The 288,358-nt window shown below is 32.5% G+C and overlaps 3 protein-coding genes, 1 long non-coding RNA gene and 1 other non-coding gene across 5 annotated transcripts; 2 read left to right on the plus strand and 3 right to left on the minus strand.

Moving 5' to 3' along the window:
- The first annotated feature begins 40,902 nt into the window (after positions 1–40,902).
- Positions 40,903–99,031, plus strand: LOC123670426 (tyrosine-protein phosphatase Lar-like). Its single transcript, XM_045603921.1, has 8 exons — positions 40,903–40,939; positions 41,004–41,102; positions 73,689–73,918; positions 79,128–79,256; positions 81,580–81,673; positions 92,210–92,337; positions 97,094–97,262; positions 98,904–99,031. Exons 1-8 carry the CDS (start codon positions 40,903–40,905, stop codon positions 99,029–99,031), a joined length of 1,014 nt encoding a protein of 337 aa, XP_045459877.1.
- A 9,267-nt stretch (positions 99,032–108,298) lies between these two features.
- On the minus strand, positions 108,299–112,271 carry LOC123670302. The gene is made up of 3 exons (XR_006745895.1): positions 112,261–112,271; positions 109,244–109,247; positions 108,299–108,377 (listed from the first exon to the last, which is right to left on the minus strand). It is a non-coding gene; the product is annotated as an uncharacterized LOC123670302 (long non-coding RNA).
- A 10,259-nt stretch (positions 112,272–122,530) lies between these two features.
- LOC123670427 lies at positions 122,531–159,441 on the plus strand. The gene is made up of 2 exons (XM_045603922.1): positions 122,531–122,930; positions 159,176–159,441. Exons 1-2 carry the CDS (start codon positions 122,573–122,575, stop codon positions 159,439–159,441), a joined length of 624 nt encoding a protein of 207 aa, XP_045459878.1. The 5' UTR covers positions 122,531–122,572.
- A 69,479-nt stretch (positions 159,442–228,920) lies between these two features.
- LOC123669955 lies at positions 228,921–230,051 on the minus strand. Its single transcript, XM_045603465.1, has 2 exons — positions 229,934–230,051; positions 228,921–229,833 (listed from the first exon to the last, which is right to left on the minus strand). Exon 2 carries the CDS (start codon positions 229,667–229,669, stop codon positions 228,974–228,976), a length of 696 nt encoding a protein of 231 aa, XP_045459421.1. The 5' UTR covers positions 229,670–229,833; positions 229,934–230,051; the 3' UTR covers positions 228,921–228,973.
- Positions 230,052–272,381: 42,330 nt separating this feature from the next.
- Trnak-cuu lies at positions 272,382–272,454 on the minus strand. Its single transcript has one exon. It is a non-coding gene; the product is annotated as a tRNA-Lys (tRNA).
- Between the last annotated feature and the right edge of the window lie 15,904 nt (positions 272,455–288,358).

Here is a 288,358-nt window from a genome sequence, read left to right on the forward strand (position 1 = left end):
GCGGGCACAGATGGACCGTAATAAGTTTTTATTTGTGTCTGTTTATGGATCTAAGATTGTTTATTTGTTACTTTTTTCTATTACTTTACTATAACATAAAGCCAATTTTGATTATAAGCCATTTTTTATTATATAGTTCTAAATTTAAAAAACAACTCATTTTATTTATAATCTAAAAAGGTTTATAATGCTATCACCATATCCTTAAAGGCAGACTAAACCAATTAGGCACAAAAACGTAATTGTATTTCTTTGAATAATAATTTTTTAAATAATTTATTAAGACATAAATAAAAACGCTAATCACAATGTGTAACGTTATAATTCATAATTATGTCACTTTTATTTATGGTAAATGGTTTTGAAATATCGCACGATTTTCACTGTAATTTTGATAGTTTGATAACACAAGCTACAATTTTTCAAAACCAACTTTTATTGTATTATGAGAATTATCTTTCTCAAAATCGGAAGGAATTCGTGAGTCCATTAACTTAACATAAGATCACAGTAGTATATTACGAATTTCAAGTCGTATTGTATCCCTGTAGCGAGTAATAATCCGAAGCTTTTGATGCTTCACTGACCATCAGGCATACCATAGATGTCTTGCATGGATTGCCACCATAGTGATATATCGTGCCAGATTACAAAACATGATTTTAATAAAACTAATGCCTTTTTAGTTGTTGTTAATAAAATAGTACTCAGAGATTACTCTTATCGTTGAATAAATTTTCATTTTGTGTAGTACTGTCAGATTTACTTTACGAAAAAAGATGAATTTTTTTTTTTACATATTTTTTAGGATAAATAATGCTTGCATTTTTGTAAAAAAAAAACTAAACCCTGTTACATTACATCTGTAGAATATTATCATCATAATTTTCTTAAATCTTTTGACATTTTAATAATTTTAATTTGTAAAATTATGGGATAGTTGCAGTCAATTCCTTTTTTTTGTTTAACATTAAGGTAGGTTAGAGTCTTTTGCCAAATTATTTTTATTTGTCTTTCCTACTTGGTAAATGAATTTACACGTTTTAACCATTTATATGTAAAGACTTCCTTGACATCAAACTTATAAGCGAGAAAAGTACCTGATAAAATACAGTTGATATGAAATGATTTTTTTTATGATAAGCTGTTTTGAACAGAGATGGCACCGCATGTCAAAATCTTGTCCCACGAGATCCACAAGATGGCGTTTAAGAGCAAGCAGCAACCAAACAATGTCACTAATGAATAACTTCCCAAAACTCACCGCATTGGAGTGACACGCGGTTTGGATGTGATTTTAATTAATAGTTTTTGGGACAGACAGAAAACAATTTGTTTGAAATTGCGCGTGTAAAACCAATAACTTAAAACCAGCATTTACATAATATTTTAGAGTATATCTATATAGAGAGAGGGATAAACCTGACTTAAAATAATCAGGGTCCTGGAGAAGGAAAACTTCATTTGAGACCCAGAATGGGGTCTCCGTCAAGCATTCGTAGCATAGTTTTAAAATGCGAAAGATTCCTGCAACCGAACTGGCTCCACACGCGTCGACTCGTCGTTCCTGTGGGTCTAACCAGTGAGGTCGAGAGGGTGGCGCAGAGCTTAGGCAACTTTGCGTTTTCCTGAACAGTGGTCTAGGCGACATAGTGTCTGTCTGATACTGTCTAAATCGTCTACAATAGATTGACTGAGACCAATGATGATCTATATAATTAATTGACTATGTTTGAAGAATCATTGCATTTTCAGAATTAAAGTTTGCAATACAAAAAATAAAAAATAAAGTAAAAAATTCTTTTTTTTTATTATCTTTTGCATCCTAAAATTGTTTATTTTATATTGTGATCTAAAATTTTTATCTACTCTTATCAATTGCGCTTATTTTTTTCATATTTTTTTAGTCATTGTTACTAAGCTAAAAGCGTGTGTAGAAAATATTGACAGAAAAATTAATGAATTAAATCATAATTATAATATCTTATTTGTTTGAATTATATTTCGAGAAGGCAAAAGCATTACAATTAAAATACCGCTGCTCTGTTCATACAATATATTTTATATTATACTACATAGTCAAATATTATGTTGTTTGGTGCTGTCTTGTAACAAGTTAAGTGTATACTTAGATTTCAATGTCAACTCCTAAGTGTTAAGAGACCATTGTTACATAGTTTGTAAATAATTTTTCTATGACCAATTCATACTTAAATAACGTTTTGTTTTTCAGACATTCGAAAAAAAAGGTTCTCTATGGCTGTTTTTTTTTGTTGTGTTTGCCATTTTCTCTATAATCTAAACAAATATTGTTATATATTGACAAAATATGTATGTAACGAGAAAATCTTAAGAAAGATTGAAGAAAAGTCTCCAAAAATAATAAGTATACGTCATTTTTGTGCTTTTGTGCCATTGGTTATTTGAGAACTATAATGGTACGTATAGATACACAAAAAAAAAAAAAAAAAAATTTGTGCTTTGTACTTTTGTAGGTTTTTTCTTATTTTTCGTGTTGCTTCTGCGAAATATCTGTTAAAACAATAGAATACAAAGCCCTGTAAACAATTTTTTCTTGAACTTTACTAAACGTATTCAGGATCGAAATCGGTATATATCGGTATTATATGATATAGTATTATGTATCTACTACAGCCAGTACTCTACTACCTTACATAAAATTCTGGACATTTATAATTCGTATTGAATTATTCTATGCTTTTATTAAATTAATTAATTAAATTATGAAGTACCTATCATAGCATTTTATAAAAAAAAATCTCTGCGCGAGTGAGTATTTACCTTTCGATTTGCATTATCTGTCGTTATACGATAAAACATTTATTATTATTTATGTCATCATACTCGGGGAAGGATTTGTAGCCTAATTTTCGCCTCCAAGGTTTTATTTTATTATTTAACCGACTTCCAAAAAAGGAGGAGGTTCTCAATTGAATTGTTTTTTTCTTTATATGTATGTTACATCAAAACTTTTGTCTGGGTGAACCGATTTCGATGAATTTTATTTTAATCAAAAGGTGTTATTTTTAGTCAAAGGTGTGTGTTATTTGGTCCTATTTAAATTTATTTGAAAGCTAACAACTTCTTTTCGAGTTATATCTAATAATGCGTTTTTACTTGACTATTTTTTCACCGACCTACGTTGTATTATACCGCATAACTTTTTACTGGGTGTACCGGTTTTGATGATTTTTAATTTAATCGAAAGCTGATATTTATCATGTGGTCACATTTGAATTTCATCGAGATCTGGTAACAACTGTATTACTTGTATTACTTGTCGATATAATTGAAGTCGGTTTATTTTTCCGTTTGCAAGCAAACATAATTATTGTAACAGTTATTTATATAACACCACCTTTTTAACATTATTAAACTTAACGTTCTACCGGACCATGCAAAGATAGGTTTGACACAAAAACTAACAATAAAACTGTCAACAATTCGAGAATATAATTGTGGTATTTATTCCACATAAAGCTACATTATTCACAACAATTTCTGATACAAAATGTGTCACAAAGTTCTAATACTCGTAAGAGTCTTTTGTAAACTAAACGACAGAAAGGGGTCACTACGTCCGGCAGTACATGCTCCTAGCGTATCAATAGCATACAGCGCTTTGTAAAGAAATGTTTACTCCATACATAATATATATCTATAAATAAAATTAAGATTTAAAAGAGCTTCAATCGCTTTATTTTTATTTTACATTTACGAAGCAAATAAAAGAGCACGAAATTTGGAAAATGATATTTGTGTGAGAGTTTCTAATCTTTAAAGCACTTTGAAATTTTTTCCAGTTTTATTAATTTGTTGTTTCATGCTTAGTGATTAGTGTAAAAGTTTAACTCATGAAATAAATAATTAAAGTACCTACTTTGCATATTTAATATCACCAAGAACGTTATTGAGGACTTCTAACCAAGATATTTTAAAATATGGAGGGTACATGTGATTCTACTCCCGAATTGGGATCGAATCCACCACTGTTGACACAACAGCTAATTGCCGTGATGGATGCGTCAATCAAACTTCTAATCCACGGGTTTTTCTAACACAAGATGGAGTCTCTCGACTTAAACTTTAAAATATGAGTACAGGTAAGACGTTTCTACCAGATTTATGTATAATACTGTAGAATTGTTACTACTTGTACTTTCAAAATAGTATGTTGATCCTTAACTTTTTTAATTAAGTGTCTTACTTTATTAGAATACTAGCGACCCGCCCCAACTTCACACGGTTGCAAAAACTACCAGCATTTCTCTACTATATTATGCATGTATTATACATACAAACCTTCCTTTTTAATCACTCTATCTATTAAAAAAAACCGCATCAAAATCCATTGCGTAGTTTTAAAGATTTAACCATACATAGGAACAGAGAAAGCGACTTTGTTTTATACTTTGTAGTGATGTGGTAGCTCACCACAAGTCGAGAATGAATCATGAATCAAACATGAATCAAGAAAACAATCTTAGATATGTATAAATCCTTAGCCGTGTTGGATCATCGTAGAAGAACAGACACTACTACAAATACAGGCCAGTGAAATCTTTACATTAACTTAAAAAACAAGAAAAGTAAAATTATAATTATAAGTACACATTTTATTATTTATTTATTTGTTCTTTTTATGTTAAAGACTAGCTGTGCCCACGTCTTTGTCCGCGTGGAATTTAAAAAAATAGTTATCGTTCAGTTCGCAGAGTTATAAAATAAAAAATATATATACTTAAAATAAAAGTATCCTAAGTTATTCCTTATTACATCAGATTTCTGCCAGTGAAATAACTGTCAAATTCAGTCAAGCTGTTTAGAGATTAGCCGGAACAAACAGACAGAAAGACAGACACAAAAATTATAAAAAATGTTATTTTACGGTACGGTGTATATATCCATAGGCATTTAGTAAAAAGTGGTTAATATTACAAACATACACTCCAATTTTATTTATTTGTATAGATATTAATTGTAATAAAAAAAAAATAGTCATAGTTTTCGGAATTAAACTTACAGTAGATCATATAATTTGATTTATGAAACTTATCTTGGTCATCGAAATACATTTGTTAATAACAATTGATTGTATTTACGAACAGCGGTCAACATTCTCATCAACAACAGCTCTTATCTACGGAGCGAATATTTGCGAATACAATGTAGAATGCTTTCTAAATAAGCAATACACCCTTTGGGAATATAAGCAAAGTACTATTCTAACTCAAAACAATGAGTACCCCAGTCGAGCAATAGGTCAGGCGGGAACTCTGAAGGACTTACATTAACGACTATCGTAATAGTTCGATCGTCTAAAAACAGAACTCTTGTACAGAACATACATATCGCCAATAATATCGGTGATGAATAATCAATAATATTAATGTATGAAATATTTTTTTTTATAAGTAACTGGATGTGTTGAATCTAAATATCAAAAATTATTATACTGTTTGTTCTGGGAGTTGATCATGAACAGTTAAAACACGGTAACTACTACACGTAATATTTATAAACTAGCTGTGCCCGCGGCTTCGCCCGCGTTGAAATTAGTGTGTCACAAAGTTTTCCCGGGAAACTTCCAGTGAAACTCTCATCAAAATCGGCTTAGCCGTTCCGTAAACCTACCTCTTGCCAATGGTGGAGCCCTCTCTTCAATGTTGAAACCGCATAAAAATCCGTTCAGTAGATTTTCGAATCGATCACATAAACTTTTGGAGACTTTCTTTTATAATACTGTAAATACTACACACTAACTGTTGCCCGCGACTACGTCCGCGTGGTTATGAAGATATACATTACTATTAAGATGTTTAATGCAAATTATTTTTTTATTTCAGTCACTTGAAATGCTATCAAACTGAGTAACTTTTTAAAAGGCACAATTTAGTATAATTTAATAGTTATTTTTATAAAACCTCTCTATACATCACATTTTTAGTTTTATTTTCAGGCTGTATATGTTTCATACAAACTATCAACCCCAATTAAACCCCGTTAGCGGTGGAATATCGTAAAATCCGTCTGCTCTGTCTGACGTCTGCTAACTATAATCTACCTCCCTGCCAAATTTTATCTTTGTCCAACCTGGATGGATAGATCATCCAGCGGTTTTTGAGTTCTCGTGATGAGTGAGTTAGTGTCCTTTCTCTTTTAATTATATAGAGTACGATGAATTATTTGGACACCTCCTCACCATCTATAGAGCATATATTTTAAATTTCAAGTCTCTTACTTGAAAAGCATAAGACTTTCATACAAACTTTCGACCCCTGTTTTATCCCCTTAGGGATCGATTTTCGTAAAATCAGTTCTTAGAGGATGTTTACGTCCTATAAGGAACCTACCTGCCAAATTTCAAGTTTGTAGCTGTTATAGTTTCGGAGGTTTCGTGATGAGTGAGTCAACCTACCATCCCTGGTTTTAACCTCAATAGGGAGTTGATTTCTAAAGATACATTATTTGGACACCTTCTAAAGAGCGTACATTTTAAATTTCAAGTCTCCTACTTCAAAAACATAGGACTTTCATACAAACTTGCAACCCCCGTTTTACCCCCTTAGGGGTCGAGTTTTGTAAAATCCGTTCTTAGCGGATGTCTTATGTCCTATAAGGAGCCTACCTGCCAAATTTCAAGTTTGTAGATGTTATAGTTTCGAAGATTTCGTGATGAGTGAGTGACCTTTCGCTTTTATATATATTATAGATTAAAATAGCCAAAATGTACGTACGCGCGTAACTTCCAAGCGACTGCACTAAATTGAATAATTCATTTTTTTGTGTCTTTGCTTTCCTGATGGTAATCGCTTACCATCAGGACACCAGAAGCATCGCAAGTGCGTTGCCCAAATTCTCCCCAGGAGCTCTGGTTACTTTACTCACCAATAGGATCACACCACTACTTGAAAATAGTGTTATTTAGCTGTGATCTTCTGTAAGGTACTTCCCCAAAATCAAAATCAAATACAGTTTTCTTCAAATAGGCCCCAAGAACACTTTCGAATCGTCATTTTACAAATTAAAACTTTAAAAATAAATTATCATATTTGTAGAAGTAAAGCTATCACCGATTCGGAATGTAGGTTCTGCAGAATCGGCAAGAAACTCCGCAATTAAAGTCCCAGTCCCAGTTGGGCTGCTCAATATTTTTCCTAGTCCTACCCCAGTTAAAACCATTATTAGGATAAAGTAAAGAATATATATTTAAAAAAAAAAAAAAAAAAAAAAAAAAAACGTTACATTAACGAAAATGGAGCGGTACAATGTTTGCCAGGTCAAATAGTTTATAATAATATCGACGCTTGAAAGGCAATCCTTATTTACCGACATAAATCCGTAAAATGAGTTATATATACCATTCGAATCGCCAGATTTTTCTGCATCTTTTGGTCTTTATCTCATAGCTCTACGATGAGTTTTGTTGTCCCTTAGATATTGCGTGATTTCGGTCAGATCTACATTTTGTGCTTACTAAACAACCAAAAAAAGCTATTTTAAGAATATCCAGCAGTTACAACATTCTTAACCTAAGGAATATGAACTTAGTGTGTTGTTGTCCCTTAGATATTGCGTGATTTCGGTCAGATCTACATTTTGTGCTTACTAAACAACCAAAAAAAGCTATTTTAAGAATATCCAGCAGTTACAACATTCTTAACCTAAGGAATATGAACTTAGTGTGGTTTTCATGTATTTAATTTTTCATTTATTTTTATTTACGTATTTTCACTTGTTATGAAATTTTCCTTCGAAACCACTTAGTATATTTTACCTACTACCTCAATTGTAATTTATGTGGTTTGTATATTTTAACTTGTTAATATATTTTGTGACAGTGTCATTTGTACAAGTTAACTTGAAATAAAGTGGTAGTATATTAGAGCTAAGATATTTTTACTTGTACAACATAATATTTCTTTTTTATCCTCAGTTCCTTGTTATTATAGTAATTAAGGACAGCAATTTTAATAACTATGTCAAAACAATTTACACTCTCTCTCCAACTAATTTTGCTGTTATTTTACAAGATTTTTTTTTTTTTTTTTAATTTATTTGTTTAAAGTCGCTTTAAACATCTAGGGTCATTAGCGACTACAAGGTATTAACAGTATTTTACAGGTATTAAATTAACGTATAATACATAGTTAATCTTAAAAATTTTACAGTATTTTTATAATCGGTTAGACACTCTTTTAATGTCTTAGGGAGATTAACATTACTTCTTTCTGAGTTAAACATTGGACAATCAATCAATAAATGTTTTATATTCAGCTCACTATCACATCTGGAGCATTTATTCTTCGGGGTTTTAGTGATAAGATGTATATGTGTGACGTTACAGTGACCTATTCTTAATCTATTTAAAACTATTTCATCTCTTCTATTGTCAACTTGTAAATTACATTTTTCAAAAATTGATTTTCTTATATCATACAACGCACTCTTATTATTTTTAACCCAATAGCTGTTCCATAGTATTTTAACATTGTATTTGAGGTATTTTTTTAAATCAGAAATATTAGAAATTATCAAATTACAAACATTTAAATTCGTAGCTTCTTTAGCTAGCACGTCTGCTTTTTCATTGCCCGGTATGCCTTGGTGACTAGGAATCCAAATTATTTCAATAACAAAGCTCTTATTGATCAGATTTAATAAGTTTTCTTTTATTAGGTTTATTAAAGGGTCTACATTTTTTCTATTCGATAAGGCAGTTAAGATGATAGTGAATCAGAAAAAATTAGATACTTTTTTGCTGTCGTAGGATTGTTCTTAATTACTTCCAAGCATTTTAAAATAGCAACAGCTTCGCATGTGAATATAGATGTATAGTCGGGTAATCTGTACTTGTAACTGCTATTTTGTGATACAATTGCACAGCCTGTTCTACCATTATAAATAGACCCATCAGTAAAATACATCATATGATCCGAATATTTTTCTTTAAGTTCATAAAACAAGTTCCTATAAATATAGTTAGGGGTAGTTTCTCGGGGATATTTGTTAGCAATGTCTAAATTTATTTTATATGTCATTTTTTTCCAAGGTGGAAGTGAGGAGGGATAATGGCGTGAAAAAAGTGGTGGAAGATCAAAATTAATTTCTTTTAAATACTTTTTAACTCTTAATCTTAATGGAACAGAAAGGGATGGACGTAAATTATATTCTATATCTGACAATAGGGGAGGGATTGAAAAGAGAGAAACTTTATTATTAACTATATGTTTTGCTGCATATTTAAGGCACAGTTCCTTCCTTCTTAACGTTAGAGGCATTTCATCTGACTCAACAAGAACGCTGTTAACAGGGCTTGTTCTGAAAGCTCCTAAACTTAATCTTAGACACGTATTATGAATGCTTTCTAAAATTTTTAATATATTTGTCGAAGCTGAGTCATATATAACTGAGCCGTAGTCAATTTTTTGCCTTATTAAAGTTTTGTAGGTATTTTTAATACATTTGCTATCGGATCCCCAAGTATTTGATGACAAAATTTTAATAATATTCATCCTATTATAACATTCAGATTTAAGTATTTTTATGTGTGGAACCCAACTCAATCGAGGATCAAAGTTCAATCCTAATATTTTTAATTTATTAACTTCATTTATTTTGCAGTTATTTATAAATACATTCAATTTATCTTTATTTTTCTTTTTTGATAGGATCATGAGTTCCGTTTTAGTTTCAGAAAATTTAAAGCCAGTTTCTTTACTCCATTGGCTTAATTTATCTAAAGTGTCCTGTAAAATTTTTTCTGTTAATTTCAGATTCTTGCCACTACATAAAATTGTTAAATCGTCTGCAAACAAGTAACCTTTCACTGGTCGTTTTATAACTTCCAAAACACTATTAATTGATATTAAAAATAAAATGACACTCAAAACAGAACCTTGGGGGAGTCCATTCTCAGTATGAGACGGATTTGAAAGAATACCATCAATTTTAACCCTTATCGATCTATTTGATAGAAAATTAATAACAAAGGCCAGTAGATTACCTCTTAGATTAAACTGTTGCAGAAGTAATACAACTCTGTGTTTCCACACCATTTCATATGCTTTTTCAACATCAAGGGCGACTAATACTACTTTATTCTTATTTGTAAATGACTTGAGAATATCGTTTTCTAAAAGGCTTAAATGATCTAATGTAGATTTAAACTGTCTAAATCCAAACTGAGAAGTTGATAAATATTGATTATGTTCCAAATACCATCTGATTCTATTACTTACAATTTTTTCTAAAATTTTACATAGATTACATGTAAGTGATATCGGTCTGTAGCTTGAGGTCATAGTGGGCAATTTACCTGGTTTTAGGACAGGTATGACAGTTGCCTCCCTCCACAGGTCAGGGAAAACTTGGTTTATCCACATGTAATTATAAATATCGATGAGTCGCTCAAGAGCCAAAATTGGAAGATTTTTGATAATAGTGTTTGAAATTTTATCGGGACCAGGGCTGGAATTTCCTAATTTTTGTATTATGAGGTTCAGTTCCTCCATCGATATATTTTGGTTAATAGGATCACTATTATCTTGTAAATCAAAACCTGAATGGGTTTCTTCTTTTTCTCTTTTATATTGTTTAAATTCTTGTCTGTAGTTATTGGAACTAGAGTTTCCTGCAAATCCACTAGCGAATAAGTCAGCGTTAATTTTAGGATCAGAACAAAGTTCTCCTTCATTGTTTTTTAAAATTATAGTTTCTTTTTTTCTTTTTTTTCCGTTTATAGAATTTATTTTTTGCCATACAATTCCTAAGGGCGTTTGACTGTTAATCGACGAAATGTATCTTTCCCAATTTACTCTTTTACTTTCCTTGAAAATTCTTCTAGTCCTAGATCTCAACTTACGATATTCAATCTTTAACAATTCTTCCTTACGTTCGTCATCTTGTACTAATTCTTGTCTAAATTGTTTATTTAGGTTTTCTTTTTTTAATTTTCACGTATTTTCTATATGCTCTTTTCGTTTCTTTTAATGACTTTGAACACTCTTCGCTCCACCATGGTACTTGTCTATTTTTCAATTTTCCACTAGTTTTAGGAATACAAGATTTTTATTTCTTTAGTTTACTATTTTTAATAGTTAGTTTATTAAAAATTCAGAATTCATTTACTAATAATGTGAGTTATATTTTTTTTGAAAGTGAGCGATTAAGATGATAGTCTAATATTTATCATTGCGACTGTGATAATGATTTTCCAATAAAAAAAAAATGATCTCAGACTGAATACTATTGCGTGATTAGTTTTTTTTTTTATTTTGTATGGTCGGCACTACGGTGCATATTTGTTTAATTTTCAATAAAGAATTATTTAATAATAATTTATTTAATTTATTTTCGTGCATGATAAAATTGCCTAGAGCTCTTGGTTGGGTTAGTCAGTTACGAAGTTACGTTTGGTGTAATTTTAATAACTTAGATAGAATTTCCATAATCACAAAATTCATTGATAAATGCTCAGGTAAATTGACTTGATTTATTTTAAACTATGAGATCTTTTTAGATCAATCTTTCTGTATCAAAATTCTACACTAAGTAAGTTTACCTATTTTTGCACATATTACAGTAATTATTTAGATAAATTTACCTGTTTATCAAATCAGGTAAATTTTATCTAACCGACACAAACCGGTGTTTATAAAAGTGTCAGGTATCTTATTTTAACAATGTGGATGGCTATAAAAATGACTTCTACGAGTGTTAACATCATTTTAATCAAACAGGTAAATTTTTATGATTTTTTTTATTTATATTTGTAGTTTAAATCGCTCTCCTGTAAAGTTTACTGAATGTCGTTTAGTAAGGGTTGCTTTTCAAGCGTCGATATATGTAATGTATACATTTTTACATAAAACTATTATATATAAAATAATAATGTAATCTTGGATATAATATTTAGATATTATTATAAGTATATATATAAAGTTTCTGTATCAAAATTTAAAGAATATAGCAGTACTTAGGTATTTGTTTTCAACCGACAACATTCAAGAAACCTTGTACGCCCTAATTGGAATACATAGGGTTTCCCGATTAAGAGTTGTTCCATTGTTATCGCCGAAAATAATATTTGAAATTCATTTTACGTAGATTTAAGGTTTATATACAATTATGAATGGGTAAACTTATTAAATATGTACGTTAAGCGGGAAAGTTTGCGAGAACGGTTAGTTGGGTAGGTGTTTGTCTCATTTACAAGATTATATAAATGATAATTATGTTTGTTCGAAAACGAAAAAAAAAAGATTTCAATTAAAGTAATACAACGTAAGTAGACGAAAAAATTTAACAAACGCACTAGTCGTCACGATTTTTTAGAGTTCGGAGGTATATATTGTCGGTTGGTCTAATTGAGTAACCTCCTCCTTTTTTGAAGTCGGTTAAAAAGGGCTTGGTAACGCTGGCTTACATACTGGACATAGGACTAGACTTAAAATTATGAACTTATGTCTCGATAATAATTAAGAGGTCTTCAAATACGGTCGTGACCGTTGCGCCAACGCGGCGTCAATGATTGGATTGTACCTGTTGCGCTGGCGGTTATGGGTTTGACCCCGCACATGACAAACATTTGTATTGGCCATACAGGTGTTTGCCGTGGTTTGGGTGCTTAAGCAGTCCTCGTGGGTCTCCCTACCGTGCCTCGGAGAGCACGTTGAGCCGTCGGTCCCGGTTGTTATGATGTACACCTGATAGCGATCGTTACTCATAGTAGGGAATAAATCCGTCAACCCTCATTAGAGCAGCGTGGTGGATTAAGCTCTGATTCTTCTTCTACATGGGGAAAGAGGCCTATGCCCAGTGGTGGCATATTACAGGCTGAAGCGTAAAATACGGCAATTTTTGATATAATTTTATTTTAAACTAATTTTAATAGATCTTTTGCGACATAACTTGGTACGTAGTGTTAAAGATCTGGATTAATAAGTTTTAACTTTATTCCAAAAACATCATGAAATCAGGACCTGTATCGGTAAAATTATGAGACAAAGTTTTTTTTTTATTTTTATATTTTTTTTATATAGAATATTGAATAAAAATAGTATTTTTTACAAGACACAAATACTTTATCTGTATCTTTTTATTCTACTGGATATACTTTTTCTTGTCATTGTACCTTGTGTACGTACATTTGCTGCACCATCACAAATAACATTGACGAAATATGTAAAGCTTGTAACTTATTAAAATTAATTGAATTAATTTTTTGTTTCTTGTAATCTAAGTACATTTTAGTGCAATTTGTTACTGTCCTGTCGGTTAGAAACAAGACTCGGTTAACAAACTTGAAAACGTGCTTAAGCCAACTTGTTATCATACACAAAATTTTTTAATTAACTAGACAATATTTTCAATACTAATTAAAAGTAAAAGAAATAGGACCAAAAAGAAAAATAGTACTACGGTAAGTTATAAAGAAAAGAACAGAACACTAATTTGACATCTCTTCTTCGTAGTCTTCTTTCAGTGAGCAACCATTTGTAATAGACACGACGACGACATACGATACGACGATACAACGATAGACGAGTGCATTTCATTTGTATGCATTACACGATAAATGTCGAAACCATCTCAGTACACAGCAGAACTGAATTTCATTTGCAGCTATACAATTTCGCGAACGATACTCGTATAATGTTGATATCTAGCGTTCTATTTATAGAGGCGTTAGATAGTTATCGGCATAAATGATTTGATACATACTAAAATCAACACTATACGTTACAATGGATTTGTGTTTATTTGTACAAAGCATATGTAGCATATATATAATAAACATTTATTTCGTAATTTTACAATACTATACGTATCTACGATTAACCTAAGAACTAAATATTTACAGATAGTTGTGGTATAAATAATATCCGCGTGGAATGATGTCAAGAATGCTGGCAGTATTTCTCCGTTGAATCGCTATGCCGATTCTCTGGGCAAAAAATGCACCAGTGGAGTTAATATGACGAGATTAAAAGCATAAATTGTAATGAATTACCTACAACATGTGTTAGTGAAATAGCTACAATTGAATTTATTAATTTAACTTGTTCTAGGCGTTCCCAGAAGATGATACACAGAGAAATGAAAACGAGATCAAAACTAAACCAATTTAAATTTGAAACGATAAGGAAATAAGTTAATTTTCATGTTGCATAACAAGGCCCTTTGTGACGTCGCGATTCGTAAGACCTTTCTTCCCGTAGGGAACACGCTATTACGGCTTATAAATAGGGTTGCCATACGAACCGCAACCTTCGAACGAGTTAAATAATAGTAAGTACAAATATAAATATAGATAGTAAATAACTATGGAGATATGACTATTATATGTAACAGATGCCATATAAAATAATCGTTGTATAATTAAATGGATACATCTATTTGATTCTTCAAAAAACAATGTTATGTTTACCTGCAGTATGTTGTATTATAAATGAAAAGTGTGTAAAGTGATTTTAACATTCCTTGTATCAAGTTTTTTTTTTCGATAAAAGGATTTTTATAGATAAATCAAAATGAATTATTATAAGTTTTCTAAAATTATATTATCCCAGCCCTGTACACAACTGTTGACCTTCAAATGAACATCCCGAACCATTCAAAGAGCAAAGAATTACATTTCCGTATTTGTATTCCTCGAGATGCTTACATATTCAAAAATATATAAGATTCAAGGAATGAATGAAATCCATATTCTATCAGCTTGTGAGACGAATACTTACATATATTGATGGCACACAGTCCTTACTACTAGGTCAACATAATCTTTTATTAAATACTATTCGATGGGTGATATTTCCTTTATTTTACATATTGTCTTAAAAACTCTAATACGCGTTCTAAAGCGTTACGCGTTCGCTTACCAACAGTCCCCTGTGCAGGGCTTGCATGGGAACAGAAGAAACGGCTACGCATGTACTTCTTTACTGTCCGGTGTAGCGGCTTACCGGGTACAACATCTTGGCACCCTGGAGACTCTTCCGGAGATCTTCAAGAAGCCAAAAAAGCTTCTAAAGTTTCTGGAGGAGCTTGGGTGGCAAGAGTGAATCGAATTACTCCCACACACGCAAAATAGGCGCAAAGTCGTCGAGTTGCGGAAACCAGCCCGTGTTAACCATACCATACCATACCATACGCGTTCTCCACTGATGTTTCTATTGTTTTATTTCTTCAGATCATTTACATGTACTTTTAGTTGCACAAATTTTTACACTGATTTTTAAAAAATTATCTCTCAATGGCGAACTTCTTTTTAGAAAAGATGTCTTCCACTAGTGGTATGAGATATGTCACAAAGGAAGCTAAAAAACTTCATAGCAACGGTTATCGTTGAAAGTTTGGGTATGTGTGTATCATAAACAACGTGTGTTGGATTAGCAAAGTCAGCACTGTCCGCTCGGGCAGCATGCCCATTGTGGACTTGACTTAACTCGATTGAGCTGGAGCTCCATAGATCGTAAATATCATTTATTTTCGGGTACCCAATTTGTGAAGGACTGAACCAAAACCAATTACACAAGTTGAATTTACTTTATGTAACAAAAGATAAATAAAGTTTTACATAAACATTATTGCATAAAAACACGAAATTCAATATAAACATCCTTTGTTCGGTTGTTAAAAAGGAATTTTAATTATAAATGTTAATTAATACTTTAACAGACGTAACACCAAGTAGAATATTATATTAATTAAGTTAGAAACTCACGCAGTTTTATTCACGTTAATGCCTACGATTTCGGCTTAGATTAATAAAGTCGCAACCTGATATTATACGAGCTGTAATATAAATTAATTAAGCGGTGTTCTTAATATATCAGTATTTTGATACTTAAATATCCATACAAATTAACAGTCAATCAAAATTGGAAAAAACAACGTTTTTGCCATGTAAAAAAAATACAAACGGTAAAAATGATAGTATATTCTAGACTGACTTCTATTTTATGGGTGATAGAATTAAATCGATATTAAAAATGAACAGATGAATAAACATAATTGTATTTGCTCGCAAACGAAAAAAAAAACGACTTAAATTACATCGACAAGTAATACAATGTAGGTAGACGAAAAAATAGTCAAGTAAACACGCTTTATCAAATTAATCAAAAAGTAGTTATCAGATCTCGATAAAATTTAAATGTGATCACGTGATAAACATCAGCTTACGATTAAATTAAAAATCATCAAAATCGGTACACCCAATAAAAAGACGAAAAAATTGTCTAGTAAAAACGTATTATTAGATATAACTCAAAAAGTGGTCGTTAGATGTCAAATTCGTGTGCGCGCGCGTGCTTACGTGCGTACATGCACGCGCCCACACACACATAATTGTAATTTTTTTTTTTATGTCACTAGGTCGGCAAACAAGCGTACGGCTCACCTGGTGGTAAGCGATCACCGTAGCTTATAGACGCCTGCAATACCAGAAGCATCGCAAGCGCGTTGCCGACCCAATCCCCAATCCCCCCAGGGACCTCTGGTCACCTTACTCACCAACAGGAACACAATACTGCTTGAAAACAGTATTATTTTGCTGTGATCTTCTGTAAGGTCGAGGTACTACCCCAGTCGGGCTGCTCCATATGTTGCAATGGACCAGGCTGAGCGTCAGAAAATGCTAAAAGTGTAAACTTTCAATTACTGTTGCCAATAAACGTATGATATTTATTATCTATAACATTACAGTGTACGACTAAAAAAAAGAAAACAATAATGTTATATTTCATATATCAAAGAATAACAAGCTAACTCAGCGGTTTTGTTTGCAATAATAATATTCTTTGCAGTATTAATAATAAGCGTTGGAGCAAAAGCTAAACTTTATAAAAGCCCATGTATTTTTTACTGAGTTTTAACCAATTTAATGAATGATATGCTTTTGAACTGTAACATTATCCATTTATATTATTATTTGACTTATTCCTTTACGATGTAATTTTTTTTTCTTCAATTAGTATAATATGTAGTTTAGTGATTTATTCTTATAAATACTCGTATTTTTGTTTTGTTTTAGTTGTGACCTTATTTTTAAATATATCAAAATACAATGGAAGAACCTTTCTACAAATTCTACGATATAAATTTGTACTCCGTTAAAAATGTAATAAGAACAAAAAAGTTATTCCAAAACATAAAAAGGGCCATATGTGTTACATTAAACAAAAACACATATTTATAGTATGTACGAAAAATTCTCTGAATAACCATATGTCAACAAGTCTATAATCACACGTTTCCATAAACCTGATATTTTTACCAAAGTTTGTTTATACGATGTTCACTATACAAAAACATGGTAATAAATTATGGGTAAATTTGAACGTCCATTTCAGTGGGAGAAAATACATCAATTGAGTTTCCCGAAGATCCTTTAAATCTAGGTAATTTATATAAATTGTCCCAAATTTATATTACTTTCATTACAAGTCACTGACTTGGGACCGATATAGGCTTTTACAGTGAGTTCATTAATCAATACGATTTGTTTTTAGGATATTAATAATATTTGTATTATTATTTGTAGACCTAAGTTTTAGTTATAACGAGTCACGATTGCCGTGCGACGAGAAAAGTGTTTTATGTGTTTTTAGACAAAAGTAAATCAAGAAAAGATAGATAAAGATTAACTAAGTGTGCAAAATTATGGTAAAAAAAGGATTCAAAAGGAGAATGAAAAGAAAGGATAACAGTCTATGTAAGAGGATGAAGAAAATGACGTTTTCATTAAGAACATGTAAATTGGAGTACGGGTTACATTTCAGGACAATTTAAATTTTTTTCTTCTGAATTCACTACTTTCAAACTTTGAATATTATACATAAAATATTTACAAGTAATATAGAATGAAGAAATATTGAATGAACACTTTCCTTAAATTATTTTTCCTATCCCTTAAACAAAGTATAATCAACTTAAGCGAAGATATGAACAGAAATCTTTAAGCTGACGAAATAATAACTACAAAGGTTATGTTTGTTCAGCTTTCATGCTTCAATACTCTGACAGATTATATTAAAAGGCATTGGAGGCTAGGATGCGAAAAAAGAATTTTCTTTCAATCAAACAAGTAGTTGGCTAGTGCTAAAAGAAAAACGAATGATATAGAAATATGAGCTAATAATATCGTTGTCATAGAATGTCCTACAAGTACCTAATTTCCCATTAGTAGGCAGTGTTTGCAAAATGGTGATTTTTGCAGCATCGCTGGGATGATTATAATTGAATAAAAAGGTCAAAATTCTATTTATTTTTAATTGTTTAATGCCATTTTTTTTCTCTACAATTACTCTTTGATGGAAAAGTATAAATATTATTATTTTTATTATCTATGTCTATATTTAAACTTATTTGCTAATTATCATATATGTACAGTTATTTCCAAGTTTCCACATATGCACATTTATGTTCTACTTACAATATATTTTATCGTATTATATCGTATATATGATCCAAAACACAGACCTATCGCTAAAAAGAGTTCTCTTTCGGGCAACTTTTGGGCGGAGAAAATGTTCTTATGTTGATCGATACAGATATGACAAGTAGCATATAAATATTTCTAAGTAATATATTATATAAGTGCTGTGTGGCTACGGCACTAAAGAATTTAGCCACCCCCTCTCTTCCCGTGGGTGTCGTAAGAGGCGACTAAGGGATAACAAGGTTCCACAACCACCTTGGAACTTAAGAAGCCGACCGATGGCGGGATAACCATCCAACTGCTGGCTTTGAAATACGCTGGCCGAAGACGGGCAGCAGCGTCTTCGGTCCGACAAAGTCAGTACTGCGGTCACCAACCCGCCTGCCCAGCGTGGTGACTATGGGCAAAACACATGAGTTCACGTTATTTTTGGCGTAAACTTGTGGAGGCCTATGTCCAGCAGTGGACTGTATAGGCTGTAATGATATTATATAATTTACGAACAGTATATATATTTATATCATTTGACGAACAATATTGTGGAACATCTAAATAATGGAGATAAGGTACTCACGATATTTTTAGACCTTGCAAAGGCTTTTGATACTGTTCCTATCGATCTCCTTTTGGGAAAGCTTGAGAGGATGGGTGTCAGAGGAAATCAATTGAAATTTTTCTGTAGTTACCTTTCGGGGCGATCTCAACAGACTAAAATTGAAAATTATTATAGTGAAGAATTACCAATCACATACGGCGTACCCTAGGGTAGCATATTAGGTCCTACGCTATTTCTGGTTTTTATAAATGATCTTTGTAACCTCTACCTACCTCAATGTAGAATTGTTTCCTTCGCTGATGACACTGCTCTTACCTTCTTTGGTAATAATTGGTCTCAACTTCAATCTACAGCTCAAGCTGGCATAAATCTAGTTTCTGAATGGTTATTCTCTCACTATCTGACCCTAAATATCTCTAAAACTTATTTTCTAACTTTCTCAATTCGATCCGCAACTCAGCCTACTACTCCATTGATTATTAAAGTCCATTCTTGCGCAAACAGTTCAAATCTAAGTTGTGACTGCCCAACCATTAATTCCACTAGCAAAATTAAATATCTAGGTGTTTTTTTGGACCAACACTTAAACTTCAAGGAACACGTTGAGTTATTGTGTGGTAGGATTCGTAAAATTTTATTTATCTTTAAACATTTACGATATATAGCCGGTTCTGCTGTTATTCGTCAGGTATATTATGCCTTATGTCAGTCAATCATTTCCTATTGCATTACTTCTTGGGGTGGTGCTGCAAAGACATCTATCAAGGCTCTTGAAGTTGCCCAACGTGCCATTCTGAAGGTGGCTACATGTCGACCTATCACATTTCCCACGGAGACATTATATAGGGATTGCAACGTCCTCAGTGTCAGAAAATTGTTTATTTTGAATGTTATTCTATACCAGCATAAAAGGATTTCCTATGTTCCTATTTCAAGTAGGCGTAAAAATAGAATATGTAATGTAATAAAACCTAAACATAATTTCATCAAAAGATTCTGTTGCTACCTAGGACCTTTTCTTTATAACAAGATCAATTCCGCGATTTCTATTCATGGGTTGACGAGAGTTAAGTGCAAGCAGGCTGTGATTACTTATTTACAAGATAAAAATTACGATGAGACAGAAGAATTATTAAAAATACAATCATAGTTACTTATTGTATTTACGTATTATAAAATATATTTATTTACAAATTATACGAGTTACATATACTTATATTATTTTATTTTAGTACCTACATTATTTAAATTGACAAAGCTGTAGACTTTTGTCTACTTAAACTGATACATGTACTAGCTTAGGCACTTTCGCACACTCACTCATACACACATTTACATACATACACTTACACTCACACATACACTTACACTCACACATACACTTACACTCACACATACACTAACTAACTCAAATATACTTGATTTCTTATTCAGCATCTTATGCTTTATTACTTTTTAAGATTGTATCAGTTGTAAATATGTCTACCCCTTCTTATAGAACTTGTGCCAAAATTATATTGTAGCATAGGGGAGGTTGGCTGATCATCCTTAACACAGATTATATCTATAATCCATATAGGATGATCAGTCTGAACTCAAAAATTTTGTGTATTTAACCTTATGCATAAGTGAACTTTTGTAATTGTTCCCATTTGTGTAAATGTTTATTTTTAAATAAAGCTATTATTATTATTATTATATAATAATCCTATTCCTATATGAAGAAAGAAGCCTATGCCAAACAGTGAGATGTTAGTAGGCTGAACAAATAAAAATCAATAAATATATATAAATACAAACACGCATACATACGTATAAGAATAAAGGTTAAATTTATAATTTAGTTCTGTAATCGGTGTGGATAGGCCACAGAATTAAAAAAAAACATAGAATAGAGGTGAAATAGAAGTTAAAAATATGTGATAATTCATATCTTAATCGTATATAGTCAGTTATTTTGACAAGCGCAATAATCATACTATGACCTGGAAGCGGATTGTAACGGATTTAGTGGACAGCGTTTCAAGAGGAATCGCCACAGCTGCCCACGAACAAGGCACTCAAATGCTTTGGACGAAAAAAGAAGAATGGAATTGGAACAATGTTCAGAAAAGAGAAAAAAAAAAAAAAACTTTTGGTAGTGATAATTTCAGCGTCTTTCTCTGTTAATGGTTAAGGCTACAGATAAAAGTAATAAGGAAAAAAAAATACGCAGGTGTGATATTTAAATTATAACGTTGTATATCAAGAGTAATAAAAATACCTATTTTTACTAAATTCTTGGGAAATAAAAGTATTTTTTGCCAAAAAAGTTTATCCATTAGTCATATTATGTTTGTTTTATGAGTTTTTTTTTTGTAAATATTTCGTTTCTATTCAAAACAAATTGAGTGAATTGAAAAAAATTGAAAATAAATAATTCATAACGTTATTTTAAAAAAAATCAGTTACGTTGATTCAATGGCGAATCCGGTTAAGGGTTAAATCGAGCGCACTTGACAAAGTGAACGTAGCACCTCTTAATTTTATTCACTGTGAAAGATTTTTTGATGCGATCATTCACCTATTTTCCAATTTACAGTGTTGAAAAAACTTTTTTGTATGTAAAAAAATTACGAAACGCGTTGTTGTAATTTAATGGACTATAATAAGCCGTAAATGCCTCTCAGCTGCAAAAGCTTACTTCACTACTCTCAGCAACGATTTTTATCTCTTTTAACCTGACTTTCAAAAATGGAGGAGGTTCTCAATTTGATTGAATTGTTTTTCGTATTTTACTTCAGAACTTTTGACTGGGTGGACCGATTTTAATGATTTTTTTTAATCGAAAGATGTGTGTGTCATTTGTATATAAATTCAATTGAGATCTAACAAGTGCTTTTCGAGTTATATCTAATAATGCGTACTTCATCAACTGCATATATTTTTAATTATATTAATCTAATAAATTATCATTTCACATCACATTCAAAGTTATTATTCAATAATAAAAGGCCAGTTGGAAATAGAAAATGCGATGGAACAGCTTTTGTTGAATAGCAGTTCTCGTAGTAGCTCTTGATGCACTTGACCTGCATGGGGTATTGAACCCGCTTTGTAAGTTTAGGCTTGCGTTTTAAGGATTTTTCAGCTGATAATTTTACATTTATAAGTTTACATTTTGGAATCCATGTTAAATGCCTTTGTTAAATATATTTTGTCTTTGCAAAAAATGGTTGTGAAATGTGTAGCTTCTGGGATTCATCTGCTTGGATTTATTAATTCTAGCCTTTGTTTCTCATGTCCTGCTTCACGACGTTCATTCATCATTTACACAAAATATTTCACTAACCAAGTACTAGGTAACAAACTTAATACATATATTACTGAATATATATTTTCTAAACTAATTAAATCATTTACAATCCGATGACTTCAACACGTTTTACCTACAGTAATGGAGAAAATGTTCAAGTACTACATACTACACCTATCAAATCCCTTTAAAGGGGACTTACTTTGACTACAAACATCTTATACTCGTACTTATACACATGAACCTATTAGGTTTCTAGCTTCTAAGAAGGTTTTACTTTCATGAGTGTAAGCGATATAGGACTTAAACGTACAGAAATATCTGGTTTAAAAAAAAACATTTTGTATTATATTCACTTATTATATTTTATTATATCCTTGGTAATGTTAAAATAATTTAATAATATAATAATTACGTCGGAAAGGTTTCAATTCGTTTAACTGGTTATAAAATAAAAACTAAATTAACAATATACAGTTTGCATAAAGATATTGTTATATATAAAATTCTCGTGTCACAATGTTAGTTACCTTTTTGAAAGTTAATTTTTATAAAATTTTGTGTGCAAGTTTGTGAGTAATTCTGAGAATTGGCCAACACCTATTTTTCATACCCCTAAATTATAGGGGGGGGGGGATTAAGGGGGTTAATAATTAATATATATGGCAAAACCACATTTGCTGGGTCAGCTGGTGTTTTTATAAATATTTTCAGTTACTTGTTATTTTTGTTTGTTAAAGTTTTTCAACTGGAAGCAAAAATTTTCGATATTAAATTAAGCAAAATCTCATGTCAGTACGTGACGTTCTCACGATATGAACAAATAAGGAAAATGTAAAAATATCCCCAGCTTGGTAGATTTTTCACGATTACAATCCTTCGTATTACGTTCAAGAGGTTTTCTTTGTGAGAGCTAAAGTAGCATTTACGTAAACTGCGTAAGGGTCTGCGTGTTACAGTAACGAGGATTCGGGTTTACGTACACTAAATTGTGATGTTCATACCGGTACAGTTTGTACACATTTAGTATCGAGTGTCGATAACTTCTCGTATTCAACACCACCGAACAATATGTATAATAGAATGCGTAGTTACTCCAAAACAGTTAGAAATTTGTCTGTCTAATTAATACTAGTAATACCCGTACGAATAATTCGCACTAAATAAGTAAAAAAAAAAAAAAAAAAACCAACCGAAAATCATGCTGTCGTTGTTTCAAAATTAAAGCCATCATATAATATCATTTTAATAATTAATTAATTTATAAAAACAAAAGCAATAGTAATTTTAGTTATGTATGCCGTTAGAGCAAACAATTATCTATAAAATGATATATAATTTATGTTGAATAATTGTGTGATTTTTTTTTTTAGAAAGGAAAGCAAACATTAACCTTATCGTATTAATATATATGATTGTGTTCCCAACAAACAAATATAAAATTTTCTAAATTTAGAAGTTACGATGATTAAATGTAGTACTCGCATATTGGCTCATCGTCTTAACAGGGGAAATATTTTACGTGTATTAAATCACGGCCACTGGAAAATATGGCAGCGCAATTTGGACGGTTTCCAAAGGTCGGGTTATAGGAGGAGAGGGGGGACATTGCTCAAGCTCGATCTTTGAATAAAAACAAAGGCTAAGCAGCTACACTATTCATGAATAGGTTTTACTGAAAATATTTTATACGAAAATGCGGTGGAAATATTGCAATATATATTTTTGTTAAATTAATTACAGACTTAGCGTCGCCTTTTGTTATTAAGTTTTAAAAAAATGCAAGAGCTTAGTATACCTAATTATATTTTTTAATAACTTGGTTGTAGAATAAATACTATTATTAAAATTATTTTGTGCTTAAAATCTTGAAAGCAAATTTTCAACAAAAGAGAGTGTTTTTTGTTTTTAGTGAGAGGGTATTCCTTCATGTAATAAAGTTTCATAATGTCATACAATTTGCAATAAGTAAAATAAAGTATATATATATATAAAGTTAATAAGCCTCCTTTATTCTATTACGAATATTACATATAGTAAGTTTGTACGCCTCTTCGCTGAAAACTCTGACCCGGCAGTAGGACTTTTATTGATTCTAATTTTTTTCCATTTTTTTTATGTGTTTTATCGTACAAAAACTATACAATAAGAAAATGGCGTACGATAAAATCCCTTGGATTAATACTAGAAAATTTTAGTCATGCTTATTATAAATTTTACTAAAAAAAATCCTAAAACGAATCAAGACTAAATCATCATCATCATCCTTATTTTTAGCCTATCCACTGCTAGAAATTGGTTTCCTCAAGTCGCGCCAAACATCCCGGTTCTCCTTAGTCCCCATCCAGCCCCTACCGACGATAACCCGAAAAGTGAGACTACCGGGGACTGAGAGCCAAAGAGCCGAAATAATTGAGGGTAATACCAATAACCATAGTCAAAGTTGGGCAAGGCAAGCGGGTTGGTGACCGTAGAGTTGGCTTTGTCGCACCGAAGACGCTGCTGTCGATCTTCGGTCTATGTATATATAAGCCAGATGGTGGATGGTTTTCCTGCCATCCAAACTTTGTTATTCCTTAGTCGCCTCTTATAGCACCCACGAGAACAAAAAACCTATATCATATTCTACCGTAGCCGCATGGCAAGACGCAAAGATTACATGACGTTAAGTTACAAAAAATAACAATAAAAATTGCCCTGACATTTTTTTGACATCGAAACTTTTTGACGAGATATTACCGTAACATTTAGTCACAATATTGGTATTTGTGTTGAAAGAGATAAATCTTTTATATCAGTGTAATATTTCGTACTATACGTACAAGAGTACCCACTATCGAATTTTCCAAAGCCTAGAGTTTATTTGACATTCTACGCCTGTTCCCATCGAGACGTAGATTGAAATTGGCTTTACGTTGCGAAAAGTATAGTACTACGTGACATATTTACCTGTGCGTATATTCCTTATTGGGGTCTTGTCACCAAATACATCTTTTCACTAACATAGTAACATTTTAAAACAGAGATAACAATAGGTTACGCTTCTTTAGTGATTCTGTATTAAATTTCGATGTCATGTAAAAGCAATGTTTTTGAAGTCTGAAGGAATACTAATGTATTAAATAAAGACGTGTATTTTGCAATCACTTTCTTCTTCTATCTTAATGGAACCTTGCAAACTCAGATGTCTCACAATAATCAGAATTTTCCTACAAAAGCCATTGAAATATACAAACGTAAACTTTAATTTTTAATTGATTTAAATATATTTAGCAAATTATAAATGCACGTAAATACTTTTTTTATTATTTCTGGACGTCCCAGAAGCTCGTTATAATACATATTCAGTTGTCAATTTAGTACATTATATAAGTGTCATCGCTCGCTTATTGTGCTGTCTTGTGCCATGTCTCGAGTTCAGTCAAGCTTGTCATTTTCTCCACGATTGAGATAAATTATTTCGCGTCGAGTAATAGATTTTTATTTCAAAAATAATCGTTTATTGACTTTCCGTCTTTTTGTTGCTTTTTTTATTATTAATATTGATTTTTAACCAACTTCCTTTGGTCCCATTTAAATTCATTTGAGATCTAACAACTACTTTTTGAGTTATATCTAATAATGCGTTTTTACTTGACGCTTTTTTCGTCGACCTACGTTGTATTATACCACATAATTTTTTACAAGATGTACCAATTTTGATAATTCTTTTTTTTGGACAGAAGATATCCCTAGTTTGGTACCATGATAAGGAAACCAGAGGAAACCAGGATTTGATGATGGGATCCCAGAGAAATCGAGGGAAACTCTCGAAAATCCGCATAACATTTTACTGGGTGTACCGATTTTGATAATTTTTGATTTGATCGAAAGCCGATATTTATCATATGGTCACATTTAAATTTTATCGAGATCTAATAATTCCTTTTTGAGTAATCTTTGATAACGCGTAGTTACTTGACTATTTTTTCGTCGATCTACGTTGTATTACTTGTCGATGTAATTGAAATCAGTTTTTTTTCGTTTGCGAGCAAATACAATTATGAGAATAACTAATTTAAACTCAATAAATGTAACAAAAAAAAATTACGGACTTATATGGTATTTATTACAATCTTTTATGTTATGCCAACATTTCGCTAAAAATTTTGTCGATATTTTGCGTCACTTTCAATCTTTACCTCTAATATTTGCTTCTCTCTCTCTCTCTCTCTCTCTCTTTCTCTCTCTCTCTCTCTCTCTTTCTCTCTCTCTTTCCAGTCTATTATAGTCTACTCCTGGACATATACTTCCCTAAGTTATTATTTATTTATTATTATTTATTTATGCATAAAAAGTTCGCGCTAAACATCCTGATTTCTACAATCTTGCTCTTATTCTAGAAGAAAACGAACTTTACCCAAAAGTGTTCATTACTGCTATTAAAAAAAAAAACGAGAAAAGGGGTTGCATGTACAAAAAATAATTAATCCTGTGCTTTTGTTTTTATTGCTAGGTAATTAATTGGAAAAAAGTATCATTTAATTACGCGCACAACATGCATAATAATAGAAAATATATCATCTAAAAATAAAAAACTCGTGATGATTCTGTAAGCAAAATTATACCAAAATAACCTATAATTGTGTTTACTCGTAAACGAAAAGAAAACCGACTTGAATTACATCGATAAGTAATACAACGTAGGTAGACGAAAATATACTCAATTAAATACGTGTTATCAAACATTACTCGAAAAGTACTCATCAAATTTCGATTAAATTTAAAAGATACTATAAGACAATCTTCAGCTTGTGATTAAAAGAAGAATCATAAAAATCGGTATTACCAGTTAAAAGCTATGAGGTATGGTTGACAATAGATATAAATCAAAAAGTACTTGTCTTACCTCAATCAAATTTAAATGAGACCACTTGACAAGCACCACATTTCGATTAAAAACGAATCACTGAAATCCGTCCAGCCAATAAAATTTCTGAGATGACATACATTAAAAAAAGTCAAGTTGAGAACCTCCCCTTTTTGGAAGTTAGTTAAAAACTAAAATTATGCAAATGTTGAATGAAATAGCCCCATTTTTCACAATATTCCGCTCGCTAAATAAAAATACGGTCCAACTTTATCGATAAGAGAGCTTTGCCGTAAGACGTTTCACTGAACACATCCACACTTCTTTGTTTTGCGCCCGCACTGCATTTAGCTAAAAGATATTGCTTGCCATAAATTCACTTAGTCGCTCCAGGTCGTAAAGTTTTTACATCAGCTGAAGTTACGGTGGTACAATGCAAATTAGTTTAGTAAATCTCAACTGTCTATTTAAATCTTCACTTTGGTTCGTACAATGTTAATCCATTTGGAACATTACTTAGACTCAATAAGATTTTGTTATACATTTTTTTTATTTTTGTTTAAACAAGGGAAGTTGAAGAATGTACTTAGTTTAGTGTTTCCGTTCGGAGACTGCTGTAAAATCTTTTGATGCTAAAAAACTTGTTTAAAAATTTTATTTAACGTTATTTCAGTCTTAAGAATTTTCTTGTATTTGGTTTTATTCTCATAAGATGAAGAGATCGAATGGTATAATTATACCACATTTATCATGTGCAGTTTTAAATTTAAGATCTTTTAGGTATTTAGCCTTAAATAATTGTATACATATATTGAAATGAATAACTATCATAAAGACTTATGAATCTATCTCACCAGATCCATTTTTAACTTACTTCCAAGGAAGGAGGAGGTTCTCAATTCGATTGTATTTTTTTTATGAATGTTATCTCAGAACTTTTGACTGGGTGGACCGATTTCGATATTTTTTTTTCCGAAAGGGTGTTCATTTCATTTGGTCTCATTTCAATTTAATTGAGATCTGATATGTACATTTCGAGTTATATCTAATAATGCGTATTTATTTGACTATTTTTTTCGTTGACCTACGTTTTATTATACCACATAACTTTTTATTGGTTAATTCGATTTTGACGGTTCTTATTTTAATCGAAAACGGATGCATGTCATAATTATGGCCCTATTGAATTTTCTTCGAGATTTAGTCACTACTTTTTGAGTAATATTTGATAACGCGTATGTATTTACTTGATTATTTTTTCGTGTACCTACGTTTTATTACTTGTCGCTGCAATTGACGTCGTTTTTTTATTTGCGAGCAAACACAATTATAAGTATATAGGTGTGCCTCAGTTTCGTCATACATCAGTAACGCGTTACTTACTTCGAAACAACACTGCCATAAAATATTTTATGTGCAGTACAAACTTATTTTTATGGCCTGTTTATATGACTCCGAACGAAGAATACAGCGGTAATATTAACGCGCGCTTGTAATCTTATATTTGTTTTCTTTTTGGTTTTTATTTTTCATTTTATTGTTAATGTTGTATATTGTTTTAAAGATACATTTAAGCTGACAAAAAATGGAAACATTTTTAATAGGGAATAATTTTTTTAATTGGTTTAACAATAATAACTTTTTTAATTACTGGGAAGGTAAAAAATATTTCAATTGCAGTAAACAAAAATGTAGCAGAAAATCTAATAAATTTTTTAAACTATTAAAAAAGTCAAAAAATATCTTTAAAGTGGATATATGGTATCACCGAGTAAAGAGAGTTTGACAAAAAAAAAACTTTACTAACTCTATACACTAGATGCCATATTTTCTTAAAATAGCAACTAAAAGTTGCTAGCAATTTTGGCTGATACTCGACACTTAGTGTAAGTTTATGAAGTAATATGAGAATTAGCATCAAAGCAAAAAAAAAAAAACACTATTAACGATATTTACTGAACGTATTTGTACGTATTTGTATGTCTACTATATTTGAAAGGAATGAACGTTGTGAGATTTTTCATTCCAGGAGCTAAACCCACTGCAACACAACAAGTCATAGTATTCAGCTTGGAAATGCCGTAATCAATACTATAACTTAATTATAAATAAAGTATCCATGTCTTTGTAATAGCGCGGCATGGGTATGAGGCTAAACTTTATTTTTTATCGCAAAAGAAGCTTTATCTCAAGCGTGGGACATCTCAAACTACGATATACTTTATACCCTATGGTTTGAATAATCACGAATACTCGTTTTTCACATTTTGATTTGATAAATAAAAGTATAAATATTAAATCAAACGTGCAGATATATAAGCGCAGAAACATGTAACTACTTAATCTGCCATCAAACAACATCACACATTACATCGTTTTATCCTATAACAAGTATAATGTAATTACAACGTAAGCTGTGGTTAGTACAACATTTGGGAGCAATATGTAATGATTGACGAACGTGATTATCTTTGTCATCCAATGTATGTATTCTTTGTTTGATGTCGAATTATCGAAATATGGAGCAGCCCGACTGGAGTAGAGTACCTCGAGCTTACAGAAGACCATAGCTAAATAATATTGTTTTCAAGCAGTATTGTGTTCCTGTTGTTGAGTAAGGTGACCAGAGCTCCTGGGGGGGATAGGGTCGGCAACGCGCTTGCGATGCTTCTAGTGTTGCAGGACGTCTTTAAGCTACGGTTATCGCTTACCATCAAGTGAGCCATAAGCTTATTTACCCACCTAGTGATATAAAAAAAGAATGTTATCATAACTTTAAACAAATTTAAAATTGTTTTTTTACCACTATTATTCGACGTGTACTTAATACGTAGTAGTGGTACGATGTATATTTTTAAAAGAATATAGAAGGTTTTTTCTCGCCGTTTTCTTTAACCAATAACCACGACACGAATAAGAAAAAAATATTTTGGAGATTACGAACGGTTTTATTAAGGACGCGTTGACACAATGGTGACAGCACTGGTTTGTTGCTGTAGCGCTTGTGGTTCAGACACAAGTGTTCGATCTCCGCACATTTGTATTCTCCATACAGATGTTTGCTCTGGTCCGGGTGTTTGAGCAGTCCTTGTGAGTTTCCCGACCGTGCCTCGGAGAGCGCGTTAAGCCATCGGTGCCGGTTGTTATTATGACCGTTAGCGATCGTTACTCATAATAGGGAATATATCCGCAAAACTGCATTGGAGCAGCGTGGTGAAATAACCTCTGATCGTCTCTTACATGGAGAAACGGTTTTAAGTCCACGATGTGTTTTACACCTGTGCATGTGCCTGTGCACCTGTGGCCTTAATCTTCCTTTTACATATCTATATACTATTATCTTAATTAATCAGACACGCTAACATCCCTTCAACTAAAATTATTTGAACTTTTTTGACAAATTTTACTATATTTGTATAGTAAAATTTGTCAAAAAAGTTTGTTTTTGTTTGTATAGTGAAATTTGAAAGGAAATAAAAATACTCCAAATCAAAAAGAAAAACTACTAAAAGTATGGGATACTGTTAGATCGAAATTTAAAAACAAACTGATAACCATCGGTCCTACGACACAGATGACCAGCCTACTACCACATCAACTTGCTAATTCTGTGGGCTATGTCGGCTACTTTCGTCCTTTCGCCGATTGTTTTTAATCTCTTCTCTAGCCTGTTGGATCGACGATCTACGTAATATTGCCGGTGTGGGCTGGATGAGGATTGCGGAAAACGGGGACGTCTGGTGCGAACTTGGGGAGGTCTATGTCCAGCAGTGGACTGCAATAGGCTGAACTGACTAAACTGACTGATACTTTAAGATACAATATAACTAATATTAACAAAAGTATTCTTAATATTAAAAGAAAAACAAATACACAATCTCTTTCGTGTTTTAAAATCGAACTATATTAATGTTTACTGAATCAAAACCTCACTACAAAAAGAAACTTGACCAAAAACCATATTTTAATACAAAATGTTTACCTTGTCAATTATATTACAATATGTTAGAAATACCTTATAAGATTTGACGTACATATTGGATTAAAATGCAGGTTAAGTATCGTATTAAGTTCTGAAAGATGTTAGCCTTTTAATATATTCCCACTTAACCTTTTTGCTATTCTATTGAATATACTGCACTGGTAATTAGTGTGTAATTTATAAATAAAAATGTAAAATTCCAAAGCTGCGAGAATAATATAAGTATAATTTTGAATTTGCACCGAAGAAAAACGCAAATAAAAAAAGCGATTACGTGTATTTCATGTATAAATCATTAAATATTATGGGATGTAAAGTTTAATTACAAAAGAAAAAAGACAATCTAGAACAAAACTTTGAACGAAATTCTGTCGTGAGTAAATTATTGTGGTTTATTTGCCTTTATTCTGATAAGTTTCCTATTTTAAACATACAATCTTTCAAGGAATATAAACGATAAAAAAGTCATATGCAAACATTGCAGTACAAAGTTTTTAAGTAAGTATACGTTATTATAGAGCAAAAAAAAAAAAAACAATACATGTACCATAAATACAATTATGAGTTTTATTTATAAATTTTTATAAAATGACATGGGCTCATACTGTAGGAATAATATGACATGGGCATATACTGTAGGAAGCAGGTTGTAACTTTTGTAATATATACTAATCCATATTTCTCTTACCTTTTCCTTTATTGCACCTTAATGTGAAATAGAGGGTTTCAATCTTTGATTAATAATCAACCTATAAAATATATAAAATTAGAATTATAAATAATAAAAAAAGGGTTACACTTTTTATTATGTGTGGTCTATATGGTGTGTGTCTATATGTGGTCAGTAGGATAACTATGAAAAGGTATCCCATATTAGTCTAGAATGGACAATCGTCTCATGGTTCATTCAAAGTGAGAGTAGGCCGTTGAAAGCCGATGACACCATTTCTGCTGACGGGGTCGATGCGGATAGTATATTGCAGTATCACCTGCGAGGGGACTACACTATCTGCAGTAGTCTCGAAAAGGACGGCTAAGTTCGTCTTTCATATTTCTATGTTGCACTTATTTGGGACGTGAGAGGATTCTCTTGAAGTAGCGATTGGTTAGAATCTTTATATGCATACAGATCGAATTTATTTAAATTTATGAAGTAGGTCTGTGTTATAAACGTACCACGGAATAAACGTGACTGTACGTTTAAATCGATTTTAGAATATCAGAATTCTCTATAAAAGTTTTATTTTTTTCGTTTCTTTTCACAGATACATATTTCTATAGATTGGTTAGCTTATAATTACAAAGTACATATATAATGTTAATTTATTATCCCTACTAATATTATAAATGTGAATGTAAGTTTGTTTGTTACGCTTTCACGCGAAAACTACTTAACCGATCATCTTGAAACTTTGTACACATATTCTTGGAGGTATTCGAAGGATAGGATACTTTTATTAAAAAAATCAAATGCGAGCGAAGCCACATAAAAGCTAGTACTATATATATTTATATACTATAATATTGATGAAATTCTACCTATATATAAGAATCCTCCTACAACATTATCAATAATGTTAAGACATTATATTACTCAATTATTCTCTTGTATTCAATTATGAACAAGTATTCTTGTCGAAACTATCCTAAATCTGTGTATGTAAATGATTAATTATTGACACATTTCAGTAGTGACATAGCAGTGGTAAATAATCTATGTGACTTAACATCTGTTCCGTAAACATATGTTGTGTTCTTATTTAATATTGATTAAGAATAAATATAGAAATTTGTCATCAAGACACACATAAAGTAACCGACACAGCCCACAGAGTTAGCATGTTCAATTAGCAGTGGCAGGTTGGATCAGACGTGTACTAGAGTGGAGAGCACGTCTTGGCAAACGCCATGTAGAACGTCCTCAGGTCCGCTGGACTGACGATCTACGTATATTGCCGCTGTAGGCTGGATGAGGATTGTGGAGAACCGGGAGATCTGGCGCGAACTTAAGGAGGTCTATGTACAGCAGTGGACTGCGATAGGCTGAAGTGATAACATATATATTTTGAGCTCTTTGATGTTACATATTCGTATTTTGTTTTTTTTTTTATACTTCGAAAGTTGTCGTAATAACTACATAATCATAGTACAAGAAAATTGCTTCTAATTTATAAAAAGTAAAAAACAAGTTATAGCGACCTACAATTACGTAAGGTTATAATATTAAAAATAATATTAGAGAGCTTATTCTAAGAAATTTCTTCTTGTCGAAACGAAATAAGCGTACTAATAAAATTATTTATCAAACGTTAAATGAAAAGAAAATAAAAAATAGTTATTTTATTACGTCAAGTTACCATGATTCGGAATGGAACTTAAATCAAATATGTGAAATTAATAAAATCTTCGAATTCTATCGAGTTTAGTGTTTTCATTTATAATAGGTACGAATAGTACGGTATAAAGTTAGCGAAGCAAGTGACAAATCTTATTTCCTCTACATTAACATTTAAGACGAATTGGAAAAACTTGAAAGGCAGAAAAACGAAAGACAGATTTCTGTCCCTTTGAGTAATCACAATCTTCCGTTTTATTCCCTTTTGCGAGTGTTATTTTGATTACATCATTAGGATTAGATAAAATGCCAACTCGCTTAAATAATTCCATTGATATAAAACCTTAATTTGTTTGCGTTATCGTGAATATATTAATTCTTCACGAATTTATTGTTATTTAAGTTGTTTATATTATTTTATGAATTCATAAAAAAAAATACAAAAGTTAATCAATGAAAATACAAAACAAAGATAGGCAGCTAATTTTAAGCCACCCTTGATAGACGTAAATAAAGTTGAGAATGTATATTGATTTTATTAGTATTTTTTATCTATGTCGATAGTAGGCTATTTATTATTATTTATAGCTTTGGGCTACAAATAAAATTGGAATCATTGATTAAAGAAATACTTCCTCATTGTAAACACTCCTGCCCATATCTCACTGTACGACAAAATCAGAGTATTGAATTAAACTTAATACCACGTGAAGAACATTTTACCTCACTCCGCTACAAAGTATTCGTAATTTATTCAAATGACCTAACTTTGTCGCAATAAAAACATTTTATTCACTTGATTGACTGATAGCGGAGCGAAATGCATTAGTGCATATGGGATTTATAATAATATGGGGCTATACCTAGAAATATTAAGAAAATGAAAATCTTCACGTTTGGTCAGGAATAAAATAGCAATTATTCTCTTTTTCAACACATCTACAAATTCAAATGTTATTTAGTTCACCTGCGTAATGAAGGAATGAACTCCTCAACAAATATAACCACTGCTTGTGACAGATTTAAAAAATTTACGTATAAACTAATGTGATGTAATATGATGTACAATTATAAAATTTTGACATATATGACGACCGTTTTGGTGAAGTAGTGTGAGTAAATACTTGTACACATATTTACTAATAGACCTGTATGATTTTGTACATCTCCTTGCTGTACGTAGAAAAGCATACCTAATATAATACTGTTGTTATTATAGATACCTAATAGAGATGATTGTAGCGGATTGTAGCAGCATGACAGATTAAGCTCTACGGTTTATCTATATTGATAGAAAGCATTTTAAAATAGTGGGACTTTTATAGTCCAATTCTTTTCACTTCACTTCGCCTATAGTATTATTATGCTTTCAGTAACAAAAAAAAAATACATATTTTTATTCTACTGTACGAAGCAATTTTTAATACAAAGATCTTGAACATAGAAGAGAATGAAACAGTATAACAGAGAATATGTACAGCACAAGAAACAATATTAAGTGGATGACACGACAAAGAATTCTCGTAGGTACTTGTAAATGGAAGTGACACTCCTACTCGCTGCGAGCGTAAACAGGGCGCACACAATATAATTTCTGTCTTGGGCGCCTTTGTATAATGCATGTCCTTTTCAGGTCACTTCCTGTCATTTTTACACTTATTAATTAGTAATTTTATATTTGAAAATGGAACTATTCAAAAATTGTTTACTCTTACATATATTTGAATAGATATATAATAAAATTTTGTACTAATGTCTAAAAATTACCATTGGATTTAGGATAAATGTCCAATAACTAGCTGTGAAGTAGCGTGGTTGCTTGAGCTTTAACAGTTCATAGAAAAAGGGTCTCAATTAACAATTAAAAGAGTTAAAGATCAGTAGTAAAATTGTGTGTGTTAGCTTCAAAGCACGATACTTTCTTCATCCGATCGACTGCCCAAATTAACACAAAAAAGGCTTACTAGTCTAAGAAAAAAATTAATACCATATCAAATAATCAACAACGGCATCTATCGGAAGCCTATTGCGTTCCAATAGATGGCGTTACGAAAAACGTAACGAGGTCATTCGTTCAGTGGATTTTAATCCTCTTATTTTTTCAATACCGAGGGTCTTATATGAAAATCGATTCTTAAGGAGTTAACTTCAAAACATTCTGTTCGTGATCCACAATCATGCGTGTATAAATGACCTTATAAAATATTTCTATACGTCTATATAGAATACTAAAGATATCACAGTGTGTCACTATATAACTGAAACCTTACCCTCTATATTACTTGTTAGTGTTTTTTTTTTAGAACAAGGTCAGTTATCTTTTTTATTTCGCCTTTAAATGAGCTCGTTACTTAAGATATTTCATTTTGATGCCTATTTAAATAGCTCACTGGAATGTTGACCGCTTAAGTTTCAGGTCAATTGTGAGCCTTTAAGCTAATCGTGCCCATTTCTAGCTTGTACTTATATAGCTTAGTTATATGGAATCGATTCTTCAATATATGTATACATATATAAAGTTCTATTCTAAAACTCAGATTGAAGTGTCGCTCTCAATATTAACACAAATTTTAATATTTACAGTTCATTACTTGCAGATAAAAGAAGAAATTGCAAAAGAAAAGTTATCATAGCTACAGCTCAAACACCTGAAATTTTCTTCTTCTCACGAACAAAAAACATCTTTCTAGGCCCCTTCATATCACATCACTTTGTGACTCACGAGTACAATCTGAGGGGTAATTATTAATGTTAAGGCAAGTAAAACCACGCAGGTCAGAAAGTAGTATAAGAAAACACTATTATTAAATATACAACGTATCTATTCGATCTATATTACCCAGGTATGGAGTAAGTAAACGAGCACAAAGCCGATAGACCCTAACAAGATCTGGATATAACGCGCCTCACAAAGCCTCACATTCTCTTAGAAGAGTGTTTACATAATAAAATGAAGCTCCAACGTTGTTATTTCAACTTATTTCGGTTTATGAACACTTTGGAAATATTAAATTACCTCCGAACCGTCTATGGATATGCACCATAATTTGTAAGAGAAAATTTACTTACGCAGACATTTTTCATGAATTTTCTCGAGTTAATCTCTGTCTTGTGCATTTTTAATATATTTCGTTCCGCAGCAAATCTAATACATAACGTTATGGAAATTTTCTCCGTGATTCTTGTATTGTTACAAATTGATATCTCGTTGCTTTTATTTAGTAATAACATTAATATTACTTTGATGTTCACGGTCAATTTCCTCCTGTCTTCTAATATACATTTCTTTAGTAATTGATTCCAGGATCTTTATGATTTATTTTTCTTAACAAAGCTTATATCTTTCTTTGTAAAATATTTACAGTACAGACGCAGAAATACTACTTTGAAAAAAGTAAATTGCTGTCTTCTATCGTACTCTAATTTAAAAAAAACTTACATTTTTTATTATTAAAAAAAAAGAAACAATTACTTTGTTTTAGATAATGTTAAAAAAATGTGCTTAGCAAATAATTTTCTAATACTTTGTGTAAAATGAGTTTTCAAAGTTATAATTTTATAACAGCCGTTCCTGTACTCAATTAATTTAAATGCCGCAGTGGAGCAACTTGAAGTCCTTAAAATTTTCGTTAATTTTTCTTTTATGACAAAAACCTTTTATCTTTCAGTCAGGTTATTTGTATGTGGTTGACGTGGTTAGCACATACTGGAATTAAACAATAGATGCTAATTATGCTATATAACAAAGATGCTATTTGAAAAACAGATGTGATACTCGATACGGTATTTATAATTTAATATTATTGTAAAGTTCGTTTTATTATATTTGTTCGCAATATACATTGTGATATAGTAGAAGTTTAGAGACCAAAAGCGAAAGGAAACCTGAATTAATTTAACGATATGCTATTCAACGCAAGCGGCACACCAAATCAAAGTTACATAATAAAATAAGTATGATGTTTTGTACCAAACTTCTAAATATATCATCGATGGACAAAGGCTCGGTCTACATCTATATTGTAGGGTGCACATTGTATCTATATTACAATGTGCACCCTAAAATATTAACATGCGAAAGTTAAAAAAGGATTTCAATGAAACTCGGTACGTAGATAGCTGGAAATCTAGAATAAGACATAGACTGCTTTTTATTCTGACATTCCCACAGTATAGGAAATTACGCGGATGAAACCACGTGGTGCATCTAGTCTACTATAATAAAGCTAAGACAGATCTCAGCTACTGAATGGTTGGTGTACACGTTTCTGAATTTCAATTCACCAACGTTTTATTCAACCGACGAGCCCAAGATTTATAACTTCGACCTTTCTGTTCAGGATACATATGCTCCATCTAGTGAACCATATCGGTTCGATAAAATGTATAAATATTCAATAAACCCAGGAACTATCGTATATTTCCAGAACCCAATATATAAGGGAAATAAATATACATCACATCCACAGGCTTTATACGCGCCCAATTTGATAACAAATATGTTACTGTAACGATTGAGCAATTTCAGGATCAAGGCGATATAACTGGGAAAAGATCATTTAATGTAAATTGATATACATATATACGATACGGAATTGATATAATTGTGTTTACTAGCATACGATAAATACCGACATCAATTACACTGACAAATATAAAACAACGTAAGTAGACGAAAAAATTAACAAACGCACAAGTCGCCAATACGATTTGCGAAGGTACCTCTCAATTTCTCTGGGATCCCGTAATTAGATCCTGTGTTCCTTATCACGGTCCTACCCTTGGGATATCTCCTTCCTAATAACAAAAAAATCAGCAAAATCGGTTAATAAACGACTAAATTATCCGCGCACACAAGCACACACGCACACACACCCACACACACACACACACACACACACACACCCACACATATACGGTCGAATTGAGAAACCTTCTCCTTTTTTGAAGTCAGTTCAAAATAGTCCATATTGTGCTATTATACTTTTAACGGGTAGACTTTGTTCTACATTTTAAACTAAAATTGTTGCCTGTTATGAGTATCTACTAACTACTACTAAATAAAGCTGAATTACATAAGATTTGTCATATTTTCTAAAAGCGATCCAAAAAGTCCCAAGTGTAAAATTAATTATTACTAAGATTTATTTCGTTACTTTAACAGAATTAATAATATTATTTAAAAGGTAAACTAGTTGAGTCTTGCTGTTCAAATTATTATGATTTCGTAGAAAATTTCTAAAGAAAATATTATTCCGGTTTTCCATATGACAAACGGGTCAGTTTAGTATTCAGAAATCGACCCGTCCCTGGATTCAGGTTTAATACTTTAATACACCTTCACAAGCTTACAAATCATTAGAATGATACAAGACTTGTCATTATTAAGAGTTCCATGTAGAAGAAGGATCGGAGCTTATCAACCACGCTGCGCCACTGCGGGTCGGCGGATATGTTTCTTGCGACACGTCAGATGATGTTTGACGTTAGAGCGAGTTTATAAACTTATGTTAAAAAAAACAAGATATATGGCATACCTATAACTAACAACGTATACAGTAGTGACAATATACTAAACACTTACAGAAATAAAAGAATTATAAATGGTCAGTATACGATATAACAAGGCGAAATAATATCTATACATATAATAAAATGGTAGGAAAGTCAAAACTGTACATTGAATATTTTTTTAAAAGAATACTTGGGGTGTGATCTACAATCGATACCGAAGCCAAAAATATAGTTTTTAGAATTTTTGTCTGTTTGTCTGTTTGTCTGTATGTATGTCCGGGATAAACTCAAAAAGTACCGCATGGATTTACTTCAAATTTGGCTCGAATATTATTAAGAAGTCAGGTCAACATATAGGCTACATATTATCATGCTATCAACTACCGGGAACGAGCAGTGAACCTTTATTTCCTCAACGCATTCTGTAACAACGTGTAATCTAACGACGCATATTTGAATGTTGTTGTTATTATGTTAATAACCATGCTATATAAGCTAGCTTCACACTATAAAAATCACGCAATATAAGTAAGTAAGCCGATAAACATAATTAAATGAATATAATTAGAAAAGACAATTTTAAAGCAGCGCCATCTATGAGATTTTTCTGTAGATATGAAATGTAAAGAAGAAACGGGTAAATGAATGTTATTTTAAAAGGTATAATCGTAGGTATTTTTGGTGCTGTATAGCGTTCACGCAGACGACGTCGTGGGCAGCAGCTAGTTATATATAAAATACAAAAATCATTATTAAATTAAGGAAAATATTTTATTACGAACGGTGTTTTTGTTTAATTACTAATTTTAGCGAGACCTGAAGAGCTACTAGCATACTTATAATGTAAACATTTTTTTTTTTATATATATATAAACGGCTACCTAGAAACAACTTTATGAGTGTTATTATAAAAAAATATGTAGTTTTTATAATATTAATAACACGTTTTTAAAGGAACTAATATATTTATCTGTAATTAAAATAATTAAAGTTACGTTTAGTTAGGCCTTATCGTGATTGTAACGTAAGGTGGTAACTTAGTATTTTTTAAAGCTATTTTATACGTAAATATGCAATGAAATCAATTTTGAAGAAAACAAATTTAATTTTTCCTCTATTTTGCTGCGAACACCATTAATATAATAAGAATAACAATATAACATACCTTATTAAAATAACATGTCTTACAAGAAATTTACAACGAAAAATAAATAAGACGATCCCCATGAAAAGCGCAACATCTGAACGACGTGGAAGAAGGTGACCTCAGAAACTAATTAAATGACCAAATTCCTCGTCGCTGACCTCTATACGGACTGGTACTTCTGGTACACTAGTCTCTAGCGGTTGCTCTCAGAAAGTTTCAGGATTAATACGACATTGTATTCGCCTCGTTAGAATAAACATTATTCTACGCAAAGTTCTTCTTTTATTGCCTTTCTCCTTGTCCGTTCGTCGTGTCATCGCGTCGTCACACCTATATCGTGTCTACACATCCCCATCCTGCCGTCGTGCTCGTATCTTTGTGTCGTCGTTCCGTAACTGCATTGTGATGCAGCCCTCACCCCCCAAATACATCTTGTTAAAATAATTGATTCAATAATTTAATTTCTTAATACGAATATTTCATTTGTCGAAACAACCATCTCGTAAAGTTCTTGAATACCATATAGAAAATGACAGTTCATCCAATATAAACATGTCTTGACAATATTGTAGAATTTGACTTTTTTTATTCCTACATAAGTACAATAAAATCGTTCAAAATTTTAATTTAACAACTATTGTGAGCTTATGAAACAGAATAATTTATTTATTTATTTTTTCTATAAAAAATTAACCAATTTTTTTTTTGTTTCAGATGTAACGAAAGCCAGAAATAAGTCGTATTGATTTTATTTTAAAATGACGTCAAAGAGCTCGTTGAGAAAAACGAAGTTGGGTATGCATCAAAGGCTTAAGTGATTCGAGTAGAATAGAAAAATAAAAATGTCGATAAAAGCCAGTGTCGGTTAAGCTAAAAGAGAAAATGGCCAACAAAGGATTCGGGGAGGTGATCGGCCTTTTCCTGGCTGTGGCGTTCTGTATTACGTGCCCGGAATATGGTGAGTTGACTTGTTTTTCATTTGATTGTAAGTGTTGACCAATTAGTGTGGATTGCGTGATATGTAGTTTATTTTGTACAATATCACGAAATTGCTATCGATTTTTGCATCGTGCAATTTTTGCAAAGGAAATTGTTCTTTACAAAGTTACAGGTGAGTATACAATCAATACAAATTATTGACTTCTTTATGTGAAGGTTTTATTATCGGAAAAAAATCAGAAGGCTGAAATTTACGTAAAAAAGCATTACACAATTACAATCTGTACTGAAGGTTGCAATTATGTTATTCAAATTGAAATCTGACCTACGTTCAAGTACTTATAAAACATATTATTATTGTACTAATAGTCTGTACTCTGTGTGTACAACACTAAAAAATCAGATTTTATATATCATTTTATTTAACGCATACAAAGCACCATAGCATAAATTATTTATTTTATAACACTTACCAGAGTCTGCATAAAAGCTATTACAGTTAAACAGCATTTTGTTAAACATAAAAGAAATATCCTCTAAGACGCCACCGAGCGCCACGGCGTACTACAAAGTAATGTCAAGATTTCAATTCAAATCCGGAGATCAAAGAATTACCGTATTGTTCCGTCCAACCTATTCCTTATTTGATATTGTCGAATCAAAGAACTTTACTTGCTTACAATAAAGTAATTTTTTATCTACAGATGATACAGCATCTTTGAACAGTTTCGAAAAGTCAATCTAATTCTTTAGCGATTGGCCTATTTAATTTATTGTAAGCGAATATTTGTAAAATTAAGTACCTATATCAAATGACTTCAAATAGTATTGAAGTGCTCAATATTTTATAACGTAACACTTACTGAATTTAGCTATATTTTTCAATATCAGGTTGTTTTTATTTAACATTTTTTTAAGTTAACATTTTTTTTATAATCTATTTTATAACATTAATTTTGAAGCCCAAATTACCTATTATTATTTCCACATTTCCTATTCAATATATAACAGTGAGAACAAAGCCGCAACATATGTAAGTTATGAAATTTAAAAAAAAAATATTTTAACAGTACATTGAAAATTGAACAACTAAAAATAAAATAGTATCGATTTCACGCGGCATTCATTACTATACCCCGGATACGTCTAAAGCACAACCAAATAACTGCAATACAAATAAAACACTTTTCACAATTTCGAACTGAAAACGTGATTTGTTAACTCAAAACCAGGATATAGCGTGCATTTTAAAACGTCGCTTTCGTTAAATCGACTATAGGTACACGCAATCAACATTTTCAATTTTCCAAAAGATACATTCGTTAATCTTATTCCAATATCCATATGAGAATTTCGGCGAAAAATAAATTAATTAACTCAATAATACTTTAAAGAGCAACCTTTGACCTTTTTGCTGTGAAACGTTCATACGAACCGTTTGAGCCTTTAACAGAAATTAATTACGTGAAACGGTAACGAGTTATCGACGTTTTTCATAAATATTATATATCCACGAGACTATAATTTCACTCAATTTAAAAAAGTAATTTCACGACTGTTTTTTATCTGATGTCGAAAGTAAATTACGCAAGCGTCGAAAGAGTGTGAATCAACATTTACGTTACTCGTTTTACTAGCGCGTTTACGATGTCGATATACAAAATGATATTAAATTTTATTAGCACATGTAAAGGAAGGGAGGTTTCAAACAAGTTCTAATGGATTAAAAGAAAATCCAGTGAATTTATGAAGTTTTAATATTTGGTAAAGACCGTTACATTTTGAAACATCAGAAAAAAACAATTGCTCATAAAATTATTATTACTTTGTTAGTTTTTTTTTTTAATATTAGCTTACAACTAATCTGGTGTAGTGGTGCAAGTAGTCGCCATAAACACCGATGGTTTGCCGGATATTTATATTTGTACTAATATTTCTTTCTGGCCTTTCTGGCCTGGTCTGTCCTTGTGAGTCCCCCCACCGTGTCTCGGAGAGGTACCGGTTGTTATCATAAATACCTGATAACAATCGCTACTCATAGTAGGGAACATATCCGCCCACTCTCAGTTCAGCATCATTGTGGATTAAGCTCCAATCCTTCTCCTACGTGGAGAAAGAGGGCTATGCCCAACAGTGGGATGTTACAGACTGATGCATTGAATGCAAATATTAATTATGTATTTTTTAATTATGATATGTTGTCAGGAAGACAACATTTCAAAAGAGCAGCTAATATGGTTTGTTAAGATGAATTACTATTAAAGAAAAATGAGTTTCATTCTATTCAGTCATTTAGCAAAAAACCAAAGGCTTAATTTTTTATTTGTATTATATAATATAGTATATATTCTGTTTCGGTTTTTTTGTATCACTGTCTCATTTTTAACATAGCCCAAAAAGATAGTAAGGTTGAGTAGGTGAAAGGAAATTGATGACAGTGATGGCGTAGAAAGGACGAAGACAAGAGTCCGAAATTTCTAGTAGAACCACTCTTTCCACTATTCGATATGATACAATTATAAAAATATTGCCAGATTATTTATAAAAAATATGAATTATTCGGAAAATCTCTTTATAACCAGAGAGAACTTGATGACGAGTATCTACATAAAACGTTCCAAACTTTAGGCCTCATTAACGAACCTTCCGAACGAACCGAATTAACGTTATTTTTGGCGTAAACTTGTGGAGACCTATGTCCAGCAGTAGACTGTATAGGCTGTAATGATGAACGAACCTTCTTGCTCCCGCCCAGTGCTAGTTTGAGACATTGTTGGTTTGAAATTTGTACCAAAAAGAAATCGAATCAAAATAATTACCAAAACATAATTCAGTCTATGTAAAAAAAATAACTAACATTCTAAGAGTTGATTTGAGTTACTTCGCTATGCTACGTTTTTTTTAAGCACAGTGTTACATTATAAAAATATATAAACAGGATATAGCATATGTTTGGAGAAGATTAATTTTCTTAAGAAAAAAAAAACACAGTTTACTTATAATTATTATATATATTAAAAATCATATTTTTAAGTTCCAACAGCGTATCTTTTTCAATTTAACTGCCTAGATAACTTAAAAAGGATTATCACAGAACTTAAAAAAAAAAAACAATTTTACCTATGCCTATTTTAATATGACAGTTAAAAAAACACTTTTCCATAGGTCTATAATCAAACCTTATAAATAAACATTAGCGTGAAAATTCTCTGAACGCATTGTCATTCCGAGCAATGCGTCTCTGTTAATGGTTTACCCAAAGCTATTTCTATCCCGCTCAAAATTAGCATAGTTTTACACTTTCCGCCGCGTTTTAGCCAAATTTATGCTATGAGTACTTGAATAAACAATCTCAATAGTTAGCCTTAGTTTACTTTGATTAGTTGGTGGATATTTATCAGAATTATATGTAGCTCTACAGATCAACACATTGTAATGGGAATGGAATGACCCAAAATTGAAATAAATAAAAATTCTCGATAATTTTTATTTGTTGTGTGGCTACGACAGCAAAGAATATAGCCACCCCCTATCTTCCCGTGAGTATCGTAAGAGGCCACTAAGGGATAATACAGTTCCACTACCACCTTCGAACTTAAAAAGCGGACCGATGGCGGTATAACCATCCAACTACTGGTTTTAAAATACACAGGCCGAAGACGGGCACCAACGTCTTTGGTGCGATAAAACCAGCCCTGCGGTCACCAACCCGCCTGCCCAGCGTGGTGACTATGGGCAACACACATGAGTTCGCGCCATTTTTTGGCGCGAACTTGTGGAGGCCTATGTCCAACAATGGACTGCGATAGGCTGAAATGATGATGATGATGATAATTTTTTAATGATGATTAAATTTAATTGTACAAACTATTAAGAAACCTTAACGCGGTATGAAAATAGATAAGGAAGTGAAATATTGTGAAACGACACTAAGCAGTGACGCTGACGCGTAACAACGTAGCAGTGACAGTAAAATGCAAACATAAGTTAACAAATACAAAAACAGCCATACTTGGCTACCTGATAGACCTTTAGCCCTTTAGCCTTTAAGTTTTCGTGGATGAGTCGCTGCAACGACATGAATATGTCGACGAGACGTTGGCGCAACGGTCACAGCACTGGTTTGTGGCTGTTGTGCTGGCGGTTGCCGGTTCGATTCCCGCACATGACAAACATTTGTATTGGCCATACAGATGTTTACCATGGTCTGTTTTGTTCCCCACCATGCCTCGGAGAGGACGTTAAACCGTCGGTCCCGGTTGTTATGATGTACACCTGATTGCGATCTTTAATCATAGTAGGGAATATATCCGCCAACCCTTATTGGAGCAGCGTGGCGGATTGTGTTTTGATCATTCTCCTACATGGAAAAAGAGGCCTATGCCCAGCAGTGTGATATTACAGGCTGAAGCGTACGACGAAAACGTCACGACAAAATATCTGTATAATTTAATATTTTAACGTACTTGATTTTTCTAACAATCGATTTTGACTGAAGGTTGGAGTATTTCACAACGTGCAAGGCTATCCCTATACGAAATAAACATTATTTATCGTTATAAAGAAAAGTAAACTAATTATAACAGAAAAAGTTATTGACATAATACTGTTTAGTAGATCGATAGAAAAACTGTTAAACAATAGTGCCTTTCAAATGACCTTCAATCACGCACTCGAGACGTCATCAAATATGCGTAATTTGATAACCAACCAATGATTTTGACGTATAAATAGGCTTTAAATTTTAATTTTATTAATATTTCGCATAAAGTGCACAAGTCATAGACCAAAACAGCTTTTGAACAGAACAACAAAAAAAAAAAAAAAAAAAAATTCAATAATTAAAATTATTGTTTGATTATTAACTAAGTTTATGACATTTTTCTAAGTGATATTACGTATTGGTGGTTTTAATTTTTAATTTTTATGACATTGTTGAATGAATTTTATATCTTTTTTTTTCAAATGATGTTAATGATGTGATTTATGCATTTTTTTAATTTTTTTATTACTTGTTTTAATTTATGGTTTTTAATTTTAATGGCATTTTTAAATTGAATAAACCATGTGAAAACTTCTTATATCATTTGAGTAATCATGAATTATTATTCTGTTCCCAAAACTTTTCCGACTACTGGATCTATTCGATATTGTTCTGTTCTAACATCGTCCTCCTTATGTAATTAGAATATTTTTTAATTGTAACGTACGCGGTCTAAATTTTACTATTATTCATTTTCATGTTGTCGTCACCTGTAATTGTGCTGGCACTTAGTTATATTACTGTTGATTATTATATTTTATGTAGTAACAGTGTATAGTATGTTGGTGATCTTATAAATAAACAAATAAATAAATAAATAGTCAAAAAAGTGTAAGCCTCAAATACATTTAGCTTCATTTAAAAACAATAGGTATAATATTATCAAATAACTAACCATTATTACAAACATAATTAGCAATTGGTCCAAGTCATTTACTTTCATATCAAACTGGCAACATTTAATGCAAAAGTCAGTTGTGGCTCTAACCTTCAATCATTCATAAGAAATACACACGTTTGTTAAACTATTTTAAATGTCTGCAATGACTGAAATTATGCCATAGGGCTTATTATATATAGGGATTACATATTTCTGCAGCAAAATAGAGCTTTACGACAAGCAAACAAGCTTTAATTATACTACAAAAATATAGTTTAACGATCGAGATAACGAAACCGAATGTGTAGTAAGCATTTTTATTTCTCCGCGTGCAGCGCTTTCAGCTGAAAATGCGAATAGCAAAATTAATTATACATTTAGCATTTATTTTCATCGTTAATATTATTTGAACGTAAACACGAGGCTCATATATTCTGATACTATTATGCGTTTGATACAAAAGGTACGATTTCCCTTTTGTTTTAAATCCTTATTAAAACTTTAAATATTAACTGTTTAAAAACGAATGAACGCTGTGTAAAGTTTTACATTCACAAAGGCGGTTTAGGCTTCGGGATTGTTTGAAAACCTTATTATCGTCGGTCGAACCTGAATTTTAAAAGTTATTATTGCATTCCATTTAAACTTTAAATCCAATTCAATACAATATTATTGTTATGTTTTATTGAACGAAAATTTGCTTAGTATTACTCCTTTGTATTTAAAAAGATTCTTTATCAGAATTGGTCACAAACATCTACTATCTAGTTATACATGTTTAATATTTTATTTGTTATTAAGTCGTTTTTGATAACAGCAATTTTTATTTTTCTGTTTAAGTGCTTGTGAAGAGTTTATAATAAAGATATTATAATTATAATAATTGTGTTTGCAGGCAAATGAGAAAAAACCGACTTCAATTATATCGACAAGTAATACAACGTAGGTAGACGAAACAGTAGTCAAGTAAATACGCATTATCAAAGATTACTCCAAAAGTTGTAATCTGATCTCAATGAAATTTAAAAGTAACCACATGATAAATATCGGCTTTCAATTAAATTAAAAATTATTAAAATCGGTACACCCAGTAAAAAGTTATGCGGATTTTCGAGAGTTTCCCTCGATTTCTCTGGGACCCCATCATCAAATCCTGGTTTCCTTATCATGTTACCACACTAGGAATATCTGCTTTCTAACAATAAAAGAATTATGAAAATCGGTTCATAAAAACTGAGGTAGGGCACAGCAGGAATTTCCTGCTCAAAATATGGAGCAGCCCGACTGGGGTAGTACCTCGACCTTACAGAAGATCACAGCAAAATAATACTGTTTTCAAGCAGTATTGTGTTCCTGTTGGTGAGTAAGGTGACCAGAGCTCCTGGGGGGGTTGGGGATTGGGTCGGCAACGCGCTTGCGATAATCGCTTACCATCAGGTGAGCCGTACGCTTGTTTGCCGACCTAGTGACATAAAAAAAAAAAACGACGAAGTTATCCCCGAACATACATAAAAATAATATACGGTCGAATTGAGTAACCTCCTCCTTTTTTTGAATTTGGTTAAAAATAGCCTACTCAATTTATAGTCCTGGGAGATAAAATATTCCAATGATAATGGCAATATGTTATGTTAATTGTTATATTATACGAATATGAGAAAATGTTACATAAAAATATCATCTTTACATTACACTTTCATAATAAAAAAAAAATATAAAAATATCGTAGTAGCGAAAAAGTTTTAATAATAATCAACATCCCAACACAGCAGGTTTTATAAAGCGCTGCCTACAAAGTTCTTTCGATAAAATTCCCTCCATTACCCCGAACTATCCGGGATTACCGATCCCGTGGGATGGCACGCTCTGGAGGCGGGGCACGTGCGCTCCCGTAAGCGCCTGAATCAGTTTCTTAGCTCTACTTGAAGAATTAAAAGAGATCTGAACGCTCAAGCGAAATATTCCAAAGGGGTTTTATTTCATTCCATTTATATTGAATTCGATTCACTTCGGGTTATAAAAACGTTTCATAATACAATAACGTCGTTTGGATCTTAAAGTTCCAACTCAATGTCATTATGATTTCGGTCGTCATCCTCGATATTATTCTTAATATTCAATGAAAACGAAACAAGTCTTAAAACTTGTTTTAATCGACCGTGAAATTTTCCAAGAAACTTTTCAAATTACGAAACGATAATTCAGAATAATCGCTTTTGGTTCTGTGAAAATTATAATTCTATAAAATTAATCACCTTATAGTGGTTTCTGTAAACAAAAATGGCCTGAAAATTCATAATGTTCTGCCCGTGGATATTTAGAAACTGTTTTAGTTTGGGACTTCGTGTGACCGTTACACGTCTAGGTTTATTACTGAACGTAACAGTTGTGTCCAATAAATTTGTTTGAGGTCATAGAAAAACCATAGTCACGCAATCGAGCGATTATCCAACTAAGTCGAACGTGTAATACTTAGGTGAACACAATACGATTGACCATTGAAAAGGAATAATGTTTTATTGTTTCCAATATATGTTACCATTTGTCTTTTTTATTTGTCATTCTTTTCGTAATTGTGTGATTGACTTGAATAAATAATAACTTAGATTAAATTATTTATAGTACTGTGGCAATGTAGTAGTTGTGGTATAGAATTTTAGTAAAAAGGATAGTAAGGCCGAAAAAATAAAAGTAAAAAGGATAAAAAAAAAATACAATTAAAACTGTTTATAAAATTAACCTTTGTATATAAAAATAATTGTGTTTGCTCGCAAACGACAATTATTACAACGTACGACAAGGAATACAACGTAGGTAGACGAAAAAATAGTCAAGAAATACGCATTATCAAAGATTACTCCAAAAGTTGTAATCCGATCTCGATGAAATTTAAATGTGAGCACATGATAAACATTGGCTTTCGATTAAATTAAAAATCATCAAAATCGGTACACCTAGTAAAAAGTTATGCAGATTTTCGTGGGTTTTCCTCGATTTCTCTGGGATTCCATCATCAGATCCTGGTTTCCTTATAATGGTACTACACTTCAAAATCGGTTCATAAACGACGAAGTTATCTCCGAACATACATATAAAATATATACGGTTGAATTGAGTAACCTCCTTTTTTGAAGTCGGTTAAAAATGATTTCGATGAATTAAAATTACACCAAGTGCGTACAAACAATAAATCATTGATACATTCCGTTGATGTGTAAAATTCAATAACACTAACAAAAAGTAATAATAATAACAAAAAATACTTAATATTTTGTACTATTAATTTTTTGAACATAATTTCAATATAAAATCTTAAGTAATAACTAAGCGAACTTTTTTTACGTTGTATAATGTACCAGGTACCTAATAATAACCCGCAATTTAATTTTATGTCAACTGCTCTACTATATTCGTTGCAAATTTACGTAATACAAAATGAGATTGGAAATTTATAAAACTAAAAATACAAAGAACGTTAATTTCAGTCATATTATTTTGTGTCGTAGTCACAAACTACGTCAAATAACGTTGGAATCAGTTTATAGAACATTATATAAACTTGCGCTTTATCGTAGAATTTGCGGAACCACATACAACTTAATATAAATATATAACTCGTACATAATTTATATTTTATAAGAATACAATTTTTTTTTTAAATAAAAATCAGCTTTAACACGTCAAGTATTGCTTTTTTCACACACAGTTGATCTATGCGTTAACACCGTAAGTTGACGATATAGCAAATAAAAAAGGTACTATTAATATATTAACAGATCGCTGAGACATCTTACGTCATAATTTTATATCAGTAGAAAATCGCAAGAGCATGTGAAGTACAGCAACATAATCGGCGAATTCGGAATGGCGCATTGCCGCACTGCTCCGAACAATTTTGTTAATCGGAACCTATCAAATAAAGGTAAGCACGCACAGGACGACATTTTCTGCGTTTTTACGTACGCTTGATTTGATTATATACATGATCATGGCTTTAAATTGAACTGACTTGGTCAGCGTTATTACATCCAAAATTTAATACGTTTTATAAATATTCAATTAATAAATAAGGGAGCTGAAAGGTAATTGCTTCCCTCTCGATGTCTCATTTCGCTATATTATTCCTTTACCACGTACCTATTTGTGGTTGCATTAGCATTGCAAGTAATCATGTGTAGTGATTATTACATATACATACCTGCTCCTTTGCTCTGGCAATAAAAAATAGTAAAAGAAAAAAAGTTCCACGTCAATTGCAAAACAGAGCGCGTACTGAATCTATGAGAATTTTTACGTAACAAATTAATAACCGTACCGCAAATATGCCGCATCGCAGTGCGCGCGAACTCTAAGGGGGTGAACTGAGGACAAAAGGCCATTGCGTGACTTAGCAGTGTTGATTATAATCTGGTATCGAATATTGAAAACTTGTGATGTGGAACAAGCCGTGGTGTATTAAACTTGAATGTTACTAATATGTGTGCTGTAATCGATTTTACAAAGGGAACTGTTTAGATTGGAATTTTAAATAAAGAACAAAGCATTTAGTTACATTATTTCGTAATTAAGTTTTTTGGACACATACACACACACACACACACACACATTTAATATAGGTAATACTTATCAATGTAGGTAATTTTAAGAAGTTTGATCCGTAAACAATGTATCTCCAATTGTGCTTACTAGAGATAGACTTTTCTCATTAATTCCATACGAATCGTATCGCATTTGTTTTGTCAACATGCAATATTAAAAAACAAACGGATTATGGGAATCAGCAGATGTGGTGAAATGCCACTGAGATAAATTTAAGGTAACACAGGATGTCAAACATTTTCATAGCGGTCAGCTATCTCTAGCTGCATTATAAACATTTATAGCCCAGCGTTATAACAGTAATATAGATTAATTAAATATCTAGGAAATGCTATTGTCAACTAAAAACGTAATAAATCAAGCCGAGTTTTAATTTATAGCCTAATTATTTAGTAATTAATACATCACGCTGCATCATTATGCAAATAGCACCGGAATGTAATGTAGATAAAGAAAATGCCGCAAAATGTTCAAGCTGGATTGTGTAACTAATTATATTGTCGTCCGTACTTCGCGACCTATATTCTGATCGTGCTGCTAATAAGGAATTACGTTCACGCTATTGTACGAATAACTTTACATGACTTATTTCATTCAATTATATTTTCACTGAATAATTATGATTATATTTCAGTTCTCTCTTATTGGTACAATTAAAAGAAAGCTGAAGATTTCGTTCCCTTGTTATAGCGCAGTTGAAAATTCGTAATTCATCTTATGTTTTCAAATGTAATAATTCAATTTCTAAATTCTTTTCTACTACAATTTCATTACTAAATATGGGTTGACCGAAGTCAAAATTTATACTTCCGTGGTGATTTTTGACAGTTTGCTGTTTTTTATATATGTATTAGATTCGCCTTGCATTCAATTACGTTTATTTTTACAGCAACCGACTTGTTCACTTCGGAGTTCTTGCTTTTAAACTGCTCTGAATAAAATCTAATTAAAGAATGAATACCCTCGGTTGCAGGCGGGTCCTTATATAAGTTGAAACATGTTATCAAGATATTATCAAGAAAAAAAATATCAAGATCAATTTTAATAAAAAGAAAAAGCTATCATACATAATTTGCAAAGCGAATCACTGAATGTCAGTATGGTTAGATAAATTAGCTGCTCTAATTATATTAAGTATCTGTAATTAAACTATTCAATATAATAAGGTGGTCAAACGCTTTGTGTCAATTATAATCGAGTTATTAATGAGATGAGTTTATAATTTCTAAACAAATTGACTAATTTCATTTTCACACTACTTCTGTTTTACACCCAAAAAAATGTTTGTATAAATAAATTGTGCTAATATTTTAGTTCATCTTTTGCTTAACACATGTTATCTACTTATTACTGATTGCTTTAGTATCGCTTTTATGTTGTTACTCCAAAGCAGTTCTTTAAAGCGTTCATATTCATGCCACAACACGATAGTAAAAAAGGGTGTAATATGGCTTCTACGTAATAAATACTTTGACATCCAATCTCACACTGATTACTCCTTAAATTACTTATTACTATTTTTTCCATCACTAGGGTGAAAGAGAAGTCACACTAGTCCACTAAGTATATGGATATCAGCATAGCAGGAGTAAGACAAGTAAATGCCAGACTATATCACGCTGTTAACAAAGCCCATATTAAAAATCACTTCCTTACTAATTATAAGCTTGTATTTACTGTTTTAGCTAGTCTTGTGCAAGCTCAAAGTTCTTCCCCAGTTGGACAACACCAGATTATGAACATAATATTCTCTGCTACTCTGCCTTCATAAAACATACACGTTGTAGTTCCAAATAGTGGTCACATCATACATAACAACAAATTAATAGAATACTTCTAGTGTTAACATTATTTTGCAGAAAACAGAGCCTTCTTCTTCTTCTTCTTCAAATGGCTTAATACATAACAATAATAAAATATTGAATGTAAATATCAAATTAACTTGTGCCCTGAAATGCCATGCAACTTCTGGTCTGCGTTTGATCTATGTATATTCCACGCGTTCGATCGATGTGTAAACTGAGTGTTGGATTTCTACCCACTTTAGTTTTATTTTTTCTTTTCTCAGTACATATATATATATATGTAAATGGCGAAATTCGTACAGAAGAAATTAACGAAATCATTAAAAGCTTGAAAGTTATAGATATCTGCTTAAACAAGGGAAGCCTTTTCAAAAGGATCGATTACGTGTAACGCTTCCAATTAGTGGAATGTTTATTCTTTCAGCGACTTATGAACTTAAACCTGCGTTATAGACCCTCATAAAATCAGCCTTAAATTTATCATGTTAAACATTTTCTCATTATGAGTGACAAAGCTACGTTTGTCTGTTTGTGAAATAAGATCAATAAAATTTCGGAAATTAATTTTGGAGCTTATTTGCTGAGAATTTTTTTATAAGTAGGTATCTTGCGCTTTTTATACATTTTACGCTTCAGCCTGTAATATCACACTACTGGGCATAGGCCTCTTTCCCCATGCAGGAGAAGGATCAGAGCTAAATCCACCACGCTGCTCCAATGTGGGTCGGCGGACATATTCCCGCTCGAGGCACGATGGGGAGACCCACAAGGACTGCACAATAACCCAGACCACGGCAAGCACCTGTATGGCCAATACAAACGTTTGTTATGTGCGGGGATCGAACCCGCAACCGCCAGCGCAACAGTTGCAATCTATGGCTGTGACCATTTCGCCAACGCGGCGTTATATAAAATGTTATATAGTATTTTAATAACTAGACCAGGATTGTAAAGAATTGTAATCAATCAGTTCTCGTTTCTTAAAACTTCGTTAGATCTCTAAGCACATTATTCGTTCTATTTTAGTGGTACGTTAAAATAAGTTGACTATCTTAGGTGACATTATAGAAAAAATATTACAAATTCAATAGTTTGTGTTAGTTATTTTGAATATCATCGAGTCTTCACTTTGAAGTATCCGCAATGCTTGAAGACAAAAGTCTTCAAAGAATGCGTCCTGCCTGTGTTAACATACGGAGCCGAGACCTGGACACCGACGAAGGGACTGGTCCACAAATTTAAAGTCGCTCAACGTACAATGGACCAGGCTATGCTTGGGGTTTCTCTCAAAGACAGAATTAGAAATTAGACTATCCGCGAGAGAACGAAAGTAACCGACATAGCCCACAAAATTAGCAAGTTGGAGTGGCAGTGGGCTGGTCATCTTTGTCGCAGGACCGATGACCGTTGGAGTTGACGGGTCCTGAAGTGGAGACCGCGTCTTGGCAAACGCAGTGTGGGACGTTCTCCGGCCCGTTGGACCGACAATCTACGTAAGATTGCCGGTGTAGGCTGGATGAGGATTGCGGTAAACCGGGATGTCTGGCGCGAACTTGGGGAGGCCTATGTCCAGCAGTGGACTGCCAAGGGCTGAAGTGATTTTGAATAAATTTATCTCTTACAAAATAATACACGTAATTTGAACCTAATAACCGCTCTAGTGTATTAGTGCGTGTAGTCGCCTAACACGCCGACAGTTTGCGAGTTCGAATCTCGCTCAAGAGGGATATTTGTATCTTCACAAATATTTCTTTCCGGTTTGGAAGTCTGTCCTTGTGGGTCTCCCTACCGTACCTCGGAGAGCATGATAAACCGTCTGTTCCGGTTGTTATTATAAATAGCTGATAGCAATCGTTACTCATACTACTGTGAGTAAATGAGAACATATCCACCAACCGTCAATGGAGCAACGTGGTGGATTAAACTCCAATCCTTTTCCTGCATAGGGAAAGAGGTCTATGATTAATAGTAAAACGTTACAGGCTGAATGCAAATTTGAATATTTATTTCTATTCATTTTCCAAACAATAACATAACTAGTTGTTACGAAATGATTTTATTAGAGAAGCCCTTATATTTCAAACTTATATTGTATACGTTACCTTACGTATACGTTACGTAACGTACCTAACTATATTTTAAACAAAACAATTAAGAGCAAATCAAATTAATCAAACTCATTAAGGCTAGAAAGACGGACATGGGTAAAATGAGCCATTTTGACATTTTGTTACCGATTATTCTGGTGCTTTTTGAAATCGTAACTTGATATTTTGTAACTTTTAAAATAGCATTAGTTTACATATTACAACGTTTAAACAGAATAACAGTTGTGGGTATGTAAAAATAAACAAAAATCTACCTACAAAGCTGTCGGGGTCATATGACCCACAAGCAACGTAAGTGTTTATAATAACGTTTCTACACGTTGTAGATTGATGTATCTCATTTATATTGTAAGTAAATATTATTCTATTGGCCTATACCTACTTTGGTTAACGTCCTAGTAGTGAACATTACTATTTCTAACCGATATCCAAAAAAAGGAGGAGGTTCTCAATTCGACTGTATTTTTTTTTTTTTTGTTACCTCAGGACTTCTTACTACGTAGACCGATTTCGACGATCCTTTTTTTTAATCGAGAGGCGGTGCGTGTACATGTGTCCCATTTAAATTTAATTGAGATCTAACACTTTTCTCTTTTCGAATTATATCTAATAATGCGTATTTGCTTGACTATTTTTTCGTCGACCTACGTTGTATTATACCACATAACCTTTTACTGGGCATACTGATTTTGATGAATCTTAATTTAATCGAAAGCTGATGCTTATCTTGTAGTTTCGTTTAAATTTGATTGAGATATAATGAGTACTGTTCAGTAGGTGCATACGCGTCACCATCTATCGGATTTCAGTAAAACTACTTCGGTTCGGACAATTGATCACATGAGAGGACACTAGCAGCTTATTATTTATAAATAATTTTGATGATTCTTGTTTTAGTTGTATTATTGATGTAGTTGAAGTTGGTTTTTTTTTCATTTGCGAGCACACACAATCATTTTTATATATCGAAAAAAAAATTTATATTCATCAAAAAAACATTGAAAAAATGGCCCGTTATCTTAGATAACAAGAATCTTTACCAGACTAATCTGGTAGTGATGATGATAATTATTTCTTGCATCTGGATCATTAACACAAAATTTACTCTCAAAACGCACGACTTCAGTTGTAAATATAATTATACTCAAATGCGATATTCTCCCATACGCGAAAACTCTACATTCGGAGTTACCGAAAATAATCAGTATTAATTGAAAGTAGGTACATAATAGGTATGCATAATAGGTACAGTACACATCGATGCCGATAATCCAAAGAAAAAACCTCAAAGACCGATCGTCTTACTTTCACTATATATAACAATAGGCTTTAGTGAATATAAATTAGTGAAAGAATATTATCTATCAGTCATAACCCCATGCTTTGTAAGCTTGAACAAACAATTTGAGCTAGACCCAGTTTAGCAAGTGCTAACACATTAACCCTTCAACTTTATTATATTAATATACAATACTAAACACAAACCTTATTTAAGTAACTCAATTAAAAACTTGTTAATACGTTTCGAACTCGTGAAAAGTTATTCAAATGTTTAATTAGGTACAAAATATTATTTAAACAGTACACTTGTAAAAGCCATTAAAAATTTCGGACGTGTACCCAAAACGACCTCTGGGTATAGCTGTTTACACGTTTCCCGACACATTACGGTACATTTAAAAGCATTTCTGTTTTTGAGTCACGTTTTTTATTACAACGTGTTATGATTGAACAATTGCTTCGTAAAAATTTAATTCGTTATCTTAATGATACTTGTGATCACATAGACTCCGTGCTAAATAGACTGTAGACTTAAAGAAAAATGAGAAGTTTTATCGAATCAGGGCTAGAAGTTAATTTGTGAAACTTGAATTCAAAATTGACATCTTACAAATGTATAAAGAACATCGAAAATAGTTAATTTGTAATACTATCACATACATATACGCCGCGTTGGCGCAGCGATTACAGCCATGGATTGTACCTGTTGCGCTGGCGGTTGCGGGTTCGATCTCCGCACATGACAAACATTTGTATTGGCCATACAGGTGTTTGCCGTGGTCTGGGTGTTTGTGCAGTCCTTGTGGGTCTCCCCACCGTGCCTCGGAGAGCACGTTAAGCCGTCGGTCCCGTTTGTTATCATGTACACCTGATAGCGATCGTTACTCATAGTAGGGAATATATCCGCCAACCCGCATTGGAACAGCGTGGTGGATTAAGCTCTGATTCTTCTCCTACATGGGGAAAGAGGCCTATGCCCAGTAGTGGGATATTACAGGCTGAAACTATCACATAGTAAAATAAATACCGAATCGTCAATATGTAAAATTAAAGAGAAACTTCAAATTAAGTGTCTTATAAAAGAATATGTTATTTAGTTTGTACGCTACGTTATAAGACTAATATGAATAATATATCAGCGGACAAACACAATTTCCCTTAAACGAAACTTTGTTGCGTAGGAGGAAAACATTTACAGGGTCATGGCATAAATATTTTTATTTTCATCACTCAACTTAAGTTGTCGTGTTAGAATGACAAATTGTACACTTCAATGTATGCAAATATTTTAATAAAACTAAACCTCTTTCAATAAAATATTTGCAAAATATTTTTTCAGATTTACTCGTATGAATTTCTCACACAATATCATTGATGTTTTATCGAGGTGTGTAAAAAATAATCGCGTAAATAGAAAAATAAAGAAATGTTTGTTTGATCCGAAAATCTGCTTTTCTTCTTACAATAATTCTTTTTGCGTTAAAGGATTACATAAATGTAATAAGCAAATTCTAAAGAGTTTATAAAAATCAATAAATAAAAATAAAAAATCCTTTTATTTCTTGCGAATTTAAGACACAAATATAAAAAATATATTTAAAATAATTCACCTATATGCATTGAGCAGAACTACTTTTTTTTACAGAACTTAAGTAATTTGTTATTTCATTCGGTTTCACAAAACTTAGATCGTTTCTTTTTTTATGCATGTACAATAAAATAATTTAAATTATAATTATATTTTAAATTATAATTTAAAAATAAAAACAACTAGCAAGAATAGAATTTATACTTGCTGTGAAATTGTACAGATCCAGTACTACATTTGTTACTGATTTTTGTCTGTCCATCTTAATTCTCTAAACGAATGGAAACACTTGGTATAACTTGAGACCGGACTTTTTTATTAATGAACAATTTTTTATTAATGATCCAGTTGTCAATCACAGTGATATCCCCAGAGATTAATGTAATTCAATTTGTAGGTAGTAAAAGTAATCAAAAGAGCTAGCTTAGTGTCTTGACCTTTTTGTGGTATTTAATACCGTTCGTGAATATCATATATTGAAACGGTGCAAGCATGAAACTCCAAAAGATTATGGCCCATATTGGTCTGGCTAAAAATTTTCCTTCGATTCGTTACCAAAAATTGCGGTTTGACAATTAGTTTTATATAGCTAGGATACCAGTTACCTTTCATCCTAAAATTTAGCACATTTGCCTTTGAGGCTTAGTTTATACCTTATGAAAGTCAAAACGTGTAATCAAGAATGTAATCGTAGATAAAAGCTTTATTTCCATACAAGATTACTTCCCACTAATGTTAACCCATCTGACACGCGATACACCTGTATTCGATAAAATGGAGGAGTCTTTAACTTACTAGAGGCCCTGGGCACTTAGATACACACTATGACCAATATGCCATTCGGTTACGCAAGGTATATCACCTGCCAGTGCACTAACATTTAAGCTCATAACTAGGATGTCATTAAATTAAACATATCAATGTTATCTGTGTTGATTTATTATGTTTTTTTTTTCATATAAAAATTACTAATTTTGTATCACTGATACGCCGCATTTTTCAAAAGCCGTTTATCCTGGAAATTATCACGTTTAAGCTAGTTTGAACTGGTGTGTACTGGTATTAGTTAGCGGGATAGACGAATAATAAAATACGAAAACATACACGCTCTAAATTAATACCAGATAAGTCGATTAATGTTCCCACAGCATTTCGTTATTAATTAATTCAGTATTCAAACAATCATCGTTCGCTTCAGCGGTTAAAGTAAACCGTAAATCTTATTTGAATGCCATCTCCCTTTCAAATCAACTCTATAAAAGATTACGTAACATTGAATTAAATCAAGATAATGAAGGAAACAGGGCAACCGATTGATCGATCAAATAATCGGAATAAATGATTCTTTTTTAACCGACTTCCAAAAAAGTAGGAGGTTCTCGATTCGATTGTATTTTTTTTATGATTACCTCAGAACTTTTGACTACAAGACCGATTTTGATATATTTTTTTTTAAATCGAAATATGGTCCCATTTAAATTTTATTGAGATCTGATAAATATTTTTCAAGTTTTATCTAATACTGCGTATTTACTTAAATATTTTTTCGTCGACTTACGTTGTATTGTAACTGCCGCGTAACTTTTCATTGGGAGTACCGATTTTGATGATTTTTATTTTAATTGAAAGCTGATACGTGTCTTGTGGTCCTATTTAAATTTGATGGAGATTTCATGACTAATAATCTTCGTTAAAATGGGTGAGCAACATTGCAGACTCATGCCGCATTATACCTTTCGTGAGTGTGGGTAAGTACGGCTATAATTTTCAATAAAAAACATTCAACGAGATAAAAGAATTCGTTTCCATATGCAGTTCTTCAGTTGTATGCGGTAGTTACAATTAATCACTTTATCGATTTTTCAGGACTAGGGAAAAATAGCATTAAATGGTTATGCAGAAGTACGTTGTCAAAGTCGCTCATATATTGAGTCAAAGTTACATTTAAAAAAGGGTTAGATTTTTTTTTTTCATGTGAAGCTTGATCTATAACTCTTATAGAATTCAGCGTTTGAAGGAACGCAGTTAAGAGTCGAACAACCTATAAAAAAATGTATTCAATTATTAAATTTGATTAAAACACAAAAGTGATTTCAAATAAGTAATTCGTTTCTAGCCATAAATACATTTCACGTTGAAATTGCTAACTGTGACAATTTATCATACGTCTAGACAAGATAAGACACATACGTGGTGTATGGTTAAAGAAATTTAGATGCGTTACTCCGCGTAAAATATCATTTTTCCCTAAAAGAAATCACCAGATTAAACTAAAAAGGACCCGATCGTCCTAACATTAACTCAAAGGTATATATAAAGGTAAAACCCGAGTCAGGTCAAAAGTCTGCAATAAATACTATAAAAATATCAGAGTGAAAAGAATGAGGTCATCCCATATTAAATTATTGTTTCGTGGACCAAGTTTCTGCTGCCCGATTCATCATTACGTAAACGAAACCTGCAGTCGTATTGAATTAAGGATGGAATAAAAACTGTTTTTATATCGAAGTGAAGAAAAGTAGAAAAGTTTTTCAAATCACCGAGAAAAACAGATGTAAGCTGGTTGTTTACGCTGTCTGCGTTATTAATAACTAGGGTTCGAACATTGTTTAATTGTAAACAAACTTTGAAACAATAATAATAATTCTATTCTGACATTATTTTCATCGGTTATTTTACGGATTCATTTGTTTTTTTTTTAATGTTTGCTTGAGAACACGAAATTAAAAATGTTAATCTTACTTAAAATAATTATAAATAAATGTACTTAATAATGATAATATGATATTTTTATTTATTTTTAAGAACCTCAGCTGAACTATTAAACTATAAATGTCTTAAATGGAATTAAATGTTTAAAGTTAATATTTTATATTTTTTTATTGAAAATTTAATAATGTCGTGAAACAGATTTTCTCTAAATTAACTTATAAAATAAAATAAAACCTAGAAGAAAATTTAAAAAGTTGTACACTATTTTACTAGAACGTCATCAGCTGACGTCATCAGTATAAGTGCCAGCATGCTAGGATACAGTAATAAATAAGAGTCTCCCTCACGCGCCAGTGCTGACATGCTAATAGCTAATGACTTTATAAATAATTTTTCGTTAGTTACTTTATTAGAGTAGTAGAAGAACATTAGATTAGTAGATTTACAGAAGTAAATAACAATATTATACAAAAATTAACCGACTGAATTGTTATGTAAGTGTTGTGTACGATACGAAAACTGAAAAATGAATTTTTTTTTTACGAAAACTATGGAAAAGGAATATTTTACGTTAGGTTAGGTAGTGAAGCCTTCTTTATAAACTGCAAGGAATTAATAAGAGATTCCTTAGCGACGTATTCCTTACGGCTTAAAGTGCTCGCATGCAGCGCTCTTTGATATCAAGTATAATAGGACGCAGTCAAATATTTGTGGAAGCCAAAACTTTACTTATTTTCAGATTAGAAAACTTTGCTCGCCGGCTAATGTGTGGAGACAGAACTAAATCTTTGATGGCGCTGTGTGACCTGGTTTAAATTTAATACGGAATATTTATATGCTTAAAATATATTCAAGTATATTTCAGTATTACTCTTAATATTTTAGCGTTTGTGTAATGTAATGATTTGAACTCAGTTAAGGTCCACGGCCTGCGTGTTACTAATATTTTTATTATTTTATTTTAACTGTGTTTTTGATTATCTAATATGTTTTACGTGTTAGATTTCCTTTTATATTTTTTATTCATTTGAATAATATTATTTATTATTATATTATATAATATGTCTGTCTGTAATCACATGGAGCTTTATAAACTATATTATAAGTATTAGGGATTTAATTTTGTATAACAGTATTAATCAATTTGTATTGTATAAATAACATTAATATAGTGTTCAATACTAATAACACAACACTAGTCGAGTACTATGAAAAATATTTGTGACGTTGACCCCACTACAGTTGCTATAAAAATAGTAAAATCCATTCACAAAATTATTGTTTTATGAATCGTCCACGGGAGCAACATAGTGTACGTAAGCAGTGCTCATATTCACTCTCCTAAACTCTTGTTTCGCTCCGATTCCGTAGCATATTTTTATAAAAGGAATTTCACATAATGATCGCGACGCTATTGACATTTTTAAAAGAAACTAATGCTGTATGTTGCTGCAACTGCGCGTTCTTGAAAAACTACTTCATATAAAATCATATTATAACATTGTTCCGTGAAGTAAAACGTGCGAAAATACCGTGTAGTCGTTAAAAAAAGCTAGCACGAAAGTTGATCCTCGTATATATCTATTTTATAAATAAATAATAAAGAAAAAAACACACACACACACACACAATCACCTCTTCCTAATCATCCATTCCTGTTGGATGATCATTTATTTAATGATTACACAGAGAATTATTTTAAAATATCATAACACTGTAATAAGAGTTCACCATCCTGATTAACTAATTCTATTGTATGTTATTTCTTACAAACATTAAATCTGAAGATAGATCGAGAATTTCTACAAATTCTTATACAGCGAAATCTCAAACAGTCGAAAAACATTAAGCCATCAAGATGGCGATGGAACCACAGATCATAAAGAATCAGGTAGCAGCAGGTCAACATCAAATCTGTTTGCGCTAATTCTGTACAGTTACTCACAAGTTCATGATATCAGAAAAAGGTGAAGTAATGTAAGTGTTTTCTTAAAAGAAAGGGTGACAATATTTTGTCGAATAAAATATAAGTATCTTACTAAAGAGTCCTACCGATCAGCCTATCGCAGTCTACTGCTGGACACAGGTCTTCCCAAGATCGCTCCAAGACTGACTTGTCTTAGACGAGACTTATCCACAGTGACAGGCAATTTTCGAAAGTAATTACTAGTAATTTCGAATCAACTCGCTAATAGATTCGATGACTTTCAATCTACAGAGAAACTGACTCTCTAAATGGTTTTAGTAGATAATAGGAGTTCACACTTAGTAGATTATTAAAAGAATTAAATATTATAAGCTTATACTTGAAATAGTGCTTTAAATACTATATAATGGAGGCAACATATTTGAAAATTTAATAATATCCTAACTCCCATTTTACTTTACATACAATTAGTTATAACAAAATACATATGTATGTTTTATAAATATAATTATGTACATTTATTTATTTCGAAAGTTCACAATATCATCTTATCATAACTTAAGAAGTAAATATTTATAGAAAATATTTAGTTTATGTTTTGTTAATTTTTAATTTATTTCGTGATTAAAATCGTATAACTATTCATAAAAATGATGGTAAAGGATGAACGAGAATATTTGGCGTCTATTTTCATAAATAGCTAAAAAAACGATACAATAAATTAATTTTACAAGAAAGATACTTTACTTTAGATACTAAAGTAAAGCGTCTTCGGTGCGACAAAGCCAGCCCTGCGGTCACCAATCCGCCTGCCCAGCGTGATGAATATGGACAAAACACAGGAATTCGCGCCATTTTTGCCGTGAACTTGAGGAGGCCTATGATGTCCCGCAGTGGACTGCGATAGGCTGAAGTGATGACAATAATTTATTAATAATATTATGTCCCGAGCAACAGTAATTATAAGCAAACAAATCAACATTTAGCTTACTCTAGCTGATATAATATTTACGATAAGTTTTAAAGCTTCTGCTTATGAACATATAAATTATAACAACCTTTTGGCGGATCGTATCTTGTAGATATAACGTCCCTTTCGCCGCAATTTCGCCAACTGTCGCTGCCGGGACATTTTCTCTGAGATTTATGACTACGACTCTTTTACTAATATTGTTTACTTCAGTAATGGTCATTTTTATTATTGCGTATTTTTGTCGTTTATTTCACTGTGGCCGTGAATCATAATAAAGGTTACGGAGATATATTAAGCAATTAAAGAAGTTTTATTACAAGTAATTAGACAGTGGTAGTTATATCATGAAGTATAGTAATTTGTGGTTTTATAGCTGGGCAGTATATTATTATTATAAGAAATGGCGTTAGCAAAGAATTTAGGTTACAGTTTTCTACCTCAAATAAAATACTCCTTCTAAATCTTTTTTTATTTCATCTTTGTACATACTGTATGTTAGTATGTTACAGTTTTTTGAAGTGAAACTTTTTTAAGCGCATGAGGGTAACAATTTTACGGATGAAACGGCAACGTTTTTGTCGATGGGGCCAGAACGGAAATCTAAAGCTTGAAATTTGTATAAATATAAACGAGGTTTAAAAATTAGTTTGCCAAAGAACTTTTTTTATCTTTTGGTTTTTTTGTTCTCTCGCACTACTGTACCCCGCGATAACACCATCATTCACTGCCTCGGGTAAACTAGTAGAGATCTCTTTTAGAGATAAGTTCGCCCTTGCCAACTGCCATTGTATTAATATTTTGTATGTGCTTTCGAAATATTTTGTCTTTTTCTGTTCGACCCACTAACACGGCTTTGTTTGCGTCCTATTGCCTAAGGCAATAGCCATATAGTCGCCATGAATAGGATTTTAATATTAAAATTGATCAATGAGAGAAAAGGATTTTTTTTATACTAATTGGCACTGGCGTGGACAATTTTATACTGTATTATGAATGCAACTAACATTTTGTGCACATTACATTACATAGGATTAAAAGCACATATTGTTATATAAGTAAACAGCAATATAAAATTTTATTTCGTACTTGTTAGGTTGACATACTCGTATCAAATATAAAAAGACCTATTTTAATATTCCTCGTTTATTCGTGAAATAAATGCGTAGTATTTTTTATACTATGATAATAAATAATTGTTCACATTTTATTATTCTTCATAAACTCGCAAACAAAGGCCGTGTGCTATTTATTTGTAAAAAAGAAACCTTGTTAATTATCGTATATAACGCAAAATTACTATTAAATTAATTTGAAAGATACTGCTAGAATAATCAAATATTTGTACTGTAATAAATATATAAATATGGAGATAAAATTGTTTACTGCACGAAGAATTCAAATTCAAAAAGGAAAGGTCGTTAAATTTTTATTTTATTTATTTAAAATATTCAAAAATGTATCGTCAGCGTATACCGTAATCAAAGAAACAAAGATATCAAAGGGACTACATAACGAGCGCCATGTTCAAGGTACTGCAGAAATGAAAATGTTTCGATGATAATTCTGCAAAAAAAATTTTTTTTTCTAAAGTTGAATGCGAATTTATTATGATTAATATATAATTTTTCAACAGAAAAGAATTGTTTCATGAAATTTAATGTAGGTATATATATAAAATTTATATATTCTTAAAATAAGAATATGTCTAATTTGTAACAAAATTATAAAAACTATTTTTAGTGTATGATGTACCTTAAAATTATGCATTTCACATTTTGTTCTTTATCTGTGCTATAACACGTTGCTTCGCACCAAATTTCAAGATTCTCAGTTCACCAGAAGTACCCTGTAGGTTTTGATAGCCCCGCGAGTGTCGAAAATTTGCAGCATAAACAGCTGGATCTTAAGATTGCCTTGGCTTAGAAGTTTGATTTTTTCACAGCTCTAAGGGTCTGTAGACCTGAGTTTTATATGAATTTCAGCTTAGGTACCTCCACGCGTTTCTGAGAAAAAGGGTCTTGATAGACACATAGACAACAAAGCGATCCTATAAGGGTTCCGTTTTTTCCTTTTGAGGTACGGAATCACAATTAACACGTAATATATGATCAGCTTAGTTAATTAATCTGAAAATAGTAAATAGGCATTCATAATAAATTTAGAGTTCACGCTGTACACTAAGGCAGTTACTTTTCATCTCTAAGTTAAGCATGGTTGCCTTTGAAGAAAGGACCAAAGTCAAACATGTTCTCAGTTGCAAAACATTAAAGTTAGTCAGATTTCATTTATTCCTTTTTGTTAGAAAAAATATATTCCTAAGACTGTTTTATATTATATGTTCACGCCTTTAGCACATCACTTAAGACATTTTGAATACTATACCGCTCAGTTTTAGTCAAAATAAATTGAAACCTGGACTATATAGTAACATTTGAAAATACGACTCATTTTAAATTAGCGTTATACTGTAGCTTAAAGTTTTAAGAAAGGGAAGGTTAATGGCGAACGTACTCATAGGCAAAGTTTGTAGTTAAGGGATTTATGACTGACTGCTTTTTTCGGTATAATTTTAAACAATATTATTTGAACATCTTAAGAGTCTCTTTCTTAAGTAGAGCAAAGATAAATAAAATAAATTGTATTGTTTATATTATATTTTTTACTTTACTGTTTAAAGAGAATTTCATAAAAGGTTTGCTTACGTTTTATTATTTAACATCACTTTGTCTCCATCCTAATTTCACCGTCTAAGTGCGTGGGCTAAAAGCACTCGCTAGAAAAGGCATTGGTAAAACAAATATTATGTTTGGGCGTGACTAAACCATATCGAGGCCTTCAGTTTTATACGTCGTCACACAAGCTTGTGTGGAAAGAGTTGAGATGTATCAATATAGTATTATTACGTAATAAAATATACAAACACTTTAAAAATAATAACGTTTTGTATTGTTGTCGTTTTCTTTCGGTTATGTTTGAGTTTTCAGTCTTCATTTTATAAATGAAACGTAAAAAGCTATAATGAGACTGTTTCATGCATGAAATATTGTTCGAAATTGATGATTTTCGTCGATAATACATTAATGGTAAACACAGTTAAACGAATATGGATACAGCTTAACGAGTTTCCATAAAAATAATATATAAGATAGTAATATAATTATACTGGAAATATGTGTAATGATGTACGTCATTATAAAACTTTCCGAGAGATGTGAGTTGGGAGAAAGCCAAAAAATTGTGTTTGTTTACTTACTTACCCGTTATATAGGTATTTATTTACATATGGTATCATATAAATCAGTTTATTTGAAGGATTTTACTTGATAAAACTAGTTTGTATCGGGCCATTTTGTTATAAATAGAATGGATTAGCTAAAGATAAAGTTTTCGGTTGTTTTTTTACCGACTTCAAAAAAGGAGAAGGTTACTCAATTCGACCGTTATTTATGTATGTTCGGAGATAACTTTGTCGTTTATGAACCAATTTTGATAATTATTTTCTTTTGTTGAAAGGAGATATCTCAAGTATGGTACCATGATAAGGAAACTAGGATTTGAGAGAGTGCGTTTGTTAATTTTTTTGTATGTATTGTACATTGTATTACTTGTCGATGTAATTGAAGTCGGTTTTTATTATTTACGAGCCAAACACAATTATTTTTTGCATAATAATTTAAATGTGAACAGTATCCTATGGATCTGTACGTTAATATGTTAACGATTCTTTTTAGATACTGTAGTAGTCTTCGCGTTTGCGTACCGCATTTGTGTATCATCGTTAGCATTTGGTAGCCTGCAGTATTTCATGCAAAGCAGAAATTATATTTATTATAGTGTATGAAGCATTTCGAGCCTGCCGTCGATTCGTCACTTAACAGTTCGTTGATATTTCGCGTTCTAAGAACACAGTGTAGTTTGCGCGAAGAGGGAAGTTGCGTATTTAGAAAATTATGTCAAAGAATGAGATTCTTTACTGTAAAAACCTCAACTATATCTAAACTCTTTCTGATGATGACTAAATGAAAATTGGAATACAGTTTTTGTCTTGTTTTTACATAACTTTGAAACAATTTGTATTTAAATTGGAAAATATGTGATTATAAGTATTTGATACTTTCACAATATATGAAGTCCAATATATATGACTAATATATGAATAATATGAAATCCTTTTGTAATGACGGTACAGTTTATAACTTTTCAGAATTATATCGATCATCTGATAGGACTTAGATATTAAATTGTTTTTTCATTTACATTGTAGACCATATGTGGGTCATTCAATTTTATATTTATAGTAAACTAGCCGACCTGTGCCCACTTCGTTGGGCGTTAATTATTATTATACTAACCAAATAACATACTTTAAGTAACAAATTTTATAGCATTTAAATAAATAATATGTTGCTCCAACGCCATCTATCAAAAATCGATAAAACGTCATCAAAAGACTAAAATAAGACTAAATTAACAACGTCGAAAGACTAATAAATTGTTTTCTAATAGCGATAGATGGCGCTAGTTTATTTACCATTTTGATATTATATTTTAATATTTTTCTTATTTACTGAATTTTTTGTTCAATTACAATAAAATATAGCCTATGTCACTCCTGAATAGTGTAGCTTTCTGTTAGTGAAATAATTTTCATGATCGGATCAGTATTTGTGAAGATTACCCCCTACATACAAACAAAGTTATAAACTTTACCTCTTTATAATATTAGTATAGATTTCAAGTAAATCGGTAAGGTTGATTTCGATTCAATGAACTGTGACTGCGACTGATAGCAGATGGAAAGACGACGAGGGATCCCATAAGAGTTCGATTTACTATGGAACATTTACAGGTAGATACTTATGGTTTCTGATTAGACAAGATTCCACATCTCAAATTCTCACAACATACATACCTAAGTTGCCGTGTAATAATATTGTTATGCTAATTGTGTATAATTATAAAATTAAATAGGACTCATTAAAACTCACTCAAAACTATAATAAACATGTATGAAGGCTGTTCTCAGGTCGTGTTGTATGCATGTGTTAAACTGGTAACACAAGCTCCTAGGAATGCTCCGAGTCTATAGCTTAAGTAAGGTCGACAACCCAAATCCACTGTATTGCCTTAATTATTAAGGTAGTCGATGCTTATACATTATTCCAAGTGGATGCATACTTAGCGTAGCGTTTGACGTCAAAACGTCATACATTTCTAACGTAGAGATCATTTGAGAGCATCAGTATGCTTCATTATATTACTATGACATACCAGCATATATAACCAAAGAGTTAAGAATTCTGTTCCCTACGTTGTTTTGATACCACGACCGTTATGTGAACGTTACTTTTAGCGACCATAAGTCATTATTTGAGGTTATATGAAACTACCTAAACGTACATTGGCCGTATCATGCAGTAATCAAAATTTGTTGCTAATCACGGCAAGCTATGCTGATGAAATTTTACGGTTAGGTTGATTGGTAGGAGTGTATAGCTATAAGTTAAGTTTAATACGTGAATCTAAGGTTTAAAAGAGGACATAAAGATGTAATCATGTGTATATACCACACATTTCGACACCAGCAATTTATACTAAGCTAACTCTTAAAAGTGAACTTTACAATAGAGGCTTATAAAAGGGAAAAACGTGATACATTTTATGTTAATAAGGAAACTTATTTGAAATTTGGTATCTTTAACTGAGGTAGGGCACAGCAGGAATTTCCTGCTCAAAATATGGAGCAGCCCGACTGGGGTAGTACCTCGACCTTACAGAAGATCACAGCAAAATAATACAGTTTTCAAGCAGTATTGTGTTCCTGTTGGTGAGTAAGGTGACCAGAGCTCCTGGGGGGGATTGGGTATTGGGTCGGCAACGCGCTTGCGATGCTTCTGGTGTTGCAGGTGTCTATAAGCTACGGTAATCGCTTACCATCAGGTGAGCCGTACGCTTGTTTGCCAACCTAGTGACATAAAAAAAAAAAAAAAATCTTTAATAGTTAAGTTATTCATTGCCATTTCACAATTTTTTTATTACATATAAAAACACATTTTATCTAACATAGTAATATAAGATATTATGTCAGAAAAACTTACTACAAGGAAAGGAAGAAGTGGTTCTCCCTTGGCTGGTATTGCTTTTGTTTGGCGCGTTTGAGAATTTAATTAACTATATAGTGGATAGAGTAGTGATTCATTTTGCCCTGCTTGACACGTTCATCATTGTGATGTTGTGTAGTGTTTTGTACAGGTTTTCTAACGATTGTTTTTATTTCTTTATAATATTAAGCAACCTTCCTTAATTAATAGAATGTTTAATGAAAAATAAATACGATCGAAAAAAGGAGGAGGTTATCAACTCCTCCTTTTTTGGGAGTCGATAAAAAATATTTTCTATTACTGTTCACTTAAGTGTGAGGCGTTTATATATTTATACACATCGGGTGTATGCTTTGAAATAAAACACATCCAGGCATATTGATCAAAAAAATTAAGTACTTTATACATTAACAACACCTCTGGTGACTACAGTGGGTGTAGCGAGTTGGCGCCTAAACTTAGGCAATTTGCGGGGTGGATTCTCGCTCGAGATGGAAATTTGTATTAGTACAATATTTCTTTGCGGTTTGGATGTCTGTCTCTGTGTTGGGTCACCCCACCATGCCTCGGAGAGCACGTTAAGCTGTCGGTGTCGATTGTTAACGTAAATAACTGATAGCGATCGCTACCATAATAGGGAATATATCCGCCAACCCGCGGTGGAGCAGCATGGTAAATTAAGCTTCTCATATATGAAAAAGAGGTCTGTGCCCAGCAGTGGGATATTATGGAATGCTATCACATTCTAATTTAATATATACTAAATATATATAATGTATTTTAATCGCCTATCGAAAACTTATTATTAGCAGAAGTTTCTGCTTTCATTAAGAAGAAGGTTCAGAGTTTAATCCTACACAGCTGTACTAATGTTTGACAAATATAATTTTTTGTGACCTTAAAAAGAATGATATTTTCGACCCTACTATACATCGCTATTACCCAAGTTTCAAGAATAATAGTCATATATAATTACAAGAAAAAATAAAACACAATTATTTGTTCAATAGCTCCTTGTGCATTTTTGAAAATTCTATTAAAGCCTTTTTTAAGTTTCTTGTCATCTCCTCTCAGTTAATTTATAAGTCCAAGAAATGAGATTTCACTGAATGCGAAGAAAAAATTACTTTATTAGCCTACTTTAATAAAATAATTATTAAAACATATATATTTCTAGCTATAGATTAAACACTAATATCATGAAACCACGTTTTCTGCTTTAGACATTATGATACATTGCTGAATTTTAGATCATAGCAGTAAATATATCCGCCCAAATGTCCTGTCCTGAGTCATGCTACGTCATGTCCACGAGAGTGACTTGTGTGACTACGGACATAAGTGGCGTCCACTTAGTCATGATTGGTTTTACGTTCTACCCATAAATACGGGTAATAAATGCTTCGTTTTGATTTAATTTAAAGACAATTTTATTGTAATTACGTTTTTAATTTGAAAATTTCGATTCAATTTTGGTTTATTATTTTCTATAATCGGTTTTTTAATTATATCTTCTATTAGTTGAATTCTATGTTTGTTACTGTTTTTAGGGTTCCGTACCTCAAGTGGAAAAAAACGGAATCCTTATAGGATCATCTTGTTGTCCGTCTGTCTGTCCGAAGACCCTTTTTCTCAGATATCAAGGAGGTATCAAGCTGAAATTTATATTACATACTCGAGTCTACTGTCCTTAATAACTTTGAAAAATCAAACTTCCAAGCCAACGAAATCAAAAGATACAGCTGTTTATTCTGCAAATTTACTACACTCGCAAGGGAATCAAAACTTACAGGGTACTTCCCGTGACTTCAGAATCTTGAAACTTGGAACAAAGCAACGTCTTATAGCACAGATAAAGGAAAAATTGTAAAATACATAGTTTTTAGTTACATCATTTAAAAAAATATTCTTAATAATTATTTTGTATTTTGTGGGGAATCCTTTGTGCGCGAGTCTGACTCACACTTGGCCGTTTTTTTAACTATTAAACTGTATATTTCTATTTATTATATTAATCTTAGAGATTTGATGTAAATACAATATGTACAATTATCTTAAAAGTTATAAACCTAAATAGTTTCGACCGAACAAGTTTGTATTTACTGAATTAAATGATATAGGTATTCAAAATATTAATAATAATGTAAATTGATACATACCATACGACTTATAAGAACATCACTTCAACCTATCGCAGTCCACTGCTGGACATAGGCGTCCCCAAGTCGCGACATTATGGCGCGAACTCATGTGTTTTGCCCATAGTCACCACGCTGGACAGGCGGGCTTGGTGACCGCAGGGCTGGCTTTGTCGCACCGAAGACGCTGCTGCCCGTCTTCGCCCTGTGTATTCCAAAGCCAGCACATTCATGGTTATCCCGCCATCGGTCGGCTTTATAAGTTCCAAGGTGGTAGTGGAACTGCGTTATTCCTTAGTTGCTTCTTACGATACCCACAAGACGAGAGGGCGTGCCTATATTCTTTACTGCCGTAACCACATAGCTATATATATAGCTATATTAAAAACAAAAGCAATTTAATTTTAATTGGGTACTTACTATTATTATCATTTTTGATTATTTTTCAATGGATTATTTTATGAATAGCTTAAAGGACAGTGCAGTGAAAGATCTTATACAGGAATATTCAAAAGAAATACAGACGAAGGAAAAATAAATTATTATTTCCTAGCAGTAGCTTATTCCACTATTTGAAATGTCTGTTGACATTTTCATGGAACCGAGTGGAATTTGTATTGTATTATTGTTAAGCTCATTATTTTTTACAGTACAACCCTCGCAATTATTCGAGTTCAGATATTCGTAAACATACTATTATTTTCTCAAACCATCTCCCTATTTAATGAACAGGGATCAATTATTATTTTACAATATTTGTTTTTTTTTGTTTGTATGATATCTATAATAAATTACTATGTTTTATAATGTTTGCACATAGTAATTACACGATACTAAAATACAAGCAAACGATTTTAAAACACTTGTTTATGTGTCTTTCTGTTTATCCGGGCTAATATTCGGAACGGCTGATCCGATTTTACGATGATATGACACAGGATGACAGTGGGGGTTGTGAAGCGATATAATGGCTACTTTTTATTTCGGAATTCCTGCAAAATCGGTATTTACGCGGGATAAATCGCGTTTACCCTGTATCTGTATCTACCGTCTAGATAGATATGAAACAAATAAACATTTTTCTATTAAATACGACAATCGTTAAAACAACGAAAATCCCAAATGTTTTAAATTCTAAAGAAGTATAATACAAATTATATAAATTGTAAAAAATTAATAAAATGACTACACACTGTATTCCAACACTGCATACCCAAAAAAAAATACTGTGTTTTCTCGAGTACTTATAGCTATTTTTTATTGAAAATAATAAGTATCCAGATAGACTTTTTCACGCGAACAAAGATTCGGGTACAGCTCGTTTTATATATAAAATAAAACATACGTGAATAAAAATAGAAACATAACTTATGAGTTCAAAAATAAGGATATTCTCAGTATAATAAATGTTCATACATCATTACAGCCTATACAGTCCACTGCTGGACCTGCGCCTCCACAAGTTTACGCCAAAAATAACGTGAACTCATGTGTTTTGCCCCTAGTCACCACGCTGGGCAGGCGTGGTGACCGATTGGACCGAGTTGGTGAATGTTCATACAACTATAATATAATTTACAAAAGATAAGGTTATTTGTACTGCTAAAATTACTCAAAAACGGGATATAATTCGACATTAGCTACGAATATCTTGTTCACGTGACTGAAGTTTGCGGGTAGATCTTGACGGCCGTCGAGATCTACCCCCAACAATAAAAAAAAAATGGTAAATATCATTTTGTATAATTTTAGCAATGTGCGAAAAAGTTTTTTTTTACAACCTACCACAATTTCCTACGTTTTTTCAAATCATGTTGATCTCATACTAAAATAATACAATATCTTAAATACAATCATCACATGAAATGAGCTGCACTCGTTTTGTTATCTGAATTTAGAAAGAAATTCTAAACGCTTTAATTTATTTAAAGTACATTTCCTTGTTATCAGTATCATCAGCTCAAAGAGAACTCGGCAAGGGGTCGCCGACGAATACGTCAGCGACTTCACCACCAGCGTCAGACAACGTGATCAGACCAGGGGTGGGTGTGGCAGACACGCCACGACCAACTCCACGCACAGGACCATACTTCGACTTGGCGGCTTCCAAGAATGTCACTGCACTTCTCGGAAAGACCGCATACTTGAACTGCCGAGTGAAAAACTTGGGTAATAAAACAGTAAGTATTAAACGTTTTATTTTAATGTCGCTAATAGGATTGAAGTCTTTGCGTTCTAAGAAAGTTCACGATTCAAAGAATGGACTCGCGTAAACTTAGATCTCATTTTAGATCTTCTGGGCAAGTCAGCTTTGTACGTCAAGGGTGTACTTGTAGTTGCTTTGAGATAGAATGTTTATTTCACTTTTTTATCTGTATATAAAAGTTGTGTTTGCTTTTGTAGTAATTTCGTTGGATACAATCTTTTCTTATAAAACACATTATTAAATTGAAAACGACATTTTATATTGTTATTTCAAATATTCTATGGTATGAAAAAGAAACTAATTTTGTTACCAAAAAATATCAAAAAGCTTATGTTTACCGTGATAAAGAGGTAATTAGAATTCTATTTCTCTTTTTGATATTAAATCAGATTAATTAGATTTAATCATTTTGCTATTAAAAATCAATTAATCAATCAAATTGTATACTCAACTAGTCTACATAAGAAAATAAAAACATTCAGTAGTGCACTTGTACGTAGTTGTACATTATGTTACAATAAAAACATTAGCATCTGTACGCTAGTCACGCGATGGTCTCGGAAACGAGTGCTACAAAATGAGAAAATTACAAAAATCAAGTCAAAAGTAGGTATCGCAAACCTATATTAAAAATGTAATACCAAGCACACGTTCACACTAACGAGTCCCTCTTATTTCGAAACCAACGTCCAATTTACATAGTGGCGTACCACAAAATCCTCGTTTAAAATGAAACGTAACAATAGCACAATGCAAGTTTAAAGTCTCTATTGTAGGAGCAATTTTATAAATAAAAGTCTCATTAGGCCGTGATGCCGCATCTTCCATATAAATAACAAGTCTAGCTAACGAGATCGCTGGCGTCCACACGAGCTTTTTCCAACAATTCACAATGATAACCCACCCTTATTATGATATCATAATGACGATATTATACCGTCTTGCGGTTTTATTCAAGGAAGAATACTTGTTTACAGTTTCATAATGAAGCGACACAATACTCTTAAGTAGCAATATAAGAAGACATTTTAGACTTAAAAAGCTTAATTCAAGAATACAGATTAACTGCCGACTACGAAATTATTTAAATGTATGTATATTTAGTTACTCGAATTGTTCATGCGATATCATTTACTGCTATAGTTGATTTCACTATTATTTAAGTTTTACAACACACTTAATATAAAAACGTTTCAAAATCATTTTAGTTTCTAGTTTTGTTTGAAATATTAACAATACCTATATAGAAATTTTATTAATTCGTTTTATTTATGTAGTAATATGAAGTACTAGCTTTTACCCGCGCCTTCGCTCGCATTGAATCTTTTTTAATAAAAAGTATCCCATGTTACTTCTAATACCTCCAAGAATATGTGTACAAAGTTTCATGATGATCGGTTGAGTAGTTTTCGCGTGAAAGCGTGACAAACAAACTTACATTCACATTTATAATATTAGTAGGGATTGTACCTTAAAAAATATTTTTATTAAAATTCATAAGATTACATTATGAAAATAATTAAGTAACGAATTTAATTTTTACTGTAAAAAGCAAATTGTTCTTTTGAATTCTGAGTTAATTAAAAGTACAATCATTCAAAATGTATGAAATGGAAACACATTTTTATCATTTCATTAATCATTGTTAGTTTTGTATTGTAAGAACCGCAGTAGGTAATGAGAGCTCTGGGCTATACAATTAGATGCATGTTTGCGCAAAGGCCAGAAGGCAATGAGGCGTCTAACTGTACCCATGCAATTGCACTTCCACAATTTGAAGCGCCATTTAATGTTCCGACAGGTTTCACTAACGGTGGCGTAATTTCAGGTTTTTAGTCAATACCAAGCCAACACGTACGGAGGGGTCGTAACCTACTTCCAGAGTTAATTTAATTAAGTACCTGCTTCTAGGCCACCTGCCAACTATTTGTGATGTCATTCGATGCATACCGAATAACTTCGATAATATCTTGGAGTTAAGGATGTTTTAAGATTGCCTTTATTAAATATAATTAGATAAAATAATTAATAGAAATATAATGTATGTCGATTTCGTTTGTTCTTTCGTTTCTTCAGTTTCTTGTCTGACAAACTGACTTGAAAAGTGTATCTGTGTATGTTTTAGCAATGAATTCATTTGCGACTTTAATTATGAAACGTAAATCTACTAAAGTATATTACCTTTCTGCTAACATCCTTTAAATGTGTCCTTATTAATAATTGTTTTATTCGGTACACAAGATTGTTTTAGTAGTTTTATTGAGGTTATGATAAATTATGTAATTAATACAAGATGGGTTATTCATATAATAAATCGTACTTTAAGTTAAAAAACAAAAGTATAGTTGCACTCACTCTTATGCTAGATATACATTTTTTTTTTTGTAATTTTAGTCTTTTACGGTTGATTACCAAATTTGCTCAATTTATTCAATAATATTCGTTAAGTTTACAGTGATTAGTACAGTAAAGTAAATTGGAGAAGATGCCAAATCCCAGTTCTGAGATATCACAAGCGAAATCAATTAATGTATACTTATGTGCATTTTTTAAGGTCTGTTTATAACCGTGTGTAATTATCTCTTATTATAGACTAAGAAAGATATAAATATATCAGACACGAAGATATCATAATTAGTTTGAAAAATGTAACATTATTTTTAAATGAAATTGAAGTCATTCATTATTATAAGAATTGAATAATCTCTCGCTCTATTCTGAGTTTTAATTGATTCTACAAATCTTCAATCAAGTATCTTAATTAAAATGAATGCGTTCATTGTTATAAATACTCCATTGTTAATCTCTGACTCTTAAAATCTTGTTTCTGACTTAAAGCGAATCAAAGTCTATATAAATCTTTAAATTTTACATTCTAAAGACGATCCTCGGGGGTGTTGACCGAAAAGCTGTGGCTCTTAACTTTGTAAAGCTCAAAATTAAATTCTGATTGATCACCGTTCACAAGTAACTTCTTGTGCGAATAATTTTGTCAGTGCGAAATAGAACTTGATTTATTTTTTTCAATATGTATTTTTGAAGTGTAAACTTCTTTAGGCACATGAGGGTAATTTTTAAAGGAAGAAACGCAAAAATAATAATATTAGCATCACGAAGATGTGCAACGTTTTTGTCGAACAGTGCCACCTAGCGTGTGCTATAGAAAGTACAAAGGTTGTTACATTAATATCGATAGTATTATATTGCAAACTAACTAGATGGCGCTGGGACGGAAATCTAAAGCTTTCGATTTGTATAAATATAAACGACACTTAAAAATTAGTTGGTTCACTTCTGACGTGTGTACTTTGTACGCACGTGTCAGATTATAAGTAATGAAATGGTTAATTTATAATGTATCTATCTATATAGGAATGTATGTATGTCTATAGAGTTGTTTAACATTATTATTGTTAATGTTGCTTGTTTATTTTATTTCTTGTTTGGTGTATACTAAAGTGTAAATAAAGAAATGTAATATTTGATAATATAAGATGTGGGTAGGACTATACTTTTTTGTCGTCGTCTATAAAACGAGTGTTCGGACTCGATTGGGGATTCTTGTTTGTGACGTCGACCGGTGCGGAGCTCTCGGGGAAAAAGATAAGTATTATTATGTATTAGTTATGGTATACATATAATTATAATGAATAAGTACTTATGTAATAATATTGGTGATAAATTGTTACAAGATATTTAATTCATTATACGCTTCTTAAAGATAAAAGTATTTAATTTCAATGATCAGATAATAATTCTTAAATTAATAAAGTATGAATATATTATAAATTGTTTATTATTTATATTTTACTTTCTTTTTTCTTAACATCAGAAGTGGGATATCACCCAAATTTACCTACAATAATGTGTGTGTTTTTTTTTTTTTGAAGGTTTTGGGGCCATTCCAACTACTAGAAGGTCTGATGGAAGAAGCCATTCAAGAAGCAATTGCCTCAAATCGGCGCTCGGATGACATTGCTTTTTATTTTAATTTTAATTTTGATTTCAATTTCGACTTTGATTTTTATTTTTAGTCCTGATTTTAGTTTTGTTTTTTGATTTTGGTTTTAATTTTGAATTTGTGTTGAATAGGGTGATAATTTGTGATAATTTAATATATTGTATTTTTTTATTTTTAATTTAAATTGAATGGAAAAATTTATCCTTTTAACTGATTGAATTATGATTTTAGTTTTAATTTTAATTTTGTTTTAATTTTAATATTGATTTTTGTTTCTTTATTGATTTTAATTCCAGATTTAATCAAATTTTAGTAGTGATTTTGTTTTTAATTTTAACTATTGTAATTTTGAATTTTAGTATTTATTTTAATTTTAAATTTTAATTACTGTAATATTAAATTTTAGTTTTGAATTTGGTGATGACTTTAATTTTGGGTTTGATTGAATTTTAGTATATTCATTTTGATTTTGGTATGATTTTGATTTGGTATAATTTGTTTTGTCACAATTGTTTAAATTAACATAGTTTCGGAAAAACAAGCAACATTAACAATAATAATGTGAAACAACTCTATAGACATACATACATTCCTATATAGATAGATACATTATAAATTAACCATTTCATTACTTATAATCTGACACACGCACTTTTTTATATACAGACTGAAATTTTAAAATATAATCTCGGAGTCTATTATGGCAATTTTATTACTTTCCGATTTCAAGAATTTATATATTTACGCTATCAAATTACGGTGTCGCTAAATTAAATTTTGAGAACAGATGTCATCATCTAAAGTAACTCGTAACAAATTTTAAAAAGTAAACTTAAAAGTCACAATCTTGACACAATTGTGACTTGATAGCTCTGATATATTATGTGCATCTTTTTGTTTGATTTGTTCAGTCCCAGCTTCCTACTAACATGGGGGTGTGTAAAATTTGTGTTTGTTTTATATTTGTTGTCTCGTTGGTTACTAAATAGCATTGTCATAAACCTGCATGCTTTTTTAATGTTATTTTTAATAAGTTACATTACTGTTTATTTGATAAATAAAATAAATAAATAAATAAACAAATAATAAATCATCAAACTGAAAAATAAAAGAATATTTTTAATGATGTACTTTCGTGACGTTTTGAAATACATAGAAACGCAATATGTGGATATCATGACCATTTGAAAAAGGCTTTTAAGCGTTTCATTATTTGTTACAGCTAAACATGCAAGTATCATGGGTGCGGCATCGAGACATTCACCTGCTAACAGTGGGACGTTACACCTACACGAGTGATCAGAGGTTTCGAGCTATTCACCTACCTCATTCTGAAGATTGGACATTACAGGTAAACGTTAAATCTCGTATGAACAAATTTTCCATTATATACAAATGTAAAGGACCACCTAATTAATATATTTTTAGTTTCCTGCAAAATGGTGTATCGTTTTTCTGTCTGGCAGCAAAACTGTTTATAAAAACGTATGACATTTAACTGGATTCAATTACGTTGTTTTTTTTCACAAAATTTAAATTTCGAAGTTTATTTACTAAAATTATATACTAAATGAAATACAACATTTATTGTGTGAGGATAAAAAAAAGTAACTTTACTTAATTGTTTGTTTCAATTATTGTCCAATGAATATTTTCAAAATTCATATCAAGTAAATTTCAATATTATACCTGTATTAAACAAAATCAGAAAAAGATGATTTGGGAACCGACTATAAATAAGAAAATTGAATTTGAGTACTTCAACCCTCTGGGCATGTTCCGTTAATAAGAATTTCTTTTTACTTAATAGTTTGCATATTACAAAGAAAATGACGTAGTAAATACAAATTAGCAAGCAAGCTTATTATACCAAACAGATTGATAAGTATTACTTATTGAAATATTTATAATCAATTATTCTTTTTCCTGTTATTAGACGAGTCTAACGACCTTTATAAAATAATTTGATAGGACTATATAACATATTATTTGTCTTTTGTATATGTATTTACATTTTTATAACGTCGGAACAACGTTGGCTCCAAACATAAATGGTATTATGATTTTCCTTAACGTTTTCATTTGGAATTTTTAAACTACTTTTGTATTTTCCGCAATACAGAAGCTTAACATATAAATAATGTTCTTTGTGTTCTGCTAAAATAAAAGCGAAAATCAAACCGTTCTCCATTATATATACGCTGGGTACTTACTATTTACGTTTAATTTTGTAAGTTTATACTTTTAAGGAATGAAATAATATCGAATTATAAACTATACATAAAAGCAATACTTGTTTATACAGTAATTATTTTGCAGAAAAACAATAAGTTAACATTAAATACAATATATATTTACATTATAACATGAATTTGCATCATGTAATATCTAAATTCAATACATGAGTACATACGTACCTATAAATATACGCGAAAATGAATGAAACAAAATACCACCTACATCTTTTGTTTTTATTTAATGATCATCTGAAAAAAAATAGTGCTTAGTGATTGGTACAAAAAAAAATTAAGTGTTTTACTATAAAATATTTTATGTACATACGTTATATGTATACGATCGCCATATTTTATTATTTTAGGTAACATTAATTATTTTAGGTAACAGCTAACAAATATAAATACTTATAAATATTTTTAAATAAATACTTGATTTCGACTGACTTTGTGGGAACACCTAACTAAGAACCTTGGAGCTTAAAAACCTTGCGTTAATCTCCAAGTAGTATTACAAAAGTTTTTAAACAAAAATTCCATCAAATTGGTATAAAGACTACTTCAAACTATCTGGAAAATCAACAAATTATGAGAATATTGAGCAATAAAGTTTGTATCTTAAATCACAAATACATTTATACATTTCCATTTATATGTATTAATGTGTACGTGTGTTTGATTGTGTAGTTAAACTTACATTTTAAAAAATAAAGCATTATTTTCCTTTTATATATTTTTCACTTCCATAAAGTTAATGTGGTGAAGAAATAAAAAAGTCGATAAACTTTTATCACCACTTCACTTAAGACATTACGTGACTTTACGTGATCTGTAAAAGATGCGAGTAACTTGTATTGAAACGAACTTATCCTTCAACTTTTCTCATAAATTGTAACTTTTTTCTTAAGTCTCTGTTATTCTTTATAGTAATCGAGTAAGTATACCTTTATGCACATTATTGTTATTGTTTAATGTAATGTCTTTACCGCGGCCGCTCTGATGTAATGGTGCGTGTGCCGTGTTGACGGCGCGGTGCCTAAACATCGACGGCCACGGGTTTGATTCCCGCTCGGAGTGGATATTTGTGTTTTTACAAATATTTATTTCCGGTTTGGTAGTTAATTTTTGGGTCTCTCCACCGTGCCTCGGAGAGCGTTAAGCTGTCGGTCCCGGTCGTTATCGTCTACACCTGCTAGCGATCGTTATTCATAGAAGGGAATATATCCGCTAATTCACATTGGATTAGCGTGGTTGATTAAGATCTGATCCTTCTCCTACACGGGCAAAGAGTCCTATGCCCGGCAGTTGGATATTACGGGCTGAAACGAAGCTATATATGAGTTTTTGTATCGCTTAAATGTGTAATAAGACTTAATATGAGCATAACATTAAATATAAACTTTCTTATATATTAAAGATTAATTTAATTTTTTGTTTCAGATTAAATATCCGCAACATAGAGATTCTGGTATCTACGAATGTCAAATATCAACGACACCTCACATGAGTCATTTTATACATTTAAACGTTGTCGGTAAGTATTAATCGTATTTTATTTATTAAAAATATATTACAATAAACATCAAAAATAAAATATATTATAATAAATATAAGTGAATCTATATAATAATATATATTGCGTTATCGATTACGAAATCACGTGGTTCATTTTTGCTTATGAATTTTGATAAAATCAAAAACTGACGATTTTCAATTTGCATTGGTAAATATTTTTGCTGTTTTATTGTTCCGATAACGGCTTCCCCTGCTTGGATACACAATTTTGCCTTTTCTTTTGTTTAAATGTCACTATGTTGTTATCACTGTTACATAGCTTTCTCTTGGTGAATAATAATTTTTTAAAATTGGTTTAGTAGTTGTTGAGTTTATCCATTACAAATTATCAAAAAACCAATTACTTACCTTACCTCCGTATATAGTATGAGCATATATAATAGGTAGAGAAATGTTATATTTGGTGATAATGAAAGTACTTTACTTACTACTTTACGAACTACTTTTCGAAGAGAATTGGTATATTTAATATTTCCTTTTCTCTTAAGCCCTTACTTTCTAAAATCTTCATAATTGATCTTAAAATAATAATTCTGAGTAATTTATTAAAGTAATATAATCTCGCCAAAAATAAACGTTTCCTATGATAAATAAGAGCCAACAAGAGATTTTTGACTGGCTATCGAATGTGTCATAACAGTCAGTAATTCATAATCTTTTAGTTTTTATAAGTTATTTTTATAAACTGTATTATGGGTAATGATGATTTTTAATGTCACGTGAAATGTTTGCTCGTGTGCTTATTTCGATAAAAAATGTTTTGAAAAACGAGATCCGAATTTAAATTCATTATGACCTATTAAAAGTGTGATAATATCATACCACATAGTGTTGTAATTCCTACGTCATACGATATTAGAGCTCTAGAAATACCACAAATGTAACGTACATTTAAAAAAATAATAAAAAATAATAATTACTTAAACAAATTGCGAGCTAAATTATGATGCCTCTAATTTAAAAACGACTGTTTGAAGCAATTAAGTTTTATATGTCAAAAAAAATTACGTTAACATTTTCAAATTTTTATTGTAAAATAATTAAGTGATAAAAGAAAAATGTTACGAAAACATTGTAAAATTATAACAATGGCTTTTTCAATTAAGAAAAATTACTGTAATTATTTTTTATAGATACATATAAAATAAAAAATAAAAAATAGTTTTTATTGTCCGTTATAAATGTAACAATAAATGTCGGTTTTTTTTTATACTACGATCGTACATACATTGAAGTTTTATGTATTCCTTCATTGAATAGGTTACAATTTCTTTTCCAATCATAGAATCGTTTCAAACAATTTTATCATCCACACAGTTAAACGATGATAGTAAAATACCTAGAACATAAATTAAGACCTAGCGTTAAAGATTTATTCGTGGTGGCGTTTTAAAATCGCTGCGTTTTGCAAAATGTAAATTTTAATTGAATAGTCATTTTCGTTATGCAACCTTTTCCATAAAATTTATCGGAATAAATTTTTATCACAGACGAAGCTATCTAAAATGAGGCATTACTACAATTTTTTGATAACACTAAATATATATTTTTTTTTGATTAATTTAAATTAAGATAGTTAAACAAGTATGATTTTTATATTTTAATGAATATAAATTAAGTAAATATTAAAAAAACAACACTAGGCATGGATTTTCGTTTTACTTAAGCTACTATACAAAATATAAACAAAAGACTATGACATAGTAATATTTAATTCCATAGCAGGATAAATATAATAGAGATACATAAGGAATAGAAACTTTTTTTATAGTTTCGATTTTAATATCTATCTAACGATATCGTATTTTTATTTTCTTTTGGCTATTTTTTATGATTTTTTTTTAATTTATATTCAAAATAAAAAAATCTGGTTTATAACTATTGCATGTATTAGTCAAAAACGAAAAAGTATTTTGATATATATATACAAATCCACTCGATATTGTAGTATGTATTTCCTTTTTATAACTAAGACAATTTTATACACGGAACAAAAATAACTTACAGAATAAAATTATTCATGCTCACAATATTATAAAGATCCTTCAAAAATATAAAGATGGAAATAAAATACCTTATAACGTAATTAACTGTTTCACAACATTTCGCAGAAGAAAACTGAAGTATCATAAACCAACATTCAAAGCTGAATTTCGTTAAAAAGTTATACCAAAGTAAACCCCATCACGAGCCTCCTTGAGTTAGTGGGTACTAAAATGTTTACGTTTCAACAAGTTTAATTATGTACGCTATATTAAAGTCACGCACGGTTCAAAGAAAAACTTTTGTTTAAAAATTTTATAATAGCATATTTTCTTAATTTGAAATCTATTTAAGTGAAAACAAAATTTAATTTTCGATTTCGTTACTCTAGAAAATGTTGGTATCGAAATCAATTAACAACATAAAATATGAAGTAAATAGAAGAACGGATTTCTGGAAAAATTTATTGTATCATATATATTTCAAAAAGAGAATTTTAATATTTTTTTTTAATTTGATTTTTTTTATGGCTAGAAAAGTAAATTTAAATACGAGTATAAGTTTAACATATGCTTACTTAAAAAATTATAGAATTTATACGATTGAAACCCGAGGCTGCGACTTGCTTTTAAGACGGCGTTTTATTTAGTATTTGAGGTTTATTTCAAATATTGTTACTGTTTCTCACGTAAAAATTGATTATATTTACAAAAAGGGGCTATAGTATAGTACGTAATAATATATTAAAATTATTTAGGCTCTTTTTACATACCACTTTCGTGCGCTAGAACTACCAGACTGCTCGCAGAGCTCATTCTCGATCAAGTAAGTTTCTATTTTTTCATCCTGCAATTCAGCAAGCGCTGGAATATTTATTTATTTAATTTGCAATCAAAAGCCTAAAAATAAAATTTACTGCTTCTACAATACGACTGACCAATTGGTAAATATATTGAGACGTAAAAATTTCCATTAAGACTTTACTACTCATTATCTAACCGGATCTAAGAATATATTAAAAAATAAATATATATTTATAGTTTCAAAAGCCATCCAAGTTCATATAAAATGTCAATCACCAATGAAAATGAGCCCCATTAGAATTAACATAAAAAATAACGAACTATCAAGAATTTCGCTCTAGCGGGTACATCGTTCCATAGCTTAATTGGCTAGAGCGCCGACACGGTCAGTCGGAGACGCGGGTTCGAATCCCAATGGAGCGGTCAATTTTTGATATGATATTCAAAAATGTTTAGAATTCCTAATGTGAGGGTAACACAAAAACAAAATCGTACATATTAACGAACTTCCATACAAATGTTCATATTTTTGTATAGGATATTTTTTGTTCAGGATATTTTTGTCCCTGTTTAATGCCTGTATTTATTTTTTCACTTTTCTCACTTCGAAAATAACGGATTCTTCATAAAAACTTTTAATCCCCATTTCATCAATAAGAGAGTGGAACTTCAACAAATGTCGGAAAATGTGTTTATCAATTTATAATCAGTAGTCCATAAAGTTTTTGAAGTTTCTTATTTCAACGATGAACTTCAATTCCAACTTTCCTTCATGACACATTTTTCGCTATCACTTTAAAAATGATGGATTTTTCAAACAAATTTTTAATATCTTTTTTCCTTCTTTAACCAACTACAAACTTGTACTGTTTGTAGCACAAATAATTGTGTTTGCTCGCAAACGAAAAAAAACCGACTTTAATTACATCGACGAGTAATACAACGTAGATCGACGAAAAAATAGACAAGTTACTACGCGTTATCAAAGATTACTCAAAAAGTGGTTATCAGATCTCAATCTAATTTATATGTGACCACATGACAAACATCAGCTTTCGATTAAATAAAAATAAAAATTATTAAAATCGGTACACCCAGTAAAAAGTTATTAATGTAAGTAGTTAGTGTTATAGTAGTTGTTAGATCTCAAATAAATTTAAATGGGACCAACTGAAACACACCACCTTTCGATTAAAAAAAAATTGTTGAAATCGGTCCACACGGTCAAAAGTTCTGATGTAACATACATAAATACAGTCGAATTGAGAACATCCTCCTTTTTTGGAAGTCGGTTAAAAATTAAATGACTTTCGTAAAAACTTGCGACAGCCCTTTATATCACATGGCCCAGTCATAAAATTATTTCTTAGTGTCTACTATGAACTACCTCACTGCCTAGTTTTGAGCTTGTAGCACAAACAATGCAAGACTTTTATAATAAGTTGCGACAGTACTTAAACCGACTGACAGTGTTACAAAGTTCGTTATTACGTTTAGTCAAAATCAAAACCAAAAACAGCTTTATTCAAATAGGGGCCCATGAGCACTTTCGAATCGTCATTTTATACGTAGTACGTTAGTATGCGTCAAGTAACTATTATTTATTTTTCTGTCAAATTTCAAGTTAGGGCAAAAATTAGATTCTTATAAAAAATTTCGAGAACTCTTAAATCACTTTAGAGTGGTCCTGAGGCAATGTCAGTTCTTAGGGGACGTCTACTATCTCTTAGACCTAATTAGTGCCTATTTAATACCTAAATTTTCTAACTAATAACTATCTTTCTGCTAAACTGCTAAAATTTGTGAAATCCATTAGATCTCCCAGCCCTATCGAAAAATCCGTTCAAAGCAGACGACTATTGACCATAAACTATCTCCCTGTCTTTCATTTGTCTGTCTGTATACGCCTAGCGGTTTTTTAGATTTTTGATGAGTAAATGACTAAAGAATTTAATATATATGTATAAGAAGATAGCGTTATCGCCTTATTTATACACATACATAGAGACAAATAATTGTTCCACTCATTCTAAAGACTGCTATCTCGAATCAGCTGCACTATACGTTATTGTACTTCATTGGCGTGGTAATTAGGGGGACATCGAGTAAACCCGTGTAATTAACAGACACAGGGGACATAGCAATTTGTGTCGAACGGTTGGTAGCGCATTTGCAATTTACGACGCATCTAATATCCCCAACGTTGACGTTCTTAGATACGCAGTTAGGTGGACTTTAAATAAACCTTCATACTTTCCTGTTAGATATTTAATAGTAATAAACCTATTAGTGTAAAGCTTAGAATTTAACAATGTGAGAGTACATTGTCTAATTTCATTATTTTGTTATGATATAACGGGAGCGATGTTTACATATAACCCTTAAGTAGGCGCATTAAGAAAATCACCCAATTAGTCGCATGGGGTCTCGAGTGACCCCAAAAACAAAATTGAAAAAGGAGTGTATGAAATAAATAAAACAAAGATTGGGTTATATAAAATATTAGTGTTTTTATTATCTTCAACTTTAATAAACACAAATATAGCTCTGGCTTAAAATTTAAACATAAAATGACAAACTTCTAAGTACTCCTAAAACTACATAATTTTTGACTTAGCCGCTTCTTTAAAAAACAATAATCTATCTCATTAGCCGATTATTTTTATCTGCAATCAACGTATAGTATTGTTGAGAAGCAAATTTACAACACTTATGACATTTGGTTGGCATTTTTTTGTCGTTCTTCCTAGGAGATACTGAGCAACGCCCGCGCTTAGATATTGACTGATGCACCGTCTTTTTCATATTATGTACTTCACACAGCCATTTTTTTGTTGACATAAGGACAGAAAGCTGCTAATACGATACTTTTGGTGACTTTCTACAAGTGCTGCTGCCAATTTAAAAAAAAAATCTGTCTTGTATGTGTAGTATTTTTATTAGCATTCGATCTGAGTATGACAAATGCGTTGATGCCAGATAACTTTAGAAGATGACAAAATATAGCCAGATTTCTATTTCTCTTCCAAAATTGTAACTAGTGCAAAGTTGTTCATTGCAATCGACATCACTTTTGCCACTGATGATTCAAATGATATAACTTGACTATCTGCGACCTCTTCAATTTTACTACCAGAATCATGGGAACTATTCACAGCGTTGCTGTTTACTAATTTGTCTTCCAAAGCAGAACTAGCAACATCTAGCTCATCGTCGGACACCTCCAGCCATTCCGATAATTGCCTATCATTAGCCACTTTAAAAATCAATAAACTGAAAATAAAAGGAAAAGTCTGTGTAAATAAACACAAAAATAGGTAAATTAAATAGCCGACATGTAAATACATATATACTAATATCAAAAAAATAACACGAAAGTGGTCGCATGGGGTCAGCGCACTAGAGAAAAGCGACCAGTGCATGTGCGTAAATGTTCTGGAAGCGACTGATTTGCCTACCCTGAGAGAAGTTAGGAAGCTAGAGTGAGCGTGGGCGCGCTCAAATCTCTCAAAGATATATATTTTTCAATTTGAAATGGCTGTCACCCCATGCGCTTAATTAAGGGATAAGCATGCTGTATTTTGCCCAAAGTCTACCACCCACGTACAAACATCAATACTGCTAATTATCAAATACACACTATAATAGTCGTAACTCGCATGGATATTTTAGACCAATAGAGTATTAAAAATATGTTAATGGGGTTAAATTGTCTTTTTTTTTCAAGAAATACTTTAGATTCTAATAGCGCCTTTCAATAGGTATGTCTAAGATATCTTCTCGAGAAATATAAAATATAAAGAAATATAATATCGTATTAAGTGACTATTATTTTGAAGTATGTATTTATGACATAGGTAAAGTTCTTGTAAACTCAAAACACTTATTCTATGCTGACGACAAAAAAGTGTACATGAGTGTAGGCAAGGTTGATGATTGTAAACGATTATAGCATGTTCTTAGCAACCAAATAGTGATTACTATACAAAGAACAATATAAATGTTAGTATTCGGAATGTCAATGTATTAGTTTCACTCGAAAAAACAATCCTATTGTGTTTAAATATAATTTTAATGGCGTTGAGATTGACAGAGCAAAGATGGTCCGTGATTTAGGTGTATACTTTGACAGCAAAATTTTGACGTCTTTTCATAACTAACATAATTAGATCCAAAGCACTAAGAAATCTTGGTTTTGTCATATGAACCTTACCGTAACTTAACTTAACCGTAGTTAATGATCCTCTAACCTTCAAGAAAGTTTATTACGAAGCATCTTAGAATACAGTGCTCCTGTATGGTCCCCCATGAATTGGTGAAGAAATTTTTTCAACACATAAAATTCAACTGCAGAAAAGCTGACATGGCGATGAATATATAGATACCTGCCAAGCTTACAAACTTCTTGTACGATATAATTCGTGGCTGCCTAGACTGTCCAGAACTAGGTGAACGTATTTTGCTGAACAACCCTTAACGGCACACGAAATACACTCCCTTACAATATGTCCTAAACTGCTACAACCATATACAGAATTCTGTACTTACGAGATTACCTAACACCTATAATTTGAAATTTAAAGGTGTAGTATTTTCAATTTAACCTAAAACATATTTCAAAATAAAATCAAACGACAGTTCTTTAACAAACACAATCAATATAACAACGTAAATATATGTTATTTGTATACATTTCTTAAATATTTTGATGTAGATAAATTAAACATTGTTTTTATTTAATTATATGAAAACCAAGTTAATTCGAAATTATTCTGTTTTAGGTAATTTTGGTTTAATTACGAGCGTAATGAAGTCAGGTTTTTTACCGTAACCCTAACTATTTCAAGAGGACTTTTTTTTAAATATAATAAAAGAATGCACAATGGAATTTGAAAGAACCAGTCTTATTTATATATAAACATTCTGTATAACTGTAGTACAACAAAAAAAATTCAATTATTTACATTATTAAATTTAAAAAGTATTCCATAAATTTTAGACAACTCTTGTGTAACCAAATGACTGTTGCTTGACCAATAATATGTTTCAAATGAGACTATATTAGCAAGTGAAATAGTTGATATTGGTATGTACATTTACTCTTTTTTTTACATAACATAATATAGAATGGAACTATTCCTGTATGTATAACAAAACGGTTATCAACGATCAAAGTTTATTAATAGGTGTATTTCCACTAAAGTATCAAACTTCTCTTCGTTTTGAAACCAACACTAAGACTGGTACGCACTTCTGATGTTTCAGTTATGACAGTTATTGAAGGGGTGGAATTTTTTATAATATAGTTATTTGATCGACGGTGATTTACCATGTTCGTAATACGATTATAGCAGAATCATTATCCTTTTGTCAACCAGCACTAAACTTTGCATGGAATACTTTTCAAGTTGTATTTTTCGTTAGTCGACATTTTTTGACCGTATTAGGGTATGACGTTTCCATTACTACACCGTAATTTGTCTTAGATATAAAATAATATTCTTACTAAATGACATGTAAGTTAAAAATGAGGAGAAAGCTCTAAAATGTATTCTTAAAATAATTTTAAACTGAATTTAGCGTTAATTTTGCCTTTTTTCAGCAACCGTAGCAGGTAGTTCTTAGATATTCATTGATAATAATATTTCAGATCAAGGAAATAAAGTATATGTCAGACAGTTAAATATTGACTACAATATCATATTATTATGTTGCCGCATGAAAAAAATATTCCAACCTTTTAAATTGAAGAATTAATGCTACTTTATTCTTCTTTCCGCTGTTTTTAAGTAATAAAATAGGTACCGTTTTGTAATTATTGAGAAACTCTAGATAATCATAACTTTTTAACATAAAACGTTACTTTTACAACCCGTCAATTACTAATTACAATTTAATTAATGTTCGTAGTGTTTACTGTACTATACTGTGCACTTTTTGAAAATAAACACATAAGGTTGATCCTCCTTATATAAATAATAAAGATTTGTGGATTTAGTGGCGCTGTATTTCAGGCAGGGTTTTAAAAATATGCTTTATTATACACAAAAAGAGTAACTGCCAAATTTCTTGCTGATTCTTTTCTGCAAAATATACTTTCCAAAAGAAAAAATATGCTTCCCACTCAACGGCCCCAGTATGATTTTATACTGTGTTGGAGGTCCGAAAACACACACAGTACACAAACACAAACGCTCTGGGCGTTTTTCCATGACAAATATCTATATGGCCAATAAAAATGTCTGTCGTGAGCGGGGATCGAAAGTGAGACCGCCAGCGCAACAGCCAGTGCTTGTGGCCGCTGCGCCAACGCGTCGCGTTTTTGAATTTTTAATAATATTCCTTGAATTCAAATATCGTGTTCGTTCAATATTTCCTATGATTCCCCGCCGTGTTATATATATAATCGTGTAAATATAGGCTACAGCTCTTAACAAGGTTTATTTTTATTGATTGATTGAGAATATGTTTTATTAACATAAAACTACTCAATAGTCCATTATAAATAAAATGGTTTTGACGAGCAATTAAATATTCAATCGGAAAATTTCACACTTGAACTTTTTTAATTCGATACATGTTTTTTCAGTTTTAGTAATAATATGTTCGTTTAAAATAAATAAATTAAATAGGTAAAAATTATTTCCAACCGAGAATCAAAATAAAACAACGTAATCAAAATTTAAGCGAACGTATACAGTTTTGTAAATTAATATCGCGATGTAAAAACATGGCTGACATTAACGATGTTTATCGCTACGCGTTTATTATCAAGTAATAAAAGTCAGTCGACGCGACTACCCAAGAGTATTGTAAAAAATGTCTCAGTTGAAATTAATTTCTTCCAACGGCGCAGCTTTTTATATTTTCATTATGTTGTGTCGTCTACTACACTGCTTAGTTAGAAATACTACTTATCGAGGTCCATGTTTATTTATACATATACATATATATAAGAAGTAGGCATATAAGCGAAGGTAAGCGATTACCGTAGCTTATAGACGCCTGTGACACCAGAAGCGTTGCCCTAATCGCCCACCCTACCCCAATCTCATCCAGGAGTTCTGGTCACCGTACTCACACCAGGAATACAAGACTGCTTAAAAGCAGTACTATTTTACGTGTGATCTTCTGTAAGGTCGAGGTACTTCACCTGTCGGGCTGCTCCGGATTTTGTGCAGGATAATTCCTGCTGTGCCTTACCTCAGATTTTATTGACGTATATTACAGTATTCTCGTAAAAAGATGTTTATTAAAATTATTTTATTTAGTGTTGGAAATGTAACATAAAACCGCATTTAACCGACTTTTTATTTGCTTGTAATTTGAAATTTATTTTCATTAATTTTCTTGTTTAGTTTATAAGTATTTGTTTACACAATAATATTCTATAGCTTACAACCATTATTACATTATCGAAATACGAGTACATTGCAAAATTTTTCACAATTGTATGAATTCGTATAAAGCTTTTATGTTTGTCATTATGATTTTATAATTCTCGTAATAATTGAAGCATTCATATTAATTACTATTTATATTCTGATTGTTACTTAATAATCAAGTTCAGTCAAGTTCAAGTATAATATTAAAAAAAATGTAATTAGTACACTATCATTCGAATGGTAAAAGCTTCAACTGTATCATTTTAGGATTTAGCGTATTGTATTCATTTTGGTAACAAAATTATAACGTATCTTAATTTTCAGAACCAACAACGGAAATAATAGGCGGTCCTGACCTGTATATTGATCGGGGCAGCACTATCAACTTAACATGCGTGGTACTCTATTCGCCCGAGCCGCCAGCCTACATATTCTGGAACCATAACGACGCGGTAATTAATTATTTCATTTATAAAGATTTGCTTTTGTTTGTGTTTTATGAGTCGGGTGAATGGGTGGGTTGGGTTTATTAATTAATTTGGCGATGGATGTCGACAGTTGGTTGTTCAAAACCGACGCCTTTGTTAAATAATAATCCTGTTGTTATTACTATTATTTGTACATTTATTAACTCTCTGCGTGTAAAGGTTAAACATTCACTAAATGAATTTGATAAAAACGAGAAAGTGGTTAATAAAGCTGTATTTTTAAGAATGTGGTCGAAAAGATCAAAAACATATTTTTTATAAGATTTCTTAGACTATAGATTCTTTTATAAGCTTATTAAATTCGTTTCCTTTCTTAAATTAATTAAATTTTTTAGGTATGAAACGATTATTTTAATATTGTTTGTCCTGAAAAATTTATTGATTCTACAATTCATCGCATCCATTCACATGAGAGATTCTGTTACCAATTCATCGACAGTTCTTCAATGTGATAGCGTGACAGACTAAGTCCCAAACCTTCTCTTTATTAGGGAAATACCTTTTTACTTACAGTATAGCTACAGTCTCTTATCGTGCTCTACACTCAATGACCTTCAATAGGATAAAAATTATTTTATCCTGTGTCCTGTGTCCGGAAACAAACAAAACATAAGCATACATAAACATAAGCATATACAAACATAACACACCCAGACAACCCCAATAGGATAAGAATTATTTTGTCTGTGTCCTTTATCAAACACATATTTATTTATTTATTTATTTATTAGGGATGGTACAGAAAAAGTTATAAAAAACAAGAACGAAATATAATCATAAAACCATTTACGACCATCCATCCTTTTAAAATTAAATTAACAAACGTGAAAATAAGAAAAGGAAAACAAAGCAAAAGATGGTAAAAGCGAACAAAAAATAAAAAATATATATACACAAAGCACGAAAATACACAGCCAGATCATGATAAATATTTATATAGCCCACACAAACATTAATCATGTGCAGAAGTCGAATTCGCGCAAGGTTAATTTACCATCATCAGTCGTGACAGTAATAATATTAAGTTTCCAGGTAGAATAAACTATATACTACTTGAAGTAGCACGTGAAATGCTAAACAAAAAATAACATATAACATATTGTAATAGGTCGGGAAAAAACTCTTCTCGTATTTTCTAGTAAAAAATAGCAATAATTTTTTTTGGTTGTAGGTATTGTTTGTAACTAACGGGTTTTGATACCATGAAAAAGTGAATTTTAAAAAATGAAATCAAAAAGTAAAAAACAGTTCCTCGCCACTTTCCATTTTTACCGTCCGCCGAAACGGGTGAATCCAACGAAGAAATTTTAAAGTTTTACTTTAAAAAGGGAAAACGTAAGTCAAGCTGCGAAATCCAAAAAACAAGTGTATGCACTATGTCTTAGATATACGAAACGAAAAGAGAAAGAGAGAAAGAAAATGTGTCCTCGCACCTTTTTTTCTTGCTCCGTTCGCCTCGCCCAATCACACTTCGTAGAATTTTCGTCACGCATTGACCAGCTTACTCCCCAAATCAAGTGCGTGTAAAGAAGTTTTACTTCAAATTTTGTGACGAAATTGTTTTAAGCGTTTTCAATGAGTAAAGTTTTAATATAAGATATATTTCACTCTGTTCGCTCAGTTACGGATAAAAGTGACGCCATTTTTGAAATATAGAGCTAGATCGTCATTTGAGTAATGAAAATAAAGCTAAAGATCTGAGGATTGACCATTAAACTGTTTTGACCCATTTGAAAAACGCCGGCTCTACAAAAAAGCTCGATATATTGGTGCCACATGAAGTCACTGAAAGAAACCTAATGGACCGTGTATTCATTTGCGAATCTCTTTTAAGACTTAAAGGTCATTTGGTGGTGAAAAGTGGATCACCTGCGATAAGAATGTACAAAAGAGATTGTGGTTAAAAGTTCGGTCAAGCGCAAACCCGGGTCGACACGCAATGAGGTGATGTTGAGTGTATGGTGGAATTTGAAGGGCTTGATTCATTACGAGTTTTTCCCGCTAAGCAAAATCATCGATCCAAATTTCTACTTTCAACAGCTGATAAGACTTAAGCAAGAAATTTAGAGAAGCAGCAAGAATTGAGCAACAGAAAAGGTGTGGCCTTTCACCACGACAGCTCCCGACCAGATACGTTTTAGCTACTCAACAAAAATTGAGAGAGTTCGACTAGGAAGTCTTAATGCATCCACCATATAGCCCCGATATGCACCCTCCGATTTCCACCTGTTTCGGTCTCTTGAGAATTATTTAGGTAGTGTAAAGTTAACATCAAGAGAAGACTGTTAAAACATCTTGTCACGATTTTTTAATTAGAAGTCCCAAATTTTTTACAGCAACAGAATCCTGTCACTACTTACGATATGGTGGCAAGCTATCGAACAAAATGATATATATATATACCTTGAATTTCTATATTAAATACGAAGAAACTTTTTCCCCGACTTAATATAAGTGACGTCATCACTAAAAGTGATCTTGAACTGGCTTAATGAAACGACTGAATGTACATATATATATATACAGATCTAATGTTCTTACTATTGTAAGTGCTGGTAATGATAATTTCATTATTTACAACTTATATTGGACTCTTTTTCAAATAAATTTTTCAAAATGTTAAATAAGAGTTAATGATGTTATAGTAGATTCAAGGACAATTTTATTCCACAGCTCACGTTCCCAAAACTCATCCTTTCTAACCTATTTTATATTTATTTATATCAATATCTTTATAGTGTAATTATTATTTATAATAGTGTGATTTCGATATTAAATACATGAAGCTCGATTTGTTACTGTAGTGTGCGAGCTCCAGTGCGGACATCGTATTTGTAAAAATCATTTTTCCCAGTAAAATTTGTGGGTCTCTCCATCGCACCATGTAGAGTATGTGAGGTTACCAGTTAATATTATCCTTGTAGGTAAAGTATTCGCCCACTCACACTGGAGCAGAAGATTAAGTTCCCAAACCGAATGCAAATTCTTACAAAGTTCACAACAAATGACACAATTTCTCACTAATAGGTCAAAAATTGATTGTTTTGATTCATTTCAATCAGATACTATAGACTTATATAAATTAATAATTTTGCTGCGGTATTTTATTACGGAAACAGATACCTTGCTTGAGAGATTAAATATTGTCTTTTGCGAAGTCGAAAGCTTGGCTTTATGAGTTATATTTTATACTCGCGTTTAAACAATGTTTGTCACTATTCCTCTCAACACAATATAACACAGTATAGTGGTTTTATACTTATATCATAATTTATAATGTATGTTTGTATGCAATGCAATGTTTTATTGTTTCCCTTATAAGAAATTCACACTATAATAACCACATAAAATACAGTATAGTAAAATAGAATTTTCAATTTTATTACAAAGAAAAGTTGCATTCATATATTAAAGTAATTCATTTCCGACAGATAATAAGGATAACATAACTCTGAAATCCTCTACAATAGCCTCATTAATATCCCGCGTAGTACTCACACTTACATAATGAAAAATATATAAACACATAAAATAACAAACACACAAAATGAAAAACAAACTACACATACATACAAATGTATTAAGGCGGGTACAGATCTACGAAATGTAGCATGCAGTGAACACGCAATGACAGAATTTGCCGTCCACATTGTCGCAATGTATCATGCAATGTAACAGAATTCCCATAGTGTGGAGGGCTTACGCGCACAAATCGTGCTCACTACGCGCACAAACAGAGCATTTCAACTCATAGGCGTCGTGATTCGTCATTTGTCGGTTTTTTAACCGAACGCAAAGGGGCGCGCAGTGAGTGTGCACGGAGCGCCAGTCTGGACGGGTTGTGTGTGTCTTTACTGAGGAACGCTCGCGAACGATGGAAGAGAACACGGCTACGGCAGAGGCTACAGTTAAATATAGACTGAGCTATAGCTGTTCGCCGCGCGCATGCCTGAAACAGATACGGGTACATGCTCGGTTCGCGCGCGCCCTGCGTCCTCACTTATTAAATGTTCCTTTCATGTTACATTGCATGCTACATTTCACAGATCTATGCCCGCCTTTACACACAGATATATACTATAATAAGACTTGAATGACGTAATCATTGCTACAGTGATGCCTGCGCCGATTGGTAGTGATATATTAAGCCATTTTCAGATAGCGCTTTCAAATCTGAGTACAAATACTGCTCTGTGCTTGGATAAACGCAGTAAAATAATAAATAAGTAGTGTTAATACAAGCATACGTACAATGTAGATGTACTGTGAAAATTATGTTTGAAAAAGTTTTCTAGTGATAAAAACATGGCTTAAAAAATAAATAGGATCTAAATGGTAGGACTAAAAACTGGGATGAGAATCCTATTCAGAAATAAATAATACACATAACAAGCTGTCGTGTGCAGGAATTGAAACCATTGCTGTTGACTCGTCAGCCAGTTGATATTGCGTCTGTGACAATCACTCGATGTTTATTTATTATTGTCTATGTATTACCTTATGTATATGTATGTACCTTATGTATATTATGTATATGTGTTATATATGTATTACCTTAATATTTGTCTGAGTCAAACATTATTTTGTAAAAAAAATACATTTTATTGATTTTGATTGAAACAAAGTTACATTGCAGGTATAAAACATTTTCTATATTCTTGATTATGCGTACCTGAAATACATAAATTGTTCAAAGCTTAATAATAATCTTTATATACAGATAATAAGCTACGACTCGCCGAGAGGTGGCGTGTCTGTTGTGACAGAGAAAGGAGAAACAACTACTTCGTTCCTGCTCATCCAGCAAGCGAGGCCTTCAGATTCAGGAAACTATCAGTGTAATCCAAGCAACGCTCAGTCCAAAAGTGTAGTTGTACACGTACTGAATGGTGAGTATAAGTTACCATTATCTATAAATTACTGGATTAATAATATTCATATTGTAATAGTAATTATTTCACAACATCTTACATAAAGATTAATTTACCGTCAGTTTCTTACCCTTTACTAGAGCCGAATTTAATATAATTCACTAAACCAATCATTTATGAAAAATATAACATCAAAAGCTCGTGACAGTACTATCTATTAGGTAGAACCCAATTTTCTTGATAAACGACCTCCAAATGTTAAAAGGCAGAAAAATATTTTTAAATTGATGGACGAAGTAAACCCCGCTGTTACCATTAAAATAACGAGAATCATGAATCAAAGAAACAAATCGTAGATAGTATTGAACTGTTGATAGATTTTATTATAAATTGTGCTAACCATCCGTAATCACAATCTCGAAGGAATTTTAAAAGAAATAAACTTTTATCGATACAATAAATTGAAAGATATACTTTCATAACTCTTTGAAATAATGACAAAGATCAACGCTCGTGGCTCCGTTATTGTGTATTTCATTTTCAAAGTTAATAGTTTCACATAGTTTTGAAATAACTTATTTTTGTTTTTGTTTTGAAGTAAAACTTCTTTTGGCGCACGAGGGTAAAATTTTAACGGATGAAATGCAATAATAATAATATTAGCGTCACGAAGATATGCAACGTTTTTGTTGTGCAACAGAACCACCTAAAGTGCACTATAGAAACTACAAAGGTTGTTACATTACTATCGATAGTATTACATAGCTAACTAACTAGATAGCGCTGGAACGGAAATGTTAAGCTTTAGATTTGTATAAATATAAACGAGACTTAAAAATTAGTTTGCCAAAGAAGTTTCACTTCTGACATGTGTACTTTGTATGCACGCACTTTTTTCTTTTTTCTTTTTTGACTATGGTGCCGAGTCCTGCGCTTGCATTTTGCTTTTTTCGTTTCTGGTTTCTTATTTGTTTTGGTCTAATTTCACTTTCTCATATGTTTGTGTAGTTGTAAATATATGTAAAAACATTAAGTAATTGTCTGTATTTTGTATTTTTTTTTGAAATCTTCACTATTAAACGAACAGGCCTTTGTGAATGTCGCTGGATTTAGGCGTTTTTTAGTAAGGTTAATAAAATAATAAGGACTTCTTGGGTACCGCCTGCAAAGTATTTTTCTAATAAATCCTGATTATATGACAGATACCGATTATATACATTTCAATTAACATATACACCGTAATACACACATCTTATAATTCCTACCTAATAAAAATACATTTTGAGATTTATTACGATACTTATGTATAATATATTATATTTTTTTATTATGTATTAAATATGTAAAGTACACTTTTAAAAAGTCAGAAAGGGTTTAAGTTTGTAACTGCTTTTAAATGATATATTTAGTTTAAAAGAAATGAAACTTAGCTCATGAAGTAGTCTGACGAGAGTATATTATAATGCTATTTTCTTTTTAGTCTCTAAAATAAAATGTTGAAACATATTTATGTCTATCTGTCATCTAACCGTTACATTAAAGGGCATAAAATGTCTTTCCGTAATCTCTACAAATCTGGTTTATGTATATGTAGAGTCGATAATTTTAAAGTTCATTCGACAATGCTATTGTTGAGAACAGTTTTAATTTTTGCCAAAGAAGCAAATTCGATTTTTCCTTTGTCAGGTGAGTATCCAGCAGCGATGCAGAGAGGGGGCCAAGCCTTCGCACCGACATCCACCCATTGCATCGTACTGGCCACGAGTATTTTCTTAGCATTGTCTTGACACATACAGACATACGTATCCGTGTAAATAGAATTCAAATCTATTTCGCTGTTTATAATGATGCTTGTGATATCATTGTAGATTATTTATTTTGTATTTAAAACTTATTTAATACTTAAGTAATTTCGCATTACATTTGAGTTAAAAACGACTATATGATGCTAGAAACATAAAAATTTGAATCTATAGATGAGGGTAAACTATTAGTTACGATAACGTCAGTAACCAGTATCAGTCTTACTAAAATTTTATTCTGAATGTATAGAAAACTTACAATATGCGAAAACTTCGCTTTTTTTTTGTTTTAAGTAACAAGATTAGAACGTGTTATAAATAAAACTTATATTAATTCCATATTTTGTGCGTGTTCCTTTTAAACACAAATGTCAATGTAAGCAGCCGAAATATATGTGCTATTTTATAGTGTGGGTTGTGTTATGTACAATATAAATTTAATTAATCCCTGAGCAAGTAGAAATGCTTGTTTCTTATAGAGCTGTATATATCTATTTTAAGATTAATGACTGTATTTATTTTAAATATAAAGTAAGAGACAAAAGTCTTTTGTTTTCTAATTATGTCTCTGCTTATAATTCTGTAGATAGGTTGTTTAAAGTTATAAATAAAATTATCGTTTTCATCTTGAATACTTTTTCAAAATGATCTAAATCTTCGGTTCATCGAAATTTTACGTGAAACAACTTTAACCAAATCAAGATTAGAAATGAAATCAGTAAGAGTTAAAAGTAAACAGGAATGAAAAACAGCTGACAATACTATATTAAAAGAAAAACAAATGTTTAGGAACTACAAGGACTGTATATATAAAGAGTAAAGATATACGAATCATTCTATCTAGCTTTACTCTGATTTAAGAAATGTAAAATTGTAAGTATCTTATATTTTAGCTGTCATTCTGTGGATTATAATGTTGTAAATACTATTTATAAATAAGACTTTATACAGGTCCAAAATATTATTTGCAAACTCAAACATTAAGTTAAAACGGACAACTTTATATTTTTATAATTAAAATAGTGAATGAAACATTTTCAATTCATGTTAACTTCAATTTGAAACTGAAGTTGTGAATATATATTTGAAGTAAAAAATTAATACAAAAAAAATTACAGTTAAAGATGTAGGTATTATATTTGATAACTCTAAAAATAAATAAATGAATTGATTTTTGCGACAATAATACATGAAAAATGTGAATACGCAATTAAAATCTTCACTTTTGAATTAGCAGTTTTTTTAATTAAAGCAAATTAATAGTAATAATTTTTCGTCGTTGTAAGAAAATCAAGATACACAATTGTTTTTCATTGCTTATTTTTTTCTTTTTGACCTGTGTACAGTCTATGTAATTAAATATATTATTAGAAATTAAATAGGATAATTTTTTAGTATTAAAACAGGAAAAAAGTATAAATTTTACAGTTTAGATAAATATTATATTTTGTTTAAAGTAATCTGTAAATTCCTGCATAATCGTGATCTTTTCTATAAGCTTGTAGAGCGCTTTCATGTACTTCGATACGATATTTGTATCACAAGTTTTACGGTAAAAAAAAAACTTTAATTTATAGAAAATATTGGTATCTTTAAATATACATAATGTTTAACAGAAGATTGCCTATACGACATGTAATAAGAGAAACGACAACATTATAGTAGCTGATAATATGTCGCATCAGATTTTGATTAAGATATCGTATCATATCGTATCATCGTATAAAGCGCTCTGAGTAATATTTATTATTATTTTGTTAAATCTGAACATTGAGTCAAAAAGATGATCTTCTGTTGTACTAACTATAACTTCAGGCACAACTCCCCGTCCTGTCATATGTAAAAAAAATCCTCATCTCTAATTTGAGGTTTCGAAGTGCTTTCAAGACAGATGCTGTCATTAAATTTAAAACTAAAATATTATATTTGTTTAAAATCGTATTAATTATAATTGTATATAATCATTTACATGTTGTCCGATAGAATTTTGATGAGTCATCTTTGTGTATAAATTCAGAGGAAAAATATTCCATTGGATTATATTCCTCAGTAGGTTATGTGACAGATCTCGGTAACTATATCCAGTTATTATGTGAAAAGTTTATTATTGTATACAACTAACAATAGTATAAATATTTGTTGTATGTATGGATACTTGATTGTGCAATGTGCACGAAATAAATTACATCTATAATAAACATTATAAAGAAATAAAAAAGTTGAAAAAAAATCGTGTTTTTTTACGACCGAAGTTAAAATGTTGATCAGAACTTTTTAAATTACGCGCAATGAATCATAACAAAGTTCATTATATTCAAATAAACAAAAATTAATGTGATCTTGTATGAAACGTGTAGACGTTTCGTGTATGGTAACATGATTGTGTTTTATGGATTTATAAAAATGTGAAGTGGAAAAATACTTAATTATTAATTATAATGAAATATTCTATACTTATATCAATAAGTATAGAATATTTCTTTTTATTTGTTTTATCAGAATGAAATAACACTTTAAAGCGCGTTCAATTTTTTTTCTATATTAATGTTTTAACGTAAATATGTGACATATTTTAAGCACGATGGATGGCGTTAAAATTAGTAAAAAAACATTTGAATAATTTAGATTTAAATTATGCTCTGTTTTAATAATGATCTTATATTAGTTTAGTAACTCAAATGCTTTTTCTGCTTTTTTTTTGTAAATTTGTTACATTATTGACGTAGACAATACTAAAGCAATTTAATTTATGCAATTGCTTTCTTTATCTTGCAAACCTAAATACTTTACCTTTTTTCTACATGAAATCTCTTGTTCCGGAAAATATTTTGAATCTAGCGTAAAGGTAGCGTTACAAAAAAAAAAACCGCTAAAGCAACAATAATATTTATGCTACTTTAGCTATATTTTTTGGATAGCAGTCGTCGCTACTTTTGGTGTAATGAGCATTACCTTGGGAAGGTAAGTATTTTCTCAATGGCTTGACCTTTTGCATTTGAATGAAACATTCATATATTAAAGACCATTCTGCTTTTAAAAAATATTGAACACTTGTCTTACCTAAGGTTAAACCTTTAAGATAGCTTCGATGTTTTAAAGGATTTTGGGTCCATATAAAATAAATAAATTGACCCAAATAAAGAAAATAAAAACGAATCCATATTTCGGCAAATCCAGGAAAAGCAAATCCTGCAAGCAAAACCTATTTCAAGAAATATTTCGAAACTCGTTTCACCTTTTTGCTTTAGTTTTCAGCGATTTACTAATGGATCGGGGTACAGACAATTACCCAAAAAATATGTGGATTTATTTTTCAATTTAAATTGTATTATTTTAATTTTTAGCTGTTTGACAAATTATTTACATCGTTATTTTTAGACCGTCCCTTATAATTGTTGTGTTTTGATTATGACAGCGATAAAAAAGACAGTAATAATAATAATAAGAAATAATATAATAATTATTATTTACACAATACGCACACGGTCGTCTGTTCTTAAAGTAAGCGACTTAATGTTTGTCTTATAATCAACAGCCGTATAGTATATGTGTGTATATGTATATATATAAACGATTATAGAGATAAACGTACTTATAAATGATACATATCATCATCATCATCATTTCAGCCAATTGTAGTCCACTGCTGGACATAGGCCTCCACAAGTTCGCGACAAAAATGACATGAACTCATGTGTGTTGTCCATAGTCACCATGCTGGGCAGGCGGGTGCGACCGCAGTGCTGGCCCTGTCGCACCTAAAACGCTGCTGCCCGTCTTCGGCCTGTGTATTTCAAAGTCAGCAGTTGGATGGTTATCCCGTCATCGGTTGACTTACTAAGTTCCAAGGTGGTAGTGGAACTGTGCTATTCCTTAGTTGCCTCTTACGATGACCACGGGAAGAAAGGGGGTGGCTATATTCTTTAATGCCGTAGCCACACAGTATAACCACACAGTAAATAATACGTATGTAAATATATCATCATCATCATCATCATTACAGCCTATCACAGTCCACTGCTGGACATAGGCCTCCATAAGTTTACGCCAAAAATAGCGTAAACTCATGTGTTTTGCCCATAGTCACCACGCTGGGCAGGCGGGTTGGTGACCGCAGTGCTGGCTTTGTCGCACCGAAGACGCTGCTGCCCGTCTTCGGCCTGTGTATTTCAAAGCTAGCAGTTGGATGGTTATCCCGCCACCGGTCGGCTTTTTAAGTTCCAATGTGGTAATGGAACTGTGTTATCCCTTAGTCGCCTCTTACGACACCCACGGGAAGAGAGGGGGTGGCTAAATTCTTGAGTACCGTAGCCACACAGTACGTAGTAGTGTAAATATATAAATAAATATATATATTACACCCAGACTCAGGGTGGGACTCGAATCCTCAACCCCCGATGCAGAAAGCAGGTTCACCACTACAAACTGCTCCAACGGGCTACTCAAGATACTATTAGAACCTTCAAATTTTTCAATTGATTTCGTGAAAGACATTTTTTTTATTTTTCGTCGGTTTAAAAATAATGGAAAGAACAAGGAATGTTTTTTAGAATATATGTCTTACTAAAAAGTGAGACTATTAAAGCCAAAATTTCTTATGTTTCTGTAGATAATAATTATTTATTAAAAAAAATCGTTACCAAGTTCGTAAAGTGAAGAATAATAGTTTTAAAAAAATCTAGTTTTTCAGAAAGAACATTATAGATTCACATTACTTTAGACTTCCAAAACTTTGTGTTTACTTCCAAGGAAAACAAAAATCCGTTTGGGTGGGGTAAACAGACACGGTTGGGCCCGACGGCGCCTTATGAATATCTAATCGCACTGAAAAGAGATGAAAGATACGTTCCCTAATTCATAAAGACTTATTTACATGCTACGTGAATCGTGTTTTGTTAAGGAAAATTTTCGCGAGCTTTTTAGATATTCAGAGCTGTTTTAAGCCTCCTTAATAATTTATATAAAATTGACTATGTGTGGATTCACAGTCTCGACAATGTCATTATTTTCTTACATACGTAGATGTCACATGTTCAGAGAACTGTTTCATAAGTAACAAAAGATACATTTTCTCAACAGCAAGAAACATTATTAATAAGTAATAAAGCTTATAAGTAGTATATTTTAGAGAGATAATTTATTAACATCTTATCAGCAGTTTAAAAAAAGTTCGGTTACAATTAAATACGTTTTTTTTTTTTTAAATAGTAAATATGTGGAGTAAAAAAAATGGTTGTCTGTTAAGTTGATTTAATTATTATTAAGGACGATAGTTTAACGTGTCAACGTCATAACAAAACATCTCCTCGGACGCATAGGCCAATTGAGTGAAAGAGAGATAGACGCGGCTCAAGCGTACAATGAGCGTAACGGGACAATGAGTCATCCTTTTTCGTGCATGCAGCCGGTGTTCATCGATTTATTAGACGTTGTCACGTAAAAGTATAATAAGAATGATACAAAAACCACCGCCAAATTGGTTCAGTTTTTCTCATATGCATAAAAATCCCTTTTTTCCTCATTTGAATCACATCAGTTATTAGTATATTATATATAGTAAATTCTTAAGGTACATCGGTAGGTACATTGTTTTTTTTTTTATATTCGAAAATTCAACTTGTACTTAAATAAGTAGTCTTCTTAGGACTACTAATACTGATTCGTTCAAAACTTTTCTAAATTTGGTAGTGACTTAGCAGAACGCTACCACTTATGTTAATTATAATAAATGGTCGAACTTAAGAAACATTACGAAAACAAACTTTCGGTCCGCTTATCATCGTAAAATGTAGTCTGCACGCAACGTTTGCTTTATTAAGGACACTATTTTCATTGTTTACTGATATAAATGTATAATTTTTGATTATTACATATTGGCTACATTTTAAGGTTTATAACCTATACTAAAAAAAAAAAAACACTTGATGTTTGATGTCTTACAGATTCACATTCAGATTACAGATTTGTCTTACTTACCTGTTTTGGTGCTTCTGAAACATATACATACAAGATAAATACTTGACTATTATCAAAACGGCCATACAGATTTTTCTTGTTTGTGTGGTGTATGTGTGTGTGTGTGTGTGTGTGTGTGTGTAAACGTATCATGACTTAGCCGGTTTATTTTTGTAAATATTAATTTAAATTAACTGAGGTAGGCCATAGCAGGAAATATCCTGGTCAAAATATGGAGTAGTCCGACTGGGGTAGTATGTCGACCTTACAAAAGACCATAGCTAAATAATACTTTTTTCAAGCAGTATTGTGTTTCTGTTGGTGAATAAGGTGATCAGAGCACCTGGAGGAGATTCGGCGTGGGGTAGGCAACGTGCTAGCAATGCATATGGTATTGTCTATAAGCTACAGCAATCGCTTACCACCGCACGCTTGTTTGCCGACCTAATTAATAAAATTGAATTTAATATCAAAGATTGCAAAGACAGATTTTAATGTAAATCCACGTAAATAACATGAAGAAAAATATAATTCTCGGATTATCATAACGGAAACAAATTCACAGAAACTTATTAATAATTAATAAACGCTTCACGCTCAACGGCCCCCAGTAGGATTTTCTCCTGTGTTGGGGGGTCCACACACACACTACATAAGCACAACGCTCAGACCACGACAAGCATCTATATGGTCGATACAAATGTCTGTCGTGAGCGGGAATCGAACCCGCGACCGCCAGCGCAACAGCCAGTGCTATGACCGCTGCGCCAACGCGTCGTTATTATAGTAAATCACACGACAGGAAGACCGAGAAAAAATTTCATCACGATTTAGGGGTGGGGATAAAATAATCAAAATGTAAATGAGACTTTTATTTAAAATACATGAAACAAAATTCTCATAAGAGATAGAGGACTATGACTTTGGAAAATTACAAAAATGTGTCTTATATAATAATACTTTAATGTCATCATTTTCCTGCCCTTATCCCACTTATGTAGGGTCGGCACACCATGTTTTCCTCTTCCATTCCTCTCTATTATTCGTCACTTCAGTGCTTACTCCTTTCTTTCTCATATCCTCACTCACACAATCTATTCATCGCTTTTTTGGTCTGCCGATCGCTCTTCGTCCTTCGACATTCATCCTAACATTCTTTTACCAACATAGCGTTCATCCCTCCTCATTACATGCCCATACCACGCTAACCTATTGCTCCTCATTTTCTCTGTCACGGGTGTTACTTTAATGTAAATATAAATAATACTTTAATGTAAATATAAATAAATTTGATATAAACAACGAGCAATCAATTTATTAGCTTATTCAAATTAAAAAATATAAATATCAGAATATTATTGAATTAAGACGATACTCAAACATTTACTTAATTTCTTTTAATTATTGGTTTTCATTAGTGCTAATAATAGATGAATCGATTCTACAAAGTCGTAATAAGCCATCATTAATTTATTGTTTTATATTGCGCTTGTGTTTGTTTATTAGTGCATAGTAAGCTTCACACAGACACGAATTACATTATAAATCTGCCGCGACCTACGTGTGTTTTGTTCATTTAGTTGGACATAATTTTAAGCCTGAATAATGTTCATTGTATCTGAATAATGTTCAATTTAACTATAGTACTAGGATACCAAATGAAACAGTAAAACTCAAAACAATAACTCAAAGCTGTTATCGCATAATACGTTGCTGATTGAACTAGACATGTAATGATGTACCAGTAGGATACGATGTCACATCTATGACGTAAAATTTTTCATACTAAAATTTCGATCCATTCAAGGTTTTAGATGCACAAAATAAACCTTCTAGTATCGAAATCGCAGCAGAAGAACATGCATGGCTAGTGTTTTATTAAATTTCCCGCGTGACTTGTCGTTGTAGGGTAATTAGTATTTCATTGCAGGAAGACCGCTATTATTTGTAACAATCAGTAAACATGCCAGGCAATCGAAATGGTGAAAAATATTGAAAACAGCTTGGAGTGCTTGCCTTTGTATGCATACTTTAAAAGTTGAATAAAAAAAATAAATATACGGTCGAATTGAGTAACCTCCTCCTTTTTTTGAAGTCGATTAATAATGGTTAAGAATGCACGGTAGTGCGTAAATCTATGAATAATATGAATATTAAGACAAATTACGACACAAAAATACTATGAGGAATTTGATTACAATAATGCACATAAACGGTAGCCGTTTCCCTTTATCATAATTACCTATATCTGCATATAAAACATACTTTTGTAATTTTTAAGTCCATCAAAGTAAACGTATACATTACTGACACGCGCTTCCCCCACGACGACTACCCTCGCAGTATTTCATTAAACTTACCCAAAGTTTTATGAAGCCATTTTAATAAAATTAAAAGCCGTAACAAACGCTATACAAAGGCTGAATACGAACTAAAGAGAAAGCTAATAATATTCAATAATTTATTTCTTTTTCATATTACACTAGTAAACTAGTGTTAAAACACGTCATGGCATTACTTCTATGTAAGTGTCACTGTTATTTGTTGCCATATAGGTGAGGTAAGGGAAACACATCCATCGAACTATCTAAGCTAAAAAAAAACTATTGAATTCAGAATCCGGTTATATGATTCTTATTAATGTTGTGTCTTCCCATTTATCTGGAACAGTGCAATCGGTAACGATTCGCAATTCAGCCTATAATATCCCACTTCTGAGCATAGGCCTCATTATTTGTGTAGGAGAAGGAGTAGTGAAATCGATAAGCAGATTGTTAAATTGTATATTTTTCTCGCGCACCTATACTCAATTAAGGTGTTAGGGTTGGTAGTAGTATTGAGACACCTATATAATATTTTTGCTGCCACACATAAGGATGTTTGTGTGATGATGAGGTGTGTTAAATCATGGAAAGCAGGTTGGCCAAAATGAAAATGTCGTAAGGGGTATGATATAGGACGACAGTCGTGGGGAGTATTTTGTTAGGTGCAAAATTATTAGCGACATTAGCTTTACGCTACCTCTTCAATAAAACAAAACAGTTTTGGGGAACGGAAAGAAATTTTGCAGAGGATTATTTTTCACTAAAATTGGTATAAAATCTATACAATTACGTGCAAGATAAAGATAATCTTTAATTTGTTAATAAATAAATATCTACACAATACACAGTGTCGTCTGTTCCTAAAGTAAGCAACTTAAAGCTTGTGTAGTGTGTGTGTACAGCCGACTGGTATAGCTACATATATTTTTTTTTTTCGATAAACATCCTTATAAATAATACATATTATACAAATATATATATATAAATATTTATATTACACCCAGATTCGGGATGGGAATCGAACCCACGACCCTCGGAGCGGAAAGCAGGGTCTGTCAGGGATAGTCTACTAATATTACATAAAAACTAAGTATGCGAGCCAATTCAAATGTGACGACACAAAAAATGTATACTTTCCTTTATTAATAACTAATGTTATATATGGGATTGATAATGATTATGCTAATGATTGATATAATTGGCATTGTTGGACTACATTACTAACAATACAGCACGACCGTCTTGTAAGCCCAAATGACAAACTGGGGGTGCATAATTAAAATAGCGTGGAACAATATTGTCATGAGAGCTGTTAAACAACAATTAGTTAAAAGCCGAGCTTTATTTTGTTATTGTAATAACAATTTCGTCTGAAATATTCGTCAACATACTAGTACGTTTTAATTTCATACGGTAACATCGTAAATATACCTAATAACATGTTTTGTATTCACAAACAAACGATAAAAGTTAAGAAATTGCTGAATGTGAAATGATAATTCCTAATTCTTTATTTCTATAATAGTCTGTTCGTTTTTTTAGTAATTTAGTTCCCATCCTTTGAACTAAAATCAATCAAGTTCTCTAAATTACAAATAATTTTCATTGGATAATCAAGGAGTAATCAAACGTTATTATCAGCACACGTAGAGTCGTGACGTCTTCGAGACGTCTTGGGAAACTGTTTCAATTAAACTCCCTTAACTTCAATGAAACACGTTTATAGCTTACGATTTATCTTACAAATATTATATTGGATTCCCTTGTACTGATTACCTGCAAGTTATGGCATATGCAATTATGCCCTCAAACCTTTAAGGAAACTTGATAATAGATTAAGATTTATTACACACAGATATAGTTATATCATTGTATACACAACGTGGAACTTCATCATTATACACCGTTGTAATTCTACCACTCTTCTACATGAAATACCATGAACGGAACGAATGTTAATTTGCGTTTATTATTATTACTTCCATTAAAGTCGATCCACATTTATAAAACGAGATACAGATTATTATGTAGAGTAAACATACTGCCGACAAAGTTTCCAATTATGCTGTTTTTTTTGTGTTGTATCCTGAAACCCCTAACTACCGACAATTTCTCATTTGTATATTCAGCATGAAGCCTTTGATACGTGTTAGGGAGCTGTTTTGATTAGTCTGTTCTCCCAGAGGGAGCTCGTTTAAAGAGCAAGACTTAGTAAATATAGCCCTTACAAACATAAACTTTAGCCATATTTTATCGTTAAGTTTAATAAATTTGCTTGAAAAATGGAACAGAGAAAGTCTGTAATATAATTGACAGCACGAAAATAAAGCGAATCTATTTTTTTTTTTTTTTTTGTTAAACTCAAATATTTCAACTATGTTTGTTTTAAGATTAGTGTGTTTGTAAATTGGGATTTAATTGTTTAAAATATTGACATACTCATTAACATAAATTTTTTGTATGATTCCAATCGAAGATGTTTTAAATCTTCAATAAAGTATTCGTGTATTGTATCTTTATAGCTTTATTACTCTCTATTTATTTCTTTGATTTTACGATTACGATGTACTATAGACAAAAGTTTATACACAACCTTCCCTCGTTTGATTGCCACGTTGAATTTAACCTCACAATACATTGTAAGCAAATATAAATTTTAATTTTTTTTATATACATCGGCAAACAAACTTATGGTTCCCGTACCTATATATGCCTGCAACAACATAAGCGTCGCAAGTGCCTGACCCTCACCAGAAATATCGTTCCATAGCTTAATTGGCTAGAGCGCCGACACGGTCAGTCGGAGACGCGGGTTCGAATCCCGCTGGAACGGTCAATTTTTGATATGATATTCAAAAATGTTTATAAAAAACGTCCTTATATCGTAGAGATTTCTACTATTTTAATGTAATTGTCGCGTAATTGTAATTTGGTAAGTGCACATGTTTCAGAAATTCTTCTGTGGTATGCATGTTTACTGGCAATTTTTAATAAATTCATTCTAGATGTATTTTTTTTTTGGTTTTTCTTGCTAACGAAAATATTTTACAATGTGCGATGGTGCTAAGCAATAAAGTTGTTTTCTATGCTACTGGTATCCCATCGGCCAAGTTACATGTTTCTGTCGGCTATCTCAATTTGCAACAATCAGTAGAACTAGTTAGAGTTTCGATTTAACTAAGTTTCAGATTAATATGACGCATGTTATGACTTAAGGATACTAGAAAAATTTCATATATTAAAGTTTTTGTTTATAATTGTGTTTGCTTGCAACCTAATAAAAACTGACTTCAATCACATCGATAAGTAATACAACGTAGGAACATGGAAAAATAGTCAATAAATACGGGTTATCAAGATTATTAAAAAAGTAGTAATCAGATCTCAATTAAATTTAAAAAAGATCACATGACAAGCAGTAGCTTTTCATTTAAAGAAGTGAAAATACAATGTAATATAGAATATATTTTTAAAAAAATGTAACAATCTTTACCGTCAATAACTTTTTACTGATTACTTCTGAGACCTCTACGTTCAAAAATAGATTTCCTGTCTTTTCATATTGTCCTTGTTATTATTATTTTTCTGTTCGAAGTTTCTAAGAATTAAATTTCAATCCTACCCTAGTCCTAACCCAATAGTATTTGATTATGATTCTAGATCATAAAGCCATAATACCCATCGAAACACTCAAATGCATACAAAAATGACTGAATCAAACAAGCACTTGAGAGGGGCATACACGATACACACATACAAAAGAGATAGAAATATACACAAATAAGATAGGAAGAAAGGTTTGTGTATAGAGGCTGTATATAGTATGTATACAGGAAAGCAAACACCCGCCCTCACATTTGATTGCCGCGCAGTGATTAACCAAATCGCTCGGAAGTTGCTATCGATTCTCCTCTCACGTCGCCCGGATTATAAGTTCCTATCGGGTATCTCACTATGGGGATTACTTCATTGATTGCAACTTGCTTAGTTTCAGACAGTATTAGACTAATACGTTTGTTGGTAAGTACCTTCAGAGCAAAGCTTAACTTGATTGCTGATTGTGTAACGAAATTGATACTTTATAAAATAACTCATGTCTAGAAGAATGATCCGAACTAAAATACGTATTTATAAGTAAGAATTTATAATATTTGCATTTATTGTTATGTTGATTTTTTATTTGGAATATGACAGCATTATGTATGTTTGATATAGCTACAGCGGCATTAACGTTTGCTTTTATATAGACAGAGAGTAATTAGACAAATAAATAAACTTTAAACAAAAATCTCATATTCAACATGTCTACGTACTGTGATATTAGTTAAACATCCAGATTGATCCAGAATCACACGTAACACAAACGTATAATTTATGTATTTTATTTTTCTTGTACGACAAGGGCAGCAAACAAGCATACAATCTACCTGATGGCAATTATAATCGGTGACCACAAACACCACCTGAAACACCAAACGCGTCGCAAGCATGTTGCCAACCCTGCTCCCTCAGTCATCCAATAAAATATACCCAAATAATCAAAACTGATTTTGTGGCAAATGTTGATCGCTTAAGTGACTTCTTTGCATCAATTACAATATTTAAAAGGTTATAAATAAATATTTACTTTATTTAAACTGCGTCGGGAGACACCTTGAGATTGCTGTTGAATGCTCAATTTATATTGGTTATAACGGGACACTTACGGTTTTCCTCATTTAAGGCTACATATGTATATTTTTCATTTTAACATTAGTCACAAAGATTACTTGTTTAAATAAACGAAAATACTTTGATTGAATTTCGAATTATAAAAATAAATATGAAAATATTACTATATATTTACCGGTGATTTTGAATCTGTTTTACGTTTATCCATTTGATTACGGTTGTACCGCGCATAATACAAAGAAGATTTATCAAATTAAATAATACACAAACAGCGCTTGGTATTCGTGTCAATTTAAATTGCAATTAGAATGAAAATGATTTAATTTTAATCCAAAATATTTTTAGTCAAACGTAAAATATATATATATATATATATAAATCACGCCACAACACCAAATATGACACTTTTGCTTTAAGTTGCTTCTACTTTATTCCGCTCTAAGGTTCACCACGGTCACTTTTATGTTTCACTGAACGCCTGTGGTAAATTGAGTGTGCAGCGGTTTTATTCGTCGAGCAAAACTTTGTAACTTTGACTTAAAAACGTTCAAACTTTCAATTTGAAACGGTCTATCAGCTCTATATTTTATGACGATAAAAATAATTACACGCGTGGGTAAAAATGTTCGAGTTTGGAATACGTAAAAATTAATATTTTTATTTCGTACACATACATAGAAAAAGTAAGTTACGACATGTTCAGTGTATGACAATATTGTATGACGTTGATCTGAGAGTAGGGAGACAGAGGTGAGAAAAAATTTAGTTTTATCAAAAATAGTAAGAAATTTCAGTTTGGTACTAACTGAAGTAAAGAAACTGAAAATTTGATAAAACTTCCTTACACTGAAGTAAAAATTGGAATTTCATCGCCTTCCATATTTTGGATTGAAACTTTGATAGAAAATTTATCATACTTAACTGTTTTTTTCACACAAATAGTCATGAACGGATAAGACAAAATATCTATTATTTGACATCTAGTATTAGTATGTTAGCTGGTTTAAATTATGCTACTATAATATTAGTATATTAACGCCGGTATAAGTTGCGAAATTTAATTGCCACAACTATGTTTAAAAGCTTATTTTATTTTTTTTTTGAATTTCGAAGAATGTGAGTTCAGTGTCTATTCTAAAGGAATTTTAAATGGAATTATTGAATTAGTGGAAATTAAAGAGTGGGGTAACTATCTCGACCTATTTTATTTTCTTCATAAAGACGGAACATAATATTGTGTGTGTTTTTAATTATGATTTTCTCATTCAATTTCGACGTAGATACGTCCTATTTATTTGAGGTTTCTTGATTATTTTGACTAAATATTGTGATTAAAATAAATATGTTAATTAACATATTCACAAATTTATTTTGGTTGTACACGTTCGGTTTTATTTTTAAAGCTTATCATTTAATTTGTAAGAAATATATTACAATCATTAAAAATATAAGCTATAAATATTTACATTTTAATCATAATTCAACCATAAAATCATATTCACGCATAACGTGTTCGGATTGACTGATTTATCGTCTACTAGCGTAAACTATTGAAGCTCAAACGGAATTTTTCCACTTAAGTCCTTTCCGTCTACAGAACTACACTCACTACTCCACAAACACTCAAAACGTGTGATTTCTTGAACTTTTACTTCTATGCGGATCAAACAATATTCATTTAAAAGGAAAAGAAAAAAGGAAATCCAAAAAGAAATTCAGTTTTTGAGTTAAAATAACTCGCGTATTTCATAATTTTTCAATATTTCACCCTCATCAGGGCGGATTTGGGAATGAAAGTAAATAATAAAAGTATAATACCTTCAAAGTAATTTTAGATCTTTATCACTTAATACCGTGTTTGAACTATAATAAATGTCGAGAGAGAATAAACACATTCATCTTGTATGAATAAATAACAAACAGAACTGTTTAGTATTCGAAGGGGACGCGACCCTCGATTTTCGTTTAATAATGGCTCCAGTTTTGTTTATTATCTTTAAAGTTATTTTTAAAGACGAGAATATTTCTTAAAAACGTTTTTGAAACCGCTTGTCAACCTTTGTGTTGGTTGAGGTGAACTTTTAAGATATTGAATAAATTTTCATAATTTATATAGGTATATCTATAATATGTGGCTACCTACCACATCGAACTATTATTACATAAGTAGTAATAGTAATTCAATGAGGCTTCAAGATAACTTACCTGATACCTTTACCATTTAACCATACCGATACCTTTACCATTTAACCTTACCGATACCTTTACCGTTCATAACCTCAACCATTACCTTACCAAGATACATTGACGTGTACGTGAAACAGAAAGCACATAGCTCTGAAAAGAGCTGTTTTAATGTTCGTGAAACAAGATTGTTAGCTCTGAAAAGAACTGTTTTAATGTTCGTGAAACAAGATTGTTAGCTCTGAAAAGAACTGTTGGAAAATAGCACAGCACACCATGCAAGCGGATGCACCAGCAATCACATGCACAGATCTTCACAGAAGTCTTCAAGCTAACTCGCACGTATTCTTCATGATGATCTTCACGAAGTACAATCACGCCGCCGCCGAGTGAAGTACACGTCAGAGATCCGTTCGCCGCGCCGATCGCCGCCGAAAAGGGCGAGACGCGGGAACGTATGATCTATTTATAGATATCGCTCCGCGCTACCGTGCCTCCGACTCGCGACGAAGCGCATGAGTAATCGACAGCGGCACGCGCGGAAAAAGAGAGCCACGCGCGAGAAAGAGACGCAAGGCTTATCCGTGATTGGTCATAAAAACTAATCAACTATTGTGATACTTACTTTTTATTGTAAATTATTTTATATAAATATTACCATTTTTTATGCAAATATATTCGATCGACACCTTCTGAGAAGACTTTCATTTCGACACAACAATAGTCCCTAAAGTGGTGACCCGACGAAGAACACGAAGAATCCCTGCTAGTAAAGAAGACGAATCCCTGCTGGTGAAAAATGGATCAATCAAGAACCACCGAATCCCTGCCCGCCGTAGTCGCCACCATCGACCAGCCATCAGATATCGCCATCAACATGAACCTATTAAACGAATTAAGAAAACTGTCCATAGAAATCGCTAAATTAAAATCAAGACAACCGCAAAATAATTTCAGAAGAAACCGTTCACGATGCCGCTCATACAACCCTCAATATAAATTACGATCGAGAGACAACACACCATCGTCAGGGTGCTATTACCACCTACGTTACGGGTCTCAGGCAAGAAACTGCAGGTCACCGTGTTCCTTCACGTCTAAAGAAGCAAGCGGAAAACCAGAGAGAACGCTGGCAGAAGCGGAATCCGGCGCTCAAGAATACTCTTACCGCCTATTTGTCACAGACAAGAAAACAGGAATATCTTTCTTGGTAGACACGGGAGCTAACATATCCGTTCTACCTAGAAAAAAAACTCACTTCACTACACCGCTGCCATTCAAACTCTACGCCGCTAACAACACCACTATATCGACATACGGTGAAAAAACACTCGAACTAGACCTCAGCCTTCGCCGTCCATACAAGTGGAAGTTCATAGTCGCTGACGTGTCAAAGCCGATACTAGGAGCCGATTTTCTAAAGCATCATCAACTCATCGTCGATCTAAAAAACAAGAAACTCATCGATAACGTTACGAACTTAACAGTCAAAGCACCCGTTCGAGCTACAACTATACCTACAGTACGAAGCATAGACAGCAATAATATTTACCACGATATCCTCTCAGAATTCCCCGGCATAACAAGACTGACTGCAATGAACATAAACGACAGCAAGATCAACGTTCAGCACTATATCGAAACCGAAGGACCACCCGTACATTGTCGTGCACGTCCTATACCACCGCATCGCTACGAACAAGTCAGGAAAGAATTTCAAAATATGATGGAACAAGGTCTATGTCGCCCCAGCAAGAGCCCATGGGCGTCACCCCTTCACGTCGTACCAAAGAAGAACGGAGACATACGCGTCTGTGGTGACTATCGCCGTCTAAACGCTATCACCAAGGCCGATCGATATCCCGTACCACGCGTCAAAGACTTCACATATCAACTCGCTGGGAAAACAATATTTTCAACAATAGACCTTAACAGAGCATACCAACAACTCTGCGTTCGCGAAGAGGATATTGAAAAGACTGCTATAATAACGCCAATGGGACTATTTGAATTCCCGAGAATGTGTCCAGGTTTAAAAAACGCAGGGCAGACATTCCAGCGATTCATACATCAAGTATTAAGCGGACTGCCTTACGTATTTCCTTTCATCGACGACGTACTTCTTGCATCTGAAAACGAAGAGCTTCACCGAGAACACCTCAGAACCGTGCTACGAAGACTGGAAGAACACGGAATCACAATAAATCCATCGAAATGTAACTTCGGTCAAACAGAAGTTCAATTCTTAGGATACCACGTTTCAAAAGACGGTATCAAACCTCCAGCACAGAAGATCGACATTATCACAAAGTATCCGAAACCTACGAACATCGAAGAGTTACGTCGTTTCCTCGGTATGTTAAATTTTTATCGCGACCACATACCTAACGCCGCATCTATTCAAGCGCCACTCAATGCTTACCTACACAACGTTAAGAAGCGAGACAAGACTGTCATACAATGGACCGAAGAGTCAACACAAGCATTCGAAGCATGCAAAAACAGCATCAGCAACGCTGCTTTGCTTGCTCATCCATCACATCAAGCTACGTATGCGTTATTCTGCGACGCGTCCGACAAATCAGCTGGCGCCGTCTTACAACAATACGTCAACGAATCATGGCAACCTCTCGGCTATTATTCGAAAAAATTCTCCGATGCGCAATCAAGATACTCAACATACGACAGAGAACTCCAAGCAATATACATGGCTGTGAAACACTTCCGCAAGATGTTCGAAGGACGACCACTCATTATATTCACCGATCACAAGCCACTCACTTTCGCAATGCATAAGGTTAACTCAACTACAGAAACACCGAGACGCACGAGACAATTATTATTTATTAGCGAATTTACAACCGACATAAGACATGTAAGCGGCAAACAAAACATCGTTGCCGACGCTCTAAGTCGCATAGAAACAATTACATGTCCCTCTACAATCAATTACGAAGAAATAGCAACCTCACAGCAACAAGATCCTACTATTAAACAATTATTACTGCAAGAAAATATTAATTTAAAGAAAATAACTATCCCGAACACCGATATCGAACTATATTGTGAAACTTCATCATCGCATATACGACCATACATACCCGAACAACATCGACAACATGTATTTAGAAGCGTACATAACATAAGCCACCCTGGAACGCGTACGACACGAAAGATGATATCACAAAAATATTTTTGGCCGTCAATGAATAGCGACATATCAATATGGACTAGAAGCTGCATCGATTGTCAAAAAAATAAGATTCAACGACATACACACAGTGCTACATCAAAATTCCCGCCTACAGAACGTTTTCAACATATTCACGTCGATATCGTAGGACCTTTACCTACTACAGCGCAAGGTTACCGCTATCTCATAACAATGATCGACAGAGAAACAAAATGGCCCGAAGCAATACCTACCGACGATATAACAGCTGAGACCGTCGCCGAAGCTATCTACAAACACTGGATAGTAAGATTCGGATGTCCGTCAACACTAACTAGCGATCAAGGCCGACAATTCGAAAGTCAATTATTTAATAACTTAATGAAAATTATGGGAATAACAAAAAATCGTACAACTCCGTATCATCCGCATAGCAACGGTATAGTCGAACGCTGGCATCGCACATTAAAAGCCGCGCTACGCACGAAACTCTCAAGTACAAGGTCATGGATCGACGAGACGTACCTACTGTACTACTAGGATTACGAGCCACCCTACGCACAGACGCCGAAGTTAGCCCAGCCGAACTTACATACGGCTATAACCTACGTCTACCGGGTGATTTTTTCACTACATCGATATCTACGACTACGGACGACTATACTTACGTAAACAAGATAAGAACGGCAATAGAACAAAATAGACCGCAAGCAGCGACGACGCATCATAATAGCAAGCAATCTATTTTTATACATAAAGACCTACGCAACTGCAGCCACGTATTCGTTAGAGTCGACGCAATTAAAAAACCTTTACAACCACCCTACGAAGGACCGTATCGCGTAATAAGAAGAACAGAGAAAGTATATACGATACAACTACAAAATCGCGAAACTAACATCTCAATAGATCGTCTCAAGCCCGCTTACTTATTACAAGAAAACATACCTAACGATACGTCACTACAAAATAGTACCTCGCCACAGAATACTTCCGACAAGCCGCACGGCAGCGTGACGTCACAACCGACTGCGAATAATAATAAAGTCACAACGCGAGCCGGCCGCTCCGTCAAGCTTCCAGTACGTTTCACTTGAGGGGGAGCACTGTGGCTACCTACCACATCGAACTATTATTACATAAGTAGTAATAGTAATTCAATGAGGCTTCAAGATAACTTACCTGATACCTTTACCATTTAACCATACCGATACCTTTACCATTTAACCTTACCGATACCTTTACCGTTCATAACCTCAACCATTACCTTACCAAGATACATTGACGTGTACGTGAAACAGAAAGCACATAGCTCTGAAAAGAGCTGTTTTAATGTTCGTGAAACAAGATTGTTAGCTCTGAAAAGAACTGTTTTAATGTTCGTGAAACAAGATTGTTAGCTCTGAAAAGAACTGTTGGAAAATAGCACAGCACACCATGCAAGCGGATGCACCAGCAATCACATGCACAGATCTTCACAGAAGTCTTCAAGCTAACTCGCACGTATTCTTCATGATGATCTTCACGAAGTACAATCACGCCGCCGCCGAGTGAAGTACACGTCAGAGATCCGTTCGCCGCGCCGATCGCCGCCGAAAAGGGCAAGACGCGGGAACGTATGATCTATTTATAGATATCGCTCCGCGCTACCGTGCCTCCGACTCGCGACGAAGCGCATGAGTAATCGACAGCGGCACGCGCGGAAAAAGAGAGCCACGCGCGAGAAAGAGACGCAAGGCTTATCCGTGATTGGTCATAAAAACTAATCAACTATTGTGATACTTACTTTTTATTGTAAATTATTTTATATAAATATTACCATTTTTTATGCAAATATATTCGATCGACACCTTCTGAGAAGACTTTCATTTCGACACAACAATAGTCCCTAAAAATATATATAAAAGCGAAAGGTCACTCACTCATCACGAAATCTCCGAAACTATAACACCTACAAACTTGAAATTTGGCAGGTAGGCTCCTTATAGGACGTAGACATCCGCTAAGAACGGATTTTACGAAACTCAAGCCCTAAGGGGGTAAAACGGGGGTTGCAAGTTTGTATGAAAGTCCAATGTTTTTGAAGTAAGAGACTTGAAATTTAAAATGTATGCTCTATAGATGATAAGAAGGCGTCTAAATAATGTATCTTTAGAAATCAACCCCCTTTTGGGGTTAAAACGGGGAATGGTAGGTTAACTCACTGATCACGAAATCTCCGAAACTATAACACCTACAAACTTGAAATTTGGCAGGAAGGCTCCTTATAGGGCGTAAACATCCGCCAATAACGGATTTTACGAAATTCCACCCCTAAGGGGGTAAAACGTTGGTTGCAAGTTTGTATGAAAGTCCTATGTTTTTTGAAGTAAAAGACTTGAAATTTAAAACGTATGCACTATAGATGATAAGAAAGCGTCCAAATAATGTATCTTTAGAAATCAACCCCCTTTTGGGGTTAAAACGGGGGATGGTAGGTTGACTCACTGATCACGAAATCTCCGAAACTATAACACCTACAAACTTGAAATTTGGCAGGAAGGCTCCTTATAAGGCGTAGACACCCACTAGGAACGGATTTTACAAAATTCCACCCCTAAGGGGGTAAAACGTTGGTTGCAAGTTTGTATGAAAGTCCTATGTTTTTGAAGTAAGAGACTTGAAATTTAAAATGTATGCTCTATAGATGATAAGAAGGCGTCTAAATAATGTATCTTTAGAAATCAACCCCCTTTTGGGGTTAAATGGGGGATGGTAGGTTGACTCACTGATCACGAAATCCCCGAAACTATAACACCTACAAACTTGAAATTTGGCAGGAAGGCTCCTTATAGGGCGTAGACACTCGCTAAGAACGGATTTTACGAAATTCTATCCCTAAGGGGGTAAAGCGGGGATTGGAAGTTTGTGTGAAAGTCCCATGTTTTGAAGTAAGAGACTTGAAATTTAAAATGTACGTTCTTTAGATGTGAGAAGGTGTCCGAATAATGTATCTTTAGAAATCAAATCCTTTTTGGGGTTAAAACGGGGGGGGGGATGGTAGGTTGACTCCCTCATCACGAAATCTCCGAAACTATAACAGCTACAAACTTGAAATTTGGCAGGTAGGTTCCTTATAGGGCGTAAACATCCGCTAAGAGATGATTTTACGAAACTCGACCCCTAAGGCGATAAAACGGGGCTTGGAAGTTTGTATGAAAGTCCTATGTTTTTGAAGTAAGAGACTTGAAATATAAAATGTACGCTATTTAGATGGTGAGAAGGTGTCCAAATAATGCATCATTATCTATATGTATAAAAGAGAAAGGTAAATAACTCACGCATCACGAGAACTCAAAAACCGCTGGATAGTCTATCCATCCAGGTTGGACAAAGATAAAATTTGGCAGGGAGGTAGATTATAGTTAGCAGACGTCCGCTAAGAACGGATTTTACGATATTTCACCGCTAAGGGGGTTTAATTGGGGTTGATAGTTTGTATGAAACATATACAGCCTGAAAACAAAACTAAAAATGTGGTGTATAGAGAGGTTTTATAAAAATAACTATTAAATTATACCAAATTGTGCCTTTTAAAAAGTTACTCAGTTTGATAAGCATTTCAAGTGACTGAAATAAAAAAAAAAAAATTAGCGTTCACCATCTTAATAGTAATGCATATCTTCATAACCACGCGGACGTAGTCGCGGACAACAGTTAGTGTATTATAAAACAAAGTCCCCAAAAGTGTATGTGATCGATTCGCTCAAAATGTACAGAACGGATTTTCATGCGGTTTCACCATTGGAGAGAGGGCTCCACCACTGGCAAGAGGAAGGTTTACGGAACGGCTAAGCCGATTTTGATGAGAGTTTCACTGGAAATTTACCGGGAAAACTTTGTGACACACTAATTTCAACGCGGGCGAAGCCGCGGGCACAGCTAGTATATATATATAAACTCGCAGTAATAAAATAAATAAATGAACTGTTTTTACGTATGTGTCATCAACATACATAAAACAAAACACATATTCGTATAGAAAAATACACAACTGATTGTTGTCCTATGAACACAATTTAACCACTATTATTATTGTTTTTTTTTTTCCTATCAATTTCTCCGGCTAGGGGCATAGGGCCGTGACCAAGGCGTTATAAAGTTACATTTGGTTATATTGTCACGCACGCTGATGAGGTTAATGTTTGATTTAGTATTATTATTATTAATTTAACAAGGCCCTATGATTAAACGAGGCCATATATTAGTAAAAACATGGTACGCAAAATAAGATTTCATAGTCGTATAAAAAGGGACAATAATTAAAATGTGGCCAATTATCTATATACAAATATTTATATAAAAGAAAGCCTATGTTAGACAAAAGGATGCACAAATAATCGCCCACCTATTGTAGTATAATAGCACATTTACACTTATATTTTGATCACATTTTATATTTTTCGTTCTTGTCTCCAAGCTGCAATTGTAATAAACCATATCCCTGAACTATAACAGTATCATTCAAGAGTTTTATGATAACGTCGGATGTCATAAGATTCGGGAATCGGCAACAGTTACAGTCTGATAACGTGTCCCCTTTAATAATAAATACTTGTCCCGTATAACAGTTTTTTTTTCATAAGAAATCCAATGTGAAAATTCTTTATTTTAAAGGTCAATCACTTCAAAAAAGTCTCAAAGAATACAAAACAGACTCTTGGAATAAAATAAACGAGATTATTATTGAAAATTTACGTACGATACAAAACTTTTTGACTGTGATTTAAATAAAGTTATAGAATTTAAATCAATATTTATTCATAATTATTATTAATATTATCGATGTTTTGCAGTTTAGTTAACGATATCTTATGAATCTAAATGAAGTGACGCTGGTAGTGGCGCTGGAGAGCGGCGCTGAAAGTTACGCTGAGAGAAACGCTTTACAGCACTTTAAGCTGTCAATTCAAGATATAGATATAATCGTATACCAGCAGATTTAGTTACGAAAAAGTTATAGCCGCGTTCATATTTATCGTTCATTCGAGTCCACGGGTTTAATGGAAAAGGACACTGTGATTAAATTGATTTGACACACAATGGACTAACCTATTAAATACTACATTGAGGTAGGTCACAGCAGAATAAGAGGCCCTACTGTTCCATGGGCCTCGAGGGGGACCCCGTCCAGGTACGCGGGTGACTGTTGATGGGGTTTCGGTCCGGGTGGGGACCCAGATGAGGTACCTGGGTCTCACCCTGGACGGGAGGTGGGCTTTTGGGGCTCATTTTGCAGAGCTAGCCCCAAGAGTCGTGAAAGCCGCCGCCTCACTGGGAAGGCTGCTGCCGAACGTGGGTGGTCCGAGTGCCCATTGCCGTCGGCTGTACTCCGGGGTCATCCGGAGTATGACCATGTACGGGGCACCCATCTGGGCGGACGCCCTCGGTCGCGCCAACAAAATCCAGCTGCGACGGCCGCAGCGGGTCATCGCGACGAGGGCGATACGCGGTTACCGGACGGTGTCCTGGACGGCGGCGTGCGTGCTGGCCGGCGATCCCCCCTGGGAACTGCAGGCGGAGATCCTCGCCGAAACATATCATTTTGTGGCGGCGAGGAGATCCCGGGGGGAGTCTCCTACGTGGGAGCAGCTCGCACGCATGCAGAAGCTGGCGCAGGACACCCTGTTGCGGCGGTGGACGGAGGACTTGGCTTCGCCAGTCCCCGGGCAGTGGACGGTGGACGCAGTGAAGCCGGTCCTCCGGAAGTGGGTGAGGCGGCGGTTCAGGCCGCTGACCTTCCATGTGGTGCAGGTGCTTTCCGGACATGGGTGCTTCGGTAAGTACCTGCACCAAATCGCGAGACGGGATGCGACTCCAGCCTGCCACGAGTGTGGAGCGCCAGAAGATACGGCGCTCCACACGCTGGAGGCGTGCGCCACTTGGGAACCGCAGCGGCGCACGCTTTCAGCGGTTATCGGACGGGATCTCTTGCTGCCGAGTGTCGTAAAGGCCATGCTTGACAGCGAGAGATCGTGGCAGGCGGTGGTCTCCTTCTGCGAAGAGGTAATGACGCAGAAGGAGACCGCGGAGCGGGCCAGAGAGGAAGACGCCTCTGCTGGTCCACTCCGGCGCAGACGTACGGGGGCAAGGAGAAGGCGGTTTGCCCACCTCCTCCCCCCCTCGTAATAGTGGGGTCGGCGGCCGATAGTCGGGGGACTTCGGCCGGCCGGACGACACGACCCCATACGTCTGGGGGTGGCCTTGTTGTGAGCGAGGCCACCCCACCATCATGCCGGGGCCCGGAAGCTTTGTCCGGGCCTACCGCTGAGGCGAGGTGGCGAATGCTAGCGCGACCCCTCTCGCCCCACCCAGGCGGATGACTGCTAACACGTGGTGGTTTTTAGTCAGTAGGAGTCTGACATAACCCTCTGGCGCCCCCGCGCTGGAGGGTATCCATGATGGATTTTCCCCACGAAAAAAAAAAAAAAAAAAAAAAAAAAAAAAGGTCACAGCAGAATATATCCTTCGAAATATGGAGCTGCCCATCTGGGGAAGTACGTCAACGTTACAGAAAATCAACGCTAAATAAATCTGTACGCAAGAAATGTTATTTTCCGTAAGTAGTAGAGGTAAGTTGGCCAGAGTTAGTGTCGGCAACGCACTTGCGATTTTTTTGTTGTTACAAGTGTCTATATAAGGCTACGGTAACTAATAAGACGCAAACTGTAACTAAAATATTGACAAATTTAACAAGTCTAGAAAGTCACGCGTGTAACACCGTAAGAGTCGTTTGGTACAGAACACACAATAAAAAAATACAGCACAATTTTATAAATATCTTATGGCAAAAAAAAGGTCCTGTGATGAATCGGTGCGCAGAAAAGTCTTACGTTATAATGAGAACGTAGACGCCTCGTCTACTTTATTAATATTAGGAATAAATTCAATATTAAGCAAATCATTTTGAGTATAGTTCATCGGTGTATATTTGCTTAAGCAAATATAATAACTAAATGTACACAGATGCTGTATGTAAATATTTTCAGTTTACATAAATAATAGTGCTTAGAAACTAAAACTATAATAAAATACTAAAATTCCACGAACATATAAGAAATCTGTTTTTTAAAGCATCAATAAAATTACTTAACTAGATCTATATTTCATGTCAACTATTTGAATCTGATGCGGATGAAGCAATATTTAGATCATTGTATTAAAATTTAGTATTAACTTGTTAAATTTTCAAAAGTTTGTTCGTGAAATGTTCTGAATACTATGAACCTAGAAATTAATTAAATCACTAAATCTGAGCAAAATGTATAACGGTTTATTGCGTACTTTAATCAAATGTGGTATGCTACGAAAAAGTTATCTACCGTAAGCTATATTTCATTAAATCGTGGAACGTATATATTAATTTTAATATTCTATTTATATAAGTCTTTCTAAAGCATGCGACATGTAGTTTATAAAAAATTACATTACAATGAAACACCTTTTTCGAATTTTATCGAGGAGTCCTTCCGTGACTATGGTTGCTGTAAAGTATCCGAAGCGTCGGGCTTTTAAAAAGCTTAATAAACCGCGATAAAATCCGAAAACGTTGTTTCATTATAATGAGTGAAATTTGCGTAGACGTTAGAAAAAATAATTGTGTTTGCTCGCAAACGAAAAAATAAACCGATTTCAATTACATCGACAAGTAACATCCTACATACCCAAAGGTTGTCTGGAAGAGATCGCTACTCTAGCGATAAGACCGCCTTTGTACACTGGTTTTTATTTATTTGTAATATGTTATTGTGTTGATCGTTGTTGTGTACAATAAAGAGTATCTATCTATCTATCTATAACACAACGTCGACGGAAAAATTGTCAAGTAAATACATATTATTAGACATAACTCTAAAAGTACTTGTCAGATCTCAATCAAATTTAAATAGAATCATATAACACGCAACACCTTTCAATTAAATTAAAATTCATTAAAATCGGTCAACCCCTTCAAAAGTTCTGATGTAACATACATTAAAAAAAATATAATCGAATTGAAAACCTCCTCCTTTTTGGAAGTCGGTTAAAAATAACATTTAGTACTAATATATTCAAATTCCATTGAAAGAATTCTATTATTCACATGAAATTTACTGATTAAATTGTCAGTACAAAAAAATATATATTCATTTAATTTTTTTTATAAATATCATACGAATGATTTGCGCAATTATTTTAATTATTATATACTATAGTTATTGGCCAATATTAAGATATTTAAAGTAACTTAACTAAGTTATTTAATCTGTAATACTAATGTAACCAAAATAAGAAGAAAGTAGAAGAAAGAAGAAGAAATGATAGTAAGACTTTCTTTATTCCATTCCTTAGTAGTTATAATACAAAATATATCTATATATCTAAGCAACTTAGTTGATATATACAATATTTATCAAATGAAGTGAAGGTGAAAACGACAAACATATCATACTCCATAAATTATATTCTAAAGTCCATCACATTATTTTAGGCCACTAACTCTAATCGTTTATATTTATAGCCGTGTCTCGTAGCGTGACTAAAAGAGCGCGTTAAGCTAACACACTGGGCTATTATCGCTTATACACGATCCTTACATTATGTAGACGAAGCTTGAACATGACTTAGCCTTAAATATTTTATTACAAGCTTTTATCTAACTTACATTACGTGTATGTATATGTAAGTATGTACATATGTTTGTTAGGGTGGTAATCTTGCAACAAAATTTTGAAGCATATGTTTTCAACCGTTGTTGTGCTGTGTGGTTACGGCACTAAAGAATTTAGCCACCCCATCTCTTCCCGTGGGTGTCGTAAGAGGCGACTAAGGGATAGCACAGTTCCACTACCACCTTGGAACTTGAAAGGCCGACCGATGGCGGGATAGCCATCCAACTGCTGGCTTTTTAAATGTACAGACCGAGGACGGGCAGCAGCGTCTTCGGTGCGACAAAGTCAGCCCTGCGGTCACCAACCCGCCTGCCCAGCGTGGTGACTATGGGCAAAAAACCCCATGAGTTCGAACCTAAAAATAAGGCCCTCAGTTCCCGGCAGCCCCACTATTCCCGGCTACGGCAGCGGCCGTGGTAACGGTGGGGTAGAGGGTGCCAAGAATCACCGGGGTACGGGAGGCTGCCATAGAAAAATATTCCTGGCTACGTATAATGGACGCACGCTACGGTTGGACCATCACCTCACCGAACTTGAGGTAGAACTTAGTCACATTAAGTGGAGCATACTGGGGTTGTCTGAAGTCCGAAGAGAGGGAGAGGACACGATGATCCTGGACTCCGGGCACTTGTTCTACTTCCGTGAAGGTGATGGGCTTTCCCAAGGTGGCGTCGGTTTTCTGGTTCACAAGACTCTCACTAACAACGTTGTGGAAGTCAGTAGTGTGTCGACCCGGGTAGCGTACCTTGTACTTAAGCTCACCGACAGGTACTCCCTGAAAGTGATACAGGTATATGCGCCGACCTCGGCACACTCTGATGATGAAGTCGAAGCCTTGTATGAAGATATTACAAGGGCCATACATGGCACTACTTCGACCTTCTACAGCGTTGTTATGGGAGACTTCAACGCTAAAGTGGGAGTACAAGGCCGCGACGGATCGAGCATCGGACCACACGGATTGGGGCACAGGAATCACAGGGGGCAGACGCTTGTCAACTTCCTCGAATCGGAGGGGCTCTTCTTGATGAACTCATTTTTTGAGAAGAAGCCCCAAAGGAGGTGGACATGGCAAAGCCCCGATACTGTGACGAGGAACGAGATAGATTTCATCATAGCGGATAAAAGGCATATATTCAGAGATGTCTCAGTGGTTAACAGGTTTAACACCGGCAACGACCACCGGCTAGTACGGGGCACTCTGAATATATGTCTCCGAAAGGAGCGGGCCCGCTTGATGAAATCTACTCTCCGACCTACGCTGCCCCAAATACTATGTGGCTCCGAGCAGTTTCAGTTGGAACTCCAAAACCGATTCGATTCGCTGGAAACTACTAGCGACGTGGACGAGATAACCGACAACGTGGTGAAGACGGTGTGTACACTGGGTCGCAGGCACTTTCCACCAACAAAGCCAACGAAGCAGTCCAAACTTTCTCCCGAAGCCTTGGATCTGATGCGGCAGAAGCGCGAGTTGCCGGCTGCTTCGCCAGAACAGAGGGCTCTTTCCAAGAGGGTACGGAAAATTATTCGCCGAGACCTCCGCTGCTCAAATACGAGAGAGGTTACTACTCTGATTGAGCAGAATAGGGGGTCCAAAGTTTTCCAAAGACCATTGGGGAGAAGCCTTCTTGCGAAGCTTAAAACAAGAGATGGCAGAACCGTCTGCTCTCGCCCTCAGATCCGAGAAGAGGTTGAGAATTTTTATGGACAGCTGTACTCGTCGAGCGCACGCAAGCCTGCGACTTGGGACACCGAAGATCCACGGGCACCATTGTTGCGCCATTATTCGGAGAGTATCCCGGACTTCGAAGAGGGCGAGATTAGTGCAGCGCTCGGGCAGCTTAAAAACGGGAGGGCCCCGGGGGATGACGGAGTTACCACTGAACTCCTTAAAGCCGCAGGGCGACCTGTCCTGAAAGCCTTGGCAAGACTATTTAACGCCGTCATCCACCGAGGTACCACGCCGGAGGCGTGGTCCAGGAGTGTGGTGGTGCTGTTCTTTAAGAGAGGCGATAAGTCTCTGTTAAAGAATTACAGACCGATCTCACTTCTGAGCCACGTCTATAAGCTGTTTTCGAGGGTTGTTACGAATCGTCTCGCCAGAAGACTCGACGAATTCCAACCACCAGAGCAGGCTGGGTTTTGAAATGGCTACAGCACCGTGGACCACATCCATACTGTTCGGCAGATTATCCAAAAGACGGAAGAATATAATCAACCGCTGTGTATGGCATTTGTGGACTACGAGAAAGCCTTCGACTCCGTCGAGACCTGGGCTGTCCTGGACTCTCTGCAGAGATGTCATATCGACTGGCGATATATCGAGGTACTAAAATCTATGTACGACGCGGCGACGATGACCGTTCATGTCAATGACCAAAGAACAAGACCTATTTCCCTCCGGCGCGGGGTAAGACAGGGGGATGTAATATCACCGAAACTGTTTACCACTGCGCTAGAGGATGTTTTTAAGACCTTGGATTGGGGGGAACGGGGCATCAACGTCAACGGTGAATTCATCTCTCACCTTCGTTTCGCCGACGATATTGTCATCTTTGCGGAGACGCTGGATGAGTTAGGCCAAATGCTGGCCGGCCTAAACGAGTCCTCCCGACGTGTCGGTCTCTGTATGAACTTGGATAAGACGAAAGTTATGTTTAACAACCAGGTCATACCGATACCGGTATCGGTCGATGGTACCCTTCTCGAAGTTGTTCAGGATTATATTTACCTAGGCCATACTATCCAACTAGGCCGCAACAACTTCGAGAAGGAGGCCGATAGGAGGATTCGGTTGGGCTGGGCGGCGTTTGGCAGACTCCGTCGAGTCTTCACTTCGAAGATTCCGCAATGCTTGAAGACAAAAGTTTTCGAGCAATGCGTCCTGCCTGTGTTAACATACGGAGCCGAGACGTGGACACTGACCAAGGGACTGGTCCACAAGTTTAAAGTCGCTCAACGTGCAATGGAACGGGCTATGCTTGGGGTCTCTCTCAAAGACAGGATTAGAAATGAGACTATCCGCGAGAGAACGAAAGTAACCGACATAGCCCACAGAATTAGCAAGTTGAAGTGGCAGTGGGCTGGTCATCTGTGTCGCAGGACCGATGGCCGTTGGAGTAGACGGGTCCTAGAGTGGAGACCGCGTCTTGGCAAACGCAGTGTGGGACGTCCTCCGGCCCGCTGGAGCGACGATCTACGTAAGATTGCTGGTGTAGGCTGGATGAGGATTGCGGAAGACCGGGATGTGTGCCGCGAACTTGGGGAGGCCTATGTCCAGCAGTGGACTGCGATAGGCTGAAGTGAGTTTTCAACCGATCGAGCTAGAAATGTTGTATGCATGTTTAGTTTAGATGACAATATTTGGTTAGCTATGTGACGTCATTCTAAACTCAACATGGCGTAACACCAATATAGCGTGCTAGTTATTTTTAATACATTCCTACGATATGGATATTAAATTAAAGGACTGGCTGAGAATGACTTGAAAATATAGTGACGTCACTATAAATCCAATATGGCGGAGTACTTTTAAAGATTAGTTAAGTATTTTTAATACACTTCTACAAATTGGTTATAGTGACATTACTCTACATCCAATATGGCGGACATTTGGAGACGGCAGACTAGTTTTTATGCCCTGCTACAACATGAGTATCAAATGAAAGGATTAGCTAAGAGTACTAGACCGAGAAACCTGTACAGCGACAACTATAAAGTAAAAAAAATAATTATTATTAAAAGTAAAAGTTTTAAAAAAGTTTATTTTTAGTGCATTTATATAAAAGCTTGCTTTTTTATTTTAATTTATTCGCAGATAAAATGTGATAAAATAAAATAATTGTTTGTCTTTTGCTAATAATAATATAAACTTCATATTTTAATACTTTAAGATTCTATTTTAATAACGTTCTAAAATAATGTGACAAATCTAATATATAAAATTCTCGTGTCGCGGTGTTTGTAGTTAAACTCCTCCGAAACGGCTTGACCGATTCTCATGAAATTTTGTGTGCATATTGGGTAGGTCTGTGAATCGAACAACGTCTATTTTTCATCCCCCTAAATGTTAAGGGTAGTCCACTCGTATTTTTTTTAATTTTTAGATAAATTATTTATTTTTTGTTTTATTAGGATTTGGCATTGAAAAATACATACAACCCTAAATTTTCACCCTTCTACCACCAACCCTACTACTACCTACAACCCACTAACTACTATTTTTAAATAGCGTTTAGCGGCAAAAAAACGTTTGCCGAGTCTACAAAAAAGAGAGCCGAGCTAGTTTACACATAAATTTTTAAAAATGTTGGTTACATCTGAAGAACATATCAACATTATGTTATTCAAATTTAATCGTTAAACGGAAACATTACCAAAATTCTGCACTTAAATCTGTCAGGAAATCATTAATTGAAAGACCATTGAAATTGAAATAGTTAGTAATCGATTATTATTAGTTTAATGTGAAGTTTCTATTTATTTGCATGTTTGTCGAATTTTATAGCGTTTGAGAACAAATTTAAAGAAACAATATTTGTGTTTAATTTAGATATAAGTATATATATATACGCAAATAAAGCTAAATTTATACGATTTTATTAAATTAGTTACGTCTCTGCTGCTTTGCTTTTGTTAGTCAGTCAAACTCTCGATGCAGTTGTAGAAGTTGTGAATTGTTATGTTAAAATGTTGAATTTGATGAAGTTATACAAAATTGCTGAATTTTCGCTCGAGATGGTTTATGAACAAATATTTATTTTAATAATATTTATGTTAGAAATAATATTATGTACAAACACTTTTGATAAAATAATGGTCGATACTATTTTATTATTTAACTAGCTTCTGCCCGCGACTTGTCCGCGTGGATTTCGCTCCGGTTTAGCGTATACAGCTTAAGTTTTTTAAACGGTTTTATTTAGCTCACCCCGTTTGTTTTATTTTTTATTCTTGGGTCAAATTTAGTAATTCAAATTTCACCCTCTTCCTGTCAACCGATTAATCTGAAATTTTGTATACAATTTGAATTTTGGTGACAATACAATTATGTTTATTCATTATCATTATAAATTCAAGATGGCCGCCGCTACAAAATGGCGGATAATTTATGTTTTATTAATCCCATCAATATGGGTATCAAATGAAAGGGCTCAACAAGCAGAATACAATATACTATAAAAAATTGAAATACAAGATGGCGGCCGCTACAAAATGGCGGATAACGTAGGTTTTATCGATCCCATCAATATGGGTATCAAATGAAAGTGCTCAACCAGTATAATCAATGTACTATATAAAATTAAAATCCAAGATGGCGGCCTCTACAAAATAGCGGATAACTTAGGTTTTATCAATCCCATCAACATGGGTATCAAATGAAAGGTCTCAACAAGTAGAATACAATTTACTATGCAAAATTGAAATCTAAGCTGGCCGCCGCTACCAAATGTCTGATAACAATTTTTTATCAATCCCACCAATATGGGTATCAAATAAAAGGGCTTGACAAGAAGAATACAGTGCACTATACAACCTCAATATTTAAGATGGGCCTTGCAATAATGAAGCACTAAATGAATTAAACAGAATGCGAAATAAAAACTAAAAACTAGAAAATAAAAATAGGTAAAAAACTTTTTAAGTTAAACGGTTTTATGTTAAACATACATTGCAATGTTTAAGATAAATGTACTAAAAACCAAAAAATAATAAAATAGATACAGTCGTGGGAATTATAAACATATGCATAGACTAGACTAAAATAAAACCGTGGGGCACGTCAATTGTCTACAAATTATCGACTTAATGTGCGATAGAAGAATCGTTTAATTCGTCGTTAAAATAGGCAGTTGGCCCGCAGACGGTGAGGAAATTACTTACTATTTTCTTGCTCATGGAAATTCCAATAGTTATACACTCCATGTAAATAAAAGAGATGTTTCAACTAGTTTATCGTTGGACATTCACACTGCTGGCTGGCGAGGAATCGTTTCACTGCTCGTAGTTTGTCTTTAATCGACAAAACATATGATAAAAGTACTACTCGCTCACCACTATGAAACCCTAAAACTCGCTTATAATCGAGCTTGCTAGCTTGTTTCCACATTCTAGCCCTACTTATCACACGTCCATCGTTGTCGGTTAAACAACTGCCTAATTATAGTGTAACATTACAAAACAAACATTTTAATCAACGATTGTAGACAATTGACGTGCCCCACGGTTTTATTTTAGTCTAGTCTATGCATATGTTTATAATTCCCACGACTGTATCTATTTTATTATTTTTTGGTTTTTAGTACATTTATCTTAAACATTGCAATGTATGTTTAACATAAAACCGTTTAACTTAAAAAGTTTTTTACCTATTTTTATTTTTTATTATTTTAGGCTAATTTTACGGGCTTAATTTTTTTATTTTATAATGATAAATTCCTTAAAATAATGTTACGAAGTTTCTTTACGATCGAGCAAGTTTTCTCAGCAAAGCGAATTTAAACTAATAAATTACGCTGTGCTAGCTCGGACTTGGAGCCGTGACCATTGAGTAACTAATACTAGCTTCTGAACGCGACGCTGTAGTCTAGTCAACAAATTCAAAAAGTTTTAATTAGAGATAAAGCTCCTAAAAATATGAGCCACGGCACATTATATTTTTGTAATAAAAAAAAAATACTGTAAATTTGTTTATTTATTTATTTATTTTGTTTCAGACATAAGTAGTCCATATCTTAATGTTAGTATTACAAAAACAACTTATATCTAATGTTAGTAAATCAATATAAATATGAATAGAAGTAAATAAAGATATCAAACAACAAATAAAATCAATACAAAATCAATACAAAAATAGTTGTAAAGGAACATTCCTAAAAATTGTTAGATATTTGAAATTCAGACAATCTAGTCTAAGGTCCGTGTCGCCTCTTATCAGCTAGTACTTGGCACCCCTCGTAATCGGATAGGGAGCGTCAATCGACCTCGGACGTCCGACGCCTAACCGAGGGTTGCTATCTCAAGACTTCTTTGCCTTTTAGCCTTTGAAGCCCTTTTGTTGAATTGGACAACCTTATCATCTTGCTTCCAATTGCTTTGTTAAGGTTTTCTATTTGATACGCGTATTGTTTCATTTGTAAAATAAAGGATGGGAATTGAAGATATTCGAATAATAAATTTAATAATATTCGAATTGACGAAGTTGACAAGCTCATTTTAGTAAAGGTTTATGATTTTAATTCGTGTAATATTTCGTTTATTATTCTAAAATTGTCTGAATTATAAGTACTTTCAAAAGTTTTAAGACAGAACATCGTACAGTTTTAAACAACTTTCAAAAAAAATAAAAGGTCTAGAAATATCTTTTTCATTATATATTTCTTATTTTAGAATAAATTAGGATTAGTACATTATGTATTAAGGTTAAAGAGGACACAGTAAATTGATTTATATTCTTGTCGTATAGACGGTCTAACGAGAAACACTCATTTAATATACCTAATGGTAATATGGTAGGTTATTAGGTGCGTAAAATATAATAAAAATGCTCTCATATATTCATAAATCAACATTTTTCGTATCTTTGGTGAGTATGATTTTATTAACTTACATTTATGTAATTTTGTTTCTATGATTGCTAAGTTGAGAAGTTATTATGTACTTCTTAATTTCGTACTCTTTGACATATGAGTGTAACGTGTAAACAGGAAAAACTTTGAAATATCCCTTACATTAGATAAAAAATCATTATCAAAATCTAATAACTTATTAAGTTGTGCTTTGTAAAATTTTTGAAAGTAAAAAACCCGATTTCTTTTTTTTTTGTATTTTATTCAGAAATTCAGAAATAAACATCGCTCGAATTCCACCCATATATTAATAGAAACAAAATCGGAACTACATAATACTATATGGGTCGGGTCATATAGTTCTGAGAAAAACAAAGGAGGTTAACAATGTCCTTAGAACATTTTTTTAAATAGTGAAAAAGGAACAACACATGTAACACAAGTCAAACCTAGAGAAACGTCCAGTAACCTTTGACGATAGTAATCAATGCCTTTAGTAGATAGTATCGACACCATCGTTAGCCTCCACTGCTACAAAACTGAGTCAAACAAAATACTACATATTCAAATTGGATTCAGAATGGTAGTTTTTATTTGGTGTAATTGGAATGGCTACTAAGCCCTTTCATATCTGAAATCCAATACACTTTAGATCGATTTTCAAATTGACGTCAGAATGTTCACTAGTATAGTTTTTATATTTAGATACACTTGACTTATAAAATAAACGTCAGAGTACAAAACCTTTTTTGAATACTAATAGTTTATTGAATGCTGCAAATAGTCAAACGAACAAATATCTAATATATGTACAGAAATATATATAATTTTGCATATATATTTGTGCGTTTACCGTAATATTTACGTACTTTAGGTGTTACAAGTTTGTTTTGTGTAATTTTTCTTGTCGTAAATTTATGGTTAGTTTTAATTTGTAATTCTTTTTTGTGAAATTATTCTGTAAATAATAGAATCTGAATTTTCTTCTTTCTTCATCTGAAATTTCGTATGCATAGGTAATTTTGTAATATTTAAATATTCCCTTTAGATATTTTTCATTTTATAATAATTTTTTTACTTTTTTCGGTATTATTATTTTTAATATTTTTAATTGTAGTATTGTTTATACTTACTTTATCTAAATAAGTTTTATACCATAACTTGTTATTTCATATATGATAAGAGACTCGACAAGTGCATTAAAGAGATTCATAAGGACAGGATACGGAATTTTGTATCTTTCTATGGCCAATTTGCTAGCACAGCCCGTAGCTTGTCACATACATATTCAACGTGTCTACTCTAATGGAATCTTTCGTTCACAGTTAAGCCTACTCTTTGACCTGTCCTAAAGAGATACAATTACAGTTTATACTAAAGTCTGGTTTATTAAAGCAATCGTGGCTGTGTGTCCGTATATTTAATGGTCTTTCTTATTTATTAGAATGCGTCGATGGGATAATTATGTACAACTTTGTTAAAGTAAGTTCAATACTAGTTATGCGGCCACATACAAAGGTTTGTAAAGTCAAATTTTATTTTATTTTATTTATCATCTTACTAACAATAACTAACATAGATTATAAGTAAATATTGTTACTAACACACTAATCTTCTATGGATGTTCACGTCTGAAATAAACGCTTATTATTATTATTATTATTAAATTGTAATACTTTTTCTGCTTTTGTTAGGCTTTCATTGGCTATTACTAGAAATGTGTCTCGGCTTCGGATATAATTGAACTGTATTTAATGACATTTCCTATGTCATTTTGAAAAGTCAGATAGTACAGATGTCCAAGGACATACCCCTGAGCTGTACCCGTAGTGATGGATATTTTATCACTGTGTTCATTTTCAATTCTTTCTTGACATTTTCTGACCCTGAGGTAATCTTCTCATCATTTGCGGAGAGGTCTATGGACGCCAATATTGTCTAGCTTTTTTTGTTAGTAATCACTGGTACCACATACAGCTAAAACACTTTTGGTTTCAGCTACTGAGATTGTTTACTGGACAAGAAGATACTTTTTATTTCCCGAACGCTGCCCAACCGAGTTTGGATCTACGAACTGGCTTTCTCTCGTAGTTGGACTTACCCGTGCAGATCAGTTTTCTTCTTTGGTCATTATATATTACTTTCATAACAATTTTAATTACAACATTATAGCTTTATAATTTAATTGGATAATTATTTATTTATTTACGGGTAAACGAATTAATTAAATTTTATTTTAACCTCCGCATGATATGAGTAATGAATCACGAGTTAAACCTAATTTGCAATAATGCCCAATGGCGCTTCATTCCAAAACCTCTCAGGCAATTAATATTTCAGGCGTACGGTCCACACCAAATTAGGCTGCTAATGAATTATATATCCTATCATTGCAGCAATAAGAGCTACAAATAACACGTGAGTGAAATCACACTGACCTGAGTTCCTTTATTATTTACTCAGGAGCTTTGAGACTCGAAGCACGTTCCAAACGGGTTCGACCGTCATGGTTAGTAAGCCTTTATTTTCGCTTTTTTTCTTTAATTAGTTGGACTTGTCAGACTGAAAAAAATATATGCACAGTCAAGAAACCGTAAATGAAATAGAATTAGGTAGCAGTTTTTATATTTGCCGAGTTTCATTAGGACCCTCCATCTCCTGGGGGAATAAGACGTTTCAATAATTATGTTTAACCAGTTGACCCAATCAATTTCGGACCACACAAAGTAAGAAACTTTTTGCGCTTCCTTTTCATCCTTCTTTGACGAAATAAAACTTCTGATATTAAGTGACTTCACTTTGTTCAATATTGCAATAAATAATTACTGAGTAGAATAGCGTTGGTTTCTTGCTCTGGTAATCGAATGACCCGATCGATGTCTCCGAATCTTTTGTATACATTTTTTATAAAGATATTTTATATACATAGATTTTGTGACACTAACAACAGTCCTCGCCGCACTCGATTCTGATTGGTTATCACCAGCAAAGCAAATAAATTGAGCGACAAAATCCATGCAGTATTTTAAAAGAAATACCAAAATAATAATTAATCATATATTTGTACATTGTAATACAATACTTCTATCGTATTAAAAAAAACCCACAACGCTTCATAATTTTGTTAATCAATAAATACCTTAATGAAAAATATATATTCCAATATAATTATTAGATCCGCCAACCCGCATTGGAGCAGCGTGGTGGATTAAGCTCTGATCCTGCTGCTACATGGGGAAAGAAGCCTATGCCCAGTAGTGGAATATTACAGGCTGAAACGTATAATTATTAGAGTTTTAGTTTTGTCAGACAGATATACATATCACAATACAAACTTTTTATGATTATTATTATTTTATTTTTTTACCTTTTTCTTTTTAAAGCGCCATCTTCTCACGAAGTTCAGCGATAATTTTGGCACCTTGTAGCCTTGATGCCGCGGCCCTGGATAACGAACGGGTGCTTTTCCAAAAGTATTAGCGTAGATTTTTTAGCCTAGATGTTCTTCTACAAACCACACTGCGCTTGCCTTGGATCTTGCCCTGGATAGTAAGTTTTTTCAACACTAAATGTTATTTTTTTATCCAAATATATTCACATGTATTACTGATGATTTGTGTAGTTTAATGAAATTTTTATAATAGTTTAATCTTAATATATATAAATCTCGTGTCACAATGTTTGTCCTCAATGGACTCCTAAACTACTTAACCGATTTTAATCAAATTTGAACTTAAAAGATAGGCTTTATTTTATTTTGATATATTATGTTATTATTCAGAAAAGAATAAGGTGATACGAAGTTCGCCAGGTCAGCTAGTAATAATATATTTTATACTAGAAAGTTAGTATAGAGTATTACTCTAGAAACAAAGTGCACTGTTAAACTGTGTTCATTGTTTTTGTTACATTGCTTATTAAACATAAATTGTGTTTTTGTCTATAAATAAATAAATAAAAAATAAATAAGTGCTGTGTGGCTACGGCACTAAAGAATTTAGCCACCCCCTCTCTTCCCGTAGGTGTCGTAAGAGGCGACTAAGGGATAACAAGGTTCCACAACCATCTTGGAACTTAAGAAGCCGACCGATGGCGGGATAACCATCCAACTGCTGGCTTTGAAATACACAGGCCGAAGACGGGCAGCAGTGTCTCCGGTGCGACAAAGCCAGTACTGCGGTCACCAACCCGCCTGCCCAGCGTGGTGACTATGGGCAAAACACATGAGTTCACGTTATTTTTGACGTAAACTTGTGGAGGCCTATGTCCAGCAGTGGACTGTAAAGGCTGTAATGATGAAATAAATAAATAAATTGGTATAAAGATATTACATACTACACGATAATATAAGCTAAGACAACTGCTTAGCAAGGATATTATAAGTAAAGCTAATTAGATTTGCGACCGTTACGTTGACTGGTTTAGGGAGAGGATAACTCTTAACTGACGTCTTGTTGCTTGAGAGGAATATCCACGCTGTAGACAAAATAAAAAGTAAGTAATAAAAAGTCGTATGGTACATGTCTGGATATTATACTCAAGTAAGCTACTATAGAGTATATATACTTTTACCTAAGTTATCCTCGAGGGAGTCGTCTAGTACGAAGGGCTCATTTATTTTTATACTGTCACCAAACAGAAATTATTATTTTGTTTCCTTTTTTTTTTCTAGAACAAAGTGTCTTTTAACCGTGATATGTACATTGTGTGAGAAGCTTACCCAGGGGTCTTAGAAAGGTCAAATATATTTCAAAAAAATAACAAACGACATACGAAACTATATATTAATTTATATTTTAGAAATATAAAAGATCAAGACATTGGTTAGTAAATCACTCTTTATAGTTTGAATATAGGATTCATGCTTTCTCCAATAAACAAAATAACAGATTTCAAGAGTATTTTATTAAGTAAATAAACAGATTTATCAGCTTAAGAATGTCTCATACATTATAGCAATATTTTTCTCAATCTTTAATGAGCATAGTCTACGAGTAGTCATTTCGATTACAGAAATAGTTACACGGTATTAGTTTGATTAAATAAATAAGTTATTTAGATAAGCCATAATAGTAATTAGTTAAGCATTTAATTAGCAACATGTGGTATCATTTATTATTTATGTCTTATAGCTACTGAGTGTAATTGCGTGTTATATATGATAAAGTCAAAGTGGATAATTGGATGAGATTTGTAATTTAATTGTCAATTTATGAAGAGGATTTATTACAAACTGATTGTTAATATAATTTACTCCAATATAGAAAAAATAAAATCACTTTATCTTTATCAATAAAAAACAAACAAAAGAAAAATAGCAGTTATATAAAAGAAGTTTATACATATAAAAGAAACAATAAAAATTACCAACAACATACATTTTTGAACAATGTTCCCATTACCGAGACGTAAAATTTTACGCGAACAGCTAAAGAGACTGCGGAAATACGAGTTATCGAAAGATTTCGTTTTTGGCAAGTGGCTAGGAAAGTTTTTAACGATGCATCCTCATAAATACAAGTACGTTTCCTTATTCTTGCTACCTAACGTAAGTTTAAGTAACGACTTCGGTACGCTTGAGGAAAAAACTAGTAAGAGTATTAAAACTTTTTACATATTATAATGTTTGAGTTGTATTTTTACGTGAAAACTTTAAGAATTTACAAAGTTTCATCTGAAATGATTTATTTAAAAGATTATATACTTAAAGCAACCTTTCTGCCAATCACATTTCATATTAGCTTAAAAAATGACAAATACATATTAAAGTGATTTTATCGTTAAAAAAAATGTATAAAATTCATACTGATTTATTGGGTGTAAACTGAGGTAGGGCACAGCAGGAATTTCCTGCTCAAATTATGGAGCGGCCCGACTGGGGTAGTACCTCGACCTTACAGAAGATCACAGCTAAATAATACTGTTTTCAAGCAGTGTTGTGTTCCTTTTGGTGAGTAAGGTGACCAGAGCTCCTGGGGGGGTCGGGGATTGGGTCGGCAATGCGCTTGCGATGCTTCTGGTGTTGCAGGTGTCTATAAGCTACGGTAATCGCTTACCATCAGGTGAGCCGTACGCTTGTTTGCCGACCTAGTGACATAAAAAAAAACTTTTTTATAAGGATATACAATTTTGATGAAAAGGCTGTAATCTTTTCTGGGGTTAAGTTACTTAGCCTAGTCAAGCTGTTCCAGATTTTTAACAAAATAATTCCTTCTGTTCTGTTATTTACTGTCTAATCTTACAACCTAACTTAATATTGATTTAACCAATATTATAATTATTATAAACTTTATTTAATCGAATTCCTTACAAAAATAAAATGTCACACAAAATTAATCTACCTATAAAATATCTATGGTACCTACACGAACCTTACTCGTATGAAGGAAATTTTAGTGACAACGAAATTAACTTTTCCTGAATATCAATTTGAAATTTTCTCCGTCACTGCATGTGAGTAAAACTTGATTAAACACGTTTCCGGTTACGCTCTGTTATGTTATTAACATAATATCGTCTGATGTCAGCTTAGGTTAAGTTTACTGTAAGACCAATTTTGTGCAATATATCTATACAGATTCTATATTAATAAAATTTTATTACTTTGCTTAAATGTTTTTGTTTGTACGCGCGTGATTACGTGCAAACGAGCACGCGCGCGCGCTTTTGTGTGTTCGTGTATGTGTGCGTTTATGTGTACGTCTGCGTACATGTATAAAATCAAGAAAAAAAAAAAGAAAGAAATACTTATTGTACAAAGACAAACTGAAACAAAAGTAATATAATTACTTTAAGAAGGTGTCGCGTCTTTAGACTTAGAACTAAACGTTCCACCTCTACTTGTTCAATTAAGTGTCTAGACCTTTAAGAATTACACACGTTTTAGTCTAGACATATAAATATTTAGCTATGATCTTCGTAATTTGACTTTTCGATTCATTACTATTTATTACTTTCATAAATTTGATCGATATATGTATTTACAATTTCAAGATTAGTGTACATCAGATATTTTACCAATAATATCCTAATTTAGAATTTGCAAAAATCAAACCAGGACATAATGATTTATTTGATTATCATCTAGATCGTTCAACGCATTTTCATTATCGTAGACATTTAGGGCTTCTGTAACGAGTCAACGTTTTAGGTAAAACAACTTTATAACAGAATAGATACTGTCAATGTACAAAATTATTTGTCAAGTCATATTTTTGTTGATTTAAAAGATTTTTGTTAAATCTGGAATTGACGCATTTTGACTTTAGTCATAGTGTATTTTAGGATACCATTTGATAGATTTTTGTAAGAAAAATTCTTTCGGTATTCGACTATGCGGTAAGTGCAGTATTATCATGTTAATCTCATCTCAATATCACGTTTAATGTGTCATTATATTTGATATGTTACATTCGGATATTACTTTAGATCTCTAAATCATTATAAACTTCAACAATTACGAACAATAAAGAACATATTTTTCCTGTTTGTTATCGTATAAGAAAATATAGTAGAGATAAATGAATACTTTAAAGAAAAGTATAAATATTTTAGTTTTACGTGCTTTTGGACCCTTAGTATTAAATTTTGCACACATTAAATTATATTGTAGAATATTTTACAGTGAATACTTTTTCACAGAGTAGCAATACGAGGTAAAATAGAGACACTTGAAAATTACAACATAAATATACTTTCGCTATACTTTTCAAATTTTACCATAGTATACAACATATTATTACATAGTAATCTATGAAACGAAGTAAGCGAAACATGCAACTACGTAAATATTTAACTAAGCAGAACTAACATTCCCGAGGCGCTTATAGCGTAATCACTTATTTTAATTTCATTGAACCCATTTAACATTCAATAAACACCGTTCTTGGTGAAAGATTTTGCACTCAGACGGCTAAATAGATTACCTCAGTTGACTCGTTGACAATGGTCGGCTGAATAGTCATAATTACGGTTCAATAAAGCTCAAAATCGGCTGACATGTAACCGAATAAGGTCGCTTGGATTGGGAAGCGGAAAATCAAATGAGCCATACTGATAATAGCCTTGCCTCATTAGATTTTCAGAAAGCGACTTGGCTGGAGTATTCAAGCGGTTTACGTCGTTACTGTAGTTGGGATTATTTCTAATCTAATTAAATGTAAATGTACACAATACAGAACTTAGGTTTACCGTTTTGTTACGAGAAATTATTCCGTTTCACAAAAAAACAAACGACTTAATAGTTACTGTGTTGCACGCCTCCAAGGAGGCTGGGGTTAAATCTCACAAAATGAAAAATATGGGAAGCAGTTACTCTTAAACCTCTATATTTTTATAACAATACATTACTGTGCTTTAAAATACACACTTTTATACAAAATACACATTGAAATATAGATTAAATATCAACTGAAGTCTTTTTTTACTACTATTATAGTTAAAAGAATCAATTAAATAAATATTATGTGGATTTCAACATGTCGAATGTACGGATGATAGTAAAATAGCAGTAGTGGTTCGCGACGACTTGACCCAACAAGCTGTTTTTTTTTATTATGCCAGGAGACCTATTAATTACGAAGCCTATTGAATATGAACACTAAAAAATTCTTACCATTAATATTTTTAGTCCCCTACCATAGTGAAATATCATGTGATGTGAATGAATCAGAGCCGTCTGTGAAAACCAAACCAAATAATGTGCAAATATATAATCTTTGTATAGTCGATCATTAGTTGGTATACAAGCTACCAGAGGGCGCTGCTGAGTATAAGGTGCAAATAATAGTATTACAGGAAACCTACCAGGAGAAGTGCGTCGGGGTTTGTACTTTTGGATTTTCCAAATATAATTTATTCTCTACCTATACCAATCGTGTTCGTTGTTAAACTTGCTTAAAAAAGCTTTGAAGATAATAAGAGTAGAAGGAAAACTACAAATAGAAAAATTACTGGATGATATATTTATTAAAGTACACAACAAATTTTTGAGAGGTACATAAAACTTGTATAAATAAGAATATTGTAGAGATACTATTTCCAAATACTTTGAAATTCCAAATCCACTACTTTTGTCACTGCGGCGGTTGCGGGTTCGATGCCCGCACATGACACACATTTGTATTGGCCATACAGGTGTTTGCCGTGGTCTGGGTGTTTGTGCAGTCCTTTTGAGTCTCCCCACCGTGTCTCTGAGAGCACGTTAAGCCGTTGGTCCCGGTTGTTATTATGTACACCTGATAGCGATCGTTACTCATAGTAAGGAATATATCCGCTAACCCGCATTGGAGCAACGTGGTTGATTAAGCTCTGATCCTTCTCCTACATGGGGAAAGAGGACTATGCCTAGTAGTGGGATATTACAGGCAAAAGCGTACTTTTGTCACTCGATTGCCGTTTTACTAGCATGATTAATAGTTATGTTACTTTCGTAGAACACATGTAAAAGCAATACATCAGTTGTATTTATTATTTTGAGAAGCGTAGCACAAGTATATTTTGGTATAACATCGTTAACGTAAAAGTAAACTTCAATTCATCCTGAGCAACGAATTCAAGCCCGGGGGAAATCGACGAAAATCTATAACGTTCAAACGACGAAACGTTATTCAATTACAACAAATTCATAGTTTGATATTTGTTCTCTTGATTTTTTTAAACATATTTTTTTATTTTTTTATTTCTTGTTACTAAATTCTTTCCATGATGCATAAAAAATCAATTTATCTAATACACGAATGTAATTATTGGTATTTCGTTATTTTACTTACCTTTAAAATTCATTTTCATCAATATTGATTCTGTATAATTAATTGACAGCAGCTCAACTGAAGAGCTTTGTGAGCCCGACAACTCGATTGGTATAATAATAACAAAAAGGCAACTTGATATCACTGCACCCTATACTTTAAGTGTAGTACGTAGCTAACAAATACAACTTCAATGTAAAAACCGCTTGTTATGCTTCAATTACAATATACAACTTATAAATATATATTATCATATTTTTGTGAAACAACAGTAAAGGTATTCTAATGATCATTATTTTAAACAAAATACAAACAAAACGAAACGAAGGAAATTTGACATAAAGCAAAGGAATTTTTAACATAAAAATAAACAGGTGAAATTCTCGTTATAATACAGGGGAATATTTTTCATTCAATACTTTTAGTCTTACGTATCTCAAACAAAGGTAAAGTACTGCAATTTCTACAAGTTGTCTTCAGTAAACACAAGTGTTTGTTGAATACTCGACGGGCGCCTGCGAGTCGAGGAAATCTGCTTTATTTGAATAATTTGATTAAGCCAACCCAGTGTCAGAATTCGTAGCCCCTAAGCCATTACAGCAAAGCCTATTATCGCTCGCAATGGAACATGAAAAGATTATACTGATCGAGAGGACAAGCTGATTGCGGCTTTATTTATTTTAAAATATGGTATTGGATTTCCGATAAATTTAATGAGAATGTACCACAAAATTTAACATATTTTAATGGATTTAAGAATCAAAGATTAAATTTAAAGCGATTTTATAGAATTTAATCTAAGCGCTCGTGAAATGGAAGAAATTATTTTCTCAATTAAATTGAAAAAAAAAAAACATAACCTAGTAAAAATAATAACAATACTGTGTATTTTTAAGCGACTTCAAAAAAGGAGGAGGTTACTCAATTCGAACGTATACATGTATGTTCGGAGATAACTTCGCCCTTTATGAACCGATTTCGATCATTCTTTTTTGTTGGAAAGGAGATATCCTAAGGTACCATGAATAAGGTAACCAGAATCTCATGATGGAATCCCAGAAAAATCGAGGGAAACCCTCAAAAATCGTAGTGACGACTAGTGCGTTTGTAAATTTTTTTCAACTACTTACTTTGTATTACTTGTCGATTTAGTTGAAGTCGGTCTTTTTCATTTGCGAGCAAACACAATTATCTTAAACGTAACGTTAAGATCGACGCCGCGTTGGCGCAACGGTTACAGCCATTGATTGTACCTGTTTCGCTGGCGGTTGCGGGTTCGATCCCCGCATATGACAAACATTTGTATTGGCTATACAGGTGTTTGCCTGGATATTTGTGCAGTCCTTGTGGGTCTCCCCAACGTGCCTCGGAGAGCACGTTAAGCCGTCGCTCCCGGTTGTAATTATGTACACCTGATAGCGATCGTTACTCATAGTAGTGAATATATCCGCCAACCCGCATTGGAGCAGCGTGGTGGATTAAGCTCTGATCCTTTCTACATGAGGAAAGAGGCCTATGCCCAGTAGTGGGATATTACAGGCTGGAGCGAACTTTAAGAAAATTGATTATAATTAAATTTTAAGTTTTTAATTATGAGATAATTAATGACAACAGTCTTAGAATGTAAGTAATAATAAGTCACACAACGATTTTTTACTATAAAAAATTAAATATACTGTCTAAGTGCGTCATCGTGAGGGTTTTTCATTTGCTGTTCTTATGTATCAAAATCGTAAAATTGGATTTAGACCACTTATTTTAATTTCTATATAAAATAATCGAACAGATAGTACTTCAATTTCTATGACAATCCAATATGATATCACGGGGTCTATCATTAGTGCGTTAAGGTAATAAGATTATGATAAGAAGTCCTTAAAGCGACTCCGTGATATATGGGTACATTTGAAGTATCTTGGCTATTAGCATTCAATCTCTAAAGTCTTCAATGTTTTTTTTTTTAATGTTTGAAACATGTTTGTTATTCGTCAGAATTTCCTACATAAGCCATACCGATCTATATAGCCCCGTGACACATTCCTTAAAATTCCAATACAACGTTGTCATAATAATCCGGTTGAATTATTCTTTACAACTACGATACGTTTTCGATGTTAGTAGTATTATGACGGAATAAATTAAAGTTTGTCATGCAAATTTTTAAGCGTATAGATTCAATAGTTCCCTACCTTCTATCATTCTCCAATGATTTTTTACTGATCGATAGGTTTTATGAATATTCGAGTTTTATTCAATTTCACACTATTTATTTTCACTATTTTTTTAACCAAGTACGTTTAATATCTATATAAATAAGTCATATATTGATTCGTCAATAATAATTGAATCCGTAGCAATGTAATGTAATCACGTAGTAATTACACGAACAATACAACTAGCAAAATTGTTATTACAGGTAGGTCTAGGCTTAAATATTCAGAGAAAGTCATGACTGAGGTATGGCACGCGAGACCCTGAATAATTCGAATCAATACCTTCTAATAAAGAACAAAAAGCATGTTAATATTGTAAGTTTAGCTGAAAGAAGCCTATTTTAGTGTACCACGCTCAGAATATCAGCAGCTATAATTTTAGTAGCTTATGAAGTATTATCTGTGCGTGTTCTTTGTTTCTGAATATTATGCAACTAATTTCATTTATGTCGACCTAAAAACGTCTGTGTAAGATCTTTAATTTATTTACCCTCAATTTGTAAATGTGAAAGTATATTATGTAATCACGAAAAGTGATGAAATAAATAAAATTTATGTCAATTTAGGTTGTCTTGAAGGAATGGCTGATTAGACATAAGTCCGCCCATTGTACTTGATAATACGTAACTAAGTAAACTAACAATCCTTAAGTGTTGTTTATAATATATTTGTGGTGTACAATGAAATATAAAAATAAAATTAATCAAATTGAATATTATTTATGTTAATTTTAGGTACAGTATCTAAAATATTTTCAAATACGACTTTGAAATGATGTTTCAGAACTATATTTTTATTCTTATGCATGTTGAAAGAAAAAATTACTATATTTTCGTTTTATTATAGATATATATATTAATATAAAATGAAACAAATATATATATTTCTTTTTTGTTTTGTTAACGATATGATATTGAGAGATTAAGTAAAAGCATAGTAATCTCTAAATATCCCAGAGATTAAGCCATATCAATAGAATTAGAGTTTTATTTTAGCATTAGCTATTCAAATAACCGAATAATGTCTGAGATTTTAATATCACGCCACCTTCTGCGCAAATAAAAAGTTTTAAGCAAATTTAGTCTTTAAAAACGTTTCTTTTTCGAATTTTAAACATCGATGTTCCTGTTAAGTCATTCCATTCAATGAGCCATTATGGCTTAAGTTGTGACAGTTACAATACAGCAGGTGGCGAAAAAAGGAGAGATGAAGATTGTACAAATTTATACAAAAGAATTTTTATATCCACGAAAATAAAAGGAAACCTTAAATCTCACTTAATGTGAAACACTTGGGGAGATGCGAAATCCGTCCTGTAGCGAGATGGCCCACTAGTGAAATGAGTTCTTAAAGGTTCTCCTCAAATAAAATGTCCGCCTTCGTACCGGACCGTATAATTTTTGCAGAATTAGCCTGTTTGTGGACACCTGAATAAATGACCTATTTTACGAGCGTCCAGAAAATTTTCGGGATTCTTTTCGATTTCTTAATGTTTAGTGATTCGCTTTTGCACCAAATTGTTTTAAAACCTACTTTTTGTTTTAATACATTTAAATACATCGTGTTGTTTTTCTAAGAATCAAACAACAAACGCATCATGCAACTTTGATATAATTATATACAAAATATTTTAAGTGCCAATATTTTAATACCAGTATATAATATATTACTGTATAGTTTTATAAATATTTTAATTGTGTTTCTGTTTGTATGCAATCAATAATAAAGTCCTTTTCAAAAATAAAATGATTATAACTTGATCTTAACTGCACTTCATCGGCTTACTATATTTGATGACACCCATTTTATGCCAATAAAGATAACACTGACAAAGCGATAAAAATATATAAACATTTCTTTTATGCATACATAAATTATTTGTATATTAAATATTGCAAATTTTGAAAAATATTTTAATTTATTTATTATTTGACTAGCCCGTTGGCGCAGTTTGTAGTAACCCTGCTTTCTGGTCCGGGGGCTATGGGTTCGATTCCCACCCAGAGTCTGGGTGTAATATATATGTGTATTTATATAGGTATTATTTATATGTATGATTATCGAAAAAAATGTTAGTAGCTATACCCGTCGGCTATTACCTATAATACAAGAACTAAGTTGCTTACTTTAGGAACAGACGACCATGTATGTATTGTATAGATATTTTTTTATTTATTTACTATAAGGAATATATTTTGCTCGTGAAACAAATTTTTTTTTGTACGGTTGCAAAAAATAATTCGATTGGTGTGGTTGCTACGTACGCACTCCACCACAATCTAGCCCTAACATACTAATCACTCTGTTATAATTATTTACAAATCATTATTAATCACAATGTTAACATTATCTTAGGATCATTAGTCTAATCGTTGTACTTTGTTTATCACTAGTTACTGACATTTGTAACTAAACTTTAGTACCATAAGTGTAGCAATAAGTCAATTGTATTTACTATCCATTATTTGGTAAATAGCCAAACATCCCTTAATGATTTCTTTGTTACCAAATCTATAAATATTCATGTATCTCAAATATTTGACACATTCAATCTCCGAATCTAGTCTCATAACATTGCTCTGTTTCTTAATATTTCACTGCATCTTTTAACCTCTGTTTTCTAACTCTTTGTATTTTTATTAATAATTTGTGATAATAAAATAACAGATTTTAATAATACATTTGTTTCGCTGACCATGTAACAAGTTTGGTGCAGTCGGTAGGATCCAATCGCAAAGAAGACGTATAAAACGAGTGCTAAACTAGAAGATCGACACACAGTACCTGAAAGCTTTAAAGAAGTACGCCGAACCTGCGATGGGCTACATTATCATGTTACTCTGGTAAGTGGCAAATTTGTCTGCTCAATCCCTCGCACTGTTCCCTTTATTGTTATATTATTATTTTATATTAAATTCATTTCTATGACCCTATATATCATTAACGATATACGTTCTCAAACACTAAATACAAAAACAATGGCACTTAAATCATATATACACTCTGCTCAAACTCATCCCAACATTCGACACAACACACCCACAGAAAGTATACAGATTCATCAGATCTTGTGATTCCGCGTTTAACTTAACTAGTGAAGATGACCAAACAATAGTGATAGTCCATCATCCGAGGACATCATTCACTGTAGACAATATGCTTGTTAGGATGAGCTCAAATCACATTTAATCGAAAAGTTTTCTGACGCCAAAACTATCGCGCATTTTAATTTACAGTTTCAGTCCATGTTTTAAAAACTTGCTGAAAGTTTAACTGACTATTTTCTCAGGGTAGATCTTTGTCGCAGCAAAATTGTTGATTAACTTAATATCAAAATATCTCATATCAATATAACCGCTTTAATCTTTAATTTAATTTAAGTTGTGAATTGTAAATATGTATAATATTTTGTATAAAAAAAATGCTTTAATCTTAGTCTTAGTAGTTAGTTTAAAAGTCTTTGCAAATGAGGTTAATACCGAAATAGGGACCCGCTATAAAAAAATAAACACAGTTTATTTTCAAACTCAATATTAAACTCGGACCAATAAAATAATTCATAACTCATAATACAATAATATCCTAAACAAAAATACAATAAATAAATCAAATCATCGAACGTATGTATTAAAACTTAATAAATCATTTTTTATCTAAATTCAAAACAATAATTATAATCAAAATAACCTACTCTTGTATCACATTCACTAAATATTTTTTTTTATTACCGTACATTAATTCGGTTTCACATGTTCTGTTTGTATGTACAGAATATAAGGCAGTTTCCAACTTACATATGTATCTCCCATTATTCTGTAAGACTTTACACAGATTTAAATTTTCTAAGCTAGTACAATGAATCTTACTACTTGAAATTAAAAAGTATTTAAAATTAGGTAAAACAAATATAAAAGTATTATCACTACTTTTAATCGGAACTGGTAAAACATAGAAATCATAATTAGCTTTTGTGATCAAAGGAGTCTTTATTACAAAAACAAGTTTTTCATTTGCTACATATGATACTAAATTTGCTAACGATAATAATTCAGGAATATCTTTTTGAATAAGCTCTAGTGGATACTATGTTTGTGGAGGTAAATATGATAAGTTTTTTCTTAATTCTATTCCGTATTGCTCCGAGTTTATGATAACCGGATGAATGGCATTATTTTTCACGAATAAAATTGCATTAATAATAATTGTTGAAATTTCATTATTAACTTCAGTAGTTATTAAGGTTAATAATGACACGTGTTCGTCAATATCTTGTTCTATTTTAATACTGAATATTTTTTTACCTATATCTTTTGTATAATTTGATGATAAGTTCAAATTTTCGTTAAATATTTTTTCATTAAGATTTAAATCTGTAAGTGTACTATTAAAATTAGAAATTGTCGACTTAACTATATTAGATTGAGCTTCCAGTAAATTCAATACTTCGTGTTCATTTTTATCTAAATTTTCAATTGCATCGTTATACATTTTCGCATCTTCAGCATCTAAAGTTCCAAATAATATTTTAAAAATACTTCCTACTCCATCCATATATGGTCGTTTCACTCTATAATAATGAAAACCAGTTAATTCTTAAAAAATGTTCTCTTGAATCGTTAATTGAGGAATTATTTGTTCCAAGATTACAAGCGACATAAGGAAAATTTCGTAAACGTTTCGTGATGGCAAAGATCTTTAGTTTTAATATATGTATCCTGAATTAAGTTTATTTTTCTATGAATATCCACTATATCTACATAAATATGTTATTAAGTTCCATTCGCTATCAAAATGATTAACTTTTCCTAAGATTTCGTAGTAAATACCACCTTTATCTATTACACTAATATTATATAACTTATCGCTATTTATTACATACTGTATCCATGTCAGGAATATCAAAAAACGAAAAAGGTTCATTCTGAAACAAACGCATGTTTCAGTCTATTTGTATGTAGTTTATTTTTTTTTTTATTTTTTATCTTAATTGTTACATTACTTGAAGAATTGATTTTAATAATTTTGTAAGGTCCTAACCAGTAAGGTGATATCTTACGTGATTTTCCAGGTTTTATTGCTTCGTTACTTAAATATACTCAATTTCCTACTTTGAATCGTATATCCTTACATTTTTTATCGTATATTTTTTTATTGTACTCTTTGGATTCAATAAGTTTGTTTCTTGCAATTTTTCGTGACTTACGTAATTTTAAAGTAAGGTCGTCTAAATAATTATCATAAAAATATTTAAATTCAGGTTTTTTAATTATAGAACCAGGTATATTTGTTTTAAAACCAAATATTAATTCGAATGGTGTAAATTGAGTTGAAGTGCGAACACTTGTGTTATAGGAAAACATTGCAAAATCGATCCATTTGTCCCAATTAGTTTGATCTTCATTTACGTAATGCTTAAGATAATCTGCTAACATGATAATTTGCACTCAAATATTCGTACGTTAAACTATCCCAATAATTATTTTTTGGAAAAGAAAAATAAATTTTCCTACTATTATCTGATATACTCAGTGCATCATATTGAATTGGTTTCTTAGATTTTAATTCTTCTGGATAAGGTTCGTATTCTAAAAGCATCTTATCGTTCTCAACGTCTAAATCTATTTATGTAAAAACTATCACGTTAACATTATTTGGAAACTTATCGTTATGCTCCTCGAGTTTATTGAATAAGATAGGTTTCCTTGTTTTCTAATGTTTACGCGAATTTTACTCATTTAATGAAACAACTTTTTTCCGGATTTTATCGCGGTTTATTATTAACTTTTGATTCCCGACGTTTCAGATACTTTACAGCAACCATGGTCACGGGGGGACTGAGGTGTCAGACGTCCCAACGTTACAAAGTTATTCGAAACTACCCGACATACATCAATATCTTATATAGTCCTATCTACGCAGAATGTGCTAATTGAGTCTTTAATCTGTGGTGAATTATGCTTGGTTTTTGATTTAATTATATTAATAATGGGGTCCCAAGCAGGTGGTAATTGTCAGCCATCTTCTCTATTGAAATTTGGATGTTTTTTAATTTCAATAGCCTCATTATAATTTTGTCTAGCACTCATTTCTTGCCTAAATTTAAATTCTTGTTCTTCAGAAATCGCGATAGAAACTGCATCTTCAAACGTTAAAGGTTTCTGAGACTTTAATAAAATGTGAAGTTGCGGTAGAAGACCACTAATAAAAATATTTAATGCTTGTTTTTTTAATAAGTCTACATTCGCTTCGCGAGCTTCTTTTGTTATCTTGGGGTCCAAAGATTGAATTAATTTTATATAGCAGTTTTCGATCCTACTAGAGTATTTTGAAATACATAGATTTATTTTGACCCTGTCTGCACGAATTGAGTTCTAATTGTCACTGCACAAATGTCCTTTTTTCTGGATAATTTTCTAATAAATGTTCTTTTAAATTTTCCCATGACGAAAATGATCTATTTAATAATGTTGACCTAATATTGCCTTCAATTTTAGATAGTATTACTGACACAAATGCGATTTTATAAACTGTATTTAATAAAGCGAACACATTATTACAGTTATCGATGAACACATGTAAATTTGCGTTATCGCCATCGTATTTTTTGATCATTCTTTCTGCGAGACCGATATCTATAAACCCACCAGAAACTTTATTCTCTGAGCTGTAAAAAAAAAGATTTTAAATGACAATTTACAAGCAATTAATAATCTGAATTAATTATATATGGATTTCTATAATTCTTTAAATTTAATTATAAGTTTCACATAAACTCTCTATAAAATCTTACTATTCTTTATAATACACAATATACCAACAATTATACGACTCATTTGGATGACGTAGTTGTATACTGTGGAGTCCGTTTTGCCTTGCTGGGTCGCGTCGTATCGTTGCGATGCACGTAGTAGCGCGAACGCTGCCAAAGGTTTACTAACTCGTTGCTGTGGTACTGGCCTGTCCCAGTGAAGAACTACGCTCGCTCAGTATCTTGATGTGCTCTTGACTGCTTCGGGTGACTCGCCACTGTCGATATGATGCCTCGAGCCTTATTGTCTTCAACTTCCAGTACGTATAGTGACGCTGAGAACTGAAGATCAACCCGTTCAAATGTTTGCCAGGAAATAAAAGTACTATAATATTTCAATAGCCTTTTATCAATCCCACTTTTGACACTAAAAATGTGTTCGGGTGGTCGGAAGGGGTTTTGAAATGACAACCAGCAGCGTGACGTCATGTATCGAAGTTTATTTATTACTACTATTAGCTTCGTTTTATAGTAATGAACCGTTGCGAAGGACTGCTTGTTACAAACTGTCGCTTCGGACTGTTGTTATGGACTGTCGCTTTGGACTGTCGTTATGGACGCTTGTTACGGACGGGTCTTACATTGGGGTGGAGGATCTTTATAAATCAAAACATTGTAAAAAATACTATGAGAAAAGCAAAACGACCAACTCTGGACTCTGCACTCATTAACAATACCTGGTAATTTGGTAATTTCCAAATGTTGTTTATCTTTGAAATAATATTAAATTAGAATTAGTTTAAATATTATTTATCTTTGACTAACATTAAAGTATAATTTGTTTAAAAATATGTAGACATTACAATATCAAAAATCGAGCGTTACAGCGGGGATCGAACCTGCATCTCCGACTGACGGCGTCGGTGCTCTAGCCAATTATGCTATGGAACGGTGTACCGGCTAGATCGAAATTTTTGATATGATGATTTTATATTCGGTCTAAGCGACCGTGGCGTCGTCTATAGTGAGTTCTTTACAGAAACCCCTAACTATTCAAAGTTTCATATTACAATGAAAATCTTTGACAGGAGACGACACCATGCTATTTTTAATTTGTACGATTTTATTTTTGTGTTACCTGTGTTATGTGGCGAGAGCAAAAATAGTCTTTTTAAAAACTAATTTATTTATTAACACTTTCAATAATAACTTTTAATGTAAAGAAACCTAATTAATATAGATAGTAATAACGATCAAAGAAACATAATACTGATATAATTAGGAGTTGGAAATAGAATGCGTGATTTAGGGAGTCCTGGAGTATTTATGAGGCTTAGAATAGGATACTAACTTATTAATTATTCTACATAAAAAATTTGTTTTTACATAATTAAGGGTTTAAAGTACATATAATATTAAAGTAAATAATAAATATTGTTCACATTCTAATAGTGATTAACTAATTACATGCTAATAGAAGTAAATAGTAAATATTGCTTATCACAACTAAACACTAAAGATTACAGAGACAATACATGATATGGAAGTAGGTAACATTAACAGATTCGTTTATATTATACATTATATATAATAGCAATAGGTATAGGTAGCTTATATAACACCTCCCCCCTTAGAATAAAGATCGGTGCTTATTTGAAGTCGCCAATTTTTGAGGACTTGAAGTTGATGTTGAGGCTTCTTCATCTTCTTCTGAGATGCACGATGTCGTCGGAATAATAGGCATTGGAATTCCTGCGTTCGATCTTCGTCTTGAGTTGTTGATACAGTTGTTGAATATTTGTATGCCCCCTGACCTGCGCCGAAGGTCCGGTTGGCCTAGATTTCGAGACCAGAAATGACGAGACCAGAGACGCCATGGACAGCATTTGTATAAAAGAAATAAGCATTGATAAGCCGAGTGCTATAGCGACGAAAGAGTATTTAGGACTGGAAATATTATTGTTGAAGGAGTTCTGTTGTTCCTTCAGAAGTTGTTTTTGGACTTTGACTTGTTCTTAATCATTTAAGGAATCTAGGGGAACGTTTTTCACCTTTATATGGTGTAACTCAGGTGGGATTGGTTGTTTAAGTGCTTCAGGAGGACAGGTGTCTTCAATTTTCACTGTGATGATTGGATGAGTGAGGTTCGTCATTGTATCCTCTTCTGCGTTGAGGGTTACAAAAGCGGTGTAGAACTTGCATCATCCTGGTTTCAGGGAAATTAAACCGGTGCCGGAGATTTCTTGGTGTTTTATTTCGTTTCCGCATTCGACTACACATGGTGTCTTGAACCTTTGCAGAAATATCCACTGGTTGTTTCCGATGAATTGAAAGGTGTCCACTTGTGTAGAGAAGGTGGTCAACTCGCAATTACTTGGTAGTTCCTTGCTGGACGATTGTAGAATGGAGATTTCGCATATGGGTCTGGAGTTGTAGTTATATACTGGCAGGTCCTTGCAAACTCTTGTTCTTGTTGTAAACAACTTGCAGTTTTTCAGAAGACTCGTGGTGACGTAATGTTGTCGTGTAGTAGAAACGGCAAGATATGTATGCTCAGGGAATAAGGTTGAATAATAGGAGGAGTTATAATGTTTAATAGGTATAGAAAACATGTGATAAAGATTAAATTTTTCGTTTTTAACTAAAGAGAATTCTAATATATATACTAATTTGTTGAGATAAATATAAGATGTAGGTGTAGATGACTGCAGAATGTCATGAATGTTTTCTAATGTTATAAGTGCGACTAAATTGTTATTTATTCTTATATGGTTTGTTGCTAAAAGTTCTTTATAAAGTCTGCTGGTATAAATAATAGAAGGGTGAATTGCTCCTGATTTTATAAACAATATGCTTCTTATAATTTCCTTTGATTCTCTCTCTAAAGAAAGAACCGATTCAAGAATTTGAATTGAAACAGTCGATATTTCTTCGGATACTTTTAAATTGAAAATTATCTTATTTGTTCTATTCAGATAAGAGCTAATCTTGTTCAGATTATCATTCATAGAGTATTCGTCGTTGGAAATTCGTGAAAAGGTGTCATTGAAATTAGAAATGGTGGAGGAAATGATCTGTAGTTGTTGACTTAATACTATATGGTCTAATTGTTGTTTTTCTAGTAATTCGATGCATTGGTTGTAGTATTGAGCGTCTTTCGCGTCAGGAGTGCCTATTAACTATTTTAAAACTGTACTAAGGCCGTCTATTAATGCGCGTTTGACACGATTGTAGTTATTTGTATAGTAGCTAAGTTCATTCAATCTAATATCTATTTTATCTAAACTAATTTTGGTGAAGGATTTCGTTGTATAAATACTAGGCGTAATATATTTACTAGATTTTATGACAGTTTCATAATTAGCGATCAATCATTTTAAAGAATCACGTGAGAGAAAAAGTGGTTCTAGATTTCTAAAGATAACTAGTTTCCAGGAGCTTTCTGAGATGAGGATGTCTCCAAGGGTTTGGTAGAATAAGCCAGACTTAGATGGTAGTTCGTCTACGGTCATAATTCAGTCCATCAACGTTTATTATTGTAGAGTACCTAGAAAGGAATAAGAAATTCGACTTAGTACGCGTTTTTACTTAATTTATTGATATAGACTTTTAAGGAATTTGTATAATTTGTATAGAAGTATGTATAGTATAAATTTAAGTATAGATAAAATGATAAAACTAAAATAAGGGTTATTCATGATTTCAGTGAATTTATCTTTTAAAAGTTGGGGATCATAAGATGTGATGATTTTGTAGAGTAGAGTTGGCCATCACCAAGTGGTGCTGTAACCTGAAAGATATTATTATTTTAATTGTACTTAAATTATAGAAATAAATTATAAAGATTGACTTTGAATTACAAAGATTTGGTTGAACTGTATAGTTTGTAAATAGAAATATGTAAAATAACAGTATTTTAATTGTATCTATAATATAAAAATGAGTCGCTGAATGTGTTGCTAAGCGCAAAACTCGAGAACTGTTGGACCGATTTCGCTAATTCTTTTTTTAAAATATTCCTTGAAGTACGAGGATGGTGGATGGAAAAATTCTAAAAAAAAAAAATTAAAATTTCCTGAAAAAGTCTAAAAACAACATTTTTCTATACTCCCATACAAAAAATTTGTGATAATACTTAAAAGTCAATTTGAACTTTAATACCATACGATAAAGTTTGTGTTAGGCGATACGAAGTTCGCCGGGTCAGCTAGTATTGTATAAATTATTTAAAAATAAATACTTATAAATCTGGAACTATCTAATATTGTTCAAACTACGTGTCGAGATGATTATTACGATCTCGCAAGGGTTTTAAACGATTTCCGTGTACTAATTGATTTCTACGTGATTTCTTGGTAATATAATTTTCGTTAAAACCTTTTTTATTGTAATTTCATAAGGTCCTTCCCATTTACTATCAAGATTATTAGCATTTGGAACGCGGAGCATGACTTTGTCACCTAATTGAAAATCAACTATGTTTTTTATATTACTGTCGTAGCGTGTTTTTGCTTTATCTTTCATGTCGTTAAGGTTTCTTTGAGCTATATCGCGAGAAATTCTAAGGTGTTCGTTAAGGTCACTGAGATGGTCATTTGTGGTGTATTCACGTGTATTTTTAAAGGTGTAAAGCAAATTAGGTTTGTAACCGAATAAGAGTTCATGAGGTGTGAAGCCTGTGGACTGATTAGGTGAGGTATTACACATTATAGCTAGGGGTACGATGCGGTCCCAGTCGTGAGAAGTTTTCGTGGAATACATACGAATATGATCTCTAAGTACGGCATAGAATCGTTCTAGGGAACCGTTAGTTTGTGAGTGACACGCTGTACTGAATGTGTGTTGTGATCCTAAGAGTTTGACTAGTTGTTTTAATATATTATTTACAAATTCGCCGACTTGGTCGGAATGGAAGCGCTTAGGGATACCTAATGTTGGCAAAAGATGAGGAGTGACTTTGCAATAGAAAAAGCTTGTTTATCAGGGACAGCTTGAACAATCTAGTTAAGTCGTCTTCTAGTGTCAGTATGTATTTGTTAGAGTCACCTGTAATGTAAGAGTAAGATACTAGTGTAATGTTCAGTAGTCAGGAGGGGTCTTGAGGTACAAGCAGCGGCGTGACGTTGGTAGATGTTTATTTATTACATACAACAGTTATAAATTATAAACTTCTACTTGCTTATACAACTCTATGAAATATTGTAGCTGACTCGGAGGTCCGAAGGGACTGAAGGAACTCAAGGAACTGCCTAACATTATGGGTGGAGGACATTATAAACCAATACAATTGTAAACACATTTGAGAAAGTAACAAACAGTCTCATGGACTCTGCACTCATTAGTAATTACTGATAATTTCTAAATGTTCTCTAAATGTTTGTCATCTAATTATAGTTTACACGGTCACAATATTATCTTATTATTTAAAATGTACATTTAGCTACACAATATGATATAAAATATCAAAATATTACACTAGATTGATAGTTACTCGTTCAAATGGTTCGGAAGAAGAGGTAGTAATGACCATGAGTGCTTTAAAAGTTTTACGCTGTGTTTTGTTACGTTGACACGTTTTACAATTTTCAATGTAGTCTTTAATAGTATATGTCATACCATTCCAAAAGTATTCGTATTTTGTTGATTGTTGTTGTGTATAGTAAAGAGTATCTATCTATCTAGCTCTAAATTACGATGCGCGATAGTTTTCACGGTAAAAAAAATTTAAAAATCGACCATTCCAGCGGGGATCGAACCTGCATCTCCGACTGGCCGTGTCGGTGCTCTAGCCAATTAAGCTATGGAACAATGTACCCGCTAGATCGAAATTTTTGATATGATGATTTTATATTCGGTCTAAACGACCTACTAACCTTTTTTAATTGGCTAACTATATAAAAACCAAGAAACCCTTATTCATATCTCGCGACTCTCTTGAACATTTAGTCATTAACAGCGAAACCCTTTTAAGCAATTACAATATAGCCCTATCGTATATACAACGAACTCTTTTATAAGAGTTACGCATTCAGCCTGTAGCCTCCCACTGTTGGGAATAGGCCCCTTTCATCATGTGGGAAATAAATAGTAGATTAAGCTAACTCAGTTAGTATACTAAGAACTACCGTATCGGATGCAAGTTATTGAATGGCTTAAGCACTGGTTTGAAATAACTCATCAAACTCCGGATGCAAAAAAAGATAAATATTATGATAATATCCTCAACTGTAGCTTTCTTTAATGGAAACTATTGCACGAATTTAGTAAGACAAAAATTCAATTAATGATAATCTACAAAAACTAATCTTATATTTGAATAACACGAATAAAATTATTTTTGAATTATAAGCATCAGAGTACACATAGACTGTTTCTATCAAAATTTTAGAATTCATAATTTCGTTACAAATGTAATTAAATGACATCATAACAAGCATTTTGTTTATTAAATCGGGAGAGATCCATACCTCGATTATATCAACAAAGCTTATATACAGACAACTCTTAGCCAATTGTAATATCAGAACAAATAACAATCTCGTTACACGTATTAACATTGAAAATATACACAACATCATAGAATCAACAAAAATTCTTCCAATATCTACATAAACAAACTAGTATATGTAATAGAATTTCCTTTAGTGAAAAATGAGAACTTTTCACTTTATCATATTACACTATTCTTTTCCACCATATCATGTTTTTTTATTCCACCTTATTCCCCGAGCATTCATATCTTGCCATTTCACCAACACGTCAACACTACAGCTCTTTGAGTCACCTCAACGGATATAAAATCTTCGCGCAGAAAAGAAGTGTATGCTGAGACTTGCCAGTTTACAATTATAGCTCAATACCAAACTGCGAAATGGAAATACTCCTATCAACAGCTAAAGATCTACCACCATCAAAAATACACCGAATCAAATGTAACAGATCCCATAACGACCGATAACCTCGAAGACAACTGCAGTCCAGATTTGTTCAAGACAACTTCTCCAGAACTACTACCGATAACAATAAGGACTATTCCAGTTGACGCTTTAAATGTTATTAACGACCAAATAAACACCCAGTATCGAGTTTTAAGTGAACAACAACAAAAATTTATTTGAAAATAACGTCATTTTGACTTTGCCCGTTACAAGTTTTACTTTCGGAACAATTATGTTCCTCTTTCTACTATACAAATATTGTCCCTGGCATCGAATTCAACCTCTACAATTTTCTTGAAACGATAACAGCGACGACCAGCCAAGAAGAATCCAAATCTTCAACAATTGCTTCGACAGCTCAAGACAAAGACAGAACATAAAAATTCTAATGGCTATTATTTCTACAACTTCGTGTATCTCGGAAGATGAAGAAAATTACTCCTAAAAATCGGCCACTTCAAGAAAGCCCCATTCTTCATTTTAAGGGGGTGGTGTTAAAATCATTAGTCTATCCGTTAAAATCATTAGCCTATTCGTTATACATTGTTTATTCCTATTTACTTACATTTGTAACTCACCTTTAGGACCATTAATCTAGTCAATAAATTAATTGTACTTACAATTCATTAATTGATACCAAACAAATCATTAATGATAACCAAACATCCCTTAACAATTCCTTTGTTACCAAATCATATGAAAACCAATGTATCTCAAATATTCGACACAATAAATCTGCAGTTCTAGTTCCATTACGTTGCTTTGTTTTTTTTTTAATTGATCACTGTATCTCCACACCTCTGTTTCCTACTATTAATAAGTATTTTTATTAATAAGTTGTGCTAATAAAATAATAGTTTTTAAAGACATTTGTTTCGTTGACCACGTATCATGCGGACTCCACATTAAATAGTCGTGTAAATAATAATTATATCTTTACCAATATTATAAATTTTGAAGAGTTTTTTTTTTTTTTGTTTAAACGGACTAATCGCAGAAATTGTTGGTTCGAATCGAAAAATTATTTTTTTTATTGAATAGTCCATTTACCGAGGTAGGCTATATAATATCGCGCTATGACCAATAGGAGCTGAGCATTTACGAATATAAGGAATATTACTAAAACGGAAAAAAAATTGCGAGCTGTTATTTTGGTATATGTACCGTGTATACATCCATATGCATTTAGTAATGCAATTTGCAATTTTATTTATTTGCATAGATAAAGCACTATTTGCGACGATGGTATTATAGACATGATATAAATTCTTATCTAAATAAATACGTTATCCATCACAAGTATTACTTTTATTTTGGAAGAAAATTGCCCTTGAAATCATTTGATTTCAATGAAAATCTTAGAAGATATCATAGTTTTAAAATAACTCCACTATGAATTAAGGAACATATAAAATTAAAAGGTGATTTTATTGCATTAGTAATTAACCAGGCTTTAGAATACTTGCAAACGAAAAATATCTCATCAACAAGGCGCTTTTATTACGATTAACTTTGTCTCTTATGGTGTTTAATTAGGACGCATAATTTGGGACATAATGTAAAATTAAATGTAACGACACCACGATGCACCGCGTGTGTTAGTCACCTGAGTAGAACAGAAATAGTTTAAAAAAAGTATGTTTTTCCTCAAATTTACGTGGATGAAACCGCGGGGAACAACTAGTGTTTTATATACCTACGAATCTTTGACTCTATAATAACAATACATAATTCATTCATTCATTCATCTCAGCCTATCGCAGTCCACTGCTGGACATAGGCCTCCCCAAGTTCGTGCCAGACATCCCGGTCTTCCACAATCCTCATCCAGCCTACACCGGCAATCTTACGTAGATCGTCGGTCCAACGGATCGGAGGACGTCCCACACTGCGTTTGCCAAGACGCGGTCTCCACTCCAGAACCCGTCTACTCCAACGGCCATCGGTCCTGCGACACAGATGACCAGCCCACTGCCACTTCAACTTGCTAATTCTGTGGGCTTAGTCGGTTACTTTCGTTATATAACAATATATTATCTTGGAATAATTCCATGAATGGATGGTCCGAAAACACGCTCGCGTGCATTGTTTTTTTCATCAGAATGATCGACTCGCGTGCATTTTTTTTTTTTCTATTAGAAGCGTCGATCGCTCGCCCATGCATTTTTTTCCATTAGAATGATCGACTCAAGATCGCTAGTGTGACAGTCATTTGCTACGACGACTACGCTAATCCAATAAAAAACAATACAATATTGTTAAACTTAATATACCTTAACCTCATTGTTAATTATTACTATTTTCATATAAAATACATCTTCGAAATTATTTTATAGAAACACTTAAGCAGTATTGTTCATTTGACAATAAAATGATTTAACTTGCTCCGAAAGTTCGTGAATTAGCTCAATCCGCTCAATTTATCAATCGAATAGCTCAGCTGAAATCCAAGATTTATTACACTAGTTATCGCTTTGTGAAACTTGACTTAGCGAATTTAAATGAAAGAATTAGTTGGAAGCAAAATTATAAAGAGAAGAAGCAAAGGAAATAATAATGAATGATCACTTCAAGACTTTCATTTTGTCTAATGAGTTATCTAAAGCAAAAGATTACTTTCCACTTTGAAAACGAACGGTTGAACTTATTATTTTATTTCAAGTTAATTCTTTAGTTGAGTGGTAATATCTAACTAAAACTATGTTAATAATGTAACCAAATACATTCTATTGTAACTCTTGCAGCTATGTTTACGAAAAGTATGTATGTATGTATACGTTCATTTGAAGAATACTTATTAAATATTCGGAGCTGTCTAAACTAGGAAGTACATTGAAGCTTTTTCAGATGTTTATAGAAGATCAAAGTTAAATACGACTGCGTTTATGTACCCTCTGGTGTATGTATGGGTAGTATGTTTGTATGTATTGTAGCTAGAGTCAAATTCAGCAACACTCTTCTTCTTCCTCTTCTTCTTCTTCTAATGTTGCCGGTGTTTCTAATGTTGACGGACCGATGTTGCGGACTCGTTTACAAACATAGTGGTGTAAAATCATATCCGAAAGTACTAACACAAAAAACATATTATTGTTAGCTATCTAAGTTTATAACAAAATTTAACACCTTAAATATGACTAGATGTTTTTATTTCTGTTGGGTTTTCTTTAATCGACACAACACTAAAAACCACTTTATTTTAATAGCAAATTTTTTGTATCTTGGGAGTACACCAAAATCCGATGAACAAGTTTTTGTTGGATCTCAGCCTTATATATCCATACCACAAGTTAAAACTTTTTGTTTCGGGATTTAGCTGTTATTCACACCTAATGCGATTTCGTTAGTGGATTTTTTGCTAGAACACTAGTAAATCAATAAAATATCGATAACAAAACATTTGGATACATTAACTTTATTACTTCAAACTATAGACCTCATAAGGCAAACTTGCATTATATACTTACCTATTGAACGTAACGCTCATTTTAAACCTGTGTTTGTTATAACTTCTGCTTTAATAAATGTAAAAAGACGCAATCACAAAATTGCGTATTATTGCAATTAAGTTCGAAATCGAAGTGCAGCATTAAAAAAAATCTAATTATTCTAAATGTGTGTAAAGTTTATATCATTGCTGTTGCTCGTATACTTGTAATTGACATTATACATAAAATATCATAATTATTGTTTTACGTTGATTAATTTTGACAAGAATACGGGCAGTGCAATACGGACTAAGCGACCAGTAAGAAAATTTCGCGCCATTTTTAGCAGAAATTTTTCAGATGGGTGCCGCCATTGTGTAAAAGTTTTTGTAACGGAAAGGAAGCTCCCTAAATATTATTGAGATTACTATTTCAATGCATTGTGTAATCTTGTACCTAAACATTATGGTAGGCTTAAGAATATACAACAATTTAGCGTTAGCGTACTCAAGTTAATTTCTTCCATTTCTGCTGTCTCATTTCTTATAATTAAATATTAAACTTAAATTTTCAACTTCTTTTCGAACAAAATTGAAAATAAATTAGGCATTACAAAAAATAAAAATAAACGGTAGGAACAAAAAATGCGTCCTACTACTAACTAATTTTATATTAAAACTAGCTGTGTGTGTGTCACTGTTCCCGCGACTTCGCGTGGAATTTAACTAAAAAAATATTGTTCAGTTCGCAGAGCTATTAAATAAATCAATTTCTAAAATAAAAGTAGCCTAAATTACCCTTTATTATATCAGCTATCTACCAGTCAAAGTCCCGTCAAAATCGACCCAGCCGTTTCAGAGATTAGCCGGAACAGACAGACAGACAGACAGGCAAAAATTGTAAAAAATATTATTTTGGTATATGTACCGTGTATACATATGAATTTAGTTAAAAGCAGTTATTTTAATATTATAAATAGCCTCTCCAATTTTATTTATTTGGATAGATATAACAATCAACAAAATGGTAAGGCTTGTAGATTTTGTTTCATAAGCTTGTTTATGTTTATTTTCTTTTAACCAAGAATTAGAATATTATAATTATTATATTTTGAAATGTGATGTAACAAAACTTTTCACCTATTGCCACCCCTTGTCACACAATGTCACACTTCTTTTAGCCCGTACTCCTTTATGTGTGACGTAATTTATGCATGGCTCCTAAGTATAAAATAATTTACCCATTAAACAAATAGCTAAAGGTCGTTGTTAGAGCATTAGATTATTACATAATATTTACAGAGTGGATACATGCGAGAATTTAAATTAAACATAATATACTTAAACAATTTCTAAGCAATATTAAAAAAAAATTAAAAAATGTCTATTGTTTTATAATGTTTCCGCGAATTTCACTTATTACAATAAAAAAGCTTTTTCGAATTTCATCGGGCTCTTCATACACCTACTTCATCACATTCCTCCCGTGACCATGGTTGCTGCAAAGTATCCGAAACGTCGGGCATCCAAACAACTTAATAAACCGCGATAAAATCCGAAAAAGTCGTTTTATTATTTTAACTAATCCAAACCCCCATACTGCTTATGCTTAATAAAATATTAATGATGTTATAAATTTATACCGATAGGTAGCTTATGGCTGTTTGATTAACTTAAAAGGAATTGGTATTACAATAAAAAAGAATATAACAAAGAAGTTTTAGAATAAAAGTTAATATATGTAAAATATATTATGTATAAATATGTAATATAACCTATTTCTCTAAGAGGAGACGAATAATTATGAAAGGGAAAGATAAAAAAGGAAAAACATTTAGCTTATCAATCTTAGAAAACAATATCCAAAAGAACACGTAGCGATTTCCACGAGGTATAATTACGCCACAGCTATCTCCACCTACACGTGATTTAAATTTATGCTTCGATAGTTTGATATTTAAATGTAATTTAGAAGTAAAACAACATAAGTTTCAAATTTATCGCTTGTCTACTTGCACGTCTTCAAGCCTTTCGTTTAAAATATTCTAAATTGCGCAAAACTTGGTAGAGTTAAAACAAAAGATTTTCTTTGTAATCCGTGTGCAGTGCCACACTCATTTTCATCATCATCATCACATAAAATGATTATTTCTGGATAATTCGGACTAAAACATATTCTTAGACAACCTATTCATTCCGTCAGACGAATCAAATGTAGTAGGTACGTACTTTTGACCTCAATCTTAACATAGGTTGAATCTCTAAAATGTCTTTGAATTCGGAAAAGAAACTTGCTCATGCTATTTTGATCATTATATAATTTTGCATCTTTTAGAAAGATTTTTGTTAGTATTTTTTTTCAGAAGTACTAGTAGTAGGAATTCATTTCAAAGGTAGCATCCAATTGCTAGGCCTTTTTATTAATTTAAGAGAAGGATCGGAGCTTAATCCACCACGCTGCTCTACTGCGGGTTGCGGATATATTCTCTACTATGAGTAATGATCGCTATCAGCTATAAACAGTAACAAACGGAACCGACAGCTTAACGTGCTCTCCGAGGTATATATAATATATATTCGGTCAAATTGAGTAACCTCCTCCTTTTTAAAAATAAAGTTGTTGTTGTTTTTGGTGCTGTGCTATGGTACACCAATAGCACAGAGGTCGTGAAACGTCTCCATCCGCTCCTGTCCTGTGCCAAAATAAAGTCAGTTATAAATATTAAAACAAAAATAAAAGTTTCAGTAATTTGTTGCCTACATTTTTTTCAAGGCTATACAACTAGCTTAACAAGAACAGCCTTTATTAATTTTAAATGAACTGTTATTTTTTTATTATTTTTTTCTAGTTCGTTCACGTAAAACACAACTGCGGCATATTTGTTATTTTACTTTCATAAATAACATATTGTGAAGTTTAATTTAATTTCCTAAATTGATCAAATTTTTATTATTAAAATAATTTGCTGAAGTAGCATAAAGTAGAGTGTACTGTAGTACATAGCGATGTGAATGGTGAATCACTTAATCCGCCTCAGTAAACATTACTTAATGAACAAAAATTTCGGTACCGATATTTTCGGTACTTTGTTTTTACAGCAGCTAATATTAGAAATAACCTTAACAAAATTCCATATTTTTAATAACCCTGTAAAATTAGAAAATCCCTTATTTATAAGCAATCTCTATAAACTATAAAGCTTATTTTTAATCTCTTTAACAAGGAGGTCCTTCTTTCATACTTATTCGTTTCACAATAATAAAAAAGATGCAAAAAAAATAGTAATAGATATATGGCACATTTCAACGTGAATTGTTTTTGACGAAATAAACTGGACATTGTAATTCTACATTAAGGGAGAAAATAAAGAAAAATTTTTCCTTTTCAGGAGGTTTTTTTATACAAATGCAATGGATTAGGTTGTATAAGATGTAATTAAGTTATGGTTCTATAAACGATTAGATATTTAAAAAATAATAAGTAGATATTCATAATTTTGACAGAAAAAAATAGCCCTGTCGACCTTACAAAGGATCACAGCTAAATAATGGTCGCTTGCGATGCTCTTGGTGTTGGGTTACAGTTACTGCTTATTGTTACTGGGGTCGTAAGTTTGTTTTCAAATGTAAAAAAAAAATACAATTTTATTGATGATTCTTTTTCCATGTTGAAGATGAGTTGGAGCGCAATCGGCCTGGTTGGAGGCCAATACTAGCATTTTTGTTATTATTTTAGTCAGCATGCCAGTAAAATAATGTTCATAAATGGCTGTTATCAATTTCATTTGAAACAATATAACTCTCTGTATAATAATAATTTTAATTTCATCTCATTACTATCCCAAGTACATGAGACACTGTTAATTTATTTTACAGCTGGAAGCCCATTATGCTGCGGTTAAAACACGTGTTTGTTTTCATTGATGTACGAATTCGAATAAATGACGTAAATATTTGGTGAATTCATTCCGTATTTACAAACGGTGGGTTGATTAAACATCGGCACGAAGCATAACGACTTTATACACGTAAATGTGTATAACAGCTCCGATATATACTTTTAATGAAATGTTATGTAGGTAATACATTATGTATATTGTATATACATATATAGCCTTGTAACGTGAATTACCTTGTAATATTACTGATGATTGTTGATTAATCGTCTAATTGGCGTTGTTCTTTATAATGATCCAGATCATTACACACTCTAAATAATAGTAAAAAAATCAAACAACGCGGACTGCCTAGTACATCAACATACAGTTTTAATTACAAATATAAAGCATTCCTAATGACTAGTTAGAAACTAAGCCTAATTACACAAAAATATAAAATTCAAAAAGTTTCATCACAAACTATAATTTCCCCTTCCTTTAACTTTTTCTCGTGGCTTTCGCGAATTATCTTTGCGTTTTATCCTTTAACATTTACTTAGTTAAACAATCAATATATATCTCAATTTTTTTTTATGTAGTATAAAATTTAGTCATTACTGCAAAACAAACAATATTTTAATATTAATTAAAATAGTTTGTAAAGTTTTGTTACAACGCTTAAAGTTTCAAATTGAACCTTGAAATTGTCATACTTTAAGAGGATACTGGATTAAAAATTATTATTTATTTTGTAAAATAGCTGTGTGGCTTTTTTTACTTGTTTCTTTGAAAGCCTAAAGCCTGAGCTATCAAAACTATAACCCTACTGAAACTGGTTGTAAACTCTTCAAATTTTGGTTGTGGGATTCTAGGCTACATTAAATTTGTGTTTTTATTATTATTATTATTATATACTTTTTATTGTACACCATTAAAAGAAACAACAAAAAAAACATAAAGTAAAAGATGTACAAAGGCGGTTCTTATCGCTGAAACGGCGATCTCCGAGCGATTTTGTGTTTTTTTAGTGATGGTATTGTAATTATTTTTAAGGATAATTCTATAGATATATTAAAATATCCATATTTAAGTTTAAATTTGATACCCTTACGATTTTAAGATATTCACAGCGTCCATTAACACATTTAAATTTCATATTGAGCTGGAAATTATATAGAATACAAAGACACAAATTAAATTATTTATTGATGAAATAAGTACTTTGAAATGTATTACTCACCTCAAAGTTTGGAATTATTTAATTTAGTAGGGTTGAAACAGGCTAAAGGCTATCACATTCATGAACAATAAATTTGCATTACATACGGCCTACACACCTAATGAAAAGTTGTTTTTCGTTCTCAACTCGGAAATTGTGATCGGAAACATATGAAACTAATTTATTTAACGGTAGGCACCCTAAACAAGTCAAAAAAATTATAAATTTATATGGAAATTATTTTTTTGCTCTGTGTATAATGTAAAATCTTATCCTACGATTGTGTGAATTTACTTACTAGGGTCTACTGGCAAGTTGATTTATAACCTTTTCAACCGACTTCAAAAAAGGAGGAGGTTCTCAATTTAACTGTATTTTTACATTTGTTATCTCATAACTTTTTACGAGTGGAACGAATTCAATTATTCTTTTTTTAATCGAATCTTGGCGCTTGTCATGTGGTCCCGCTTAAATTTAATCGAGATCCGAGTACTGAGTATATTGAGTTGTCTCTAGTAGGGGGTATTTACTTGACTATTTTTTTTCGTCAACCTACATTGTATAACTAATCGATGTCATTGAATGTTGATGTTATTAAACACAATTATGTCTATCGATTATTAAAACAAATAAACAACATTGAATAAACTATCCTAAATTTTAACAAGTAATTACTGTGACATTTGTTGCTGTAATTAAAACATTCAATACTACTTTAAACGCGTAAACCTTATACAACTCTACAACCTTTACGTACCCCTACACTTCCTTACTTCCATAAATCAAAGGCCTCTAATCATTGCTTTCACACGTAAAACAAAAGTAACTATGAATACGCACGTACAATCACGATCAATATCATACGATTATAGGTCTTATTTAGTTCGTGATAAAGGGTAAAATTTCCTCTTTTATATTTTGTCATTTATAGACGTTGCCTCTACTTCGAGCTGACTACGTAGCAATCATCTGATTTAATGGTCGGATGCCATGTCAAAAGAATTCCATAAAATGGGTACCTTCCGTGAAAATGCCTTTCTTGGGAAAATAAGCGACGGTGAAAAAAATCTTAAACGATACATCGCGTGACTTACGCGTGGTCAATGAAAGTTCGGTTTTAGTTTCTTACTGATTGGTATCGATAAGTTTCAATAATAACAAACTGTGCCGTATTTTACTCGGAATGTAGTTTTATAACTACAAATGAAAAGAAAAGTCACTAGTCTTGTTATTTATACGATTAATTGTAAATTTATCGGCCTATTTTATCTTAATGTGTTATATTTAAATATTTGAACTATTTACCATTAAAAGCGTTAACAAAACTCACTGGACGAATTTCACAGATTTTGGAGCTCACAGGATATGACTATACATTAATTTTTACTATAAATTTACTATTTTTTTATTTATTTTTACCTATTAAACAAGTTAATAATTTAATTAAATATCAAATTTTGAAACATTTTTTTTTATAATTATTTATCAAATAAACAATAATGTACTTATTTATTATAAGTAGCATTAAAAAACCACGCAGAAAAATAAATAAATAATAAAAAAAATAAAAAAACATAATATATAATATATATAAATAATAATATATAATAATTGAAAGTATATTATGAACCCTAGACAGGAAAGAAGCAAGCACATAATCAATGTTAACAAAATTCATTCATCAAACATAAAAATTACGATTTACGATTGAATATTAAGACTTCAAACAAAGAACAATCATTAGTATCATTTTGTTTTCAAAATCGACAAAATGTTATTACAATTTTAATGAATAAGCCCAACACACAGTCACGCAATCGTGTACTTAATGTACGATGCATTTTTTCGCTTGCAAGTTTCATAGAAAACGTTATTACATTATTTAAATCTCATGTGTTTCGAAAAGCTTACATAAACAACGCACTAATAAATTGGGAAAATATTTTCAATCTTTTCTTCTTTATTCAAGATCGCTTTCCTTTGAACCAATTACAAAATAATAATTTGACTGTATGAAACACACGTTTGTTTCTGGTTGATATTACCTCATTTTACAGTTTTTTTTTTTTTTGTTAGGTTTTAATCTACTGACATACTCATATAAATTTATCATCCTAAGCATCATATAGCCTATCATATAGCAATGATTTGCTGTGCCCCGATGTTCCAAGTAATAGACTATGGACTTCCTCGGTAAATAGGCTATTCAAAACGAAAATAATTTTTCTGTTCGAACCAGTAGTTCCTGAGATTAGCGCCTTTAAACGAACAAAAAAAAAACACTTCATCTTTATAACATTAGTATACTTAGCTTTATCTGTACACAAAGTACGGTGACTAAACAATCTCTAAATGGACAATTCGTGTGAAATGAGAAGGAATGTTTAAAAGTATCAAGTGAATACAAAACTCGGAGAGTCCATTATCTGCGAGTGAAGATATAAAACTTTATGACAATAATTAATCTTTTTAATTTAAAACACTTTAAGGTTCCTTTAATATTAAAGTACGTCGTTTCTTTAAGAACTGGTGGATCTGCGCGGTCTTTCCCGAGTGGTCTCTTATTTTTATTGTAACTGCTCTCCTTTTACAGATGTTATAATATTTAACGATATATATCACTGCTATGTGGTTACGGCAGTAAATAATATAGCCACCTCCTCTCTTCCCGTGGGTGTCGTAAGAGGCGACTAAGGGATAACATAGTTCTACTACCACGTTGGAACTTAAAAAAACAATCGATGGCGGGATAACCATTGAACTGCTGGCATTGAAATACACAGGCCGAAGACGGGCAGTAGCGTCTTCGATGCGACAAAGTCAGCCCTGCGGTCATCAACCCGCCTGCCCAACGTGGTGACTATGGGCAACACACGACTTCACACCATTTTTGGCGCGAACTTGCGGAGGCCTATGTCCAGCAGTGGGCTGCGATAGGCTGAAATGATGATGATGAAATATATTTATTAAAAAATCTAATTACTCAAGGTTAATATTGATTAGCATAACTCTTGAAGTAAGAAGAGATGTTTTTTTAACTATATATTTTTATAATCTAATTAGTGGCAAAATTTCTAACCCTTCTGTGTTAAGTTTGATACCTCTGAGTGTGCCAAAGTATAACCACGTTCGGCGGCATATTCTGTTTGCAATGATGAGAAACAGTTCGAGATTGATTGCGAGAGTCATCGTTAATTCGACCACTGACTCTGCTTGATGGTGTACTAGCGTGGGATCCAACTTTAGACATATTTTTTTCAACAGCTGCTGTGTTTCGCAAAGCGGTAAAATAGTATATTGAGTCCAAAAATTCGATATAACTGAAATTTTGTAAACGCATTTGATTATAAGATCTGTAATGTATACAATATTATTATATGTAAATAAATAAATAAATAAGTAAATAAATAAATAAATAAGTTAATTAATTAATTAATTAATTAATAAATAAGCAAATAAATAAATAAATAAATATCCTGTAATCCACAATAGAATAGTACTCTGAACTTTACTGAGTTCGGTAGTGACACATTTACAGGTCATTTCATTAGTTTTACAGTAGGGTTTTCTATTGGCTAATTTGTAAGTAGCTTTACTTGTAGGTTTTTAGTTATGTCAAAAGAAGCGAGTGTGATTTAGATCACACAACTGAAGTAAAACTTTTAAAGGTAGGTTCTGGAGGCTGAATTTATTGTTTTACAACCACGAATTCTGCCTACACTTGGTAAAAGTGTACCAAACTAGCAAGTGTAGGCTGAATTTATGTTTTCAGAACTATACTGGAGACTAAATTTATTATTTTGAAAAAATAATTTCAGCCTCCTTACCGTAATATAGGTTACTGAGGCTCACAATATTCTTTTAATTTTGTCTCGGGATACCACTTTTTCTTTAAAAGAGAAGAGATCTATGCCTGGCTGTAGTATAAATACGAGTACAACTGTTGTATAGCAGTTTTCACTATAATGTTTTTCTGAGGAACAGAGTATTACATGAATTTTAAGCACAAAGTTTACGATTTTAAACAGTTTAATAATTAAAATAAACTCAACAACGATCTACATAAAGTTTGAAGAGGTCATGCTTAGGGTTTAGTCACGTAGCATCTGCAAAGGACTGTCTATTTGAAGCGGTGAATCTTGTTCACACAAAACCCTCCTTACCCTTACCATTTAATTTATTTTTACTACATCTTAACTTGCTCTAATTTTATTTTGTTGACAACACTTAATTATATTAATTTAAATAATTATTTCGAGTAAAATAATGAAAACATTATTGCATTTAATATTGTCTTGTTCAGAAAACTCTTCATACTAAGATACGCATTTTTTTTTTTTTTGATTGAAACAAATAGAAAAGTCTTTAATTTAGTGATTTTTACAATGGTTTTTAAAAATTACTTATTCGATACGTCCAGTAACTTTGTTTAAATAACTAGATACTTTTTGCTTTTTGCAACTTCAATCATCTAAATAAAGTCAAATTCCAAATAATTATAATCTATTCTGAATTTTCAATCTCGATGACCTCAAATAAGGGGGAAACATAGAGTTACAAATACAACAAAACATCGATATTCGGTTTATCTGGTCTCATCTTAACTATTAATCTTAATGGCTTCCGTCACTCAAACGACATATTTGAATTGGCAAGTCCCGTGCTCCGCATATATTCGTCATATATTACATGAGCTCGAAAACCACATCACGTAAATAGCAGTAAACTACGAGCAATTTGTAGGCCGTTACCGAACTTAGGATTGTAGAAGGTTCAATATATCGCTACATGTAACATGAAATTTATTGAGCGCACCTTCGCCGATTGCGTACGTATGTAATACGTAAATAAATATATTTTTTAGTTTCAGTGATTACTAAATCTTTGCTTTACATTTGAAAAATATTAAGTACGTGTTACTGCTTATGAGAATTGTATGTCTATTTCAAATGTGTGTGTGGTCTGTTTATAAATATCTGTCTATAAGTATCTTATTAAGATTTTATATTGGACGGTATTTTGTGCATGCGTTTTTTTTAGATGATATTATGTAGGAAATATTAAAAAAGTGTAAAATAAATTTTTCGATATAAAATCTATTAGTATGTGTTATCGTTTAACTTGAACAAAGACTTATTCTCCTACTTAGAACGGTTGAATTTTAATCTTACACGCTGCACCATCGCCGGTCAAGAGATATACATATCTACGTTATATCAATACATATGTTGATAGCACACATAATATTCATAATGTTCACTATACAAAGCTGAGTACTTTGTGGGATCTTTGGACACTTGGGAACGATTTTCTTACCTACCAGAGCGGAAAACTAACAAAGCACTGACTTGTAAAACGACCATCAAGTGAACTGTGAAATATCGACTATTTCTCCCGACTCGTCACGTCGTGTTGTCGTTTTACAAAGGATCTGTTACGGATTTAGTCATGTTGAAAAAACAGAAATTTACCTAAATTCCAAAAGAAAGACCTTCCCGTGCCTACTCTTATGGACTTACTATTCGTTTTATATTAGAACCTTCAAAATCCCATCCTATCGGACCCTAACGTATATGTTGATTCGAATTAGAAACCCTTTCCTTTGTTGAGATGTGCGATGTTTTGTAACCTTTTAACATAAAAGTATACTTTATCTTTAGAATAGTGAACTACGTAAGGAAAGAGAAAAGTAATAAATCTCCAAAACGATTGTAAGATGTAGATAAAAGTTTCTATAAATAAAGTAACATTAGTGTAATCAGTGGATAAATTTGTTACATTTCCAGATCAAAGACATTTATTCCCATAAGAATTTACACAATTCACTAAAAGAAGAAATATTATATTACAAATAATAATTTTTCAAATATAAGTAATTGTATCTAAAAATAGAATACATAATAAGTTATATTTCATTTTCAATTTAGTTATAATTCTTAAAATATGGACCCGCCTGACAGGGGAAGTGCCGCAACCTTACAGAAGACCACAGCAAAACAATACTGCTTTCACACAGTGTTGTTTTCCTACGGTGAGTAAGGTGACCAGAGCTCCTAGGTATTGGGGTAGGCAACTCGCTTACGTAGTGGCGGTCTATAAGCTACGGTAATCGCTTACTATCAAGTGAGCTGTACGCTTGTGTGTTTTGTTTTTTAACCCAATTCTATATAATAAAAAAAACATACTTTTTACATACATTTGTAAATTATATGTATACTCAATTGCTTAATAAATATAAGCTCATTACCCTAGAAGCTAGTCGTATTCACCTTGAAGCTTTTTTTGTGTATGATTTGTGTCACAATAAGTTTGATTTTTCTAGTCTTGTAAACCAAGTATGTTATGGAATGCCAAATATAACCCACCCATAATATTTTTAAGATATTTGTCACTTCTCGCTGCGGTATAAATGTTGGTAAACGATCTCCACAGCATCAAATGCTTAATTCTTATCACAACCTGTTTAAAGCATTAGATGTTGCTAGTCCCCGCACATAAAAAACTTGTTAATACAACTGTGTAAACAACACAACCTTTACAGTAATTGGATTTACTTTGCAATTATAGCTGTTGGTTTTGTAGCTATGATCGACTTTTTTTTTAATGTTAGAAGTAATCCTTGGTTAACGGTGTTGGTATTACGTCAGGTACTTTTTGTTTATATACTGATTATTTAATACCTATTGAAATACTGTTTGTTCGCTTACTTAAATAGAAAGAAAATAAAAAAAAAATCTATCTTCTTATTCCTTGAATTAGCAGCGGTAAAAAATATGTAACTATTTATCAGTACACATTTCTTGGCTTCAACTCATAGCTTATTTATATTTTTGTCCAAACGATTAGAATTTTGATTCAACGATGAAATGGTGCGAGTATTCTTGCCACCATACTACTTGGACATAATTAATGCCATAATTGACTGTAAAAACTTTAACAAGGCTCGGAATTTAAGTAAATTCGTTTTATAACTAGTTCAAAAATACCAATCTTTTCACCTTTAAAGTTTTTTAAATACAAACTTTTAGTTATTTTGGTCTATTTCGATTCTAACATAAACCTTGAACACTTAGCTGCATTTAGTTACTAAGTGCTAATAATTCCAAAACTCAACTTACAAAAATGTTGCTTAAATTTTCCTTTTATTTAATTAAAATTTCTTGCAAAGTTTAACACATTATTTAATTATATGAACGGATAAGTTTGTAAACGCTAGACTTTTCTTCTAAGGAAAATTGATTAGAGGATTTCACAGAAATTGACAATAGCAGTCGTTCGTATTCACAATCGGGACAAAGGGATGATTGAAAATGGACCGGTTCCATCTATATTGGTAACAGAAATAACTTTCAGAGCCGAGTGCCGTGAATAGACTAATGCGCATACTGTTGTCGGACTTACACTTGTGGTAATAGCATCATCAATAAATGCTTAATATTATGCTTTTATTTTTATTAATAGTAAACAGTGAAACTATGAAATTAATTTGTAACCTAATTAAACTTTTTTTTATTCACTATTCATGCTTCAATTTTATTATACCAATAGGGCGACCAACAACTTTTCTGGCTTGTGGTAAGTGGACAGCCTATTGATGACTGAAACTTATAAAAAAAAATCACTTGCGATAATTATTTAGTTGTCATATTTTGCAAGGTTGGGGTACTTTTCAGTCGACCTTCTCTGAGATTTCGATTGCAGTATTTTTTGCTGTGTCCTGCCTTAACAAAACATTTCCAAATATCAATCCAGACTAATATATCCAAATAAATGATAAAGTTATAACTAATATCTTATAATACATCGCAACACGTGAATTTTAAAACTTCTACAACTTATAGAGAAAATTATCTATTGATAATATATCTTTGCGTGTTTACTTAATTTTCTGCGTGCAACTTTTATACGAGACGAGACTCGTATAAAAGTTGCCTTCCCACTGAATGTCATTAATAACTTTAGTATTTTATGACTTACAGTTTAGACTATAGCTTGGTTTAGTCCTAGAAAATTCATACCATCGTACAGTTATATAAAACTAGTAAAGTCATTCCAGAAATTGTACAGGTAAGTGAAATTCTAATAATTTAAAAAAATACACATAAATATCGAACGAATATCTAAATACTATTTGCATTTGGGTTGTATTGAACAAGTCTATAACTAAGCAGATTTATGTTTAGGCTGTGTAATGCAACATTACCCACACATTATAAAGAGAAGCTTGTCGCTGAGATTAATAACAGAAATAATTAGTATAAAATTAAAAAAATTGACAAGACAAGTACAAACGTCTAGACTACGACAAATATCTGTAAGGGCACTAAAAACATCGTCATAAGCAATTATACAATCGCAGTGTCCTGGTACACTAGTACAATATCTAGGTGCTGTGGCCTGCTGTGAATGCTGTGAATGCGTCAAATATTTATAAAAACTTATGGGCTTCTTGAAAGGTATTTAAAAAAAGAAACACCTCGCCTCCATCAGTGTAGCAGATGTTTTCGACCTACAAAATGTGTGTACATTACGGTACACTAAATAAACATCGCAATTTAACGAACTCGTAACATCCCATGCGTGTTAATTGTTCTTACTTGAACAATGTCTTTGTAATTGGATACAGGCAAGTTTCTAAGTAGGTATTTGAGAGCCCGCGAGAACTTTATCCGAAAACCCAACAAATGAAGCTAAATAATATACATATCTCGTGTTACACAAACATTATTTTCAAGTTTGCCACAATCAGGGGCTATCTTGATTACGACATGTTACGGCTTTCCTGCTTATCTAACTGGGATTAATTTAAGGGATAATGGATCTTATTTCGTAGGTAGTAAACTCCAGTGTGTATTGTATTAAAATGACTTGTTCGTAGCCCCTTTGCTTGGCGAGTTTGTTTGTGAGTTATACTGTCCTCCCACGCGGATGCTCATCGCTTTGATGCAGCTTAAAATTAGAAAGCAAGCGAGATTGTTTTATTATTCAATAATTAATTATATGTAAGTACAGAAAAGTTTTAGTGGGGTCAGAATAACATTCATAATAAGTGTTAAATAAATAAATAAATAAATAATACATTGGTATATTCAATGATTGGAATATAAGATCATAGACGACGTAAGACTTTGATTTTGATACAAAAAAAAAATCTGTATACGGTAAGAACACAAGACACAGATAAGATAACTTATAGCTTAGTGAATAACCTATACCAATACTAATAAGGTAAGTCTGGAAAATTATACATCAAAAAGTAACAAAAAATTAAAGAGCTATAAAACATTATAAATGGCAAATATTTTGTGTCAAGATTTGAAATAAGTCGTTAACTACCATTATCGATAACCTGATATTTAAAATAAGTAACCAAGATGCCAAATTTGGTAAACGAAATTTGCGCATTTGAAGAAAAAAGAAAAGATTTACTAGATAAAATTCGTAATTACGAGAAACCATATATAATTAATAATGTACCCTGTCGAGAAAAAAATTTTTATTCCGATACGTCGATCGCGAGTGTGTTAAAGCAGCTACATTCACCACTATACACTAATCATTCATCATCAGTCACAATCAAGCACAATCACTTCAGCGTCGCCGTCCACTGCTGGACATGGGCACAAGTTCACACCAAAAAGGGCGTGAACTCATGCGTGTTGCCGGTGGGTTGGTAACCGCAGGGCTGGCTTTGTCGCACCGAAGACGCTGCTGCCCGTCTCCAGCCTGTGTATTTCAAAGTCAGTAGTTAGATGGTTATCCCGCCATCGACTTTTTAAGTTCCAAGGTGGTAGTGGAACTGTGTTATCCCTTAGTCGCCTCTTATGACACCCACGGGAAGAGAGGGAGTGGCTACATTCTTAAGTGTCGTAACCACATAGCAGTCGAATAAATTTTATTATAAAATAATTGTTATAATATCGGATGGCTACATATATAATACAATAGTCGTTTTACAATACACTACTGTATAGTAAATTTCCACATACTTGTAGCATGTTATCACAGCTTGAGAAATATCACAGACAAAAAGAGTGCATCGTTTAAAACGCTATTTACAATGACTTAAACCTTACCCTAAAAACGCAGGGCCGTCGCGGCTTGCGTTAATTGACTACTGAAAAGTTGTTACAATAGATTTAAATTATTTGGGAATCGTTAATTATGTACAAAACAAATGTTTCTAAAACAATAGACAACTTCGAACTAACTCCTAAGCTTTTACTGTGTAATTTTAATTATTGAACGTGCAAGATATTATTTATGAAAAGATTTCTTAAATATGCTGATAAAAATTTCAATACAAACTTTATTATACGTACCTATTCCACGTTTCACTTAAAATGTTCATAAGCGAATTTAATTTTACGCTCGTAATAATTTGAATGAATATATAAAAACGGCGAATGTTTATGACTTATAGACAAATATACATAAGCGTATGTACTTGTAAAGCATTTGCTTAATTAATATTGTACATTAAAACTGATGAAATTCCTTAAAAGTTGTTATACCTTAGCTTTAATTATAAGATATATAATTAAAACAACTTTGTATTAATTAAGATACTTTTAACAATCTCTATAATGTTGTAATGAATATGTTTGTAAGACTGACGCTTATATGTTAAATTTATGTTGGCATAAAAATATTCACATTTTTTTAAACTACTAGCTGACCCGGCGAACTTCGTATCGCCTAACACAAAATTTATCGTATGGTATTAAAGTTCAAATTGACTTTTAAATATTATCACAAATCTTTTGTATGGGAGTATAGAAAAGTGTTGTTTTTAGACTTTTTCAGGAAATTTAAATTTTTTTTTTTTTTAGAATTTTTCTCTCCGTAAGAACCATCCTCGTACTTCAAGGAACATTTTAAAAAAAGAATTAGCGAAATCGGTCCAACCGTTCTCGAGTTTTGCGCTTAGCAACACATTTTGCGATTCATTTTTATATGTAAGATTAGTCTCGTACTCAGTATGAGTAGGGAAACAAGTGTACGAAAAAAAATTCGTATTGCTCAAATCTTTCTACTCAGTAGGAGAAAATTACTTCTGCGACTATACGCTTATATGTTAAGGTTTTCGACGTTTATTACAAAATAGGTGTTGATGTTTATCCCAATTGATCTTTCTAACGTGCTATTAAGAGCTATTTCTATATCGTTGTCAGATGTCATTAGATCAGATCATTGAATTTTATCCAGAGTTTTACTTATTCAAAACCATTTCTTTATTTTACTTTTTCTCATTTGTTATATTGGTGCAGGTAAATTAAGGAATTAAATATTGGTCGCATCTGTCGAAGGACTTAATTATCGTTTATTTCGACGCAGATGAGTAGGGACATAATAAAATTTTAAGCGATACTTAACTGACAAGATCCTAGATCCTATTTCGTGTGGAGACGGTATTAGAACAAAATACGAATACTTTCGATTTCGTTAAATATATTTTCCTAATGTTCCTTCTTAGTATAATATTGTATTTATTTTTAACTAAGTGCCCCGACAGACTTCGTTCTGTCATAAAATTGAATAGTAAAAATATATATTTTTTAACTATTTTTTTATATTTAAACCTGCCTTAAGGAAAATATTAAAAAATAAATTAGCCGAACTTGTTGAGCCATTTTTGAGTTATGCGTTTAGCAACATTCATTTTTATTTATATAGTTAAGATATAATTTTTTTCACTAACTACTTACTAACTGATAGATAAAAGATGAACAGATTTACTTACACAAATTGTTTTGATTTTTTAATGTTATTAATCATACAAGTAATTGCTTTGTAAAAAAAGTCCTTCAAGAATATCGTTGCAGCCTAAAGACGCGTAGGGGAGTAGGAATGAACTAAGAGCGGGAAAGAGATAAAAAATTGTTGTTTAGTCTCCGACTCTTACACTCACTGTACAAATTGCAGCTAAAGTAACTACACACGCCGATTACGTTCAACCGTACACGAGCTGCTGTCATTCTCGTCTAGGTTTAAATTTCAATCATACATTATGTTCGTATAAGTCGGACAAACTTTGAAACAAATACCTATTTCAGACGAAAAATTCAGATATGTCGTCTTCCTAAATACTAAGTTAGACGTTGAACCATATTACATACTTTAGTATTACTAAGCATAGTTATTTGTCATAGAAGAATAGATTTTATATATTTTATAGAAGGACTTTAGTCCTTCTTTTTGAAATAACTTTTTTGGCGTCTATTTAATTTTATATATCATATTTACAAGTTTTTATTAGTTCTTATTTCAATGAACTACGAGTATTTTAATGGTACGTTGTTCATTCATAGTTTTTCCATTATCATTGTTGAAGCGAACTCATTTTAAGTCAGGAACTTTGCCAAGATTTAAACAATTCGTTTTAATTTGACGTTACGTAAACGGTACACAGACGAAGTATTTGAAATTATCTCGTGTTTTTAAAATTTGTTTTCACATAACTATTATGTTGTTCTTTTAACGTTAATCCGTATCTGGATAATACACACTTAAAGTTTATTTAATTGTTTTTTAACTAATTAAGACTGAAATGACTCAAACGGTTTTGTTTTTCTTTCGCATTCAGCCTGTAACATCCCACAGCTGGGCATAGGCTCATTCTTTCTCCATGTAGGAGAAGGATTGGAGCTTTATCAACCACACTGCTATTCGGCGGGTTGGCGGATACTTTCCCTACTATGAGCAACGATCGCTATCAGGTATTTATGATAACAGATGTATTGACGTATTCTCCAAGGCACAGTGGGGAGACCCGCAAGGACAGACATCCAAACCGGAAAGAAATATTTGTTTAAATACAAATATTCATGCCCAGCAGAAATCGAACTCTATATAATACTTTAATTGAGATTTATTTATTTATTAGGATTACCACCAGAAATTACAACAATAATAACAAAAGAATTATTTTACACAATTGATTAAAGAAGTTTAATTGTATTTATTTTTAAAGGTAATCACAACATGCAATAATCAAATAGTAAATATAAAATAAAAATATACATAAAAAAAACAGCAAAAATTAGATTTAATTATTGAATTAGATTAGATTTAATATTGAATTGATTTTTAAAAAGAAATATAATTATTTGACAATTTTATATATAAATAGCTTCTCAAATACACGTCAATAACTTTTTGAAAGTAACAAATTGGAATCAAAATAATATCAACAATTAAGATAGGGAACAACAGGAAATATCCGGCTCAAAATCTGGAGCAAACCAAATGGATGATCTTACAGCAGATCATAGCTAAATAATATAACCTTCAAGTAATGACATCTTAAATAAACACACAAGCTTAAAACATAAATGCAGGCTAGATCTTGGCAGGCTATTATACTTGTCGAGTTGAATCGTCCAGTACACATTGTTAAGACAAATTTAGCATGAAGGAAGGTAGCATCAGTTTCCCTTTATTATTTTAGTGGTATTAATCCAGTACGTACAATTATGGTTATAATTTAAGCGTATCACACTAAGAGTATCAGTACACAAGTAATATGACTTTTTTTTGGAGTTTAGCTATTAAAAAACGATATATAGGCACGTGGTATTAAAATAAGATGGGGAGTGAATTTGTGTGAAACAACTGACTCTAATGCTCGAGATCACTTACGTTGAAGGAGACATTATACGGCGCTTTTAGATATTTAAAAATATTAAGATATGTTGTTGTGAGATTTAGGTACAATATTACACCAGTATTTACTGTATCGAAACGAACAGCAAGCTTCAATTTATGTTTCTATTTTAGAGGTTTTTAATTCATATTAATTGGAGGAAACTCCAGTTGTATGTGTGATATACAAACTTTTTTTGTCTTATAGCTTATTTGCTGTATGGTTACGACAGTTAAGAATATAGATACTCTCTTTCCGTGGGTATCGTAAGAGGTAATAATAATAATAATAATAATAAATACTCTTTATTGTACACTACAAAGAAACGTTACAAAAAGGGATACATACGAATAAAGATGTACAAAGGTACATCTAAGGTGGTGACTAAAGGATAGCACAGTTCCACTACCACCTTGGTACTTATTAAGCCGATCGATGGCGGGATAACCATACAATTGCTGGCTTTCAAAAACACCCGAAGCCGAAAGACGCCGAGGCCAAAGACGGGCAATAGGGTCTTTAGTGCGACAAAGCCAGCCCTGCGGTCACCAATCCGCCTGCCCAGCGTAGTGACTATGGTCAAAACACATGAGTTCGCGCCATAACGCTTGGCGCGAACTTGGGGAGGTCTATGTCCAGCAGTGGACTGCGATAGGCTTAAGTGTTTTCTAATAAGGTTATAGGTATAGGTTAGATTCTAAGCCTTAGAAATAAATAATTTCTATATACTAGTAGAATGTCGCATATGTAATCAAAGCTTGTTCAGTTAAAACTAAATGCAGCTTCTTTAAAAATTGGAATTGGCACAAACTCTGTTTGTGAAATAAATAGGCAGCTTACATGTCTGTAAGCTGCCTATCTTAAAGGTTGAAATACCTTGTTCTCAAAAAAATAAAAAATAACTATTATACTGTATTGTAACATATGTCAATTATTTTATAATTTACACATATTGTATATACCAGCTTCTGTACTATTAAAACAAAAAATAACCTTCAGCTGGCAGCATTAACTTAAATAAATATAAACATTGTTTCGATTAAAAATAAACAAGTGAAACGGGATCTCCTTGTTGACGAAGTTAACGAAATTGTTCTTAAATGTTTGAAACCAGATAAAGTGTTTCTATTTCGTAGAAAGTATAATTTTAATTGATAAGGCTGACAAGAATTTAATAAATTATTTTTTGAGTATTTGTTTTGATAAGGAATTTCAATTTGAATCAAATCAAACTCCTCATTCCTTTTGTAAACTGAAACTAAACTGAGGTAGGACAATAGCAGGATTTATCCTGGTCAAAATTTGGAGCAGCCCGACTGTGGAAGTACATCGGCCTTACAGAAGATCACAGATAATAATACTGTTTTCGTTGTATGAAAACTACTATGTAATAGACGCGATTTTGTCTGGATAGTGGTTTCATTAGACATTGATTTCAGCATATGTCTTTATGTTATCAATTAGCTGGCTTGACAAACGTTGTCTTGTCATGCAAACTGTCAAATGCGGACAGTATAAAGTTTTCGGTTTCCTTGAATTTATTAAAAATCCAAAAAATATTTTTACAAAAATCCTTTGAAAATCCTTAATATTCCTCTACAAAGTATGAAAAAAAATCATCGATCTTACCGAGTTTTGTGCTTAGCAATACATTCAGTGATTTATTTTTAGTAATACTAATTATATTTTTCGATTTACTACTAAAAATACTGAACACACACGCATGGGCGTACTCACGAGAGTACACACACACACACACACACACAGTGAAAAAATATAGATACTGTTATAATGAACTGTTGTGTATATAGTTGTAGTCTTCCTTTGTTTTTTTATTTTATTTTTTTGATTATCCACTTTCAGTTTTTGTATTATTTAGATACCTCTTGGTATTTGTTTCTGGATTATTGTAGAAGTTGTAACATAATTTTCTATAAGCTAGTCAGTCCCGCGAAATATAAATCACCAGTCTAGTCACAGTATAAGTCACTTGTTTTAGATAAAGTCCATTAAAAACTCGCTGTTTGGTAATAAATGTTTTTAAAGCGAATATAAGCGGATATTGTTAATACAAATTAAACTCGATGGAAAGGGTTGGGTGGGTAAGCTTCAATTCCTGTTAATCGATTTCTAAACAATAGCATTCATTTTTATCATTGATATATATTTTGTTTTTTATTGTATATTTATATGATGCGTGGTGTAATGGCTTTGCTAATTTTGTATCTATTTTATGAACAAGAAAATATTCTTACTTATTTTCATTAAAAAAAATCCCATAATATCAAATAAGAAATAAAAAAAACATACTTTTTTAAATTTAACAGTTTGTTAAATTTAAAAAAGTATGTTAATGTTAAATTTAACAGTTGTAAATTTAACCTTTTTTGTACAAGGCAGAATTACAATCATTAATTTCTATCCACGTTCAATATTTTACGAAAATATATACTACTTTAATGAAAAATGAAGTCGAACACAAATCTAAATAATATGTAGCCATTGTAATTTTTTACTTTCGTGAAAAGGCTTACGATGAGATCTGTAACCTCTTAATTATTTAATTAATTTCCTTACCGCGTGCCCAGTTCACCCTTTGTGGATTATAAGTTTCAGTTAACAATTCCTTTATAAAATGTTAACAGTATATTTATTAATAATGAGTAAGTTATAAAAAGATTAAATAGGTTTATATTTATTAATTTTTAATGCCAAAGATAACCAATATGGAATAGAGGATAGAGCAACTATGAACTACAACACTAGACAGTTGCAGATTTGAATACAGGCACCGCTTTTACTAGTTGTCAATAGAAATATTAGGTCATAAGAAAAGGTTTCAGTAAAAGTCGCAAATACAATATATATATATATATATATATATATATATACACGTTGAGATTTTAGTAAGTGGCGGCCATCCATTGGATAAATCAGGTTCGTAAATATTAGCGGGCTCCAATCTGGTACTTATTTAATAATACTTACGTAATATGTCTTTAAAATTCATTATTTAGTAGATGAAGAAAGGAAAAATTTACATGCCCCTAAAACCTTGCAATATATTTATTATTTATTATTTATTTAACACTTTATTGTACACCATATAAATAAAATAAGCAAGCAACATTAGCAATAATTTGTAGAAAAAAAAAATGTACAAAAGGCGGCCTTATTGCTTAAGAGCAATCTCTTCCAGGCAACCTTAGGGCAAAGGAGATGATATATTGACGGTGTAGGTGTAGAGTATAATTTTATAAAAAATAATAGAAAGCAACTCAATAAATAAACATACATACTAACATAGATAGTTTGTTTACGTACATACAAACACACACATACACACAGACACACATTCATACACACACATACACACAAAGTTCATACTAGATATCTAAGAAGTTTTTTAAACAAAATTAATAGTGACAGAAGAAGACAATCATAAGACTGGAAACCTAAAGCAAAGGATTAATTCCCACCCATTTTAAGAAAGTGTAGTTTAACGGATTTCTTAAAAATAGGAAGGGATTGAGAACGTCTAATCCACAAGGGCAAAGAATTCCAAAGTCGAGCAGCTTGTACGGTGAAGGATTTGGTGTAGAAAGTAGAGGAATGAGAAGGAATTTCAAGAAGTAGATTGTTGTTCGACCGTAAACTACGTTCATGTAAATCAGTTAGATATTTAAACCGCTCTTTTAGGTAAGATGGAGTTGCCGGATTAAACATAATGCAGTATAATAGCCTGAGAATGTGAGTATTCCTGCGAAGGCGAATTGGGAGCCACTTGAGTTTTTTGCGAAAATTGGAAATATGATCATATTTGCGGAGACCAAATATGAATCGGATACATAAATTTTGAATGCGCTCAAGCTTATTCAATTGCTCCTCGGTTATGTCAAGATAGCAAGTGTCAGCATAGTCATAGATAGGTAAGAGAAGACTATGTACGAGCGCAATTTTGGTGGACGTAGGAAGGAAATTTTGTAGCATGCGAAGGGATCCCACAGCAGAAAAAACTTTTCGACTTATCTCACAAATCTGTGGACACCACGAGAGGTTTTGATCAAATATGATTCCCAAATTTGTCACTTTTTCGCTATATGGAATTTCAACACCGTTAAAAATTACAGGGGATAATTGTGTCTTATTTAAGCGAGGAATAAGTTTAGAGCTTCCAATAATGATAGCTTGTGTTTTTCTTGGATTCATTGTTAAGCCAAAAGATTGACTCCATTTAGAAATGGCTAGTAGGTCTTCGTTAATACGAGAAACAGCCTCTGGTAATTCTGTAATGGTACAGTGGGTGTAAATTTGCAGATCGTCAGCGTAGAGATGATAATTTGAAGATATAACGTTAGTGACCGAGTTAATAAAGATAGAGAATAAAAGAGGAGACAGTATGCCACCTTGAGGTACACCAGCACTGATCTCGACCCAGTTGGAAAAGGAGTCATTAGCTCTAACTCGCTGCCGACGACCCTGCAAATAGTCAGTAAACCAGTCAATAGCTTTGGGAGATATGTTAAAGGTACGCAGTGTATCGATTAACAAGTCAAAGTCCACGGTATTGAACGCATTACTAAAATCTAGCAGTGTCAACACCGTAACCTTCTGATTGTCCATATTAGATCGGATGTCATCAGTGATTTTGATTAGTGCAGTAGTCGTACTATGACCTGGACGAAAACCGGATTGAAAAGGATTGACGAGATTATATCTAAAAAGATAACGGCTAAGTTGCTGATGTATGAGACGCTCAAGAGCTTTAGAGAGAAATGGTAGAATGGAAATAGGACGGAACTCGGATATAGAACAGGGATTACTTTTTTTAGGAAGTGGAATTACATCGGCATCTTTCCATGCTGACGGGAAAGAACTAGTGGAGATGGAGAAATTAAAAATAAATGTTATAATGGGACATAGGATATCAATAAGAGGGATAATCATAGCACGACTAATGCTATCCGATCCAATCGAATTGGACTTAATCGCGAGAATGTTTCTCTTAACTTCACTTTCACTAAACCGACCAAAGAAGAAAGCAGGAGTATCAGGGATTGGCAAAAAAGAAAGCTGGTTTTTTGTATTTAGTTTGGTTGTACTATCAATTGCAGTCGAAGAGGAAAAATGGTGATTTAGTGCATTAAGATCAAAGTTTTGGGAATCAATCCGACGAGTTTTACCAACTCCTAGCGATTTGAGAAAATTCCAGACTTTACTAGAATCTTTCTGTGAGACAGATTTATAGATAAATCTTCGTTTTGCATCTCTACAAGATTTATTGCATCGGTTGCGAACCTTCACATAATTTACTCTGTTGGCTTCACTAGGATCTTTTCTATATTTTGCCTTAGCTCGGTTCTTTTTCTCTTGCAATTTCTTAATTTCAGGTGAAATCCACGGTGCAGGGAGATGCTTTATTTTTACGGGCCGAACAGGTGCATGGACATCATATAGCTGGGTCAGTAGTGAAACAAAAATAGCTACTTGATTGTCAATTGTGCTTGCACAATACACCGGAGACCAATCAATTTTTAATGCATCCTCTTGCAGACGTTCAAAATTTATCCCACCAAAATTTCGCTGCAAAAGAATTTTTGTTTTTGTTTTAGGAGGCCTAAGTTTATAGGATAGATATAGTAGGTCGTGATAGGAAAATGCCTCAGATGACATTTGACCGTGTTTAGTAACCTGGTCAGTTGAAGAGACAATAATTAAGTCTAACAGTGAAGGAGAACAGTTAGGAAAAATATGAGTAGCAGACAAAGGTAAAATATGCAAATCCACTGCTTTGACAACAGAATTAAGACGGGAGGACCGGTGGTCATTTTTTAACAAGCAGGTGTTAAAATCGCCCATGATCACTGTGTGGCTGTATGAAGGAGTAATGTTTTGTAACAATATTTCAAAGGACGTGAAATAGTCAACAGAAACACATGGACTATAAAAAACACCGAGAAGCAGTTTGGTATGTGAAAAACCTACCTCAATAAAAAGATGTTCAGCTCCACCACCAGTCTGAGGTTGCGAAAAGTCAATAATATTGTAAGGAATGTGTGACCGAAGGTAGATCGCAACGCCTCCGCCTGACCGACCAACGCGGTCATTGCGGATTAGGTGAAAACCCGTTAGAGAAAAAGAAATAGAAGACAGACAAGGCCTAAGCCAAGATTCAGAAATTAGAATAGCCTGAATATTACTATTGTTGCTAAAGGTAGACAAGAAATCTGGAAAGTGAGCAGGAATACTCTGTGCGTTGATATGTACTACATTAAAAATTTTTTGGCAATCTGAAAAAATAGAATTTAGATTGTCACTTAGGCTAGGAATACTATAGTAACTATCGTCACTACTATCTTCTGAATTCGATGATAATGATACAAAATCATCGATATTGTTTATAAAAGACATACTTTATATAAATGTGATGTGCAGTTATAATACTTGTGAATGAACAATATAAGGTCGTAATTAATATAAATATTAACTAAATAAAGATCAAAATTTATTAAAGCAGAAGCAGTAAACGTAAAATATATGTATAATGTAATAATAATGACAATAATATAATAATAAGTGTTGTTACAATATACCATACAACTTCACCCGCCAGCCGCAAGAATATGAAAATAGTACTTTCATAAAAAAGATACAATAACCATTATAATAGACGAGTGATAAAAAACAACAAATCCAAATCACAAAAAGAAACAGAAAAAAAAATATTTATAGTAAAAAAAAATTGTTTGTTTAATCTAAATAAAATACACAGTACTATGCTACAGATCTTATCTATATAACAAAAAAAAAAAAACACTAACGATGAAAGTGATTAAAAAAAAAAACAACAAATCGAAATCACAAAATGAAATACTAAAAAATATTTGTAGTAAAGAAAAAAAAATGTTTAGTAACTTAATCTAAAAAAAAACAGTCCTGTGCTACAGATAATATAATAACAAAAAAAAACATGACACTATCGCTGAGCAACTTTAATCATTATCCTACCTTACAACAAATTGTAACAACTAACTTACACGTGGGTAGATACACAAAAACTTTATAAATATATACCCACCAAAATGTCACAAAACAATAAATGAAAACAAAACCAAAACAAAGTATAGTTATATAAATATGAAAAAGTATGTTATAAAAAAAAGTAAAAAACATGTAAAGTGAAAACAGAAATTTGTTAAATAAATAGTGCACAACAGCGGGGACCCTGGGCCCCGAGACAGAATAGCCGCAAACAAGCTGACAACATTCACAGGTAACTTATTTATTTCTAACTGGCCTCTTCGAACGAGACGCAACTCCTCTGCATTCCGTGGTTTTTGGTGTAGTAGCGATGGTTTGAGGTGATGACCTGGCCAGTGTTGTAGGTGTAAAATCAGGAATATCATCCAGATCAGATAAACATTCAGCTCTGTTGCGCGATCCGTCCGGAGCGATAATAAAAATGCAGCCATCGCGTGTCCAGCACTTACTGACTCCAAAACGCTCTCGAGCCGCCAGGAAAGCGTCATGCCGCTGTTTGGTTAAAAATTCAGACTCCGTAATTCCAGTTCCCTTCAACCTTGTTTTTGCAAACCATACCTTATCTCGAATAGCCACCTCACTAAATTTTACGACTATAGGCCTAGGTTTCTTGCCTGTGGATCGACCAAGCCGGTATGATGACTTAATACTAGTACTAGAGAAGTTCGGTAGGTTGAGATTTTCAGCGACGAGACTGGTGATGCGAGCTGAAACGTTCTCAGATTTGTCTTCGGGTACTCCATGAAAAAGTAACATCTTGCGCCGTGTTTTCATTTCCTGACGATCCATGATTCTACTCAGGAGCTCAACTTGGCACTGAAGCTCAGAGAGAGCAGTCAGGATGAATGTCTTGAAAGCATTAAAATCAGATGCCAATGAAGAGGAAGTTAACCGTGGTGAATTTCTTTCCAATTCATGTTGAAACTCGTTCATCCGTTCATGGAACATTTTCGTCATCGCTGATAACTTAGTGGTCACTGAATCCATAGCAGTATATCTTAAATAGGAATATAGTAGAATTTAAAGGAGATTGCTCGCAGGTGAGTGGTATTATTTAAACGCGATAAAAATTCATGAAAAAAGTTCAAATTACTATTATAACCAAATTATAACACTAAAAGTTTTAGCAGAGATTTTCAAACGTTGTTATCACTTCACACCTACCCGCAAAAAAAAAAAAAAAAAATATGCTTTTCCGCTTTTTTAGTCGAAGACAAGATAAGATAGAAAAACGATAACATGCATCATAACTAAAAAATATACATTTCTTACACATCATAGGTAACTATTAAGTATTCCTTTGGGTCGGTTTCTCTAACTGAGGTGGGGCACAGCAGGAAATTTTCTGCTCAAAATATGGAGCAGCCCGACTGGGGTAGCCTACCTCGATCTTACAGAAGATCACAGCTAAATAAAACTATTTTCAAGCAGTGTTGTTTTCCTGTTGGCGAGTAAGGTCAGGGCTCCTGGGGGGAATTGGGTATAGAGTCGGCAACGCGCTTGCGATGTTTCCGGCGTTGCAGACGTCTATAAGCTACGGTAATCGCTTACCATTAGGTGAGCAATACGCTTGTTTGCCGACCTAGTTATAAAAAAAATATATAATTGTGTTCCTAGGTATTACCTACTACCTTACTACCGCGCCAAATGGTTTGATATTCATTCATTCCAGCCTATTGCAGTCCACTGCTGGACATAGGCCTCCACAAGTTCGCGCCAAAAATGCGTGAACTCATGTGTGTTGCTCATAGTCACCACGCTGGGCAGGCGGGTTGGTGACCGCAGGGCTGGCTTTTTCGCACCTAAGACGCTGCTGCCCGTCTTCGGCTTGTTGTTTCAAAGCCAGCGGTTAGATGGTTATCCCGCCATCGGTCGGCTTCTTAAGTTCCAAGGTGGGAGTGGAACTCTGTTATCCCTTAGTCGCCTCTTACGACACCCACGGGAAGAAAGGGGGTGGCTATATTCTTTTTTTGTGCCGTAGCCACACAGCACAGGTTTGATATATAATATGATAATTTTTTAAATTATTTATGACATTAATGGGTATCTCATGAAACTATACTGAAACAAAACAAAGGCTATAATCAAACAGAATAAGTTGGTAAAACCAGTAGAAGGCTGGAACTGACAGGCCGGTTATCATCGAGACAAATTACATAGCACTTGCTCGATTACCTCGGAGTTTGCTAAGCAATTAGAAAAGCAATCTCCGCCCTTCAGCGGTCGGACATAAGATAGAAATCCGACTGTATCTAATTGAAACTGCTATACACAGTGACAGACAAACTTACAATACTTAACAATGAGTTTTATGAAAAAAAAAAAATTTATAATCGGCTTAGAAATATTATTTTATTATTACTCGTATCAAAACTTTAGATTTTAATGTTATATACTTTCATATTTTAATATTTTATATTAAGCATATTTATATAGCTCGTGTTTTATGAGATGTTTGAGAATATGTTGCTTTTAAAGTAAAAAGAAAGGAGTACAAATTTTTGACGTTTTTTTTTCTTTATTATAATTCTATATCTCCAAAGGTTAAATATCCAATATACATACAGGTATGTAGTTCTATATTAGATTTTACTATGACAGCCTATAAATGTCACATAGTTCGGCAAAATTATAGTAATTTTTACTATAATTTATTACCAATCAACTGCAATATTACTGTATATAATGATGTTTCAATTTATAATGATTAGGTTAACGATTATAAACTAAAAGTCACCAAAAGTCCGTATTCTTAACCATTAAACCAAAATACACATAATATAATTATAAATTCAGCTAATTTGGGTCAAGTTTTCAGCATACTCACATTATTGAGGACACCAATAAAAAACCGATATCGAGACTGAGGCCGTAAATAAATTTATAGGCAGTATAAGTAGGTATGTACATATCGAAATTTTACTAAAGTTTTGCAGCATTAGCTATTACCGACAGTTTTTTTAATCAGGTTTTAATTAGTAAGTCGATAAGATAAAAGCTAACTTTAAATTCAAAAAAGGTTGAACAGCAGTGGTCTAGACGTTTATCTTTGGACGTTTTCCAATAAGGGCTTGTTGTAATTGTGTTACAGCAACTAGGGTTGCGGGTGTCGTAAAAGTTACATAATGTAGTTAGTGGATCAATTTACGAAAATTCGCTTATCTTACAGCGTAGTTAAAATATTTTCTAAGCACGTTATTTTTTTACTTTTAGTCAATATTATTATGTAAAAAAAATGTAAAACCACGTACTTAAAAATAAGTAAAAGTATGTTATTTTCTTACGAAGTAATAATATGTCGCTGAATGATTGATTGAGATAGAAATGTTTTATCAGATAACATATTATAATATTACACATATATACAATTGAGAACTATATTTACAGATTGTTACGGTATAAATCACTTCCGCATGGAATTGTGCCAAGAACGCTGGCAGCATTTCCCCGTTGGATCGCTATGACGATTCCCTGGGCAAAAATGCACCAGCCCTCTTATCACCAGGAGTATCTCTAAAATAAAATACTATTTAAGAGTTACACCTTTGCTGTGTACAACACATTACCTGTAACAATATTCATGATATAAGAACCGTACTACTTTGATAAAACTTATCGGGTATGCTGTTGTGGTATAACCTACGACCTTTTTTAAAAATTAAATAACACGAATGTTTTCATAACAAAAATATTACAAAAAATACTTTTGTACCATGAAATTGGTACAGTAAATCAATGTCTATAAATCCTTCGAAGCAGAATGCACGTATGAAATTTATTCCATTTCCTTTCGATAGAATCTCACTGAATATTTCACAAATGAAATCGCTTCTGACTCTAAGGGAGTCCACAATAAATATTATTTATTTATAATTTACTACTATGTTTTAAGCTCATATTGATGTTATCTGAGAAAGCCAACTTCTTTATATTCGTTTAATTTGTTTACATTGAATGCAAATTGCATTTAGATATTTAAAAGATTTTTTTATCTTATATAATGTGCCAAAATGTTTTTTTATGAAAGGTGTGTAAAACAACGTAATGTACTTTTTAATACGAAATATTCTGTAAACGTGAACGCAAATCGAGTTCAAAATTTGCTGCTTAAATTATTTAGTTAGGTGGAAAAAGTCGAGACAGCCCGCCTCGTATGTTATATCCCGTTTACGTTTTTAAGGAAAAATCATTTTAAATACTGAACTAGTTTTATTTGTGTAGTGAACTTTTGAGTATATTCTTTTGAGTATTTATTATTTCTTTTAATATTTCGTTTTCATGTAGAAAAACGCTTATAAAGCCCGCTAACTTTTTTTTATTCCCTTCAGGATTGAATATCGTATTAATAAATATTTAATATCCATTATTCCGTTACTATTTTTATTCATTTTATGAAGAATATGCATATAAATCTACACACAATATTTAAAAATCGTATAGAATATTCCATATTATAATAACTTGAACAACCGAGCCTTTACCCTTTTATTTTTATTTACAATTTTTATTTCGAATTAAGAATGTATTTATATCATTTTATAATAAAAAAAATTCCCGCCTAAAAATTGATAACAAAATAAGAACGCTTCCGATATTATTTTTTCGTTCCTAAATGATTTTATTACAAGTCCTTGTCAATTCTATTTCATTATTGTTTATGACAGAAAGTCAATTTGGCTTATTTTCGTACAAGGAATAAAAATTCGTGATATGAAAATATTTATGAATTCTTGTCGCCATTCTACGTAGACGGGAACGGTAATTATTATTTGTGACATTACTTTCATCTGTAATGAAAGTACATGTTTATTGCTTACGTAAGAAATATAATTTATATGTAGCTTTGATTTCATTTAGGTACGTCAGTTTTTCAGATTGGTTTTTTAATATTTTTTTAATGTAAAATCAATTAATATTCAAGCAACATTTAGTTAGAATTATAAAATCAAAATTAACACATTCGTACACGTGTGTACTACGAAATGATAACAATTTACTAAAAATACATATAATAATTTTTAAATTTGTATGATTTTTTTGCATAATTGTCTGCAGTTTTATATACTTCTCATCCAGCATTTAATGTGTTTTAAGTAATTTGTCATGTCATGAACACTAACTTTATTAGTTTGATAGTTTGAGATAGTATCAACTTTATTGGAACGAAGTTCCTTACGGCAGGCTTGACATTTGGCTGGGTGACTGAACTGAAAAAAATGTGATACTAAAACCGTAAGAAAAATATATAATGGAAGTGTCATAATACAGCAAATCATCTGTGCTAATTTGGCACTATTGAATGCCATTCGAAGAAGAAAAAGAAGACATAATACAGTCACACGACCGTATAATATGTCGTTTGTAAAACTAAAATATTACTAGGAAACTTTTTTTTGAATTATTTATGTAATTTTATACTGTCAACAAAAATAAATAAAGACATATGTTTTTTTACACATAATAGTTTGAATTATTATTATTATTATTTTGTTTAATTTATTTTATTTTACGATATTTGTTATTTTCTAAAATACTAAATTTCCTAAATGCTTTTATTTACCTACTTATTTAAAAACCAAGAATTAGAAAATATATATAAAATTCAGTATTTTTTTTTTTTCAAATTGTTTTGCTTCTATACTATCCGAAGGAACTTCGTTCCTACTTGGTGTCCCATGACACCACATAATTTGTTTTATTAAGTTTTGTTGTTACCGTAATATTTGAAAAAGCGTTATTTAGTTCAACGGTTTATGTTCATAAATATTTCATACTATAATTATGTAGAAATATTGTGAAACAATAATATATTTTTATTTCTTTTGACATTAATATAGGTATAAGATTTCAAAAGGTGACACACTTCAGCTTATCGCAGTCCACTGCTGGACATAGGCCTCCCCAAGTTCGCGCCAGACATTACGGCGCAAACCTAGCCTAAGTTACTCCTTACTATATCAGCTACCTGCCAGTGAAAGTCCCATCAAAATCGGTCCAGCCGTTTCAGAGAATACAGACATGCATTTAGTAAAAAGCGGTTGTTTTTTTAAATATTACAAACAGACACTCTAATTTTATTCATTTGTATAGATAACATAATTATTATTTATTTAACCAACGTAGAATATATGTGTGTTTGGAACTGGTCGTGTGCGTTGGTGGGTGCTTGCTTGTGGTAGTATTTAAACTCGATATCAACAGTAATACAATTTAATGAGCAAGTATAAATAAGATACATAAACGTGTGTTTGTACAATCGTCAACGAGAATGAAGGGAGCGGGTCGCCGCAGCGGGCGCGTCCAATGAATCGGTCGACGTATGCAAATGTGAGTGTGACGCACACTTGCAAGGCGTTAACAATGTGAGTGGAAGAGGATTAATTTATTATGATTTATATGGAAAATATAATATTAATAATGCTTTTTCTGTCATTTGAGTTCTTAATTCTACTGCACATACCATGGTCAAGGGTAATAAAATAAAAGAACAAATTAATCTATACTTAGCACAAACTGTAACATCATGACTGTGTCGATAAATTATACCCATATAAGATAATCAATTTATTATGCGACAACTATTTAATTTCGTCCAATTTCAAATATTTAAACAGGCAAAAGTGTCATCAAATTCAAAATTATATTTTTAGCTATCTTAATTCAATATCTTAAAGAAATTAATATTGAATCCCTCACATTCTCTTTACACAATCGTCGAGGCAGGACGTTTTAATTAATTCCAGCTCGTTATAAAATCACGCTAGAACAGTAAAGCCATCGAGTGTCTCTGTAAATGACATCAGAAATTCCGTAATTATAATTAATTTTATATCCTAGGGTATTCAAAGCAAAACCTATAGCAATTTCGTTTATTTACACAAACGCTTAAATAAAAACTGAAAAATTGTCGAGCATAGCTTATATGTGACTAAGGAACTGAAATTTTTCCTTACTTTGTAGCATATATTTTTAATAGCGCCTGGTTTCGTTCCTGCTGATGTATAATAGCACAGTTATGCATTAGCGTTGCTATTTACTTTTTCTAGGCGACTGATTTAATTTTGGAATACCCTCGTATTGTATTACGTCGCGGTTCACCTTAGGGGGTAGTTGTGTCGCGACGCGCGGGGTATGCTAGGGTATATAAGCCTCAGGGCGAGTGTTTGCGGCCCTTTTTGCCTCTTTGCTTTTTTCCTTTTTTGCTCTTTTCTTTTTTTGGGTTAGATTCTCTCGCCGTCTTAAGATCTGAGTGTGGGTGAGTCATTGTAGTTTCTTATAGGTTTAAGCTTTGCTTTAGTGTAAGGTGATTTTGTGTGTTTTGAAAAAAAGAAGATTAAGATTCTGTAGGATTTTTTTTTACTCTCTCTCTTGTGTCTCGTGTTGGGAGTTGTGGGTGTCAATCTAACCCAACAAGCAATTTTTTAACACGTAGCACTGGCGCCCAACGAAAATTCTCTAATATTTGGAATTATTTGTTTGTCGGTGAATTATTTTGGTTATTTTATTTTGTAGGGTATCGCATTGGCACTCAATTTTTTTTTCTTTTTCTTATTCCTAGCAAGTGTTTTCTCTGGGTATGGAAAGGGTCTTGTTCTTGTGTCTTTGTGTGTTTTGTGTTTTGTGAATTGTGTTAAATTATTACTTTTCATTTTTATTAATTAAATTTGATTACTGTTTCGTTTAGGTTGTGTATTTATATTGGTATGTTTAAAATTTAAAGTTAATATTTAAAAGTTTTTATTTGAATTTAAAAGATTTGTACGAACGTAGTCACGGTTTTTGCATTGTTAATCGTTCCTTGATAAAAAATTTCAGTTACCTACTTTTTGTATTAATTATTTCTTGCTCAATAATTTTTGCCGTAACTAAATTTTTTTTGACTACCCTCTATTAACGAATATTTTTGCTTACTTTGTACTTTCTTTGTTACTTTTTAACATTAATTTAAATCGAACTTTTTTTTGTACTTTTTGTTTCGTTTAAATTTTATTATTGTGCTACGATGACTCACTCAATAAAATTCGTATCCCTGCCTAAGGCTGAGTTAGAATATGGGGTGGTTGTTCGGAATGAGGAGCCAGCTGCCACGGTATTAGCTTTACGTAAACAAATATTACAATTATCGGAATTGTTACCGTCAGAGGAGATTTTGGTCAGTCCGTTGGATATTATAACCGATTTGGGCGGTATTAGTGACACCTTGATAAAAGTGAAATCAATTATTAATTCTAATCCGAATTTTAATAGTTTATTGAGGGCAGAGAATTTGTTGGCTCATTTGTATCATAGGATTGGCAGATTGGATGAGGATGAGGTTAACAAGAATAGGGATATTTACGATTTGTGTGTTGATCAATTTAATAATTATTGTGGGGTAGTTGATAAATTAAAATCGTCTAATAAATCTCCATTTCTTACAGTTTCTTCGTTATCATCTAGTAATCCCTTGAATGTAACGGTTCATTGTGATCATAACAGTTTAGGAGATTTAAGTAAAATTAAATTCGACGGTAAATCTTGTGTACGCTCTTTTATACGCCGAGTTACGGAACATTGTACTATTCATCGCATTGCGGATGACAAAGTTTTATCTTTTGCGTTACAGCTGTTTGTTGGCGATGCTTTAAAATGGTATAGGAGTGTGTGTGCTGGGGTTTCAGATTGGCAAGTAGTTTTAGAATATTTGCGTAGGGACTTCGATAAACCAGATTTTGATTACAAATTATTAAGGGAAATTCAAAATAGAACACAGGGGGTGAATGAGTCTATTGTAATTTATTTGGCTGTTATGGATGAAATGTTTAACAGATTGACTACTCCTCCTGAGGAAAAATTTAAATTAGAAATTTTATTACACAACGTTAGACCTTGTTACGCAGGGATGTTAGCGTCATCAGATATAACGTCAATTGATCAGCTTAGGAATGTGTGTCGTAATTATGAGAATGTTCAAAGTAGACTTTTAGATTTTCACGAACCACAGAATGTCTCGGATGATTTAGTTGCACCTGATTTAGCTTATAATACTGGAGTTAAAAACGTTTTTAAAAGTTCATTTAAAAAATTTAATTATTCGAATAATTTTAATAATCAGGGGTATTTTAATAAAAATAATCGTTTTAATTCTAATCGTTTTGTTCCTTCAGCGCATAAATTCTCTCGTCAATTTTTGTCTCCTACTAACTCGTCTTACAATAATTCTCATACATCATTGCCGTCTCAGCGTAAACATTCTGTGCCTAGTAATAATAGCAATAGTAAAGTTCAGCCGAGCATTAATTCCATCGGTGATCGCGCGTCGAATCGTACTGTCTATTGTCAACGTTGTAAATCGTTTTCTCACTCTTATGCCGATTGTTTTAAGGATCGGAATGTTGTGTTTTGTTTTGGTTGCGGAGAGCCTAATATGAAGCGTCCCGATTGTGTTAAATGTAAATCGAAATATAATAATGGGGTTAAAGATTTAAAAAAACGAGTAAGTTGGAACCGAGTTAAAACTAGTAATAATATTAATTTTTCTAAATCTGATTGGAATTCTTGGCTTAAAACAATTTCAATTTATTTTTTATCGTATAAATTAAACTCGGTTCTGTGTAATGATAAATGTATTGAAAATAGGCCTTATGCTGTTATACATATAGATGACATTAAGTTGTCGGGTCTCTTAGACACTGGTGCGTCTATATCAATTTTGGGGGGTAATTTTTATAAGGATTTCTTACAACGAGGTTATACTCTTTTTAAAGATAACATTATTTCTGCGGTTGTGGCTAACGGGAACAAGTTGTTTTCTCTTGGTTACTTGTGTTTACCGGTTGCGTTCGAAGATCAACTTCATTTTATAAAAATTTTTGTTTTTCCGGAAATTAATTCAGATATCATTTTAGGCATTGACTTTTGGAAAATATTCAAAATTTGTCCGAAATATATTAATTCAGTTAGTTTTAAACAAGAATCTATTTTGTGTAATAATTCGGATGACGTCATTACGGGTTATGAACATTTAAATAGCGATCAGCGTTCAATTGTTGATAGCATTATTAATCAGTTCCGTTCTGTTTCTTTTGAGCGGAAAGGTTTAGGGTTGACTACCGTGGTAACTCATAGAATTGATACGGGGGATGCTGTTCCCATTAAGCAACGATATTATCGGATGTCTCCTGAGAAACAACGAATTCTTTCGGAGGAGGTTGATAAGATGCTTGAGTTGGATGTCATCGAACCCTGTCAGAGTGAGTGGAGTTCTCCGGTACTTTTGGTTCCTAAGGGAAAGGATACGGGTAGCTATCGGTTATGTTTGGATAGTCGGAAACTGAATGCGGTAACCAAAAAGGATGCATATAATTTGCCTTATATATCTGAAATTTTAGATAATCTTAGGGATGCTCATTATTTGTCAACAATCGATTTTTGTAGTGCCTTTTTTCAGACTCAGATTCAGGAATCGGATAGGGATAAAACGGCTTTTTATATTCCGTCACGTGGTACATTCAGGTTTAAACGTATGGCGTTTGGTTTAACTAACGCACCTGCCACTCAACAGAGACTAGTAGATAAGTTGTTTGGAAACCGTTTCGGGGTTAAAGTTTGTTGTTATGTTGATGATTTAATAATTGCAACCGCGGATTTCAATGAACATGTTTCTATTTTATTACAAATATTGGAAATTTTAAAAGAATGTAATCTTACTATTAATTTTGATAAATGTCGTTTTTTTAGGAGTCAGTTGAAATATTTGGGGTATGTAATCGATAAACACGGGTTGCGTACGGACCCGGATAAGGTTTCTGCAATAGTTAATTTTCCCACTCCAACCAATGTTAAGGGTTTAAAACGTTTTTTAGGGACAGCGTCGTGGTATCGTCGTTTTATTAAGGATTTCAGTTCTTTGGCGGCACCGTTAAATAAATTAACTTCTACTCGTAAGGGTGCACCTCCATTTAAATGGACGGAGGAGGCGGATTGTTCTTTTAGAAAGCTTAAGGAGTGTTTGGTCTCTGCTCCTGTTCTCAGGTGTCCTAATTATAACGAACCTTTTGAAGTTCACACGGATGCGAGTAGTTATGGGATTGGTGCGATGCTCTCTCAGACCTTTGAAGGGAAAGAACATCCTGTTGCATATATGAGTAGGTCACTTACCAAGCCGGAACAAAATTATGGTATTACGGAACGAGAAACATTGGCGGTTTTGGCAGCGGTCGAACATTGGCGTTGTTATCTCGATAATGGTAAAAAATTTACAGTTTACACGGATCATAGTGCCCTTAAGTGGTTTTTATCATTGTCAAACCCGTCGGGTCGTTTGGCTCGGTGGAGTACTAGGTTATCAGAGTTTAACTTTGAGATTAAACATCGTAAAGGTTGTGATAATGTTATTCCTGACGCGTTGAGTCGTTCGGTTCCCGTGAGTAGTATATTTTCAATTTCAAATTATAAAGGTAATGATAAATGGTTTCTTAATATTTTTAATGGCTGCGCTAATAAGCCAGCATCGTTTCAAAATTATTGTATTAAAAAATGATAAATTATTTAGATTGTCTAAAAAATAAAAATTATTTAACATCGGAGTTTGATTGGAAGGAGGTGATTCCTATGGAACATCGTTCGGAAATAATATCAATTAATCATGATGTACCCACTGCAGGCCATTTGGGTATGTTTAAAACTCTTAAAAGATTAAATTTAAAGTACTTTTGGCCGAAAATGTATAAAGATGTTTTAAATTATGTCAATAATTGTTCTAAGTGTCTAGAATATAAAGCTCAAAATCATTTGACATTAGGTGTCATGGGTCGTCCTAAGAATTGTGTCCGTCCTTGGCAGGTTATTTCAATTGACATTATGGGTCCATTGCCTATTAGTAGAAAACAAAATAATTATATATTGGTTGTAACTTGTTGTTTTTCAAAATTTTGTTTAATTTTCCCTATGAAGCGCGCAACTTCCAAAGTAATAATTAAGTTAATTGAAGATAATGTTTTCTTAGTTCATGGTATTCCTCAGTCGGTAATATTGGATAATGGTACGCAATTCATTAGTAATGAGTGTATCAAATTTTTTAAAAGTTATAATGTTCCTAATGTTCATTTTACTCCACGTTATACTCCACAGGTTAATCCGGTTGAGAGATATAATCGTACTATTTTAACTTGTATTGCATCCTTTGTCGATGAGGATCATAGATCGTGGGATAGGTACTTACCTCAAATTCAATTTGCAATTAACAGCGCGGTAAATGAAACTACGGGTTTCACTCCGTCCTTTTTAGTTTTCGGTAGGGAGTTAGTGTCGTGTGGTTCGCATTATTTGGACTCTGATAGTATAGAAAATATGATTTTTACTCCTCGTGACTGTTATGCGGAGAACTTAGGTCAGTTGGCGAGTATTTTCGATAAAGTTCAATTTCGGTTGTATGCCGCTCATTTAAAAAATACTTCAAGTTATAATTTGCGTCGTAGGACTGCGGAATTTAATGTTGGTGATCTTGTTTATAAGAAAACTTACTTCTTGAGTGATAAAGATAAATACTTTTCTAAGAAATTAGCGCCTAAATTTATCAAATGTCGAATTGTTGGTAAAAGATCTCCTCTTGTATACGTATTACAGGATATGAATGGTAAAGATCTTGGGGTTTGGCATATTAAAGATTTGAAGTTAACAATAAGTTCTGGTAGTAAGGGTAATTGATATTGTGTTTTCTTTTTGTTTTAAATCTATATTACGTATTCCATTTTTGAGACGGGTGATGATCTCATTTTTTTTTTTTTTGTGCTTATTCAAGTACATGACTTATGATAGTTGTGTGTTGGGTACGTCTCTAATGTACTTTTGGTGTTTATTTTTATTGAGTTATTCCACTGAGCAATAACTTAATTTGTGTGTGTTGGGTGCATCTCTAACGTATCTACCCACTCATATTATTTTGTTTAAAGCCTACGCCATAAGTTGTTGTTGTTGTGTTACAACTTAATTCTGGAACGGGTGGCGATTCCACATATTATTTTATTCTATTGAATATATATTCGATTCTAATTGTGTTATGCACCTTCTAAAGCCTACATCGGGAATACGGTATTAAATATGGATTAAAAAGAAAAAAAAATTGTTAAATTAAAAATTTTAAGTAGCTGCTGAGTGGTGCTCATTTATAGACCGTCACTCTGAGTGTCAGGGCGTTAATTGTCTAGGTCGGTTAACGCACGTTGATAGTTGAATTTCAGGATGTTGTATGTTAGTGACGTATGATTGGGTCGTAAGACAGTGTTGCAGTGAATTCAAAATTATATGTGGTGTTTTTGTAATTCGATTATCTCTTATGATTAATCTATCAAAAAAAATTTTTTTCTCTTAGTATGGAGTTAAATTTTATAATCCCTTCCTGAGCTTACCAGATTCTCTCCTTACATTAGTTTTTTTTTTAGAATTTTGCCAGAGATGCAAAATTCTTCTCTGTCGGAGGGGGTATTGTAGCATATATTTTTAATAGCGCCTGGTTTCGTTCCTGCTGATGTATAATAGCACAGTTATGCATTAGCGTTGCTATTTACTTTTTCTAGGCGACTGATTTAATTTTGGAATACCCTCGTATTGTATTACGTCGCGGTTCACCTTAGGGGGTAGTTGTGTCGCGACGCGCTGGGTATGCTAGGGTATATAAGCCTCAGGGCGAGTGTTTGCGGCCCTTTTTGCCTCTTTGCTTTTTTCCTTTTTTGCTCTTTTCTTTTTTTGGGTTAGATTCTCTCGCCGTCTTAAGATCTGAGTGTGGGTGAGTCATTGTAGTTTCTTATAGGTTTAAGCTTTGCTTTAGTGTAAGGTGATTTTGTGTGTTTTGAAAAAAAGAAGATTAAGATTCTGTAGGATTTTTTTTTACTCTCTCTCTTGTGTCTCGTGTTGGGAGTTGTGGGTGTCTCTCTAACCCAACGAACAATTTCTTTAACACGTAGCAACTTGAATTCTCTACTTCAAAAGATGTAATCTAAAAATTCGAATAAGATTTAACATTTTCGTTATAATTTCTTAGTGAAACTAAAAATCCCTGTAACTGATTCAAATAATCGTAGAGTGACACAAGCCATAATTGAAAATTATTGTCTGTTATCTAGGACCAAAGACGGTAAATCATTTTGTACATATATCACCATTTTTATATAAGTATATTTTTAATTATGAGAAAGTTACGACTTGTAACAATTTGCTTACATCAACTATTTTTGATATGATGGCGAAACCGAGTTTAAGTAATTTGTGACCCTAGATCTCAATTCTTAAAGGTGCCGAATGAAATTGTTAACTCTAAATAAATTGTTTTATAAAATTATTTAATACCGCAAACTTTTGTGTCTTTGACTAAGGAACTCGTTATTATCCACATGAACAAACTGGCTTCACGCAAATTTGTTCCGCGTACGCAGTGCATGTGGAATATGGAATGACTTTCCTCTTGAGATTTTCCCAAAGCACTCTCGAAGTTTTATTTTTTATTTGAGACCAGCAAGATACTTAATAAAGGTTTTTTCTTTAAAACTTTATTCTTTTGGGCAAATCTTTAAACACTAAATTTTCGAAAAAATTTTTTTATAAAATTGATTTAATACAAAACTTTTATGCATTAATTGTATTATCTATTTTTTGATCATAAATCATTTTTGCAATAATCAATTTATGTACAAATCTAAGTCCTATTACTAAAGGCATAAAATTGAAGGTTTGCATATCAGTTTCGTTATTTTTAAAAATAGAAACGATAAATTTTGTTTTTGATTAGAAATAAATAAACCTTTTCAAAATCCCTTTGAAGGGGCGAATGGAGAAATGAAAGTTCGAGGCGAGCAAAACTGCAAACGAAATCTAGTTACCAATACTTTAGTTATTCGTTTTTGTTCGTAGCTCCTCAATTTTAGAACTGGTTCTATTTGCCGATCCTCGTGTAAAACTCGTCATTTATGCTTGTGGTTTTTTTTCTTACTAGCTACATAAACTCAACTCTGAAAACACAAACCATTTTTCGGAAACGCGTTTCTGAACGTGAGCGTTCATATGAATTAGTACATTTTTAAAATACTTCGAATTTGAATCTATGGTAAACGTAGTGAAATGGTTAAATGTTTGGGTCCAAAGGTCTTTCGGTACATATAAAATATTGGTTGAAGCAAATTAAGATTCAAATTACTTAATTAGGATATCGTAATATTATAAACTGTTACGACGCCTTAAATAAAATTTATATTAAATATTTATGGATCTTTTTCGTCCATATTTGACTCTGTTTTCTTATTTCTATACCAATATGAAAAAGTTTGAAGCTTAGCATTTTTTATGTATTAAAAAATTATCGTAATAGAAATTGAAATTATTGAGAAAAATAAAGACGATAATTACGAAATTCATGATTTATAATTTATTGTAAACTTACCATATTCATTATTAATCTTAGGAAATTGTAGATTTGTAGTATAACTACGTTTTGTATAACACAGCAATATTTTTTATATATATATATTTAGCTTGGCCTGTGGATAATTTCAGAGTGAAAAAAGAATTCGTGCTACAGCACCGCGAGGGTGGCGAAAATGATTGTAACAAAGTATCTTTGACTAGTTATATTATACTGTATATAAAATATAATGTAATATTTTTGCAATAGTTTGCAGTTCTTGTTATTTTAATTTCAACTACCCACCGTTTTATAATGCTTATAATGTCACAAATCGTAATGATAACCAACAGATATTTACGTTTTTGTGTTGGATAGGCGTCTAAACACCGACGGTCGCGGATATGATTCCCGCTTGGAGTGGATATTTGTATTCATACAAATAGTTAATTCCAATTTGGTTTTTATTCCTTCTGGGTCTTCCCACCATGCCTCGGAGAGCACACCAAGCTGTCGGTGCCGGTTGCTATCATGTACACCTGATAGCCATCGTTACTCATAGTAGGAAATATATCTGCCAACCCGCAGTAGAGCAGCGTGGTGGATTAAGCTCCAATCCTTCTCCTACATGGAGAAAGACGCCTATGACCAGCAGTGGAATGTTACAGGCTGAATGCGAAATAATAACTTTGCTAGGAAATTTTGATTTTACCGTTATTTATTGTTTATTCCAGTATATTCCAAGAAATTTCTATTAATTATTAATTTTCCAGGATATTTCTAGAAATGTAGATAGTCAATTTAACTTAACAACGAGAAACTCTTAACTTAAAAAGAAAATTTATCTCAACTTCTTTGAGATAAATTTTCATAATATCATCATCATTACGTATTCATCATCATCATTTAGGTATTATATGAATAATAAATGTTAATTAAATAGAATTTAAAAGAAACAAAGTACCAAAAAATGTAAACCGAATTCACATAATACGAAAATGTCAGTCTGATCTCTAATTTATTATTAACAGTCATAATTTATTATATTAAAAAAAATTAGCAACGATAGGAGAGCGAGGAAATTGACATTCGATGTAATTACGAAATCAATACAAATGCACGTCGCAGACGAAATCCATCCAATGTAAGGAGACAAAGTTATAATATACATTTAATGAAATAGTTGATAATTGTAATAAATTTAAACGTTCTCGCCACACAAATGTCTAAATAGAACAAAGTTCGGCGTAGCGAGCCAAGTAAATAGCCGGAATGCGGACACATCGCTGCGGTAACTCGTAAACAAAAACAACTTTTAGAAGCAAGACAATTTTTTTTCCGTTTATTAAGCGACGTCAATCACGGTTGCTTGTTTAATAAACGCTATAAACATTGTTTCTCCCGGCTTCCCTTGAGAGCGTGGCGCAAAAATAAGAAGCGTTCTGAGACGCGATAATAAGTTACCGCCAAAACGAACATTACAGATTAAAGATGTAATTAATAAGGAATTGACGATGGCGCAATATGGAGAGATGCCGCGATACAATTGAACATCCACTCAATTTGCGTTGTTAGAACGTTATTCAATTATACTTTGTTTGTTATTAAGGTTTGCGAAATCTACACATAAATACTGATATTAAAAGATAGGTTAGTTTTAATTAAAAATCATTTCGTACTTTAGTACGCTTTTAGGCACAAGACTCGCTTATGAAATAAAATAGTTGAGCTATATTATCTGGAAGACAATAAATTGCAAGAAAGTTTGTTTTACTTTCCTGTGTTTTCAATAATTTCATATGCAGTGTGTAGCTAAAATAATTCAAGAATGAAGTAATTAATTAGGATACGATATGTACAGTATTCATATGTTACACAATTTAATTTCTGAAAGAGCACTTTAGAGATCAACATCCTGACCTTTGCATCACAGTATACATATATATATATATATATATATATATATATATATATATATATATATATATAACATACATACGGAAAATTAGGCATTTATTTGTTAGTCGTAGTGATCGACATGTCTCAAATGATGTATATATATAATTTTTAATATACATATATAATAAGTTTCCGGCTGCGGATCAATTTCTGTTAATGATGATCCCATGATTGAATAAAGCTCAACCCCCCCCCCCCTGTAATAATCCGACCTGTAAATAGATACAGTCACAAATATTATGAGTAGGTGGCACGTGGTTATTTTGGTACACATGTTTTGCTACCTTAACTTTCTTTTATTTTGGTTATTTTTGGAACGAAGTTACTTATGGCGCGTTGCAGATAGCTGCCAAAAAACACCCGTAACGTTAAAAAAAAAGCGTAAGACTTTTATGTATAGTCATGTATGATGGGTAATGTATAGTCTGCGTGATAATCGTTATTATTATTGTAGTTTGCTATTGTTATTATATCATTCGATAATTATTTTATATGTTTATAAATTATTGTAAATAAAACAAAGGTGTTAAGATAGTTTTGTTGTAGTTTTTATTTTTTCTTATTATCGATAAAAAAATCACAATAAAAAATGTATACCCAAATAATTATTTCCCTTATACCTCGAATAGAACTAGAAATTAATATTTTATAATCAGGAACTTCGTTCCTATCTGGTGCCCCGCGACACCACATGGTTTTTTATAATATTTTTTTTTAAATATTAGAAAAATAAGTTTAGAGATCTTTCAAAAACCTGTAAAAAGGAATTTATATCTAAAGAAACACATGTCAGAAGTGAAACTTCTTTGGCAAACTAATTTTTAAGTCTCGTTTATACTTATACAAATCTAAATCTTTAGACTCCCGTTTCAGCGCCATCGACAAAAACGTTGCCTTTTCGTCAAAACGTTGGCGTTTCATCCGTATAAATTTTACCCTCATGCGCCAAAAGAAGGTTCACTTCAAAAATTATAAATTATTAAAGGTTTCTTCTCGTCGAATGAATTTTATTTTTATTATCCATTTTAAAGCCGTCCACGTCATCAAAATAATGTGCTACGCCATCGCTTTTAACTCGAAACGCTCTTGTAGATTGCCTGCCTGCCCACGCCGATAATGGCGTAGCTTAACACGACACTTATTGCGGAAATAAATCAACAGCAACGGTTACTTGTTGTTTCACTCCCAGGTGAACTACGAATATTTAAAAGAATAGCTTTTAATCAACAAATTGTGATCGTAATATTTCAAAAAAATATAAAATATATCGATATAAAGATGTTGATGATATTTAAGTCAGAGTTTTTCCAGAATTATATTATTCATACTTCACTAGCAAAAGAGTCTTAAATATATTAACATATACATACAGTGTGGTCTGTTAGAATCTGGTCGTCATCTACAACATCGGCAGCCGGTAGTAACGAAACGGCCAAGCCACATATTTTGACTAAGGTGTAGAGTTTGTGAAGTTAGGGCTTGTAGAGTTAGGGCGTGTAGAGTTAGAAGCTTGGCTCTACATGAGATCTGATAACTTTTTGACAGTGCGAGCCATATGATCTCGTCTTGGCAACATTTTACATGAAAATGTTTTTGGTGGAATTTCACTTCTTTTTGTAAGTTGCTTATGACAATATTATAGCTGCATTTTACCTCCGACACATTTTATACCATAAATATCATCCAATCTTCATATTCGGTTTAAGCACGCTGTCATTGATATTGATATGAAAACGGTGATCTCCGCCAAAACTTAAATACCAAAATTACAAAATGTAAATTTTCGACATAAACTAATAACCGATTTTTATTTTTTATGTATTTTATTATTATTATTATTAACAAGGAGTCCCTATATCAATTTTCAGACCTCTAGCATCAAAATTTGCGGAAGTCTCATACAAACTTCCATCCCCTAGTTTAAGGGGTTTGGGGGTAAAAGTTCCAAGTTTTAGAATTTTTTTGTTGTTTGTGTACTAATACTAGCTTATATACCAAATTTCAGCTTTCTGGGACTTCAGGAAGTACTCTAAGAATTTTGATGATCATCAGTGAGTGACGAAATCGGGATTTTTTAGATATCAATAAAATCTTAAGTATAAGAGCTATGCAATTGAAACTTTATATGTTTAATAAGCCTACTATTAACATCATATCCCCAGAATTTTGTTTATCTGGTATAATCCAAACCCAAGTTATGAGGGTTCAAAAAAACGACGAAGCACTTCGAGAAAAGATAGGTAGTGCTTTTCGTTTTTTTTTTGGCTCGTCTTGGCGGAGGCACTACCGTGCCCCCAGATAGCACATATATATACTACATTTATGCATATATGACAGAATCGGGATAGTAATCGAACCTACAACACTAGAACAAAAAGTAGGGAAGCAACCAACTTGTACGAAGTTTCTTACTTTAGGGACAAATGACCGTGTAATATCTATGTATGTCCGTGTATATATTTATTATTTATTTATTTATTCGACATGTATCTTTTATATTGATATTTTCTAAAAGATAAAAAAATGTTTAATAAATTGGGAAAAGGTGAACTCTTTCACTCACCAAAAATGTGAGTACATTTCTGTGATTTGCTACTTTTCACGATTCAGCTTGTTACATCCCACTGCTGAGCATAAGCCACTGTCCCCATGTTGGAGAAGAATTGGAGCTTAATCCACTGCGCTGGTCTACTGCGGGTTGGCGGATACGTTCCCTACTATATGATAAAGATCGCTATCAGTTATTTATGATAACAACCGCTACAGACGACTTGACGTGCTCTCCAAGGCACGGTGGGGAGATCTAGAAGGACAGACATTCAAACCGGAACGAAATATTTGTACTGAATACTAAATATTCGTTGTGATTCAAAAGCAAATAAGATTTTTAAAATAATCAGAAAGAATAATAATCAAATACGTCTAATTGTATGTATCTACAACAGTTTTTATACTTATAACATGTAATATAATAATTTATGCAAACGTATTAACTTCGTGTTTCTCATCGTCAAGGGACCAAGTAACCGAAAACACTAAAGGTAAAAAACTACCCCGAGGCATAGTTTCTAAAAGTAGAAACATTTCCTCTCTGAATAATCAAACTGGTGCTTTCAAAGTATTTCTTGGAACCTAAATCTTTTCATTCATTTCAAAGATATTTTGTAGTATTGTAGAAATAAATTTAGTGAATACATTACCTGATAACATAAATTTTGTTTCTCATTATTCACAAAATATTAATCAACAAATCTCAAAGTTAAACTAATAAACACCATATTATATACAGTTTATAATGCTACAAATTATTATATCTGCTTACCAGATTTTTATGGTAAATATTTATCAGTATTACTACATAATAAAATTGTAAAAAAAATATATATAAAAATGCGATAACGTGACATATACACGAATGACACAGAAATTCCTGCTGAACGGAAATCAAATTTGATTTCTATCACATTTACAACGACGCCATTTGATCACCATATACTTGTATACACATTTCAATCAATTTATATGTAGTAAAATAATCCCATATACAAGGGAATCGATCTTTGTCCAGAAGTGGGTAATATGCTTTTCTGAATTAATTGAATTGACAAAAAGCACGAGTTGATTCTTGAGGGTCACTATGTTATGACCTTACTGTGACCCTACGAAACAAGTGAAAAAGTAAAAAAAAAAACAAGTAAAATAAATTACATTCACTAGGTCCCTCAATCTCTTACTAAAATCATGGGTTACTAAGACCAGGCCGAGGGCGAATGCTCGATGAGAATACTTGAGTAGGTTGGCTTGATCGACGTTTAGTATTTGATATGTTCATTGCAAAAAGATAAGTTAAAATAGATTATTAAAAATTTTGATAAAATAATTTCTGACCGTCAGACGCGTATATATATCTAGTAAATATACAACCAATATGAGATACGCCGTTTACTACTTTTAATATTATGCAGTAAATAAAACATAATTTACCTTCCCGTATTATATTAAGCCATTAATCAAATAACTGAAACTAGAATATTGTACCATTACGCATGAATTATATTACAGTAAGTATTTGATAAGTATTAGGTTTTGCGTGGTCCCAAAGGGAGTTAGAGGAAAAAGTAAAATTTTATTAACAAAAAAGTTTTATTTTCAATAGGTTTATGTATTATTACTTTTATATGGATTAATTATTTATAAATGATTTCGCTTTTGTTGGTCTTTGTGTTTGCTGTTTATGTTTGTTTTAAACTTTGACTTCATCTATTTTTAATAATACTCATCTGTATTTCAATTTGTAGATATATCTTTTTAATAATACCAGTCTTACATCTCTTTTTGTGCATGTTGTGACAACTTAAAATGTTGCGCATTTAAGCTCAATTGTAGCACAATTTTTATGTAAAAATTGTAATGTAGCAACTACTGTTTGTCCAAATGAAATAAATAAATAAATAAGTATGTCTTACGTACATTATTACGGAAGACACATTTTTTTCCTCTTTGCTTTTCAGGCCACATTTATTTAATGTATGAAGTTCTATTTTAAGAACTACACTTACTTCCCACTTAAGTTGCAAAAAGCTTCAAAAGCGATGCATTCAGTTAACATAATATATGTGTATAATCAAGAACTTGACAGCAGCCACAGCAGGGGACATAAAATAAAATGTATCAGAGCGATAAACATGATAAACGCGATATGCTATATATGCTATTTCACGGAGAATTTGGGGGGAAACGATAAATTTTATAGCTTAGACGGGTTTTATTGTTAACTATAACGAATCTGGAAATTGGATGATTCTATTCACTGCTCTTTGTCGGGTATTATTTATTTGAATTGTAAATTTGGTTATATATCACGTTATAACTTCCATTCTATAGGTCTAGTGGATGTTTTCTTGCGATAAAATTTATCTCGTTAATTTAGTGACTATTGTTGAATTAATTTAAGGATTTGTTTGAATAAGTAAAACTGTTTTAAATTTAAATGTAAATTATTTATATTTGATAAATTTTCTATTATATGTCGAAAACCGTATTATGTTAATTATAAGAATATAATAGTTTAAAATTGAACTTAAAGTACTGTAACATGATACGCTCTTATATTGTAATCATGAATAATTTATTTATTTTTTCTTACATAGGACAATTGGTAATTAATTAGTTTACCATCTTTGACATTATAAGTAAGGTACTATAATAAAAAATGCAATTTATGTAATAGACCTAAACAGTCTCAAAAGTAAAAACTTTTGTTAAAATTAATCAATATTAAAATATTAATATATAATTATTATTTAAATGTCTTCTGCAAATAAATAAAAAAAATACTATTATGTTATGTTATATTATAGTCAACAAAATTAAAAAAAAGATACAATATTTTTCCGTCATCATCTTAAATATTTAGCAGATTTCCTTAATACCAAAAATTTCTAGATTTTTTTATTCACAACAATTTTATTTTATTTCCTTCAATAATGTCTCTGATTCATACACAAATAGCATTAATTTCAATATTGATATGAAACGGCTTGCAGAAATATGACGAGAAATCTCAAATATCGCTTTCAACTTTCTTAATTAATTTTTAAAATGCATTGTGCGTGTATATAAATTTAATTAAAAATACGCTTTTGATCTCAACTTATTCCCTTTAGATCGTTTAAAGCTGACTCGTCTAAGTGACGTCATGCGGGCTCATTTAATTACTGGGAGCATTTACGAGACTTAGTTTAGAATTCAGATTATTCGATTAATTATATCCAGATGTTTATTACATTTGCTTACTGGGTTATGTAATTAGACTTTTGATAAAAATGAATATGTCGTTTGATGAATGAATTTTTGTTTCGTAAAAATAAGTATGCGTCTATTAAAATACAACTTAAATATGCATATTTAGTATGTGGTGTGGTTTCAGGTTTTTAGTCATTTATTTGTATAAATACAGTGTTTTAAAAGATGAGTTAGTTTTAGACTATTGTGTAAATAGTTGTTAGTATTCATACTGTCTATTATAGGATTTATTTTATTATTAGTTATTTATTCCCTTATTCCAGAACTATGTACACAACTGTGGGAAAATCAATTGCTTACATTTTAAAACGCAACAATAATAGCATTTTATGAATAACCATGATATTTGTGTGAACGACTTTATTAGTTACTTATATATTTTATCTCAAAATTATTTTGTTATTTTACATAAGTATATTTAAAGTTGAATACACTCACTCACACATTGCTTCATTCTTCGAAATAAGCTTTAATAAATTAGCTAGCATTAAAGATTGTTATCACTTCTTATTTTGAGTCGTTTCATGTTACTTATTAAGCATATAAAAATTATATACATTTCTGTAATAAAAATTTTCAACCGTTTATTTTCACTTCTATCAGCATTCTATTTAAATGCTATTTTTTTTAAGAACCATCAACATACATATAGGTCAGAAGCATAACCCTTATTTTGGATTTTACCGCAATTCAGTAAAAATACCTCTTAACTCTCTTATGTTCTCTAAAATTCACCTTCTATCTTCAGAATTAACCTGAACATTTTTTGTTGCTAACGCGTTTGTAAAGAATTTGTACGGAACATATCTGAGAGTGGCATTGTGGTATTTGGCTTGTAAATAAACAACTTTATTTTTGAAACTTTAAGGTTTTTCATGTTTTCTTATTTACTTACAAATACAAACTTTATTTTAAGGAACTGAATCAACAATTAACGTAATCTTGAAATTTACGTGCTGTTATATTATTATTGCTTTGAACTTAACGAATTAACTGAGGTATGGCATAGCAGGAAATTTCCTGCTGAAAATATGGAGCAGCCCGACTCGGGTTCTATAATACTGCTTTCATGCAATGTTATGTTCCTGTTGCTGAATAAGGTGACCAGAGTTCCTGGGGGATAGGGTGTTGCAGGCGTCTGTGGGATACGGTCGCTTACTATCAGGTGAGCTGTACGCTTGTTTGTCGACCTAGTTATATAAAAACAAAGACAAGAATATGACACCAAATAACTACTCTGACGTGAGTATTTGTGACTGAGGTGATACAAATTAATACTTTTGAAAGAATCAGATAATGCCCAAAAAAATTGCACGTGATTTGCACGTGAAAATTCCTTATGAAACGTGATGCTTCTTTTACTATATTTTCATTACTCTTGAGCACGAGGTCTTGTTCAAAATGTTAAAGACGATTGAGCTTTTAAAACTCAGTCACGTTCTGTCAACCCATATTCGAACCGATGTGAACAAGTATTAAGACATAAGTTGAAAATTTCACTATTTTTTTTTTTCAAAAGTTTGTTCCATGCCAGTCACTGATTAAAAGCTAAAAAAGAAAGTGTAATATTGTTATAATTAATTAAATTTCCAAGAAAATTTATTGACAATATTGTATTAACAATGCTATAAGTGCTCATACTATACTACAATCATATGATATATAATTTTAGACTTTTGGTATGCCTGCCTGTGTTGAATAATATAAACACACTAAAATCTCAAGTGGTTTACAGATAATTGTGTTTGCAGGCAAACGAAGAAAAACCGACTTAAATTATATCGACAAGTAATACAACGTAGGTAGACGAAAAATAGTCAAGTAAATACGCATTATCAAAGATTACTTCAAGAATTGTGACCACATGATAAACATCGGCTTTCGATTTAATTAAAAATTATTAAAATCGGTACACCCAGTAAAAAGTTATGCGGATTTTTGAGTTTCTCTCGATTTCTCTGGGATCCCATCATCAGATCCTGGTTTCCTTATCATGGTACCAAACTAGGGATATCTCCTCTTCAATAAAAAAAGAATTATCAAAATCAGTTCATAAACGACGGATTTATCTCCGAACATACATAAAAAAATATATATATACATATATATACGGTCGAATTGAGTAACCTCCTCCTTTTTTTGAAGTCGGTTAAAAATGAATGACATTATGACATATCTTTTGAGGTTTGACAGATCAAAGACTGCGCGTGCGACTGAACGCATGAAGATCTTTGTTGCCAGACTAAATTAATTTTAATTTTTTTAAATGAATGCCTATGAAAGCAAACCTCGGGACTTCTCCCAGAGACATAAAAAACACAAAAGACCTTCCGAAACACCTAAAAGTGTTACAACGTTACACCACAGAATGTATACCGTACACACAGTTATACACTACTTTTTTACTCGCTTTATGACCATTTTATTCCTTGATAAAATATTTATTTTTAAAGTAAAATGACCAACAATTAAAACATTTGTACACACAAGAAACCACTCCCTGTTTCAAATTTCATGGATAGAATTTATTTTTACGTCACGTTCTATAATATTCTCAAGTTGCTATCCAATAATATAAGGTCGTTTTCAAATAAGCAGGAACCAATGAAAATAAATAAAATGAAACATTCGAGGCTTAATTAAATTGTCTCTCTGGCTTCGTATTAACATATTTACACCGCAATTGTACAATGAAACAAAGATGTGTTACTGCTTTTATAAATGTTGTACATACATGCTGTTTGACGTTATTTGTCTAGACAACAATTGTAACTTCAGCTACATTTGAAATTCTTTATTTTTCTTTAATTTACTTACATGTACAATTAATATGTGTTGTTTAGTTATTATAAGGGTTTGCTTAATTGTTATTTTAAATAAGTTAGTATTTGCCTTGTTAAAGTAATTCTCGTGGGTAGCAACTTTGAAACAGTGAAATCTTTACACCTACTGACTTACTGACTACTGGTTCATACCTACTGACTTTAAGACTTCTTTTCGAAATACCTATTATTAAACCTTTATTTTATACAAATAGGTCAGCAAAAAAGCATACTGCGCACCTGATGTCAAGCGATTACCGTAGCTTATAGACGCCAGAAGCATCGCAAGAGAGCTACCGATTCCACTCCCAATCTTTCTGAGGAACTCTGGTCACATTACTCACCACACGAACACAACCAGCTCATCGATTTTCTGTAAGGTCGAGGTACTTCTCCAGTGAGGTTACTCCTGATTGAGAACAGGACATTTTACATATATCATTATACTGTGCCCTACCTCATACGTTAGCTTATACAGCCTGCTTCCCCATGACGGATAAACTGTGTGACAGATGATAAAACACATATAATCAAATTTCTTTTGAAATATTCAGTAAAAAAAAATAGTATATAATTAACAACAAGTACTATTTGTCAAGTGTTTTGAAATTTCAATTTTAAAAGAGAAAATTATCTTCATTTCCGAATTAAGAATCGATATTATAAAATTTATTATCATTGTTAAAACAACACGCAAAATAAAATAGAGAAATTAAAATTTTCGTTCGAATACAATAGCTTTTCAAATTGGTATCCATTGACTAGTATTTCTATATACGCATTCGGTAATCCGTTTTCAAAAACGCCCAAATGCATTGACGCAAGCTATCACTCAGTCGTGACGTAAATAGAGTTGCATATGCGTTGAATTGTAGATTCGTAACTGAATGCTAGCAAATTGTCGGTGAAACAGTCGAGCGAAGCACCAAACGTCCCAACGTAGTTTGTTATGTAAACCTATGTATATAGAATGAGTGTGATAGCTGTGGACCCATTGATGCAAATTTAAATTGTAGAAAGGGAGTGTATGGGTAGTTTAATTTGTATAAAAATCTTTTAACAACAAAAATTAAAAAGCTTGTGTCCGATAGCAAAGATAATTATGATTTTTATTATTTTGTTAACTATTATCATAAAAACCTAAAAATATAAGTTTAATCAGACAACATCCGATAATTAAATTTTATAATAATTATTAGTTTTATTACTATTTAAATTAAATATGCTCATATAGATTTAAAATCATAATTTCAGTTTGCTGTTTTTTTTTTAATTAAAATAGTGTCCTATTCCATTCATGACACTGGCACTACCGAGACGAATTTATTAAAGAACAATTTATTGAAACCCACTTAGCCTGTACGGAGAGGAATTTTAGAGATAGAACGTAGGTTAGACAGGAATATATACCAGTGAAAATCATTATTCCTCCTACGTCTTAATTTTGGTTTTATACCTGTCAGGTAAAAAGTCATAAGTACAGTCACAGCTAGATTGCAAATAAATTTTATATAACTAGCTGACCTGGCGAACTTCGTATCACCTTATTTTTTGCTGAAATATAATAATAACATAATATATCAAAATAAAATAAAGCCTATCTTTTAAGTTGGATCGAACTGCACATGGTGTGCGAATTTTATTATAATCGGTTAAGTGGTTTAGGAGTCCATTGAGGACAAACATTGTGACACGAGATTTATATATATTAAGATTAATGCTACTAAATTGTACCAGTAATATTAATACTAGTGCAAATTTTTATATCAATAACTTATAAGTATCAATTAATACGCATTAAACATATGAAGGTAACGAATGTAAAAGCAATTACGTTTTCCAACATATTACTTCACAAAAGCTGCTCCGGCCAATTACATTCGTCACCCGTTGATATGAAATATCATAAAATATATTGTGATAGGTATAATATTACACGTAGAAATATTTTGTTATAATATAAAACGCAATTAGTTGCTCCGTTTAATTGGAATTGTTTTGCGAATTTCGCTGCGTCAAGAACGAATAATTTAGACAGTTTTCCTCTTCACAGACGTGATGTTGTAACAAAGGCTGGGAGATCAGAACAATAAAATAGGCTTGTAAAGCTTAGAGTAGGACATGAAACTCCTAGGTTTGACCATCAAATTAATTACAATGCGGCGGTCAGACTCGGTAAACTGTTGTCGTTACTTGCACGTGTTTCACTTAATAGAGAGAATATAGTGGGAAAGCGTAGCGGAATACATTATTGAACAAAAATTTTGAATAAGAAATATAGGAAACTATTGAGTTAAAATTTCAAAAAGCACTCAGTTTAAAAAGTAGTCAAATGAGACATTAATGAGATATTAATAAATAAAAATGAATCTTGCTAAGCGCACAACTCAAGAATGGCTCGACCAATTCGGCTAATTTATTTTTTTGTATATTCCTTAAGGGCCACGGAAGGTTTTAATATATAAAAAAATTACCAAGAACTTTTGTCAGAACGAAGTCAATCCGGGCAGCTAGTACTTAAATAATTAAAAAAGAAATGAAATATATTTCAACTAATTCATTTTCATGTAAAATCTAAGGCTGGGGGGATTCGTCGAAATTTATAATCCTAAGTAACGTTTTCATTTCTATGGTAATACCCGAAATAGAGTACATAATCCTCAGTTGATCAATGAGGGAGAGACGTGACACCATGATTCGACTGCGTGATTACGAGTCGATGCGAACGAATTTTAAGAGCATAGTAATTGGCGGTTTTCAGTCATAAATAGTAAGAGACAAATTGGAGTTGTATTTAATTGGAATTATTATTTTTCTAATTAATAATTTTTGTGTAAAAAGACCTTAATGGGACTTTACGGGAAACGTGTGTGGTTATGTCAACACAAAACAACGACAAAAGATTTATCTTCATAAAATTGCGTTTTTTATTCGTAAGGATTCATAGGCCTTACTAATATTAATGCAATAAAATCACCTTTTAATTTTTGTGATCATTAATTCGTTGCGGAGTTATTTTTAAACTATGACATATTCTAAGATATTCATTGAAATCAAATAATAAAGGAAATAATTAAATAATTAATAATAATAATTAATTCACTTATACATAAATTAATTAACATACATTTATGTGTATTACATAACAATATAACCATATTTGAGCAAGACCATAATGGATTTTTACCAAAGTTCCAAATGTAATAAAAGTTCATATATATTGACCACCACAAAAATTTTACGTTAATTTAATTTATTCTAGGAATGCAAAGAAACAATGAAGCAAAAACATCGATACTAAAGCAATTTTAATAAAATTACAGCGTCAGTAAGCTGATAATAGCGGAACTAACAGAATATTAACACATATGAGTTGACAGCAAGGCTGTCTCTTAAAAACAAAAAATACATAAATTTCTATTGGAATTGTTATGAATTCTACACCAACAGATTGTGAACCAACAGAATTCAGTTGGCGATTCAATCAAGAAAACAATCTCAACTACATTTACAATTTCGCTATTACAAAATATTTGTTACTTCAGATCATTTATAAAAAAATCCGCAGTCAATGATAATACCCACTGCATCACAAGCGGATATTTTCATTATTTTCATATTGATATCATACATCAACGGCAAAAATTACGAAACAATAAGTAAAACAGATTTCACTTTTCGAATATTTGCTACTTAAAAAATAACAATGATGTGCTCGGTTCGGTTTTTATTAATACAAGAGTTGTATTTATTCAATGGACTAGGTACGATGCAATTCCGCAATGTAATTTTCTTTCTGTATAGCCTGGCTACGGAATGCAATTTCCTTTAACACTTTCGCATTCAATTACACACAATCCATGGAAACAGATTTTATTTGAGCGTGTTTTTACTAAATTTTACGTAACCGTGTAATGTAGATATATGTTAGGTTAAAAGTTTGTGTTGCTATATCAAAAATTAATATAAAAACACACAATGATAACTTTTTCCTTATATGTTAATATAATATTGATTTGAGTATTTTTATGACAAATTTAAAAAAAATTAGAAGTTAAGGATTTACTCAAATAAGATATTTAAAAAATTTATGAGTTGAACGTTTTAGACTACATATACCATACACAAAATCGATGAAAATAGATTATATATATGAGACTAGCTGACCCTGCAAACGTTGTTTTGCCATAACACAAAATTTTTCTCAATTTGATCGCACCAACTGTCGGAACAAACTGAAATTAAAATGATGCTGCGATGGTCTACCGGATCCAATGTAAAACATTCCAAAATTAACAACTACTTATAAATGAAAAATTAGTTAAATAAACATTTTCCAGTGGACCAAATTGTAAATCTAAACCATCCTCGAATCCCCTTGAACCTACACAAAAAATTTCATCAAAATCGGTCCAGCCGTCTAGGAGGAGTTTAGTGACATACACACGCACACAAGAAATATATATATATATATATATATATATATATATATATATATATATATATATATATATATATATATAAAGATATGATTGAAATCGCACGATATGTCTAGGGAATATAAAAGATTTGTTGAGAGATAAACAAAGAAAGCAGAAGGAACCGAAATAATGTAAACTCATATTTAACAAAGCAATCGCTGATTGTACACTCATGTGTGAATGAGCAGGAGAAATATTATATAATATTTTTTAAGAAAATACACAACCAAAATAAAACCTGTAAAATGGAATTGAACGATCTTCCATTGAAATGTTAATTTGTTCTTTTTATCTTGAAACTGCTAACAACAGATGTAATATATTTATGATAATACTAGACTTTTTTTTAAATAGACAAACTACTTTTAAGGACTCGTTCGTATTTCGGACCCGTGTTCCTTTCGCGAGCGCGTAAGCACAGTTATAATTTACAATCAAAAAAAAAAAAAATTCTACGAGAAAAAAAATCGTTTCCATATGCGGTTATTTAGTTATATGCGGCAATTAGTATTAATATTTCGCTTTATCGACGTTTTTTAATGCTAAGAAAAATATTGGAAGTACGTTGCATGAGAAGCTCGTATATTAAGACAAAGTAAAATTTTAAAAAGGGCTAGGTTTTGTTCACATGGAATGTGATATACTACAGATTACACCTACAGAACCCCAAATTTGAAGGATCTTAGTTTGCAGTCGAACAACTATATATTGTAAGTATGATTTATTTATTATCTGTATTCCTTTGTATGTTTATAAATTAATATAAAAAAATATATGTCTGTAAAGTTGGTTTACGGACGATAGTTTAATGTGACAACGTCATAACAAAACATCTGCTCGGACGCATAGGCCAATTGAGTGGAAGAGAGAGATAGATGCACCACAAGCATATAATGATCGTAACGCGAGACAATGAGCGTAACGGGACAATGAGTCATCCTTTTTCGTGCATACAGCCGGTGTTCATCGATTTATTAGACGTTATCACGTCAAAAATGTAGAATAAGAATAAAATATTTACTACTTAAATTTAGACCTCTTGACATTCTGACTCCACTAATAAAATGGTCAAGTGCTTTTGAAATGTTTCGTTTTGTGTACTTGTAAACGTTTTCCTACAATTCTCGTTCTTATTTAATTATAAACTTATGTAGTACCACAGCATTTATATTTCAATATTTCAGTATCTTAATTAGAGTCAAAAATTTTTGTGTTAATTACTTTCGTGGTTTGATATATTATTGATGTTTTTCAATAAAATATTTTTACTTAGTTTGGTTATTTGCGTTGACTTGTACAATTTAGTGAATTCATTTTTCTCTCATTTCTTTCATTCCATTTTAATTGTTACCCTAAAGTATTTTGATTTTTAGTACACGATTTTCGAGGGTTTCCCTCGATTTCTCTGGGATTCCATCATCAAATACTGGTTTTTTATCACGGTACCACACTTGGGATATCTTCTTTATCAAAATCGGTTCATAAATGACGCAGTTATCCCCGAACGTAAATAATATATATAATACGGTCGAATAGAGTAAAATCCTCCTTTTTTAAAGTTGGTTAAAAATAAACCAGAAGGTTGTAATGGCATTATGAAAGAGTTTAACTGTTGAGCACTTTAGACCCAAATATGTTATATAGCTTTCAAAAAGCCCAAACTCTGGAGCTTTTATAGTAACCGTTGAAAATTCCAATGTCCGTCTCATGACTTAACCAAATGTAACTTAAATTGTTTTTACATAATTTTAAGCAAACGTAATGTGTCAAGTTAAATTGTAATGAAATGTGTGTAATTTTGCTTTATTATAAAATAAATTCATTGTTATAAAATAAAGCAAAAGAGGGAAGGAAGAAAATAAGTCACAAAAATTCTATAAGGATTTGAAGGCATTTTTGTATTAACTTTTGGTTTTAATGTTTCATTGGGTGGCTAGTTGGTTGAAATATTAAAATGAATCCTGAAAGTAGGCATATAAAATGTTCTAAAGTTTATTTCGTGCTATTTATAAAATAAATTTAAAAATTCTGTTTCATGGATTATTTTTAATCAATTCTTAATAGACAAACTTATCTTAATATATATAAATCTCGTGTCACAATGTTTGTCCTCAATGGACTCCTAAACTACTTAACCGATTTTAGTCAAATTTGCACACCGTGTGCAGTCTGATCCAACTTAAAAGATAGGCTATATTTTATTTTGATATATTATGTTATTATTATATTTCAGAAAAAAATAAGGTGATACGAAGTTCGCCAGGTCAGCTAGTAAGTATATATATACTTATAAATATATAATTAACATACAAGAACACGAAATTTACAAAGTCAACGTCATCCTTTACGTTAGTTGTGTCTTAAGCGTATTAGTTGTGTAAAGGGAAACATCGTAACGTACGACCTTGGCCCAGTAAATGCAAACATGTGTTCCTTCACGCAAACTGCCCGGCGTCAGCATGTCGCCTTCAATCAGTTTCTGCTTACGGTTGTCCCTACCGCAAACCGGATCGACCGGTCTGCTGACTTACATGCTTATAATATAAGTATATTTCTATAGTATTATAATATTGTAACTGATTGATGAACATTTACTAAAACTATAAAACAGTAAAATAGTGAATTTACGTACTACCAAGATGGCAATAATTGTAAACATTTTTTTCATAACAATAATGAATGCTTGTGTTTCACTGAGACCAAAATGATAATCGTCAATTCGTTATTTTTACTGTCAGTCAGTCAGTCAGTCAGTCAGTCAGTCAGTCAGCTCAGCCTATTGCAGTCCACTGCTGGACATAGGCCTCCCCAAGTTCGCGCCAAACTTCCCGGTTTTCCTCAATCCTCATCCAGCCTACACCGGCAATCTTACGTAGATCGTCGGTCCAACGGGCCGGAGGACGTCCCATTTTTTCTGTGTATAATGTTAATCTTCATATACTAAAAATCAAAATGGCAGCACTATAATATGAAATAGCTAACAACGTCGAATTGTCGTGAGATTTCGTAGTGTTAAAAGCGATTGCTAGCAACAAGAGCATATCCAATTTCCAATGTACTTAAGTGCCATTTGCGTAGCATCCTAGGTGTGGGGTACTCACATTAATTGCGCCATCTATTCAAGTTTGCTGGCTGCATCGCATTAACATCGCCCGGGCTATCGGATGACGTAATGAACTCTGTTACGTATAGGTTTAATTTTATTCTGCAATTAGCTGAAAGCTCGACGGTTGTCTTTATAGCGAGAACGTATGGAATGCTCGACTATACCTATACTAAATTGACACACTAAATATTAATTTTGACAAATTTTTAGATCGAATATTATTTGCATCACGGTAAATCATTTTAGTTCAAGAGACACCATACGAAATTTTTCAAATCCAGTGAGGTGTCATCAGTTAACTGATAAATAAAAGACATGTATCGAACAGAACGTATATTAGGAATGAGTACATTATCGAGCGCTCGGGCGCTCATTCCGAATCTACCCTATACTAAAAATATAAAACTAATATGTAACACATTAGGCTTAAGAGGGGGGGGGGGTACTATCACGAAGTATGTGTTATGTGTACGTGAATTTATTTTTCGTTGAACGCGCGATTAGTAAACCCAAAAAAAAAAAACAAAAAAAAACAACACCTTGTAACATTGATGTCTGCTTAGCAAATTTATCACGGTGATTATATTTTCAAAATTAAATACGATTATATCTGTATTTAAAGATAATATTTTGATAACTTCAATTTACTTTGCACAAAAAAAAATTACGTCTATTAGGGAAGATAGTGGAGGTAGTCTAAAGCTCAACAATATTACCAAGAGCGGGTTAATAAGTGGTTAATAACATCGTATAATTAAAAAACTTAAAAAGGTACACAGACACATATAATCGTCTCCGAACGTAGTATAGTGTGTGTCACGATCTTATATTGATAAGACAAATGTGTGTGCATAGTGAAAGATAAAATAGCATAAATAGAAAAGTGTTTTGGTGTGCCTAAGTATAAATTAGATCGTAGCCTTTATAGTTTGAAAAGTATTTTTTGCATTACTTTCACTACATTAACTATTGGTTTATGCAGTAATTACTTTAATACTTTAACTGATTTTCTGAAAATATTACGCTAATCTTGATAAGGAAACAATTTTTTCTTATACTTCTAAAACAGTAACATAATAATTTTATTTAACAAAATTGTTCGCCTATTTATTTCTAATTACTTTTAAATCCGTAATTCGTGGAATGAATGAATGAATGAATAAATGAACTTCTTTTGTTCAAGTCTACCAACTGTGATTTTATTGTATAATTTTAATTTAAAAGATTTCTGGTATAAAAAAAAAACAAGATATATTACTAAAAATAATCATTATTTAATGTGAAGAATCGATCTAAAATTTTATAGAATTAATTTTATTTAATTCGCAATATAACAGAACATTCCTTCGATTTAGATTTAGAAATATGTTTACAGTTTAATAAATTCTCATAATAAATGAGAATATGAGTTTGTTATTGAAGAGTATATTTAAATTCAACGCCGTTAAGAATCATCAAGCAAGCCATTTACAATTGTCATTAGTAAGTTGTGATTTGTTTTAAGTGTAACGTAATCGTTCTTACGGAATAAACTCCAGTCGCTTGTGGAGTTGACACACACATACACAAATACACACACACACACACACACACAAAGGCGCGCGACAACGCGCAAGCACGCATACACGCACGCACGCACATATGCACGCACGCACGTACAATGAGAGTTAGATTTAATTCAATATTCTTCTAATATTTGTCTTTCCTGGATAGTAAGTAAGAAAAGGTATTTTGTTCCAACGAAAAAATATGCTGTACGGTTCGTGGGTTTGACAAATACACTTTCCTTGATGAAACCGTCGCAATGGAGTCTTCTCACTGTTTTTGATACGAAATTCTGAAACTGAGACTGAAGTTATTTAATAAAATTACAAAGAAAACGTGAGAGCTAAACATGTGTTTCACAAAAAATTTATATGATTTCATATTTAAAATAAATCAACAATCTTAGTTTTTTTTTTTTTTTCTTGGTTTATAGAAACTCCCGACTTCGTTATTGCGTTCATTCTACTAACGAAATCTTGATCTCGTTAAATATAACAAAGGTAATATAAAACCTTAATGGTGTACCGGTTTCAAACACGAAAAAGGTGAGACTCACGAGATGATTCAGAAAGAAATTTCCGAGAGTACGTTTAGATGAATTCATTTCAGACGAAATAAATCCGTTCGTCAACATTTTAGATTTTTCGAGTAAAATGATATTAACGCTGCTATTTAAAGAGCCTCGAGTTTGTTTTGTTTCAATAAAATATACTAAAATTTTGTGAAATATTATTCAGATACAATTGTTTTCTAAAATTACGTTTTATTTGGTCATTACTTATGATTATTGGGAGTGTTTTAGGGATCATGTCTTGGTAAGCTTAATTTATTCATTAATTTTATGATTTTTGTTTGTACAGATACCTTATAATTTGTACTCAAACTCAGATTAAAAAGTATTTACTAAGGAATTATTTAATGTAATTAGTGTACAAATAAATTTTATTGTAATTATCAATAACTACTTAATAATTAATAAAACCTGTGATATACATAAATAATAGCAAATTTAGTCAATTTTAATATCTCAATCTACAAATAATATATTATAAAAAATTACCGCAAAATATTTTTTCTCTTTTTAAATTATTCATGTAATTTAATAAAATCTTCAGTATAATTCAAGCACAATTCAAATTAACACATCACCGTTACTACAGAATCATACAATTAATCAATCTGCATTTCGAACACTCTAGAAAACAATCAATTATCCCTTGATGAAAACGTTACTCCGAGCTGATGACTCGAGCATTTAACAGCGATAAATAACGTTCAGTTTGATTTTCGACTAAAAACAAGTTCATTGTCCTTTTTATAACAATGAAATTGAATTCGGTACAGGTGTCTTATTTTCAACATTTCTAATGTAATATTAGAATTCAAACATCAAACATGTAACCCTTCTAGACATTCAGATTACACTAATACGAAGAAAAGTAAAAGGTTTCTTAGATGTATGTATACTAAATAAAAATAGTCTATTGATTATAGTGGGAAACTTTATAAATCAAACTGTTAATGTTGTTTGAATAATGTTAAACAAACAGTAATAAAAATATCATCATCATATAAATGTAAGACGCTGATTATATCACAAAACAAGATATATCTTGTTTTTGCACCTAGTACTATCTCAAACTGGATTTATAACAAAAAAAAATATATAATGAGAAACTACATTACAAACATTTTACCTGATAGGGCACAGCAGGAATAACCCTGTCCAAAATCTGGAGGAGCCCGACTGGAGAAGTACCTCGATCTTACAGAAGATCACAGCTAATCATACTGCTTTCAAGTAGTCTTGTGTTCCTGTGGTGAGTGAGATGACCAGAGCTCCTCGGGAAGATTGGAGGTGTTGCATCTGGTGTGTCGTCTATAGGCTACGGTAATCACTTACTTTATCTGATGCTGTTTACTTGTTCGGTGACCTAGTTGTACTATCCGCTCTTCTACTTTAGAAAACACATCGTTTTCTTTGAAATACTTCACACTTCACAGTGAAATAACCAGACAATAAGGATTGTACTATTATGTGTATTTCCAAGTGCATGCATACATGAAGGTAACATTTTAACTTAATGATTAGAAAAATCCAAACGATAGCGCGAATAAAAATACAAGTACCACCATCTATTAGTGATCAATTAAAATTAACATATTATACACTAGTTTTAAAATAATTGTGTTTGCAGGAAAACGAAGAAAAACCGACTTCAATTATATCGACAAGTAAATACGCATTATCAAAGATTACTCCAAAAGTTGTAATCAGATCTCGATGAAATTTAAATGTGACCACATGTTAAACATCGGATTTCGATTAAATTAAAAATCATTAAAATCGGCACACCTAGTAAGAAGTTATGCAGATTTTTAAAAGTTTCCCTAGATTTCTCCAGGATCCTATCATCAGATCCTAGTTTCCTTATCATGGTGCCAAACTAGAGATATCTTATTTCCAACAAAAAAAGGATTATCAAAATCGGTTCATAAACGACAGAGTTATCCCCGAACATACATTAAAATATATATATAACTGAGGTAGGGCACAGCAGGAATTTCCTGCTCAAAATATGGAGCAGCCCGACTGGGGTAGTACCTCGACCTTACAGAAGATCACAGCAAAATAATACTGTTTTCAAGCCGTATTGTGTTCCTATTGGTGAGTAAGGTGACCAGAGCTCCTGGGGGGATTGGGGATTGGGTCGGCAACGCGCTTGCGATGCTTCTGGTGTTGCAGGTGTCTATAAGCTACGGTAATCGCTTACCATCAGGTGAGCCGTACGCTTGTTTGCCGACCTAGTGACATAAAAAAAAAAAAAAAATATATATATATATGCGGTCGAATTGAGTAACCTCCTCCTTTTTTTGAAGTCGGTTAAAAATAAAAAATTAAATACACACGATAATAATTACTTAGCGTTCATAATGATCTTTCACATCCGCTGATTTATTTTTCATTATCATTATTTTATCTTTCAATATTAAAGCTATCGAACATAAATTAAAGAACTAATATTATTAAAGGCATTGTAATAGCGTCGGGCCACCCGATCGACATTTAAACGGGGTATTTACCTCTGAGCAGGTCTTTTAAATTCCTGATACGAAGCAGTTTTAATATAACGGGCGCTACTGGTAAAATAAATAGCTACTTACCAGGAGGTATATGTTCCAACAACGTATTTGGGTATTAGACGAATTAAAATAGTTTTTTCTAATATTTTTTTTGAGATACATTCTTATATACGTTCTTCTAGAAAACCAAGAATCCTCTAAATATGGAACAAGTATCCTTAACTCAAAAAGAAAACAAGCATATGGTAGCATCCTTGCCTCGTCTGGTCTGCTGATTGTCAAATGTACTTGATAAAAATCTATTTACCCACATAAATATTAAAATCTTTAACTTGTTTCTTAAATTGGTTATTTATTAACTTTTCTCATTTTCAGTTACATTGAATGTTTTTGAGGTTTATAGTATATGTATATCATTCAAGAACCACACCAACAACACAACAACCTGAAAATAAGTCCTCACAGATAACAGAGACAAAAAAAACTTATTAGACTTCCATTTACATTTGAGTTTTTTTTTTTAATTACAGATTTCATAAAAATATATATGTAATGATATTTGCCGAGGTATGCATGTTTTATTCTTGTATTGTATGTGTTTCCAGCTCCCGATACAGGAGTAAAACCTTGTATCCTAGTGGGGGGTGGGTTCGTTGGGTGTAAGGCGTTAGTAAAAAATATTTAGATGTATGTAGTTAACATAATTATAATTTAATTAATATTAAATCCAGTAGGATAAAATGGCGCAACAGTCACAGCACTGGTTTGTGGCTGTTGGGCTAGCGGTTGCTGGTTCGATCCCCGCACATGATAAGCATTTGTATTGGCCATACGGATATTTGCCGTGGTCTGAGTATTAGTGCAGTCCTTGTGGGTCTCCCCACTGTGCCTCGGAGAGCACGTTAAGCAGTCGGTCCGGGTTGTTATCATGTACACCTGATAATGATCGATACTCATAATAGGGAATATATCCGCCAACCCGCATTGGAGCAGCGTGGTGGATTAAGCTCTGATCGTTCTCTTACATGGGAAAAGAGGCCTATGCCCAGCAGTTGGATATTACAGGCTGCAGCGTAATTAATTTCAAATACAAAGTCATGAGTAGCAAGGTACCAATATAAACAGTATACAGATATTTGAATATGTACATAGTACTTTTATTATCATACTATGAGATAATCAATTCCATAGAAAAAAATTACATTGGAAATTCACATTAAAATTTTGCGCAATCCGACAAAACATTCTCGAAAGTATCCTCTAAGGGCGAAAATTAATCAACAGTTGGAGGAAAATAAATCATTCCAGGAATCTATTTCCGCCCTAAATTAACATCTAAAAGCACAATAAGGAATTATAAATATAAAAATATTGCGATATTAATTTAATAAAAGGTGAATTTTAATTGAAATAGTGACGACAGCATTGTCAGTTTGATATAATGATTTTTCATTAATATAAACATACGGAAAAAGAATTTTGACGAATTTGGTTTTAAAATAGGGAATTATTGTACTAATTACATATAATTTATTATTATTTATTATTTACAATAAAAGTTTTTTTTACTAATTCTTGTAACTATTTATTTTGCTACTGACTAAACTGTAGTAATTTTTAGTACTTTTTTTTCTAGACGTCGCTTTTTCTTTGAAAAAGTATTTTCAAAACAGATTTAACTTTTTGGAATTCATGGATCACAATATTAATTCTAATAAGCAGGTTTTGTTTTCTTTTATTTGGTCATTTTAAAACGTTACTGAATACCACCGCTTATATTATACATAAATTGAAATAGGGTAAAAGCCGGATAGTTGCCCCACTTTACGAAAAAGCTTAATTTTTTAAAAATATGAACTTGCTGAAAATTATTTAGTATGTATCTCAAAACATAGACCTTTTATCTTATATAATAGCCTATTTTTATGTACATAATTAACAATGGTTTTGAATAAATATTGTTTTATGTCACCTCTCAGAAAAGGGATAGTTGCCTACTATGGCGGATAGTAGCCTAGCGTAGAAAATGCTTCGAGGGATACTTGCCTCGTGCGGGGATAGTAGCCTCGGTAAAATTTTTATTTTAGATAGAAACAAATTTATATCAATTAAATTAGTCTTTATTATTTATTTAATAGTCCTTATAATTTACTGAGATCTTTTATTAAGTATAATGTGAAATAATAATCATAACATTATTAAATAGTTTTCATTTTTAATGATTTTAATTATAAAAATATTATTCAAACTTAAAGTTATGTACGTTATTATGAAATATTAGCATTTATCTTAAAGATATAATAATTTAGTAATTAACTTTGGTGTAAACTTTAATTTTTGCCAGCAGCTAAGGTTTCCAACTTTCCACATCTTTGACAATAATTCTTGAATGTGGTGCATGTTTCATGCAACCACATCTGACATGTATCACATAGAATCCAATCTGACTTTGATTTCGTTAAATTGTAATTCTTATAACATTCTGCGCAATAATTATCATTTTTTTTAGTAGAAACTTTTTTATTCGTATTTACTATTAAATTATCATTTTTGACTTTTAATATCTTTTGAGTGTCTCTTATCGATTTTTCGTCCTTGCTTCTTTTGATTAGGAGTCCTATGGTGGCTTTTCCTTTAAGCGTTTTTGAACTGAATATATTTTCTTCACTTTCACTACTGTCGGAACTGTCAGAACTGTAAATTTGTAATCTTCTCTTCCTTAATGTTTTTACTTTTTCCTGTTTCATAATATCTGTGTTATCAGATTCAATTTCACTGCCTTTCTTAGCTAATACTATACCAATTTTATTATTTAGTTGGACACCGGTTTCATCCATATTAAATATTCTATCTGGCTTATTCAGCAAATTATTCTCAGTTAAAGTAGTTATTAAGAGTTTGAAAAAATTTGCAACTTCTGTTCTGTTGAGACCCTTTGCTCTTTCAATTGATAAGCCCTCAGCTTGTCTCAAAGCTATTTCAGGATTTCTTTCAAGAAAGCTTTTTAGCCATTGCGGTCCAGCCATTTTATTCTCATTGTTAAAGCTGTGCTTTAATTTCAACTTTTCGGCAAACTGATAAGCTAATTGACGAATCACAATTCTGTCAGGAGGAAAACCGGCGTCTCCGAGCTTCAATATATGAGCTACCAGTCTTTTTTCATTTTCGAAGCCAAGAACAGGATATTTTCCTAGAAGTGACAAAAAATACAATTGCGTCAGCTAAGAAGGTGTGTAGATAGAATTTTGTATTTATACTGCAGGGCATACACCTTTGAATCGAAAATATACCTTGAGTTAGTAGTTGCTGGTTACTTGTTTCGTAGCGTCTTCTTAAGGTTCGAGAGGATATTCCGTATGTTCGAGAAATTTCATTGATACCTTTTTTTTTTCTCTCAATTCTTCCAAGGCAAGTTTTAAAGTATCTTCTGTCCAGTTGATGTTGCGTGGCACCACGCCTGGTTTTCTTTACTTGTTAAAAAATGTTTAGTTTCTCTAGGGGCAACTATCCGCGAAAGTAAGTAGGGCGACTATCCTTTTTGATGCGGATACTTGCCCTTTACATTTGCAAAATAAATAATTATTATTTTGCAATAAAACATAACAAACAATGTAATTTAAACTCTAATGCATGCGAACAAACAAAAAGTTGACTGAAACCACGATCAGTAATAAAAATATTCAATAAAAATTACTTACCAATATAAGTATAACGCCCGTCAAAGTTTCGCCGCGGAAGATATTTGCTCACACGGACAAAACACGTGCGCCTATTCCAATGGCTTACATCGCACTAAGGCCTGTGGGGGGTCACTACTTATTGTAGTAAAGCGCTAACACAACTTATATTCCTAACATAGTGAATTAAAAACCGGGGCATGTATCCGTCCGAGGCAACTATCCGGCTTTTACCCTATTTAACTAAGTAACAACTGGCAGTATTATCGCTTCCTATCGAATTCTTCCCGACATCGTATTTAAAAAATGAAACTTGGTGTAAATGATATACATTAATTAATACGTGAAGCAAAAACTTTATACCCCTTTTTTGCGAAAATTGCGCGTACGGAGGAGTATGAAATTTTGCACATTGATAGTTTATATAGAGAACGAGTGCAGAATGCTAATATTTTTTAAAATTATCCTTAAAAAATACATTAAAGACAAGTACATCACTTATTTAAAAAAAACAATTAACAGACATTCGTTGTCGTACTTACGTTTTCAATGGATAAAATAACACACAAATCATTAAACACAAACCAACCAGATACCCCGGATATATATATATATATATATATATATATATAAAACATTAAATCAGTTAAAAAAAACTTTACACACACTGCCGTGTATTTGACACACACGCGCATATATACTTATTTGTTTATTATTACAGAAGTATAGTCTTTGACAACAACCTTAATAATGTTCAAACTTATAATTTAAATTGTGCTGTGTGGCTACGCCACTAAAGAATTTAGTCACCCCCTCTCTTCCCGTGGGTGTCGTAAGAGGCGACTAAGGGATAACAAGGTTCCACAACCACCTTGGGACTTAAGAAGCCGACCGATGGCGGGATAACCATCCAACTGCTGGCTTTGAAATACACAGCCCAAAGACGGGCAGCAGCGTCTTCGGTGCGACAAAGCCAGTACTGCGGTCACCAACCCGCCTGCCCAGCGTGGTGACTATGGGCAAAACACATGAGTTCCCGTTATTTTTGACGTAAACTTGTGGAGGCCTATGTCCAGCAGTGGACTGTATAGGCTGTAATGATTATAATTTAAATTAATTATGTTCGAATTTCGACCACTAGGCGACCCCACAAGTGATACATTACTATAAATAAAATCTAAATAACGAATACCTGCTTCTTTTTTTAAAAACTTTCGTTTCAATTGTTTTGCTATTTTGTGAAATTCATTTAGTATTTAAATTACATGCACTAAATTTTATATTTGTATAATACATTTGTAACTATCTTAACGATCATAAACTATTTTAACTGGTCGTTAAAAATACGTTAACTTGACGATCGCGCTAGTGTGGTGGCGAAGAAATTTACATTAACGCCTAAACAGATTCTTCGAAGTAGGTACTTGTTTCTTAACTAAGCATCCTCTTGAGTCTGCTTACCGTAGACGAGTAGCACCGCGCCTGAGTTTGTCCTAGCGTTATCATAAACACATTATAATTGATGTTATGCTTGTTTGGACTATTCTCTGCCAATCTGCTCTAAAACAGACTAGCGTAGTAAAATCTGACCCTGTTTTTACGCCCCGTACTCATAGCCTTTCTCGGTAAATGGACTATCCTAAACAAAAATAATTTTTATTTTGTTCAATTCTAACTAGCGGTTTTTGAGATAAGCGCGTTTATTAGCATTTGCAAAACCAGTAAAGTATAAATTACAGGACGCTTCAGATTATTATAAAACAGAGATGAAGAATGATAAATTATGAGAATGAAACAAAAGTAATCAGAGATAGTGACGTATCATCCAATACAAATTAATAAATATTTAACTAATTACGTATTGTAAATTTGTGTATAAGAGTACAAAAATCCACAGATTCTATACATGTTCGTGGTAGTAAAAACATATTTAATAAGTCTTGTGTTTAGTTTAAAGTTAACAAAATAGCTATTTACGTAGAAGAGCAATATCCACACACATATAACAGGTGAACTATCAATTACTTCCTTTCATGAATTAAAAAAAAAAATCTGTCACTACAATTTTTACGATAAATGTTGTAAACAAATCCTATGTTAAAAAAAAAACTTAAACTTAAATAGTGGTTACGAATCTCCATTATATGTTTTATTATAATCTATGACTGGATCACAAGGCTATTTATATATCAATCACGTAGCTATGACCACCTGTCGATTCCGAGCAATGTATCTTCATCGTACCGGACGTTCGCTAATCTCTCTTAATCTAATATTACAATTACTATCCTCGTATGAGATGTAATGTTATTGTCTTGTCAGTATTCGCAAGCTTAATTTACAATTCCATTAATCTATGCTGTCATAACGTACTGTTGATGTTTTATTATAGATCTATTTTTTTTGTAATCATGAGATACTAACACAGTCGCTCCTTGAATGCAAAAGAGCCACAATCAAAAATATGTACTTTTTACAAGACGACCAAACCAAAATTTTAAGATCTTTTTAACCGACTTCCAAAAAAGGAGGAGGTTCTCAATTCGACTGTATTTTTTTTTTATGTATGTTACATCAGAACTTTTGACCGGGTAGACCGATTTCGACAAATTTTGTTTTAATCGAAAGGTGGTGTGTGCCAATTGGTTCCATTTAAATTTATTTGAGATCTAAGAACTACTTTTCGAGTTATATCTAATAATGCGTTTTTACTTGACGCTTGTTTCGTCGACCTACGTTGTATTATACCGCATAACTTTCTACTGGATGTACCGATTTTGATAATTCTTTTTTTGTTGGAAAGGGGATATTTCTAGTTTGGTACCATGATAAATAAACCAGGATCTGATGATGGGATCCCAGAGAAATCGAGGGAAACTCTCGAAAATCCACAATAACTTTTTACTGGGTGTACCGATTTTGATAATTTTTAATTTAATCGAAAGCTGATATTTATCATGTGGTCACATATAAATTTTATCGAGATCTGATAACTACTTTTTGAGTAATCTTTGATAACGCGTAGTAATTGACTATTTTTTCGTCGATCTACGTTGTATTACTCTTTGATGTAATTGAAGTCGGTTTTTTTTTCGTTTGCGAGCAAACACAATTATTCGTTTGCGTGCAAACACAATTATGACATATCATATTATTTTTCAAGGTAATATATAAAATGTATATATCATTAGAGCGCTTGCACTGAAAATGTTACACACTTTTATAAAAAATAAATAATAAAAGAGTTTTTAATATAAAAACATTTCTTCATTTCTTTGAATTTTGTTTAAGAAAGTTAACATAAAAAGAACAAATCAAATTACATTTAAAAAAAGATTTTTTAATGAAAATCATAATTGAAACTCGCTCTATTTAAAACCTAAACTTGCAAATAAATATATTCAAACATTTTTGTCTATAATAATAATTATCAAAAATTTATATATTTATATATTACGTAAATTAAAAAAAATGGAAAAAAGAATCTTGAAAACAAAGTGGTTTTAACAACATAAATATACTAAATAAAAATGAACTTTATTTATAGCTATTTATATTTTAAGGTAATATTATATTAAGAGAGAAGAGATCCAAGATTATTTGTTATGGAAATAAATAAATGAGATAATAATAAAATTAAAATAATGAGATTTCAATAATAATAGTTGATATAAAAAATTAACAATCATGATTGTCGAAAAAAATATCACTATAACTTTAAATCGGCCCGTAACTCGTCATTGGTCTGTCTCATCTCTAAATACCTTGTGCTGTGTGGTTACAACAGTAAAAAATAGCCTCCCCCTCTCTTACCGTGAGTGTCGTTAGAGGTAACTAAGGAATAGCACAGTTCCACTACCGCCTTGGAAAGAGCCGACCGATGGTGGGATAACCATCCAACTGCTGGCTTTGAAATACACTGCCCGAAGACGAGTAGCAGCGTCTTCAGTGCGACAAAGCCAGCCCTGCGGTCACCAACCCGCCTCTCCAGCGTAGTAACTATGAGCAAAACACATGAGTTCATGCCATTTTTGGCGTGAACTTGTGGAAGCAGTGGACTGCGATATATACTGAAATGATACTTTTGTGTTTTTACAGGAAAGTAAGATCTAAAAATTCTGTAAACAATAAACTAAAGAAGAAAGTTAAATCAAATATATCTATTTTGAACAAAAAAAAAAAAATATACGTTATCGTGTTAAGTTATTGGAACACTGATGTTTTTCTAAAATTATAATAAGATATTGTCACAGAATTGTATACAAAACGGCCACATGGCCCTATTGATTAATAACATATAATACAACTTACCTTACATTTTATACAAAACGCCTTCACATTTGCACAAAAAAAAATCATTACTTTTATAACTTTATGTTAGTATCTCGAAATATCGCCCTTTTTCACTGAAATCCTTCTTCGTAAATCGACTTGGTCGCAACTACTAAAAGGGCTATTTTGCACCGAAGATCGCCGTCAAAACACTGAAATGCAAAATTACCCTTTTGCGTTATGGCTATATTTTACGCTAAAATGGTGGGTGTCTTCGCTACACTACAAAATATATGAGGGCTTGAGATCACACTTTTTCAATAAAATAAATTTAATTTTTATTGAATTTTTTATTAAGAATTTATATTCAAAGAATGAGAGTTATAAATGTTCACTAAAAAGAGGTGTAAAATAAAATTATTTTAAACTATTTCAATATTGTTTTTGTGGCTGTATAAGCCGCAAAACAATCAGATGAACTTTCCCCAACTTATTTAATATTAAAGAGATTATTTAAACGAAAATTTTGATAACATTTCTACCATTAATACGAAAGAACATCAATATTAACGACTATTCATCAAAGTCACCCTGATTACACAACTAAACATCGGTAATTGTATGTAAACAGAACAAGGTATCAATCATCGTAATAATGTTTAAAGACTTAGTCATACATTATGAGATTAGTTTTAAATCTCATTAATTTGTTAAGATTCATAATAACAATAATAATGGTCAAATATAAAGTAAAAGTTACTTGACATTTGAGTAACCTTTTTGGTGAAAGCGTGATGATAATAAAAATAGGTAAAAAGCAGGTTTCCTTTCTAGATTCAGTTCTTGCTGAAAGGTTGATATATCTAGTAAATGAGGTATTTATCTTTTGTGTAAAGTGACTGCTACATCGGGTTGTTGGAAAGTATTCTGGTCTCCCTCTGATTTCTTCTAAGATGAACGCTTCCTCAGAGAAAACTGAGTAAATGCTTGCGGTATGAAACCTACACATGATAGCCATGTTGTTTAGAAAAAAGAAACAATAGAAAGTCCCAATATTTGAAAATTTGAAAAAAAATAAAAATTATATGTTACTGAATAATTTTAAAAGAAAATTTTCAAATAGAACTCAATAGCTACCAGTCTTAAAAATAAACAGTTACACTAAACGTAACGTAAGCTATTTTTCCATAAATTTATCTCTTTAAAAGGTGTGTTCAAACCTTTATTGTTGTAGATTGTATCATGTATAAAATAAGGCCACGTATGACGTATTTGTCGACGATAATAAATATTTACTAAGAGCACACGATGAGCACTTTATGTTTGTGTATAGTGAATTTAGTCAATAATTTTATGACTACTTTAATATTTTTATTTGTTTGTTATGTGACTACATTACAGATTTTTTTATAGCATTTCAAATCACATGAGTAAAACGGTAACAATATTGTACAATTTGACAAGGTTTTAAAAATTCAATTTGGCTTCTTGTCTATGTATTAAATAAAAATATTGCCAAAAGTGTCTTGAATAGTTACTGTCATATAGAATTACCGCTACAATATTTTTTTATTTTTAAAATACCACTCTTACATATTTTAAATAAATAATATGACTTAATTAGACACGATGAAAGTAATAAAGAAGGGAAAAATAAGTGTAGAAAAAAACGTTTACAAACTGATTTAAAGAACAGGAAGGTAATAATATAATTCAATTAGGGCTAATTATTTTATAGGGAATAAAAGAACATATTAAATAAAATTATATTTGATGTTTTTATATGTGTAGCTTTTATAATATTATCACGTAATCCCTAGTTTTATTAAGAGCCAAATTTATGAACGTAGTTTGCTGTATACAACTTTTCATCATGAAATTGCTTTTTTCTTAACTAGACATCGGATGCACGTAGTCCGAGGAAGCTAGCAAACTTTTACGTTATTTAAAATCATAAAATATTTTATTATATTCCGTTCCAGATTATTAAAAAAAAACGCAAACAGTAATTTTTGCTTGTGACATAAAACTGTGCGAAGATAAAAATACTTTAACAAGTGTTTTTGATACTTAAATATAATAATTCCCTCCTCCTCGTAAATATAAATCTCATTAAATGCAAATTGTATTTCACTGGAGTCCATAACGTTAAATTTAGTATATTAAAATACAAATGATACAGTTAATTATGAAAAATTTAAGCTTAATTTCTGACCTAATAATAATAATTTGTACTGTGTGGCTACGGTACTAAAGAATTTAGCCACCCCCTCTCTTCCCGTGGGTGTCGTAAGAGGCGACTAAGGGATAACACAGTTCCACTACCACATTGGAACTTAAAAAGCCGACCGGTGGCGGGATAACCATCCAACTGCTAGATTTGAAATACACAGGCCGAAGACGGGCAGCAGCGTCTTCGGTGCGACAAAGCCAGCACTGCGGTCACCAACCCGCCTGCCCAGCGTGGTGACTATGGGCAAAACACATGAGTTCACGCTATTTTTGGCGTAAACTTATGGAGGCCTATGTCCAGCAGTGGACTGTGATAGGCTGCAATGATGAATAATAATTTAGTGGTAGGGAATACTGTATTCAATTCTATTTATCATTACATAGTATAGAACAAAGTCGCCTCCCGCTGTACGCTTAGATCTTTAAAACTATGCAACGGATTTTGATGCAGTTGTTTATATGTATAATACATGCGTAATATAGTAGAGGAAGACTGATAGTTTTAGAGGTTTCTAATGCGATGGCGTAAATAAACACATTTTTTTTAGATGGGGAAATGTATTTACGCACTAACCCCGCGATACGAATGTGACGGGAGTGTGGAACTCCCGGCGTGAGGTGCAATGCCAGACTATCCACTAAAACCCACATCTTTTTTCCGCCGGCACCTTAGTGGGGACGCCATGGGATCGCTTTCGCACACTACCACGAATCAGCATTACACCCGTGCGAAGCTGGGGAGGTTCGCTAGTTAACAATAACTGAAGAACCATTGTACAAAAATTACAACGTGTATATTATTACGTATTTATTAAAATCAGACAGCATTCGATGTTCCACGTCAGTATACAATTCAAAGATTATTCAGATATATTTTATCGAATGAAATAAAACCTTTTTTTTCTGAATGCGGGCAAAACATCTTCAAATTCTCGTCAGGTGCGGCTCTCGTACTCGCAGTTCACACATGATCCGGAGTGTCGTGACAAGCGATACAATCACAGCGTCACAAGTCGAAAGACTTGCTTTTGTTGCTTGGAAATTGCTTTTTGACCTCATTTGTGACACGGTTACATTTCTTTTGTGACTGCAAAGAAATTTCAGACAGCCTTTTCGTTATAAAAAACTATTTTCTTAAATACTAAAACTTATCTATAGACAAGTATACACAAGTACACATTTGCTATTGGAATTATTTATAAAATTGACTTGTCTTAGTCGATCGATAATAAACGACATATGTAAATTAATATTGTATACTTTAGATTGCTATCGCTCCTTCAATCAGAAATTTGTGTAGCAAGATGTTCGTGTCACATTGTGAACAGTCTAACGTGAAGGATTTAAACGAACACGTTACGTCAAATATAAGTCAATCAAGAGAAAGAAGTTACACGTAGAATTTCTCATCTGGATTTGGAGTCAAATATTTTTTTGTGACATATAATCTGAATCTCGGAAACGGCTTCAACGATTTTCATGAAATTTAGTATGCAGGGGATTTCGGGGGAAATAAATAAATCTGTGTTAGTAAGATTTTTATAACGTAGAATGTTATAATATTAATTAATTTCATATTTTAAAAGTACGTACTTCATATTTTTGTTATTATAAATAGGTGTTATGAACTCAAAGAATATCCAGTTTTGGATGATTTCATTGTGTGTATTGTCTGTAATGTAGAACCAAGACACAGACAGACAAACCCATGAAAATGTACAAATATTTTTTTACATAAATTCATAATTATATATATTTACATAGATAATTTACTGCTATAATTATACTTAATAAAGTAACGAATCAAATTTACTTTCGAATTCTACTTGAACAATGTTAATTTTTTAATTTAAATTAACAAATAAAAGGGCAAAATTATATAGCTTTAATAGTATAACAAAGCCTGTGTATGGTTAGGTGTTCGCACTTGATTCGCGGAAGCAGTGACGAGCGACAGTATCGCGTACGTCACGCTCCGAAAAATAAACGTGTTCATTTGATTTGTAAATTGAATGTATTTTCTTTCTTATATTTTTTTTTCAGCGTGCTAGATATCACACGCTTTACCAAATATTGTCACTTGGATTACGTATCGAAAAAATGTGTGTACAAATGAGTAAAACTGCATGTAATTATTTAAATATTTATCACTAAAACAGGTGTATAGTACAATTATGATTTATTCTAATAAAACAAAAGGTAAATTATAAATTATAGAAAAAAGATTTATTTTTATTTTATAATAATGATGTTACTATAATATGACATTCTTAAAATAATTGTATTTGCTGGCAAACATAAAAAACCGACTTCAATTACATCGACAAGTAATACAAAAAAGACGAAAAAATAGTCAAGTAAATACGCATAATCAAAGATTAGTCCAAAAGTTGTAATCAGATCTTGATGAAATTTAAATGTGACCACATGGTAAACATCGGCTTTCGATTAAATTAGAAATCATCAAAATCAGTACACCAAGTAAAAAGTTATGCGGATTTTCAAGGGTTTCTCCTCGATTTCTCTGGGATCCCATCATCAGATCCTGGTTTCCTTATCATGGCACCACACTTAAGATATGTCCTTTCCAACAAATAATTATCAAAATCGGTTCATAAACGACGAAGTTATCCCCGAACATACATTAATACATATATATATATGTATATACGGTCGAATTGAGTAACCGCCTCCTTTTTTGAAGTCGATTAAATAATAAATTAAGACCTAAATCTAAGTTAATTATAATTAACAATAATATAAAACTGTAACCACAACAAATACAATACAATACAAATACTCTTTATTGTACACTATCAGAGAAAAAAATTTTACACCGAAAAAGAAAATATAGACATGTACAAAAGGCGGTCTTATCGCTAAAAGAGCGAACACCACATTATTATTTAATGTTGTTATATTATTTATATAATGTTATTTTTAATGTGTTTGTATATGAATAACTATATTTTAAAAAAAAGTATCAGATTAGATATTAATCACCATTAAATTTTAGCAAATTACAGTTGTGATAAATAATGGTCAAATAATAAAGCTATGCTTTAGCTAAAATCAGTATTACAAAATAGCTACGTAAACACTGATGTGCGGTTACAAAGACCGTTATTCGACTTTAAACCCACATTTCGTCAACGTCACAACTACTACCCGTTACGATACAGGTGCTACTGAACTCGAAGGTAGTGATAGGCTCAGGACGGGGCGGACGCAGGGAACAGTGCTATCTATCACGTTCGAAAACCGCAGCGGTCTGTGTGACCGCACGACGGTAGTTAAAGGTAACGGGGAAATCATTTTTTTAAGCGTATGATTTTTTGCTTTTCTTTCCTTTATGACACTTTTTTAACAAATTATTTTAAAAACTTTGAAAACAATAAGATAAACTTATTTAACAATTTATTTATTTAATAATTCATAATACACACAAAACTATATACATAATATATTTGTCATGGAGACTCACATATGATGGATGTGCTTATGATGATGAATGGTTACAGACAGAACTTAAAGTAGACGTACAATAAGAAAACAAAACTTAATAAGAATTTATAAGCAAAAATTCCTATCGTTATATAATTTTAAACTATTGTTATTATCAATCAAATAAGAAACACTAAATATATCCAACTAACTAAATGGCAAAATCAGAGAACATTAATAACAATTAAAACTCCAAGCAGTTTAACCCATTAACCAATATAATGGCTTATTCTGACGCTGCTGACGTACGACTTAAGTTTGCAACATAAGCCTCAAACAATGCGGCCAGCTAATCTTAATTTAAATACACGTTAAAACTATACGAACAGACGGCTAAACCGGGAATTATTTAAAAGAAATTTAACATTTTTGTGGAAAACTGGAATACAAAAAACTAGTTACTATAAAAAGAGCTAACAATATATTTTATGTTAAAGTAATATTCAACTTTCATGTAGTTGCTTAAATGAACTGAAGTCGTAGGTAGAAGAAATGGTATAATAGTTTTTTTTTTCTTCATACAACTAGATCGGCAAACTAGTACAACTAACCTGATTGTAAGGATTACCATTGCTTATAGACGCCTGCAACACCAGAATCATCGCAATCATTTTGTCGACCTTACCCCGAATTCTCCCAGGAGCTCTGGTCACCTCAGTCACTAGAGGAACACAACACTGCTTGAAAGCAGTATTATTTAGCTGTGATCTTTTGTAAGGTCGAGATACTTCCCCAGTCTGGCTGCTCCGTGTTGCGTGTCTTGTGGCTGCATTTAATTTTAATTGAGAGCTAACAAATACATTTTTATTAGAATTACTTGACTATAAAAAAATTAAATATCCAGCTTACTTATATAGAAATGAATATCCTCCTACGAGTACGTCTTTAAAATTTAAATATAAATCCAATACTCTCATAGGAAACTTTTATTTCCGTGAGTTGAGAGTGACAAGAATCTAGCATTCGAATTCGTCCGTTTCGAACTATATATCAACTTGGCCACTTGTGTATACTTTATTCATATTTCACAAAAATTAGTTTGAAGAAAAGTAGACAATAGTGCTAAATGTTAGAGAGGAAGAGGAGAAAGAAGGTAAGAGGAAAGAAACGACGAAATAGATAAATTTACTGCAGTTGATAGGATTGTATCAGTCAGAAATCCAATTACATAATTAATTAATTACAAAATCTATTAAATTAATAAACGAAATAAACATGGTTGTTAGATAAGTAAGGATACTTGTCCAACAGTAATGTTTAAAATAAACAGATGCTGTCTCATATTTATTTTTATTTGTTGTGTCAATGTTGTACAGATAGGGAAAAGGGTTAAAAATAAAAATAATTAAAACAAAACGCAATGCAATTATTGCTTTATGTCTTTATCAGAGGAGTCAGTAAGGCTATGTGTTCAATGTTGTCATTATTTATAATTTATGCATAACCTACACCACCTAATACTAAAGCTACTTCTAAACGGTTACCCCTTCTAAAGCTAAAAAGATATTTGAAAATTCTAGATGTGAATTTCTGAATAGTTTATGATTCTTTGAATATTTAATTATTTTATTATTTTTATTGAAATCAAATAATATCATAATTTTGAATAATTATATTCATTCTCAATTTTGTTTTTCGTAAGTCATTCTCTACGTGACACTTTATACCTCAACGAATACTCCATTCATTAACCTTTACTAAGAGCACTGAATGTGAGAAATAAATGATATAAAATATTACGAAAATATATAATATATTATAAAAATATACCAATATTAAACTAACAAACATTAAATTAAATCTTTATCTAGTTTTTAAACGTGTCCATTACAAAAAAAAAATTACAATAAAATTAAAAATGTTTTCCTAATGCTAACTTTCAAATCAGTATGTATTCAATTGTTATAGTAATACTTAAAAAAATTAATAGCTTTCACTTTCACTCAGCCGCATTAGTGTTCCGCATTAGTGTTGATTAAAAAAGTGTGTCTATCAGCTCCGACGCACAACTGAAGTTTACTCCTTCCGATCAACTGTCTTAATAGGCACATAAAAGCTTACTAGTCTAAGAAAAAGATTAATACCATATCAAATGGTAAATAAACGAATCAAATAACGCCATCTAACGATGACACGTTACGACGAGATGGCGTTATTAGAAAACGTCGTTACGCCTTTAGACTTTACGCAATAGATGGCGTTATGAGAAACGTAACGAGGTCATTCGCTCAGTAGATTTTACTGCTGATATTTTTTTCATACCATGGCCTATAAGAAAACAGATTCCTAAATTCCAAAAAATTTATTTGATTACTGTATATGACATTTCGAATATAAAGTCTATTCTTAGGGTATCAAGAATTGCAACTCCCTTTAGGTATCTACAATTCATTTCAAACTTTTAATTGGCCCCCGGTCGTCTGAGTTGCGAAATTAATATCTTCACCAAGTTTCCTTTTACACGATGTTTGAATAACAATCGCACTATACAATTATTAACTTTATTTACAATTTTGGTCACTTAATGTTAATATTATATTAATATTGGAAAAAGATTTTTTACTTAGGTACTTATTTGTTTTTTCTACAGAAGCTACTATTGCATTTATATTTACAAGTTGTTCATTATCAAGATGAAAAGACTGTTAGACATAGTTATTACAACTGTTTTTTTTTTTTATTTGAATGCATGTATATTCTTTATTATTACCCTTATACTTTTGAAATGTTCTATTATACGAAAAATATGTTTTCTTTTGAAATAGAAAGACGTTCTAAAAGTTTTATAAATAAAGTTAATTAGTACAATTGCATCTAATTTTTTAGGTACCTATTTGTAAAAAAAGTCATACCAATAAAAATTATGATAGTCATAACAAGCGGATACAAAAACAAACAAAATGTGCAATATTCATCACAGACATTTGACAATCGATTATTTTCCGATATGCCGGGAATTTGTCGAAAATGATGGATGTAGCTCTCAGGAAGAATTTGTCGATCTTGTCACTACTCGGCGCTTTGATACATCGTTCATCAAATTCTTAGATGATGTTTTCAACCGGTGAAAATAAAAGCTTATCAACTTGATTAAAAACATTACATTAAGTATTAGTAAGTACTATCAATGACTTTACTTACATAAAAATTAGAACAGAAACACAATATAAAATATGAAAAAATACAAATGAACAACTAAATGTGCTGCCAAGCGATAAATCCAAAAACAGTTAAAACAATTCTAACTTTTTTTTCTAGGTTTTAATATATTTTTAAAGGTCCTTATGGTGTGATAAGTAAAAAAACTAGCGCAGAAAATTAAAAAAAATATCTGAAAAGGTAGCGATTACTTAAACTTTGCGTATTTGTCAGTTCACAAAACAGGACATCTGTCAAATTAGCTATAATATCTAATAGAAATATTTCTTAGACTTTTGTACGTAATTAATTTAATCTTGTTTATTCCACAACAGTTTATTTTCTTTCCAAATGTACTATACTTGACAAATTAACAAGTAACTTTGTAAGAGCCAAAACACGAATAGAAACAATTTTCTCTGTTGAACGAAATTCCAAAGACGACCCTTTTCATTTTCTTTCTTGCCTTTTGTAAGTAAACGGACGAACATTTCAGATTCAAATGTACTAACTATAAAGACAAAAAGCTATTCGAAATGTTTGCGTAGATATTTTTCTTTTTTCTATTCTAAAGTCATTTAGTATTTTGTTCATAAAGGTTTTCTAATATGGCGCTTGTATAGTTGTTTTTTTTATAATCTTATATTATTATTAAATATTATACCGTATAGTTTTTTATTTATTTATTCATAATTAATTTCAACCTACATTTGTATGATAGAGATTTGTATGAATAAACCGCGATAAAATGTGAAAAAGTTGTTTCATTGTAATGAGTGAAACTTGGGAAGGCCAATGTCCAGCAATAGATTGCTATAGGCTGAACTAACTGACTCTCTGAGTGAAATTCGCTTGAACAGTAGAAAACAATATATTTTAATACATTACTTTGATAATTTTATACAGAATAGTGACAAATAGAAATATTATTATAAAAAAAGTACGAAAATATAATAAAATTACGTTCTACATGTTTTTGTACCTTATATAGGTTTATATAGGTATATAGGTTACCTTATATAGGTATATAGGTTACCTTATATAGGTAGGTACATAAATTCATTTTATATTTTAACGTATCGATACCCACCTCAGGTGCGTTTATCAATATTTTTTTAATTATAGAATGTGTTATTTATATGTGTGATGACGCCGCGTTGGCGCAACGGTCACAGCCATGGATTGTACCTGTTGCGCTGGCGGTTGCGGGTTCGATCCTCGCATATGACAAACATTTGTATTAGCCATACAGGTATTTGCCGTGGTCTGGGTGTTTGTGCAGTCCTTGTGAGAGCACGTTAAGCCGTCAGTCCCGGTTGTTATCATATACACCTGATAGCGATCGTCACTCAAAGTAGGGAATATATCCGCCAACCCGCATTGGAGCATCGTGGTGGATTAAGCTTTGATCCTTCTCCTACATGGGGAAAGAGGCCTATGCCCAATAGTGGGATATTACAGGCTGAAGCAGGATATATGTGATAATTTTCACAAATGTATTGAATTATTATTTGAATAAATTTCTGACAATTATTGTTTATGTACATATCAATATATTATATTTCTGTTTTAAAAACAATATCTCGTAAATATAAATTAACAGTGTATAAAATTTCACACCTTCTTGTAACTTGTGTGCACATGATAAGACTCAAAATATGTCATTTTATTAATTTTAATGCATCAAACATCGTATAAGGATTTTTCAGTTTTTTAATATCATAAAGACTGTCTTGACTTATGGAATTGGGCCAAACATTAAAATCAGAAAGCATTAATAACAATTAAAATTCCCCCCGGTTTAACGCGTTATCAAATATACAGGCGTTCCTACTCATTGATATATGAGCTAAGTTTCGAACGCAAACTTATAACTAACATACATAATGAAACTAATATACAACTAATATTTGTCATATTAATATAAACTAATATCGTGCTTTAGCCTGTAATATCCCACAGCTGGGCATGGGCCTCTTTCCCCATGAAGGAGAAGGATCAGAACTTAATCCACCACGTTGGCCTACTGCGGGTTGACGGACATATTCTCTACTATGAGTAGTGATCGCTATCAGGTTTACATGATAACAACCGGGACCGACGGCTTAACGTGCTCTCCGAGGCACGGTGCGGGGACCCACAAGGACTGCACAAACACCCAGACCACGGCAAACATATGTATGGCCAATACAAATGTTTGTCAAGTGTGGGGATCGAACTCGCAACCGCCAGCGCAACAACCACAAACCAGTGCTGTTACCGTTACACCAACGACCAGACCGAAAATAAATATTTGTATAAACACAAACATTTACACCGAGCGGGGTGCTTAGGCGCCACCGACACACTCACTATTACATCAGAGCATTTATCAAATATCGTAATCGTATATAATAAGATCTAAAATATAATATTTTGTAAACTTTAATTGCACTGGTCCAAGTTATTGTCATTATTGTTCACACTAAACTGGTAGTACTAAGAAGACGCAAAGTACGCAGGGAATGTAAGTCATCTCCTAAACACATGTATCTAGTAAGGAGTCAGTCCCTACTTTCGTTTGCAAAAAGCCAAATTATAACCTTAGCAACGTTGTAAGGTTATTTCCTAAAGTATTTAAGTACATAGTTGTATTGTGTGGGTTTGTGATTTAAACTAAAAATTGTACTGTGTATTGTGTGCTGTCGATTGTATACAGCTAAATAATTAAAAAATAATAATAATAATTCGTGATTATTTTGTACTAAAGCACAAGCTTGGGTTAGCAACAGTAAAATCACTGACGTAAAATTCTTTCAAGACATCATTAAAAACAAACTCCTGGGTCGTATCGTTCCAAAATGGTACACGTATGTTGCAAAGGGTCACATAAGATCAGTCATTAGAAACACACAAGTAGTGCAACTTAGGAAAAATAATTGTAGTAAAGTTGATTTAGTTTACCGAAAGGAAATAATTTCAGCTGTCCAACTTTGATATACTTTAAAGGTCGCAAATAACAGTTTTCCGCTAGTAATTCCTTACAAAATAAAAATAATGTATTATATATTGTTATATTTAGAGCATTAAATATATTTAGTTTTAATTATGAATCCAAAGTGACCGACTTTTTAACCGACTTCCTAAAAAGGAGGAGATTCTCAATTCGACTGTTTTTTTTTTATGTCATCAGAACTTTGGACCGGGTAGACCGATTTCGACAATTTTTTTTTAATCGAAAGATGGTGTGTTTGAATTGGTCCCATTTAAATTTATTTGAGATCTAAGAACTACTTTTCGAGTTATATCTAATGATGCGCTTTTACTTGACGCTTTTTTCGTCGACCTACGTTGTATTATACCACATAACTTTTTACTGGATATACCGATTTTGATAATTCTTCTTTTGTTGGAAAGGAGATATCTCTAGTTTGGTACCACCAGGATCTGGACTCCCAGAGAAATCGAGGGGAAACTCTCGAAAATCCCCATAACTTTTTACTGGGTGTACCGATTTTGATAAATTTCGAAAGCTGATGTTTATCATGTGGTCACATATAAATTTTATTGAGATCTAATAACTATTTTTTGAGTAATCTTTGATATAACGCGTATTTACTTGACTATTTTTTCGTCGATCTACATTGTGTTACTTGTCGATGTAATTGAAGTCCGTTTTTTTTTTCGTTTGCAAGCAAACACAATTATATTTTATCACTATCAAAATAGTAATAATCTTATATAATTGTATCTTTAACTTTTTAATGCACTGGCTTTATATTTAAGATTTATGATAAAAAAAAAATTACTACGACTACGACTACTACTATTCAGGTAACAAATATCTAACAACTTTAATGTTACCTATGTTAGCCATTATATCTTTTTCTTGGTAATAATGCAGAGTTTTTCGGCAACTGTTTTGCTTTATTTTTGCATCCAGTTACTGAATTTGACTTTAGATGACCTAATTTTATTTTTGGTTGATAATAGGAATCATTAAACTTTGATAAGAAATAACTTATGTAAGTTGTTCATTTTACCAGTGAGCAAAATATTAATTAGTGACACAGTGTAACACTAATTTAATTTAATGTTAAAAGTTTAGACTTTTACAAGTGAAATAAAACTGCAACTGGTAGAAAATTGAGGATATGATAAATTATAAGTAAATAAATAAACAACAAAATTATTTTAGAAACTATAACTTTTTTATTTTAACGTTAAAAACTGTAATAAGATTTAAAATATTTTTAGCCATTTATTTTCGATTACAGAAAAATAAATAACACACTTAGATATTCCGCACCTCACATTATATTATTCAATACTGTATATAACAAACATAAATCTAAAGCTTTTATTTAAAAAAAAATAGATAAAACGTGTTACTGCAGAATTACATCGTTGATTAAGATGTGTAGACTTAGTGACGCTGTATTTCATGCAGTTTATTACTAAATTTGTGCTAAAACACAGTTTATATATTATATATATCATTTTCAAAAGAGTAACTGCGGAGTTTCTTGCCGATTCTTCTCTGCAGAATTTACATTCCGAATCGGTGGTAGCTTCACTTATACAAAAATAACAATCATTTTTAAAGTTTTAATTTGTAAAATGACGATTTGAAAGTGCTCTATTTGAGTAAAGTTGTTTTTGATCTTGATTTTTTGGTTTCGACAATTGCTACAAAATTACTAAATCAACTTTTACTGTGTGGCTACGGTACTAAAAAATATAGCCACCCCCTCTCTTCCCGTGGGTGTCGTAAGAGGCGACTAAGGGATAACACAGTTCCGCTACCACCTTGGAACTTCAAAAGCCGACCGGTGGCGGGATAACCATCCAACTGCTGGCTTTGAAATACACAGGCCGAAGACGAACAGCAGCGTCTTCGATGTGACAAAGCCAGCCCTGCGGTCACCAACCCGCCTGCCCAGCGTGGTGACTATGGGCAAAACACATGAGTGCCCGCTATTTTTGGCGTAAACTTGTGGAGGCCTATGTCCAGCAGTGGACTGTATAAACTGTAATGATGATACTAAATCAAAAGTTTCTATTAGTGACGCTAGCCTAAGTTTAAATAATGACTACAATACATTTTGATACTAACAGGAGATACGTGTGTTTATAAATATATAAAACAGTTAAAATTGAAAAGAGGTCCGAATGCATATATTTTCTGCTCATATTAGTCAAAACAAGGAAAATACTTTCTTCAATTTCAACATTTAAATTGCAATGAAGAACCCGTATTTTCTACAATAAAGCCGTAATCTCGGCCGTGCCTGGCATCGCGTGGGTACGCAGGCGACCCAGTTCGCCTCGGCATCACGATTTAATTACAACTGCAAATTAATCTTACGCTTCGTAATAAAGTATATATGTCGAATATTCTCAAAAATTTACTTAGAAAACATTAAGATTACTCATGTTAAGATCTGCGTAAAAGTAATATTAATATAGCCTATTTTAATGTCACTCATATTTCATTTAACATCTCTCAATGTTTGTCGTGTTAATACAAATTTAAAGCTGAATTTTTTATCTATTTTTTTTTCTAGTCAAACTTATATGAAACTTCGTACTTAGGTACTTACAATAGGCTTCCATGAGAACACAACTTTATATTGACAGTATAGGTATAGTAAGTGTATGGCATTTAATCATTTTTACATACATATTATAATTATTTTAGTGATTTTCTCTATTTTAAGCTCGTATATGTTTCAAAGTTGTTCTACTAAATCCAATACAATTCAATTTGTTTGATAAATAAGTTAGGAAGTAATCAGTGAAGTTATTAAATAGTTACAAATAACCTTCTCATGCTTAGAGAACATTAAAATAGTTTACACAAGTTCCAGAAAGTACATCTGTTGTCAAGGTTTTTGATTTTGTCAAAGTAATAAACCTTATGAACCATACGAACACAACACAACTTGAGGTCAATATTAATTAACTGTTGTGTTCTGAGATATGAAGCTCAATTTATTGTCAACCTAAGAAAGAAATATTACAATTAATAAAATAATACATTTAGTAAATTTTTCAATACCATAGTTAATGCTTTAACCTATTTTTACAGTCGAAATTTTTGTTACTTATTTATTATCAGAAAGAAAAACATCTAAATTACTAGTCTAGACTTCTAAATAAACAGTAACACCTTTCACCTTGGACCAGTTTCGGAGCAATTATTCTACTCGCAACATCGGTTACAACATTTTATTTACCTGTATTAGGTATATAAAGGTTTTACGGGCAATAAATCCCCATTAGAAACAGTCTCTGTGGTAATAATTTTTCAGATAACTATTTTGGCAGCTTATATTCATTCATTATTGGATTAGGGTTGTGGCACTGTGAAAATAAACGACATATTTTGTGATACCGCGGAATCCTCGGTAAACGATGAATGCGTGCTACAATTTTGCGGTATTTTATTACCAACGTAGCGGCAAAGAATTTTGTGTTGCGTTTGTATATTTTCAACAACAAAGTCGCTACGTTACAAAGTTTTCGGGCACTTATTTAATTTTACAATAGAATAAATTTAGGTACGGCTAGTATAATAAGAATATTATGAACACATTCTCGTGGATGCTTGCCGCGCAGTACGTTAGAGGTAAGTACAATTGTATTAAAATTTTAGTTTCATTTGAATAATTTATGTGCTGTGTGGCTATGGCACCAAAGAATATAGCCACCCCCTCTCTTCCCGTGGGTGTCGTTAGAGGCGACTAAGGGATAACAAGGTTCGGCTTCTTAAGTTCCAAGGTGGTAGTGGACTACCTTAAGAAGCCGACCGATGGCGGGATAACCATCCAACTGCTGGCTTTCAAACACACAGGCGGAAGACGGGCAGCAGTGTCTTCGGTGCGAGAAAGCCAGCCCTGCGGTCACCAACCCGCCTGCCCAGCGTGGTGACTATGGGCAAAACACATGAGGTGGAGCATTGTGGAGCCCTATGCCCAGCAGTGGACTGCAATGGGCTGGAATGATGATGATGATGATGGAATGATGAATATATGATAACTTTGAATAAGGATTCTCATCTTAGATCTAAATACTTTATAATTATAAATTCAATTAAAGGACGTTAATATTACTTTTCGTTTATAAAGAAACGAATTTAATTTTTAAATGTTCATGTAACCAAAACCATACCTAAATTTAGTTAAGCGTAATAAAGAAATTTAAAAAATGTATATCCGATTTATATTTTAGCAATGCTAGCCTCTTCAAAAATCGGATTGAGAAAATAACTAAGAGATTTAAACATTCTAAAGTACTTATAGCTCGCATGGCAAAAAATAGCCATAGAAGCAATACAGCCCTTTTTAATCATGTTCGGACAGCTTATTGGTAACTTTCAGTATACAAGACTTGTGTAATAAATTTTCAACTACACTACGTAAACATAATTATCATTATTACATTACTACGACACGATATTAAATCCATTGTAAATGGAAACTTAATATTCAAGAAATGTATTCTCGTATGATAACTACAACACATTTTTACTACCACTCCATTTAGACAATGTTTCTCTATACTTCAACCGATAAATTCACAGGTTTTAAAATCTCTTTGTAGTTCAATTTTTAAAGCACTCTATGCGATACATTTTAAACGAGCATTTGTCTTGCAAAGACATAAACATAGTGCACTGGACACTTTTCGCAGCACAGTAACGTTTTAGCAAATAACGTACAATTGTATCGTTACACGTCTTCAAAAAAGAGGTGATTCTCAATTTGACTGTATTTTTATGTGCATTACGTCATAACTTCTTAATAGGTGTAATGATTTTGTTGATTATTTATTATTTAGAAGCGAGTTCTTGTTGTATGGTCTTATTTAAATTTGATCGATATATGACTAGTACTTTTTAAGCTATCCTATTATATATACGTGTTGTATTACTGGTCGACGTAATTGAAACCGTTTTTCGTTTCCGAAGAAAACACAATTATTTAAAATAAAAAATGAGATTTTAGATACCATCCCTTAGAAAACAAGAAGGGTACTATAAATTATTAATATATTATACATATTTTGACATAAAATCTAATCGTATTTTTTAAAGAACGATAGATATAAAAAAAATATATTTAGAAGCCAAAAACTGCTGATTTGTTTCTAAATAATTTTATTTTTCGATACAATTTATTAAATTTAACTGTTTTATTATTTACAATAATTTAAAATTAAATTTCGAATAAATTGAAATGAATGAATTGAATGAAAATAGTCCTAAAACAAATACACATACGACATGTTTAATATGTATCAGCTTATGTACTTAGCGCGCACGAAGTCGCGAGACTAAAACAAAACGTAGAAAACAAACAGCGTTTAAATGTTTAAAACAATTATTTACATTCACGTAGTTTTGTATAAACACTTGAAATTGCTATCACAATAAATAATTACGTTAAATTTAATTTAAATACATACGTCTCGAGGTACAAGCGATTGTCTACAGTGACTTAACGTTATAATTAAAATTCATCTCCTCTTTTGATCACTTAGTCACAGAAACTACTGAGCGTTTACAGAGAGAATATTTATTCGGAAACCTTTGTTTGTATTTTGATAGCTAGCACTAGAACATCATTCCATTGTTGCTCTCACTTATTTGCATATTTCTACAAATAAACATAACACGCACGGCGGTGCGATTGGCTTTATTGGGACTCGTGTACATACATTGTGGTTATTGGTTACGATTTATCTTTAACGAATTTAAGGTAACGATTAACAAGAAAAAACGTAATAATATAACTTTTTGAAAATTAAACACTAATAAAAATAGCTACAAAGACTATTATTTTTGAAAAAAGCACCAACAATGAATTTAAAAGGAAACCGTTAAAATTGTAAATAAAATCAAATAAAAAAAGAACAACTCTATTTTAAGAACTGGATTGAAAAGTTGGGTTGAATAGTACACTGGTAATTTAAAAAAAAAAACGGTCATTTTTTACCAGTTTTCCTAACAGTATATTGTATTGTTACCCAAACACAAAAACACTCTAATTTTAAAGTTTAAGATGACAAACTTAAATATGAAATAATCGATTTTGTATTATAATTATGTAAAACGGATTTACATACAATAGACTATGATTTGTGGGAGGGTTAGCCACAGACCTATACGCGTAACCGCAATAGCACCATTGTCAGTGAACAATTCTATATTATTTGAATGATATAGATAATAGAAACGTTACTCACCTATACTTAGGTAAGGTCGTTCCTGAGACGATCTATTGCAATTGTCACTTTCATATAAATCTTGATTTATCTTTGTAAGTAGTGCTTTTTCGACGCTGACCACGTATGTACAATTACTGCCTCTACATATCTAGTATCTACAGGCAAAGTATTTTTTGCACTGAAATGTATATTGGTTGTGTTAATTATTGTTTGCATGTGTGTGTGTGTGTGTGTGTGTGTTTGTATTGCATATATCCTAGGACGACGTGACAGTATATAACGGCTCTTAAAACTAAACTGCATATTTATGTACACGTTACATACATTTGAAATACACGTAAAAATTCACAATATAATTTGAATGAAGAACACTACATACAATTACTATTAGAGTTATCATTCGAACGAAAATATGTGATTAAAGTGCGATTATTTGTGAATAAAACTATTTCGCGTTATGAAATGATTTTATATTTAAAGTAAGGAATCAGAATCAGCTGTTAAAAAAATAACGATTGTACTTCGAAATGAAATATATAACAAAGAAATATATTCTTTTTTCTCACGATGCTCTAGACAACTCTACGTGGCTAGACTTCGAATAAAGTACGTGAATGATAATAAAATAAGAATCTGGAAATAGAATGAATGACCTGACATCTTCGAATGGACTAAATCAGAACGATCTTCCAGATGTATGATCTTCTTACAATATATATAATAATATATAAAATTGATAAATCATTTCTACAGCTCCAAAATACATACCTAATTATTTATTAACTAAGTGATTCAAAATTATATTTAAAAAGTATTAAATATATATTATTACAACAGCATATACACATACCGACAGTGAATGGTTTATTACCCGACTGCCAAGGAAGGGTTATGTTTTTCGCGCGTATCTTGTATGTATGTATGTATATTTGTATGTAATATTCTTTACTACCTCATATTTCCAGAACCACTGAACGGATTTACATAATTGAGGTATCGTTAGGTTCGTCTTAGCTGCCCAAGTGTTCTTAGATAGGTGACATTAAAAAAAATCAAACATGGTGGCTGCGCGAAGCCATTGTAGTTAATGAAAAAAAATTTTTTTTTCTCGAATACTACAATATGGGTATCAAATTGAAGGACATAATACAAGAATTTTAAAACGGTATATCATGATTATTATTACCGTAATACTAATAAAGAAATACAATATTAAAGTTTAAAAAATGTGGATTTTGTTCTTTCCCACGTCTATGCCATGTCAAACTCGCCTCCTAGGCGACGATCAACTTCGGGGTGTAGCCTTTCTAATAAAATACAATGCTTAAAAAAAACATACAATTAAAATTACAAATAAAAATTAATAAATGTCACACCAATTTACAATTACATTAATAAAATCAATAACAAATACATAATACCAAATACAAACAAATAATTTTAATAATAATTTTATTATATTAAAACTAATAGTTGTTGACTTAAGCAGTCACCTATTTGCTAAAGGTCAGGCTTACGTTGCTTTGAGCAGAGTGAGATCTTTCTCCGGGCTTGCTATCAGTTCTCTTGACCCTAAAAAATTACTTAATCAACCACATGATGTAAACTGTTTTAATGAATTGAACCGATTACGTAATTTATCTGACTAAAAAGACATAAATAAAATAATAATTAAAAAAAAAAACAAAAAACCCGCCTGCGTGAAGAACAACTATTGGAAAATCAACTGAAAAAGCTGGAAGAAGATAATAATTCAATATGCACACAAAGTCAGCGAAATAAATAGAAACAATATCAAACATTTTGTGCTGTACATTTAAAATATATTAATACGGTAGTCCTTCGAAACTTTATGCAACGTCGTAGATAATATGCAGTCGGAGGCATGAAATTGAAGGATAAGTCAAATCATTCTCTCTTTGTGCATGTCTCCGACTGCATGTTATGTACGACGTTGCATAAAGTTTCGAAGGACTACCGTATTAATATATTTTAAATGTACAGCACAAAATGTTTGATATTGTTTCTATTTATTTCGCTGACTTTGTGTACATATTGAATTTTTATCTTCTTCCAGCTTTTTCAGTTGATTTTCCAATAGTTGTTCTTCACGCAGGCGGGTTTTTTGTTTTTTTTTAATTATTATTTATGTATTTCAATTTGTAGATATAAATATTTTAATAACAATAGTACTTAATTGTAGTACCTATAGTTTTTTATGTAAAAATTGTAATGCAACTACTGTTTGTCCAAATAAAGTAAATAAATAAATGGTCGATAAATAAGTCTTGTAAATTAAATGTTTATATTTACCTTTCATAAGAATACTTGTTAGTTATTTAAAATTATGTAAAATTAAAAAGAAACAAAATAAAGAATGATTAAAATATTTAAGAACACATAGCTGCTGAGCCTCATAAAAGTATTATTACAAAGGAAATTAAAAAAAATAAGTATTATACGTACACCAGATTATACAAAAAAAAAATCGTTAAAAAGACATCCTTCTTTTAATTTAACATTTTTTGCATTAAACTTGCTGGTCCGTCACCTCATTCTGATGTCAATGAACCTAAATGCAATTTTCGTGGTAAAAAGGACCAGCGTTACCCCTCGTTAGTGTGGTTTTCTGTCGAAAAAAAATTTAATTTTCCTTCCTACGTTTCACTTGGTTCCATTGTGATATTTTTAGTCACTGTTTTGGACGCGTATTGATTTGTTTTTTTTTTTAACTTTATTTTCTATAACTTTAAATATCGTGAATTCAGGATCGTATGTTGTTCTATAATTAGGAGTACCATTACTGTTTTTTAAAATCACATAAATTAAATAATCTGAATAAATGTAATAAAATAAGGTAAAGTCATTAATCCTTTTATCGATACACAACATTTTTTTTAAAGTATTTTCAACAACATTTTGGTTCTATCGTTTATTATATCGATTTAAAAAATTCTAATCTGTAAATCAATTTTATCGTAATCTTATAAATTTGGTTCTTCAAAGGTTTCGCGTAATACGATTGTAATACAGTATCAGACTGCGAGGCAACGGTTCAAAACTCGTTACATGCACATAAAGTTAGAATTTATATCACTAGAGTTCATGCTACACTTATTTATAAATCAATTCGAAGATACTTTAAGTATGATCTTTACAGATCATGGAAGCTCAAATCTCTTAACCCTATATCACTTCGTTCGTCGTCCGTTTAGTAACTGTTTACTTTAATTATATGTTCCATAGTCTTAGAATGCACAATTAAACAATCAAACAAACACGGGCACATGCACACACATAGTCGATGTTTTATGTGCTTATCGGCCACAATTATTAAAAACGAAAAATTTTTCAGAAAAAAAAAACTTTAAAAATCGAATACTGAAACTAAAGTTTTAATAATTATTATTTTCTTATCAATCACTACTTTTTTCAATTATATCTTAATTTAAATTCATCTGTACAACTGCAATACCGACATTAGAAAGTGTAAATTAAATTATTTAAACCTAAACCTCGTGGACTCTTTAAATGTAATATTTATTTACTTTTTCTAACCTTGGCTTGAATTTAGTTGTACATATTTATTTAGCAATGTCAATGTATAAATTAAATCAATAGTCCGGTCAATTTAGACATTCGAAGATGCATAAATTTACAAGAAGCTGAAAATTGGTGAAATCGTTCATAATATAAATGAAATTCGAAAGTTCTCCATCTTTCCCCTGTATGGATTTTTTTTTATTCAAGGTCAAAGGTAAAAAAATGAGTTTTTCTGCGATTTTCAACAAAACGGAATAAACACACAAAAAGTTAGCATCTAAAGTCTAAAAAGTAATTAAAATGGTAATATGTATATAAATCTTCAACCTGACAATCCCTATTCGCAGTCTTATATCGATTTACCAAACGACATCTTTAGGGTTTGTTTAAGTTAAAAAATACAGCGGAAGAGGTAGGTCTTTTTACAATAACACAAAAATTTTAATATTTTTTTTTCTCTGGAATATAGAGTTGATTTTGATTTTTGATTCTGGCTTTAGTGCTAGGCCTAACCCTCCTCCATTACGGCGAATTAGTTTTCTACCAAGAGTATTATTTCTTAGAACGTCATTATCGTGTCAACTTCAACTTGGAAGTTCGATGTGATGATACAAAATACGCATCCAAACCAGAAACAAGTATCAACTACAAAAGGCTCCTTATAGTCTGTGTTAATCATGGTACCTTCGTCATCCAACCCCGTAGAAATATTTAAATTCATAAAACGAAAAAATTTCTCATAATAATTCTCAAGTTATTTCCGCTTACGATTTAGTCCACACAAAAAAAAAACTTTGAGATGTCGACTCGCAGGTATGTCTTGGACTTATCTCAGTGAATAATGCTTAAGGCGATCGTATTGACGACATTTATACGGATCAGGGTAAGCGTTGAGGCATGGGGATTCTTTACAATCCATCAAGCTACGCGGGATAAACGTGGGGGAACGATTCAGCTAGCCTTGGGATGCTCATTGAGATCTTACTTATATACACTGTTTAATATAACGCTGTATATGTGTTTGAAATTCTAATAATGTGATGGTAATGAAATGAACATATTTAAAACGGCGTAGTAATTATATCCATGCATTGTCAATTATACAAGGACAATTTAATACAAGATTATGTAAATGGAAAGTTATCATGGTTGAGTAGTGTCGTCGATTTTGGTGCATTAGGCACATGTGAAAAAATTTTGGTTACTAAGTATTGTATTGAAACATTTTAAAACGGTGTCCATTAACTTTTTTGCCGATTTGCTTTGCGTAATCTTTATTCTGACTGCTGAGATAGTTTCACATTTACTATAATGTATATTAAATTATAAGAATGGTCGCTCAGTGGTTGCAATTCGGCCATAATTAAAAATTAAAAAAAAAGTAATGAAAATAAAGAACCTCTTTTTAATTTTTCAATTTCACTACATACTTTGACAACCAACACAAGAGTAATTATACGTGTGTATGTCAATTATCTATATGTGTGTCTTGGTAGTATTGTTATAATTTTTTTTTATTGATTTAATATATTTTATGAAAATACTAGCATTCTGCACTCCTTCTCTATATGTAATATAAGTGTACAAAATTTCATACTTCCTCCATACGCACAATTTCCGTAAAAAGGAGTAGTACAAAGTTTTTGCTTCACGTATTAATATATAGATACTATTTCTGCTCACTACTATTTGACGCCTTGTTATATTATCTTCTTAAAAGTAAAACTATAGTAATACGATATTAATTTAAACACAATTATGTGAACGGAATTTTAATTCAAATGTTTAATTACAATAAAGTGTAGTATGAAACTATGACTAAATTCATATCGCCTAATAAGGCTTTCTGACAAAACGTTCGTTACCTAAAGTAAACCTAAATCAAATGTCGAGTCATATTAGAGTTACAAAACTGATTCAAACTTTAGATATCTCGAAATATACAACTAAATTAGTCATAGTTTACTTATGTAAATTATAATATCAAGTTTCACTTACACCTCGCATTTTGAAATGCCTATCAGTAAGTAGAAATCATATTAAATCGAATGTATTGACTCAAGAAATTTGTACCATTTGTGTGATTATTACTTATTCAAATTTATGTAAATATTTGAAAGCGGAAGCATAATACGCATTATTTCGAAACTGAACTGGCTTAATCTTTAAAGTACTTGTAAACTTAATGCAATTGAATATAATTATAATTTCTATCTATATTATATATATAATAAACTAAGCGTAGCAACGCGCGCACGGTACAGCTAGTTACAAAAAAATATAGAAACTGATCTGTGGAACTTTGTAACGTCACTTTTTTCGTTAATATATCGATTGTCTTTAGATTACAAGTATATTTATTAAGAACTCGCTCTGGTAATAACGAATACAAAAAAAGGATTATTCAATTAAGTTTAGTTGATCTGTGGGCTATGTCGGTACTTTCGTACACACACATACACAGAAGCACAATAACTGAAATATGGTAAAATCGTAAGTAAACATTAATATCAGAAACATGCTTGGACTCACAAGAAAACCTGAAATCTAAAACAAATAACTTCACATTCAAGTCCCATCGACAGTGAGAAAAAAGTCCCAAGTGAAAATCCTCGATCGAGATAGACTGAGTATAAAATAACTATCAAAAACAAAAAAGTATTTTATTCGTAACAAATAAAGGTACAATTCACACTTTTACAATTAAGGTGATATCAATAAATGTATTCACAATTAAAGTGCACCTGTTATCTGAACTAGTAAGATAACTGTATCTCAGAATAACAGGGTTCTCCCTTCCAGGAATCTATATTTAATTTGCACAATTAGACGTGAAGTGTAATACAGAGCAAACAATAGTTAACTAAATAAAATAAAATAAAATATACATGTGATTGTATGTATATGTTTGCGCGTGTGTGTGTGTGTTTGCGTGTGTGTGTGTGTGTGTGTGTGTGTGTGTGTGCGTGCGTGCGTGCGTGCGTGCGTGCGTGCGTGCGTGCGAAAAATAATCTAAAAATCAAATAAAATAACTATCATTTTTCTTATTATTATATCTGTAATAGATGCCCAATTTTTTACTTTGAAATTATTTTTTCGTTCAGCTCTTGTGACTTGTTTTGTTATAATTTAGTTTAAGGTCAGCGGGTTTCATCATCAGAAATATTTCAGTACCAGAATAATACTTTTATAAATTGTCGTATTAATAATTGTGTTTGCAGGCAAACGAAGAACAACCGACTTCAATTATATCGACAAGTAATAACAACGTAGGTAGACGAAAAAATATTAAAGTAAATACGCATTATCAAAGATTACTCTAAAAGTTGTAATCAGATCTCGATGAAATTTAAATGTGACCACATGATAAACATCGGCTTTCGATTAAATTAAAAATCATCAAAATCGTTTCATAAACGATGGAGTTATCCCCGAACATACACAATATATATATATATATACGGTCGAATTGAGTAACCTCCTCCTTTCTTTGAAGTCGGTTAAAAAACTGAGTCTCAAATTAGTTGTTTTCATGAGATAATCACACATCACAAAATTAATTATTAGAAGATTCTTAGATATTCTACTATACTCTACTATACTCTACTATATTCTACTTAAATTTTTTGTTCTTATTCCAAAGACAAGAAATATAGCCTTATCTTTCAGTTTGATCATCATATACGGCTTTAGTATTGAAATAGTTTCGCTCGAAATGTCAACGCTGTTTCGTTGGAATTGGAAATCGTAGACGTGACTATAATGCATATCATTTGTTTTCATTCCATCGATTGATATAAGTTATATTGTCGCTCTTAAATCATCGGTAAAACTCTTTCTGAAATATTTGGGATGGGTTTAGAAATATATATTTTATAAAAATGATGTTATAATGTTTTTTCAGCTGCCTAAAATTCAATTTAAATTCATTGTACAATTTGAAGATTGTTGTAATAATAATCTTAAAAATCACCAAAAGACACCAAACCGTTTAGATAAGAACATTTTTAAATATATAAAATATTTGTAAGATCTCTACGTACTGAAGTGTAATGTTGATATTAGACGTTGGGAGCCCTGATGTTCAGACGTTAGATGATGTAAGCTGCACTCTAAACGACTTTTAAGAATGCAAGCTCTACATTTTGCATAACTGTGTTTTATGTTTTATATTCTTACTCAAGCGAAAGACTGGAGGAGAAAGATGATTTTCTAGTTTAGTTTGTTTATGTTTACGAGTTTGTGTTGCAGTAATCTAGAATTCTCTTAATACTGAATAACGATCCTTGTCCTAATAATGAAAAGGATTTAAATATAATCCACACTACTCAACTTTAGGAAGGGCGGATAAGCACGTCAATAATTTCACCATAAATATCAAGCAATTACAAGAAGAAATTTAAACTGTGATGATAGCCGTATTCTATCAGATATATGAGTACATGTACTATTTAAGAATATCATTAATTGAATCAAATAGTTCATGAATCGGGGTTAACACTAGACCCAGGAAATTATGGACCAACAAGGGATATTCTAATAAAACAAAAAACGTGCGATAAATATCTTGGCCAATGCATCCTAGCGCCTATCGTGGCATAAGCACATTGAACACATTAAAACTAAATTATCGCCGTTTTTGGATACCATCCTATACCCATCCAACGTTAGTCCATGTATTCCACATAATTAAGCTACATTACACAATATACAATACTTTAGTCGGTAGGCAGGTTGCTTAATCTTAAGTAATTTCTTAAAGAAGAATAGAGAAAAATTCTGTTGCATGGGATGAAAGAAATTAGAAGCAGTTTGGGAGGAATTAAAGTGCAATTTTGGCTTATAACATTTTCCAAATACTTAATACTGATTTCCTATAAGAGTATAAGACGTGTCTGGTTGAGCACATTGTTTCCTTTTTTATGGGATTATTTTAATAATTGTAAACTAAGTTTACCATACTACTTACTATAACTTCATAGACGTAACGATCTGTTAGAAGTTTGCCTTCTAGAGATTATAGTTAATTGAATGTATTACTAATATTATTTAAGTGTTTGCTTAATGAAGAATAAAAATTAAATAATGGTAACTGAAATTTGCAAACACTGTTATATTCACGCCCGCTTAAATATGAGATCGATACGATTATACAGTGAAAAGTAGTCTCGAAATTTTAATCTCCTTTAAAATCTATTTCACATAAAATGCTGAATATAAAAAATTCTTTGAACTCGTTGAAACTCTTTTCTCAGCCTTTTACATCTTAAAATAGAGTTCGGGATCCAGCGCATAAATTATTACGTTTTCAATTACGATCCCGTTAGGTTATTAATTTGATCGATTCACAACTCTGGCTTCTTTTAGTAATACTTTTAGTAAAGGAACTGTCATTTTAATTTTTGAACGGTTGCTATTTTAGTGTATTATTTTAATTAAGAATAAGCTTGTAGTGATTTAATTTAAACTCTTTCGAAATTTACAGTAATATAAAAATATTTTCAAAGGTATTTAACGAAATAAAATGATGTGACAAATTTATTTTTTGGACTGTGTCAATTTTGCTAGAGAGTATGTATAATAAAGACATGCTTACAGGCATATATTTATAAAAAAAAAATTCAAAATTACTGATCTACAAAATATACTGTTTTTTGTAGTAAAAATACCGTGTCCTAAATGTTTGGTAAAGCTTAATGTTGGACTACGTAAACAAGAAATGCGGCATCGCTACGCGGCGAGGCGCATTGCGAAAATATAAAATAATCATTATATCTTAAGTCGTTCTACGATGTCGCATTAATTCTCTGTCATTTGAAATATTACTCCCGTTTTGTCGTTTCATGCCTCGTCGCTTCGCAACACGACGCTCTGATTCGCATTGTGTCGCTTACCGAGAACAACGCCAACTTATTCCTCATTATTGATTACTTCATTTAACGTAAGTATCAACAAAGTATGATTAACTCTGATTTAGAGAAATTCTATCCAATACAAACACAATAAAACTATACTTGATTACAATAAAATCTATACAAATAAATAAAATTTGGAGTGTATGTTGGTAATATTAAAATAACAACTTTTTACTAAATTCATATGTAGACATATGAATTTAGTAAAAAGTACATATACCAAAATAACATTTTTTACAATTTTTGTCTGTTTGTCTGTCTGTTTGTTCCAGCTAATCTTTTAAACGACTTGACGAATTTTAACGGGATTTTCACTGGCAGACAACTTATTTAATAAGGAGTAACTTAGGCTACTTTTATTTAGAAATTTTTTGTTGAATTCCACGCGGACGAAGTCGCGGGCACAGCTGGTTTAAATATATAATAACACATTATTTGGAAAAATTCTAAAAATACCTAATATATCTGTAAAGTTTTATTCCTTTTCATAATAATAAAGTATGATGAATAAATGGATTTATATTATATTTCAAGGCTAGACAATTTCTTGGGCGTGTTTACTTTGCGTATAATAGTGGGAATCTACATCTGGTTTACTGTTATTAATTCAGCTTGCAAGCTGCGTCTGTTATTTTTCTTTAATAACATTTAGGTATATTTGAATACAAGATAACTCAAATAAAACGTTTACTTTTTTAAACTAACAGGTATAATTATATCTGAACATTTATTATACAACTAGTGTGCCCGGGACTTCCTCCGCGTGGAATTTAACAAAAAAGTTATTGATCAGTAGCACTAAGCAGAGTTGTAAAATAAATAAATTTCTAAAATAAAATTATCCTAAGTTACTCCTTACTATATAAGCTATCTGCCAGTAAAAGTCCCGTCAACATCGGTCCAGCCGCTTCAGAGATTAGCCGGAACAAACAGACAGAAAGAAAAAAATTGTAAGAAATGTAAATATTTTGGTATATGTATCGTGTATACAATTACATACATATGCATTTACTAAAAAGAAGTTATTTTAATATTACAAACAGACACTCCAATTTTATTTATTTGTATAGAAAATGTATATTTTTAGAGTTTTCTTTCTTTAAATTTTTACAACTGTTTAATTTCAGGGTCATTATAGATGTGATATTTCAAGAAAATAGCACTGTGTGTACAGACAATAGAACTTGTTATATAAATAATAGTTTTTAAATGTTTGGCTGTTTGTTCAGCTTTAGTTTAACTTTATGTTTTTAAGTCTCAATGTTTTGTAAAAGATTTTTTTTTTATTTAAATCTATAGCAAATTATTAAGATGGTATAATATAAATGTTGACATTTATATTATTGATTTGTACAGTGAAAGAAACAAAGTTTGAGAGCAAAATAAGTAACTTACATAAAAGTGTAACGCGTAGACTGTATTCCTTCAGTTTAGTTTAATTAAATTTGATTTATAATATAATTACAATTATTTTTAAACAACGTCAACCTAAGCCTAACCATTACGATATTAAAATATATGTCGAAATTACCAATAATAATACGTTAGTTCGAGCGTAAGTTGTAGCCTGTAGGCTAGCTTAAAACATTTGTAACAATTAATTACTAATATTGCGTGATTTCAAATGCCATTACTTGTACATGGCGTGTGGCCAATAGCGGTGAGTGTCGATGACGTGACAAATGATTGGGGAAAGTGTGACGTCATCTCTCCCGCTACCTTTATTTACAATCTAAAGATTATTTAGCCCTTACATCAATTCCATTAAATGGTAAAAAATACGGTGCGCTATCAACGGAATTCAATTAAAAATTCATACATAATATAAATCAGCATTAAAATTTTAATAGTACATTTGAATCAAGATTTTACATATTTACAGTTCACAACTTTTTAAATAAACGTCTACAATTATACATATAGTTGCAGTACAAATCATGTCCGCGTGGAACGGTGCCAAGAATGGCAGAATGCGTTGAAGAATGTCGATTCTCTGGGCAAAAAAAAAGCACCAGCCCTCTTGTCACCAATAAAGACAATAAGACGAAGAATTAAATCCTTTACTTTTTTAGCATCTCTACTCCAAAGTCCAAGTGTTTCGACTGCAAACGGTGAAAAGATGTCATTTGTAATTACTGACGAGTATTTGTGCCGTTTAGTCGTTTCACCTTTCTCCGCCTTGGCTCCCGCTCTTAAAGCTTTTCCCTGACATGGAACCTAGCAAGTATGCCAGCGCAGGTTGCATTACATTAAAATGTATTTTGATATTCTTTCAAAAGTTTATATAATTTAAAAAATTCTTAACATCAACATACGTGAATTTTTTAATAGAAAAAAAAAATATTTATTTACAAGCACAAGAAAAGCCTCAAAAAATCGATTATACTCCATAAAAATACAAAAAGAATACCCATTTCACAATTTACCAACCCGCTAGCTACGATAAACACAATCCACATGCAACGCAAACACAATAAGTTATCATCGCACAAACGAACGACACACGAATAAACTTATAGGTAATGGCAAACTTTTAACAAACACACCGATGCTACCGAACGTAAATCATAGACAATCTTTGTTTACGAGCGCTGATAACTGCCGACCGTGTACAAAGTTGCTTTGAGATTTTTATACCTTTTCTTTGAAGCTTTGTTTGAAAATGTTGTCTTTAGTTTATCGGTTTTACTTTTCTGTATTTAAGCGTTTCCTTGTCTTTATATTATAGTGTAAGGCTTTATGATATATTTATATGCGTAAAAATTTGATTTGTATTGAATAAATTTTATATATAAAAATATTTATATGACAACCGCTCTGGTGCAGTTGTGGGTGTAATTGCACGAACTAGTCGGCAGGGTTTGATGCCTACTGCGGGCTGATATTTTTATTTGTAGTACAAATTTATATACAAATTATATATTTAAAAAAATACAAACATTATATTTAAAAATGCAAAAATATTTACTTCTTAATCTCAGGTTACGTCCGCGTGGTTTGTAAGCTTATACCGCTATTTCATCAATGATTTGGGTTCTAAGTACCAAAGCAATTTTTATTGATTATTAAGTAATTAAGGGATTCATGGAATTATTAAGTAATTAAAATTTAGAGACCACGCGTCCGAGACGGGTCCTAGAGTGGAGACCGCGTCTTGGCAAACGCAGTGAGGGACGTCCTCCGGCCCGTTGGACCGACGATCTACGTAAGATTGCCGGTGTAGGCTGAGTGAGGATTGCGGAAGACCGGAATGTCTGGTCGCGAACTTGGGGAGGCCTATGTCCAGCAGTGGACTGCGATAGGCTGAAGTGAGTGAGCGTCGTTCAGTAACTTAACCTGATGACGATCGGTTGACTTTAGTCATCCTTAGCCCAGCGTGTAATGATGGATACTTAAAAGATGTTTCAGTTCAATATAATGATAACGTATAAAAATATACAAGTCAAATTCATTTTCTTTTTATGTGTGTAAATAGAGAATCTTTATTTTGTTATTTATTCTAAAACATCTAAAATATTTTACTTTCAAGCCTTTGTAGACATATGGATACAAGGGTCAAAAACAAAGTTTCTTTTAATATTACGTTTCCGCCTGAGCGTCACGTAAAGGATGTGATTACTAAAACAATTGGTATCATGAATGTCCCATAAATAAGTGGGAAACACATGTACCTAATCTAACACTCTACTCCTTAACCTTTCCAAACAGACCGAAACAGTATAACTTTGTTGCGAGAAACCTCACCGAACCAATACTACAAAGGTATACAATTTATTCAACAACATTGAATTTCCAGTCTTGGGGGCCAGGGCAAATATTTTCTACTTTACTCTTAACCACACGGAATGCAGTACAAAGGACCTTGTACGCCTGCTGCGAACGCCTTTGTACGACGCTTTGGAGGCTATGTTTATTGAATGTGGTACCGATGTTGAATGTTTAAAAATAATGATATATGTTATAAATTACGAACTTCTTTTGCGAATCATTTTCAGTTACGCTAACTACATCTGTTCGTTGTTAAGATATTTAATATAGATGAAGACATGTGAAGTCAGAAGTTACGATTTTATTTGTTTGCTGATTTAGTTACCGGAATGTAACGTATACCTGTAACTCTGGAGCAGTTGTTGTAATAAGTATAAACAGTTGATGATAGAACGGTCCTAACTATCTTAGAAAATTAGATTTTTCAATAAATTTTATCAAGAAGTCACCTAAAATTTCCTTTCATGTTCTCATGTAATCTGTGCTAACCATATGCTTCTAGATATAATAAATTTATAGCAGAATAGTCGGCCGATGTGTTGCCGTTGCAGAACTACATTGCAAGTTCATTTTTCAATACAAAATACTACTAAATCTAGTATCCATTTTTAAATGATGTCTATATTCAAAATTAAAATGCTAAATATAAAAATATCGAATACAGGACTTAATGTTATAGTTAATATTAAATAGAACCTTTCGATTTTTTAATTTTTTTTTCCAGGAGGAAATGGCCCTGTTCTACAATATTATTTAGATTAATTATAATTTAATTTTGTGTAAAAACTAATAAAGATAAAAGCTATAAGTAAATAAATCATATTATGATTAATTGAGTATTTTCTATTTTTACTAATTCTTTCAAATAAAATACGATTTTGCAATTGAATAGGTACCAAAAGATTTTATTTGTTAAGCGATCATGGGTGATAGATTCAATTGAAAATGTAAATTAAAATTGTATTTAAATGAAGGTGACATTTATTTCAACGAGTTAAATTTATATCAATGTACCTAATAGAGCTGAAGGGTTTTATTTGAAAAAGTTAACCTCGGGTTAATACCCGAAATAACCGAATACCGAATAATACCGAATTTTCAAATACAACTAGTAATACTAGTTGTATTTGAAAATTTATTTTCGTAAAAAGTAACCAGTTTTTTCATCCCGCCTGCCCACCGTGGTGACTATGGGCAAAACACGTATGTTCAGGCCTTGTTCACGTTTGAGGAGGCCTATGTCCAGCAGTGGACTGCGATAGGCTGAAGTGATGGACCAGTTTATTATAAAAGAAAGTAAACATTTTGGTAACCATAATATAATAAATGAACTAATATTTAAAACTAGCTGTCCCGCGACTTGTTCGCGTGGAGTTTAACAAAAAAAAATGTAAAGTATAGTTCAGTTTGCAGAGTTACAAACAAAATAAACAAATTTCAAAAATAAAAGTAGCGTTAGTTACTCCTTACTATATCAGCTATCTACAGTGAAAGTCCCGTCAAAATCGGTCCAGCCGTTTCAGAGATTAGCCGAAACAAACAGACAGACATAGAGACAAAAATTGTAAAAAATGTTATTTTGGTATATGTACCGTGTACACATCCACATGCATTTATTAAAAAACGGTTATGTTAATATTACAAACAGACACTTCAATTTTATTTATTTATTTAGACAGAGAACTAATTATAATAGTTTAAGTTATCAATACGTTAAGATCAAGATTTGTAAAAGAAAATAACCTGGAAAAAGAACACTGGAAAGTACTAAGAAAATAGCAAGCACGATCAATAGGCTCAATTTATTATAATAGTCCAAATAAAATAGTATCATTTTCAATTTAACTAATGCTCTTGTCTCGTAAAACAACCCGTTAAGAAGATAGGAAAGATCGCTCCGAACAGATAACACTTCTAATTTATACCTTTGGAGCGAAAATCGTTGGCTGTAAGACAAAGTTGAAGAAACCAATTTTTTGGCGAAGTTGGCTTGTTATCTCTGAGGTTATGGCCAAGATTCAAAGTCGTTCTTTTATTTTATATCAATTTATTTAAGGGTCCGCGAGCACGGACTCATAAAACTTTTCTTTTCAAAATCCCACTCGAGCATTAAATCTAAAGGATAAAGTAAGAGGTCTCCTCCTCTAAACTAAATAAAAGTTAAAATATGATTACATATTAAAACGCATAAAGCATTAGTTTATATTATTACTAGCTGTGCCCGCGGCTTCGCCCGCGTTGAAATTAGTGTGTCACAATGTTTTCCCGGCAAATTTCCAGTGAAACTCTCATCAAAATCGGCTTAGCCGTTCCGTAAATCTTCCTCTTGAAGCTCTTCATTACTTCCTCCATTGGCGAAACCGCATGAAATCCGTTCAGTAGATTTTGAGGGAATCGATCACAAACACTTTTGGGGCACTTTGTTTTATAATACACTAACTGTCGCCCGCGACTACGTCCGCGTGGTTATGAAGATATGCATTACTATTACGATGCTTCACGCAAATTATTTTTTTATTTCAGTCACTTGAAATGTTTATCACACTGAGTAACTTTTTAAAAGGCACAATTTGGTACAATTTAATAGTTATTTTATAAAACCTCTCTATACACCACATTTTTAGTTTTATTTTCAGGTTGGAGTACCTATAAATAACCTATCAGACGAACTTATAGCTGCTGTATATGTTTCATACAAACTATCAACCCCAATTAAACCCCCTTAGCGGTGAAATATTGCAAAATCCGTTCTTAGCGGACATTTACTAACTATAATCTTCCTCTCTGCCAAATTTCCTCTTTGTCCATCCTGGATGGATGGACCGACCAGCGGTTTTTGAGTTCTTATGATGAGTGAGTCAGTGAACTTTGTCTTTTATATATATAGATGCATTATTTGGACACCTCCTCACCATCTATAGCGCATACATTTTAAATTTCAAGTCTCTTACTTCAAAAACGTAGGACTTTCATACAAACTTCCAACCCCCGTTTTATCTCTTTAGGGGTTGAGTTTCGTAAAATCCGTTCTTAGCGGATGTCTGCGTTCTATGAGAAGCCTACCTGCTAAATTTCAAGTTTATAGGTGTTATAGTTTCGGAGATTTCGTGATCAGTGAGTCAACCTACGATCCCCCGTTTTAGCCCGAAAAAGGAGTTGATTTCTAAAGATACATTATTTGGACACCTTTTCACCATCTATAGAGCTTATATTTTAAATTTCAAGTCTCTTACTTCAAAAACATAGGACTTCCATACAAACTTCTAACCCCCGTTTTACCCCCTTAGGAGTCGAGTTTCGTAAAATCCGTTCTTAGCGGATGCTTACGTCTTATAAGGAGCCTACCTGCCAACTTTAAAGTTTGTAGGTGTTATAGTTACGGAGATTTCGTGATGAGTGACCTTTTGCTTTTATAGGTATATATTATAGATAGATTTAATATTATTTTGTCTAGTTAACGGTTTTTTAATTTAATAATTTGGTGAATTTTTGGTTTCAACGTGTCATATTGATTTTATTAATAGAAACATTTTTTCATTTCATAAAATTCGATAACATTTTCGAAAAATAATTAAGTTTTTAACCGACTTCCAAAAAAGTTGTAGATTTTTAATTGGATTATATATATTTTTTAAATGTAATTATATTACTGCAGTACTTTTGACTGGTTGGAGCGATTTCGATGATTTTTTTTTTTTGTTTTAATTAAAACTAATTGCTTGTTATGTTTTCCCATTTAAATTTAATTAAAATCTGACTAGTAATTTTAGAGTTTTATGTAATAATGCGTATTTATTTAACTATTTTTGTCTTCTTACGTTGTATTACTTGCCTGTGTAATTGGATCGATGTAATTAAAGTAGTTTTATTTTTTCGTTTGCGAGCAAATACCATTATTTAAATTAAAGTCACGCTATAGTTAGAAAGGTATTTCCGTGCTTAGTAAGCTTAAACACAAAACAATAAAAGATACGAAAATAAGAACATAAATGAGCAACACAATTATCTTTAGCTTAATGAGCGAGTTTTAGGAATTTTATTACTTATTTTATCTACAAACATTTTCCTCAATTACAAAAAAAAAAACGAAATCTTAATGCATTTTATTTAGAAACATAGTAATTAAAGTGAATCTAAGTAACTGACTCAAAAAAGAATTAAGCGAAGCGTATGCTTAATTAATTCCACAATTAAGATCCACGAGGTCCTTACACTCAGATTTAAAAAAAATATTTTTACAATTAATAATTGTGTTAATTATTAATTAATTAATAACGAAAAAAATCGACTTCAATTACATAGACAAGTAATACAACGTAAGTAGACGAACAAAATTAACAAACGCACCAGTCGTCCCTACGATTTTCGAGGGTTTTTAGGAGGAGGGTAATCCCTCCTATATATATATATATGATTACATATCAATTTTTATGTATATATATATATATATATATGGTCGAATTGGTTAACCTCCTACTTTTCTTCTAAAGTGGGTAAAAAATAACTGTCCCGAGTGAGAATTAAACTCCGAGCTAAAATTTAAGCCAAGTGAATGCAGGTCATACTTACAGTTAATGCTATGTAATGTTGAATGTATATTAATTTATAAACGTTTATTTTTTATTATATTAGTACTAGATATATTAGAAATAGCTGATGTTAGTAACCCCCTCTATGCCCCCCCCCGCCCTTATAACTTAGGGGTATGAAAAATTGATGTTGGCCGATTCTCAGACCTACCCGATATGGACACAAAATTTCATAAAAATTGGTCCAGCCGTTTCGGAGGAGTATGGTAACTAACATTGTGACACGAGAATTTTATATATATAGATTACTCCAGAATATAGATGCATATACACACCACACGTCTCAAGTGTAACTGCAAATAAAAATATATATATACATTATATGTTCATATTACTTTGTAATATTATTTATAAATGATATCTTAACATATGCAATATTATATATGCAATTTTGTAAAAAATTAACAATTCGTTGCAAAAAAAAACTGTGTTTTAAAAAAACTCATTTTTTCTCACACGTCAGAAGTGAAACTTCTGAAGGGTAGCCTACGAGAGTTTTCTTTCATCAATATAACATACTTTAATATAAATAATAATTATATAATTATATAAAATATTCCATCACATTATCTCCTATAAATATAATCCTGTTTGTTTTACCACTTTTTTTTTATCGTGACATTTTTTCGTTTCATTGAATTTCAACTAAGAACGATTCTAAAGAAATTTTATTTCAAAAACTGTATCATATCGCCCGTGTTTCAACATACGCTAAACTTAAAAGGAACGTTCATTTTGTGTGCAAAAGAAATATGGTTAGTTCGTACCCGTTTAGATTCTGTCAACTCTTTTTGCTTTATGATTGCTATCAAACGTTTGTATGAATAATAATATAGTACAAGCTTGTATCAAACTAACAAAAGCGTTTCCTGTAGGTATATAAATATATTTAAGATACACACAAAGTCGTCTGTTCCTTAGGTGGGCAACTTAATGCGTAAGTTTTATGTTTTATTTATTATTTTTGACGTGACAACGTCTTATAAATTGGTTTGCCGGGTGACACTTCAAGAAACTGCGTTACGCTCCGCTCACGTTATGCGCTCACAATGAGAGCGAGTGAGAGGCACGCGTCCCTTCCACTCGGGCAAAATCACTCAGATAGGAACAAGTTAAGTTGTAGTAAACGCTGTTTCATTGTACGCAAATGTATTGCAAGTTATTGTATGTATATTTGTATATAATTACGTATGTATGTGTAAAGGTAAAAATAAAATTTTGTTAATATGAAATTCAGTGCGAGATTCTTTGTATAAATTAATGTTTTAAATATAATTCTTTGTATAAATAAATGTTTTAAATTGTTACTATTATTTCATCCTTCTTCCTACTATACGAATGAATATTCACATTAAAATTATTTTACCACTCAAAGTCGTTGTCACGTAAAACTTTCGCCCGTATACCGACTTTACAGGCAACCAATTTTTTTTTATTCGATCGAATCGAATCGATTTTAAAACTCTGGAGTAGAAAGCAGAGTTACTAACTACAGCAACGAACATTAGCTGGCTAGTGTTACTCCCATATTCTGTCCCGATTCTTAGTTATAAAAATAAAAAAATATAGATAGTTATTTGAGTTTCACTTACACTAAATTTTGAGTTTCACTTTTTCATTTTATTTGTTGAAATTTATTAAGGATAAAAAAAAAGTAAACTTCAAAGTTAGATTTAAATAATTTCAACTATTGAAGAAGTCCCTGTCTGATTGTAAATTAAAATGTTGTAGGTACATTTTTTTTTCTACTAATTATTGTTAATGTTACTTGTTTATTTAATTTCTTGTTTTTGTGTAAAATAAAGTGTAGATAAATAAGTGTAAATAAATAAATTAAAATTCAAATGTAATTTTATTAAACGAACGACACTTTCAAAAACAAAAAATTTCCGCCCAACGTGGGGCTCGAACCCACGACCCTGAGATTAAGAGTCTCATGCTCTACCGACTGAGCTAGCCGGGCTGTGAGAGATTGAATAAAAATAGAGACCACATTGTATCTATTCACTAAATGGATTTTGGTACAAGTTTTTTTGCTATGTTTTTTATAACTACATATTGTAATTATATTGTATTTCGTCATTTGCAAAGCAATGTTATTCCAATTGAAAAAAATTCATTGTTATTGTAACAAAGTTCCTTATGGGTTCGGAGGGGTGCCCTAACCGACAAAAAACGTCCATAATAGAGATGCACCGAATGTAGGTTTAACCGAATATGAATGTTCGGCCGAATATTCGGTCCAAAATGTACTGAACCGAATGTTCGGCCGAATCATTCGGTTCAATTTCCCGCCGTAAACAGGTTTGTACATGTCGGTACGGCGCTCTGCAAGAGCCGGGTGGCGTTTGCCACCGCTCTCTCCCTGCCCTTTGCTGAATGAATTGCAAAAATTAGACGCCGCGTTGGCGCAGCGGTCACAGTACTTACTGACTGTTGCGCTGGCGGTCGCGGGTTCGATCCCCACTCACGACAGATATTTCTATTGGCCATATAGATGTTTGTCGTGATCTGGACGTTTGTGCTTATGTATCGTGTGTGTTTCCGGACCCCCAAACTGGAGAAAATCCTACTGGGGTCCGTTGAGTGTGAAGCGTTTATTTGAATGAAACTTTATACTACGCAGTATGAGTCATTTTACATGGTGGGTAAAAAATCAAGAAAAGTATGAACTCATGGCTATTTTAGTCAGAATTTTTTTTAACTTCTCCGGCAACGACTGTATATAGTGCACAGTTATTCTTGGAAGCAGGAAATGTATGTGAAGAGAAAAGAAATAGATTGTTGCCTCACAGGGCTAAGAAAATAGTATTTCTACATCATAATTTAACACTCTTAAATTCTAATTATTAAATATGTTGTTTTAATTTAAGTATGTTAAATTTAAGATATGATTATTAAAGGATATAATAGTAATCCTAAGGATCAGATTTTATTTTGCTAACATTGTCACCTGTAAAAAAAACTTAATTTGATTTTTTACAGATATATTTGTTCATTGTTGATTTGATAGATCAAAAACTTGCCTGACACAACGACGCCGATACACCGACACCAACATAATGACACACCGATACGCCGACACAATGACAACGATACACCGACATAATGACCCTCCGACACAACTACACCGACACCGATACACCGACAACGACACCGACAACGACACCGACACTGACACAACTGCACCGACATAATGACACACCGATACTCCGACACCGACACAACTACACCGATACACCGATATAGTTACACACCGAAACAACAACACCGACACCGACACAACGGTAGACCGACACCGACACAACGATATACCGATACACAGACACAATGACACCGATACACCGAGAAAGACACCGACACAATGACACACTGATACACCGACACCGACATAGTGACACACCGACACTAATACACCGACATAATGATGACGACACAGAAACTGACATAATGACACACCGACACACCGATATCGTCACAACTACACTGACACGACATAATGACACACCGATACACCGACACACCGACATAGTGACACAGCGACACCGTAACAACGACGACGACGACACAGACACCGACTCCACGACATCGATACACTGACATAATGACCCACCGATACCGATACACCGACATAGTGACCCACCGAGACAACTACACCGACACCAATACACCGATAACGACACCGATACTGACACAACTACACCGACATAATGACACACCGATACACCGACACCAACACGACGATATACCTTTACACTGATACAATGACACAACGATACACCGACATAATGACACACCGATATACCGACAAAATGACACAACGATACATCGACATAATGACCCATCAACACAACTACACCGACACCGATACACCAACACCGATACACCGACACAATGACACAACGATACACCGACATAATGATCCACCGACACATCTACACAGACACTGACATAATGACACCGATACACCGACACAACACACCATAACAACGACGCCGATACACTGACACCGACACAATGACAACGACACAGACACCAACATAATGACATACCGATACACCGACACTGTCACAACGACAACGATACAGACACCGACACCATGACACCGATACACCGACATAGTGACACATCGACACCGTCACAACTACACTGACACCGATACACCGACACCGACATATTGACACACCGATACACCGACACACCGATACACCGACACCGTCACAACTACACCGACACCGACACACCGATACACCGACACCGTCACAACCACATCGACCCCGACACAATGACACACCGATACACCGACACCGACATAGTGACACACCGACACAACTACACCAACACTGATACATCGATATAATGACGACGACACAGACACCGACATAATGACACACTGACACACCGACGCCGTCACAACTACGCCGTCACCGACATAATGACACACCGATACACCGACACACCGACACCGTCACAACTACTCCGACACAATGACACACTGACACAACGACGCCGATACAACAACACCGACACCGACATAACGATATACCGACATAATGTACGTGTCAGTATCGGTTTCGTTGTCGGTGTATCGGTGTCGGTGTAGTTGTGTCGGTGGGTCATTATGTCGGTGTATCGTTGTGTCATTGTGTCGGTGTATCGGTGTGTCATTGTGTCGGTGTATCGGTATATCGTTGTGTCGGTGTCAGTGTACCGTTGTGTCGGTGTCGGTGTATCGGTATCGGTGTAGTTGTGTCGGTGGGTCACTATGTCGGTGTATCGGTGTCATGGTGTCAGTGTCTGTGTTGTTGTCGTTGTGCCGGTGTATCGGTGTTATTATGTCGGTGTAGTTGTGTCAATATCGGAGTCGTGGAGTCGGTGTCTGTGTCGTTGTCGTTTTTACGTTGTATCGGTGTCGGTGTAGTTGTGTCGGTGAGTCATTATGTCGGTGTGTCGATTTCGTTGTCGGTGTAGTTGTGTCGGTGTGTCATTATGTCAGTGTGTCGGTGTATCGGTGTCGTTGTAGTTGTGTCGGTGTGTCATTATGTCGGTGTATCATTATGTCGGTGTATCGTGGTGTCATTGTGTTGGTGTCGTTGTCGGTGTATCGGTGTCGGCGTAGTGATGTCATTGTGTTGGTGTATCGGTATATCGTTGTGTCAGTGTCGGTGTTGTTGTTTCGGTGTGTAACTATGTCGGTGTATCGGTGTAGTTGTGTAGGTATCGGTGTTGGTGTATCGGTGTGTCATTATGTCGTGTCGGTGTAGTTGTGACGGTGTCGGTGTCGATGTGTCATTATGTCGGTGTCTGTGTCGTCGTCATTATGTTGGTATATCAGTGTTGGTGTAGTTGTGTCGGTGTATCACTATGTCGGTATCGGTGTTTCGGTGTGTCATTGTGTCGGGGTCGGTTTTGGTGTATCGGTGTCGTTGTGTCAGTGTGTCAATGTTTCGGTGTATCGGCGTCGTTGTGTCAGTGTGTCATTGTGTCGGTGTAGTTGTGACATTGTCGGTGTGTCGGTGTATCGGTGTGTCATTATGTTGGTGTCGGTGTAGTTGTGACGGTGTCGGTGTGTCGGTGTGTCATTATGTCGGTGTATCAGTGTCGGTGTAGTTGTGTCGATGTGTCACTATGTCGGTGTATCGGTATCGTGGTGTCGGGTGTCGGTGTCTGTGTCGTTGTCGTTGTGTCGGTGTCAGTGTATCGGCGTCGTTGTGACGGTGTGTCATTGTGTCGGTGTATCGGTGTCTTTATGTCAGTGTAGTTTTGTCGGTATCGGTGTCGTGGAGTCGGTGTCTGTGTCGTTGTCGTTGTTACGGTGTCGGTGTGTCGTTGTGTCGGTGTATCGTTGTATCGGTGTATCACTATGTCGGTGTATCGGTGTCGTGGTGTCGACGTCGTAGTGTCGTGGTGTCAGCGTCGTACTGTCGGTGTCGGTTATTGTGTCGGTGTGTCACTACGTAGGTGTATCGGTGTCGTGGTGTCGGTGTCTGTGTTGTTGTCGTTGTGACGGTGTCGGCGTATCGGTGTATCGGTGTGTCATTATGTCGGTGTTTGTCGTTGTCGTTGTGTCAGTGTCGGTGTATCGGAGTCGTTATGACGGTGTGTCACTGTGCCGGTGTATCAGTGTCATTATGTCGGTGTAGTTGTGTCGGTATTGGTGTCGTGGAGTCGGTGTCTATATCGTTTTCGTTGTTACGGTGTCGGTGTATCGGTGTGTCGTTGTGTCGGTGTATCGTTGTATCGGTGTGTCACTATGACGGTGTATCGGTGTCGTGGTGTCGGCGTCGTAGCGTCGTTTTCGGTATATCAACTTTATTGTGTCAGTATGTCATTGTGAACACAGACCGATTTTACTTCTGAGCCACGTCTATAAGCTGTTTTCGAGTGTTGTTACGAATCGTCTCGCCAGAAGACTCGACGAATTCCAACCACCAGAGCAGGCTGGGTTTTCTGAATCTTTTATTAATTAATACCGAATATATATAACAAATATATATTCTAGTAAGTTACCATACTAATAGAATAGAAGTCAAAAATACTAAATTAACTGTCTTATAAGATCACTATTACACATAGAAAGTTATGACATTATTTTTATAAATATAAGAAAATGAAAAACAAATTACTTTTTTATTGAAACAACTTTTTAAGATTTTATCGCAGTTTCTGGACCTGGTTGCTAAATAATTTATTCTCGCAAACGAAAATAAAACCGACGAATTATAAAATTAGTTATTAAATCTCGATCAAATTTACAAGACAAGCATCAGCGTTCGATTAAAACAAATATCATAAAAATTTTTTATAAACAATAAACTGCCACCGCCCACTAGTGGATAACATAGCTCAGTACGTTATAGGATAGTTCAAACCAAAGGAGTTTCTAATAACGTTAAAGAGAAAATAAGTGACGACAACGACGCGTACGCACCGTTATACCTATATATATATATATATATATATATACCGTATATAAAAATAATGTCATAACTTTCTATGTGTAATAGTGATCTTATAAGACAGTTAATTTAGTATTTTTGAGTTCTATTCTATTAGTATGGTAACTTACTAGAATATATATTTGTTATATATATTCGGTATTAATTAATAAAAGATTCAGAAAACCCAGCCTGCTCTGGTGGTTGGAATTCGTCGAGTCTTCTGGCGAGACGATTCGTAACAACACTCGAAAACAGCTTATAGACGTGGCTCAGAAGTAAAATCGGTCTGTATTCACAATGACATACTGACACAATAAAGTTGATATACCGAAAACGACGCTACGACGCCGACACCACGACACCGATACACCGTCATAGTTGACTAGCCCGTTGGCGCAGTTTGTAGTGACCCTGCTTTCTGCTCCGCAGGTTGTGGGTTCGATTCCCACCCCCAGTCTGGGTGTAATATAAATATTTATTTATATATTTATATATGTATTATTTATAAGTATGTCTATCGAAAAAAAAAATATGTAGCTATATACCAGTCGGCTGTAACCTATAACACAAGCATTAAGTTGCTTACTTTAGGAACAGACGACCGTGTGTGTATTGTGTAAATATTTATTTATTTATAGTGACACACCGATACAACGATACACCGACACAACGACACACCGATACACCGACACCGTAACAACGAAAACGATATAGACACCGACTCCACGACACCGATACCGACACAACTACACCGACATAATGACACTGATACACCGGCACAGTGACACACCGTCATAACGACTCCGATACACCGACACTGACACAACGACAACGACAAACACCGACATAATGACACACCGATACACCGATACGCCGACACCGTCACAACGACAACAACACAGACACCGACACCACGACACCGATACACCTACGTAGTGACACACCGACACAATAACCGACACCGACAGTACGACGCTGACACCACGACACTACGACGTCGACACCACGACACCGATACACCGACATAGTGATACACCGATACAACGATACACCGACACAACGACACACCGACACCGTAACAACGACAACGACACAGACACCGACTCCACGACACCGATACCGACAAAACTACACTGACATAAAGACACCGATACACCGACACAATGACACACCGTCACAACGACGCCGATACACTGACACCGACACAACGACAACGACACAGACACCGACACCCGACACCACGATACCGATACACCGACATAGTGACACATCGACACAACTACACCGACACTGATACACCGACATAATGACACACCGACACACCGACACCGTCACAACTACACCGACACCAACATAATGACACACCGATACACCGACACACCGACAATGTCACAACTACACCGACACAATGACACACTGACACAACGACGCCGATACACCGAAACATTGACACACTGACACAACGACACCGATACACCAAAACCGACCCCGACACAATGACACACCGAAACACCGATACCGACATAGTGATACACCGACACAACTACACCAACACTGATATACCAACATAATGACGACGACACAGACACCGACATAATGACACATCGACACCGACACCGTCACAACTACACCGACACGACATAATGACACACCGATACACCAACACCGATACCTACACAACTACACCGATACACCGACATAGTTACACACCGAAACAACAACACCGACACTGACACAACGATATACCGATACACCAACACAATGACATCACTACGCCGACACCGATATACCGACAACGACACCAACACAATGACACCACGATACACCGATATAATGATACACCGACATAATGACACACCGACACAACTACAACGACACCGATACACCGACACACCGACATAATGACACACCGACACAACTACTAAATGAAAAACAAATTACTTTTTTATTGAAACAACTTTTTAAGATTTTATCGCAGTTTCTGGACCTGGTTGCTAAATAATTTATTCTCGCAAACGAAAATAAAACCGACGAATTATAAAATTAGTTATTAAATCTCGATCAAATTTACAAGACAAGCATCAGCGTTCGATTAAAACAAATATCATAAAATTTTTTTATAAACAATAAACTGCCACCGCCCACTAGTGGATAACATAGCTCAGTACGTTATAGGATAGTTCAAACCAAAGGAGTTTCTAATAACGTTAAAGAGAAAATAAGTGACGACAACGACGCGATCAAATTTAAATTAAACTGCAAGACAAGCACCAGACTTCGATTAAAACAAGAATTATTAAAATCGGTGAACCCAGTTAAAAGTTATGTGGTATATCATCATCATCATCATCATTGGCCTTAGTCCGTCTATTGCAGACGATTTAGACAGTGTCAGACAGATACTGTGTCGCCTAGGATACTCTTCAGTAAAACGCAGAGTTGCCTAAGTTCTGCGCCACCCTCTCGACCTCACAGACTAGGCCCACAGGAACGACGAGTCGATACGTGTGGAGCCAGTTCGGCTGCAGGAGCCTTTCGCATTTTAGAGCTATGCCACGAATATTTGACGGAGACCCCATTCCGGGTTTCAAACTAAGTTTTTCTTCTCCAGGACCCTGATGATTTTGAGCCAGGTTTATCCCTCGGTTGTCTTTTAAGACTCCCACGGGAAGAAAGGGGGTGGTGCTATTCTACTCGGCTGACACCACACGGTATAAACAAACGTAAATCAACGAAAAAATAGTCCAGTAAATACGCATTATAAGATATAACTGGAAAAGTACTTTTTAAATCTTATTTAAATTTTAATGGGGCCACGTGACACGTACCACCTTTCGATTAAAAAAAAGGATCATCGAAATCGGTCCATACAGTAAAAAATTATGAGAGATAATTAAAAACATTTTTGAATATCATATCAATTTTTGATATGATATTCAAAAATGTTTAGGATTCCTAATGAGTGGGTAACACAAAAATAAAATCGTACTTAGATAATTTTATGATATTATTGTATATCTTTTTCGTACTTATCTAACGAACCCTTGTAAACTTAATAAAAATATACAACAACAAAAAGTACTCTTTACTAACAAGAAAATCTCACGAATACCGAGTAATGTTTATGAGAGAATTTTACAAATCTTAACGTAAAAAGTATTACTTCTTGAAGTAAAACTTCTTTACGCACGCTTGACTTTACGCGAGAGCATTACGAAAAGTGTGATCGGGTGAGACGAACGGAGTAAGAGAGAGAGGTAAAAGCACACGCTTTCTTTTTCTCTCTCTCATAGCCAGTTAAGTTTTGTATATCTAAAACACAGTGCAGGCCTGTTGTGCAGGCCTATTGTTAATTTTTTTTACTCCAGTCGTATGGTCTAAACAACACTCGTTTTTTATAGTATAGTATAGTAGTTATAAGTATCTTAAGATTATAAGTAATCCATTAAAAGATATTTACTTACTAGATCGTTCAATAAGTCCCGAGACTAACCTGGAAATGGCGCATATATTAAAAACTCTTTTGATTTTTAAAAAGTACTGGCTATCAATACAAGAATATGTGTCAAATTTTTAAAAATGGAACAATAAAACGCTACGGTTGTAATTTCGATACAATGGAAAAAAACGAGTTTCGCGTGTTGATAAAACATTGTTTTTTAATGGGAAAAAATACCGTTGAAGCACAGCAATGGCTTATAAAATGTTATGCAGGATCTCTCTAAAGCAACCATTTGTCGGTGGTATGCCGACTTCAAACGCGGTCGCATGGACACCAATGATGGGGAACGCTCAGGTCGTCCAAATGAAGCAGTGACTCAACAAAATATTAACCAAGTCCTCAAAATCGTATTGGAAGATCGGAAGGTAAAAGTGCGAGAGATAGCCGAGATAGTGAAGATTTCAGCTGGTAGTGTTTTCACTATTTTATATAAAAAATTGGCCATGAAAAAGCTTTTTTCTAAGTGGGTGCCGCGTTTGCTTACAACTAATCAAAAGGAACAACGTATCAATGATTCAGAGCGATGTTTGGCGCTGATGAATCATAATAAAAAGGATTTTTTACGTCGGTATGTAACAATGGATGAAACCTGGATATACCATTTCACTCCGGAATCCAATCGGCAGGCAGCGGAGTGGAGAGCGGCTGGTGAAAGCCGCCCGAAGCGTCCAAAGACTCAGAAATCGGCCGGTAAGGTTATGGCGTCTATATTTTGGGATGCGCATGGAATACTTTTCATCGACTACCTTGAAAAGGGGCAAAATATAAATAGTGACTATTACATGTGCTTATTGGAGTGATTGAAGTACGAAATTGCGGATAAACGGCCTCACATGAACAAAAAGAAAGTGGTGTTTCACCAGGACAACGCGCCTTGTCACAAGTCCGTGAGAACGATGGCCAAAATTAACGAATTGGGCTTCGAATTGCTTCCTCATCCCCCTTATTCGCCAGACTTGGCCCCCAGTGATTACTGGCTGTTTGCAGACCTCAAAAAAATGCTTCAGGGTAAGAAATTTGACTCAAATAGTGAAGTTATCGCAGCAACGGAGGCTTATTTTGAAGCCAAAGACAAATCGTTCTACACACATGGGATAGAAAAGTTAGAAAAGCGTTGGAGGGACTGTATCGCTCTTGGAGGAGACTATGTTGATGAATAAAAATTAATTTTATAAAAAAGACCTTTTTTTAGTACTTAGTCTCGGGACTTATTGAACCACGTGTTAGAATTAGGATTTATTACACCATGCTACACTTCTCCACCATAGAGTTTGTAATGTAGAATATACAATTTAAAAAAAAATGGTATGCCATAATTCATTCATAATTCATACATTATCTTACTTTCGCGAATATTTAAACAATATTTTTCACCGTCGAAAATCAGTTCAGATTCAGGCAGAATATAATTGCTATGAAAAATTATACGTCTCTCATCTCTCCCTTAATGCACTGTCGGGAACTGTGAATAATTACCGAGCTTTTTCTTTTCGTAATTGTTCTTTTCAAATTACCTGGCATACTTTTAAATGGTCTAGGTTATATTACAATGTTCTTATATGGTTTTTTTTTTCGTTTAAATATAAATATGTGACGTCACTTCAAGTATTTTCAATCGTTTATTTAAAGTTTTTTTTTTTTTGTTCATGTTAGCGTTTATTTGCAAAAATCTTTTGATATATTTTTATTTTATTTTAATATAACGCAATATAATTTCATGATACAATAAGCTGTTTACAACTGCGTGATACAATACTTTTTACTATATTAATATCTACACGCGTAAACATTACAAAAGAATTCGGTACACGTGTCGTTCTATTTATAACCATAAGAGGATAAGAAGTGATTAGGAATCTGCATTCGTTTACGAGAGTTTTGTAAGTTATTAGATGTGTTTGAATGTATAGCTCTGACTTGTTTTTCATATAACAAGATCGGCAAACAAGCGTACGGTTCACCTGATGGTAAGCGATTACCGTAGCTTATAGACGCCTGCAACACCAGAAACATCGCACGCTCGTTGCCGACCCTATCCTCTTTTCCCCCCAGGAGCTCTGGTCACCTTACTCACCAACAACAACACAACACTGCTTAAAAGCAGTATTATTTAGCTGTGTTCTTCTGTAAGGTCAAAGTACTACCACAGTCGGGTCGTTCCATATTTTGAGCAGAAAATTTCCTGTTGTGCCCTACCTCAGCTACCTCTGATAGGCATAGGCCTCTTTCACTATGTAGGAGTAGGCTTAGAACCTAATCTACCGCATTGCTCCACCGCGGGTAAGCTGATATTTTCCCTACTATGAGCAACGATCGCTATCAAGAATTTATGTTAACAACCGGGACCTACGGCTTAAGGTATAATTACTAATACTACTTACTACTACTACTACTACTTTTACTATTACTAATACTACTTTACTAAGGTAATACTCTTCGAGGCGCGGTCGGGAGACCTACGAATGGATATCCAAACCGGAAAAAATATTAGTGCGCGTAGGCGTATATGATAACGACCAATACCGACTACTTAACGTAGTAATATATATTCTTTATTGCACTTAAAATTTTTGTACAGTTATTAATATACAAATTTGGTTAGCAACGGTGGACTTATCTCTAAAAGAGAACCTGTGATAGTGAGAACTAATGTTACATAGCAGGCTAAGAAAGTGCAGTAATGAAAATTTAAACAGATTCTTAAAAATAAAAAGCTAATTAAATAATATTCATAACATCATACAATATATATATATATATATATACATTATTTATATATACGCTACATTTACATACTATATACATATACACACTACTACTTATAAAGATCATACACATATAATATACATATTATGCAATACACAATAAAAGTAAACATTAATGAAAAGATATTTATGGATTCATTTGAGCGAGGAAGTGTTGTAATAATAAATATGTGAATACTAGCTGTACACTGCGCGCGTTGCTACGCTTTTTTTTATTTACTTTTTTCAGCCGTACCAACTAAGATACCTTTGTGGGCTTATGCACAACACCTTGTTGAAAATCATGACATGATCAAATGCATAGTGTACGATTCTATAAAGGACATAAAGGCATTTATTTTTATAGTTTTATACATGTATATCAAAATAAAACTTTTCAAACAAATTTCCAAATATAAAAGTCTTTTATTTTTCTTTAGTAAAAGCTATTTTACGCCGCGCTGCGTGCGGAAATTAAACTTTTATATATTGTCATGTGGGTGATATGGTTGTTAATTAAATAAAAAGTTTTAAAAGAAACGAAAAATACAAAACAACCGACATTTAACTATCTAGTAGCTAATCTAGTAGTTAAAAAAAACTATTAAAGCCAACGCTCGCAGGCTCGATTCCCATTTTTAATACACATTTCTTCTTGCAAAACAAATAATTATAGTCTAAATGTTTGTTGTTGTGGATTACAACGTGCACCAGACCACGCGTAAAGCTCATGGATCCTGGTTGTTTTCGTAATCATCTGATAACGATATACACTCTTCTGTTCTATGGAAAAATACATTCCACATTCCTTAACTGTTACAGTTTATTTTCATAATGGAATGCAGATTTATTACCCATAAATATTTATTCTAGCACAATGCTATCGCGCATTTAACATTGTAGTAACACAAGATCGTACAAGAGCTATGCAGCCATCATAAAGTACAAGTTATCAAGTTTAGTTTCGACGAATAATATCTCCGAACAAAATATTGTATTGTATTGTTTATGAGAATCGTTAATCTTATTAAGAGGGGCACGAAGAACAACATCCAAGTTTCACTGTTCCTACTTAGTTTTATATGAAAAAATACAGTCATTCGATTCCGTCTGGCAAACAAGATTACCATTGATTTATATCGACGATAGGTATTCCTGATAAGAGCTTTTCTGTTTTGACGGTTTACGTAAACAACGGCCAAATGACTTTTCCGATAGATGGAACACTTTGTAGGGCAAATACGCCATTAGGCAGACCATTCACGCCCTAACTATACTCTTTTCACGCTGCCGTGGACAGTTCGATTACGAACGGGTGACCTTGGACGTGTGAGAAGGAGATTTTACTAAATACGCATTTGTAATTAAAGCGATCACATGCGACTTAAGTCTGCTATCGTGAATGGCGGTTTTTATCTATTCATTCATATATATATTTTTTAATATTGCTAGTACTATATAGCAAGGATGACTAGTATTTATTTTTAATTTAATATTGTGTTCTGTGGAAATTAGGTTAAAATGTATAATGTTTAAATTTTTTATACGTATACTTACGCTTCAGCCTGTAATATCCCACTGTGTACATGATAACAACCGGGACCGACTGCTTAACGTGTTCTCCGAGGCACGGTGGGGAGACCCAGAAGTACTACACAAACACCCAGACCACGGCAAACATCTGTATAGCCAATACAAATGTTTGTCGTGTGGGGGATCGAACCCGCATATACTATCACCGATTAATCTTAAAACTTTGGACCCTATACTCGTAGTTACAAATTTTTCTTTTTTCTTTTTTCCATTTGTGATATGTGTATACTAATTTTGTCTGAGATAATACATTTATACGGTTATATTAATGATCTCATATTGTCGTGATTATATCCAACATCGTTACCATCACAGAAAATTGTCTTCGACGAGACACTTGTTCCCGAACGAAAATTCAATTGCGTTACAATCTGCATTCATTTCGACACAGAGTGTAGTTGAAAAACGCTTACGTTATGCTAGTGGCGACTTTTATGTCCGAGTACTACATGCAGGAATCTAATTACGGTTCTCCTGCCCCGAATGTTGACATTGACGTTTTTTGTTCTTACTTTACATGCATTTCGGGGAGGAATTGAGGTCGGTGCAGAGCGCTTTTTATTCAAAAACTTTGCTCTCGATTTTGGTAGCATTTCCTCTCTAGCTAATTGAAAATTCTATCTGTTCACCGTGAGTTGTAAAGGGAAGTCGATCTGTCAAACGACGCACGCTTTTCGAGTCCTTTGGTAAAATATTACAAGATAACCGAATCAAATTTAGTATTTACATGTCATTCTAGTTTAGGATTGTAAATTATCATTTTAATGTAAGTTAACGTTCTGGGGATCAAATTATTTTGTAATGAAACGTAAAGTTTACTGTTGTACGGTGCTAGCTGGTACCAGTCTATGGCGATTCATACTACATTATTTAAATACTTTTTACCCATGTGATTGAGTCATTAAATGTTATATAAAAAATATTAATTAAACTACGGTTTGTTAGTTCGTGAGACTTTTTAGTAATTCACGTTTTATTCGATTCTGAATACTAAATTTTCTTCTATATTTTAATTAGCTATTAATAATTAATGAAAGAATAAAATTAAGTTATATTAGTATATCAAAAGAGAGCTGTGACGCTCTAAAGTATCAGAATATTAACTTTTTTAATCATTTATTTTCATGTAAAGGCTTATACAGTTGAGAGGACAGCTTATGCTTTACCTAGATATCAAATTTTTCTTAGTAGTTAAAACATAGACGTTATAAGGAACGGAGATTGACATCAAAATAAATGAAGTCATTTAAGCTGATACTTAGTCTTTACGATGATGTAGTGAAAGAACATGGTTATTAATGTGTGCTTAATAATATTAAATATACTTTATATAAAATATTTTCATATCAAAGCTTTTCCGTAATGGGAAGAAAATATTTATGATTTACGTGTTCTATCTACTACGGTTGCTATTAACTTTCAATAACTTGCAATAAAAATGTAACATTATATTATCATGGCCTCGCTGCAAGAGAGCGCTCGATGGTTACATCTCTACTCTGTTTCTTTATACAAATGAATGGACACGCCTTTCAAACTTCTTTTGAGAATTTCATTTTTTCTCACAATGAAAGTACTGTAATATGAAAGGGCGAATTAATACCGTCACGTACTGTATAGATATTTCATTTAAAATCCACAATTTAAACTTATATAGCCACGTGGTTTCCTTTGTTCACAGTATACAGTGAAAATAAAAAAAAGCTTTGATATTTTTATTGATTATTAACTTAAATACCGCTGCTTTTATGGTTTAACAGTAAAATTTAATCGAGAAGACATAGAAGAAACAGCAATATTGTATTATTATATATAAATATGAATAAAAGATTTTTATCACTTCACAGTTTTAGAATCGTATATTGTGAAAAACTTTGAAGGGAATTACTATTATTTCTCATATAAACTACTTGTTTGAACATTAACGGCACTTGCACAACAATTAGTAATTTCACGCGATAAAACAAAATATATATTGTTACTTAGCCGGCAATTTGATAAAAATATTGCAAGTCCCTTTCTGGCGGTATATACCTAGTTTGATACCGTAGATTTGGATTATTGATTAGATATTGGTTGCTGTTTTTTTTTTATTTTTTTATTTTTTTTTTATTTAAATGCCTTAGGCCTTAATAATATTTATAAGTTTATTTACTCAATGATTAATAATTTTCAGCCGTTTAAAGGTAGATTACAAAATATGTATGTACATATTTAGTTAATTAAATAATTATTAATTATCTTTGTACACATTTTAACAATTACGAAAGCGGTTGGAAGAGCGTTAAATAATATTTCAGCCAGGTATTATGCCAAGAACTCAAAACGTTACCGCACTTTATAATGGGTAAAATTAATTTCAGCCTCATTAAAGAGCAACGACTCTCGTCGAATGGAAATTTTGAATTTCGTAAAAGAATTTAAACTCTCTTTTATAATTATTCGCTTTATTAACTCTACGCGGTATGGAATAATTTTAATTAATTTTTATAGTCTAATAATAATTATTATAAAAATATATTCATATATTTAAATATCAATTAAAAAAAACAATGTTTACAAATTTAAAACTATAAGTAGTAAGAGAAAACCACTAAGGTTTGTACAATGCTACAGTTTACATTTCATAACGGTAAAAAACGTGGTAGGTAAAAAACAATTTCAGTAACAGTTTCAGTTAATACATTCATTTCTATACTATGTATTTTAATAAGTTTATGTTGATTTTTATGTAAAAACATTAGATTAAACATAATTATTTTGAATTTTATTGTGTACAACAATTATTTACTGAGGTAGGACACAGCAGGAAATTTCCTGCTCAAAATATGGAGTAGCCCGACTGGGGAATCTCGGCCTTACAGAAGCTCACAGCTAAATAATACTATGTTCATTTAGTGTGTGCGCGTGTGCTACTGTTGGTGAGTAAGGTCATCAGATCTCTTGGGGGAATTGGCGATATGGTCGGCCACGCACATGCGATCCTGATGTTACAGGCATCTGTAAGATACGGTAATCGCTTACCATCCCCCCAGGAGCTGTGGTCACCTTGCTCACCAACAGGAATGCAACACTGCTTGAAAAAAG

Source organism: Melitaea cinxia, chromosome 4 (assembly GCF_905220565.1).
Source record: "Melitaea cinxia chromosome 4, ilMelCinx1.1, whole genome shotgun sequence".
Lineage (NCBI taxonomy): Eukaryota > Metazoa > Arthropoda > Insecta > Lepidoptera > Nymphalidae > Melitaea > Melitaea cinxia.

Coding starts and splice junctions, on each gene's coding strand:
- LOC123669955 (XM_045603465.1), bottom strand. CDS start 229,669: ATGGCTGGACCGCAATGGCTAAAAAGCTTTCTTGAAAGAAATCCTGAA.
- LOC123670427 (XM_045603922.1), top strand. CDS start 122,573: ATGAGGTACCTGGGTCTCACCCTGGACGGGAGGTGGGCTTTTGGGGCT. Junction 122,931..159,175: donor GGAGATCCTCGCCGAAACAT/ATCATTTTGTGG, acceptor TTACAATTATAG/CTCAATACCAAACTGCGAAA.
- LOC123670426 (XM_045603921.1), top strand. CDS start 40,903: ATGACGTCAAAGAGCTCGTTGAGAAAAACGAAGTTGG. Junction 79,257..81,579: donor CTGAAGATTGGACATTACAG/GTAAACGTTAAA, acceptor TTTTTGTTTCAG/ATTAAATATCCGCAACATAG. Junction 97,263..98,903: donor AGTTGTACACGTACTGAATG/GTGAGTATAAGT, acceptor TTTTTGCCAAAG/AAGCAAATTCGATTTTTCCT.